Here is a 231916-nt window from a genome sequence, read left to right on the forward strand (position 1 = left end):
ACGCATCGCCAGGCTGCTTTGAAGGGCTCCAGGATATCTCCTCTCCCTGATCTCTTTCTCCTTCCTACCTTCTCTACACCTCTGCCTTGCCCTCCTGCAAAAGGATCCTGACTCTGTCCTGCCACCCCACCATGGGTAGGAGCCTAGGTTGACCCAGTCCTAACTGCATCCTAACTTTTGAAATTGCACATACCTGGATTCCAGTTATCCTTTGTCGCTTAGTAGCTCTAACAACTTAGGAAAATTCCTCCTGACTTTCAGTCTTATTTGTAAAATTAGGCCAACTCCAGATAGTTTTGAGGAATACAGTCAACTGATTCGGCTGGAAGGTTACAGAATTCTTTCCAGACAAGTGACATTTGTGTTTAGTCTTGAAAGATGGGTAAGGTTTGGTTTACAGTCAGCAGGGGCCCAGGGAGGGTGTCATAGAGGTGGGAAAGAGACCAGTGTGTGTGGAGAGCCATGGGCAGCATCCTGTTGCTGGATTTAAAAAAAAAATAAAAATAAAAATAAAAATAAATTAAAAAGATTTGGAGTCGGGAAGGGATTGAAGGTTACAGAGTGGTGGGAAATAAGAGAGGTAGGCAAGAGGCCGTGAAGGAATTTGAACACCAGCTTGAACTTTATTCCCCAGTGCCCGTGAAACGGCTGTGAGCAAGGGAAGGCAGAACTCTGGGTGGGAAGAAGAGGTTCGGGGCCTGTGGAGGAGATGAATGAATGAAGGGGATGAGAATGAAGGCCAGCAGGTGGGGAGGAGTCTGGGGCTGTGGTCCAGGTAGGAGAGAATGAGGCCTGAGGCAGGGCATGCGGGTGGAGAGGAGGGAAGAGCAAAGCCAGGGCAGGGCGGGAGGGACCAGGCTGGAGACTGACAAGCTGTAAAGGATAGCGAAAGGGGCAAGACAAGGACAACCCCTGGGACCTGGTCCAGTGACTAGGAGACAGTGGAGCCATTCCCAAGATAGGGAACCCATGATAAGGAGTGAGTTCAGGGAAAGACTCAGTTCGTTTAGGGGCTGGAGTCCTGAGCTCTGTGCTCCCAGGCTGGAGAAGGGGGTCTGGGTGTTGTCAGCTGTGGGTGGTGGCGGAAGCTGCGGGGACTGCTGAATTTGCTTGAGAGTAGAGTGGGGAGGGAGGAGGTTCCAGACACCATTTTGGTCAAAAACCTCAAATGGCCGGGCGCGGTGGCTCATGCCTGTAATCCCAGCACTTTGGGAGGCCGAGATGGGCGGATCACGAGGTCAGGAGATCGAGACCATCCTGGCTAACACAGTGAAACCCCGTCTCTACTAAAAATACAAAAACTTAGCCGGGCGAGGTGGCAGGCGCCTGTAGTCCCAGCTACTCGGGAGGCTGAGGCAGGAGAATGGCGTGAACCCGGGAGGCGGAGCTTGCAGTGAGCTGAGATCCGGCCACTGCACTCCAGCCTGGGTGACAGAGCGAGACTCCGTCTCAAAAAAAAAAAAAAAAAAAAAAAACCTCAAATGTTCAGAAACGGATCAGGGAAAAAATAGAGTGTGGGAAGAGACCAGGCCAGTACCCAGCTACCAGGCCCTCGGGGAAACAGGAGGAGGCTCTTCATAGGGTCGTTGTGAGGTTAAAAGAGCTAATACAAGCACAGCACTTAGAAGAGTGCCTGCTATATAGCAACTGCTCATTAACATTTTAATTCCATTTCTCCATGAGAGTAATGGAAAAGTCGAGACTTTTGAAATTGCACATACCTGGATTCCAGTTATCCTTTTGTCGCTTAGTAGCTCTAACAACTTAGGAAAATTCCTCCTGACTTTCAGTCTTATTTGTAAAATTAGGCCAACTCCAGATAGTTTTGAGGAATACAGTCTTTCCTTTGTTATTTGGAACAACAGAGAAACAGTCCCGCCCCCACAGTACAAGGGCCAATTAGGGCTCGGTCCGCCTCCCGAAAATGCAAACTTTGGGAGACCTTGCCAACCACATGCGGCGGCCCCGCTTCCCGCGCAGCAGACGCGGCCAGCTCCACCCTCTTCTTTAAACCAATGAGAGCGCGGTCCGCACGAACGGCGCCGCAAGCGCGCAGATCTGGCCCTCTGTGGACCATGGGGTTGCCATGGTTACCCTTGAGGGCGGAGCTGAAGGGCAGGCTGGACCTCCCGGGAGAGAGACAGATTTTGATTGGCTCTTTTCTCACTTCACCTGCAGCCCAGGTATCTCCCCGCCCTTTCCCTGTCCTTTTTGGAGCCTGACGCCTGCTCCTCTCTCCTCTTCTCCTGCCCCAGCCTGGTGCCCCGGTGGTCTCCCGAGAAGGAGACCTGAAGTCGGAAAACCCTGAAAAAAAAATCGCTGGAGGCTGCTGTGAGAGGAGGAAACCCTTTTCAAAAAAAAAAAAAAAAAGCATTTTGCTACGTGACAGGCGCTGTGCTGAAGTCTTATGAAGGATAGCTTATTGGATCCTCGTAGCAGATGAAGAAAAGGAGGCACGGAGACTGACGTCAAGAAGGCTTTCTCAATACTACGCAGCTAGATTTGGAGGACCCTGGGTTTGGATGCTAGGGCTGCCTCACACCAGGGCCCACGATCTTTCCACTGTGCCTGGGGAGAAGTCTGGAAGTGATGGGAGGGAGGAACAGCGAAATGCAAAGGTGAGAGCTGGTGGAGAGACAGATAGAAACCTAACGAAGGAAAAAAAGGAAGATATGAAGGAGTCAGGCAGAGGAAAAAGGAAAAAAGAAAGTGAGGGAGAAGGAAAGGAAGAGTTTCAGAGGCAGAAGGAGAATAGAGACAGGAGGCAAAGATTCTCAGAAGACCAGAAAGCCAAGAGGGTAAAAGGGGAGATACCCGCAAGGACTCAGGGAGACGGGGACACATACCCAGAGAGGAAAGAGACCCAGAGAGGAAAGAGACCCAGAGAAGGGGGCAGAGACAGAGGAGGACAGAGACCTTGGAGATTACAGAGAAACAGAGAAGGGGACAGAGACGGGGGTAGGGAGGGACAGGGACCCAGAATGAAAGGAAGGGACAGAGCGGAGGTGGGGGGCGGTAGGGAAGCAGAGATCCAGAAATAGGAAAGAAGCTAGCTTCCTGGACAAAGACAGAGGCAGAGAAACGGAATTGAGGAAAGAAAATAGAGTGGGAACTGAAGGGAGAGATGCCAGAGTGGCCGACGCAGAGTTCTGTCTCTTTTCTACCCCAACCTTTCCAGGCCTGCGCCCCCAACCCGACGCACACGCAGGTCGCACAGGAACGAGGCGCAGTCCGGAGCGCACGGCAGGGTCTTTATTAAGATGGGGACAGGCGGCGCGCTCAGCGCGAGTCCAACACCAACAGCTTGTGCATGTACGAGTTCAGCCAGTGGCGGCGCTCGAGGGCGGCCAGCAACCGCGCGCGCTCCCGGAAGGCCGCGTCGTCCGCCAGCGCCAGGCTCCTCCGCGGCCGGGGGGTGGCGGGATCCGCCCAGGCCGGTCCTGGGGGGCGGAGGCTGTGGAGAGACTCGGTGACCGCGCGTCCAGATCCGCGCTCGCCGCCGCCTGTCCTCCCCGCGGTCTAACTTGAAGCCCTATTACTGCCCCGTCGGTGGAGTGGGTCGGTCCGGCTCCCTCTGTCTCGTTCTGTGTGGGTCTCTGTCTCTCTGCTCACCAGGTTCGAAACTCCCCGGGTACTGAGACCGAGTCTGATGCACTTGTCCGCCCACAGCGCTCAGCACATGGCCAGGCGCACACCAAGAACCCACTAAACGTTGCTCAAAGAACGAATCCATTTCTGCATCGGCTCCTTTCCAGCCTTCTCCATGCCTTTCTCGGGATCTATCTTTCTGTGTCTCTTTCCCTTGCTGATTCTCTGTCCATTCCCGCACCACCACCACCCCCAAACCCTCCTCCCGCCTTCCACCACCCCTAGTCTCCGTCTTCTCGCTGGGTCTCGGTCGCCCTCTCTTTGGGCTTCTGTCCCTCTTTCTGGGTCTTCTGTCCCCTTTCTCTTTGGTTCTCTTCCCACTTCTCCAGGTCCCCACCCCTCCCTGGGAGTTCTGGCCCTGGCACCTACCTGAGGACCCCGACCGGGGGCAGGGCGACTCCCGAGGCAGTGCGGACGCCCCAGGGCACCACTAGCAACAGCAGCAGCAGCAGCCGAACCCGAGGGCTCCTGGACACCTGGCGGGTCTCCATCACCTGTGAACCAGAAAGGGGCTCAGTGGGGCTGCATCCCGGCCCAGAAACCCCGGCCCTACCATGCACCCACCCCCAGCTTCCCGCACGGTCCCCTACCGCGCAGTGGTCTCGGGCAGCGATGCTGGCAGCCCCCTTATATCGCCTCCGCAGCCCCCGCACCGGGCAGTGACGCAGGCCGGGGGGCCGGGGGCGCGGGGTCACCCCCTCCCCAGGCTCATTAGGAGCCGCCAGCGGTAATGAGGAGCCGGGGGTGGGGGACCTGCCGCTGCCTTGGCCGCCACCAACTAATTGGGACCAGAAGCTGGACCTGAGACGAGGGAGGGGGAGAGACAGACAGACAGAGAGGTGGACACAGGGGGTGTGTCAGAGGGCTAAAAATAGAGACTGGCGGAAGGACCGTCAGAGGAACAGAGACACAAAGAGAAGGACAAAGACAGAGTGGCCGAGGAAGAAATAGAAAGAAAGGGAACGACGGAAAAAGAAAGGAAAAGGAAGAAAACAAGAAAAGAGAGCAAAGGAGATGGAAACGAACAGTCAGACAGAGATGGAGGAGAGAAAGAAAAGGCTCGCAGAAAGACAGACGGCAATGGAAGGACATCCTGGCCTGGACGGAGCTGCCCAGAGATAAATCCAGCAGGGAGAGGCCCAGAAAGACCCAGGGTGAGATGGTGAGGGGGGGAAAAGGCAAGAAATGGCAAAGGGTACGTGTGGCAGGGGTGTGAGGACAGGAAAAGTAACAGACAACATCAGAAAAGCCTCAGAGAGAGAGTGAAGAGGGGAAAACAGATAGGGCTCCTGAGCTGCCCTGAGGATGTGTCTAAGTCCTTATCTGGGAGGAGTTTGGGGGTGCTGTTAAGATTAAAGCCCAGTCCTCCTCACACTGACTCTTTTTTTGTGTTTGTTTGTTTGAGACGGAGTCTTGCTCTTGTTGCCCAGGCTGGAGTGCAATGGCACCATGTCGGCTAACTGCAACCTCCACCTCCCAGGTTCAAGCCATTCTGCCTCAGCCTCCCTAGTAGCTGGGATTACAGGTGTCCACCATCACTTGTGACTAATTTTTGTATTTTTAGTAGAGACGGGGGTTTCGCCAAACTGTTGGCCAGGCTGGTCTTGAGCTCCTGACCTCGTGATCCGCCCACCTTGGCCTCCCAGAGTGTTGGGATTACAGGCATAAGCCAGCGCGCCCAGCCCACGCTGACTCTTAAGAGGGGCCTCAGCCGGGTGCAGTGGCTCACACCTGTAATCCCAGCACTTTGGAAGGCCGAGGTGGGTGGATCACTTGAGATCAGGAGTTCAAGACCAGCCTGGCCAACGTGGCGAAACTCCTTCTCTACAAAAATACATAAATTAGGTGTGGTGTAATCCCAGCTACTTGGGAGGCTGAGGCAGGAAAATCGCTTGAACCCGGGAGTTGGAGGTTGCAGTGAGCTGAGATTGCACCACTGCACTCCAACCTGGGCAACAGAGAGAGACTCTGTCTCAAAAAATAATAATTTTAAAAAGAGGAGGCCGGGCGCGGTGGCTCACGCCTATAATCCCAGCACTTTGGGAGGCTGAGACGGGTGGATCACGAGGTCAGGAGATCAAGACCATCCTGGCTAACACGGTGAAACCCCGTCTCTACTAAAAAATACAAAAAACTAGCCAGGCGTGGTGGCGGCGCCTGTAGTCCCAGCTACTCGGGAGGCTGAGGCAGGAGAATGGCGGGAACCCGGGAGGCGGAGCTTGCAGTGAGCTGAGATCCGGCCACTGCACTCCAGCCTGGGCGGCAGAGCAAGACTCCGTCTCAAAAAAAAAAAATAAATAAATAAATAAAAATAAAAAAGAGGAGCAAGTGAGGAGAAGATGGGCAAAACTTGGAAGTCCTACAGAGCAGTAGCAATTTGGGATGTGGGAACTTGGGCTCCTAGTTTCCTAGGAAGGTGGTAGCAGAAGCTTGGGCTCCTGAGTCTAAGAGTGGATGGGACAGGGACCCAGATTCCTATGTTCTGGGAGAGGATGAGGCTAGGGACTTGGATTCCTGGATCTGAGGAAGGAAGGAGGTAGAGGACTGGAGTTCTGAGTCTAGGGGGAGGGAGCTGTGGGGTACAACTTAGGGGACTTGAAATAGGAAGGTACCAGAGAACTAGACCCCTGGGTTTCCAGGTAGGAGAGGGTAGAGGACCAGGACCACTGGTTTCAAAAAGATAGTTTGACTGGGCCACATCTCCAGTAGATCATTCCAGTTTCTAACTCCCTTCCCCACCCCAGAGACAATGTCCTTTACTTCTGTCCCTTTAAGAGTCTAAGTCTGTCGCTAGGCTCCCAGGATCCCCTGGGAGGGGTTCAGTTGCATCACCTGTGTGCCCCTGAGACCCTACCTCTCACCGCCCTGCCCAGAGCCATTCTGTAACATTCACTGTTCTCTGCATCCAGCTCTGCTCATCTGCTGTTATCTTGGACACCAGAGCAGGTAAGAGACCCCAGGACCTCAAGTAAGCCTGTCCAATCGATGTGTAGGCTGCCTCCACCTCCACCTGACCACAGACCTATGCTTCTCTGCCCATACTAGCCCCAGCAATGCTGAAATCCTAGCTCCATCCTCAATAACAGACTTGAGAGTCCTGCTCCAAAGCTCTCATCTTCAAGTCCTAACCCCTCCACTCTGCAGAGCCCAGACCTCCAGACCCTGAGGACTCGGAGGTCCCAATTCCTTTCTAACTCAGGAACCAAGAGCTCAAGGCCTCTTATCTCCTTTCACCCCTGTTATCCAGCCCCTAGACCTTGCTCCCTCAAAATTCTAGGCATCTGAACTACCAGCCTTCTCCTCCCTACAGAACCAGGAGCCAGGAACCTCAGCCCCCTCACCCTGCAAGACCCAGGAATCTGAACCCCCAGCAACTTTCTTAACCCAGAACCCAAACGTCTCCCTCCTCCCTCAAATCCATGAGTCCAGCCCTCAGCCCTTAGTAGCCTCCTGTAGTGTAAACAACTGCTGAGTCGAGGTGTCCCGGGGGACCTCGGAGAGGAAAGAGATCCCACGTCCCCTCTAAGGCCTGACACCCTCCAAAGTCGAAGTCGAGGAGATCTGGGAGCCTGGAGAGGTATCGTTCTTTCCCAATTTTTCTAGGACCCCTCGATGAAACAGATAAGGAGATTAACTACGATTCCCAAGAAGCCCCGCGCCTCAGTCTCCCTTGGCTACCGCGGCCACCGCCCCACAACCTCCAAGGGACTTGCGATTGGGTTCTCCTCCCATCCCTGGCGCCAAACTGGGCCCCGGTCGGACGCGGTCCACCTGCGGGCCAGTGGGCGTGACCTCCAGGAGTGGGCGGGGCTCCTGGGAGCCTTCGGCCTTAACCCCTTCCTTCCCGCTCCCCCTCGCAGCTATAGGTATCTCCCAGAGCTATGAAATCGTTCAGCCGGATCCTCTTCCTCGTCTTCCTCCTCGCCGGCCTGAGGTCCAAGGCAGCTCCCTCAGCCCCTCCGCCTTTGCGCTCTGGCTTTCCGGACTTGGCCCACCCCTCTGAGACCTCCCCTCCGAAGAGTCCTTCTGAAAATTCCACACGAGATCACCTTAACCCAGAATTTCCTGGGACTCCTTACTCTGAACCTTTCAAGCCACCTCATACAGTTTCCCTGGAAACCTTCCCACTTGGCTTCACTGAGACCCCCAACCCTGACCGCCGGGAAACCCCGCACCCACAGTCTCCTGAAACGCCCAAAGCTGACTCACTCACAGCGTCAATATCAGAATCCCTGGATATCCCCAAAACCAACCTCTCCAAAATGACACACCTAGATTCTTCTGAGACCCCCACTCCTGGCCCAACGGAAATGCCACGCCCAGGGTCCCCTGAGACCCCCAAACCTAACTTCTCCAAACCTTCACGCCCAGAATTTCCTGAGACCCCAAACACTGACCTTATGCAAACTGTACCCCAAGAATCCCCAGAGATTCCCCAACTTAATGCAACTGAAATCTCACAGGCAGAAATCTCTGAGACCTCAAACACTGGCCCTACCAAGACCCCTGACCCCAAATCTCCGGAAACCCATGACCTCAACTCCACTGAGTCCCCAAACTCTGAATTTCTGCAAGCTCTCCATCCTGACCCTTCTAAAACCCCCCACCCAGAATCCCATGTAACCCACAATCCCAGCCCCACCGAAATTTCCCAAACAGAATTCCCCACAACCTACTACCAAAATGCAACAGATGTCCCCAGGACCTCCGACCCTCAAATCTCCACTAGTCTCTACCCAGAAACACCTGCGCCCTTCAAGGATGAAGCCACTGCTCTAAATGAGCTGTCGCTGAATCCCAAACCAGAAAGCCCTGCAGCCATCCAGCCCGACTCCCCAAAATTACCCACTTCAGATTCTCCAGGAACGGTTGAGCTGAAGGCCCCCCAGCACTCTGGCCCTAAGGAGTCCAACGCGCCTCCTCCCTCAGCCCGGATTGTAGGTCCCCCTGCTCTTCCAGGGCCCCCCAATCAGTTGGCCCCTGCCACTCTGCGGGCACCCCAGAGGCACAGCCCAGGTGAAGGAGTCAACACTATCATCGTGGTGGAGAGAGTGAAGGAGACCGGTGAGGGGCGGGAGCCGGACTCCTGGGTCTGAGGGAGGAGGGGCTGGGGGTCTGGACTCCTGGGTCTGAGGGAGCACAGATTGGGGCCCTGGACTCCTGGGTCCCAGGGAGAAGGGCTGGGGGCCTGGACTCCTGGGTCTGAGGGAGAAGGGCTGGGGGCCTGGACTCCTGGGTCTGAGGGAGGAGGGGCTGGAGATCTGGACTCCTGGGTCTGGGGGAGAAGAGTTTGGGAACAGGAATTCCTGGATCTGAGGGAGGAGGGGCTAGGAGCCTGGACCCCTGGGTCTGAGAGAGGAGGGGGTTAGGAGCTTAGATTGCTGGTCTCCCGCTTCAGGCGTGACTCTGGTGGGGCGACCACATGGAGCAGCAGGCGGGGCCCTCTGCCTGTTCCTCGCGGGAACCGCGCTGCTGATAGGCATCTTTGTGCTGCTGTGTCTCCACCGCCGGGCAGCTCGACACCGGCCCTTCGCACATCACCGGCTTCCGGACGACGGAGATGAACCAGGTGAGCGCCCTGCCCCTTGAATGCCTGCACTTTTCCATAACCTGGTCTCTCCTGGCACTTTAGGGCGCCCAGCCAAAAAAGCACAGGTCCCCCATCCAAGGTCAATGAAAGCCCTGGCTCTTCCATGGCCACGTCCAGCCCCCTAAATGTCTGCAATTTCACACAAGTGTCCAGTGCCGCTCCCAATGTGGTTGGAAACGGCTTCATGCCCAGAGCCGGTGGTCCCCGCCAGCCCCACCGCTGCCCCTCCAGGTGCGCCGCCCGGAGCCCTGCACTCCCCGCCCTCCACTGCAGGCCCCGCCGCTGCTGCTCGGACGCCACGCCTCCTGGTTTCCGCAGCGGCCTCGACCCTTTTTATTGAAAACTCAGTTCAAATGCAGATTCGGAATCCTCTCTCCGGCCTCCTGATTGGTCAGCCGCACAAAAGGGGCCCTGGAGATGATCTGCAAGGGGGCCTGGAGGGTCAGCCCAGATATGACCACGCCCCTTTGCTCCCACAGTTCTGCATTTGGACGCCCCGAAAGACCCCTACGACCTCTACTTTTATGCACCGGATACCTGGGTCCCTTCCCACATCGCCACCAAGCAGCCCCCGCCCACACCTCCGCTGCCACCAAAGCTGCCCCCGCCGCCCCGCGTGGGTCGCCCGCAGTGTCTGGAGGCCTTATCCCCAACCACGCTCCCCAACAACTTCGTGTAAGCCCCACCGAGTCCTGCCGGACCTGCACATCCCCGCAGTGAGGGAAAACCCTGCTCTCCTGGCATGCTTAGCTACCCAGTAGTCCTCTAGATAAAGGGTCTAATATACAGAGATGCTTGCGCTGTGATCAGAGAACAAGGTCTGAGACCCAATAAATATCATGTTCCCATGGCTAGACCCCTCCTCTGACCTGAGCCCTGGGGTGCGAGGGGGCTGGAATCTGAGACCGCTGGAACTTAGAGAGGAGGGGCTGGGGTATGGACCCCTGGATCTGAGGAAGGAGGGGCTGGGGGCCTGGACCCCTGGGTCTGAGGGAGGAGGGCTGGGGGCCTGGACTCCTGGGTCTGAGGGAGGAGGGACCGGGGGTCTGGACTCCTGGGTCTGAGGGAGGAGGGGCTGGGGGTCTGGACTCCTGGGTCTGAGGTAGGAGGGGCTGGGGGTCTGGACTTCTGGGTCTGAGGGAGGAGGGGCTGGGGGTCTGGACTCCTGGGTCTGAGGGAGGAGGGGCTGGGGGTCTGGACTCCTGGGTCTGAGGGAGGAGGGACTGGGGGTCTGGACTCCTGGGTCTGAGGGAGGAGGGGCTGGGGTCTGGACTCCTGGGTCTGAGGGAGGAGGGACGGGGGTCTGGACTCCTGGGTCTGAGGGAGGAGGGGCTGGGGTCTGGACTCCTGGGTCTGAGGGAGGAGGGGCTGGGGGTCTGGACTCCTGGGTCTGAGGGAGGAGGGGCTGGGGGCCTGAACTCCTCAATCTGAGGGAGTAGGGGACTGGGGACCAGGATGCCTGTGACCTCCACATCCAAGAACAACTGAGCCTGTACACCAAAGCTTTTATTGGGAGTGGGGCAGGGCAGGATTTACAGTCACAGAGACAGAGACACAAAGACACAACCCTGCACCGGGAAGAAACACCCCTGTCCCCTGCCCCATTCCCTTTCATGGGATTCTGTGACTTCTCTATAGGTTCCCCAAATTCTAAGCTGAAAGAGGGGTGTCTAAGAGGGGAAGGATCCCAGATTTTGAGTCATTAAGCCCCTGAGGGACATGACAAATGGCCACTGAGAAACTGAGGGTAGTTTGAAACCACCCAGGAGAATAAAGTGCGAGGAATCGGGGAGGGGGCATCATGAAACCACCACGCCGGAGTTCAGTGGGTGGTGGCTTCAAACCTTTGAGTTCATGGGCTTGAGCAGCCACTATTTAGACCTGAAAACCATGTCAGAAAAAGTGCATGGGGGTGGAGAGGCATATTGTTAAAATTGCGATTTTGGCTGTTTCCCCAGACATTATGCTAAGCTAGGGAGAAGAGGGTCTTGGGAAATTTGGTGCTTTCGCAGAATCTGCTGGTAGGGGAGATGTGAAGTGGGCGAGGAAGGGGGGACTTGAAACCGCCATTTTCCCTCAGAAACGCTGGTGAGAATCAATCCCTGGAATGGCGGGGAGGAGTGATTGGTTAAACCAATCTGGAAGATGCAGAACAGAGTTGGGAGAGATTTGAAACTTCTAGAGGAGGACCTTGAATTTTTCTGGAAGGAGAGGGGAGCTGAGTGATCTCAAGGGTTATCCTGAGAGTCCCTGGAGATAAAGGAAAGTGAGGGGGGGCGGGGGGGTGCCTCAAAACCACAAAAGAGAGTAAGAGGTTGAACTGTCCATTCAAATAAAGCCCTGAAAGGAGAGATTTGAAACCACTGAGGCAGAACGGGTGGAGAGGGAACCTTTAGGGGAATTTGGGTATCCTTGAAACTGTCAGTCTGCAGCTTCACTACCCCTGAGAGGCAATTGGGAAGGAAAGAGGATTTGACAGCACTGGGAACAAGGGAGAGTGCTTCTTAGGCCTGAGGCAGGACAGAGAGGAGCAGGGTTCCTTGACACTGTCACTCAGGCCAGAGATGAGTGGAGTGGAGGTCCTGGAAACTGCCATTCAGTGGGAGGCACATGGTCAGTAGTCCCGGACAGGGGGTGGGGGCCTGGGGGGCTGAAATGTGCTGTGTGTGGCCCCATAGGAGGGAGGTGGTGCAGGGGGTGCCCCTGGGGGCTCAGCCTCATCCTCCATTTCGCTGTCGTCACTGCCAGCCAGCTGGTCATGGCCAACAAATCCACACTTCTCCTCGCTCATCTCCTCAGGCTCTGCCCACGGCTGCTTCTCTCCAGAAGCAAAGACCCCGTAGAAGATGACACCTCCATAGTGCACCAGGGAGGCAATTAGGAACACGTACTGCCACTCCTCCCGAGTCTGCAGGGGACAACAGGGCTGAGGTCAAATGGGAGGACAGAGAAACAGAGGCGGAGAGAGGGGGAGGCCTAGAGGAAGGGAGGCAGAGACCCAGAGAGGCTGAAAGGGCAGGAATGGCACCCCAGAGACAGCGCCACCACGTGGTCGGCTAGGTACCAAGCACACACTTGGAGGGCGAGTGAGTCAGGACTGCGGCACCGACCTTGTGCTTAGTCATGGCCCCCACGATGATGGGGCACACCATCCCCGACAGTGTGCCCACGCCGTTGGAGATGCCCATGAGGATGCTGGCGTAGCGCGGGGCTATGTCCAGGTGGTTCACGTTGAACCCTGGCGGAGAGACAAGTCGGAAGACGTCTCACCGGAATCTGACTCGAGTGATTCCCACTGGGACGTTCTCAACCCTCTCGCCTCCACGCCACTCATGTTCCACCTTTTGTGAGGCTGAGAGGCCCCGTTCCTGAGCCAGAAAGTTCCCTACAGAGCTGAACAGAGTCCCCCCAAGCTGCGGATCCGCGGTTCTCACCAGAGATGGCGAAGCCGCTGAAGCCCACGGCTAGGACCAGGAAGGAGATGGCCACGCCCTTGGAGTGCGAGTAGCCGACCACCAACAGCAGCGTGGCTTCCATGCCGAAGCCTGCGGAGGAGGGGGGCCGCGTCTTCTGAGTGTCGGCCGGAGCGGGGCACAGGATGCCCCCCACACCACCCTTCCAGACCTGCTCCAGCCCCAAACCGCCTCTATCCACCCCAGTCTGGCCACCTCCACACCCAGGCCTCCTCGCGCCTTCCACGCCACCCGCGCCCACCCTAACCAGGCACCTACTTCTCCAAGACCCAGCCCTGGCCACGCCCACCAACTCCATCGCCCCTCCCGTAGCTCCACCCCTTGACTAGGCCACGCCCCGAACACGTAGGATCCCTGCTGTGCCCCTTCACACCTTTCCCTCAATCCCCACTCACGAGTTTTTTTGTTTTTGTTTTTGTTTTAATGTTTAATTTTTGTTTTAAGAGACAAAGTCTCACGATGTTGCCCAGGCTGGTCTCAAACTCCTGAGCTCAAGTGATCCACCTGCCTCCGCCTCCCAAAGTGCTGGGATTACAGGTGTGAGCCACCATGCCCTGACTGTTTTTAAATTTTTAATTGTAATTTTAACTTTTCTAGAAACAAAGTCTCGCTCTGTCGCCCAGGCTGGAGTGCTGTGGCGCGATCATAACTCACTGTAGCCTCGCATTTCTGGGCTCCAGCGATCCTCCCTTCTCAGCCTCCCAAGTAGGTGGGACCACAGGCGCGCGCCATCACGCCTAGCAAATCCCACTCGTTAGACAGCAGGCCCCCTAGACCCTGTCTCTCCTGGTGCCCTACTCATAGCGCCTCCTCATTACCTAGTTCATGTCCTACCACACCCAACTTCGCGCAGGCCTTGTCCTTCCAGGCCCAACTTGGTCTCGCCTCTGCTCTACCCGGGAAGTCTTGCCCCACCCTGCCCTTCCACGCGGTGGCCCTTGGACGGCCGCGTGACAGCCTCTTTCATCCAGGTCTGCCCTGCCCCGGCTCCGCCCTGTTGGCTACAGCCCTTTGCATAGAAAGGGACTCCTGGGGCAGGCTAGATGGTTTCCGCCTGTAACCACGCCCCATCACCTCTCAATCCCTCTCTGCTCCACCCCGGCTGTCCTAGAGCCGGCCCAGGCCTCGCCCCACTCACCCCCGCAGTTCATCAACTTGCGCACGTTGGTGGTGGACATGATGCGGCGGCTCCTCAGGAAGTCCGCGATCTGGCCGCCGATGGGCACGATGATGGTCATGACCAGATGGGGCAGAGCGGATACCAGGCCTACCTGCGGGAATAGGTGTATAGGGGAGACAAGGGTTCGGGGCCGCCGGCTCGGCGTCTCTGCCCGGTCGGTGCACCACCAGCTCCTCCCTGCCTCGGGATCCCGGCCAGTTCCCTCCCGCCGACCCCTCCGCGCCCCCCGCCCTCTCCTCCAGGGCTCTACCTTGCTGATCTCGAAGCCGAACACTTCTTCGAAGTAGGCAGGCTGGGAGATGAGCAGCAGGTAGAACGTCCAGCTGCGGCAGAAGTTGGCCACGATGATGGCGTAGACTGGCATAGACGTGAAGAAGCGCCGCCAGGGAGTGCTAAACTTCTGTGGGGGCGAGGGGAGGGCCGCTAAGACAGAGAGCGGGGCTGAGGGCTTCTCCGCGTCCCTTCAGGGACCCCAGTATAGTTCTGCGGAGACCAAAGGATCCCGACCGCACTGAAACTTCTATGGACCCAAAGGCATGAGCTACACCATGTTGCCGTGAGGACCCAGGGATCCTAGCCTGAAGGCAACCCTTGAGTGATGAAGGAGTCCTGACCCTATGGTAGCCTCTCAGATCCTCAGGTGTCCGGGCCCCTCAGGGACCTGTCTTTTTCCTTTTTTTATTTTTATTTTTACTTTTTGTATTTTGTATTTTGCTTGGAGACGGGTTCTCTCCATGTTGCACAGGCTGGTCCCGAACTCCCGGGCTCAAGCGATCCTGCAGCCTCTACCCCCCAAGTGTTGGGATTGCAGGCAGAAGCCACTGAGCCTGCCCTAGTAGTCTCTTTTTATGCAAAAATGCCCCCAAAATACAGCCTCAATCCAAGGTCTAAGCAGAACCCCCACATTCTTTTTTTTTTTTTTTTTTTTTTTGAGATGGAATCTCGCTCTGTCGCCCAGGCTGGAGTGCGGTGGCGCGATCTCGGCTCACTGCAAGTTCGGCCTCCCGGTTTCACGCCATTCTCCTGCCTCAGCCTCCCGAGTAGCTGGGAATACAGGCACCCGCCACCATGCCCGGCTAATTTTTTGTCTTTTTAGTAGAGAAGCGGTTTCACCATGTTAGCCAAGATGGTCTCGATCTCCTGACTTCGTGATCCGCCCGCCTCGGGCTCCCAAAGTGCTGGGATTACAGGCGTGAGCCACCGCGCCCGGCCGCAAAATCCCCACATTCTAATCCCTTCTCTGCTGGCTTTAACCATGCCCCGTCAGCGATTCTAATCCCGCTCAACTCCCAACCTAACTCTGCCCCCAGCACCTGCGAATCCCGTCCTCCGCGAGTTGCAACCCGCCTCCTAGGTTCTAGCCCCTCTCTTTGCGTTCCAGTCCCGTCTCCTCTAGAGTCTGCAGGAACCCTTCCTGATCTACACGCTGTGCAGGTTAGTGGCCTGCTATCTCTCCCCGCCCCTTCCCCGAAGACTTGGGCCCGGACCGTGAGGGGGTTCATGAGTTTCGCGCTCTCTCCGATGGCGTCCTCGATGTACTTGCGCTCCTCCTCCGAGATGCTGGGATGCAGCGCGGGGGACTCGTAGGACACGAGCAGCCAGAACAGGTACCAGAAGATCCCGAAGCTGCCTGGGGGGGTCAGGAGGGGGATGGGAGCGGGGTGAGGACCGGCCCCGCTCTGCCCCAGCGCCACCCGGAACCAGGCATCCGGGTCCCTCACCGTAGACGTAGAAAACAGAGCTCCATCCTGAGTACTGCACAAGGACCCCGGCGAGGGGCATCGCGACCACCGCCCCAGCATAGGAACCTAAAGGGGAGGATGAGGGGGAGAGAACAGGCCCATCTTCCCTCAGATCAAGGAGTGCGGACCCCCAACACTCCCACCTTTCCAGTCACAGAATTACAGGCCACAGCCCCTCCTCCCTCAGACCCAGGAATCCAGGCCTAGCCCCTCCTCCCTTGGACACAGGAGTTCACGCCCCCAGCTCCTCCTCCCCCAGACCCAGGAGTCCAGGCCACCAGCCCCTCCTCCCCCAGACCCAGGAGTCCAGGCCATCAGCTCCTCCTCCCTCAGACCCAGGAGTCTAGGCCCCCAGCCCATCCTCCCTCAGACCTGGGAGTCAAGGTCCAGTCTCCTCCTCCCTCAGACACAGGAGTTCAGCCCCGCCTACCCCCTCCTCCCTGAGGCCCAGGGGTCCAGGCCCAGTCCCTCCCCACTCAGATGCAACAGTCCAGGCCCCAACCCCTCCTCCCTCAGATGCAGGAGTGAGGATCCCCCGTCCTCTCACCGCAAAAGGCTGTCGTCGCCAGGCGACTCCGTTCTAAGGGTGGGGCCCATTTGCTCCAGATCCCATGGCAGGCGGGGTATGTGACGCCCTAAAGAGGAGAAAACCAAGGTCATTGAGAAGAGGTGGGGTCCGAGCGAGGGCAGGGTCGTATCAGGTGGGGATTTACCTCTACCAACCCCTGCAGGATCCTCACGAAGATGACACAGCCATAGTGGACGCGGGCAGCCGAGGGTATCAGCATGTTTAGAGTGGATGTTGCCACAATAGCAAAGCCGAAAACCCTGATGGGAAGGGTCAGAGAAAAGGATCCAAGCTATCCAGACATGCCCGGGATTCTGCCTTTACCGCTCACAGCAAGCTAGGCCCAGTGGTCCCCAGGATCCCAGGTCCCACCACCTCTCTGACTTCCACCTTCCTCAATCGCAAGCCCCACCTTTCTCTAAGACCCACCCCCAAATCCAGGCCCCGCCCACTTCCCAGAGGCAGCCCCAATTCAAGACCACGCCCTCTAACTCCACCCACACAACTATAGTTACCGCCCACTATGAGACCCCACCACCGTACCTGTTGGCTGCAAATTTTTGGCAGATAAATCCTCCCGGAATCTGAGTGACAATATAGCCCCAGAAAAAGGAGCCATGTATGAGGCCGACAGTCTCTGGATCCCAGCTGAACTGGGCTTTCTGGGGGCCAAAACGTACATTAAATCAGCCGCCCTGCCCCAAGCTCTGCCGCTCCACCAATCAGCACCCACAGACTTAGTGCCTCGACCTATCAGCAACAAGGAACCCCTCCCACCTCCAAACGCCTGCCAATCAAAGCTCACACTATCTTTCTGTCAGTTAAAGTCTATGAACTCCGCTCTTCCACGTTGCTAGGGCCTATGCTGCCTTAACAACGGGGTCCATCACCACCTAGAAGCCTTGCTTTGCCTGCTTCCTTGCCTCCGTGAAAGCCTAGGGGCCCATGTATGATGATGACTCTCTCCACTTCTATCCAACTTATGAGCGTTTGCAGAGTGACTTGCACAGGGTCCAGGCGGGGACACGAAGCAGCCAAGGCGGCGGACCAGATTGGAAGGAAGCAAGGGGAGGAGCTTCAGGTAGGACAAAGGCACAAGTCAGGACTCTTTTCTGATGCAGAGGCAAGGCCTATGCTGAAATTAAAATAGGAGAAAGGACAGGGCGCGGTGGCTCACGCCTGTACTCCCAGGGCTGGGAGGCCGAGGTAGGAGGATCGCTTGAGCCCAGGAGTTCGAGACCAGCCTGGGCAACATAGTGACACCTTGTCTCTACAAAGATAAAAATAAAAATGTTAGCTGGGTATGCTGGCGCGCTTACTGCTCAAAAGGCTGAGGCAGGAGAGTCTCTTGAGCCCAGGAGTTCGAGGCTGCAGTGATGGTGCCACTGCACTCCAGCTTGGGCGACAGAGCAATGGCTCCACTGCCCCGTAGCCTGGGAGACCCTGTGGGTCTTCAGACAAGGGACAGAACACATAGAGTGGGACGTAGGTAGTGGCTTCAAAAAAGGATCAAATTAAGGGAGGAACCTGGGATGGGACTGAGATTAAATAGATGTGACCCGGGAACATGAGTTTGGGGTACGGGTGTGAGCAAAATTGCTAGTAGGTCCAAAATGGGGCAGGGGCAACCCCTAGGGAACCTGATGTTGGGGTGGACTCTGTGTTTTTCAATCAAGCCCCTGGAAATAAGGGCGGGACTTCATTTAGATCAGGACGGGGCTTAGGAAACGGAGGCGGCCCCTAAGGCGAGGTCAGAACCAAGGGGCACACGGATTGGGCGGAGCTATTCCGGCAGCGTTTCGGAAGGGGCGTGGCCTGGACGTCTGGTGGGTGAGTGTGACGTCATGGGGGCGTAGGCGGAGCTCGGTGAGCAGGGCGGGGCTCTGCAAGGGCTCAGGCCTTGAGCTACCTGCACCACCACGTGGCCCCCGCGGTGGGTCGTGCTGTTATTGACCATGGAGACGATGGCCACGCCCAGGTTGCAGCGGATGCCAAAGCTGATACAGAAGCCCAGACCACTCATGATGGCGATAATGTAGCGGCGAGGGAGGCCGAAGCAGGTGCAGTCCACCACCGGCGGGTCCCGGGTCTGCGTGGTCACCGGGCGCCCATCCGCACTCAGCTCCAGCGTCTCCGCGCCTTCCTGCCGCTTCTCCAGAAGGCTGCGGGACAGCAAGAGCCAGAGACTCGGAAGTCCAGGCCCCCAGCCCCCTCAGCCCCAAGACAGAGGATCCAGGGCAAAACCTGCTTTTCAAGATCCAGAATTCTAAGCCTGCACCTCCTCCTTCACCAACAGTCCAGGTCCCTGGCTCCGTTGGGCCCCCGGGATCCAGAAATCCTCCATCTCCCTCAGACCGAGAATTCAGGCCCCCAACCCCCTCTTTCTTCACACTGAGGGTCTTCAGTCCCCTATCCCAGCTGTGCCAAATCCTTCAACTCGGGAGATTTAGACCCCAGACAACGCTTTGGGATTCAAGAGCCCGTGCCCCCACTCCAAGGCCCAAAGACTCTCCAGCCGCCTCTCCCGGATAAGAGTCTATTCGAGGAAGCAAAAGGTGCTAAGGAGATGCTTCAGCAAAGGTGTCAAAAGAACAGATGCTTCTCAACCACGTCTGCTAGGGGGTGGGGAGATGTCCAGGACCCTGGGAATCCAGCAGCCCATCCCGGGCATCCCTAGGGAACCTTGAGCCCAGGCTGTCAGCCTAGCGGGTAGGGAGGGGAGTGGCGGGTGGTGTCCTGGCAGGGGACAGATGGCCCTGGTAGGGGGATTGGCTCATTCCCCAGCGTGACTCTCGCCCCCGCCCGTTCTGGATCCAGAATCAAGTCTGTGATGACGAAGAGGGTATTTGGAGGCTGCCTCAAACCCAGGGAGAGGCTGAAGAAAGAGAGAGGTGCCTTCAGACAGGTGGAGAAAGACCCAAAAAGAGGGTGACAGAGATGAGGGGAGTTGTACAGAGGCCCAGAGAGAGGGGGTCACAGAGAGAAGAAGGGAGAGAGATCCAGAGAAAGGGTAATAGAGATCTAGAGATGAGGAGACAGAAACCCAGAGAGACGGAGAGAGTAACAAGGGAGCAGAGACCCACAGACATAGGGGGACAGAGACCCAGAGAGAGAGGGGGACAGAGACCCAGAGAGAGAGGGGGACAGAGACCGAGAGAGAGGGGGGGACAGAGACCCACAGAAAGGGGGACAGAGACCCAGAGAGAGGGGGGGACAGAGACCCAGAGACAGAGGAGGACAGAGACCCAGAGACAGAGAGGGACAGAGACCCAGAAAGAAAGGGAGATAGAGACCCAGAGAGAGAGAGGAACAGAGACCCAGATAGAGAGAGGAACAGAGACCCAGATAGAGAGAGGAACAGAGACCCAGATAGAGAGGGAGACAAAGACCCAGACAGAGGGGGAGAGAGACCCAGAAATAGGGAGACAGAGACCCAGAGAGGGAGGAGGTGGAAACCTAGAGAGGGAAGCAGACAGAGTCCCAAAGAGAGGCAGGGACAGAAACCCAGGAGATAGGACATAGATGCAGAGGGAAGAGAACAGAGATCCAGAATGCAAGAGAAAGATGGAGAGTCTGGGAGACAGAGGATAGGCAGGCTGGGGACGTGATTTGTGAGGTGCGGCCCTTCTCTGAGGTGGGTAGGCAGCCAGGGGATCGGGCTGGATCCCAGGAAGGGGCTGGAACAGATGGAGGCGAGGGAGACTGGGACGGGGGAGGAAGGAACAGCCAGACGGTCCAGGGGGAGGGAGGTGGAAGAGCTGCGAGAACACAGCAACCCCTCCCCATCCTAGAACTTAAGGAGGTGGGGAGGGGCAGTTAAGAAACAGGGGTGGGAGAAGCCGGGGAGTGGACAGAACCCAGAAGGAGTAGGAATGAGACCACAAGAGGAAGAAGACAGCCAGCCAGAAATAGGGGGGATAGAAGCCACTAGGATGAATAGTACAGGATGGCAGGAACTCCCCCCACCCATCAGAACATGTCACCCAATGAGATTAGACTTTGACCCAGGTTGACATCAGATGATATTTGACCCTGAAACTCAAGATGTGATTGCAGCCCCTGAAATGTGAGATTCCTTGTTAATATGAGGAGATGTAGGCCGGGCGCGGTGGCTCAAGCCTGTAATCCCAGCACTTTGGGAGGCCGAGACGGGCGGATCACGAGGTCAGGAGATCGAGACCATCCTGGCTAACACGGTGAAACCCCGTCTCTACTAAAAAATACAAAAAAACTAGCCGGGCGAGGTGGCGGGCGCCTGTAGTCCCAGCTGCTCGGGAGGCTGAGGCAGGAGAATGGTGTGAACCCGGGAGGCAGAGCTTGCAGTGAGCTGAGATCCAGCCACTGCACTCCAGCCTGGGCGGTAGAGCGAGACTCCGTCTCAAAAAAAAAAAAAAAAAAAAAAAAAAAAAAAAAAAATATGAGGAGATGTCAGATCTCTAATCAAGGCTGTCTAAACAGGGGGTCTCAGTATCCCACATCTATAAAATGAGGGCAAGGGCAAAAATGCAAGAGAATGCAAGAGGGAACTTCAAGGTGATATCAATCATTTTAGAGCAAGAGGACCAAGGATACAGAGATGAAGGTGTCCTTGATGCTTTGCAGGGGACAAGGACAGAGAGGGGAGACCCTAGATGGAAACCCCCTCCCTTCCCTGGATGCCCCAAACTAAGGCCTGGGGACTTGGCAATGAGGAAAAGCAACACTTAGGAGGCCATTACCCCAATTCGAGATATCTCAACTTCTCTCTCTCTGTCTCTGCTTCTCTCAGGATCTCTGTCCACTCCCCTACGTCTGTGTCTCCTTATGTCCCTCTGCTCTCTCTTCTCTTCCCATTGTACAACTAAGGAAACTGAGGCTCGGGGAGCTGAAGTAGCACTCCAAGATCACAGACAAGAACAGCAATGGGACCTGATCCCTTAATGGCCCTCGGCATCCCCCTGCCCAAGACCTGGCTCTCAGAAAGGAGGCACCTTGGGTTCTCTTCTCTCTAGCATCCCGTTCCCCCATGTCCTTGTCCCAAGTTGCTCTGGGTGCAAGGAAGCTCCCCACCAGCTGTGGCATCACTCATCTCAAGGAAGATCTCTGTTCTAGGCTTGGGAGGGAGACCGACCTGGGTTCAAATCATGGAGCTTGTACTCATTCACTGATCCCCCCAACCCCAGAAAGGAGCCTCAGTTTCCCCATCTTTGTCTAGAGGATTAAATGGGATCAACGCGTTGTCTCTAATATGGGGTATTCCGCTCTCCCTCCAACCATCAGAGCAAACCCCAGGCATTGGAAGCAAATGCTCTTCTCTGCACAAACTCCCTGCTGATGGTCCTGGCCAGAGCTCGGGGGTCCCTGGGGACCCAAGAGGTAACTCAGAGAGGTGAGAGTCAGGAGAGATTGACTGTGAGAAACCCAAGCACAGTTGAGAAACAGGCAGAGACTGAGGGAGGGGGCCTGAGGTACACATCCCTGCCGCTGCTACCCCCCAGCCCCCTCCACCAGCACGTCTCTTTCTCTCTCTCATTCTCCTGACTTCACACTGATGTATTTTGAGAAACTCGTGAAAGGAGGCGAGAAAAAGGGTGGGGAGGGGCTGGAAAATTGGAAAAAGAAGGGGTGAGGTTATCTCAGCTTCCCCTCCACCGCCAACCTCCGTCACTGCGCCATCCTCCTGTGCCCCCCCCCACTTCTGTCCAGCCTTATTCTTGTCTCTCATGTTACTAGAGGGTGGGGTAACTTTGGAGCTAAGAGGTGATCTGCAGCAAGCAAGACTGATGTTACACTTAGCAAAGTACCCCCATGGCCTAGTGAGGTGGACTGAAGCTCAGTGAAAGACAGGGTCAGGGCTGTGGGCCAAGGGGACAGGGCCTGAGGGCATGGCGGCAGGGGCATGGTGCTGATGAGGCCATCTCCTTCGTGCACTGTGGCCAGATATATTTTTAGGCTTTTCCGCAGCTGAGTAATTTATCTGACTTAGAGCCAAAGCTGGAGTTGGGGGTGAGAGCTTGTGGGGAGGTGTCCAGGTTATCCTGAGGGACACTCGGGTCACTGGGGTCATCAACCTGGTTGGGAGGGAGTCCCTCTCAACCCCAGCCTATATCCTTTGGGAAGGCTGTTCTTCCCCAGGAGCTGAAATTTTTGGCCTCTAACTCCTTTCTCTCCCAGGGACCCAGGGTGCTCTGACTTCTTCCATCCAGCTTAACCCCCTCAAGGACAACGGGCTATGAGCCCCAATCCGCTTTAGCTGCAGATTAAACTCCATGCCAGACAGAAACGGAAAGAGACACAGAGAGATGGAGAGACCCATGGTGGAAGAATTAAAACCCAGAGACAGGGACAGGGATCCAGAGAAGTGGGGACCAGAGATTCAGGGAACAGGAGAGACCCAGAGAGAGGGGGACAGAGACTCCGAGTCAGGGGTTGTTAGAGATCCAGTGAGAGTAATGGCCAGAGAACCAGAGAGAGGGGCACAGAGATGCAAAGAAGCGGAGGCAGAGATCTAGGGAGAAGGAGAGGCCCAGAGAGAAGGGAGTGGAGATCTAGAAAAAGTGGGAGACGGAGACCCAGAGAGAAAGGAGGCAGAGACATCCAGAAAGAGACGGGGACAGAGACCCAGAAGCGGTGGGGGAGGGAGCCAGAGACCCGGGAGAGAGGGATTTACAGCACCAGAGAAAGAGTGGAGCAGGGTGGGGTGGGGTGCAGAAAAATGAACAGGATAATGGACAAGGCTCAATCAGGGAGAACGGCGCCGTCGGAGCCCACGGGAGAAAACTGGACAGATGGGTGGACCCCCATGCCGGGGTATCGCCCGTTCATCTGTCAGTCTGCGCCCAGGTGGGAATTAGCATCCTCCTCGGATCCTCCCACTCTTCTCCTCCCGGGACCCCTGCCAGGCTCACCGGTGCAGCTTCCCGAGAGCACGACCCGCTAGCTTCCGAAACTCCTCCTGGCGGAACTCCATGGTGGCGGCTCCCGCCGCGGGTCACCCCGCCGGTTCCCCCCCGCCGATCCCCCCGCCCGCGGGCCCGGGCGGCCGCGTCCGGGTTCCCGGGGTCCGCCCCGGCCCGGCCGGCCCCGCAGCTCCGCTCGGGGGGAAGGAGGCTGCGAGTGCAGGCGGCCCGGGGGCTGTCACAGGACTCAGCGCCGGGGGCGGGGCGCGGGAGGCCCCGCCCCAGCCCCACCAGGCCCCTCCCCTCGTCTGCCAGACCCGCCCCCTCTCGCAGCCTTTTCATCCTCGTCCTGTTTCCTCCTGAGCCTTCTAAGACCACGCCTCTGGGTTCTGAACTCACACCTCCGAGTTCACGCCCCCCAGTTCTGTTCCTTCCCCAAGCTACCCCCCCATCCCCGTTCCATCCCCCTGGCTCCTACCCAGATTTTCTCTCCTCTCCTGAGTTCTCATCCCCATCATTTCTCTCCCCCACTTCTGTTCCCCCTAATTTCGTCCCTTACAATCCTGTCTTCTCTGACTTTCCCTCTGCGTTCATCCTCCAGTTCCTTCACCCCTGGACTCCCTCCCCGCCCCCATCCCCCAATTCCATCCCCATCCCACCTCGTCCCCAGTTCCAATAGTCTCATCCAGGGAGTTCTTTCTTATCTCATTCAAGGGAAATTTTTTCCCCTCAAGTCCAACGCCTACTTCGATCCACCCGTCGTCCCCTTCTAGTCCCTTTCGCCACCTGGGTTCTTCACCCTTGAGCTCCATCTCCTCCTGAGTTTCCATCTTTCCCCTTTGAATCCCACACTCCTCCAACTCTATTCTCCCTCTGGCGCCTCTCTCCTCCCTGTTGCTTCTCTCGATGAGCTTCATTCCCTAACCCCGATTTTCTTCCCTCTGGCTTCCGTCCCCCACAGTTATATTTCACACACCCCACCAGTGCCAGCTGCGACCCCATAGTCTCCCCATTGTGTTATTTCCCCGCTCCTCTGGGATCTATCCGCGCTCTGAGTTCTTCCCTAGCTCCGGGGGATCCATTCCGCTATTTGAGTTCTGTCTCCACCCACTGGAGATCTGTCCCCGCCCCCTAAATTGTGATCCGCGCCCCCTGGCATCCTCACCCGCCCTCTGAATTTGTCTACTCCCCTAGGATCTGTCGCTGACCTGAGTTCTGCCTCCACCCTCTGAGTTCTCTCCCCATTCTTGGAGTTGTGTCCCCTCCTCCTAGGATCTGTCCCTGGGATCTGTCCCCGCCCTCAGTCCTGTTCTTGCCCCCTGGAATCTGTTCGTGCTATCTGAGTTCTACCCCTTACCCACTGGATCTCTCTCTGCCCCCTGGAATCTGTCCCCACCCACCGAGTTCTGGACTCCGTCCCTGGGATCTGTCCCCGCCCTCCCAGTTCTCCCCGCCCCCTGGATCTGTCCCTACCCTCCCTGCCCTCGTCCCATGGGATCTGTCCCCGCCCTCCGACTGCTGACCCTCGCCACTGGGATCTGTCCTCGACCTCCCAGTCCTGTCCCCGCCCCCGGAATCTGACCCCGCCCACCAAGCTCTGGCCTCCGCCCCTGGGAACTGTCCCCGCCCTACCAGTCCTGCCCCCGCCCCATGGGATCTGTCCCCGCCCTCCGACTTCTGACCCTGTGATCCGTCCCTGCTCTCCCAGTCCTGCCCACACCCCCAGGAATCTGTCCCCGCCCACCAAACTCTGTCTCCACCCCTGAATTCCAGCCCCGCCCCGCTGGGTAGAGCCCCGCCCTTCCCTGTCCTGGGCCCGCAGACAGGGTCCCGCCCCGCTCCTGTCCTCAGACCAGCCCATCTCCCGGCGCTGAGTCCACCTCCAGATCCAGGCCCCAGGAGGGTGATCCTTTCCCTACTACCTCCCCGCGTCGGGCCGCAAATGCATTTGGAATTAAATTTTCATGATGCGGCCCGCGGTGGGGTGGGAGGAGCAGACGGCGCGGCGGGCGGGCGCCAAGTACTGGGTGGCCGGGAAGCCACTGACCGCCGCAGCCTCTCGCTTCCAGCCTTGACTGGCTGGGTCTCTGGGTCTCACAGTTTTGAGAAACCCCTGGGACCTCAGAACGAAGGACGCTGCGGGTCTGAGGCAGAACGGAGGTAGGAACCGGGACTCGTGGGGTGAAGTACCAGCGCGGGAGCCGCTCACACGCGCCACCCAGTGGCTGCAGAGTTCCCGGCCGGGGTGCGGAGGCGGTGGTTGCGGCTCGGGGCCAGGTGTGAGGGTGGAGCAGATGGTGAAGAGGAGGGAGTGGGAAGCGGGCCCCGCCGCTGCCAAAACCTGGGCCTTTGCCGAAACCATCGCCATGGAAACCAAGGAAGGAGGAAAGGACCCAGCCCCACACTTTTTCAAGACCTGGGAATGAGTTACTTGGCCTCCTCCAGCGGCTCACTGTCCCAACTACAAGTCCCAGCGGCCTCTGAGCCTCAGCGCTCGCTTGAGAAGGGCCGCGCACTCCGAGGGCCGCTGGGAGATGTAGTTCTCGGAGACAATGGGCAGGGATACGTTGCGCCCTCTGGTGGACAGGGCGCCCACGTTCGCTCCTCCGTTCCCGCGGCCGGCAAGACCCTACCTGAAGTCACTCCCACCCTGACCTCTTCCCCATCTTTTCTCCCCCTCCCTCCCAATTCACCCCATTGCAGACACATTGTGCTTGCCTGCCTACCGTTTCCTTCCTTCCTTCCTTCCTTTTTCTTCTTTTTCCTTTCATTCTTTCTTCCTTCTTTCCTTCCTCTCCTTCCTTCCTTTTTCTTTATCTTCCTTCCTTTCCCCTTCCTTCCTTCCTTTCTTTCTCTTTTTTCTTTCATTCTTTCTTCCTTCTTTCCTTCCTTCCTCCTTTCCTTCCTTCCTTCCTCCTTTCCTTCCTCCCTTCCTTCCTTTTTGAGACAGGGTCTCACTCTGTCGCCCAGCGGCAGCTCACTGCAGTCTCAACCTCCCTGGGCTCCCACCTCAGCCTCCTGAGTAGCTGGGGGACCACAGGTGTGCACTACCATGCCCCACTAACTCACGTTGTGCTTTGAGCATTTGCCACTGAAGTTCCTCCATCTACTTATGATCCTAGGATTCACTAAAGAAGAGGAGGGTCTAGACAATCACTTTTTTTTTTTTTTTTTTTTTTTTTGAGATGGAGTTTCATTCTTGTTGCCCAGGCTGGAGTGCAATGGCGCTATCTCGGCTCACAGCAACCTCTGCCTCCCAGGTTCAAGCAATTCTCCTGCCTCAGCCTCCCGAGTACATGGGATTATAGGTGCCTGCCACCATACCCGGCTAATTTTGCATTTTTAGTAGAGAGGGGGTTTCTCCATGTTGGTCAGGCTGGTCTCGAACTCCCGACCTCAGGTGATCCGCCCGCCTCGGCCTCCGAAAGTGCTGGGACTACAGGTGTGAACCACTGAGCCCAGCCTCAACAATCACTTATTAACTCAAGAAATATTTATCAAGGTGGGGCACTCCTGTAATCCCAGCACTTTGAGAGGCTGAGGAGGGCTGATCACTTGAGCTCAGGAGTCCGAGACCAGTCCAGGCAACAGAGGGAGATCCCATCTCTATAAAAAATATTTAAAGGCCGGGCGCGGTGGCTCAAGCCTGTAATCCCAGCACTTTGGGAGGCCGAGACGGGCGGATCACGAGGTCAGGAGATCCAGACTATCCTGGCTAACCCGGTGAAACCCCGTCTCTACTAAAAAATACAAAAAACTAGCCGGGCGATGCGGCGGGCGCCTGTAGTCCCAGCTATTCGGGAGGCTGAGGCAGGAGAATGGCGTAAACCCGGGAGGCGGAGCTTGCAGTGAGCTGAGATCCGGCCACTGCACTCCCGCCTGGGCGACAGAGTGAAACTCCGTCTCAAAGAGAAAAAAAAAAAAATTTAAAAATTAGCTGGGCATGGTGGCACCTGTAGTCCCAGGTACTTGGGAGGTTGAGGCACAACAATCACTTGAACTCGGGAGGTTGCCGATTGAGTCAAGATTGCACCACTGCACTCCAGCGTAGGCCTAAGAGCCAGAGTCTGTCAAAAAAAAAAAGAAAAAAGAAAAAAAAAGAGAAAGAAAGAAAGAGAGAGAGAAGGAAGGAAGGAAGGGAAGGAGGGAGGGAGGGAAGGAAGGAAGGAGGAAGAAAGAAAAAAAGAAAGAAGAAAGAAAGAAAGGAAGGAAGGAAGGAAGGAAGGAGACAGGAAGGAAGGAAGGAGACAGGAAGGAAGGAAGGATAAAGAAGAAAGAAGGCTGGGCGCAGTGGCTCATGCCTGCAATCCCAGCATTTTGGGAGGCCGAGGTGGGCGGATCATGAGGTCAGGAGATCCAGACCATCCTGGCTAACACGGTGAAACCCTCTCTACTAAAAAAATACAAAAAAAAACTAGCCGGGCAAGGTGGCGGGCGCCTGTATTCCCAGCTACTCCGGAGGCTGAGGCAGGAGAATGGCGTGAACCCGGGAGGCAGAGCTTGCAGTGAGCCGAGATCCGGCCACTGCACTCCAGCCTGGGCGGGCAGAGCGAGACTCCATCTCAAAAAAAAAAAAAAAAAAAAAAAAAAAAAAAAGAAGAAAGAAAAGAGAAAAAGGAAGGAAGGAAGGAAGGAAGGAAGGAAGGAAGAAAGAAAGAAAGTAAGTAACTTCCACAGATGTACTGGGAAAGCAGCAGGAACAGCAGAAAGTAAGAGATGGGGGAAAATGGGTATGGTCAGGACACTGTTCAGTATGACTGGACTCCAGTTAGATGAAGAGGTCAAAACTAGGCTGGGCTCAGTGGCTCACACCTGTAATCCCAGCATTTGGGGAGGCCAAGGCAGGAGGCTCACTTGATGCCAAGAACTCAAGACCAACCTGGGCAACATAGCAAGACCCCATCTCTAAAAGAAAAAAAATGCAAAAAATAAAATTAGCTGGGCACAGTGGTGCCTGCCTGTCATCGTAGCTACTCAGAGGCTCATGTGGGAGGATCACTTGAACCCAGGAGTTCCAGGCTGTAGTGAGCTATATGATTGCACCACTGCACTCCATGACAGAGTGAGACCCTATCTCTCTCTTTTTCTTTTTGAGACAGAGTTTTGCTCTTGTAGCCCAGGCTGGAGTGCAATGGTATGTTCTCAGCTCACTGCAACCTCCGCCTCTCGTGTTCAAGCAATTCTCCTGCCTCAGCCTCCCAAGTAGCTGGGATTACAGGCTTGCACCACCACACCTGGCTAATTTTTGTATTTTTAGTAGCGACGGGGTCTCACCATGTTGGCCAAGATAGTCTCAAACTCCTGACCTCAGGTGATCCACACGCCTCGGCCTCCCAAAAGTGCTAGGATTACAGGCATGAGCCACCATGCCCAGCGACCCCGCCTCTTAAACAAAAAAGTAAGCCATGACTCGAGGCTCAGATCACACACAGCCTTGAGTGCGTGGCTGAGGGGCTTGGACCTTCTCCCAGGGCAGCTGGGGAGCTACAGGAGGGCGGTGAACAGGGAAAGTGCAGGGCCAGCTCTGGGGCCGGGGGAGGACTAACAAGGGGAGACTGGAGGCCAGGAGGCTTCAGGGAGGATCCAGGGGGAAGGATGAGGCCTGAGCTGGGGCAGTGACCTCTATGGGACTGGAGGGGCACAGCCCAATGTCCCTCTTCCCTCCCAACACCCACATATCCCCAGTCAGAGGCAGAACAAAGGCAAAAATCTTTTATTTCAACTTTAAGGAAGCCAGCGGTTTCTTCTCATCTCGGAAGCACAGGGAAACACCCTGATCAAGAAGGCACCGGCAGAAGCGGCATGGCTACCATTAATTGCTGAGGAGACAGAGCAAAGAGAATGAGGATCCAGGACCCAGAAGTCCCGCCCCTGGTCCTCCTCCCTCGGAGCCAGAGTCCAGGCTCCCCAACGTCCCGGCTTCCCTGAACCGTCCCCCAGGCACCTTTCTCTTCCGGTGGAAGGCTGCCTTGCTCTCATCAGAGTTGATCTGCAGTGGGATATAAGCGTCCAGATGATACAGCTGCTGGGGGCCCCCCATCACCAGGCGGTTCTCCCCGATCTCCAGCGACAGCCCCAGGGCTCCATCCTGGAGAGGTGGTGGAATCAGGTCACCCTCCTCAGCAACAGGACGGTCACCTGGACCAGGCATGGTAGCCTCACATGCTGGGAAACTATATTTGAAGGGTCTAATCTCCCAGGGAAGAGGCAGAAGACAGCAATTACAAGTCTCAACAACCGAGCACTTACAATCCCTCGGGCGCCCTCAGGACGGCACCAAAAGGTGGCCTGTGGGCCTCCTGGGAGAGAGTACACAGCTGACAAGTCCAGCAACAGCCCCTTGTCACTCTCACTCAGAGACAGTCCCTGACCTTTCCAGACCTCATTCCCCTCCTCTGGCCCAGCGGGCAAAACTCACCAGTTTGGGGAGGTCAATTTCGGCCAAGAGGAGGTCGGGGGCTTCCAGCCACAGGTTCAGGTGAGGCTTTTCAGGGCTGAGGAGGAACAAGGTCCAGGGCCGAGCAGAGCTGCCGGGTCTTTGCCTGGCGTTCCCTTTCTCCCTCCAACCGGCCCTGGTGCCTCAGAACGCCTTCCCAGTCAGGAGTTCTCTCTCTTCCCTCTCTCAGTGCCCAGGGCCCCAGGGCATCACCCAGTGTCGGAGGATGGAGGGAGGGATTCCCAAGAGCGTTGAGGAAACATCAGACCGGGGATCTACCGAAAGCCCACCCTGACTCAGCTCTCCCAGGGGCCGGCGTGTACAGGTCCCCCAGCTCCTGGATCCGAGGACGCTGCTGCGAGCGGATGTTCTGCTGCGAGATGGAGCCCATGAATGGCCGGTTCTTCATCATGCGCCATTCTGAGGGTCAGGAGCGCCGTCAAACATTGTACAGGTCAGGGTTCCCTTTGCTCTCTCAGGAGGCCTTGCACAGCCAAGAGCCTCCCGGGATCGGCTCCACCGGCTCACCGGGACTCTTGGGATCTGACCACACTCCCAGGCTTGGCTCCAGGAAGCCCGCCCACCTTAGTCACGTCCCCTCCCATGATAAGCCCCAATAAAACCCAGCCCTGGAGATGTTCCTGGCCCCGCCCCTTCAGGGCGTCCAGACTCCACTCCCTCCCAGTAGCACAGACTCCAGGACACCCTGCCCAAGCCAGCCCCTCCTCTCCCAGGGGTGTCCCCCAAACCGCTCCTGGCTCCACTGTTTCCCGATGGCCCAGGCCCTGCCCCTCACCCGGATTCAGCTGCAAGTTGTATTTGTCCTCAAGGCCCTCTCTGGCGATGGTGATCACGAGCTCCCGCAAGAAATCGCTGTTCTGGGGTGACAGAGAGAGGGAAAAGACAGGCGGTGGCGGGGAGGGTAGGGGGAGAGACCCCTGCTCAGGCCTCACCCGCAGCCCCGCCCCCAACCTGCATCCTCCGGTAGAAGTCGCTGTTGACAGCTACGTCATAGGCGGTACAGCCCTGGCCTCCTGCGGGGAGAAAAAGGGGGTGAGGGCCCGCCAGCCCTCTGCAGGAAGCCCACAGTCCAGACCCAGACAGGGAAGAAACATTCAGGGACAGCGGCCACAAGAAGCAGAGACAGAGACATCAGGAAGTGACAGCTGAGCACTCACTGTCCGCTCCGGACTGTCCGTCCAGCCTCCTCCCCAGCCTATCTCCTGTCCATCAGTGTAATGTCACTTGAGCTGACCCTATCCCTCCCCTGCTCACAGCTCTACTCTGGCTCCCCAGTGCTCCCAAGTGAAGGTCTGAGCCCCGCAAGCTTGGCATTGGAGACCCTGTGTCGTCTGCCCCTCCCACCTCTGGAGAAAATCTCATTCTAGCAACCTTGGCCCTCTGAATTTATTTCAGTCACTCTCCATTACTGGCTGATCCAATCTAATCATTCTCTCCCATTTCCGGGCCGCTCTACGTAGAACCTTCTTCTGTCTTTGCCTGCTGAACTCTTCCTGTTCCTTCAAATCTTATCCCACACCTCCTCCTCCAGGAAGCCTTCCCTGACCGCTTCATGTGGGTGACGAGCCCTCTCAAGGCTGTGCTGGGTGCCCCCCTCCAAAGCACCCTTTTGATACTGCATCCACCTCCTTGAGCCCTGCCCATGACAGGGAGTTTCTGGAACGTGGAATGTGAATTTGATAGGTCCTTATTCCCCGGGGCACTGCCTAGAGCTTGGTCCCAGAAAGCTTCAAGAGACATATGGAAAAAAGGACATAGAAGCAGAAACAGGGACAGAGGTGAGGCAAGACAAAGATGGAGACAGGGGAGAAGGGCAGAGGAGAAAACGGAATGAAAGAGAGAGCCGCAGGCTAGGTGAAGTGGCTCACACCTGTAATCCCAGCACTTTGGGAGGCTGAGGCAGTGGATTACCTGAGGTCAGGCGTCTGAGACCAGCCTGGCCAACACGGCAAAACCCAACTCTGTTAAAAATACAAAAATTAGCTGGGCATGGTGGCGCACGCCTGTAATCCCAGCTAGTTGGGAGGCTGAGGCAGGAGAATCGTCTGAACCTGGGCAACAAGAGCAAAACTCCAACTCAAAAAAAAAAAAAAAAAGAAAAAAGAAAGAGAGAGCGGGCTCAGGACTAAAGCCAGGAGATCCGCTAATGCATGAAGAGCACTCTGCCCAGGCCTCCCGGCCCTGGAGTGGGGCATGGAAAAGTGCCAGCCTGGTCAGGTGGCAGAACCAGGACTGCCTGGGTTTGGGATGCCCAGGGCACTAGAGATCTACCATAGGGAAAATCATCAGACTGGGGAGCCAGATCTCCAGGAGCTGAGGGAAGAGGATCCTGGGCCCAGGATGCTTGGGTTCTAGGGAAGAAGGGGCCTCAGCAGGCCAGACTCCTGGGTCCTCTGAGGGCACTGACTTGCATCCAGTTCTGCATGAGGCTCTCCCAGACTCATGGGGATGCGAAACCCAGCTTGGTCCTCCTCTAGCATCTGAAGCAGCTCCTCCTCGGTCACGTCGGCGGGAGGAGGGATGGAGAGGGAGTGGCAGATGTTGATGAAAACCTTCCCTTCTGAGGAGTTGGTCTTTAGGCAGAAACCTGCTGGGAGTGCGTTAGTCATGACAATCCTTTTCTGCACAAGTCCCAGTACCCATCCATTCTTTCCAGGCTCTCTTTTTCTTTTGCCCTATCCCCCTTTTTCTGGGTTTGTTCCACTCCCCACCCCCCCCCCTTTTTTTTTTTTTTTTGAAACAGAGTCTCACTCTGTCACCCGGGCTGGAGTGCAGTAGCGTGATCTCAGCTCACTGCAACCTCCACCTCCCAGGTTCAAGCAATTCTCATGCCTCAGCCTCCCAAGTAGCTGGGATTATAGGCGCCCACCACCACGCCTGGCTAATTTTCGTATTTTTATTAGAGATGGAGTTTCACCATATTGGCCAGGCTGATCTCAAATTCCTGACCTCAGGTGATCCTCCAGCCTCGACCTCCCAAAGTGCTGGGATCACAGTTGTGAGTCGCTGTGCCCAGCCTCTCTTCCTATCTTTGTTTTTGTTGTTTATTTCGTTTTGTTTTTGAGACAGAGTCTCGCTCTGTCACCCAGGCTGGAGTACAGTGGTGCGATCTCCACTCACTGCAACCTCTGCCTCCTGGGTTCCAGCAATTCTCCTGTGTTAGCCTCCCGAGTAGCTGGGACTACAGGTGCGTGCCACCGTACCCAGCCTCTTCCTATCTCTGATTCTCTGGCCCCCTACCTACTCCTACTCTGTCCTCCAATTCCTTTCTGTCCTAGGGTGATCTCTGTGGGTGTCTGCTCACCCCACCCCCATCCCAGGCCTTTATTTTCGTGTCTCTTTCCTTCCTCCTCTCTGTCCCCTGCCCCGGCCCTCCCTGGGTCTGCTGTCCCTCTCTCTCCGGTGTCCTTTCTCACCCGGCTGAGGCTGGATTTGTGTCGATTCTGGTCTGGTTGTCTGGGCTTGCTGGAGCTCCTTCGAGGCCTGTATAAAGTAAAACTACCTCCAGGCTTGGAGTCTGTGCCATCAGACCCCTCATTTGTTCCTCAAATGGAGCAATTCTTATCTATGAGAGCTGTGGATAACGCAAGAAATTGAACGGTTTAGGTCCCCTTTCTCCTTTGGGAACTAGAGGAACAACCGCAACCCCACCTAGCAAACTTGAAGCCCATCAACCTGAATTCCCCCAGGCCCAGTTCCCACCCTAGTGCATTCTGGCAACTGCAGTCCCATCTTTGAGCACCCCGCCAAAATCCCGGAATACTCAAGGATCCAGGGGTCCGGTCACTGTGCACCTGCAGCAGCAGCTCCTCAAATCGTGCCGAATCAGCACCCATCGTCTCCGCCTCGCTTAGCTCCAGTCCCAGCAGCTTCGGGTTCGCCATGGCCCTGGAAAAGAGATCTAGGCGTCCTCAAGACCCTCAGCGTGGGGAACTTTGCCCAGGATCCGAACCCCAGTGCTTGCTCTGGCCCTCAATCGACTCCGGATACCTATTATCCTGTTCAGAAAGCTAAGACTGGCCTAAGACTACAATTCCATTCAAGACCGAACACCGTCATCAAATCCGTTGGGAATCTGTATCTCTGGACGCGCTCTCGGTCCTACTTGCCGAATTGTAAACGAAGCCACACTTCCGGTCTATCCGTAAACACAAGACTCGAGTACGCCACACTTCCGAGTACCCCATGCGCACTCACAAGCTGGTATCGCGTTATTGACAAGCCACGCCCTTCGCATCAATCAAAAATAAACACCAAGGCGAATCCCTAAATGCCACACTTCCTGTATCTATGAAAGCCACACTTCCGGCTGGGCGCTGTGGCTCATGCCGATAGTCCCAGCACTTTGGGAGGCCAGGGCGAGAATCACGTGAGGCCAGGAGTTCGAGACCAGCTTGGGCAATACAATGAGATAACGTCCCACAGCCCATCTGTTTAAAAAAAAAAAAAAGGGCCACACTTCCACTCTTTCCACAACCAAAACCGGCCCCGTTACTTTGCAGTGAAGGTTGCATTTTCAAAACCTTAATCTCAATGTCTATCCTAAAAGGTACCCTTTTTATCTTTGAATTATCACTTCCTGCCAGATCTAGCTCCGACCCCTAGTAAATATAATTAGAACTGAAAGCTGCACTTTCAGGCTGGGAATCTGAGGTAGGAAGATCGCTTGAGTCCAGGAGTTCGAGACCAGTCAGAGCAACATAGCAAAATCCTGTCTCTACGAAAAAAAAAAAAGGAAAAAAATAGCCAGACTTGATGGCATGCGCCTGTAGTCCCAGCTACTGTGCAGGCTGACGCAGGGGAAACGTTTAAACCGGAAAAGTAGAGGTGACAGTCAGCCGTGATCGGACCACTGCACTCCAGCCTGGGCGACAAAGGGAGACCCTATCTCAAGAAAATAAAAGGTAAAACAAATAAAACTTGCACTTCCTGCTACTATAAAACAAGGCACTGGGAAGACGCATCAATACGACGACCCTTTTTTTTTTTTAATTACTTTTTTTTTTTTTTTTTTTGAGACAGGGTCTGCCTTTGTCACCCAGGCTGTAGTGCAGTGGCGCGATCTCGGCTCACTGCAATGTACGCCTCCCGGGTTCAAGTGATTCTCCCGGCTCAGCCTCTTGAGTAGCTGAGATTACAGGCGCGTACCACCACAGCTCAGCTCATGTTTTTAGTAGAGACGGGGGTTGCACCATATTGGTAAGGCTGGTCTCGAACTCCCGACCTCAGGTGTTCCACCTGCCTCGGCCTCCCAAAGTGCTGAGATTACAACCGTGAGCCATCGTGCCCGGCCACGCCGATCCTTCTAAATCCGGAGCCCTCCCAACTAATCGCAAATTACCTACATCCCTGGCTCGCCTTCCTCCCCGTTTTAAGCAGTGCGCATGCTCCTAAATACGCTTCCCCGTAGGCTGGGCCAACGGGTCCTAAGGCAAAAAGTGTGGGCGAGGCTGCTCTCTGTATCTCGTAGCCCCACCCCATTCGCATTAGTCCCGCCCCTTTGGGCTGGAACGGGAGGTGTGGCCCTTCGGACCTCAAGGTTCCCCTTAACACAGAGCGCCCCACAGTCTTCGCGGAAAGCGTTCTGGGTAGGCGATGGCTGCGACGCGTGCAGGGCCCCGCGCCCGCGAGATCTTCACCTCGCTGGAGTACGGACCGGTGCCGGAGAGCCACGCATGCGCACTGGTGAGAGCCTGCCCGGCCGGCGCTGCCCGCTGCGTTACCCAGGCCTGGGCGCCCGGTTTTTCGCGGGGAGTCCCGTCATCCACTGCGGCAGCTCAGCAACTCCGCCTCTCTCAGTCCCTGTGATTCCCGCCGCCCAATAGGATCGCGCCCTGTAGGACGCTCCCTTGAGCCTTGGCGGTGGCGGCTTCGGCCTTTTAGTCTGTTCCCATCTTTCCCAGTGGTTCTCTTGCCCCTTGATCCTGAACTTCTCGTGGTGTTTCCGCGGTTTTCCCGAACTCCTCTAGACGCTTTCGTGATTCCTCAGGGTCCCCTCAGAACCTGACGCGCACCACCAGACCCCTTAAGGTTCCTGTGGGGCTCCGGCGACCCACAACCTCCATTGTCTTTCCACGACTCTTTAAAACATCCTATGGCCTTCATGGGCCTCCGGAGCACCCCAGACCTCCTGAGGGACTCCCTTGATCCCCTTGATTACCTGGAGACCTTCAGAACTTCCATGGAGCCCCCGTGATCCCATAGGGCCCCTCAATACTCGTGGGGTTCATGTGCCCTCATGGGAAATCTCAGGAGCCTAGAATACATCAGGACTTCCGGTTTGGGTTTTTTGTTTGTTTTTGTTTTGTTTTGTTTTTGAGCCAGGGTCTCACTCTGTCGCCCAAACTGAAGTGCAGTGGCATGATCGCACCTGTTGATCACTGCAGCCTCAACCTCCTGGGCTCAAGCCGTCCTCTCACCTCAGCCTCCCAAGTAACTGGGACTAGAGACGTGTGCCACCACTCCCAGCTAATATTTCTACTTTTTCTAGAGACAAGGTTTCAGCATGTTGGCCAGTCTGGTCTCGAACTCCTGGCCTCAAGTGATCCACCCACCTCGTCTTCCCAAAGTGCTGGGATTACAGGCGTGAGCCACTGCACCCAGCCACATCAGGACTTCCTGTAATTACTTATGGCCCCTCACAAAACTCTCACGGGACTCCTACGATCTCTCTAGCTCTCAGAATGTCCCACAGGGTTCCCATGATTGTTCAGGAACCCCTGAAGTCCTCATGAGGGTCCCATGATCCCCTGGGGGTCCTCAGAACCTCCCTAGGACTCCCATGATCCCTCGGAGGCCCCCAGAACCCTCGTGGGGTTCCTGCAAATAAGTAGGGCACCTCGAACTTTCTGTCATTTCCCCAGGCACTCTCAGAATTCCCTCACGGGGCTCTCATGATCCCCTAGGGCCCCCCAGTACCCAGGTGGGAGAAGCTTAGGCTTCTTTGAGGGGGAGGGCAGGAGGCCAGAGCAATGGCCCAGGTGGAAGAGACTGGATCAGAACCCTGGCACAGCCTAGCACTTGGGGAGGCCAAGACAGGCAGATTGCTTGAGCTCAGGAATTCGAGACCAGCCTGGGCAACATAGTGAAACCTGGTCTCTACTAAAATACAAAACACTGGGCCGGGCGTGGTGGCTCAGACTTGTCATCCCAACACTTTGGGAGTCTGAGGCGGGCGGATCACCTGAGGTCAGGAATTCGAGACCAGCCTGGCCAACATGGTAAAACCCCGTCTCTACTAAAATACAAAAATTACCTGAGCGTGGTGGTGTTTGTCTGTAATCCTAGCTACTCGGGAGGCTGAGGTGGGAGAACTGCTTGAACCTGGGAGGCGGAGGTTGCAGTGAGCAGAGATCACACCACTGCAGTCCATCCTGGGCAACAGAGCAAGATTCTGTCTCCAAAAAAAAAAAAAAAAAAAAAAACCAAAAAAAAAATGGCCGGGCGCGGTGGCTCACGCCTGTAATCCCAGCACTTTGGGAGGCTGAGACGGGCAGATCATGAGGTCAGGAGTTCGAGAACAGCCTGGCCAAGTCAGTGAAACCCTGTCTGTACTAAAAATACAAAAAAATTAGCTGGGCATGGGGGCAGACGCCTGTAGTCCCAGCTACTCGGGAGGCTGAGGCAGAATTGCCTGAAGCCAGGAGGCAGAGGTTGCAATGAGCTGAGATCGCACCACTGCACTCCAGCCCGGGCGACAGAGTAAGGACTGTGTCTCAAAAAAACAAAAACAAAAAAGAGAGAGAGAAATGTAAATTAAACCCACAATGAGCTATCACTATGCACCTAAATGGCTAAAATGTAAAAGACTAGCCATACCAAGTGTTAGGTTTTTTAAAGGGAAGGGGAGGGTGAAAGAAAGACAGGGACCGAGGAGGTCTACGGCAACACAGGTATATTGCAGAAACCTGCGGAGATGGGGTACCAGCTTAATGCTGGAGCCCACCGCTGCTTACAGGCTAGGGTACTTCTAGGTATGGGGTCTGGGCAGTATGGCTTGCTGCCCGGCAGGATATTGACAAGGCGTTCCTATGATCAGGCGGTTTGGCCCTTTTTCTGCTGGGATGTGATAGGTTGTTCCTGGGAACTTTGCTCAGCAGGATATGATAGAGATATTCCTTCAGTTGGAACTTTGCCTGGTGGGGTATGATAAGAAAGTCAGGCAGCCAGACGTGGTGGCTCACACCTGTAATCCCAACACTTTGGGAGGCCCAGGTGGGCGGATCACTTGAGGTCAGGAGTTCGAGGCCAGCCTGGCCAACATGGTGAAACCCCATCTCTACTAAAAATACAAAATTAGGGCCGGGCGCGGTGGCTCAAGCCTGTAATCCCAGCACTTTGGGAGGCCGAGACGGGCGGATCACGAGGTCGGGAGATCGAGACCATCCTGGTTAACACGGTGAAACCCCGTCTCTACTAAAAAATACAAAAAACTAGCCGGGCGAGGTGGCGGGCGCCTGTAGTCCCAGCTACTCGGGAGGCTGAGGCAGGAGAATGGCATAAACCCGGGAGGCGGAGCTTGCAGTGAGCTGAGATCCGGCCACTGCACTCCAGCCTGGGTGACAGAGCGAGACTCCGTCTCAAAAAAAAAAAAAAAAAAAAAAAAATACAAAATTAGCCGGGCATGGTAGCAGGCGCCTATAATCCTACCTACTCGGGAGGCTGAAGTGGGAGAATTGCTTGAACCTGGGAGGCGAAGGTTGCAGTGAGCGGAGATCGCACCACTGCACTCCATCCTGTGCAACAGAGCAAGACTCTGTCTCAAAAAAAAAAAAAAAAAACAGAAAACAAAAAATTAGCCAGCGGTGGCGGCGCACACCTGTAGTCCCAGCTACTCGGGAAGCTGAGGTGGGAGGATCACCTGAGCCTGGGAGGTGCAGTGATCATACCACTGCACTCCAGCCTGGGTGACAGAATGAGACCCTGTCTCCCCTGAAAAAAAAAGTTGAGGCCAGACAAGTGGCTTACACCTGTAATCCCAGCAGTTTGGGAGACTGAGGCAGGAGGATCTCTTGCGCCTAGGAGTTCAAGAGCAGCCTGGGCAACATGGTGAGGCAACATGGTGAGGCCCCATCTTTATTAATATAAAAATAAAACATAAAAAGTGAAGCTGAGACTTGGACTTGAACCCTTGCATTTCAGACCCATGTTCTCTGGGCCAGACTCAACCAACAAACATGTTTTCTTTGGCCTAAACTTTATTTTTGAAAATGTGAAATGCTGGACAATTGATTCCATGTAAACATCCGGGAGGTCCTCTTGAAAATAAAATTCCAAAATGTGTCAAACTTTGGCTCAACTTCCCTGACAAAAATCATCTGGAACCAATAGCTCCTGTCTTTTCAATGAATCGCAAGCTCCTCTTCTCATCCAGGCCCTCTTCTCAGGCCTCCTGGAACCCTCTGGACATTCTTTTGGAATTTTGTTTTTCTTTTGGGGGAAAATTTTCAAACTTCCACAGAGTAATTAGCATTTATTTTGAACTCCTATTTACCCATCACTCTGCTTTGACCATCATCAACATTTATCCCAGTGCTGTTTCCTTCTGTATTTTCTTTGGAGTAATTTAAACAAATCCCAGATGTCACAGTATTTTCTTTTTTTTTTTTTTTTTTTTTTTTTTTTTTGAGACAGAGTCTTGCTCTGTCGCCCAGGCTGGGGTGCAGTGGCCGGATCTCAGCTCACTGCAAGCTCCGCCTCCCGGGTTTAGACCAGTCTCCTGCCTCAGCCTCCCGAGTAGCTGGGACTACAGGCGCCCGCCACCTCGCCCGGCTAGTTTTTTGTATTTTTTAGTAGAGACGGGGTTTCACCGTGTTAGCCAGGATGGTCTCGATCTCCTGACCTCGTGATCCGCCCGTCTCGGCCTCCCAAAGTGCTGGGATTACAGGCTTGAGCCACCGCGCCCGGCCACAGTATTTTCCTATAAATATTTGAATCCTTTCTTCTAACAGATAAGAGTTCATTTTGTTACAAAACTACCATGGTCTGTTACCACACTTAACAACATTAACTCATTCTTTTTGTTTTTGTTTTTTGTTTGTTTGTTTGAGACAAGGTCTTACTCTGTTGCCCAGGCTAGCGTTCAGTAGCACAATCACAGCTCACTGCAGCCTGGAACATCTGGGCTCAAGCAATCCTCCCACCCCAGCCTCCTGAGTAGCTGAGACTACAGGTGTGTACCACCATGACTGGCAAATTTTTCATTTTTATTTGTAGAGATGGGGTCTTGCTGTGTCTGTCCAGACTAGTCTCAAACTCCTCGGCTCAAGCAATCCTCCTGTCTCAGTGTGGGAAAGTGCAGGGATTACAGATGTGAACTACCATGCCCAGCCAACAATCATTCTTTAATGTCATCTAATGGCCAGTTCATGATCAAATATCCCTGACTATCTCACAGATGTCTCTTTTCCCTGTGGACGTTTGAGTTTGGAACTTCTAAGTAACTTTTTTTGCTTTAAAGAGAAAACAGAAGTCAAGCATGATGGCTCATGATTGTAATCCCAGCACTTTGGGAGGCTGAGGCGAGTGGATCACCTGAGGCCAGGAGTCTGAGAGCAGCCTGGCCAACAGGGTGAAAATCCATCTCTACTAAAAATATAAAAATTAGCTGGGCATGGTAGCGGCCACCTGTAATCCCAGCTACTCAGGAGGCTGAGGCAGGAAAATCACTTGAACCCAGGAGGCAGAAGTTGCAGTAAGCCAAGATCGCACCATTGCACTCCAGCCTGGGCGACAAGAGCGAGACTCTGTCTCAAAAAAAAAAAAAAAAAAAGAAAAGGAGAAAGGCCAGTAGGAGAAAAATCAGGAATATGTGACATCAGAGATGCTAGGAGAATCTGTAGAAGGAGAAAGTGAGCAGTGTGTTTTGGATTTAGCAGCAGAGAAGATGTGACCAGGATGAGAAAGAAATATGGAGGAGAAAGCCGGGCGTGGTAGCTCATGCCTGTAATCCCAGCACTTTGGGAGGCCGAGGCAGGTGGATCACAAGGTCAGGAGATCGAGACCATCCTGGCTAACATGGTGAAACCCCGTCTCTACTAAAAATACAAAAAAAAAAAAAAAAAAAAAATTAGCCAGGCACGGTGGCGGGTGCCTGTAGTCCCAGCTACTTGGGAGACTGAGGCAGGTGAATGGCGTGAACCCGGGAGGCGGAGCTTGCAGTGAGTAGACATCGTGCCACTGCACTCCAGCCTGGGCGACAGAGCGAGACTCCATCTCAAAGGAAAAAAAAAAAAGAAAAGAAAGAAATATGGAGGAGATGTGGTGAGTGAGATATGGTTAAAAAAAAAAAAAAAAAATTTTTTTTTTTTTTTTTTGAGACAGAGCCTTGCTTTGTTACTCAGGCTGGAGTGCAGCGGTGTGATCTTAGCTTATTGCAGCCTCCACCTCCTGGGCTCAAGTGATCCTCCCACCTCAGCCTCCCAGGTAGCTGGGACTACAGGCACTCACCACCACACCCGGCTAACTTTTTGTATTTTTTGAAGAGATGAGCTTTCACCATGTTGCCCAGGCTGGTCTTGAACTCCTAGGCTCAGCCCACCTCAGCCTCCCAAAGTGGACTCCAAATAGAGCGCCACTATTGTGGCACCAGCCCAAGGACTCAGTTGAGACTCTAATTGAATGAATTAAAGATGTTAACACGTCTGTAATCCCAGCACTTTGGGAGGCCAAGGCAGGCAGATCACTTGGGGTCAGGAGTTCAAGACCAGCCTGGCCAACATAGTGAAACCCCATCTCTACTAAAAATACAAAAAGCGAAATTAGCCAGGCGTGGTGGCGGGCGCCTGTAGTCCCAGCTACTCGGGAGGCTGAGGCAGGAGAATGGCTTGAACCCGGGAGGCGGAGCTTGCAGTGAGCCGAGATCGCGCCACTGCACTCCAGCCTGGGTGACAGAGCAAGACTCCATCTCAAAAAAAAAAAAGGGGGCCGGGCGCGGTGGCTCACGCCTGTAATCCCAGCACTTTGGGAGGCCAAGGCGGGCAGATCATGAGGTCAAGAGATCAAGACCATCCTAGCTAACACGGTGAAACCCCGTCTCTACTAAAAAATACAAAAAACCTAGCTGGGCGTGGTGGCGGGCGCCTGTAGTCCCAGCTACTTGGGAGGCTGAGGCAGGAGAATGGCATGAACCCAGGAGGCAGAGCTTGCAGTGAGCCGAGATCATGCCACTGCACTCCAGCCTGCGCAACAGAGCAAGACTCTGTCTCAAAAAAAAAAAAAAAAAAAGGAAAAATGTTCTAGAACTAGAGAGTGGTGATGGTTGCACAACACTGTAAATGCGTAGAATGCCTCTAAACTGCTGAAGTGTATACTTTGAAATGCTGTATTTTACCACAAACTTTTTTTTTTTTTTTTTTTTTTTTTTTTTTTTGAGACGGAGTCTCGCTCTGTCACCCAGGCTGGAGTGCAGTGGCCGGATCTCAGCTCACTGCAAGCTCCGCCTCCCGGGTTCACGCCATTCTCCTGCCTCAGCCTCCCGAGTAGCTGGGACTACAGGCGCCAGCCACCTCGCCTGGCTAAGTTTTTTTTTGTATTTTTAGTAGAGACGGGGTTTCACTGTGTTAGCCAGGATGGTCTCGATCTCCTGACCTCGTGATCCGCCCGTCTCGGCCTCCCAAAGTGCTGGGATTACAGGCTTGAGCCACCGCGCCCAGCCAAACTTTTTTTTTCTAAAGCAATAAGAGGAAAAGAATTAGCTGATGGAGCAGAGGGAGACAGATGTCCCCTCCTAGAGGATTCTGGGTAGGGGTTGAACTGCCCCAGCTCCTCCCGAGCCCCTTTCCAAACTGTCTCTACCTCCCCCCAGGCCTGGCTGGACACCCAGGACCGGTGCTTGGGCCACTATGTGAATGGGAAGTGGTTAAAGCCTGAACACAGGACTTCAGTGCCTTGCCAGGATCCCATCACAGGTACGAGATGTCCCCCAGTCATTAGTGGAAGAGAAGTATCTGTGCCCTCTAGCCCTACCCACCAACACCCATTCCCCTTGCCTAGGGCCCTGAGGGCAGGAAGCAGCTGGTGGTGAGAGAGGGACTGCAATGTCTGGTTCCTTCTGAAACCAGTCACCCTAATTATGGTTCCGGGTCTCTGTGGAGGCTTTGTGAAACTGCTGTCTGTGAAAATCCCTTCCTTGCGCTGGAGGTGATCATAGCCGTGACCCAGCAGAGAATGGGGACCAGCTTTACACCCTTGGGCTGATCCAGGCTCCGAAAATCTCAGCCCCCTCCAGACCTGACATGGGCTCCCCGCCATCTCTCCTCCCATCTGAGTCCCTCCACTTTTCTCCCCAGGAGAGAACTTGGCCAGTTGCCTGCAGGCACAGGCCGAGGATGTGGCCGCAGCCGTGGAGGCAGCCAGGACGGCATTTAAGAGCTGGAGTGCCCACCCTGGCGTCGTCCGGGCCCAGCACCTGGTCAGGTGATGCAGCTGAGGTGTGGACCCTGGGAGGCGGGGACCCCCAGCATCCACTTGAGACCATGGGAACAAAGGCTATTTCCCAAGATCCCACTGAATTAATTTGCAGCTAAGGCTCAGATTCCCAGTATGTGCTGGGGGCAGTAGTGGTCGAAACATGCATCCGTTGTCCACTATTCACTGGGACTAGAAGCCGCGAAGCCTGTACTTCACAGGACTCTTGAAGCGCATTGGGGCTCCATTTCTCAGCAGTTCACTGGAGCTGGTGAAGCCCCTAAATCCATTTCCTAGCTGCTTTGGGGGCAGCTAGAGACAAAGATTCCATTTCCCAAAATGCAATTGGGGTTAGAAGCTAAGACTCAATTTCCCAGAAGCTTCAGGGATTTCCAGCGGCCAAGACCTTTACACAGCATCCTCAGGTTTGTGTTTCCACGGCTACAGTTCCCACAGATCTTCACTGCCCTTTGCCCCAGGTAAATGGTGGGGATGCCTCGGACTCATGGGGATTGTAGTCCAGGTATATAGGAGCAGCCTAGAACTCTGTGAGGCTGAGGCCTGTTGGAAAATGAGCACCCTCTTGCTTTCTCCACAGGCTGGCCAAGGTGATCCAGAAGCACCAGCGACTGCTGTGGACCCTGGAATCCCTGGTGACTGGGCGGGCTGTTCGAGAGGTTCGAGACGGGGACGTCCAGCTGGCCCAGCAGCTTCTCCACTACCATGCAATCCAGGCATCCACCCAGGAGGAGGCACTGGCAGGCTGGGAGCCCATGGGTGAGACCCTGGAGTCCCTAGCCCTCTCCTCTCACATGACCCAGCAGTGCCAGCTCCAATCCCCTCATTCTTTTTCTTTTAGACAGAGTTTCGCTCTTGTCACCCAGGCTGGAGTACAGTGGCGCAATCTCGGCTCACTGTAACCTCCGCCTCCCGGGTTCAAGTGATTCTCCTGCCTCAGCCTCCCGAGTAGCTGGGATTACAGGTGCCCACTACCACACCCAGCTAATTTTTGTGTTTTAATAGAGAAGGGGGTCTCACCATGTTGGTCAGGCTGCTCTCCAACTCCTGACCTCAGATGATTCACGCACCTCGGCGTCCCAAAGTGCCTGGGATTACAGGCATGAGCCACCACGTCCAGTCCCCTCATTCTTTTTCTTTTTCAGACAGGGTCTTTCTCTGTCACCCTGGCTGGAGTACAGTGGTGCAATTATAGCTCACTATAATTGTGAGCCTTGACCTCCTGGGCTCAAAATCCTCTCACCTCAGCCTCCTAAGTAACTGGGACTACAACCATGCACCACCACGCCTGACTGTTTTTTTTTTTTTTTTTTTTTTTTTTTTGTCTCTCGCCTCATTTTCTTCTTGCAGGAGTAATTGGCCTCATCCTGCCACCCACATTCTCCTTCCTTGAGATGATGTGGAGGATTTGCCCTGCCCTGGCTGTGGGTAAATGATGGCCTGGGGGGTCCTGACTCTTGGGTCTGAGAAAGGCGGGGATTGTCAGGCCCAAACTCGAGTCTGAGAGACAAGGGGGCTGGAGGCCTGGACTTCTGAGTCTGTGGGAGGAGGGGTTCAGGGTCTGGACTCCTGGGTCTGAGGGAGGAGGGGGCTGGGGGTCTGGACTCCTGGGTCTGAGGGAGGAGGGGCCGGGGGTCTGGACTCCTGGGTCTGAGGGAGGAGGGGTTTGGGGCCTGGACTTCTGGGTCTGAGGAAAGAGGGGCTGGGGGGTTGGACTCCTGGGTCTGAGGAAAGAGGGGCTGGGGGGTTGGACTCCTGGATCGGAGAGAGGAGGGGCTGAGCCTGGACTCCTGGGTCTGAGGGAGGAGAGACTGAGGTCTGGACTCCTGGGTCTGTCAGAGGAAGGGCTGGGACCTGGACTCCTGGGTCTGAGGGAGGAGGGGCTGGGACTTGGACTCCTGAATTTTTGAGCTGCTCTGCTTCCCCAGGCTGCACTGTGGTGGCCCTCGTGCCCCCGGCCTCCCCGACGCCCCTCCTCCTGGCCCAGCTGTCAGGGGAGCTGGGCCCGTTCCCAGGAATCCTGAATGTCATCAGTGGCCCTACCTCCCTGGTGCCCGTCCTGGCCTCCCAGCCTGGAATCCAGAAGGTGGCCTTCTGCGGAGCCCTGGAGGTACCTTCAGGACAGGGGTTGTGGTGGAACGTGTCTGGGGGCTGCAAAGCTCCTCCCGCGGCTGAATTGGCGGGGTGTCCCTAGGAAGGCCGTGCCCTTCGACGGACCCTGGCGGGTGAGTGTGCGGAGCTGGGCCTAGCGCTGGGGACGGAGTCGCTGCTGCTGGTGACAGACACAGCGGACATCGACTCGGCTGTGGAGGGTGTTGTGGACGCCGCCTGGTCCGACCGCGGCCCGGTGAGACCCGTGCACTCCTGTCCCCTCACACCCTAGAGGCTGTAGGTGTCTGTCTCCAGGCCTTGGGGTCCTGAGTCTCTGTTCATTTTATTTGTTGGGTTTTTTTGTTTTGTTTTGTTTTTCTATATGTGTTCATTTTTATTTATTTATTTATTTATTTATTTATTTATTTATTGAGAGACGAAGTTTTGCTCTTGTCGCCCAGGCTGGAGTGCGATGGCGCAATCTCAGCTCACTGCACCCTCCACCTCCCGGGTTCCAGTGATTCTCCTGCCTCAGCCTCCCGAGTAGCTGGAATTACAGGCGCCCACTACCACACCTGGCGAATTTTTGTATTTTTAGTAGAGACGGGGTTTCACCATGTTGGCCAGGCTGGTCTCAAACTCCTGACCTCTGTTGATCCACCCGCCTCGGCCTCCCAAAGTGCTGGGATTGCAGGCGTGAGCCACCGCACCCGGCCTCTCTGTTCTTCAGGACTGTTGATTTATCTGAGTGTCCATGTCCCTAGTTTTCCAGCCTCTGTCTTCACTCTTCAGATCACCAACTTGCTAGAGTGCAATGGCGTGATCTCCTGACGCCCTTTTTCCTCACAGGGTGGCCTCAGGCTCCTTATCCAGGAGTCTGTGTGGGACGAAGCCATGAGACGACTGCAGGAGCGGATGGGGCGGCTTCGGAGTGGCCGAGGGCTGGATGGGGCCGTGGACATGGGGGCCCGGGGGGCTGCTGCATGTGACCTGGTCCAGCGCTTTGTGCGTGAGGCACAGAGCCAGAGTGCACAGGTGAGGCAGGGGTCACAGACTGAGGGTGTCTGAGGAGGAGGGACCTGGAGACCCAGCTCCTGGGTCCGAGGGAAGAGGGAGCAGGGCGTGGACAACTGGATCTAAGGAAAGAGAGGCTGGGAGCCTGGACTCCTGGGTCTGAGGGAGGAGGGGCTGGGGTCTGGACTCCTGGGCCTGAGGGAGGAGGGGCTGGGCCTGGACTCCTGGGTCTGAGGGAGGAGGGGCTGGGTCTGGACTCCTGGGTCTGAGGGAGGAGGGGCTGGGAGCCTGCACTCCTGGGTCTCAGCAGGAAGGGACTGGAGGTCGACTTCTAGATCATTTCTCTCCCTAGGTGTTCCAGGCTGGCGATGTGCCTTCAGAACACCCATTCTATCCTCCAACCTTGGTCTCCAACCTGCCCCCAGCCTCCCCATGTGCCCGGGCAGAGGTGAGCCCCTGAGGTCTGTAGAGCACCTACCCACTGCCAGCCAAGGGCAGCAGCTCCGTGCCTGCGGAAGCCCCTGGGGTGACCGTGTGACCCGGGCAGGGGGCTGCTACCTGCTCTGGGCCCCTTCCTGGTGGGTGGGCCCCAGAGGCCTGAGCCTCCCCATCACCCCTTGCAGGTGCCGTGGCCTGTTGTTGTGGCCTCCCCCTTCCGCACAGCCAAGGAAGCACTGGCATTGGCCAACGGGACGCCCCGCGGGGGCAGCGCCAGCGTGTGGAGCGAGAGGCTGGGCCAGGCACTGGAGCTGGGCTACGGGTCAGTCTGCGTGGCCCAGGCGCTCACTCCTCTCCTCATTCTTCCTGTCTTCATCTCCCTTCTCCCTGGGTCGCTCCCTGCGCCTTTAACTCACCCCTCTCCCAGCCAGCCACCATCTGTTTTCCTGTGTCGGACATCTCTATCTTCCCCACAGGCTCCAGGTGGGCACCGTCTGGATCAATGCCCACGGCCTCAGAGACCCTTCGGTGCCCACAGGCGGCTGTAAGGAGAGTGGGTGTTCCTGGCATGGGGGCCCAGACGTGAGCACATCCCCTCCCCGTCACCAGCCCCGCTCCCCGCCGTGCCCTTGACACTTGCATCCAGCCTCACGTGCCCCTTGCATCCTCTTGACACTGTCCTTCTCACAGGGGCTGTATGAGTATCTGCGGCCCTCAGGGACCCCTGCCCGGCTGTCCTGCCTCTCCAAGAACCTGAACTATGACACCTTTGGCCTTGCTGTTCCCTCAACCCTGCCGGCTGGGCCTGAAATAGGGCCCAGGTGAGTCGTTGGGGGCCAGTGGTCTGGGGGTGTGAACGGGGAGAGGGAAATTGATGCCCGTTTCCCCATGGACAGGAGGGCTGGTGCAAGGTCCGTCCAAGCTGTCTCATGGTCCTGCTGAGTACCACATTGTGGCCTCATACTTTCCCCACCCCAGGCCTGCTGAGACTCAGCTCTGCCCCATGAATGTCTGTGCTCTCCCAGAAACTCATGGGTCTAGGAGGTTGGGGTCCCCAAGAGGTTCACTGGAGCAGAAGCTTGGGGTGCCCCAGAGGCTAACGGGAGCAGAAGGAGTAGGAGCTTAGGGTCGCCCAGAGGCTCATGGGAGCAGTTTAGGGTCCCCCAGAGGTTCATGGGAACAGGATTTTGGGGTCCCCCAGAGGCTCAAGGGAGTCAGATTTTAGGGTCCCCAGAGGCTCATGGGAGCAGAAGCCTGGAATCTCCCAGAGGCTCATGGGAGCAGAAGTTTGGGGTCCCCCAGAGGCTCATGGGAGCAGGAGTTTAAGGTACCCCCAAAGACTCAAGGGAGCAGGAGTTTAGGGTCTACCAGAGGCTCATGGGAGCACAGAGGTTCATGGGAGCAGGAGCTTAGGGTCCCCCAGAGGCTCATGGGAACAGAAGCTTTGGTCCTCCGGGGCTTATGGGAACAGGAATTTGAGGTGCCCCACAGGCTCAGGGGAGCAGTTTAGGGTCTGCCAGAGGTTCATGGGAGCAGGAGTTTAGGGTGCCCAGAGGCTCATGGGAACAGGGGTTTGGGGTCCTCGAGAGGCTCATAGGAGCAGAAACTTTGAGTCCTCCAGAGGCTCATGGAAGCAGGAATTTGGGGTTCCCCAGAGGCTCATGGGAGTAGTTTAGGGTCCACCAGAGGCTCATGGGAGCAGGAGTTTAAGGTCCCCCAGTGAATCATGGGAGCTGGAGTTTAGGGTCCCCCAGAGGCTCATGGGAACAGGGGTTTGGGGTGCCCCAGAGGCTCACGGGAGCCGAGGCGGTCTTCCCAGTGGGGTAGAGCATAAGGTCTGAGCAGATTGAGGGCTCAGGACTCCTCCTCATGCCCCACCCTACTCCAGCCCAGCACCCCCCTATGGGCTCTTCGTTGGGGGCCGTTTCCAGGCTCCTGGGGCCCGAAGCTCCAGGCCTATCCAGGATTCGTCCGGCAACCTCCATGGCTACGTGGCTGAGGGTGGAGCCAAGGACATCCGAGGTGCCGTGGAGGCCGCTCACCAGGCTTTCCCTGGGTAAGAGGGGTCACACGGGAAAGCCCAGGGGTCATGGCATGGTAGAGAGGGGAGCCTGGGCCCCCAGCAGTTGGTGGACTGGGAAGCTGGGCCCCCAGGGTAGGGGCTGTGGACAGAGGTGGGGTGTCAGGAAAGCCAAGACCAGGATGCCAACCCCTACTGTGCACTGTCTGCCCACAGCTGGGCGGGCCAGTCCCCAGGGGCCCGGGCGGCCCTGCTATGGGCCCTGGCGGCTGCACTGGAACGCCGGAAATCTACCCTGGCCTCAAGGCTGGAGAGGCAGGGAGTGGAGCTCAAGGCTGCGGAGGCGGAGGTGGAGCTGAGTGCAAGGCGACTTCGGGCATGGGGGGCCCGGGCGCAGGCCCAAGGCCACACCCTGCAGGTGAAGGATCTGTGGGCACGTGGGCGAGCTGGGCAGGTGGGGTGGGGCTCAGACTAGAGGCTGTGAGATGAGCCAGGCTTGGGATCCAGGCCCAGCCCCACTGCCTTCCACAGCAGGATCATCAGCAAGTGGCTTCACCTCTCCCTGCCTCAGTTTCCTCATCTGTACAGTGAGTGGACACACAACCTGCCTCGTAGAGCGGCGTTTGCCAGATGATGGATAGCGACCCATTCCTGGACCATAAAATCAATTTAGTGGGCTGTTAGGCGGTTTTTGCATTGCTATAAAGAAACACCTGGGGGCGCAGTGGCTCACGCCTATAATCCCGGCACTTTGGGAGGCCAAGGCGGGCGGATCAAGAGGTCAGGAGTTCAAGAATAGCCTGACCAACACAGTGAAACTCTGTCTCTACTAAAAACACAAAAATTAGCCGGGCGTGGTGGCGGGCGCCTATAGTCCCAGCTACTTGGGAGGCTGAGGCAGGAGAACAGTGTGAACCCGGGAGGCGGAGCTTGCAGGGAGCCAAGTCATGCCACTGCACTCCAGCCTGGGCAACAGAGCGAGACTCCGTCTCAAAAAAAAAAGAAAAGAAAAAAGGAACACCTGGGGGCGCGGTGGCTCACACCTGTAATCCCAGCACTTTGGGAGACCGAGCTGCGTGGATCACGAGGTCAGGAAATGGAGACCCTCCTGGCTAACATAGTGAAAGCCGGTCTCGACTAAAAATACAAAAAACTAGCTGGGTACTGTGGTGGGCGCCTGTAGTCCCAGCTACTCGGGTGGCTGAGTCAGGAGAATTGCTTGAACCCAGGAGGCGGTGGTTGCAGTGAGCCAAGATCCCGCCACTGCACTCCAGCCTGGGCGACAGAGTGAGACCCTGTGTCACAAAAAAAAAAAAAACACCTGACCAGGGATGGTGGCTCACGCCTGTAATCCCAGCAATTTGGGAGGCAAAAGCGGGTGGATCGCTTGAGGCCAGGAGTTTGAAACAAGCCTGGGCAACATAGTGAAACCATGTCTCCACAAAAAATAGAAAAATTAGCTAGGCCTGTTGGCACCAGTCTCCCTTTGTCACCCGGCTGGAATGCAGTGCCACAATCATGGCTCACTGCAGTTTCAACCTCCGAGGTCCAAGCGAGCCTCCCACCTCAGCCTCCTGAGCATCTGGGATCACAGGCACACACCAGCACACACGACTGGGTGGTTTTGTATTTTTGTAGAGACAAGAGACTCGCCATGTTGCCCAGGCTGATCTCGAACTCCTAGCTTCAAGTGATCTGCCTATCTTGACGTCCCAAAGTGCTGGGATTATAGGCGTGAGCCACTGCACCCAGCTAGTGCTACGCTTTTTTTTTTTTTTTTTTTAAGACAGAGTTTCGCTCTTGTTGCCCAGGCTGGAGTGCAATGGTGCGATCTCGGCTTACTGCAACCTCCGCCTCCCAGGTTCAAGCAATTCTCCTACCTCAGCCTCCCAAGTAGCTGGGATTACAGGCATGCGCCACCACGCCCGGCTAATTTTGTATTTTTAGTAGAGACGGGGTTTCTCCATGTTGAGGCTGATCTTGAACTCCAGACCTCAGGTGATTCGCCCACCTCAGCCTCCCAAAGTGCTGGGATTACAGGCATGAGCCACCACGCCCAGCCTCCAGTGCTACACTTTTAAATAACTGGATCTCAGGAGAACTCACTACTTCGCGGACAGTAGCAAGTGGGATGGTGCTAAACCATTCATGAGGAATCCACCTCCATGATGCCATCACTTGCCACCAGGCCCCGCCTTCAACATTGGGAATTACATTTCTTTTTTTTTCTTTTTTTTCCCGAGACGGAGTTTCACTCTTGTTGCCCAGGCTGGAGTGCAATGGTGCGATCTCAGTTCATGGGTCTGCCTCCCAGATTCAAGCAATTCTCCTGCCTCAGACTCCTGAGTAGCTGGGATTACAGGCATGCGCCACCGTGCCCAGCTAATTTTGTACTTTTAGTAGAGACAGGGTTTCTCCCTGTTGGTCAGACTGGTCTCAAACTCCTGACCTCAGGTGATCTGCCTGCCTCGGCCTCCCAAATTGCTGGGATTACAGGCGTGAGCCGCCACACCTGGCCGGGGATTACATTTCAACATGAGATTTGGGTGGGACATCCAAACTCTATCATGGGCCAAACCATATTTCTTTCTTTCTTTTCTTGAGATGGAGTCTCGCTCTGTCGCCCAGGCTGGAGTGCAGTGGCGCGATCTTGGCTCACTGCAAGCTCCGCCTCCCAGGTTCATGCCATTCTCCTGCCCCAGACTTCTGAGTAGCTGGGACTACAGGCGCCTGTCACCATGCCCAGTTAATTTTTTTTTTTTTTTTTTTTTTTTTTTTTGTATTTTTAGTAGAGATGGGATTTCACCGTGTTAGACAGGATGGTCTCGATCTCTTGACCTCATGATCCGCCCACCTCGGCCTCCCAAAGTGCTGGAATTACAGGTGTGAGCCACTGCGTCCAGCCTTCTTTTTTATTTTTATTTTACTTTAATTCTGGGATACGTGTACAGAACGTGCAGCCTTGTTACATAGGGATACGCGTGCCATGGTGGTTTGCTCCACCTACTGATCAGTCCTCTAAGTTCCCTCCCCTTGCCTCCCACCCCCTAACACCGTATTTCTTTTTAACAAAAGAAAATAATCCCAGTGCTTTGGGAGGCTGAGGTAGGTGGATCACTTGAGCCCATGAGTTCATGACCAGCCTGGACAACACAATGAAACCTCATGTCTACAAAAAACAACAAATTAGCTGGGCCTGGTGGTACACACCTGTATTCTCGCTACTCAGGGGGCTGAGGTGGGACAATTGCTTTAGCCTGGGAGGTCAAGGCAACAGTGAGCTGTGATCATGCCACTGCACTCCAGCCTGGGCTACCCAGTAAGACCCTGTCTCAAGGAAAAAAAAAAAAGGAAAAGAGAAAAAACATAAGAGTGGGCCAGGCGCCGTGGCTGACGCCTGTGATCCGAGTACTTTGGGAGGCCAAGGCAGGCTGGATCACTTGAGATCAGGTGTTCGAGACCAGTCTGGCCAATATGGTAAAGACCCATCTCTACTAAAAATACAATAATTGGCCAGGCGCGGTGGCTCACGCCTATAATCCCAACACTTTGGGAGGCCGAGGTGGGTGGATCACTTGAGGTCCAGAGTTTGAAACCAGCCTGGCCAACATGGTGAAACCCCATCTCTACTAAAAATACAAAATTAGCCGGGCATGGTGGCAGGCGCCTGTAATCCCAGCTACTCGGGAGGCTGAGGGAGAAGAATCACTTGAACCTGGGAGGCGGAGGTTGCAGTGAGCTGAGATCGTGCCACTGCACTCCAGCCTGGCGACAGAGCAAGACTCCATCTCAAAAAAAAACAGAGAAGGGAAGGAGGGAGGGAGGGAGGGAAGAAGGAAGGAAAGGAAGGAGGGAAAGAAGGAAAGGGAAGAAAGGAAAGGAAGGAAGGGAAGGAAGGAAGGGAAGGAAGGAAAGGAAGGAAGGGAAGGAAGGAAGGAAGGAAGGTTGGTTGTGCAGGATGTTTCTCACCGCCCGAACCCCCGTGGAATGATTCACTTTGACCAGAGTCTGCGAAATGGCGGGCGCTTCCACAAGGGTGCGGTTTGGGACAACACCAGGTGTTGGGAAGGACGTGGAGGAACTCGGTCTGTCATTCACTGTGGGCGGGGCTCCCCTGCCCCACGCGTGACCCGCCTGTCCCTGCAGGTAGCGGGGCTGAGAGGCCCTGTGCTGCGCCTGCGGGAGCCGCTGGGTGTGCTGGCTGTGGTGTGTCCGGACGAGTGGCCCCTGCTTGCCTTCGTGTCCCTGCTGGCTCCCGCCCTGGCCTACGGCAACACTGTGGTCATGGTGCCCAGCGCGGCCTGTCCCCTGCTGGCCCTGGAGGTCTGCCAGGTATATCCCCCTGCCTTCCTGCCTCTCCTCCCGGTAGCCTCAGGGCAGCAGAAAAACGCCCAAACTCGGCAGGAGCTTGGCTCTTACCGCACCCTCCGTGGTACGCATGCTGCCCCCAGCCCCAGCATCCAAACCTTCACTCCTTGGGGACCCAGTGCCCATTCTTCAGCCCAGACCTAGGGCTTTCTCGTCCAAGACCGCCCCCCCTACCCCCGTCCCATTCCTTCCCATGGCCGCCCCCTGGATGCCCACTCCTTGCCCTGCCCCCACGGCCCTCCCAACCCACCCACTCTCTGCATCCCCTAGGACATGGCCACCCTGTTCCCAGCAGGCCTGGCCAACGTGGTGACAGGAGACCGGGACCATCTGACCCGCTGCCTGGCCTTGCACCAGGACGTCCAGGCCATGTGGTATTTCGGATCCGCCCAGGTGCTCTTTGTTCTGTTTTGCCATTTTCAGCATCTCAAACTTCAAACAGGCTCCTCCTTTTCCGGAAACACAGCCCCGCCCTCTTAGAACTCCTGTTGCTAAGGGGAGAAACTCCTTGACAACAAGGTTCTGAGGCCCCGCCCTTAGTACTCCAGTTACTAAGGAAGAGGCTGTCCTTAGCAACAAGGGCCTGAGAGCTGTCCAGTCCGAAGACCTCATCTCAGTGGACGGCCCGTTGCTAAGAACCACACCCTAGATTTGGAGGCCCACAGTGTACAGTGTTTTTTTGTGTTTTTTTTTTTTTTTTTTAAGACAGAGCCTCACCCTGTCACCCAGATGCAATCATACCTCACTTCAGCTTCAACCTCCCAGGCTCAAGTCACCCTCCCACCTCAGCTTCCTGAGTAGCTGGGACCACAGGCATGCACCACCATGCCCAGCTAAGCCCGGCTAATTTTTTTCTTTTGCAGAGACAGGGGTTTCTCTGTGTTGGCCAGGCTGATCTTAAACTCCTGGGCTCAAGTGATCTGGAGCAGACTGGTTGAGTCTGCTCTTTTTTTTATTTTTTTTTTTAAATTTTTATTTATTTTTTTATTTATTTATTTATTTTTTTTTTTTGAGACGGAGTCTCGCTCTGTCGCCCAGCCCAGGCTGGAGTGCAGTGGCGCGATCTCGGCTCACTGCAAGCTCCGCCTCCCGGGTTCACGCCATTCTCCTGCCTCAGCCTCCCGAGTAGCTGGGACTACAGGCGCCCACAACCGCGCCCGGCTAATTTTTTGTAATTTTTAGTAGAGACGGGGTTTCACCGTGGTCTTGATCTCCTGACCTTGTGATCCGCCCGCCTCGGCTTCCCAAAGTGCTGGGATTACAGGCGTGAGCCACCGCGCCCGGCCGTTTTTATTTTATTTTGTTTTTTTGAGACAGAGTCTCACTCTGTCGCCCAGGCTGGAGTGCAGTGGGGTGATCTCAGCTCACTGCAAGCTCCACCTCCCAGGTTCACGCCATTCTCCTGCTTCAGCCTCCCAAGTAGCTGGGACTACAGGCGCCCGCCACCACGCCCTGCTCATTTATTTTTGTATTTTTAGTAGAGAAGGGGTTTCACTGTGTTAGCCAGGATGGTCTTGATCTCCTGACCTCGTGATCCGCCCGCCTCAGCCTCCCAGAGTGCTGGGATTACAGGCGTGAGCCACCGCTATTTATTTATTTTTTTGAGACAGAGTCTCACTCTGTCGCCCAGGCTGGAATACAGTGGCACGATCTCGGCTCATTGCAACCCTTGCCTCCCGAGTTCAAGTGATTCTCCTGCCTCCCAAGTAGCTGAGACTACAGGCACTCGCCACTATGCCTGGCTAATTGTTGGGTTTTTTTTTTTTTTTTAGTAGAGATGGGGTTTCCCCATATTGGCCAGGCTGGTCTCAAACTCCTGACCTCGTGTGATCTGCCTGCCTCAGCCACCCCAAGTGGTGGGATTACAGGAGTGAGTCACGGCGCCCCACTGTCCACTCTCTTAAATCACCTGTTGGTAACAGATGTGAACTTGTTGACAAGAGCCTTGGGCCTCATTCCTCTCAACATGGGCTGTTAAGGGAGAGGAAATTCCCTAACCCCTGGGTCAAATGCCTTTCCCTACCATCTGGAAGTTTTGCTTGGAAGGAACTGAGCACTGCAGCTACAGAGCATAGTTCCAGCCTGAAGCCCCTGATCAGTAACAGTCATCGCGGAGGAAGCAGGTGCTTAGCAACAAGCCCGCAGAAGTGCTGACCCCCCTCTCTCCCCACCTCAGGGTTCCCAGTTTGTGGAGTGGGCCTCAGCAGGAAACCTCAAACCGGTGTGGGTGAACAGGGGCTGCCTGCGGGCCTGGGACCAGGAGGCCGAGGGGGCAGGCCCGGAGCTGGGGCTGCGATCGGCGCGGACCAAGGCCCTGTGGCTGCCTATGGGGGACTGATGCCTGAGCGCCACCTGCTGCATTTTGGACACCTCAGACCAAGGGGAAATGCACCCCCGCAGACACCTGGGACTTTCCCCTTCTGTGGGGAATAAATAAAGTCTCTGACAAACCCTAGCTATGCTTCTGTGAGAAGAAAGGGTGTAGCAACTTCTGGCAGATATGAGGCTTTTTTTTTTTTTTTTTAAGACAAGTTCTGGCTCTGTCACCCAGGCTGGAGCGCAGTGGCACAATCTCAGTCCACTGCAGCCTCGACCTCTGGGGCTCAAGGGATCCTCATGCCTCAGTCTCACATGTAGCTGGGGCCACAGACATGCGCCACCACACCTGGCTCAAGGCCATTTTAGTTCTGAGGTTGAGCAGCTCAGGAGCTGCTGTGCTTGTGAAACACAATGCTGTGTTTGTGAAACAGAGAAGGGGGACCCCCGAGGACCCTGGACAGGGCCTTAGGACTCTCATATCTTCTTGTCTTCTCTATCTGGCAGCTCTTGCTCACTGGTTTTCTCTGCCTTTTCATGGCCCCGGAATCCATACGCAGTAAAGGAGCTCTCTGGAATAAAATTAAAGTCCTCCTATATGACTTTTGTCAATTTCCATGATATAAACGCTCCCACCGTGCCGGATTTCAAGGTACAGGTGATTAAACAACTGGCTGAGAGATCCGGAATTGGTTTTTGTTGTTGTTGTTGGGTTTTGTTTGTTTGTTTGTTTGTTTTTTTGAGATGGAGTCTCGCTCTGTTGCCCAGGCTGGAGTGCAGTGGCGCCATCTCAGCTCACTGCAAGCTCCACCTCCCGGGTTCACGCCATTCTCCTGCCTCAGCCTCCCGAGTAGCTGGGACTACAGGCCTCTGCCACCACACCCGGCTAATTTTTTGTACGTTTAGTAGAGACGGGGTTTCACCATGTTAGCCAGGATGGTCTGGATCTCCTGACCTTGTGATCCACCCACCTCGGCCTCCCAAAGTGCTGGGATTACAGGCGTGAGCCACCATGCCCAGCCGAGATCCTAAATTGTTAACAGGTCAGCTCCCTTGAGCCAATATGAGCCGCTTCAGCACACCACTGCCTTAGGATTCTGGTTGTGAGTGGGTTTTTTTGGTTTGTTTTTTGTTTTTGAGACAAGAATCTCTCTCTGTCGCCCAGGCTGGAGTGCAGTGGCACCATCTTGGCTCACTGCAGCCTCCACCTCCCGGGTTCAAGCGATTCTCCTGCCTCATCCTCCAGAGTAGCTAGAATTACAGGCTTGCCCACCACACCCAGCTAATTTTTTGTATTTTTAGTAGAGATGGGGTTTCACCATGTTGGCCAGGCTGGTTTCAAACTCCTGACCTCAAGCAGTCTGCCTGTCTCAGTCTCCCAAAGTGCTAGGATTACAGGCTTAAGCCACCGCACACAGCTGTTGATTTTTTAAATAAAGGATCTTGCTCTGTTTTTCAGGCTGTAGTACCGTGGGGCAGTCACAGCTCACTGCACCCTCGGCCTGGGCTCAATCCTCCCACCTCAGCCTCCTGAGTAGCTCAGACCACAGACATGCACCACCATGCCTGGCTAATTTTTTTTTTTAATAGGCAGGGTCTACCTATGTTGCCCAGGCTGGTCTTGAACTCCTGGCCTCAAGCGATCCTCTCACCTCAGCCTTTCAAAGTGTGGGACTACAGGCGTCAGCCACCACACCTGAAGTAGAATTCTTTTTGATGTAAGAAACCCACTCTTGGCCGGGCGCGGTGGCTCAAGCCTGTAATCCCAGCACTTTGGGAGGCCGAGATGGGCGGATCACGAGGTCAGGAGATCGAGACCATCCTGGCTAACACGGTGAAACCCCGTCTCTACTAAAAAATACAAAAAAACTAGCCGGGCGAGGTGGCGGGCGCCTGTAGTCCCAGCTGCTCGGGAGGCTGAGGCAGGAGAATGGCGTGAACCCGGGAGGCGGAGCTTGCAGTGAGCGGAGATCTGGCCACTGCACTCCAGCCTAGGCGACAGAGCGAGACTCCGTCTCAAAAAAAAAAAAAAAAAAAAAAAAAAAGAAACCCACTCTTACTAGTTTAAGATAAAAGGGGAGTTTTCAGAGGCCAGGCTTAGTGACAAGCCTGTAATCCCAACACTTTGGGAGGCCGAAGTGGGCGGATAACCTGAGGTCAGGAGTTTGAGAGCAGTCTGGCCAACATAGTGAAACCCTGTCTGTATTAAAAATACAAAAATTAGCTGGGTGTGGTGGCGGGCACCTGTAATCCCAGTTTACAGGTGCTCAGGATGCTGAGGCAGGAGAATAACTCGAACCCAAGAGGCAGAGGTTGCAGTGAGCTGAGATCACACCACTTCACTCTAGTCTGGGCAACAGAGCAAGACTCCATCTCAAAAAAAATATTTTTTTTTAAATGGGGTTTTCCGGCCGGGCGCGGTGGCTCAAGCCTGTAATCCCAGCACTTTGGGAGGCTGAGACGGGCAGATCACGAGGTCAGGAGATCGAGACCATCCTGGCTAACATGGTGAAACCCCGTCTCTACTAAAAAATACAAAAAACTAGCCGGGCGAGGTGGCAGGCGCCTGTAGTCCCAGCTACTCGGGAGGCTGAGGCAGGAGAATGGTCTAAACCCGGGAGGCGGAGCTTGCAGTGAGCTGAGATCCGGCCACTGCACCCCAGCCTGGGCGACAGAGCAAGACTCTGTCTCAAAAAAAAAAAAAAAAAAATGGGGTTTTCCGAACTGGGCGTGGCAGTTCACACCTGTAATCCCAGCACTTTGGGAGGCTGAGGCAGGTGGATCACTTGAGGTCAGAAATTCGAGACCAGCCTGGGCAACATGGTGAAATCCCGTCTCTACTAAAATTATAAAAATTAGCCAGGCATGGTGGCAGCACCTGAAATCCCAGCTATTTGGGAGGTGGAGGCAGGAGAATCTCTTGAACCCAGGAGGCAGAGGCAGAGCTTGCAGTGAGCCAAGATCGTGCCACTGCACTCCAGCCTGGGCAACACAGCGAGACTCGGTCTCAAAAAAAGAAAAAAAAAAAGGAAGAGAGAGAGAGGAGTCTTTGGGAAGGCCACAGAGATTCCCTAGAGGTGGTAGGGCAGTAGGGCAGGACACACATTGAGGGGCCCCAGGACTTGGTCAGGAAGGAGCTAGAGCAGGTCCTTTGTCCATGGGCCACATGAGCTATTGGGGCTTGTATCTCTGCCTCTCTTTCTAGCCAGATGGAAGGTCTGATCAGTCAGTGCCACAAGGCAGCTAACCCAGGCTGAACAGGAAGTGAGGCAGGCAGAGGGATCAGGGAAGGGAAATGGATGGTGAAGGCCACGACGGGCGAGGCTTTGCTGCAGTAACACACAACCCCCAAATCTGCGTGGGCCACAACCACAACTTTAGTTTGTTGCTTACACTCCCTGCGCTCACCCAGGGCTGGCAGGATCCCTGTACTCCTCTGAGTGGCACAGGAAACTTGGCTGATGGAGGCGCTCTCTCCATGCATCCTCCACCATCCATTCCCCAGACCCTTAGACTTCCATCTAGAAGTGACACCTGTCACCTCCACCCTCATGTGATTGGCCAAAGTGAGTGTGGCCATGTCCGAGTTCCCCAGGATAGGGCCTCGAATCCTTCTGCAGGGAAGAGGGGCCAGCAGATGTTTGAGGACAGTCTGCCACGGATCGGATGGGTAAGCAAAAGATTCAGGCCAGGTGTGGTGGGTCACACCTGTAATCCCAGCACATTGGGAGGCTGAGGCAGGCAGATCACCTGAGATCAGGAGTTCAAGATCAGCCTTGCCAATATGGTGAAACCTCGTCTCTACTAAAAATACAAAAATTAGCTGGGCGTGATGGCACGCACCTGTAATTCCAGCTACTCAGGAGGCTGAGGCACAAGAATCGCTTGAACCCGGGAGGTGGACGTAGCAGTGAGAGGAGATTGTGCCACTGCACTCCAGCCTGGGCAACAGAGACAGACCCCCTCTCAAAAAAAAGAAAAAAAACTTCAGAGATTCAGAGGTCCACAGATGTGGAAGAGAGCTTCTATTTTGTCTCATTTACCACCTCACTTCTCAGTTTGGAGTTGGAGAAACCGAGGCTTAGAGAGGTCAACGGGCTGGCCAAGCTCCCACAATGATAAAGCTAGGGCTAGGGCGACACCTGCCAGGCCCAATGTGTCAAGATACATCCTGGGTCCTGTGTGCCAAGCCTTGGCGGGGCAAAGTTGGGGCCCAGAGGACGGTAAGACACAGCAACTCCTAGTTCCCAGAGACAGATCCGGGTTCCAGCCCCAGCTCACCATGCACTGGGCATGCCACCCAGGGAGTCAACCCCACTGCAGCCCCCGCCGCGGGGCATCCAGGGAGCCCACCATCTGCGGCGTGAGCGGCCGCCTCTCACCACCAGGGAGCGCGCTCTGCCTGGGCCCAGATTCCACCCCTGGACTGTCTCCCCCCAAAATTTTCCTTTCACTTTCGGTCTCTGGCTGTCACCCGGCTTGGCCCCTTCCACACCCAGCTGGGGCAAGCCTGGTGCGTGAGGAGACTTGGACTCTAGGTCCCCAAGGGGCGGAGCCAGGGTCCCCACTCCTGGGACAGGGGGAGCAGAGGGTGGGGGGCTGGGTTCCTGGGTCCCTAACCTGGGGAGGGTTCTGGGGACCATCGGGGTTCTTGGAAGTGGAGATGAAGAGTTTTCACCATAACTGGGGCCGACGCAGGAAGCCTGGGGGAGGAAGGGGCGGAAACTCAGCCACATCAAAGGGATGCAGGAGGGGCGGGGAGGCAAAGGGGCGGGCGGGACAGGGGCTGGGGCATGGGGGTCCGAGACTTGTTCTTCTGTCCCTTCCAAGACCCGGCCACAGGAGGCATGAGGGGCCCCCGGCCGAGATGACAGTGCTGGCGCCAGCCTGGAGCCCAACAGTGCGTAAATCCCAGGGACAAGGTCAGGGGAGAGGGGAGGCACAATGTCAGGATGGGGCGGGGGGGGGAGATGGAGGGGAGGATAGATGGACAGAGGAGGGGGAAATACGAGGGGAGATGGACAGATGTGAGGGGAGATGGATAGGAGAGGAGATGGACAGAGGAGGGGGAGATGGACAGAGGAGGGGAAGATGGACAGGAGGGGGAGATGGACAGGAGGGGGAGATGGACAGAGGAGGGGGAGATAGGAGAGGGAGATGGACAGAGGAGAGGGAAATAGACAGGAGAGGGAGCTGGACAGGAGGGGGAGATGGACAGAATGAGGAGATGGACAGGAGAGGAGATGGACAGGACAGGGTATGGATAGAGGAGAGGGGAGATGGACAGGAGGGGGTATGGACAGAGGAGAGGGGAGGTGAACAGGAGGGGGAGATGGACAGAGGAGAGGGAGATGAAGAGGAGGGGGAGGTGGACAGGAGGAGGGAGATGGACAGATGGGGAGATGGACAGAGGAGGAGGAGATGGACAGGAGGGGGTATGGACAGAGGACAGGGGAGGTGGACAGAGCCAAGAACGAATGAAGAGGACGTGGACCAAGATCAAGAGAGAAGCAGGCAACAGGGGTGTATAAGGCAGAGGGAGGAACAGGACTGGAGGAACCCGGGCGAGGAAAGCAGACGTGAGGATGAGGTGGTTGGAGACAGACGGGCAGAGTGGGGGAGATGGGGAGAGAGAGGGGTGGGGCAGAGGAGGATGCAAACTGGACGGCGTTGGACCAGAGGCAGAGAGAAACCGGGAAAGACGAGCAGAGATGGGGCCACGTCCCCGGAAAGTGTGGAAGAGGCGGAAGGACACCTGGGGAAGGAGGGGCGGGGAAGACAGAACAGTGCAGGTGGGAAGCCCGGAGGAGGGGGCTGTGTGTGGAACAGCGGAGGGCTCCCCTAGCGCCCCCTCCCCTGCAGACCTATCTCCTCCTGCTGCTGCTGCTGAGTTCGGGACTCAGTGAGACCCAGGACTGCTCCTTCCAACACAGCCCCATCTCCTCCGACTTCGCTGTCAAAATCCGCGAGCTGGTGAGAGGCGCTACCCGCTACCCCGGACCCCTTCACGTGATCCCCCTCCCTTTTTTTTTTTTTTTTTAAGTAGAGACGGGGTCTCTGTCCCTGTGATGCCCAGGGTGGTCTTGAACTCCTGGGCTCAAGCGATCCTCCCACCTTGGCCTCCCAAAATGCTGGAATTACAGGCGTGAGCCACTGTGCTTAGGGGTATCCTCCCTCTGTGAAGTCAAAGTTCTGTGACTTCTTCTGGGCTCCCCTCTCTGGCTCTTTTCCCTCTCTCTCCGATTCTCTGCTGCCTCCTCTGGGTCTCCACAGTTCTGTTTCCCGCTGTCTTCAGCCAGGCCTGACTCTGTTTTCTCCCGCATGCAGTCTGACTACCTGCTTCAAGATTACCCGGTCACCGTGCCCTCCAACCTGCAGGACGTGAGTCATGTTGGGAGGGACCTGGGATGGAGGTGGGGACCACAGACTCAAGATGCCCCACCCAGGCGAGTGGATAACCTGGCCCTCCCCTCCCCAAACCCAGGAATCAGAGTCCCCGGCCCCTCCTCCCTCAGACCCAGGAACCCCGGCCCAGCCCCTCCTCCCTCCGGCCCAGCCCCTCCTCCCTCCGGCCCAGCAGCCCCGGCCCAGCCCCTCCTCCCTCAGACCCGGGGGTTCTCCCCACTAGGAGGAGCTCTGCGGGGCCCTCTGGCGGCTGGTCCTGGCACAGCGCTGGATGGAGCGGCTCAAGACTGTGGCTGGGTCCAAGATGCAAGGCTTGCTGGAGCGCGTGAACACGGAGATACACTTTGTCACCAAATGTGCCTTTCAGGTCAGCCCTCAACTTAGGGGACAAGTGAGGGGAGGGAGATGCCTTCGTACGCATTAGAAGTAAAGCTCCGCTAGGCCTTATTGGAGATTTATTTGGATCACAGCCACCCAAGGAAGGTAGAGCGAGAAGCTCTACCCGGCGGAGCTCTGTTCCTGCAGAACAAACACGTCCCCAGGCACTGGTGATGGGGAGCAGTCTGGTCCCATTCTGGGGCCCCGGTTTCCTAGGCCATGATGAAGGGTGCCACTGAGGGGTTCTTCCCCCGAAAAAAACTGGGGAGAAGAGGTCTCTAAAGTGAGAAGACCGCGCGCGGTGGCTCACTCCTGTAATCCCAGAGCTTTAGGAGGCTGAGGTGGGCGGATCACTTTAGGTCAGGAGTTCGAGACTAGCCTGGCCAACATGATGAAACCCCAGCTGTACTAAAAATACAAAAATTAGCCAGGCATGGTGGCTAGGGAATCGCTTGAACCCGGGAGCCAGAGGCTGCAGTGAGCCGAGATCATGCCACGGCACTCCAGCCTGGGAGACAGAGTGAAACTGTCTCAAAAACAAAACAAGGCCGGGCGCGGTGGCTCAAGCCTGTAATCCCAGCACTTTGGGAGGCCGAGACGGGCGGATCACGAGGTCAGGAGATCGAGACCATCCTGGCTAACACGGTGAAACCCCATCTCTACTAAAAAATACAAAAAAAAAAAAAAAACTAGCCGGGTGAGGTGGCGGGCGCCTGTAGTCCCAGCTACTCGGGAGGCTGAGGCAGGAGAATGGCGGGAACCCGGGAGGCGGAGCTTGCAGTGAGCTGAGATCCGGCCACTGCACCCCAGTCTGGGTGACAGAGCGAGACTCCCTCTCAAAACAAACAAACAAACAAACAAACAAAAACCTCTATCTGAGGGCTGGGTGCAGTGGCTCACACCTGTAATCCCAGCACTTTCGGAGGCCAAGGTAGGAGGACTGCTTGAGCCCAGGTGTTCAAGACCAACCCGGGTAACACAGTGAAACCTCATCTCTGCACAAAAATAAAAATAAATTAGCCAGGCATGGTGGTGCCCACCTGTGGTCCCAGCTACTCAGAAGGCTGAGGTGGGAGGATCACTTGAGCCCTGGATTTCAAAGCTGCGGTGAACTGTGACTGGGCCACTGCACTCCAGCTTGGGTGACAAAGCAAGACCCTGTCTCAAAACATAAAATAGGCTGGGTGCAGTGGTTCACAGCTGTAATCCCAGCACTTTGGGAGGCTGAGACAGGCAGATTGCCTGAGCTCAGGAGTTCAAGACCAGCCTGGGCAACACAATGAACGCCGTCTCTACTAAAATACAAAAAAAAAAAAAATTAGCCGGGCATGGTGGCAGGCACCTGTAGTCCCAGCTACTCGGGAGATTGAGGCAGGAGAATTGCTTGAACCCAGGAGGCGGAGGTTGCAGTGAGCCAAGACCACACCACTGCACTCCAGCCTGAGCGACAGAGCAAGACTCCGTCTCCAAAAAAATTAAAAATAAAAGGCCGGGCGCAGTGGCTCACACCTGTAATCCCAGCACTTTGGGAGCCCAAGGCGGGCAGATCACAAGGTCAGGAGTTTGAGACCAGCCTGGTCAATGTGGTGAAACCCCATCTCTACTAAAAATACAAAAGTTAGCCAGGCGTGGTGGTGTGCACCTGTAATCCCAGCTACTCGGGAGGCTGAGGCAGAAGAATTCCTTGAACCTGGGAAGTGGAGGTTGCAGTGAGCCAAGATCACACCACTGCACTCCAGCCTGGGCGACAGAGCAAGACTCTGTCTCCAAAAATTTTTTTTTTTTTTTTTTTTTTTTGAGACGGAATCTCGCTGTGTCACCCAGGCTGGAGTGCAGTGGCCCGATCTCGGCTCACTGCAAGCTCCGCCTCCCGGGTTTACGCCATTCTCCTGCCTCAGCCTCCGAGTAGCTGGGACTACAGGCGCCCGCCACCACGCCCGGCTAGTTTTTTGTATTTTTAGTAGAGACGGGGTTTCACCATGTTAGCCAGGATGGTCTCGATCTCCTGACTTCATGATCCACCCGCCTCGGCCTCCCAAAGTACTGGGATTACAGGCTTGAGCCACCGCGCCCGGCCTCAAAAAAATTAAAAATAAAATAAAAGGCCGGGCGTGATAGCTCACACCTGTAATCCTAGCACTTTGGGAGCCCGAGACAGGCAGATCATGAGGTCAGGAGTTTGAGCCCAGCCTGGCCAACGCGGTGAAACCCTGTCTCTACTAAAAATACAAAAATTAGCCTGGCATGGTGGTGCACGCCTATAGTCCCAGCTACTTGGGAGGCTGAGGCAGAAGAATTCCTTGAACCCGGGAGCCGGAGGTTGCATGAGCCAAGATCGTGCCACTGCACTGCACACCAGCCTGGGTAACAGAGCGAGACTCCATCTCAAAACAAAAAATAAAATAATAAACTAAAATAACTTTGGGAGGTCAAGGTGGGCGGATCACCTGAGGTCAGGAGTTTGAGACTAGCCTGACGAACATAGAGAAACCCCATTTCTACTAAAAAATATAAATAAATAAATAAATAAATAAATAAATATGGCCGGGTGCGGTGGCTCACGCCTATAATGCCAGCACTTTGGGAGGCCAAGGTGGGCAGATCACCTGAGGTCAGGAGTTCGAGACCAGCCTGTCCAACATGGAGAAACCCCATCTCTACTAAAAATACAAAAAGTAGCCGGACATGGTGGTGGGCACCTATAGTCCCAAGCACTGGGGATGTTGGGGCAGGATAATCACTTGAACCCAGGAGGCAGAGGTTGCATTTCACCACTCCAGCCTGGGCAACACAGCGAGACTCTATCTCAAAAAAATAAAAAATAAATAAAATAAAATAAATAAACTCTCTCTGAGAGCCACAGCTCACTGGGCCCTGCCCTGTTGCTGGGCATAGCCAGCAGGGAAGGGCCTTTGGCCTGCGGAGGGGTGGTGAGGGGAATGACGTGGTGGTGACGTCTCCCTCCCCTGCTCCCAGCACCCCCCCAGCTGTCTTCGCTTCGTCCAGACCAACATCTCCCGCCTCCTGCAGGAGACCTCCGAGCAGCTGGTGGCTCTGAAGCCCTGGATCACTCGCCAGAATTTCTCCCGGTGCCTGGAGCTGCAGTGTCAGCCTGGTAAAGGCTTCCAGCCACTCCCACTCCTTCCCCTCCTGTCCTCACGGCCGCTCCTCCTCTCTGCACAGTGCGTCCCAGACCCCACCCTGCTCATATTGGTTGTGACAAGGGCAAGTTTATTCCTCAGTTTACTTTTTTTTTTTTTCTGAGTCGTCTTGCTCTGTAGCCCAGGCTGGAGTGCAGTGGCGCAATCTCGGCTCACTGCAACCTCCATCTCCAGGGTTCAAGCGAATCTTCTGCCTCAGCCTTCCGAGTACCTGGGATTAGAGGTGCGCATACCATGCCTGGCTAATTTTTGTGTTTTTGGTAGAGATGGGTTTTCACCATGTTGGCCAGGCTGGTTTCGAACTCCTGACCTCAAGAGATCCGTCCACCTTGGCCTCCCAAAGTGCTGCGATTACAGGCATGAGCCACTGTGCCTAGGCTATTCGCTCATCTAATTTGTGACAATCTGATGAGGTAGGTACAATGATTATCGTAGTTTTACAGATGAGCAAACTGAGGCACAGAGAGGCCAAGCAGCCCATCCAAGGTCACACAGTCAGTGGCAGCCAGGCCTCTCTTTCCTTCCTTACCCCAGCCCTTCTCCTTGGTCACCCAGCCTCCTCTTTCTCCCCAGACTCCTCAACCCTGCCACCCCCACGGAGTCCAGGGGCCCTGGAGGCCACAGCCCTGACAGCCCCGCAGCGCCCTCTGCTCCTCCTCCTGCTGTTGCTGCCTGTGGGCCTCCTGCTGCTGGCCACTGCCTGGTGCCTGCACTGGCAGAGGACGCGGCGGAGGACACCCCGCCCTAGGGAGCAGGTGAGCAGGGTGGGCAGAGGGGGTGAGGGGGCCGAGAGGGTGACCCACTTGTGGCTGACACTTTGGGGCCCACAGGTGCCCCCTGTCCCCAGTCCCCAGGACCTGCTGCTTGTGGAGCACTGACCTGGCTGGGGCCTCATCCTGGTGAGTCCTTCATGAACCATGGGGCCTGGATTTTGTGTCTGCAGGTGGGGAGGGGCACTAGGAGGCCATGGAAGGGTGGTGAGTAGCGGAGGGGCAGGGGCAGCTCTGGGTACAGAAAGACCCCTCTGGGATCAGGCATGGTGGCTGACACCTGTAATTCCAGCACTTTGGGAGGCTGAGGCAGGTGGATCACTTGAAGTCAGGAGTTCAACACCGGCCTGGCCAACATGGCAAAACCAGTCTCTACTAAAAATACAAAAATTAGCTGAGCGTAGTGGTGTGTGCCTGTAATCCCAGCTACTAGGGAGGCTGAGGCAGGAGAATTGCTTGAACGCAGGAGGCGGAGGTTTCAGTGAGCCGAGATTGCTCCACTGGACTCCAGCCTGGGTGACAGAGCTAGACTCCATTTCGAGAAGAGAAGAGAAGAGAAGGGGAGGGGAGGGCAGGAGAGGGCAGGGCAGGGCAGGGCAGGGGATGCAAAGCCCTATGGGGCCACGGACACAGACCTGGAGACCAAGCTGGAGGCTGTGGGAGGACCCAGGACAAGGACCATGGGATGGAGTGGCGTGGATGGGCAGCGAGTCAGGGGTCAGTGATCAGGAGGGACAGGCTTGGGGCCTGATAGGCTTGAGTTGGCACAGATCGCCCTGGTCCAGCGATGGGGTGGACAGGGGAGAACCTGGGGGAGGAGTTAGATTAGGGAAAGACATGGAGCTCATTGGGGACCTGAAGGAGCAAGGGGCCCTGGGGAGATCTGTGGATGCAGGAGTTTGCAAGCCTCCTGGGGCAGGAAGGAAATGGCATTCCAGAAAGAGGGAACTGCCTTTGTAAAGCCGATTGGTATGAGAAAGCTCAGGGTGTTCCAGTAACTTGGGCCAATGTGGTGCAGCAAGGAGCCATGGGAGGTGTGAGAGGGAGGAAACGAGCTGGGAACAAGTGTGGAGGGTGCGGGCAGGTGGGCCAGGAGGGAAGAAAGAGGGGAGGCCTCAGCAGGTCCCCTAACATTTCTTTTTTTTTTTTTTTTTTGAGACAGAGTCTCGCTCTGCTGCCCAGGCTGGAGTGCAGTGGCGTGATCTTGGCTCACTGCAAGCTCCGCCTCCCGGGTTCACGCCATTCTCCTGCCTCAGCCTCCCGAGTAGCTGGGACTACAGGCGCCTGCCACCTCGCCCGGCTAGTTTTTTTGTATTTTTTTAGTAGAGACGGGGTTTCACTGTGTCAGCCAGGATGGTCTCGATCTCCTGACCTCGTGATCCGCCCGTCTCGGCCTCCCAAAGTGCTGGGATTACAGGCTTGAGCCACCGCGCCCGGCCCCCCTAACATTTCAAATCTAACATTTTGTAGTAATTGCTCACACATATACTGCCTTAGTAATGCAGGCCTCATGTGGGGCTTTCTTCCTTTTTTTATTTTTTATTTTTTTGAGATGGACTCTCACTCTGTCGCCCAGGCTAGAGTGCAGTGGCGCGATCTCAGCTCACTGCAGCCTCCGCCTCCCGGGTTCAAGCGATTCTCCTGCCTCAGCCTCTGGAGTAGCTGGGATTACAGGTACCCACAAGCACGCTTGGCTAATTTTTGTGTTTGTAACAGAGACGGGGTTTCACCATGTTGGCCAGGCTGGTCTCAAACGCCTGATCTCAGCTGATCCACCCGCCTCAGCCTCCCAAAGTGCTGGGATTACAGGCATGAGCCATCCCACCCGGCCTCCAGGTTGTCTTGATCCAGCATCTGTGCCCTTCACTCTGCTGCCTCAGTTTCCTGATCTGTACAAAAGGCTCTAATAATTGTCCTTCTACCATAGGGTTGTCATGAGGTTAAGTGAAGTGACACAGGCAAGGCTTTTAGAGCAATGCAGTGGAAACAACACGTGGGCTACCTGTGCGATTTTCACTTTCCTAGTAGCCACATTTTTTTTTTTTTTTTTTTTTTTTTTCCTTTCTGAGACGGTGTCTCACTCTGTCGCCAGGCTGGAGTCCAGTGGTGCAATCTCAACTCACTGCAACCTCCACCTCCCGGGGTCAAGTGATTCTCCTGCTTCAGCCTCCCGAGTAGCTGGGATTACAGGCACCCGCCATCACACCCGGCTAATTTTTTGTATTTTTAATAGAGACGGGGCTTCACCATGTTGGCCAGACTGGTCTCGAACCCCTAACCTCGTGATCCACCCACCTCGGCCTCCCAAAGTGCTGGGATTACAGGCGTGAGCCACCACGTCCAGCCTCAGTTTTTTAAAAAAGGAAAAAGAAGCAAGTAACTTTATGTTATGCAGTATATCCAAAATATTGTCATTTCAACATATAATCAATATTTTTCAATGATTAATTAGACATTAATAATTTTGAATCATTCATCATTTTGAATATTTTACATTCTGTTGTCATACTAAGCCTTCAGCATCCAATGTACACTTTTTTTTTTTTCTTTTGAGATGGATTCTCGCTCTGTCACCCAGGCTGGAGTGCAGTGGCGCAATCTCAGCTCACTGCAACCTCCGACTCCCGGGTTCAGGCGATTCTCCTGCCTCAGCCTCCCAATTACCTGGGATTACAGGCATGCGCCACCACACCCGGCTAATTTTTGTACTTTTAGTAGAGACAGGGTTTCACCATCTTGTCCAGGACGGTCTCCATCTCCTGACCTCGCGTTCCACCCGCCTCAAAGTGCTGGGATTACAAGTGTGAGCCACCGTGCCAGGCTCAGACAATAAATTTTTATCAGAAACACTTCATCTATATTTAAATTTCATGAAATTTACAGTTGCCAAAAGTAGATTCACATAGTCAAGTTGTTCAAAACATACATTAAACCAGCCTGGGCAACATGGCGAAACCCCATCTCTACAAAAAAATTTTAAAAAGTAGCTGGCTGTGGTGGCACATGCCTGTAGTCCCAGCTACTCAAGAGGCAAGGTAGGAGGATCGCTTGAGCCCAGGAGGTCGACGCTGCAGTAAGCTATGATTGTGCCACTGCACTCCAGCCTGAGTGAGAGAGCAAGACCCTGTCTCCAAAACAAAAAACAAAAACCACACAGAAGAGCTTAGAATCTCAGTTGCTATCTCTGGGAATCACCATGATTGCTAAGACCCGTATCTATCCACCAAAAAAAAAAAAAATGAGTGCACTCCAGCCTGGGCAATAGAGGGAGAGACCCTGTCACAAAAAAAGACAGAGAGAAAGAAAGAAAAAAGAAAAACATACATACGTTTTCCAATAACTGTTAACAGATCAAGGACCAGTATCTGAATCGCTCTGTCACCTAGGCTGGAGTGCAGTGGCATGATCTCAGCTCACTACAACCTCCGCCTCCCGGGTTCAAGTGATTCTCCTGCCTCAGCCTCCCGAGTAGCTGGGACTACAGGCTCGTGCCACCACGCCCAGCTAATTTTTGTATTTTTAGTAAAGGTGGGGTTTCACCATGTTTGCCATGATGGTCTCAATCTCTTGACCTCGTGATCTGCCTGCCTCAGCCTCCCAAAGTGCTGGGATTACAGGAGTGAGCCGCCCTGCCCGACTAATACCTGATATTAATTTTATTGTGTCTCACCCAGCATGGTGGCTCTCCTTGGCAGATCACTTGAGCCTAAAGAGTTCAAGACCAGCTTGGGCAACATGGTGAAACCCCATCTCTACTAAAAATATAAAAATTAGCTGGGTGTGGTAGCACCACCAGTAATCCCAGCTAACTCAGGAGGCTGAGGCAGGAAGAATCGCTTGAACCCGGGAGGCAGAGGCTGCAGTGAGCCGAGATCGTGCCACTGCACTCCAGCCTAGGTGACAGAGCGAGACTGTCTCAAAAGAAGTTTAAGTCCAGCCTCGAACTCCTGGACTCAAGTGATCCTCCTGCCTCAACCTCCTGAGTAGTGTACCGGCCCCATCTCAAGTGTTCAGTATTCACATGTGGCTGGTTATTCCCGTATTAAAGAGCAAAAATAGAGAACATTTCTTTTTTTTTCTTTTTTTTTTTTTTTTGAGACGGAGTCTCGCTCAGTCGCCCAGGCTGGAGTGCAGTGGCGCCATCTCGGCTCACTGCAAGCTCCGCCTCCCGGGTTTACGCCATTCTCCTGCCTCAGCCTCCCAAGTAGCTGGGACTACAGGCGCCCGCCACCTCGCCCAGCTAATTTTTTTGTATTTTTAGTAGAGACGGGGTTTCATTGTGTTAGCCAGGATGGTCTCGATCTCCTGACCTCGTGATCCGCCCGTCTCGGCCTCCCAAAGTGCTGGGATTACAGGCTTGAGCCACCGCGCCCGGCCAATAGAGAACATTTCTTTTTCTTTCTTTCTTTTTTTTTTTTTTTTTTGAGACAGGAGTTTCACTTTTGTTGCCCAGGCTGGAGTGCAATGGCGCGATCTCGACTCACTGCAACCTTCACCTCCCGGGTTCAAGCGATTCTCCTGCCTCAGCTAATTTTGTAGTTTTAGTAGAAATGGGGTTTCTCCATGTTGGTCAGGCTGGTCTCGAACTCCCGACCTCGGGTGATCCACCCGCCTCAACCTCCCCAAGTGCTGGGATTACAGGTGTGAGCCACCGTGCCTGGCCCTAATTTTGTATTTTTAGTAGAGATGAGGTTTCTCCATGTTGGTCAGGCTAGTCTCAAACTCCCAACCTCAGGTGATCCACCCACCTCGGCCTCTCAAAGTGCTGGGATTATACGTGTGAGCCACTGTGCCCAGGCAAAAGTAGAGAACGTTTCTTCTTTGAGACGGAGTCTCTGTCACCCAGGCTGGAGTACAGTGGCGCGATCTCGGTTCACTGCAACCTCCGCCTCCCAGGTTCAAGCGATTCTCCTGCCTCAGCTTCCCGAGTAGCTGGGACAACAGGCACCTGCCACCACGCCCAGCTAATTTTTTTTAGTAGAGACGGGGTTTGGGGTTTCACCGCGTTAGCCAGGATGATCTCGATCTCCTGACCTCTTGATCTGCCTGCCTTGGCCTCCCAAAGTGCTGGGATTACAGGCGTGAGCCACCGCGCCCATCCGAGAACATTTCTGTCATGGCCACGTTCTCTTGGACAGCAATGCCCTAGCACACAGTAAGCGCTTGCTGGGAATGGTGGTGTTTTGGGAATAATCTGTGCCCCGCCCTGAGCTGTTTCTTTCTGTCTCCTCTGTCAGCGGATCCTAAACAACCCAGTGAGACAGACACATCTATCATCCCATTTTACAGGGGAGGACACTGAGGCACACAGAGGGGAGTCACCAGCCAGAGGATGCATAGCCGGCACACAGAGGAAGTGGGCTAGAGGCTGGTCCCTTCCTTGGGCCCAATACCCCTCTCATTCCCTCCCCAGGATGGAGGCAACGCCAGAACGCAGCACCGGCCCCACTTACCCAACTCTGTACAAAGCCCTTGTCCCCATGAAATTGTATATAAATCATCCTTTTCTACCAGCTCTGGCCAAGTCTGTCTGTGGATGGGTGTGTATGGGGTCGTTCTGATTTCAGAATCTTGGTTTTTCAGTTGCAATGCAATGTTTCATTCAATACGTGTTTTCTGAGGTCCCCTGAAGCCCCGGGCCAGCACTGGGCAATGCCAGAGCCCGGATTTGAGTCAGAACCAGCCCAGTCGCCCCAGGTCTCCTAGGCTATGGACGAGAAGACAAGGGACTCAGCGAGCCTGGGTGCAGGATGCCATAGGCTCCTATGGAGATAGCACAGAGGCAGTGTGAGAGCCCGCGGAGGGCAGCTCACCCAGGTTGGAACATCAAAGAGGCTTTCCAGAGCCAAAGGGCATTGCGATGGTGACAAGCCAGATTTGGAGGGGTTGGGGAGGGCATCCTGGGCAAGGGACCCAACTGAAGCAAAGGCCGACAGTCCAGAAAGTGAGAAGTTCCTCTGAGGAACGCTCCGCGGATTGGTGCAGCCAGGCATCTAGAAGCCATTCCTTCATAAACTCTTAGAGCCCCTGGAGAAGACCACCTCCACCTGTTTTACAGAAGGAGAAACTGAGGCCCGGATAAGGCCAGGGGTTTGTCCAGGTCAGAGTGAAGTCGACCAGACACAAGAATCCAAATCTCCAAGCCTAGAATGGGCAGGACGCCGGGGCTCACGCCGCTAAACCCAGCACTTTGGGAGGCTGAAACGGGAGGATCGCTTGAGCCCAGGAATTCGAGACCAGCCTGGCCAAACATGTCAAGACTCCCCAAAAGCCCGGGCCACAACAACAACAACAAAAAATAAATAAATATATATATATATCCCTTGAGCCCGGGAAGTCGAGGCTGCGGTGAACCAGGATCGCCCCACTGCACTCCGGCCTGGACGACAGAGCGACATCCTGTCTCAGAAAATAAAGTAAGCCTGAACTGTGCGCGGAAGGGCGGGCCTGGCGGGTCTGGTCTCCCCCTGCGGGCCACCAGAAGCCCTGCAGCCTTCAGTCGCTAGAAAGGGTAATGCCGCTTCCCCTCACAAACATGGCGGACAGGGCGTCTGAACGAGATGAACAGCCTCTCAAAAACATGGCCGCCGAGGCTGGACGGCAGCGCCCCAGCAGCACCGCCTCCACGCCCCACGTGATCTCTCGCAGGGCACAGCACGGACTGCGAAGGGTCCAACCGGAAGAATGTCCGGATTGGACATTCGGAAGAGGACCCGCCTTCCCTGGGGAATCTCTGCGCACGCGCAGAACGCTTTGACCAATGAAAACACAGAAAGCTGTTCGCGCAGTCCGCGTTGCGTCACTTCTGCCGCCCCTGTTTCAAGGGATAAGAAACCCTGCGACAAGACCTCCTCCTTTCCCAGGCGGCTGCCGAAGATGGCGGAGGTGCAGGTGCGGGCTCCGCGCGGGCCGGGGCGGCACGGGGCCGCACGGGGCCGGGTGGGATCCAGGCCGGAATGGGGTTGCACCCTCTCTGTCCTCCTACATGTTTTGTGGAGCTTAACGTCCACAATTAAGCAAAATGGAAGTCTTTTGGGATAAGGGGCATCTGTAGGAAATGCCGCGGCTCCCTTTAGGCCTAAGGGTTGGCTACAATGCGGCATTTCCTTCTCGAGGTGAGGGTGACGGAGCTTCCAGCACAGGACAGGTATTTTACAACTAGACTTCGCTTACCTTGAACTCGGGTAGTGGCTGGGGTCCCTGGGGTCGAGTCTTGACCGAATTGGACCTTTGTGTGCCCTCAGCGATGAGGAACGCGCGGAAGTGTGACCGGGCGGTGTCGGGGCAATGAGTTTTGGCCAAAATGGAAGGTATTTTCATCCCGCCCAGTGCGCGGGCTACTTTGATCTCACGTGGAGGTGTTAATCGGGGTCCCCTGGCGCTCCGGTTGTTTTAATTCTCAATGCCTTTCTGCGGGGGGTCGAGAGAGCTGTTGGCTGCCGGATACTCAGGAATGAACTCGTTTTGCCTGGTTTTGGGGATTGGCGATTGTCCTGAGGCGTGTTACTGGAACTCGAGAGCTGTGATGAATGGTTCCACAAGGTTGGAACATCTTTTGGGCTTGCAGACAACTACGGGTCCTTTCCCTGGCTCCTGGTGTAGCTACTTAAGTATAAAGAAGGGGTTGGCCCTGGAAAGGTTTTTTTGTCTGTGGTTGGGGCGGGGGCGGACATTTCAGAGCCAGGCCAATCTAGGCAGGTTGTGTTCACCAAGCCTGTGTCTTTGTGCCCAGCACAGTTTGCAATGATTTGCGTAGTTCGCTTAACGATATTCTCGAGGTAGATAGGGTATCCTCCTTTTACAGAGGAGGAAATTAAAGCTTGGTGATTGGTGATTTTTGGCCAAGGTCACGACTTCAGGAAGTCTGTTTGGATTTAGATTCTTTGTACCAACGCTTACAAAGCCTGTGTAATAACAAGTGTGTGCTTCATGCTTTTGCATTAAAACAATGAGGATTTCTACTCTTTTAGTTATTTTCTGAGACGGAGTCACTGTGACGCCCAGGCTGGAGTGGAATGGTGCGATCTTGGATTATTGCAACCTCTGCTTCCCGAGTTCAAGTGATTCTCCTGCCTCAGCCTCCCGAGTAGCTGGGACTGCAGGGGCCCGCCACGACGCTCAGCTTATTTTTGTGTTTTTAGTAGAGACAGGGTTTCACCCTATTGGCCAGGATGGTCTCGAACTCCTGACCTCAAGTGATCTGCCCGCCTAGGCCTCTCAAAATGCTGGGATTACAGGCGTGAGCCCCCGCGCCCGGCCAGGATTTCTGCTTTGGAGGAAGCTGAGGTTTGGTGTCTGAGCAGTTTACCCGGGAAAGCAGAGTGACTCTATAGCAGAGCTAGCATGGATTTTTGACTACCTAATGTCATCCCACCTGAAATTCGGTTTTCTTCCAAATTAAATTCGTGGTAGGAAGACCTTGTACCTTAGAAGATAATTAGATTGTGTTATCCTACAATTGATTGGCCACGGTGGCTCAAGCCTGTAACCCCAGCATTTTGGAAGGCTGAGGCAGGCGGATCACTTGAGCCAGGAGTACAAGAGCAGCCTAGGCAACATAACAAAACCCTGACTCAACAAAAGTACAAAAATTTGCTGCGTGTGGTGGTGTGTGCCTGTAGTCCCAGCTACTCATGAGGCCCAGGTAGGAGGATGGCTTGATCCTGGGAGGTCGACAGCCTGTGCAACAGTAAGACCCTGTCTCAAAAACAAATCCTACAGTTTATTAGCTTCAAGGTCTTCTAACTGGATAGTCAGGGGGCAGAGCCTTGCTGGTCTTCATTCAAATCCTGTTGCTTTGCAAAATGCAATCTGAGTGTAAAATCATACTCATAGAAGAAGTGAGATAGGGGGTTCAGGCCCCTTACACTGTTCGCTCACTGATCCTGAGGCAGCCTTGCTTTCTCAGCCCGTTCCCTCATCTGTAGAGTGGGGCTCTAGTGCATAGTTCCCAGCTCAGATGGCTGGGTGCGAGGCACCTTGTTGGCTGGGCAAAAGAAGGGAATGCTTGCTTGTGAGGACAATCACAGAAAGATTGTCCTTGTCTCTGAGCCCTCTTGCCCTTGTCTCCCACAGGTCCTGGTGCTTGATGGTCGAGGCCATCTCCTGGGCCGCCTGGCGGCCATCGTGGCTAAACAGGTACTGCTGGGTAAGTCGCTGCTCGCGGCCCCCCCTTGTCATGGGCCCCCGCTGGCGGTCAGTGATGAGCAACATTCACCATCTTTCGTTTGAGTCTCACGGCCATGAGATCAACCCCATGCACCGCTCTGAGACCTGCCAGCCACTATTCCCCAGGGTTGGGGACTCCAGGCTCAAGAAGTGGTTTTCTATTAGGCTAGCTTCTCATTTAAACACGAACTTAGCTCTGGCGAGTACTGCGCTGTGTCTGGAGGGTAACTGCACAGGCGGTGGGAGAACCCTCCCCTCAGGTGGCTCGGCCCTTCCTAACCCTTTCCCTCCTTGTAGGCCGGAAGGTGGTGGTCGTACGCTGCGAAGGCATCAACATTTCTGGCAATTTCTACAGAAACAAGTGTAAGTTAGGGCCTGGGAGGAGCACTGGAGAGGGTCTCCCAATGGGGTGTTGAGACTCTGAAAGCAATTCCAGTCGTGTTGGGAGAGACTGCTTGGGGTTCCTGAGAAGGCCCTTGGAAGTGGGGTTTTGGGGGTGCTGGTAGACCGGGCGGGCCTCACACTCTCCCCTCTCCCTAGTGAAGTACCTGGCTTTCCTCCGCAAGCGGATGAACACCAACCCTTCCAGAGGCCCCTACCACTTCCGGGCCCCCAGCCGCATCTTCTGGCGGACCGTGCGAGGTGAGCGGGGCGTGGGGACTGCAGGTAGTGACGGGCAGGCGGCCAGTGATGAGAACTTCTCCCACTCTCATTCGAGTTTCTCGACCATGAGATGACTCCACATGCACTACCATCTGAGGCCACCCGTGGGCCCACCTCAGCGGGGAGGGTGGCTGGCCTTATGAGCCCCTCTGACAGGGCCTGCTGTCCGTCACCCAACAGGCATGCTGCCTCACAAGACCAAGCGAGGCCAGGCTGCCCTGGACCGCCTCAAGGTGTTTGATGGCATCCCACCGCCCTACGACAAGGTGAGCTGTGCCAGCTTCCCCACAAGGCAGCAGCCTTGCCTGTGGCGTCTGTGATGTTCCGCAATTACCTACATTGTTTGATCCTCATGAAAGCAGCACTGGCTGAGACGCCTGCCCAGCCAACCCCCTTCCCTCTCTGTCCCTCCAGGGCTCTGAGCCCCTCTCTTTCTTTAACAGAAAAAGCGGATGGTGGTTCCTGCTGCCCTCAAGGTCGTGCGTCTGAAGCCTACAAGAAAGGTGAGTCCCAGCTCACGCTGCACCGTCTAGTTTGGGGATTTCAGGCCTGCTGAGGGACCCTGGGGCCCGGAGCCTGGCAGATGATGTCCTTATCTCACGATGGTCTGCGGATGTCCCTGCGGGAATGGCGACAATGCCGACGGCTTAGCTGATGCCAGGAGGGTCGGGTGGGTGCTTTTCTAACAGGCCTGCAGGGAGTAGCTGCGTTGTATCCCCAGCTGTCACTCACCTCCCAGCTCTCACCAGCTCCGGCTCCTCAGGGTGTGGGGGCTTAGATGTCCTTACAACTTCGTATCTTCAACCCCCAGTTTGCCTATCTGGGGCGCCTGGCTCACGAGGTTGGCTGGAAGTACCAGGCAGTGACAGCCACCTTGGAGGAGAAGAGGAAGGAGAAAGCCAAGATCCACTACAGGAAGAAGAAGCAGCTCATGGTGAGGACAGGCTGGTGCTGAGGGGGCATCTCACTCTTGGATGGGCCTGACAGGTGCTGTCTTGCCCACAGAGGACTCTTAACTGGCAAAGGACCAGCCGGGGTTGGGGTGGGATGGAGCCCGTGTGATGCGGGCAGTCGAACCCCTCCTGACCACCACCACCTGCACTTACTCTTGGCAGAGGTTACGGAAACAGGCCGAGAAGAACGTGGAGAAGAAAATTGACAAATACACACAGGTCCTCAAGACCCACGGACTCCTGGTCTGAGCCCAATAAAGACTGTTAATTCCTCATGCGTGGCCTGCCCTTCCTCCATCGTCGCCCTGGAATGTGCGGGACCCAGGGGCAGCAGTAGTCCAGGTGCCACAGGCGGCCGGGGACATAGGAAGCTGGGAGCAAGGAAAGGGTCTTAGTCACTGCCTCCCGAGGTTGCTTGAAAGCACTCAGAGAATTGTGCAGCTGTCATTTATCTATGACCAATAGGAAGAGCAACCAGTTACTGTTAGCAAAAGGGAACCAGAAGATGGGCTGGAGGGCCCTACCTTGTGAGTGGGGCATCTGTTGGACTTTCCACCTGGTCATATACTCTGCAGCTGTTAGAATGTGCAAGCACTTGGGAACAGCATGAGATTGCTGTTGTACACAGGGTATTTCTAGAAGCAGAAATAGACTGGGAAGATGCGCAACCAAGGGGTTACAGGCATCGCCGTGCTCCTCACCTGTATTTTGTAATGAGAAATAAATTGCTTTTAACGAAATCTGGCGTCTTTGCACTGTGTCTGCTGTGGAGGCAGGCCCCTGGCAAACGGGGGGGTGAGGAGCTTGAAGAGGGTAGAACAGGCTGTGCTAATACACAGAAAAGTAATTGTAACTTGCCCTAAATTGAATTATCCTTTATATATACCATTTACAAACCAAATAATTGTGGTTGGCAGTACCTGGCGCTTTCCAGTTAATGTAAAACATTCTAATTCAGCTGCAAAGTATGGACCCATCCCCCCACTGCCAGGCTGATGTAGTCCCAGCAATCTGTAGAAACAAGTATTTTGCAAATGATAAGCACTGGAATAACAATGCTAGGCTTTATGCATGAAACCTATTAGGTCTGCCAGTCTGAATCCTGGAAAGGGCATTGATATAGAGCATTTAGTACTTGGTAGCAATTTAATAAAATGTCCCAGGTCAAAGCTTGCTGGGGTGGGCCCCATTCCCATTTTACTGATGTCCAGCAGTCAGGTCATACCCAGGGCTTTACCACACTCAGCCTAAATACTAATACGTCATACCCAGGGTTTTAACACACTCAGCCTAAATACTAATACGTCATACCCAGGGCTTTAACACACTCAGCCTAAATACTACAGGTAAACATGCTGTGAAGTAAAGGAAGCTGGATTCATGCTGTCCTTGGCAATTGGATGCCAAGACTCAGGGAAAACCCTTTGGTAGTTGTGTACTACATGTACAACATAACCCCAGAGAAAGATGAGTGGACAGTGCTGTGCTTTGTGTTGACAGATTATAACTTGCCACACCATTCCATCATGGGCTTATTAACCTTTCCAGAAAAGTCAAACCACAGTGGCTTGTGTTTTCCCTGAGAATCAGTGAACATGGGTGGTGCCTAGCCCTGCAAGAGTCCCCACATGGGTTCCCGTTCACCAGCGAAGCCTACTCCGGGAATAATCAGACTTAAAACATAATCTTTTTCTTTTTTTTTGGTTTTTGAAACGGAGTCTCGCTCTGTCGCCCAGGCTGGAGTGCAGTGGCGTGATCTCCACTCACTGCAAGCTCTGCCACCTCCCGGGTTAACGCCATTCTCCTGCCTCAGCCTCCCTAGAAGCTGGGACTACAGGCGCCCGCCACCACACCTAGCTAATTTTTTTGTATTTTCAGTAGAGACAGTTTCACCATGTTCACCAGGATGGTCTCGATCAGCTGACCTTGTGATCCGCCTGCCTTGGCCTCCCAAAGTGCTGGGATTACAGGCATGAGCCACCGCCTCCGGCTTTATTATTATTATTATTTATTTTATTTATTTATTTCTTTCTTTGAGACGGAGTCTCGCTCTGTTGCCCAGGCTGGAGCACAGTGGCCGGATCTCAGCTCACTGCAAGCTCCGCCTCCCGGGTTTATGCCATTCTCCTGCCTCAGCCTCCCGAGTAGCTGGGACTACAGGCGCCCGCCACCTCGCCTGGCTAGTTTTTGTATTTTATTTTAATTTTTTTATTTTTTTATTTATTTATTTATTTTTTTTTTTTTTTTTTTGAGACGGAGTCTCACACTGTTGCCCAGGCTGGAGTGCAGTGGCGCGATCTCGGCTCACTGCAAGCTCCGCCTCCCGGGTTCCCGCCATTCTCCTGCCTCAGCCTCCTGAGTAGCTGGGACTACAGGCGCCCGCCACCGCGCCCGGCTAATTTTTTTTGTATTTTTAGTAGAGACGGGGTTTCACTGCGGTCTCGATCTCCTGACCTTGTGATCCGCCCGCCTCGGCCTCCCAAAGTGCTGGGATTACAGGCTTGAGCCACCGCGCCCGGCCGTTTTTTGTATTTTATAGTGGAGACGGGGTTTCACCGGGTTAGCCAGGATGGTCTCTATCTCCTGACCTTGTGATCCGCCCGTCTCGGCCTCCCAAAGTGCTGGGATTACAGGCTTGAGCCACCGCGCCCGGCCAGCTCCGGCTTTAAAGCATAATCTTAAACTTCACAAACTCCATGTGAAATAGTACAATTACCCTCCAAAAGCATGATCCATTAGCAAATGGGAAAGTGGGCTTTAAAAAACTTAAGATTTTTTTTTTTTTTTTTTTTTTTGAGACGGAGTCTCACATGATCTTGGCTCGCTGCAACCTCTGCCTTCTGAGTACAAGTGATCCTCCTGCCTCAGCCTCTCTAGTAGCTGGGACCGCAGGCACATACCAACACACCCAGCTAAGTTTTGTATTTTTAGTAGAGATGGGGTTTCACCATTTGGGCCAGGATGGTCTCGATCTCTTGACCTTGTGATCCGCCCGCCTCAGCGTCCCAAAGTGCTAGGATTATAGGCGTGAGCCACCGCACCCAGCTAAAAATTTTTAAGATTTTGAGAAGACACCATCAGGAAAGACAAGTCACAGACTAGGAGAAAATATAAGTCATCTCTATTTGAAGTTCTTGTATCCTGCTATAAAGAACTCTTGGCCAGGAGCTGTGGCTCATGCCTGTAATCCCAGCATTTTGGGAGGCCAAGGCAGGAGGATCACTTGAGGCCAGGAGTTTGAGATCAGCCTGGCCAACATGGTGAAACTTCATCTCGACTAAAAATACAAAAATTAGCTGGACGTGCCAGTGGGCACCTGTAATCCCAGCTAGTCAGGAGGCTGAGGCCGGAGAATCACTTGAATCCGGGAGGCCGAGGTTGCAGGGAGCCGAGATCTCGCCATTGCACTCCAGCCTGTGAACAAGACCGAAACTGCGTCTCAAAAAAAAAAAAAAAAACTCTTACATGATGTGGTGGCTCACACCTGTAACCCCAACCATTTGAAATGGGAGGACTGGCTTGAGTCCAGGAGTTTGAATCCAGAGGGGGCAGCATAGGGAGACTCTGAGTTAACAAGAACTTTTTGTTTTTGAGACAGCGTCTCACTCTGTTACTCATCCTGGAGTGCTGAGATCCCAAAGTGCTGGGATTACAGGTGTGAGCCACCGTGCCTGGCCAAGAAATTTTTTAAAAATTAGCCAGGCATGGGGCGGGCATGTTGGCTTACGCCTGTAATCCTAGCACTTGGGAGGCCGAGGCAGGCGGATCACGAGGTCAGGAGATCTAGACCATCTGGCCGACACGGTGAAACCCCGTCTCTACTAAAAATACAAAAAAATTAGCCGGGCGTGGTGGCGGGCTCCTGTAGTCCCAGCTACACAGGAGGCTGAGGCAGGAGAATGGCATGAACCTGGGGGGGTGGAGTTTGCAGTGAGCCGAGATCGTGTCGCTGCACCCCAGCCTGGGCGACAGAGTGAGACCTCGGCTCAAAAAAAAAAAAAAAAAAAAAAAATTAGCCAGGCATGGTTGGCATATGCCTGTGGTCCCAGCTACTCAGGAGGCTAAGGCGGGAAGATCCCTTGAGCCCAAGAATTCAAGACCAGTCTGGGCAATACAGACAGACCCCATATCTACCAAAAATATTAAGCTGAGCATGTTGGTGGGTGCCTGTGGTCCCAGCTACTTGGGATTCTGAGATGGGAGGATTGCTTGAGCCAGGGAGGTTGAGGCTGTAGTGAGATGTGATCACACCACTGCACTAGAGCTTGGTCAACAGAGTGAGATGAGATCCTGTTTAAAATTAAATAAATACGGCCAGGCACAGTGGCTCACACTTATAATCCCAGCACTTTGGGAGGCCAAGGCAGGTGGATCACTTGAGGTCAGGAGTTGCAGACAAGCCTGGCCAACATGGTGAAACCCCATCTCTATTAAAAATACAAAATATTAGGCATGGTGGCGCATGCCTATAATCCCAACTACTCTGGAGGCTGAAGCAGGAGAATCACTTGAATCCAGGAGGCGGAAGTTGCAGTGAGTCGAGATTGTGCCACCGCACTCCAGCCTGGGCAACAGAGCGAGACTCCATCCCAAAAATAAAATAAAAATAAAAAAGCACCAAAACTTTTGAGATCACACACACACACACACACACACACACACACACACACACACACAGAGAAAACCTGTCTATAACAGCACTGTCCAGCAAAACTTGGTATTTTTTTTGGGGGGGGGAGATTGAGTCTCACTCTGTCACCCAGGCTGGAGTGCAGTGGCACGATCTCAGCTCACTGCAACCTCCGCCTCCCGGATTCAAATGATTCTCCTACCTCAGCCTCCCAAGTAGCTGGGACTACAGGTTCGTGCCACCATGCCCAGCTAATTTTTATGTTTTTAGTAGAGACGGGGTTTCACCATGTTGGCCAGACTGGTCTCGAACTCCTGACCTCGTGATCCGCCTGCCTCGGCCTCCCAAAGTGCTGGGACTACAGGGATGAGCCAGCACGCCCGGCCTTTTTTTTTTTTTTTAATGTTCTATAGCTGCACTAATTGATAGACAATACACAAGCCACCAACCCCACCTGTGGCTACTGAGCACTTAAATATGAATAGAGTGAGGCTGGGTGCCGTCTCACACGTGTTCCCAGAACTTTGGGAGGCCTCCGGAGAATCACTCGAGCCCAGGAGTTGGAGACCAGTCTGGGTAATATGGTGAGATCTTGTCTCTACTAAAAATAAAATAAATTAGCTGGGCATGGTGACACACACACATAGTCCCAGCTACTTGGGAGGCTGAGGTGGGAGGACTACCTGAGGCTGGGGAGGTCGAGGTTGCAGTTAGCTATGATTGAGCCACTGCACTCTAACCTGGGCGACAGAGACCCTAGGAAGTCTCTAAAAATACACAAAATACTGTCATTATTCAGCTATTTAGACTTGCGCTGTTCAACACAGTAGCCTTTAGCCACATGTGGCTATTTAGATATAACAGTCAAATTTAAAATTTTAGGTCCTCGGCTGGGTGCGGTGGCTCATGCCTGTAATCCCAGCACTTTCCGAGGCCGAGGCGGGTGGATCACCTGAAGCCATGAGTTCGAGACCAGCCTGGCCAACATAGCAAAACCCCATCTCTACTAAAAATACAAAAATTAGCCTGGCGTGGTGGCGCGTGCCTGTAATCCCAGCTACTCAGGAAGCTGAGGCAGGAGAATCGCTTGAATCCTGGAGGCGGAGGTTGCAGTGAGCTCATATCGCGCCACTGCACCCCATCCTGGGTAACAGGGCAAGACTCCATTTCAAGAAAAAAAAAATTAGGTCCTCAGTCGTAAAAGTCACGTTTCGAGTGCCAGTCACTACCGTATCCACCAGCGCAGATACAGAAAATTTCCATCACATAAAGTTCTACTAGACGATCCTGTTATCGACAGAAAACCAGCAGAGGATCGCTCCACCGCAACCCCTGGCACCAATTAAATCACCATCTGTGGATGAAATGAGAAAAGTAGCTTGCTTTCTCTCTTTTTTTTTTTTCCTTTTTTTTGAGTCGGGCTCGCTCCGTCGCCCAGGCTGGAATGCAGTGGCGCAATCATAGCTCACTGCAGCCATGACCTCCCCGGCTCAAGCGATCCTCCTGCCTCGACCTCCCAAAGTGTTGTGATTACAGGCGCGGCCACTGCACTCGGCGAGAGTAACTTTCACTGCACTTCTGAAAGCTCGTGGGCAGCTCCTGCCCCTAACAAAGATGGCGACACCGCCACACATGCTCCTAGCACTCTCCGGCGGCCTGCCCTTCAAAAAGACGGCCGCCGCCTCATCCAGTTTGAAGGCAGAACGAACACAGCCACGCGGTATCCAAATCCCACGGGAGCCTACGCCGCGCAGAAACAGGACGGACTCCGTACGACTCTCGCGATAATACGGGCGGGCTGAAGGCTGCTCACATCTTACCAGCCTGAATAATCGCGCCCGGCGCCGTGGGGCCTAAGACTCTCGCGAGACAGTATCCACCACTTCCCGCCCGTCAGTCCTTCACGGTCCCCGAACCGCCGGCTGGTTGAAGTGCAGCCTGTCAATCAGAGTCGCGCTCGAGGCCCCGCCCAAGGCCGTGTACGCCGCTCCTTACGTAAGTTCCTCTCCAGCCCCTGCGTAGTCGATAAGGAAACCCGGACGCCACTGCCGCTTTCTTTTTTCAGGCCGGCCGGGAAGATGGCGGACATTCAGGTGTGGGCTCGAGGCTTGGTGTCAGGCTGCAGGGTCCGCCCTGGCCTTCAGGGGCGTATCCGGGAGGGCAGAGCCGGGCGCCCAAGTTCGGGGGTTAATTCCGGGCGTCCGTGATTATTTTCCAGAGATTAGCTGGGGCGGAGGGCGCATGCTTTTGCCTGTTTCTAGACGAGTGCTTCCTAATTCCTGGGGGCTCCGGGCGTTAATGGAGGCTCAAGCGTTTTAGGACTTACCTTCTTAAAAACCAAGTTTAAGAAGGTTTTCTTGGAGTTTTCCGGTCTTAAGGGTTAATTCTATGGAAAAGGACTGCTAAGGGCGAATCCAAGGAGCCTGCCGTTTGGTATTTAATTCTGAGTTTTTATGTACCACATAAGGAGTGAATCCTGGGTGGGCGACCTTGGGTCTTGGAGAGTGATCCTCGCTGAAAGATGTCCAGGGTGTGAGAGGGGTGGTCCTGGTTTAGAGGATGAATTTTGCAAGCCCTGGGAGGCCTTCTGGAGTATATAAATTGAAATAACCTCGGGCTTAGATCTGAGTATGAATTGCAGGCAAGGTCGGGGTGGTCGTGTCTTAGAGGGTGATTCTGGGGCACCAGGCCTTGGAGGCCAGCGCTTTGCAAGTAAATGTAGAGAATGGGGTATGGGAGGTTCTGGGAAGGTCTCTAGGGCTGGTTGCTGCCGGCTGCAAACTTAGCAGCTCATCAGTTTTCTCATACCTGTAGACTGAGCGTGCCTACCAAAAGCAGCCTACCATCTTTCAAAACAAGAAGAGGGTCCTGCTGGGAGAAACTGGCAAGGAGAAGCTCCCGCGGTACTACAAGAACATCGGTCTGGGCTTCAAGACACCCAAAGAGGTGCGGGGAACCTCAGAAGAAAGAAGGGGACCGTGGCGTCCCTGCACGTGTGCCCACATCGAGTTGCGTCTGAGTGGCCGGTCCCGGGGCTGATGGGAATTGTAGTTCGCTTCCCTGGGGCCACGCCCCCGGCTCTTTTCAGGAACCGCCTGCCCAAGGCTCACTCTTTTCTCTTTCCTATCCGTTCAGGCTATTGAGGGCACTTACATTGACAAGAAATGCCCCTTCACTGGTAATGTTTCCATTCGAGGGCGGATCCTCTCTGGTAAGTGCGGGAGTTCTTGGTGTCTGGGGCCTGAAATACTGAAAGAAGGGGCTTGGGGCCCAGACTCCTGGGTCCTGGGTGAGAGAGGTGGTTGGGAATGCAAACTTGTGGGTACAGGCAGGGGCACTGGCAGATGATGTCGGTTTTCACGATGGTCTTCAGATGCCCACGTGGGCACTGCTGAGAAAGCCACTTGGTTAAAACTGATGCCGGAAACAGGGCTTCTTGGGATTCCTGCTCAGCTGCTGCTGACTCCCAGCATGCCCCAGGTTACCCATGGCCCTCTTTCCCATGGGACTTGACGTAGGATCTGCCCCTGCTCCTAGGTGTGGTGACGAAGATGAAGATGCAGAGGACCATTGTCATCCGCCGAGACTACCTCCACTACATCCGCAAGTACAACCGCTTCGAGAAGCGCCACAAGAACATGTCTGTGCACCTGTCCCCCTGCTTCAGGTGAGCACGGTGGCCCATCAGGTTGCTCAGGCCAATTTAAAGCCAACTGAGGGAGTGGGTGACTGAGGTGGCATCTCTGGGAAGCCCCAGAGTCTCAGGATTTCTATATTATATGTTCTTCAGAATCAAAGTGTTCCACAGGTTGAATATCTCTGTCTGAAACGCTTGGGACCAGATTTTGGAATGTTCTCATATGCATAATGAGATGTTTTGGGAATGTGACATATGACATAGGTCTAAACACGAAGCTCATTTGTTTCATGTCCATCTTACTCACACAGCCTGAAAGTAATCTTACGCAGTACATTTTATAATTCTGTGTGTGAAACAAAGTTTGCATACATTGAACCATGGGAAAGCAAAGGTGTCATGCTGGTACGCAAAAAATGTCTGATTTTAGCTGGGCACCGGGCTCAAGCCAGTCATCCTAGCACTGTAGGAGGCTGAGGCAAGAGGATCCCTTGAGCCCAGGAGTTTGAGACCAGCCTGGGCACATGGCAAAACCCACTACAGAAAATACAAAAGTTTGCCAGGTGTGGTAGCATGTGCTGTAGTCCTAGGTCTTCAGGAGGCTGGGGTGGGAGGATTGCTTGAGCCTAGAAAGTGGAGGCTGCAGTGAGCCGAGATGGCACCACTACTCTCCAGCCTGGGCAACAGAGTAAGACCCTGTCTCGCCCAGACACACACACAAAATTCAGATTTTGCAGCATTTCAGAATTTTTGGATTAGGGGTGCTGAACCTGTAATAGACAGGTGCCTTGGAACCAAAAGGTTACACCAGATGGGAACCTCAGAAATGTTGGAATTAAACGTTTGTTCATTCCCTCAGCGTGTTTTATTTAGAGCTTATCACATGCCAAGTTTGATGTGAGATGCTGGGGGTTCAGTGGTGAGCCAGGGACAAAGTCCTGCTTCCTCAGAGGGCACCTTCAGGCAGGGTGGGTGCCAGATGTCAGCCAGGTACAATGAGGGTGGGGATGTGGGCAGCTGATAATGGTGGCCCTCTGGGCGGGAGGATCTTGGGAGCAAGGTGAGAAGTCCTGTGGGCAGGGATGAGGGTGGCCCGAACTGATGCTGAGCGGTGAGGGGCCTGTGGTCGTGGGTGCTACACGGGTGCTACAGCAGGATCCCCCTGCTGCTCTGCTGGAGTGGGGTGGTGAGGAGGCCACTGACAACCTGGGGGCCTCCAGTTTGTTTGTGAAATGGAGCTCGTCCACCCCAGCAGTCCTTAGAAGGGTGGTCGCCTGCTCTGTGTACAGCGTTGAGCTTGGTACTTGGCACAAAGTTTGTACCAGAGAATGAGAGGGAGGTTGAATTGGCAAATAGATCTCGGTTAGGGTTTGGTGGAGCCAAAGCAGAGAGCCTTCAGCCTGGCGAAGGGGAGGGAGGGCCTCCTGGGGTCCGCCGGGGTGGCCCCTCCTGAGGACATGGCCTTACCTGCCTCCACAGGGACGTCCAGATCGGTGACATCGTCACAGTGGGTGAGTGTCGGCCCCTGAGCAAGACAGTGCGCTTCAACGTGCTCAAGGTCACCAAGGCTGCCGGCACCAAGAAGCAGTTCCAGAAGTTCTGAGGCTGGACATCGGCCCGCTCCCCACAATGAAATAAAGTTATTTTCTCATTCCCAGGCCAGACTTGGGATCTCTGTGCCTTTACCAGAGCACCAGGGGGATGGGGGTGTCCCTCGGGGAATTGAGCAAGGCTGCTGTCAGGCCTCCTGCCCGTGTCTGTGGGTGAGGACAGTGGAGCCTGAGATGCCTGTCTTCCCCTGGGTCTCCTTTTTTGGTCCTTGTCACCTTTTCGGTGTCTGAATAAGGCTGATTACCTGGTGTGCTGTCCTCCCGCGTCACCTTTTTGGTGTCTGAATAAGGCTGATTACCTGGTGTGCTGTCCTCCCGCCCCCTCCGGTCTCTGGGGAGGAAGTGAGTGAGGGCGGAGGCCCCTGGGTCCTCCAGGCCCTGGTCTGTCTCTTTCCTGACCACCTCGGGTGGGGAGGAGGGGAAGCTGCAGCCCGCCTGCTGTGGGCATGGGCTCACCCAAGTAGAGTGCGATGTGCTGAGTCCCTGTTGTCTGGCTGTGAACTGTAAAGCTCTTGACTTAAGCCTGGGCTTCCTATCCTTGCTTATAGCCAAGGAGGGGGCCCCATGCACCCACCACCCACTCCTAGTTGGGCACCATGCCTATTTGCATATGAGGAAAGTTACCTGGGAGAGGCCAAGTCCTCCACCTGGAGTCCCAGTGAGTAGCTGAGTTCCAGATCTCAGATTCTAGAAACTTCCTTTGCACCGGCTGTCTCAAAATCGAAGTAAGGAGATTGGTGGTATGGGCAAGTGGCATCATGACGCTGCCCTGGAGCCCGCTCAGTGGCACCGGGGCCCAGGCTGCTGGGAAGGAAGTGAGTAGGAAGCGCCCGGAGATGGCCCAACACCCAGGGGCCACAGAGATGGGGGCCTTGGGAGGAACAGGGCGGGACAGACACGGTGGCCCAGGGTTGTGGCACATGGGGAGGAAGGGTTTTGCAGAGCTGGGGAGAGCACAGAGACCACCGGGAGAGGCAGGTACGATAGAAACAGGTGCACTTTGCGCATCACAGAGGTGGGATGACAGGCGTGGGGTGGGGGGGCAGCAAGGCAGGAGCACACCAGAGGGTCTGTGGGACCCAAAGGGGAGAGACCTGCATCAAAGCAGCAGCAGAGATGGGGGTACAGGGAAGGGAGGTCTGAATGCTTGCTGACCTCTTTCGGGCCTGCCGGTGCCGGGGTCCCCAGGTCCCTGTCCCCCAGGCCTGTACCAGGGTCTGAGCCCAGCACTGGTACAAGGGTTGGGAGACAGGGCCATGGGGAGAGGAGCCGCCGCTGCCGCTGCTGTCTCGGGGACGCCGCCTCCCCGTGGGCCCAGTCCCTGCCTTATACCCAGGTCCAGGGAGGGCGGGGGTTCCTGCCAGAGGAAGTGGGGCCGCATCAAAGAGGGCAGGAAGGGGCAGGGACAGGTTGGGGGGACACCGCCCTGAGTCGCAGAAACTGCACACCCACCCCACCCTATGCTGGGGGCAGTAGAGATCCAGAGAGGGGCAAAGGGGGAGTGTGGACTCCAGAGGGAGGGGACGGAGACCCAGAGGAGGATGGGAGGTCACGGCCCCCTCCCCTCAGCCGCAGGTGTTTCCGTTCGGGTGGGGCGGCTGTGTTTACAACAACAGCCCGGCTCCCTGGTTTCCTCCTCGATTGTTGGGGCGTCTCCTTGGCACCCCATTGCGTCAGGTTGTGTGCTGGGGTCAGAGTGTGTGCTGGGGAGGGACCTCTGCTGGGCCTGGTGGATGCAAAGACCAAGTTTAAAAGACCCCCTGGAACCCCTCGACAGGCCTTGCACCTGAAGAGTGGGGATAAGGACTATAGGTTCTTTTCATTTTTAAATTTTATTTTGTTTTTGAGGCAGAATCTTGCTCTGTCGCCCAGGCTGGAGTGCAATGGCACAATCTTGGCTCATCGCAACCTCCGCCTCCCGGGTTAAAGCCATTCTCCTGCCTCCATCTCCTGAGTAGCTGGGTTTACAGACGTGCGCCACCACACCAAGCTAATTTTTAAATTTTTAGTAGAGAAAAATTTTAGTAAATTTTTCACCATGTTGGCCAGGCTAGTCTCAAACTCCTGACCCCATGATCCACCTGTGTTGGCCTCCCAAAGTGCTGGGATTACAGGCATGAGCCACCATGCCCGGCCAAGAGAAACTATTTCTTAGCCCAAATATTCGTGTGTCATCGTTCAGGAACAAGTCAGTGACAAACTTCTAAGTAATTCAACCTGAAGAAATTCTTTATATTCCAAGATAATTGCACTCTGAAAGATACCAGCCTTCCGGCCAGGTGCAGTGTCTCATGCTTGTAATCCCAGCACTTTGGGAGGCCAAGGTGGGTGGATCACGAGGTCAGGAGTTCAAGACCAGCCTGACCAAGATGGTGAAACCCCATCTCTACAAAAATTAGCTGGGCATGGTGGCAGGCACCTTTAATCCCAGCTACTCTGTAGGTTGAGGCAGGAAAATCACTTGAACCCGGGCAGTAGAGGTTGCAGTGAGCTGAGATCGCACCACTGCACTCCAGTCTGTGCAGCAGAGTGAGACTCCATCTCAAAAAAAAAAAAAAAAAAAAAAAAAAAAAAAAAAAATATATATATATATATATATATATATATATATACACATACACCAGCCTTCCTCATCTCAAAATCTTTCATGGAATCATCATTTCTGTAGAAATCTGCATATGCCTTCTTTTTTGGTTCAGCTACAGCAAACATATAGAAAGCTGCAGCCCCCAGGGATACCATAATGCTTCAACAATATGAAGTCACAGATGCTTGGCCAGAAGGCCACGCATCTGAGGTTTTGGCAAAACTTCAGAAGCCATGGTGGTTACTGTCCTTGATAACGTACGTCCGCCTCAACACCAGCGTCCTTCCTGATTGATGGAAAAATGGATGGTCGTGAAGGGAATTAATGATGTGAAGTTGCCACATTTTCACTGGGCGGACCTTGACCCCTAGGCTTCAGGGGCTCAATAACTGGAAGCAGTAAAGCTGAGCCAGAGGCCCCAGATGCAACAGAGACCCACCGAGGCTCTGTTCCAACTTCTGGCCCTGCAGCTCCCTGGCCGTGTGTGGGCTTGGAAAAGAGACCCACTCCTCCACCACAGAGCCTCAGTTTCCTAATCTGTTAAATGGCTTCTTGCCTCCCTGCCCTATTGGGAGGATCAATATGCTCATGTGTGCCGGGTCCCGTGGCTCATGGCTGTAATCCCAGCACTTCGTAAGGTCGAGGCAGGCGGATTACTTGAGGTCAGGAGTTTAAGACCACCCTGGCCAATGTGGCGAAACCATGTCTCTGCTAAAAATACAAAAGTTAGCCGGTGTGATAGCGTGCACCTGTAGTCCCAGCTACTCAGGAGGCTGAGGCAGGAGAATCACTTGAACCCGGGAGGTGGAGGTTGCAGTGAGCCGAGATTGCACTCCACCTGGGCAACAGAGGGCGACTCAGTCTCAAAACAAAAAAAAAAAACAAAAAAAAAAACAATGCTCATGTGTGATAATGGGATAGAACCGTCCTGATTAAGTGTACACTGGAAAGTAACAATGCGGGGGGCCCTCGGCCTGCTGTTGGAGAAAGGCCCCATAGTGTCATGTTACAGCATCCCCTGAGGCCCCTTGGTCAGGCTTAAGGACCAGGGTCTCTGGCAGGCAGCCCTTGCTGTAATGGACCTGTGGTTTTTGTTTTAATATTTATTGTATGATTGCAGAATCCTGGCTCCATTACAGCAAGCCCTGGTAGTTTGTCACGGGATGTTGAGTCTGTTTTAGCATGTTTCTAGAATATTCTGTCGAATATCTATAGGGGGCCCCAATGGCATTGCCTTTTCACAGGAAAGTTAGCTTTTATAGTAGGGTTCTGGGTTTATAATGATAGCGGTCAGGCCAGGTGCTGTGGCTCACACCTGTAATCCCAATACTTAGGGAAGCCAGGGCAGGAGGATCGCTTGAGCCAGAAGTTAGAGACCAGCCTGAGCAACATAGGGAGACTCCTGTCTCTACTAAAACAATAATAATAATAATAATTAGGCCAGGCGCGGTGGCTCATACCTGTAATCCCAGCACTTTGGGAGGCCAAGGCAGATCACGAGGTCAGGAGTTCGAAACCAGCCTGGTCAATATGGTGAAACACCATCTCTACTATAAATATTAACATTAGCCAGACGTGGTAGTCCCAGCTATTCGGGAGGCTGAGGCAGGAGAATCGCTTGAACCCAGGAGGCGGAGGTTGCAGTGAGACGAGATCATGCCACTGCACTGCAGCCTGGGTGACAGAGTGAGACCCCATCTCCAAAAAAAAAAAAAAAAAAAAAAATTCAGTTGGGTCTGTAGTCCCAGCTATTCAGGAGGCTGAGGCAGGAGGATCACTTAAGCCCAGAGGTCCGAATCTATAGCAGGCTAGGATGACACCACTGCACTCCAGCCTGGGTGACAGAGTCAGACCCTATCTCAAAGCAAAAAAATAAAAAGACAGGCATCAGACCTACCATGTGAAAACAGGGCAGGTCTCGGTTATCTTGTATTGCAGCCCTGCACCTACGATATTAGAGCCAGATGGGTGTCATTGCTGCAGCCTCCTGTGGGCTATTAGAATACTAAGTAAGACCTTGGGCTCCTGTAACAGGCCCTGCTGATATTATATGGTTGCAATACTCAGGTATATTATAGCCGGCCCATGGCTGTATTTGTAATTATATAAAATATGTTATCGGCCAGACGCAGTGGCTCACGCCTGTAATCCCAGCACTTTGGGAGGCCGAGGCGGGCGAATCACAAGGTCAGGAGATCAAGACCATCCTGGCCAACGTGGTGAAACCCGGTTTTAATAAAAATACAAAATTTAGCTGGGCATGGTGGCATGTGCCTGTAGTCCCAGCTACTCGGGAGGCTGCGGCAGGAGAATCGCTTGAACCCGGGAGGCGAAGGTTGCAGTGCGACAAGATTGCACAACTGCGCTCCAGCCTGGTGACACAGCGATACTCCGTTTCAAAAAAAAAAAAAAAATGTTATTTATGTAGCAGGCACCTGAGCTCATTGAACTAGTCCCAAGGTGTGTGAGTGGAGTCTGGAAATTGAATTGGAGTGTGTTCCAGGAATAGTTAAGCAGGCCCACTGCCAAGTGTCAGCACTGCCCTGAGCCCAGCAGGAAATTCCTCGGTCTAACACTGTAGTAAGTCCTGGCTCTATTACATATTATAGCAAGACAGGCCAGGCGCAGTGGCTCACCCTGCAATCCCAGAACTTTGGGATGCCAAGATGGGAGGCTCTGTTGAGCCCAGCAGTTTGAGACCAGCCTAGACAACATAGGAAGACCCCCATCTCTACAAAAAAAAATTAAAAATCAGCCAAGTGTGGTGGTACATACCTGTAGTACCAGCTACCTCCAACTTTGGGATGCCAAGATGGGAGGCTCTGTTGAGCCCAGCAGTTTGAGACCAGCCTAGACAACATAGGAAGACCCCCATCTCTACAAAAAAAAATTAAAAATCAGCCAAGTGTGGTGGTACATACCTGTAGTACCAGCTACTTGGGAGGCTGAGGTGGGAGGATCGCTTCAACCTGGGAGGTCGAGGCTGCAGTGAGCTATTATCATACCACTGCATTCCAGCCTGGGTGACAGAGTGAGACCCTGTCTCAAGCAAAAAAGTAAAAATAAAAGACTTATAGATGTTTCAGAGGCCAGTATAAATTTAGCTAGAACATTCTAGCAGAACACCAAGGATGTTCTACATGAGTTTTAGGAGCACATCAAGCCTTCCCGGGGCATTCATTCTACAAATATTTATTGTGCTGTTCCCCAGGGATGGGTGCAAGAGTGAGCAAGACAGCTCCAGCCAGGGCCTGGTGTCAGAGCCTGCAATCCAGTGGGATCCCTGGGGGCCCAGCCTGGCTGGGGAGTGGGGGCGTTAACAGGAACCAGGGCTACTACGGATGCCCTGTGTGCCCCATGTGGAGCCTTTGGCCTGCTGAAGCTTCTAATGAAATAGTAGGTTGGTGCAAAAGCAATTGTGGTTTTTTGTTTGTTTGTTTTTGAGTCTCACTCTGTTGCCCAGGCTGGAGTGTAGTGGCACGATCTCAGCTCACTGCAACCTCCACCTCCCAGGTTCAAGTGATTATCCTGCCTCAGCCTCCCTAGTAGCTGAGATTACAGGCATGTGCCACCACGTCTGGCTAATTTTTGTATTTGTAGTACAGATGGGGTTGTGCCATGTTGGCCAGGCTGGTCTCAAACTCCTGACCTCGGGTGATCCACCCGCCTCAGCCTCCCAAAGTGCTGGGATTATAGGCGTGAGCCACTGCGCGCAGCCTGCAATTGAGGTTTTAATGGCAGAAACCACAATTACTTTTGCACCACCCTAATATAAAGACACAATTATCCTCCCCATTTTCCAGATAAAGAACCTTTGCCTGGGACAGGTGTACCTGGAACAGTCAGGTTTTGGTTTTGAACTCAGTGCGTGATTTCCCCCCAGGTCAGTAGGGGGCACTATTGTGTAGGGGTGGAGAGGAGGGGCAGAGGTTAGGATGGCTCAGAGTGCACAATTCAAAGTTGCCTGGGGCCACTGTAGGCACAGAGGCAGGGGCCAGGGCTGACTTTAAGGCCAGCTCCTTCTGCAGTCTAAGGAGTGGATCAGAAGGGACCAGCACCTGGTGAGTGCTCTGCTTGAACCATCTTTTTTTTTTTTTTTTTTTTTTTGAGATGGAGTTCTGCTCTTGTTGCCCGGGCTGGAGTACAATGGCACGATCTCAGCTCACTGCAACCTCCACCTCCCAGGTTCAAGTGATTCTCCTGCCTCAGCCTCCCTAGTAGCTGGGATTACAGGCATGTGCCACCACGCCCGGTGAACTTTTGCATCATAGAGATGGTGTTTCGCCATGTTGGCCAGGCTGGTCTCGAACTCCTGACCTAAAGTGATCCACCCGCCTCGGCCTCCCAAAGTGCTGGGATTACAGGCGTGAGCCACCACCCCCAGCCTGGGAGCTTTCTATTGCATTATAGTGGAGCCCTCAGGACGTTATAGCTGTTCTGGGGGAGCCCGGGTGACAGTCTAAGAGGGTTCTAATAGGTCCCTGGGGACATGAGAGCAGGATCCCCGGGAAGGAAACGGTGTAGTCAGGGCTCACTAGAGCAGAACCCTGAGGATCTGATGCAAGTCAGCCAGCTGATGCTATAAATGGGCTCCGGAGACATCGCAGGACCCCAGGGCATCTGGAAGGGTTTCCCAGGTGGCACTAAGGGGCCTTGAGGCCTTTTTCTTTTTATTTTTCTTTAGGGTCTCGCTCAGTCATCCAGGCTGGAGTGCAGTAATGCAATCATGGCTCACTGCAACCTTGACTGAGGCCTTTTTCTTCCATGGCAGGAAGGAAGGCTATGATGAGGAATGTCTAGGCAGACCCCTGGCAGGCCTCCTGGCTAAAGTCCCAGGCCATTATAACAGCAAGGAGAGGAGATCAGAATGGGGCAAGGAAAGACACTCCAGATGACCATGGCCGGCTGAATCATGGCCTCAAAGATGTCCATGCCCTCATCCCCCAAAACCTCTGACTATGGCCTTATATGGGAAAAAAGGACTCTGTGATGTGATTAGGTTAAGTTTAGATGGGGAGATGATCTTGGATTATCCAAGTGGCCCTAAACACAATCACAGGACTCCTTTGGAGAGGGAGGCAGGCGGGTTGGTGTCAGAGAGAGAAGACGTGAGGACCAACATAAGGGTCAGAAAGGGGAGAAGATGCCGTACTGCTGGCCTTGAAGATGGAGGAGTGGGCCACGAGCCAAGGAATGCTGGTAGCCCCTAGAACCTGGGAAAGGCAAAAACACTGATTCTTCCCTGGAGCCTCCAGAAAGAACACAAAACGGCTGGGCACGGTGGCTCATGCCTGTAATCCCAGCACTTTGGGAGGCCGAGGCAGATGGATCACGAGGTCAGGAGTTTGAGACCAGCCTGGCCAATATGGTTGAAACACCGTCTCTACTAAAAATACAAAAATTAGCTGGGCGTGGTGGTGGGCACCTGTAATCCCAGCTACTTGGGAGGCTGAGGCAGGAGAATCACTTGAACCCAGGAGGCGGAGGTTGCAGTGAGCTGAGATCACACCACTGCCCTCCAGCCTGGGCGACAGAGCCAGACTCCATCTAAAAAAAAAAAAAAAGAACACAAGACCTGTGAGTATCATAGGTGGTCCAAGGAGCTTTACAATTGTCATGGTAATGTTACAGCAGGGCCCTGGGGACATGAGAGCTAAGGCTGGGTTATAGAGGACCCCACAGTGATGGTAGTCAGACTTCCAGGAAAAGCATAGCAGGCTCCTGAGGGACACCGTAACAGGGCATTGAGGACTCTGTCAGGGTCCAAGGAACCTTAGAATGGGGCCCAGTGAAGGCGGAGCTTGAAATGAGCCGAGATCACGCCACTGCACTCCAGCCTGGGTGACAAAGCGAGACTCCGTCTTAAAAAAAAAAAAAAAAAAAAAGGGGGCCCAGGGGCTGCTGGAACAGTATCCTGAAGACATTACAGGATCCCAAGGAAACTAGAAGGGACAGCTAAGGGCAGGGCAGGTGCCTCAGGGCATTTTGGGGAAGAGCTGAGGATGCTGTAATTAGGATTCTTAAGAAGTTAAAGCAGGTTCCCTCTGTCTCTTAGGAGTGGACCTCGGCATGGGTGTCACTGGATCTTCTAGTAGGACACAGGGAGAATCAGAAAAATGAACACATTCCAGACAAGGAGAACGGAGACTTTTTTTGTTGTTTTGTTTTTTCTGAGACGGAGTCTCGCTCTGTCGCCCAGGCTGGAGTGCAGTGGCATGATCTCGGCTCACTGCAAGCTCCACCTCCCAGGTTCATGCCATTCTCCTGCCTCAGCCTCCCGAGTAGCTGGGACTACAGGCGCCCGCCACCACGCCCGCCTAATTTTTTTTTTTTTTTTTTTTTTTTTGAGATGGAGTCTCGCTGTGTCACCCAGGCTGGAGTGCAGTGGCCGGATCTCCGCTCACTGCAAGCTCCGCCTCCCAGGTTTACGCCATTCTCCTGCCTCAGCCTCCCGAGTAGCTGGGACTACAGGCGCCCGCCACCTCACCCGGCTAGTTTTTTGTATTTTTTTAGTAGAGATGGGGTTTCACCGTGTTAGCCAGGATGGTCTTGATCTCCTGACCTCGTGATCCGCCCGTCTCGGCCTCCCAAAGTGCTGGGATTACAGGCTTGAGCCACCGCGCCCGGCCTTTTTTTTGTATTTTTAATAAAGATGGGGTTTCACTGTGTTACCCAGGATGTGCTCGATCTCCTGACCTCGTGATCCGCCCACCTTGGCCTCCCAAAGTGCTGGAATTACAGGCTTGAGCCACCGCACCCCACCTTAAAAAATTTTTTTTTTGGCCGGGCGCGGTGGCTCAAGCCTGTAATCCCAGCACTTTGGGAGGCCGAGACGGGCGGATCACGAGGTCAGGAGATCGAGACCATCCTGGCTAACACGGTGAAACCCCGTCTCTACTAAAAATACAAAAAATTAGCCGGGCGAGGTGGCGGGCGCCTGTAGTCCCAACTACTCGGGAGGCTGAGGCAGGAGAATGGCGTGAACCCGGGAGGCGGAGCTTGCAGTGAGCTGAGATCCGGCCATTGCACTCCAGCCTGGGTGGCAGAGCGAGACTCCGTCTCAAAAAAAAAAAAAAAAAAATTTTTTTTTAAATAGAGACAGGGTCTCCCTATGTTGGCCAGGTTGATCCCAAACTTCTGGACTCAAGCGATCCTCCCAACTTGGCCTCCCAAAGTGCTGGAATGACAGGCATGTGCCACCACACCTGGCCCCCCCATCAGACTCTGAACCAGCTAAACGTCCACTAATCCTGGGAGCCAGTTCCTAAAATGAATCTCTTGCTGTGTATGCATATACACATTCTGTGGCTTCTGTTTCTCTAGAGAACCTGAACTAATACACTCCCTGACCCAGCCGCTCCACTCACAGGTGTATGCCCAATAAAGCTGAAAACAGGCCAGGCATGGTGGCTCACACCTGTCATCCCAGCACTTTGGGAGGCCAAGGTGGGAGGCTGTTTTGAGCCCAGCAGTTCGAGACCAACCTGGGCAACGCAGCAAGACGCTATCCCCGCAAAAATACAAAAATTAGTTGGGCCTGGTGGCAGGTGCCTGTAATTCCAGCTACTTGAGAGGCTGAGGCAGGTGGAGTGCTTGAGCCTGGGAGGTTGAGGCTGCAGTGAGCCATGATCGTCGCTCCATGGCATTCCAGCCTGGGTGACACACCCAGACCCTGTCAGAAAAGGAAAGGAAAAGGAAAGGAAAGGAAAGGGGGAAGGAAGGAAGGAAGGAAGGAAGGAAGGAAGGAAGGAAGGAAGGAAGGAAGGAAGGAAGGAAGGAAGGAAGGGAGGGAGGGAGGGAGGGAGGGAGGGAGGGAGGGAGGGAGGGAGGGGAAGGGAAGGGAAAGGAAAGGACTTCATATGATATGATTCAATTTCTACAAAATGTGCAGAATAGGCAAATCTATTGAGACAGAAAGCAGATGAATGGTTGCTGGGGGCCGGCAGCAGGGGCTGCTTAACGGAGACAGACCTTCTGTTTCAGCTGATAAAAAACCTCTGGAACTCGATAGAGGTGACAGTTGCACAGCATTGTAAACGTGTTAAATGACAGTAAGGGTAAATATTTTGAATATTTTACCACAATGAAACAAGTGTATGGGAAGCTTTGTAGCAGGAGTGTGGGCGGGGGCTGGTGCCTGGAGGGACATCAAATGAGGCAGCAGTGTATGGGGACCATGTGGTCACTGAAGTCCTAGCAGAAGGAATTTTTTTTTTTTTTTTTTTTTTTTTGAGACGGAGTCTCGCTCTGTCACCAGGCTGGAGTGCAGCGGTGCAATCTCAGCTCACTCCAACTAAGGAAGGAGACCACTACTACTCCTGCTGCCCTCCTCCCCCGACCTTGCCTAGTTCACAAGACAGGAGGAAAGAGAGAGAGAAACAAAAGTAAGATAAATAGCCAGACAACCTTGGCACGCCACCCGGCCCTAGGAGTTAAAAAAAGTAATAATAATAACATCAACCCCTGGCCTAAACTACGTGTGTTATCTGTAAATCCCAGACACTGTATGAAAAAAAAAGCATTGTAAAACTTTTTGTTCTGTTAGCTGATGCATGTAGGCCCCAGTCACGTTTCCCACGCTTGTTCAATTTATTACGACCCTTTCACGTGGACCCCCTAAAGTTGTAAGCCTTTAAAAAGACCAAGTATTTCTTTTTCGGGGAGCTTGGCTCTTAAGACGCAAGTCTGCCATGTGCGGTGGCTCACGCCTGTAATCCCAGCACTTTGGGAGTCCGAGGCAGGTGGATCACAAGGTCAGGAGATCGAGACCATCCTGGCTAACACGGTGAAACCCCGTCTCTACTAAAAATACAAAAAAAAATTAGGCAGGCATGGTGGTGGGCGCCTGTAGTCCCAGCTACACGGGAGGCTGAGGCAGGAGAATGGTGTGAACCCGGGAAGCGGAGCTTGCAGTGAGCCGAGATCGCGCCACTGCACTCCAGTCTGGGCGACAGAGCGAGACTCCATCTCAAAGAAAAAAAAAAAAAAAAAAAAAAGATGCGAGTCGGCTGACGTTCCGGGCCAAATAAAAAACCTCTTCCTTCTTTAATCTGGTGTTTTTTTTTTTTTTTTTTTTTTTTTGAGACGGAGTCTCACGCTGTTGCCCAGGCTGGAGTGCAGTGGCGCGATCTCGGCTCACTGCAAGCTCCGCCTCCCGGGTTTACGCCATTCTCCTGCCTCAGCCTCCTGAGTAGCTGGGACTACAGGCGCCCGCCACCGCGCCCGGCTAATTTTTTTTTGTATTTTTAGTAGAGACGGGGTTTCACTGTGGTCTTGATCTCCTGACCTTGTGATCCGCCCGCCTCGGCCTCCCAAAGTGCTGGGATTACAGGCTTGAGCTAATTTGGTGTCTTGAGGAGTTTTGTCTGCGGCTTGTCCTGCTACATTTCTTGGTTCCCTGACCGGGAAGCGAGGTGATTAAAGGACGGTCGAGGCAGCCCCTTAGGCAGCTTATGCCTGCCCTGTAGAGCATCCCTGCGGGGGACTCTGGCCAGCTTGAGCGATGCGGATCCTGAGAGCACTCCCGGGTAGGCATTTGCCCCGGTGGAGGCATTTACCTCTTCAGAGCAGTGCACAGCAGGCCCCTGCGGAGGATCAACACAGTGGCTGAACACCGGGAAGGAACTGGCCCTTTAAGTCCGGACATCTGAAACTTGGTAAGACTGGTCTTTGGAACTCGCCCACTCCATTTGAGTGGAAGCGTGGCCTGATCACCCACGGCATGCCTGTACCGGCACTTTGGTTTTTGTTTTTGACTTGACTTAATTGCTTGATACTTTGTTTTTTGTTTTTGACTTGACTTGAATTAATTGCCTGATACTTTGGTTTTAGTTTTGATTTTGACTTGACTTGAATTGCTTGATAAACAGGCGTGCCTTTATTGGCACTTCGGTTTTGGTTCTGATTTTGACTTGGCTTAAATTGCTTGACGAACAGGTGTGCCTTTAACAACACTTGGTTTTAGCTTTGATTTTGATTTAGTGTGAATTAGATGAGTAAATGACCTTTTACCCTTTCCTTCTTGTAGTGTGAATGTTGTTTTGTCTCAAGAGAAAAATAGGTCGGACACAAAGTGCGCCCACTCGGCTAGGAACTGTGTTAAAACATTTCAAAAAGAAAAAAGGAAAGTCATCAAATCATCAAAACTTACTCTATTAAAATGCATGTTACAGAACCTTAAGAAAGGTTTTGGCCGGGCGCGGTGGCTCAAGCCTGTAATCCCAGCACTCTGGGAGGCCGAGGCGGGTGGATCACGAGGTCAGGAGATCGAGACCATCCTGGCTAACACGGTGAAACCCCGTCTCTACTAAAAAAAATACAAAAAAAAAAACTAGCCGGGCGAGGTGGCGGGCGCCTGTAGTCCCAGCTATTCGGGAGGCTGAGGCAGGAGAATGGCGTAAACCCGGGAGGCGGAGCTTGCAGTGAGCTGAGATCCGGCCACTGCACTCCAGCCCGGGCGACAGAGCGAGACTCCGTCTCAAAAAAAAAAAAAAGAAAAGAAAGGTTTTGCAGGAGATTATAGAGTTAAGTTAACCCCTTAGAGGTTAAGATCTGTGTGAATTAGAACTTCCCTCTTTTGGTGTTGGATGGCCCTTCGAAGGAACTATAGACAAGGAACAATTGGCCATGTATTTAAGGTGGTGACAGGGTCGGAGGACAGCCAGTGTACCTAGATCAAGTTCCTTTATATTGACTCATGGTTAAATATAACACAGACAAAACCAGCATAAATTTAGCCCTGTTTAACAGCTTATTGCAAAAAAGCCAAAAGTAAAAGTAAGAGCAGCTTCACCAGCAGACACAGAGTTAAAAACGGAGTCCCAGAAACAGCAAGAGAAGCCAGTTTTGCAGGAGCCGCCAGAGATCATAGAAATTCTTTCTCCATATGTCCCAGCCTACTGCCCCGCTTTACCAAGGCAAACAGCCCCCTCAGAAACGAGATTCAGGAGCTAACACGCCCCAGGTCTCACCTCGAAGGGGAGGATCGGAGCCTCGAGAGGCCAAGGAAGGAAGTCAAGATAGCCAGTGGGCCGTCTCAGATCTGGTCTTGCTCAAGCTATGCAAATGCCTCTCAGGGAGATGTGAGGACCTGTCTATTATAATGACCAGGCCCACATCCGTGGGAGCAACAGACTTTCATCTATCAGCCCCTTTCAACCATTGATCTACTAAACTGGAAACACCCTGAACCCACCACCTTGCTCCCGACAGCTAGAGCCCTGTCGAGCATGACTGTGTAGAGGTGTTGGACTCAAGTTTACTCCAGCAGACCTGGCCTCCGGGACCAGCCTTGGGCATCAGTAGACTAGGAGCTATTCGTGGACGGGAACAGCTTCATCAACCCACAAGGAGAGAGATGTGCAGAGTATGCGGTGGTAACCCTGGACACTGTCGTTAAGCTGAGGTCATTGCTTTAATTCAGGCCTTAGAACTCAGTAAAGGTAAGACTGTAAACACTGACACTGACTCTCAGTATGCCTGTTTCACCCTCCAAGTGCATGGAGAATTATATAAAGAAAAGAGCCTGTTAAACTGTAGGAAAAAGGGGGAAAAAACACCCAGAGAATGCAACTCAGCTTCAGCGTTCGCAGAGGTACTGAGAAGCACTTCTGCAGAGGCTAAGAGTTGGTAGAAAAAAGCAAGTAATAAAAAAAAAAATTCCAGGAATGCTTCGAGGAGCTGACAAGAGCCTAACTCAGTTTTATAAGAGACTCTATAAAGCATTCTGGCTTTACACCCCATTTAACCCTAAGGCTGCTGAAAATCAGTATATAGTGAATACTTCATTTGTAAAGCAAGCCCAGGGTAACATCAAGCAGAAGCTGTAGGCATGAATATCATCCAGTCTATAAAAGTGGCCACCAAGGTGTATGTTGACTGTGACCAAGGAACAAAACTGGGAAAGAGCAAAAGAAAAAGAAAGACTAAGAGTAAGTGTAATAAAAGAGAAAGTAGCAATGTGAGAGGACGTGGACGTGGATGTAGATATGAAAGAAGTCAAGTTAGGCAAGGATTCAAGAGCCGGACAGGCTGGAGAGAGATTAATGTGCGAGATGCAAAAAGAAAAGACACTAGAAGGGTAAATGTTCAAAAAGGCAATAAAGGAAATGGCCAAGGCGGCACGACAAAGAGGCCATCTGCCAAGGGCTGCCGCACCTTGGAGAAACCAAATACTGATCTGATCAGACTGACAGGAGCTGAAGAATGTAAAGACTAGGGCAGACTACGCCCTTCTCATGAGGCTCCCAGGAGCCCATGGTCACATTAGAAGTTAAAAGCAGCAAGATTCTGCCGTATCTGGATTCCAATTTCTCACTGAAGGCTGAGCCACTAAATACAGTTACAAAGGGGGGGCGGGGGGAGAAGAACCCCTCCTCTAAGAAACTTAGACAGTAAAAAGAGCCATACCTTGTGAAAACTTGCTTATGGACTTTACAGAACTGCCCCGTGCTGGAGGCTATCAGTACATACTAGTGCTTGTTTGCTCATTTAAAATAAAATCAGGTTTTTGCCTATGGTCCTTCTCCGAGTCAGCTGCACCCCCACCAAACAAACTAGGTATTTGCCCTATAAGATTTTGTTCGGTCGGTCACCCTCAAATCATAGGTCAAATTAAAGGTGACCTCCAGAAACTAAAGAAATTAACCTTAAGAAAGCAAATGCAGGTTTTTCGGTTTGTTTTTGTTTTCTGAGACAGAGTCTCACTGTGTCGCCCAGGCTGGAGTGCAGTGGGGCAATCTTGGCTCACTGCAACCTCTGCCACCAAGGTTCAAAGCAATTTTCCTGCCTCAGCCTCCTGAGTAGCTGGGATTACAGGCGCCTGCCACCACACCCAGCTAATTTTTGTAGTTTTAGTAGAGACGGAGTTTCACCATGTTGGCCAGGCTAGTCTTGAACTCCTGACCTAGAGATCCACCCGCCTTGGCCTCCCGAAGTGCTGGGATTACAGGCGTGAGCCACCACGCCCAGCCGCAAATGCAGGTTTTAAAAATAGCCATACAGTGGGCCGGGCGCGGTGGCTCAAGCCTGTAATCCCAGCACTTTGGGAGGCCGAGACGGGCGGATCACGAAGTCGGGAGATGGAGACCATCCTGGCTAACACGGTGAAACCCCGTCTCTACTAAAAAAATACAAAAAACTAGCCGGGCGAGGTGGTGGGCGCCTGTAGTCCCAGCTACTCGGGAGGCTGAGGCAGGAGAATGGCGTGAACCCGGGAGGCGGAGCTTGCAGTGAGCTGAGATCCAGCCACTGCACTCCAGCCTGGGCGACAGAGCGAGACTCCGTCTCAAAAAAAAAAAAAAAAAAAAATAGCCATACAAAGTGTTCATAATTAAATACATGAAAATGCCTATAAGCCTGACACCCTTTTAAATCTAGTGACTCTGTTTACAGTAAAATCTAATTTTTCTTTTTTTTTTTTTTTTTTTTTTTTGAGACGGAGTCTTGCTCTGTCACCGAGACTGGAGTGCAGTGGCCGGATCTCGGCTCACTGCAAGCTCCGCCTCCCGGGTTTACGCCATTCTCCTGCCTCAGCCTCCCGAGTAGCTGGGACTACAGGCGCCCGCCACCTCGCCCGGCTATTTTTTTTTTGTATTTTTTACTAGAGACGGGGTTTCACCGGGTTAGCCAGGATGGTCTCGATCTCCTGACCTCGTGATCCGCCCGTCTCGGCCTCCCAAAGTGCTGGGATTACAGGCTTGAGCCACCGCGCCCGGCCAAAATCTAATTTTTCTAGGACCCATATAGGATGGGCCCTATACTGTAACCTTGTCCACTCCCACTGCTGTTAACCTTGCAGGTGTTGTGTCTTGGATCCACCACAGTCAGTTAACACCGGCAGCTCAGGACAAGTGCACCAGCCAGCAGGATGCAGATCATCCAACCCGGTTGATCCTGAGACGAGACCAAGCTGCTGCTGAGGATGATAGCCCTGTTCTGGTCACTCCGGAGGCTGACCAGTCTACATACGGCTGCAGCTTGAGGAGACAACAAGCCCTGCTCTAGTCACACACCGGCAGCTGACTAGTCTATACACGACCGAAGCTTGAGGACTCATCAAACAAGTAAATGTAGTTAAAAATCTTAATAGTTTTCCTGCAATACTGCTTTCCTATTGTTCTGTCACTGTATTCAACCTTTTTCCCAGGTAAGGACCTCTTTTGTCCTTGCTGGATATGAATATGCTGCACATGGTTTTGTTGTTGTTACCCCCCATAACCATGCTAGAAGAAACACCTAGATGAGGTGTCCCCACTGTACACATACCACTTAGGAAACCCAGACCTGTTCAGCCCAGCACAATTCTGAGTCTTGCAGTCATTCTTTAAACATACAAACCAGAAGTTACCAGAACCTCCTCCTTTAGCAAAACCAGAAAAAACCTATTTGCTCAGTTGGCTGAAAACATTGCTGGCAGCCTAGATGTTTCTTCATGTTATGTTTATAAAAAGGCTAACATAAGAGACCGGCCGGGTGCGGTGGCTCACGCCTGTAATCCCAGTGCTTTGGGAGGCCGAGGTGGGCAGATCACAAGGTCAGGAGTTTGAAACCAGCCTGGCTAACATGGCGAAACCCCATCTCTACTAGAAGTAGAAAATATTAGCTGGGCATGGTGGCAGGTGCCTGTAATCCCAGCTACTCAGGAGGCTGAGGCAGGAGAATCACCTGAACCTGGGAGGTGGACTTTGCAGTGAGCCGAGACCATACCACTGCACTCCAGCCTGGGCAACAGAGTGAGACTCCATCTCAAAAAAAAAAAAAAATTAAAAAAGTAAGAGACCAATGGCCTTGAGAAGCAAAAGAGTGAATGCCTCAAGATAACTTTACTTTAACTCTTTCCCCAAACAGATGCTCCAAGTTCAAGCATCTGGCTCTGAAAAACTTCTGTTATTAAAAAATACTGTGTTACTCGCTAAGAAAAAGCTTTTAAGACCCAGTGACAAAACTAACCTGCTTAGAACATGACAAAGTTGATACATGTCCCTGTACAGGTTTAACACAGGTTTGATCCTAGGTCTTCGCTTACAAAATAGTTTCCAGCTATAAAAATTTAAAACCCTCGGCCGGGCGCGGTGGCTCAAGCCTGTAATCCCAGCACTTTGGGAGGCCGAGGCGGGCGGATCACAAGGTCAGGAGATCGAGACCACAGTGAAACCCCGTCTCTACTAAAAATACAAAAAACTAGCCAGGCGAGGTGGCGGGCGCCTGTAGTCCCAGCTACTCAGGAGGCTGAGGCAGGAGAATGGCGGGAACCCGGGAGGCGGAGCTTGCAGTGAGCCGAGATCGCGCCACTGCACTCCAGCCTGGGCAACAGCGTGAGACTCCGTCTCAAAAAAAAAAAAAAAAAAAAAAAAAAATTTAAAACCCTCATTGTAAGTATATTACTGGTAATAGAAAGTTGCTTGCTGCTCCCCTGTGTATTACACTTGTTCCTTCAAATAAAAGGTTTTGTAGCTACCATGGTTCATCAGAAAACTTCAGCACAAGTGTATTACATAAAACACTATTGGCCGGGCGCGGTGGCTCAAGCCTGTAATCCCAGCACTTTGGGAGGCCAAGACGGGCGGATCACGAGGTCAGCAGATCGAGACCATCCTGGCTAACCCGGTGAAACCCCGTCTCTACTAAAAAATACAAAAAACTAGCCGGGTGAGGTGGCGGGCGCCTGTAGTCCCAGCTACTCGGGAGGCTGAGGCAGGAGAATGGCGTAAACCCGGGAGGCGGAGCTTGCAGTGAACTGAGATCCGGCCACTGCACTCCAGCCTGGGCGACATAGCAAGACTCTGTCTCAAAAAAAAAAAAAAAAAAAAAAACAACAAACCATCGCTCTGTCTCGCAAAGAGACTCAGAAAGTAAAAATAAAAGTGAGAACTCCCACTAATTAGTGAAAATGCTCAAAGCAGGGGATAAGGAAGGAGACCACTACTACTCCTGCTGCCCTCCTCCCCCCACCTTGCCTAGTTCACAAGACAGGAGGAAGGAGAGAAAGAAACAAAAGTAAGATAAATAGCCAGACAACTTTGGCACCACCACCCGGCCCTAGGAGTTAAAAAAAAAAAGTAATAATAATAACATCAACCCCTGGCCTAAACTACTTGTGTTATCTGTAAATCCTAGACACTGTATAAAAAAAAAAAAAGCATTGTAAAACTTTTTGTTCTGTTAGCTGATGCACGTAGCCCCCAGTCACGTTTCCCACACTTGCTCGATTTATCACGACCCTTTCACGTGGACCCCTTAAAGTCGTAAGCCTTTAAAAAGGCCAAGTATTTCTTTTTCGGGGAGCTTGGCTTTTAAGACGCGAGTCTGCTGACGCTCCCAGCTGTATAAAAAACCTCTTCCGCCGGGCGCGGTGGCTCACGCCTGTAATCCCAGCACTTTGGGAGGCCGAGGCGGGCGGATCACAAGGTCAGGAGATCGAGACCACGGTGAAACCCCGTCTCTACTAAAAATACAAAAAATTAGCCGGGCGCGGTGGCGGGCGCCTGTAGTCCCAGCTACTCAGGAGGCTGAGGCAGGAGAATGGCCTAAACCCAGGAGGCGGAGCTTGCAGTGAGCCGAGATCGCGCCACTGCACTCCAGCCTGGGCGACAGAGCGAGACTCCGTCTCAAAAAAAAAAAAAAAAAAAAAAAAAAAAAAAAAAAAAAAAAAAAAACCTCTTCCTTCTTTAATCCGGTGTCTGAGGAGTTTTGTCTGTGGCTCGTCCCGCTACACAACCTCCACCTCCTGGGTTCAAGCAATTCTTCTGACTCAGCCTCCAGAGCAGCTGGGACTACAGGTGCTCCACCACACCCAGTTAATTTTTTTTTTTTTTTTGAGAGGGAGTCTCGCTCCCAGGCTGGAGTGCGGTGGTGGCACGATCTCTGCTCACTGCAAGCTCCACCGCCTGAGTTCACCCCATTCTTCTGCTTCAGCCTCCTGAGTAGCTGGGACTACAGGCGCCCGCCACCACGACGGGCTAATTTTTTGTATTTTTAGTAGAGATGGGGTTTCACCGTGTTAGCCAGGATGGTGTCGATCATCCTGACCTCGTGATCCGCCCGCCTTGGCCTCCCAAAGTGCTGGGATTACAGGCGTTAGCCACCGCGCCCGGTCTAATATTTGTATTATTAGTAGAGACGGGGGTGTCACCGTGTTAGCCAGGCTGGTCTCGAACTCCTGACCTCGTGATCCGCCCGCCTCTGCCCCCCAGCGTCCTGGGATTACAGGCGTGACTCACTGCGCCCGGCCAGCAGAAGGATATTAAAGAGCACCTGCAGGACCTTTCTAACGGGATGTCGGGGGAAGGGCTTGAAGGAGGAACTAGGGAGGCTTCCATAAGATTTTGATTAACAGCCAGCGCTAGGGAAGGTCACAGGGATACAAAAGGGTAGGAGGAGGATCCAGAGACCTCCAAGTTGTGGACTTCGAAGGCATCCGGTTCCTTTCCCAGCTTTGTCAAGAATTCCCTGGGCGGCGGACACCCTCAAAATAAAAAAAAACGGGAACCACAGAGAAGGGGAAAAAGAAGAACCACAAGCGTTTTGAGAAACAAACAGAGGCTGGGCCTAGGGCCTGGGGTGTGCCCTGCAACTGGGGGGGGTGGGGCTGGATGTTCTTGGAGTCAGGGAGCAGCAGCCTCCCACAGGATGTGAGAGAGGAACTGGGGTCTCCAGTCACGGGAGCCAGGAGCCGGCCAGGGCCGCAGGCAGGAAGGGAGCGAGGCTGAAGGGAACGTGAGCCGACCAGGCCCCGATTGAGGGAGGAGGGGCGAGGGGCCTGGACCCCTGGGCCTGAGGGAGGAGGGGCTGGGGGTCTGGACAGTGCGTCTGAAGGAGGAGGGGCTGGGGGTCTCGACACTGGTTCTGAGGGAGGAGGGGCTGGGGGCCTGGACGCCTGGGACGGAGGGAGGAGGCACTGGGGGTCTGGACACTGGGTCCGAGGGAGGAGGGGTTGGGGGCCCGGACTCCTCGGTCGGAGGGTGGAGGGGCTGGTGGCCCGGACTCCTGGGTCCGAGGGTGGAGGAGTTGGGGGCCCGGACTTCTCGGTCGGAGGGTGGAGGAGTTGGGGGCCCGGACTCCTGGGTCCGAGGGAGGAGGAGTTGGGGGCCCGGACTCCTGGGTCCGAGGGAGGAGGAGTTGGGGGCCCGGACTCCTCGGTCGGAGGGTGGAGGAGTTGGGGGCCCGGACTCCTCGGTCGGAGGGTGGAGGGGCTGGGGGCCCGGACTCCTCGGTCGGAGGGTGGAGGAGTTGGGGGCCCGGACTCCTCGGTCGGAGGGTGGAGGGGCTGGGGGCCCGGACTCCTCGGTCGGAGGGTGGAGGGGCTGGGGGCCCGGACTCCTCGGTCGGAGGGTGGAGGAGCTGGGGGCCCGGACTTCTCGGTCGGAGGGTGGAGGAGTTGGGGGCCCGGACTCCTGGGTCCGAGGGAGGAGGAGTTGGGGGCCCGGACTCCTCGGTCGGAGGGTGGAGGAGTTGGGGGCCCGGACTCCTCGGTCGGAGGGTGGAGGGGCTGGGGGCCCGGACTCCTCGGTCGGAGGGTGGAGGAGTTGGGGGCCCGGACTCCTCGGTCGGAGGGTGGAGGGGTTGGGGGCCCGGACTCCTCGGTCGGAGGGTGGAGGGGTTGGGGGCCCGGACTCCTCGGTCGGAGGGTGGAGGGGTTGGGGGCCCGGACTCCTCGGTCGGAGGGTGGAGGGGTTGGGGGCCCGGACTCCTGGGTCCGAGGGAGGAGGGGTTGGGGGCCCGGACTCCTGGGTCCGAGGGAGGAGGGGTTGGGGGCCCGGACTCCTCGGTCGGAGGGTGGAGGGGTTGGGGGCCCGGACTCCTCGGTCGGAGGGTGGAGGGGTTGGGGGCCCGGACTCCTGGGTCCGAGGGAGGAGGGGCTGGGACCTGAGGGGGACGGAAGGGGCGTGACCGAGCTCGGGGCCGGGACTCTCAGCCTATCAAGTTTCTGTAATTAATTAACTAACTGAGATCCAGTTCAGGGGTGAAAGTTCTTCAGGTAGGAGGAGGGCATTGTTGTCAGTCTGGACCGAGCCCGCAGAGCCCCTCCTCGGCGTCCTGGTCCCGGCCCTGCCCTTGGTACCCCGGGAGGAAGGGGCGGGCCGGGGGTCGGGAGGAGTCACGTGCCCCCTCCCGCCCCAGGTCGTCCTCTCAGCATGAGGGTCCCGCGGCCTCAGCCCTGGGCGCTGGGGCTCCTGCTCTTTCTCCTGCCCGGGAGCCTGGGCGCAGGTGAGGGCCGCTGCGGGCCGGGGCCCTGCTGCAGGCGGGCGGTGGGAGGCGGCCCCAGGCAGGCAGGGGCGAAGCCAGCGGGACCCGAGTTCCCCGCGAGTCCCGGGCGCTGCCTTCTCCGCTCAGTTCACTTTCTCAGCGTCTCCTGCTGGGCCTGAGGCTGAGAACCACCTGTCGCTTCTGTGTCTCTGTTTCCCTCTCTCTCTCTGGGCCTCTGTCTGGGTCTCTGTCCCTTTCTCTCTCTCTCTCTCTGGGTCTCTGTTTCTCTCCCTGGGTCTCTGTCCCTGTCTTTCTGTCTCTCTGGGTCTCTGTCCCTCTCTCTTTGTCTGGGCCTCTGTCTCTGGGTCTCTGTCTCTGGGTCTCTGTCCCTCTCTCTTTGGGCCTCTGTCTCTGGGTCTCTGTCTCTCTCTGTGTCTCTGTCCTTCTCTCTCTGGGTCTTTGTCCTTCTCTGTCTGTCTCTCTCTGGGTCTCTGTCCCCCCCCCCCCGGGTCTCTGTCCTCTCTCTCTCTCTCTCTGGGTCTCTGTCCTTCTCTCTCTCTCTCTCTGGGTCTCTGTCCATCTCTCTCTCTCTCTCTGGGTCTCTGTCTCTCTCTCTGGGTCTCTGTCTCTCTCTCTCTGGGTCTCTGTCCTCTCTCTCTCTCTCTGGGTCTCTGTCTCTGTCTCCCTCTCTCTCTGGGTCTCTGTCCCTTTTTCTCTCTGGGTCTCTGTCCCCTCCCTCTGAATCTTCCCTCTCCATAATAGATTCTTCTCCCTCCCTGGATATCTGTCCCACTGCAATCTAGTTCCCCGCCCATGTTCTCCCTTCAGCTCTGTCTCTGTCTGCAGAAAGCCACCTCTCCCTCCTGTACCACCTCACCGCGGTGTCCTCGCCTGCCCCGGGGACGCCTGCCTTCTGGGTGTCCGGCTGGCTGGGCCCGCAGCAGTACCTGAGCTACGACAGCCTGAGGGGCCAGGCGGAGCCCTGTGGAGCTTGGGTCTGGGAAAACCAAGTGTCCTGGTATTGGGAGAAAGAGACCACAGATCTGAGGATCAAGGAGAAGCTCTTTCTGGAAGCTTTCAAAGCTTTGGGGGGAAAAGGTGAGATTCGAATCCGGAGGGGCAAGGGGCTGGGTCCATGCTCCTGGGCCCCACTTACATGTGTGTGGGCGCCCCAGGCCCCTACACTCTGCAGGGCCTGCTGGGCTGTGAACTGAGCCCTGACAACACCTCGGTGCCCACCGCCAAGTTCGCCCTGAACGGCGAGGAGTTCATGAATTTCGACCTCAAGCAGGGCACCTGGGGTGGGGACTGGCCCGAGGCCCTGGCTATCAGTCAGCGGTGGCAGCAGCAGGACAAGGCGGCCAACAAGGAGCTCACCTTCCTGCTATTCTCCTGCCCACACCGGCTGCGGGAGCACCTGGAGAGGGGCCGTGGAAACCTGGAGTGGAAGGGTGAGCCGGATCTGCAGCCACAGGCTGTTCTGTCCTCTCTGCCATCACGCCCACCTGCCTCAGTTCCCCTGTCAGGACCCTCAGTCAGCCTCCCACTGCAGCCCACGCTCTGCCCCCATTCCTCAGGGGTTCTTCTACATTCAGCCCTCCCATGGCTCCCCAGCGCCCCCCAAGACAAACTCTTGGCTTCCTTGCCTTTTTTTGTTGAGACGAAGTTTCACTCTTGTTGCCCAGGCTGGAGTGCAATGGTGTGATCTCGGCTCACTGTAACCTCCGCCTCCCGGGTTCAAGTGATTCTCCTGCCTCAGCCTCCCTAGTAACTGGATTACAGGCATGCATCACCATGCCTGGCTAATTTTGTATTTTTAGTAGAGACAGGGTTTCTTCATGCTGGTCAGGCTGGTCTCAAATTCCCAACCGCAGGTGATCCGCCCGTCTCAGCCTCCCAAAGTGCTGGGATTACAAGCGTGAGCCATCGCACCTGGCTGTCTTTTTTTTTTTTTTTTTTTTTTTGAGACAGATTCTCTGTCACCCAGGCTGGAGTGTGGTGGCACAATCTCGGCTCACTGCAGCCTGAACCTCCCAGGCTCAAGCAATCCTCCCACGTCAGCCTCCCAAGTAGCTGCGACCACAGCATCGTCACACCTGGCTGACTTTAATTTTTGTAGACACAGTGTCTCACTACGTTGCCCAGGCTGGTCTTGAACTCCTAGGCTCAAGCAGTCTTACTGCTTTGGCCTCCTGAATAGCTGAGATTACAGGTGCATACCACCATAACCGGCTAATTTTTTTTTTAGTTTTCCGCACAGTCTGCCTCCCAGGCTAGTCTGCAGCAGCGTGATCTCAGCTCGCTGCACACTCTGCTTCCTGGGTTTAAGCGATTCTCCTGCTGCAGCCTCATGAGTAGCTGGCACTACAGGCACATCCACCATCTCTGGCTAATTTTTGTAGTTTTAGTAGAGACAGGGTTTCGTCATGTTAGGTAGGCTGGTCTCAAACTCTTGACCTCAAGTGATCCACTCACCTCAGCCTCCCAAAGTGGTGGGATTACAGGCGTGAGCCACCGCATTTGACCATAACTGGCTAATTTTTAAAATTTGTTGTAGAGATGGCATCTCGCTGTGCTGCCCAGGCCAGACTCAAACTCCTGGCCTCAAGTGATTCTCCCACTTTGGCCTCTCAGGGTGCTGGGATGACAGGTGTGAACCACTGTGCTTGGCCTTCCTTGCCTTAATGCCCTCGTCAGACCCACGCAGCAGCACTTGTCTCTACACAGCTGTCAGAGTCTAGGCTCCAGCCACCCAACATGAGCAATCTTCTCCCTCTGAGCATTTGTTCATCCAGTTCCCCCGGCCCCTCTCTGTTCCACCCTTCCCCCTCTCTGCATATACTCCAGCCCTCCTTATTCTTCAAGGTCGGGGCTGGATATCACTTCCTCTGAGAAGCCTTCTCTCAGCTCTGTAGGGCAGAGTTCACTGTTTCCTCCCCAGCGGCCCCAGATCCCCATTCATTCAACTGTTGGCCAAGAGCATTTGCACTGCCAGACGCCGCTCTGGGACGCCACTCTGGGCCTTGAGCAAAGAGGGAAGTGACACACGTTCACCCTCTGTGGCTTCCAGGCTGCTGGACAAAGATAGATATCGGCTGGGGATTTGCACAGATGTTCATTCCAAGTGCCACAAAGGAGAAGTTGAGACTTAACCAGGTAGTTTTTCTTTGATCGTCTTCTTTCTTTTTTAAGGAGGGAAAATTTCCTTTTTTTTGAGATGGAGTCTCGCTCTTGTCGCCCAGGCTGGAGTGCAATGGCGCAATCTCGGCTCACTGCAACCTCCGCCTCCCAGCTTCAAGTGATTTCTGCCTCAGCCTCCCGAGTTGCTGGGACTACAGGCACGTACCACCATACCTGGCTAATTTTTGTATTTTTTTTAGTAGAGACAGGGTTTCACCATGTTGGCCGGGATGGTCTTGATCTCTTGACCTTGTCATCCGCCTGCCTCGGCTTCCCAAAGTGCAGGGATTACAGACATGAGCCACTGTGCCCGGCCTTTTTTTTTTTTTTTTTTTTTGAGACAGACTTTTGCATTGTTGCCCAGGCTGCAGTGCAGTGGCACAGTCTTGGCTCACTGCAACCTCCACCTCCCAGGGTCAAGCAATTCTCCTACCTCAGCCTCCCGAGTAGCTGGGAATACTGGCACGCACCACCCTGCCTGGCTAACTTTTGTATTTTTAGTAGAGACGGGTTTCACCATGCTGGCCAGGCTGGTCTCGAACACCTGATCTCGTGATCCGCCCACCTTGGCCTCCCAAAGTGCTGGGATTATAGGCGTGAGCCACCACACCTGGCCTAAGTAGGGAAAGTTTCAAACCACACTTAAGTAGACACAATAGTATAAAAAGGACCAGGCATGGTGGCTCATGCCTGTAATCACAGCATTTTGGGAGGCCAAGGCAGGTGGATTGCTTCATCCCAGGAGTTCAAGACCAGCCTGGGCAACATAGCAAGACCTCATCTCTACTAAAAACTCAAAAAATTAGCCTGGCATGGTGGTATGTGCCTCTAGTCCCAGCCACTGGGGAGGCTATGGTGGGAGGATCACTTGAGCTCAGGAGTTTGAGGCAGTAGTGAACTGTGATTGCAATCCTGCACTCCAGCCCAGACTACAGAGCCAGACCCTGTCTCAAAAAGAAAAACAATATGGTGGCCAGACGCGGTGGCTCATGCCTGAATTCCAACACTTTGGGAGGCTGAGGTGGGCAGATCACTTAACAGGAGTTTGAGATAAGCCTGGCCGACATAGTGAAACCCCATCTCTACTAAAAATACAAAAATTAGCCAGGTGCGGTGGTGGGCGCTTGTAATCCCAGCTACCCTCCACTTCAAGTGATCCACCCTCCTTGGCCTCCCAAAGTGCAAGAGTCACGGTGCCCGGCCAGAGTGTTTTGTTGATAAGTACTTTAGTATGTAACTCTACTAGGTAAGGGCATGTAAAAAAAATTAATACCAAAACCATTATCACACCTACGATCAATTAACTGTAACTCCTTAATGGCATCAGATGTCTAGTTTTTGTTCACATTTTCCTGACTGTAAATTTTTTTTTTTGAGACAGTCTCTTTCTCTGTCACCCAGGCTGGAGTGCAGTGGCCGGATCTCAGCTCACTGCAAGCTCTGCCTCCCAGGTTTACGCCATTCTCCTGCCTCAGCCTCCTGAGTAGCTGAGACTACAGGCGCCTGCCACCTTGCCCGGCTAGTTTTTTGTATTTTTTAGTAGAGACGGGGTTTCACCGTGTTAGCCAGGATGGTCTCGATCTCCTGACCTCGTGATCTCCCCGTCTCGGCCTCCCAAAGTGCTGGGATTACAGGCGTGAGCCACGGCGCCCGGCCTGTAAATGTTTTTTAAAGTTTGAATCAGCATCCAGCAAGGTCCACACATTTTGTTGTCTTTTCAGTGTCTTTTTCTGATTGTTGAATTTTTCTTTCTTTCTTTTTTTTTTTTTTTTTTTGAGACGGAGTCTCGCTCTGTCGCCCAGGCTGGAGTGCAGTGGCGCAATCTCGGCTCACTACAAGCTCCGCCTCCCGGGTTCACGCCATTCTCCGGCCTCAGCCTCCCGAGTAGCTGGGACTACAGGCGCCCGCCACTGCGCCCGGCTAATTTTTTCTATTTTTAGTAGAGACGGGGTTTCACCATGGTCTCGATCTCCTGACCTTGTGATCCGCCCGCCTCAGCCTTCCAAAGTGCTGGGATTACAGGCGTGAGCCACCGCGCCCGGCCTTCTTTTTTTTTTAAATTGAGACAGGGTCTTGCTCTGTTGCCAGACTGGAGTCCAGTGGTGCAATCATAGCTCACTGCAGCCGGAACCTCCTGAGCTCAAGTAATTCTCCCACTTGAGCCTCACCGGTAGCTGGGACCACAGGTGTACGCCATCAGCTATTTTTTTGTTTGTTTGTTTTTTGAGACGAAGTCTTACTCTGTCGCCCAGACTGGAGTGCAGAGGCACGATCTCGGCTCATTGCAACTTCTGCCTCCCGGGTCCAAGCAATTCTCCTGCCTCAGCCTCCCAAGTAGCTGGGATTACAGGCACACACCACCATGCCTGGCTATTTTTTGTATCTTTAATAGAGACAGAGTTTCACCATGTTGGCCAGGCAGGTTTTGAACTCCCGACCCCAGGTGATCCACCTCCCTCGGCCTCCCAAAGTGTTGGGATTACAGGCATGAGCCACCGCGCTCAGCCGTATTTTTGTTTTCTTTTTTTTTTTGGAGACGGAGTCTTGCTCTCTCGCCCAGGCTGGAGTGCAGTGGTGCCATCTCAGCTCACTGCAACCTCCACCTCCCGGGTTCAAGCGATTCTCCTGCCTCAGCCTCCTGAGTAGCTGGGATTACAGGCGCCTGCCACCACGCCTGGCTAATTTTTGTATTTTTAGTAGAGATGGGGTTTCACGTGTTAGCCAGGATGGTCTCGATCTCTTGACTCGTGATCCGCCCTCCTCGGCCTCCCAAAGTGCTGGAATTACAGGCATAAGCCACTGTGCCTGGCCATAATTTTTGTATTTTTAGTAGAGACAAGGTTTCACCATGTTGGTCAGGCTGGTCTTGAACTCCTGACCTCATGATCCGCCTACCTCGGCCTCCCAAAGTGCTGGGATTACAGGCGTGAGCTACTGTGCCCGGCTGGATTCCAATTTTTTATCAGATGGGTGTTTTGCAAATATTCCTTACACTCTCTAAGTTGTCTTTTCATTGTTTTAACTGTGCCTTTCAGAAAGAAAAAGTTTTTAACTTCGATAAAATAGTTTATTCTTTTTTTTTTTTTAATCATGGATTATGCTTTTGGTGTCTTATCTCAGAAGTAAGCACTAAACCCAAAATCAGCTAGATCTTCTCCTGTGTATTTTAAGAGTTTTAAAGTTTTGCATTTTACAGTTAGGTCTGTGATTCATTTTGAGGTAATTTGAGTTACTTGTGATCTTGAGTGTCTTTTGATTTACAGGTTTCCCATTTTCTTTTTTTTTTTTTCCCCCTCGTAATTGTGGTTTGCAGAAAGTCCGTTTATGTCCTATTGAGTTTCCCTCAGACTGGATTTTACCCTTTGCATCCTCTGATGTTGCTGGGCATAGTCCTCCTTCTCTTCTTTAAAGGAGCAGCTCGATCTGCAAGCTTGATCAGATTCTGGTTCAGTTTTTATGGCAAGAAAACTTTCGGCCGGGCGCCTGTAATCCCAGCACTTTGGGAGGCCGAGACGGGCGGATCACAAGGTCAGGAGATCGAGACCATCCTGGCTAACACGGTGAAACCCCGTCTCTACTAAAAAAATACAAAAATTAGCTGGGCGAGGTGGCGGGCGCCTGTAGTCCCAGCTGTACTGGAGGCTGAGGCAGGAGAATGGCTTGAACCCAGGAGGCGGAGCTTGCAGTGAGTGGAGATCGCGCCACTGCACTCCAGCCTGGGCGACAGGGCGAGACTCCGTCTCAAAAAAAAAAAACAAAACAAAAAAACTTTCTGGGTAGTTGGTGGTTATGTCTGTGTGCATAGGCTGCAAATATCTGCTCGCTTCTGTGCTGTTCTGCGGACCACTGGATTCGGGTGTTACAAAGTTCTCTGTCAGGTTTTCTCCTGATGCTTTTAGCGGACAGCCATGGCCACTGCCTTAATCTTTTTTATTTATTTATTTATTTATTTTTGAGATGGAGTCTTGCTCTGTCGCCCAGGTTGGAGTGCAGTGGTGTGATCTCGGCTCACTGCAACCTCTGCCTTCCAGGTTCAGGCGATTCTCCTGCCTCAGCCTCCTGAGTAGCTGGGATTACAGGCGCATGCCACTATGCCCGGCTAATTTTTGTATTTTTTTGGTAGAGATGGGGTTTCACCATGTTGGTCAGGCTGGTCTTGAACTCCTGACCTTGTGATCCACCTGCCTCGGCCTCCCAAAATGCTGGGATTACAGGCATGAGCCAGCGCGCCTGGCCTTTTTTTTTTTTTTTTTTTTTTTGAGAGGGAGTCTCCCTCTGTCACCAGGCTGGAGTGCAGTGGGCATGATCTCGGTTGACTGCAACCTCCACCCCTCAGGTTCAAGTGATCCTCCTGCCTCAGCCTCCTTAGTCGCTGGAATTACAGGTGCACACTACCACACCCAGCTACTTTTTGTATTTTTAGTAGAGACGGGGTTTCACCATGTTGGCCAGGATGGATTTCTTTTTTTTTAGAGAGATGGAGTTTCACTCTTATTGCCCAGGCTGTAATACCATGGCATGAACTCGGCTCACTGCAACCTCTGCCTCCTAGATTCAAGTAATCCTCCTGCCTCAGCTTCCAGGGTAGCTGGGACTACAGGCATGCGCCACCATGCACAGCTAATTTTTATATTTTTAGTAGAGACGGGGTTTCACCATGTTGGCGAAGCTGTTCTCGAACTCCTGATATCAGGTGATCCGCCTGCCTCAGCCTCGCTGAGTGCTGGGATTACAGATGTGAGCCACCATGCCTGGCCTGGTTTGGTATTTTGTTAAACAGAACCAGGCCGGGCGCGGTGGCTCAAGCCTGTAATCCCAGCACTTTGGGAGGCCGAGGCGGGTGGATCACGAGGTCAGGAGATCGAGACTATCCTGGCTAACATGGTGAAACCCCGTCTCTACTAAAAATACAAAAAACTAGCCGGGCGTGGTGGCGGGCGCCTGTAGTCCCAGCTACTTGGGAGGCTGAGGCGGGAGAATGGCGTGAACCCGGGAGGCGGAGCTTGCAGTGAGCCGAGATCACGCCACTGCACTCCAGCCTGGGAGACACAGCGAGACTCCGTCTCAAAAAAAAAAAAAAAAAAAAAAAAGAACCAAAGGCCAGACAGATTTTCTGTGCTTGGATTTAGTTTATATTGGAGCTACCTTGGAGGCTAAAGGCACGCGGCTTTGAGCGCGAAACAGGAAGATACAGATTTGCTGAAAAGAATAGTAAACATAAAGCAGGCCGGGCGCGGTGGCTCAAGCCTGTAATCCCAGCACTTTGGGAGGCCAAGGCGGGCGGATCACAAGGTCAGGAGATCGAGACCACAGTGAAACCCCATCTCTACTAAAAATACAAAAAATTAGCCGGGCGCGGTGGCAGGCACCTGTAGTCCCAGCTACTCAGGAGGCTGAGGCAGGAGAATGGCGGGAACCCGGGAGGCGGAGCTTGCAGTGAGCCGAGATCGCGCCACTGCACTCCAGCCTGGGCAACAGCGTGAGACTCCGTCTCAAAAAAAAAAAAAAAAAAAACAAAAAAAAAACATAAAGCAGAAGCCAGAACTGCTGATGGCGGTCAGCCTGGCCCTCCCTTCCACTTGACTGTGCAGCAAATTCTGCCAACCTGCCAGAGAGGCAGCTCCAGGAGAGAGAAGCTGCTAGGCTTTCCTCAAGCAGCAAATGTTTTCTGCTGAGCAACCAAAACCACGATCCCAGCCAAGACCCACGATTGTCCAGATCTACCCTCCCCGAAGGGAACTTGGGCAGTAATGCCCAGACCTAGGCAGTTGCTGAAATCTTTGCCTTTTTTTTTTTTTTCTTTTTTAGCTGGGATCTTGCTCTGTCACCCAGACTGAAGTGGAGTGCAGTGACATTGTCATAGCTCCATGTAGCCTTGGACTCCCAAGCTTAAGCAGTCCTCCCGCCTCAGCCTTCCAAGTAGCAGGGACTACAGGCACACGCCACCATGCCTGGCTAACATTTTCTATTTTTTTATAGAGATGGGGTATTACTTTGTTGCCCAGGCTGGCCTAGCAGTCTTGGGTTTGGCCGGGCCTGGTGGCTCATGCCTATAATCCCAGCACTTTGGGAGGCTGAGGCAGGCGGATCACAAGGTCAGGAGTTCAAGACCAGCCTGGCCAATATGGTGAAACCCTGTCTCTACTAAAAATACAAAAATTAGCCGGGTGTGGTGGTGGGCGCCTGTAATCCCAGCTACTTGATAGGCTGAGGCAGGAGAATTGCTTAAACCCGGGAGGCAGAGGTTGCAGTGAGCCAAGATCGTGCCACTGCACTCCAGCCTGGGCAACAGAAAGAGACTTCATCTCAAAAAAAAACCAAAAAATAGAAATCCTGGGCATAAGGGATCTTTCTGCCTTGACTTCCCAAGGTGCTGGGATTGCAGGTATGAGCCACCGCACCCGCTTTTTTTTTTTTTTTTTTTTCTTTGAGACAGGCACTTGCACTGTTGCCTAGACTGGAGTGCAGTAGCGGGATTAGAGTTCACTGCAGCCTCAACCTCCCAAGCTCAGGCGATCTTCCTACCTCAGCCTCCCTGAAGGGATGGGGCCACAGGTGTGTACCCCCACACGTAGTTAATTTTTAAAATTTTTCAGAGACGGGTTTCTCCATGTCGCCCAGGCTGGTCTTGAACTCCTGGCTTCCAGTGATCCTCCTGCCTCAGCTTCCCGAAGTGCTGGGATTACAGGCGTGAGACCACTGCACCCAACGTTTTTTCACTCCCTTAACGAAACCTTTGGATGAACAAAAATTCTTAATTTTGGTGAAGTTCAGTTTATCTATTTCCATTTATACATTTTATAAAGTTTATGAATTTTTTTTGTTTGTTTTGTTTTTTTTTTGTTTTTTTGAGACGGAGTCTCGCTCTCGCCCAGGCTGGAGTGCAAGTGGCGCGATCTCCTCTGCTCACTGCAAGCTCCGCCTCCCGGGTTCCCGCCATTCTCCTGCCTCAGCCTCCCGAGTAGCTGGGACTACAGGCGCCAGCCACCACGCTCGGTTAGTTTTTTGTATTTTTAGTAGAGACGGGGTTTCACCGAGTTAGCCAGGATGGTCTCGATCTCCTGACCTTGTGATCCGCCCGCCTCGGCCTCCCAAAGTGCTGGGATTACAGGCGTGAGCCACCGCGCCCGGCCTTTTTTTTTTTTTTTTTTAGACGGAGTCTTGCTCTGTCGCCCGGGCTGGAATGCAATGGTGCAACCTCTGCCCACTGCAACCTTCGCATTCCGAGTTCAAGTGGTTCTCCTGTCTCAGCCTCCTGAGTAACTGGGACTATAGGCGCCTGCCATCATGCCCAGCTAATTTTATGTATTTTTAGTAGAGATGGGGTTTCACCATATTGGCTAAGCTGCTCTTGAACTCCTCACCTTGTGACCCACCCGCCTCAGCCTCCCAAAGTGCTGGGATTACAGGTGTGAGCCACTGTGCCTGGCCCCAAGTTTATAAATTTTAATTTATAAAGCTCAATTTTATCTTTGATTCTGTAGCTTTGTTGTGTATTCTCTTTAAGGAATCTTTCCTCCGAGAAAGGTATTCACCTATGTCTTCTAGAAGCTTAGTTGATGAATAGCTTCCACATTTAGTGATACCATTGATTTTGAGTTAATTGCCTGTTATGATGAGGGTAGGAGTTGAGGTTCATATGTCCAGCCAGCATCATTTGTTGCTAGACCATCATCCCCTCTCCCTCACTGGACTGCAGGGGAGTGTGTTTTGTGTGTAAGGTGTGGATCTGCTTCTGACCCTCTCCTATTCTGCTGATTATTGGACTTAGTGTCAGTACCTCACTCTTGATTTGATGTAGCTTTTTTTTTTTTTTTTTCTTTTTTGAGATGGAGTCGCACTCTGTCGCCCAGGCTGGAGAGTAGTGGTGTGATCTCGGCTTACTGCAAGCTCCGACTCCCGCGTTCACGCCATTCTCCTGCCTCAGCCTCCCGAGTAGCTGGTACTACAGGCGCCCGCCACCACACCCGGCTCATTTTTTTGTATTTTTAGTAGAGATGGAGTTTCACTGTGTTAGCCAGGATGGTCTTGATCTCCTGACCTCCTGATCTGCCCACCTTGGCCTCCCAAAATGCTGGGATTCCAGGTGTGAGCTACTGCACCCATCCTGAATCTATTTTTATGAGAGACATTGGCCTTAAGTTCTCTTTCTTATAATGTCCTTTGTTGTCAAGATGATGCTGACCTCATAAAATATGCTGGGAGAGTGTTTCCTCTGTTTTATTGCCTGAAGAGTTTGCGTAGGAGTAGAATCATTTCTACATTGGAAGAATTCACTAATTGATGTCTTCCGGACCTGGAATTTTAGTTTTCGGAAAGTTTTTTTTGTTTTGTTTTGTTTTGTTTTTTTTTGAGACGGAGTCTCGCTCTGTCGCCCAGGCTGGAGTGCAGTGGCCGGATCTCAGCTCACTGCAAGCTCCGCCTCCTGGGTTTTTACGCCATTCTCCTGCCTCAGCCTCCCGAGTGGCCGGGACTACAGGCCCCCACCACCTCGCCTGGCTAGTTTTTTGTATTTTTTAGTAGAGACGGGGTTTCACCGTGTTAGCCAGGATGGTCTCGAACTCCTGACCTCGTGATCCGCCCGTCTCGGCCTCCCAAAGTGCTGGGATTACAGGCTTGAGCCACCGCGCCTGGCCAGTTTTCGGAAAGTTTTAAACTATGGATTAAACATTTTATTTATTTATTTTTTTTGAGACGGAGTCTCGCTCTGTCGCCCAGGCTGGAGTGCAGTGGCGCGATCTCGGCTCACTGCAAGCTCCGCCTCTCGGGTTCACGCCATTCTCCTGCCTCAGCCTCCCGAGTAGCCGGGACTACAGGCGCCCACAACCGTGCCCGGCTAATTTTTTGTATTTTTAGTAGAGACGGGGTTTCACCGTGGTCTCGATCTCCTGACCTTGTGATCCGCCCGTCTCGGCCTCCCAAAGTGCTGGGATTACAGGCGTGAGCCACCGCGCCCGGCAGATTAAACATTTTAAATAGGCCGGGCACGGTGCATCACGCCTGTAATCCCAACACTTTGAGAGGCTGAAGTGGGTAGATCACAATGTCAGGAATTTGAGACCAGCTTGGCCAATATGGTGAGACCCTGTCTCTACTAAAAACAAAATTACCTGGTGTGGTGGTGTGTGCACCTGTAGTCCCAGCTACTCGGGAGACTGAGAGAGAAGAAACACTTGAACCCAGGAGGCGGGGGTTGCAGTGAGCTGAGATCATGTGTGGGTGACGGAGCAAGACTCTATCTCAGAAAAAAAAAAAAAAAAAAAAGGCCGGGCGTGGTGGCTCATGCCTGTAATCCCAGCACTTTGGGAGGCTGAGGCGGGCAGATCACGAGTTCAGGAGATTGAGACCAACATCCTGGCTAAGATGGTGAAACCCCATCTCTACTAAAAATACAAAAATCTATCGGCATGGTGACGGGCGCCTGTAGTTGCAGCTACTCGGGAGGCTGAAGCAGGAGAATGGCCTAAACCTGGGAGGCGGAGCTTGCAGTGAGCAGAGATCCTGCCACTGCACACCAGCCTGGACGACAGAGCGAGACTCCGTCTCAAAAAAAAAAAAAAAAAAAAGGGCCAGGCGCGGTGGCTCAAGCCTGTAATCCCAGCACTTTGGGAGGCCGAGACGGGCGGATCACGAGGTCAGGAGATCCAGACCATCCTGGCTAACACGGTGAAACCCCGTCTCTATTAAGAAATACAAAAAAAAAAAACTAGCCAGGCGAGGTGGCGGGCGCCTGTAGTCCCAGCTACTCGGGAGGCTGAGGCCGGAGAATGGCGTGAACCCGGGAGGCGGAGCTTGCAGTGAGCTGAGATCCGGCCACTGCACTCCAGCCTGGGTGACAGAGCGAGACTCCGTCTCAAAAAAAAAAAAAAAAAAAAAAAAAAAAAAAAAAAAAAAAAAGGAAATACTTACAGGACTGCTGACATTTTAAATTTCCTCTTGTGTCAGTTTAGAAGGTTGTATTTATCAAGAATGTGTTCAGTTCATCTAAATTTTCAAATGTGTTAGTATGGAATTTTTCATAATTATCCTCTATCTTTTTTTTTTCCTTTCCCCAAGACGGGGTCTCGCTCTGTCACTCAGGCTGGAGTGCAGTGGCGCGATCCCAGCTCACTGCAACCTCTGCCTTCCAAGTTCAAGCGATTCTCCTGCCTCAGCCTCCTGAGTAGCTGGGACTACAGGTGCCCAGCTAATTTTTGTATTTTTAGTAGAGATGGGGTTTCACCACGTTGGCCAGTCTGGTCTCAAACTCCTGACCCCAGGTGATCCACCCACTTTGTCCTCCCAAAGTGTTGGGATTACAGTCCTGAGCCACCATTCCCAGCCCAGGGAGGTGACATCTTGAGGGGACACCTTCAGGGTGGATAGGTTCAGTCTCTGTCACCTGGGAAGCGCCTCCTCTTTTACCACCACATTATCCGGGGTTAGCACATTGCAAACATGGAGGCCTCTTTCTGTCATTACCCAGCCCTGGCCCTGGGAGTGGTGGGCTCGGGGCTTAGACCTGTCTGCCTGGTTTCCTGCAGAGCCCCCCTCCATGCGCCTGAAGGCCCGACCCGGCAACCCTGGCTTTTCCGTGCTTACCTGCAGCGCCTTCTCCTTCTACCCTCCGGAACTGCAACTGCGGTTCCTGCGGAATGGGATGGCCGCTGGCACCGGACAGGGCGACTTCGGCCCCAACAGTGACGGCTCCTTCCACGCCTCGTCGTCACTAACAGTCAAAAGTGGCGATGAGCACCACTACTGCTGCATCGTGCAGCACGCGGGGCTGGCGCAGCCCCTCAGGGTGGAGCTGGGTGAGGCCCCGCCCGGTGCTGATGCTCCTGGTTTCCCGTTGCCTTGTCTCACTGCTGCGCCGGTCCTTCCTGAGTCTGACCTTCCTCCCCGCTGCTGCCATCTCCTTGAATCTGACTGCCTTGTGCCTCGCGCCTTTCAGTGCCCCCAAAGCCTGATGCCTTGTCCTTCCCAAGGCCGACTGCCTTCCGTCCTGCTGCTTCTGGCCTCACTGAGTCTGAAGAGCTGTTAACCACCATGGCCAGTCCTCCCTGAGTCTGACCGTCTTCCATCCTGCTGCTGCTGCAGCTGCCGGTCTTCCTGGAATCTGACCATTCGTTGTCTGCTATGCCCGTCCTCACCAAGACTGACCACTTGCTGCCTTGCTACTGCCGGGGCCCATGAGGCTGACTTCCCACTGCTCTGCCTGCCTCTCCCCGCTGCGCCGGGACAGCCCCACCCTGCCGCTGCTGGTCCATTGCCGGTGTGACCGCGGCGGCCGCTCGTGCTGTGGCTGGTTCTTACATCCAGCCTGGGGGCACCCTGCCGAGATCGCCCGCCTGGCCTTGCCTCTGTCCATCAGACACTTGGTGCTGGGATCTCCGAGGCTGGGAGGGACTGGGACCCCCCAGTGCTGTGTCCTGACTGGGTGGGGGTGGACGGGCTGCTCCACATCTCACAGCGTTCTCTGGCTGCAGAAACTCCAGCCAAGTCCTCGGTGCTCGTGGTGGGAATCGTCATCGGTGTCTTGCTACTCACGGCAGCGGCTGTAGGAGGAGCTCTGTTGTGGAGAAGGATGAGGAGTGGGCTGCCAGGTGTGGGCAGCGGGAGGAAGAGCCTTGGAGAGAGGGACAGAGACCCCAAGAGAGGGGCACACAGACCTGGGAGGAGAGACCTGGTGTGGGGACAGACCCAAAGAGAGGAGGACAGAGACCAGAGAGAAGTGGAGACAGAAACCCAGAGACGGGGGAACAGAGGCACAGAGAGAGGGGACAGAGGAAGGGGGAGACAGAGACCCCGAGGAGGGAGGCAAAGATGTAGAAAGAGGGGGGATGGAAAATTGGGAGAAGGGGAGACAGGCCCAGAAGGAAGGGGTTAGAGACTGAGGGAGTGTGTGTGAGACACACACAGAAATGGGGGATGCCAGTCAGACCCAGAGCACCTCAGAGATTCTGATGACCTCCCCCTCTCTCTCCACAGCCCCTTGGATCTCCCTCCATGGAGATGACACCGGGTCCCTCCTGCCCACCCCGGGGGAGGCCCAGGATGCTGATTCGAAGGATATAAATGTGATCCCAGCCACTGCCTGACTATCTGCCATTCCGACTGCTAAAAGCGAATGTAGTCAGGCCCCTTTCATGCTGTGAGACCTCCTGGAACACTGGCATCTCTGAGCCTCCAGAAGGGGTCCTGGGCCCTGTTGTCCTCCCTCTGGAGCCCCATCCTGTGGTCTGCCTCAGTTTCCCCTCCTAATACATATGGCTCTTTTCCACCTCGATAATATAACACAAGTTTGGGCCCGAATCAGTGTGTTCTCATCATTTTTCAGGCAGGGGAGGTAAGGGAATAAATCAGGGGACTGAATGGCCGCTGAGACTCAGATCTCTCCTACAGGTAACATGCTGCCACAGGGGAACCTGCCAGTTTTATACATCAGGTCATGTATTTTCTTTTTCTTTCTTTCTTTCTTTTTTTTTTTTGACGGAGTCTTGCTCTGTTTGCCCAGGCTGAAGTGCAGTGGCGTGATCTTGGCTCACTGCAAGCTCCACCTCTTGGGTTCACACCATTCTGCCTCAGCCTCCCAAGTAGCTGGGACTACAGGTGCCTGCCACCACACCTGGAAAATTTTTTGTATTTTTAGTAGAGATGGGGTTTCACCATGTTAGCCAGGATAGTCTCGATCTTCTGACCTGGTGATCCACCTGCCTCTGCCTCCCAAAGTGCTGGGATTACAGGTGTTAGCCACTGCGCCCAGCCTGTTCTTTTTTTTTTTTTTTTTTTTTTTTGAGGTGGAATCTTGCTCTATAGCCCACGCTGCCAGGCTGGAGTACAGTGGCTTGATCTCGGTTCACCACAACCTCCACTTCCCAGGTTCAAGCGATTCTCCTGCCTCAGCCTCCCTAGTAGCTGGGATTACAGCCATGCGCCACCACACCTGGCTAATTTTGTATGTTTAGTAGAGACGGGAGTTTCACCATGTTGGTCAGGCTGGTCTGGAACTCTTGACCTTAGGTGATCCACCTGCCTCAGCCTCCCAAAGTTCTGGGATTACAGGCGTTGAGCTACTGTACTCTGGGATTACAGGCGTTGAGCTACTGTGCTCATGTATTTTTAATTCATAACTTTTACAAATGTTTACTGGATAACTGCCGTGCCAGGCATTTTGAGGAATTCTTGGCCACTGTCTGACCATCTGAATCACTGGAGCAGAAGAGGAGCGAGGAGCACTGTTCACTCTTGGAGGAAATGGGGTATTTCCTCCAGCCCCTCGATTCGGCTCGTCCTTTTTTTTTTTTTTTCTTTTTTTTTTCTTTTTTTTTTTTCTTTTTTTTTTTTTGAGATGGAGTTTTGCTCTTGTTGCCCAGGCTGGAATGCAATGGCGCGATCTCGGCTGACCGCAACCTCCGCCTCCCGGGTTCAAGCGATTCTCCTGCCTCAGCCTCCCAAAGTAGTTGGGATTACAGGCATGCACCACCACACCCAGCTACTTTTGTATGTTTAGTAGAGACGGGGTTTCTCCATTTTGGTCAGGCTGGTCTCGAACTCCCGACCTCAGGTGATCCGCCCGCCTCGGTCTCCCAAAGTGCTGCGATTACAGGCGTGAGCATGAGCCACTGCGCCCGGCCTTCTTTTCTTTTCTTTTCTTTTCTTTTCTTTTCTTTTCTTTTTTCTTTTTTTTTTTCTTTTTTTTTTTTTTTGGTATAGGACTGTTGGGACGTACACCTCTTTCTTAAACCCTCCTGACAAAGGGAAAGAGGGAAAAATACATTTCCCGTGAGGCGTTGGGGCTAGAACAGCTGGAGGTGGACGGCAGAGTGCCGCGACGACTGACAGGAGTTGTAGTTCTCCCCGGCCGCGTCACTGCGGCGTCGCCCACCCGCCTTCCCCGGGCAGGCCGCGGTTTCCTTTGTGGACGTGGCGAGGGGCGCCTGCGGCCTTCCCGGCACTCGTTGGCCCCGCCCCGTGAGTCGCTCGTGCGAGCTCATTGGGTGGGGGGCGGGGCTCTGCGCCGCCAGAGGCGGGGCCTGACTGGAGAGCGGCCGAATTGGGCACTTTTGCGGGAACGCAGAGCCCAGCGTGGAGAGCGGAACGAAGCTGGATGACTGGGTAAAGGGAGTGGGTGGGGGTGCCTCAGTCCAGGCAGGGCGGCTCGGGGCGGCTCGGGTCGAGGATCAGGGTCCGGACTGGGAGCAATGACGGGGAGCCTCCCTGACCTCTGGCTGGCCACAACTATGCCCTGTACTTTGCGTGGGATGTGCGCCACGTCCCTCCCTGAAATTCCCCCTCGCAGGTCTGGGACCCCCTGAGACTCCGTCAGAAGAGTCGGTCCCCCCATAGGTGGCTTTACCTCTAAGCATCACGCCCTCTTTTCCCCCATCGCCCGCCCTTTTTGAGCCCCAAAGTTTGTAGCCAACTTCCATCTCCCTGTCCTGTCCTAGGTAACCCCTCCACCCCGCCATTCTCCTGTCCCATGTCTGTCCTCATACCTGTAACCCCTGACCCCTGGCCTTTGCCACTCCCCAGGGACCGATGATGTGGCGAGCATCGCTTCTGCTGCTTCTGTTGCTACTGAGGCACGGGGCCCAGGGGAAACCGTCCCCAGACGCAGGCCCTCATGGCCAGGGGAGGGTGCACCAGGCGGCCCCCCTGAGCGACGCCCCCCATGATGACTCTCACGGGAACTTCCAGTACGACCATGAGGCTTTCCTGGGACGGGAAGTGGCCAAGGAATTCGACCAACTCACCCCAGAGGAAAGCCAGGCCCGTCTGGGGTAGGAGAGACACGCGGTTGAGGCGTGTTCGGAGGTGGGGTTTGGGAGAGAGTTGCGGGGGTATTGACAGGGGTCAGAGAAATGGCGTGGACTGAACTTCAGTTCTTTGTGAGAAATGAAATTCTACCTTCTCTCCTTGGGAAAAGCAAATTAAGTTAAAATTGAGGCATGAAGAGGACCTTTGGCCCTTTTATTTATTTATTTATTTTGAGACAAGGTCTTACTTTGTTGCCCAGGACGGAGTGCAGTGGCACGATCTCAGCCCACTGCAACCTACACCTCCTGGGTTCAAGCGATTCTCCTGCCTCAGCCTCCCAAGTAGTGGAGATTACAGGCACCTACCACTGCGCACAGTTAATTTTTGTATTTTTAGTAGATACGAGGTTTCACCATGTTGGCTAGGCTGGTCTTGAACTCCTGACCTCAGGTGATCTGCCCACCTCGGCCTCCCAAAGTGCTGAAATTACAGGCGTGAGCCACCGTGCCCGGCCTATTATATTATTATTATCATCATTATTTGAGACGGAGTCTCACTCTGTTGCCCAGGCTGGAGTGCAGTGATACTATCTGGGCTCACTGCAACCTCCACCTCCTGTATTCAAGCAGTTCTCCCGTGTCAGCCTTGGAGTAGCTGGGATTTCAGGTTCGGGCCACCACGCCCGGCTAATTTTTGTGTTTTTAATAGAGATGAGGTTTCACTGTGTGGGCCAGGCTGGTCTGGAAGGCCTGATCTCAAGCGATCCGCCCGTCTTGGCTTGCCAAGCCTGGGATTACAGGTGTGAGTCACCACGCCTGTCCTGTCCTAAGTGCTTTCCATGGCCAAACTCATTTATTCCCCAGAGCTGCCCTTTTGGGGTAGGTACCATTTTTTCTCTCTATTTTACAGAGGGATAACCGAGGCACAAGAGAGGTTAAGTCACTTGCCCACAGTCACCCAGCCAGTAAGAGGAAGTGGCTGGATTTGGACCTAAAATGTCTGGCTGTGGAGCCCAAGCTCTTAACAACAGCAGTAACTTCAGAGAAGGGTGTGAATCTGGGGACAGAGTCGGCCCTTGACAGACCGGAGCAGAGACCACCTGGTGCGGGAGGTGGGGCGGTGACTCAGGCAGGCCTGGAGAGGGCTCTGCTGTCTCAGATTTTCTTTCTTTCTTTTTTTTTTTTTTTTTCTGTCTCAGATTTTCGACCTTAGGGAGGGGGCCGCGGGGGCCTAGGGACGGTGACTGGGAGGAGGGCTCCTCTGTTAATTAGAGATTGGGCGAGGACCGGCCTGACATGGAGAGGAGAAGGGCCGGGGAGCTGACAAGCGTGGCCCGAGAGAAGGGGCGAGATGGAACCTAAGTGGCTTGACATGTGACGGGGAGGGGCACAGGAGCCCCGAGGAGCATGGGGAGGGGTATAGAGAGACCGAGCCCCTGGGGTTGCGGGTGATGGTCCTCGGGCAGTGCCTGATTCAGCCGGGAGCAGGCAGGAGAAAGCCACCAGGCGCAGCACAGGGCAGGGCTGGAGGGATAGGAGCCTGAAATTGACACGCGCAGCCTGGTAAGGGGGCGGGGTATGGGGCGGGTTGGGGCCTGAGACAGCCGGGGCTCGGGGGTGTGGCCGTGGCTGTCTGGGTTCAAAGTCAGTCTTGGAACAGGGCCCCCCTGGCAAGGGGCGCAGTGCGACGCCGCGCTCCCCATCACCACCACAGCTCAGCCCAGCTAGAGGTGCAGCACGTGCGGGCCGAGGGCGGGGCCGGCGCGGAGAGGGTGGCCCTGCATCGTCGTAGGTCTCTCCCACGCAGGGCTCCCAGCAGGCCCGCTCGTTTTCAGGAAGGGCGTGACTTGTCCCGGGGGTGGACCCTAGGCTGAGGGTCCTCCGCTGGGTTTGGTCCCGAAATTGACACGCGTCCCTCCCCAGTTCACCCGCGGATCCGATGTGTCCCAGGGGGCGTGGCCCCGTGCGAGGGGCGGGGCCTGGGGCGGGACCAGAGACTGACTTGTGCCCGCCCCGGCTCGTAGGCGGATCGTGGACCGCATGGACCGCGCGGGGGACGGCGACGGCTGGGTATCGCTGGCCGAGCTTCGCGCGTGGATCGCGCACACCCAGCAGCGGCACATACGGGACTCGGTGAGCGCGGCCTGGGACACGTACGACACGGACCGCGACGGGCGTGTGGGTTGGGAGGAGCTGCGCAACGCCACCTATGGCCACTACGCGCCCGGTACGCGGCGAGCCCCCGACCCTGCTCCCCATACAACGTTACCCTGACCTTCTGGACCGCCTCATTCTGAGAACCTGAACCCGTTTACCCGGAGTCCCTGGCCCCTAACCAGGCTCTACCCACTTTTAGGAACCCATCACTGAGATCTTCACTTTCTCACCTCTGGCTTTTTTGTTTTTCGTTTGCCTCTTTTTTGTTTTTCGTTTGCTTATTTTTCTGGTATTTAGCTGCATACTAAAAACGATCTTTTTTTCAAACATGAAGTCAGAATTAGGTGTTAAAAGCCACTGAACACGCCCAAAGAGGGACTTGAACCCTGGGCCCTCAGATTAAAAGTCCAATGCTCTACCAACTGAGCTACCCAGGCTCCCTTCAGGGAGTTTATTCTGGGACCCGCCACCTCTATGACAATGTGACAGTATGACTAGGGAACTTCAGATCCACGGCCAAGGACACCTACTTTCCATGCTTTGTCATCCTGAACCCTAACCTCCGTGACATCATCCTGAGAACCCCAAAGCCAGTTACTCTGCCCCCGACTCTCAGATCCCTCCTTTCTGTCCCAAGCCCCAGCCCCAGTGGCCCACCCCTCCACACACACACACACAGCCCTCATTCCCTCCCCCCTCTCCTCTCTGTCCCTGGCCCCAGCCTCCCCCTCCAGCCTGTCTTCCACAGGGCTCCTGGGGAGTCTTCACACCCAGCACTGACTCTGCCCTTCCCTCCCCTTCCTGGGCCCCCAGGAGACAGTCCCACTCCTCAGCTCGGACATCTCCACCTGTAGGTTTGTTTTTCTGCATTTTCTGCCCCAAATGGATCTTCTGTGGTTTTTCTGAACTCACCACACTCCTCAAACCTCTACCCTCTGCCCATATTGTTCCCTCCAATTACAATGCCCTTCCCTTCCTCTCAGTCAAGCCATCTCAGTCCCTGTAAGCTACCCCATCACAGCCTCAGTCTGGGGCCAAAAGGGCTACTATCAACTTAAAGTCCATCATTCCTGTCTCCACACCCTTGGATCAGTTATTTCTTCTCTCCGGGAATCAGTTTTTGCATTCAGAAAGTAGAACACATGGAAAAACCCACTGTACCTGCTTTTTGTGATGATTACATGCAGTATTTTACATAAAGAGCTTAGCATATAATCTCTCACGAGTTAGCTAATTTATTGTGTGGATATAATATGTTATATAGCCTGGGTGCAATGGCTCATGCCTGTAATCCCAACACTTTGGGAGGCTGAGGCGGGTGGATCACTTGAGATCGGAGTTAGAGACCAGCCTGGCCAACATGGCAAAACCCCATCTCTACTAAAAAAAAAAAAAAACTTAGCTGGGTGTGATGGCATGCACCTGTAACCACAGCTACTCTGGAGGGTGAGACACGAGAATCGCTTGAACCCAGGAGGCGGAAGTTGCAGTGAGCCGAGATTACAACACTGCACTCCAGCCTGGGTGACACAGGGAGACTGTGTCTCAAAAAAGTAAAAAAATAAAAAATAAAAAAAATAGGCTGGGTGCGGTGGCTAACGCCTGTAATCCCAGCACTTTGGGAGGCCAAGGTGGGTGGATCACGAGGTCAGGAGATCAAGACCATCCTGGCTAACACGGTGAAACCCTGTCTCTACTAAAAACACAAAAAATTAGCCAGGAGCGGTGGCGGGTGCCTATAGTCCCAGCTACTCAGGGGGTTGAGGCAGGAGAATGGCATGAACCCGGGAGGCAGAGCTTGCAGTGAGCCGAGATTGGGCCACTGGACTGCAGCCTGGGTGACAGAGCGAGACTCCATCTCAAAAAAAAAAAATTAAAAATTAATAAATATATACACACTAATAATATATTATATACTTATATAATAAATATACATAAAAATTATAAAGTATCGATATATACTTTTTTTTTGAGGGAGTTTCGCTCTTGTTGCCCAGGCTGGAGTGCAGCGGCGCAGTCTCGGCTCACTGCAACCTCCGCCTCCCAGGTTCAAGCTATTCTGTTGCCTCAGCCTCTCAAGTAGCTGGGATTTCAGGCTAATTTTGTGTTTTTAGTAGAGATGGGGTTTCATCATGTTGGCCAGGCTGGTCTCGAACTCCTGACCTCAAGTGATCCGCCAGCCTCAGCCTCCCAAAGTGTTGGGATTACAGGCGTGAGACACCGCGTCCAGCCTATTGATATATACTTATTATTAACTCCACAGAAATATTTGTAGTCCAGTAGGATTTACTTTGTTTTAACCTGCTTGGCGTTTCCTCCATTAAGGCTCATCTCACTGAGACCTTTCCTTCCCCAGGTGAAGAATTCCATGACGTGGAGGACGCAGAGACCTACAAAAAGATGCTGGCTCGGGACGAGCGGCGTTTCCGGGTGGCCGACCAGGATGGGGACTCGATGGCCACTCGGGAGGAGCTGACGGCCTTCCTGCACCCCGAGGAGTTCCCTCACATGAGGGACATCGTGATTGCTGTGAGTGGCGGCTGGGGAACCCTGCCTCCCACACCCTTCCGGGAACCCAGTCTTCTGGTTCCCGTCCTGCTTCCCAGCACGGATCTTGGGGCAGGCAGTCACCTGGCTCTCCAGCATCTTGCCAGGGAACCCAGGCCACAAGCACAGGTCAGGGGAGGGTGACCTTTCCCACCTCCACTCTCAGACCCCTGGGGTCTGATCTCTCCTCGTCTGGCCTCCCCCTCCCTGTGCTCGCATTTGGGGTCCAGGCCCCCAGCCTTCCCTCAGACAGTCACTGTGCCCCACCCTATACAATTTCTTTTTCTTTTTTTTTTTTTGAGATATAGTCTCCCTCAGTCGCCTAGGCTGGAGAGCAGTGGTGTGATCTTGGCTCACTGCACTCTCCACCTCCCAGGTTCAAGCAATTCTCCTGCCTCAGCGTCCCAAGTAGCTGGGATTATAGGCTTGCACCACCACACCTGGCTAATTTTCAGCAGAGATGGGGTTTCTCCATGTTGGTTAGGCTGGTCTCAAACTCGACCTCAGGTGATCCGCCCACCTCAGCCTCCCAAAGTGCTGGGATTACAGGCATGAGCCACCATGCCCGGCCAATTTTGTATTTTTTTTCTAGTAGAGATGGGATTTCACCATGTTGGCCAGGCTGGTCTTGAACTCCTGACTTCAGGTGATCTGCCCACCTCGGCCTCCCAAAGTGCTAGGATTACAGGCGTGAGCCACCATGCCTGACACCAAAATGTGCTTTGTTCTGTAGAAGAAGGGTTTTTTAAATTTCCTTCCTTTTTTTTTTTTTTTTTTTTTTTTTTGAGACAGGGCCTCACTCTGTTGCCCAGACTGGAGGGCAGTGGCTCGATCTCAGCTCATTGCAACCTCAAACTCTTGGGCTCAAGTGATCCTCCCACCTCCGCCTTCTGAGAAGCTGAGACCATCAGGCGCACACCACCATGCCTGGCTAATTTTTTTTTTTTTTTTTTTTTTTGAGACGGAGTCTCGCTCTGTCACCCAGGCTGGAGTGCAGTGGTGCGATCTTGGCTCACTACAAGCTCCGCCTCCCGGGTTCATGCCATTCTCCTGCCTCAGCTTCCGGAGTGGCTGGGACTACAGGCGTGTGTGGCTAAGTTTTGTGCGTGTGTGTGTGTATTTTTAGTAGAGACGGGGTTTCACCGTGTTAGCCAGGATGGTCTCGATCTCCTGACCTCGTGATCTGCCCACCTCGGCCTCCCAAAATGCTGGGATTACAGGCATGAGCCACTGTGCCCAGCCATGCCTGGCTAATTTTTAAATTTTGTGTAAAGACAGGGTCTCGCCATGTTGCCCAGGCTAGTCTCGAAATCCTGGGCTCAATCTCTCCTCCCGCCTCAGCCTCCCAAAGTGCTGGGATTACAGGCGTGAGCCACCGCGCCCAGCCCAGCCCACCCCACAGTCTTATAGTGAATGAGTTTGGATATAAATTGGGGAACAAAAGTCATTTTGCTCAAGAAGGGCACAAAAACAAGGAGCAGAGGTGTCAAGTGTGTTAGAAGAACCCCCAAAGTACAGCATGTTCACACATAAAGCAGAGGTAGTTTCTAGGCTCTGCTAAAACGTAAAGGAGCTTCTCCCCTTCAAGGGTGTTTGCTGGGGCTTGAGCAAGTTATTAGGGACCCAGGACAGCTCTCCTTGTGTGCAACAAACCTGTGCATTGCTGGACACTGGGGCCTCCGAGCTCTCGCCCCATAAATGCAGGTAGTGCCTGTATCATAACATCCCAGAAAGCCCGCACATTTCCCCCATGCCGCCTGTTGAGACTGCTCTACTGCCTGCCCCCCACAGCTGCCCAGAGCTAAATTTCCAAGAGAACCTCTCACTCTTGCCCCAGGGGTCCAGCCTCCCCCAGGAGCCAGGGGCATTGGCCCCCAGCCTCAATGCCTCTCTCTCCCCAGGAAACCCTGGAGGACCTGGACAGAAACAAAGATGGCTATGTCCAGGTGGAGGAGTACATTGGTGAGTGGGCCCCAATTTCTCCCCGGGATGCCTGTCCTCTCTCAGGCATGGGCAGCGTTGGTGGGGGCAGCCGGAGGTACATCACCCATTGTCAGAGCATTGGCCCTCAGTCATGGGGGCAGGGGCACTCACTGCTTGAGTTCATGCAGCCACCCAACATTTATTGAGCACCTACTGTATACCAGACAGCAAAAGCATCTATTGAGCACCTGCTGTGTGCCAGGCCCAGGAAACACTTACTGAGCACCTACTGCTCAGGTGGTTGAGGCTGCAGCACACAATAACACAGACAAAGTCCCTTCTTGGAGGTCTGGAGTTTCTACAAAATCAAGGCTCAGGGGCTATGTTTAGTTGAGGAGGGGGGTCAGGAAGCTGGTCTTGAACCTGTGTCTGCACAGCACTGTGTTTCCTGTTACATGGGATGTTGGGCAGACCCTCACAATACCCCCTGAGTTCTCCTTGGGCCCCTGCCACTGTCCTTGCCCATAGTGGGCAAAAAACTTAGTCAAGGAGAAAGCTAACAAGGAATTTTTTTTTTTTTTTTGAGACAGAGTTTTGCTCTGTTGCCCAGGTTGGAGTGCAGTGGCATGATCTTGGCTCCCTGCAACTTCCTCCTCCCAGGCTCAAGAGATTCTTCTGCCTCAGCCTCCCAAGTAGCTGGGATTACTGGTGCCTGCCACCACGCCTGGCTAATTTTTGTATTTTTAGTGGAGATAGGATTTCACCATGTTGGCCAGGCTGGTCTGGAACTCCCGACCTCAGGTGATCTGCCCATCTTGGCCTCCCAAAGTGGTGGGATTACAGGCATGAGCAACCACACCCGGCCGGGAATATTTTTTTAAGTTCGAAAACATTGTTTATTCTTTTATTTTTTCTGACCATATCCTGCATGAGAAATCATTTTTCTTTTTTCTTTTCTTTTTTTTTTTTTGAGAGGGAGTCTTGCTCTGTCGCCCAGGCTGGAGTGCAGTGGCCGGATCTCAGCTCACTGCAAGCTCCGCCTCCCGGGTTTACGCCATTCTCCTACCTCAGCCTCCCGAGTAGCTGGGACTACAGGCGCCCGCCACCTCGCCCGGCTAGTTTTTTTTTGTATTTTTTAGTAGAGACGGGGTTTCACCGTGTTAGCCAGATGGTCTCGATCTCCTGACCTCGTGATCCGCCCGTCTCGGCTTCCCAAAGTGCTGGGATTACAGGCTTGAGCCACCGCGCCCGGCCGAGAAATCATTTTTCTTTCTTTCCTTCTCTTTCTCTCTTTTCCTTCCTTCCTTTCTTTTCTTTTCTCTTTTTTCTTTTCTTTTCTTCTCTTCTCTTCTTCTCTTTTCCTTTCTTTCTTTCTTTTCTTTCTTTCTTTCTTTCTTTCTTTCTTTCTTTCTTTCTTTCTTTCTTTCTTTCTTTCTGTCACTGTCTTTCTTTATGTCTGTGTGTGTGTGTGTCTGTCTCTATTAAATAGAGATGGGGTCTCACTATATTGTCCAGGTTGGGCTAGAACTCCTGGGCTCAAGCAATCTTCCCACCTTGGCCTCCCAAAGAGCTGGGATTACAGGTGTGAATCACCACACCTGGCTGAGAGAACATTTTTATTTTTTTTCTTAAGAGATGGGGTCGGGCCGGGAGCAGTGGCTCACGCCTGTAATCCCAGCACTTTGGGAGGCTGAGATGGGTGGATCATGAGATCAAGAGTTTGAGACCAAGATGGTGAAACCCCGTCTCTACTAAAAATACAAAAATTAGCCAGACATGGTGGCAGGTGCCCGTAATCCCAGCTACAAAAATTGAAAGTAATTAGCCAGGGTCAGGTGTGGTGGCTCACGCCTGTAATCCCAGCACTTTGGGAGGCCGAAGCAGGTGGATCACCTGAGGTCAGGAGTTTGAGACCAGCCTGGCCAGCGTAGTGAAACCCCGTCTCTACTAAAAAAGTACATAAATTAGCCAGGCTTTGTGGCAGGTGCCTGTAATCCCAGCTACTCGGGGGATTGAGGCATGAGAATCGCTTGAACCTGGGAGGCAGAGATTGCAGTGAGCTGAGATCGCGCCACTGCACTCCAGCCTGGGTGACAGAGTGAGACTGTGTCTCAACAAAATAATAATAAAAACGGGGTGCGGTAGCTCACGCCTGTAATCCCAGCACTTTAGGAGGCTGAGGTGGGTGGATCACTTGAGGTCAGGAGTTTGAGACCAGCCTGACCATGGTGACACTCAGTCTCTACTACAAATACAAAATTAGCCAGGCGTGCTGGTGCATACCTGTAATCCCAGCTACTCAGGAGGCTGAGGCAGGAGAATTGCTAGAACCTGGGAGGCAGAGGTTACAGTGAGTCGAGATCGTGCCACTGCACTCCAACCTGGGCAAAAAGAGCAAAACTCCATCTCTAAAAAAAAAAAAGAAAAAAAAAAGAGAGAGATGGGGTCTTGCCCTGTTGCCCAGGCTGGAGTGCAGTGGGGCGATCTTGGCTCACTGCAGCTTTGACCTCCTGGGCTCAAGGGATCCTCCCACCTCAGCCTCCCAAGTAGCTAAGACTCCAGGCCCAGTGTGGCCTCTGGAGATATTTCTGGTTGTCACTTCTAGTGGGGAAAGGATGCTACTGACATCTCCTGGATGGAGCCCAGGGATGCCCCTGAGCTTTCTCCCATACACAGGACAGGCCCTGACACAAGGAGGTCACAGGCCCCAGATGCCGGCAGCTGTCCCCATCTCTCTCTTTTTTTTTTGAGACAGTCTTGGTCTTGTTGCCCAGGCTGGAGTGCAGTGGCAGATCTCAGCTCATTGCAACCTCCGCCTCCCAGGTTCAAGCAATTCCCTTGTTTCAGCCTCCTGAGTAGGTGGGACTACAGGTGTGCACCACCACGCCCGGCTAATTTTGTATTATTTTCTACATTTTGATATGTTACTGTAGGGAGGAGTTAAGAAATAGGCGCCAGAGCCCAAACGTTCAAGTCCCAGCCCTGCTTCTTCCCATTGTCTTTAGCAGATTCCTTCAACCCACTGGGCCTCAGGTGTCATCTGTATAATGGAGGCTAGTGATGGTTTCTGTCTGATAGAGCTGAGGAATGGAAGATGAAGTCTTAATGGGATGAAGTAATTGACAAGACAGGCCGGGTGCGGTGGCTCACGCCTGTAATCCTGGCAGTTTTGGGAGGCTGAGGCAGGTGGATCATGAGGTCAGGAGTTCAAGACCAGCCTGGCCAAGATGGTGAAACCCCCGTCTCTACTAAATATACAAAAATTAGCTGGGCATGGTGGCACGTGCCTGTAATCCCAGCTACTTGGGAGGCTGAGGCACGAGAATCACTTGAACCCGGGAGGCAGAGGTTGCAGTGAGCCAAAATGTGCCATTGTGCTCCAGCCTGGGCAACAAGAGCGAAATTTCGTCTTAAAAACTTTTTTTTTTTTTTTTTAAAGAGATGGGATCTTGCCCTGTTGCCCAGGCTGGAGTGGTGTGGGGTGATCAGAGCAAGACTCCATCTCAAAAAAAAAAAAAAAAAAAAATTTGTTGTAGAAACAGGGTCTTGCTATGTTGCCCAGATTGGTCTTGAATCTTGGCCTCAAATGACCCTCTTGCCTGGGTCTCCCAAAGTATTGGATTACAGTCATCACTGCACCTGGCATATCTATCACCTGCTAACTGGCCCCAAACACCCTCGCACGTTCCTCCTGCATAGACATTGCTTACTCTCTGCCAGGCACTGCCTTGCCCAATGCACACACTACTTCACATGTGTATCAATGAAATCAATCAATCATGCAATCAACCCATCAAATGAATTTCACCTGTAACATAAATGATTGCTTGTAAGTCGGGTTTTGTTACTAATTCCATTAAAACAGAAGAGGAAGCTGAGGAGGGAGAGAGGGTAGTGAGTTGCTCAAGGGCCTGGTTCAGGAAGTATCAGAGCCAGGATCAGCCCCCAGCTCCACTAGACCCCCAGAAATGCCCCTGACCTTGTCCCCTCTATCCCGTCCCCCAGCGGATCTGTACTCCGCCGAGCCTGGGGAGGAGGAGCCGGCGTGGGTGCAGACGGAGAGGCAGCAGTTCCGGGACTTCCGGGATCTAAACAAGGACGGGCACCTGGACGGGAGTGAAGTGGGCCACTGGGTGCTGCCCCCGGCCCAGGACCAGCCCCTGGTGGAAGCCAACCACCTCCTGCACGAGAGCGACACGGACAAGGTGCAGTGATGCGGCCGCGGCAGGGGGCGGGTGCGGTGATGCGGCCGCGGCAGGGGCAGGTGGGCATCGCGTGCCAGCCCCCAGAAATGAGTAAGACCTGGGCCTGGAGCTTAGCGTCCCTTTTAGGTGTGATAAAAAAAGAAGGACAGAGAGAGAGGAAAAGAGAGGGGGACAGAGACCCAGAGAGAGGGGGACAGAGACCCAGAGAGATGGGGACAGAGACCCAGAGAGAGGGAGCCAGAGACCCAGAGAGAGGGGACAGAGACCCAGAGAGAGAGGACAGAGACCCAGAGAGAGGGGGACAGAGACCCAGAGAGAGGGGGACAGAGACTCAGAGAGGGGGGACAGAGACCCAGAGAGGGGGAACAGAGACCCAGAGAGAGAGGACAGAGACCCAGAGAGAGGGGGACACAGACCCAGAGATCCAAAGAGAGAAGGACAGGGACCAAGACAGGGGGACAGACTCAGAGAGAAAGGGACAGAGGCCCAGAGAGAAGGGTTCCAGAGACTTGGGGACACACTTGGATGCGGGGAGGGCTTTCGAAAGCAGGGCCGTGTTGTCCCCTCTGAACCCTGACCCTCCCTCCAGGATGGGCGGCTGAGCAAAGCGGAGATCCTGAGTAATTGGAACATGTTTGTGGGCAGTCAGGCCACCAACTATGGCGAGGACCTGACCCGGCACCACGATGAGCTGTGAGCTCCGTGCACCTGCCACAGCCTCAGGGGCCCCGCACAGTAACCCGAGCCCCGTGCACCTGCCACAGCCTCAGGCCCCCACACAGTGACCCAAGGAGGGGCTGCCGTGGTCTAGGCCCCTCCCTGTCCAGGCCCTGCAGGAGGCAGATGCATCCTCCTGCTCATGGGCTCTCAGGAACCCCTTGGGTCAGCTTCTGTCCCTGTCATACCCCCAACCCCGGGGAGGGGCCGTCACAGTCCCAGAGGATAAGCAACACCTCTTTCTGACTGAATCTCCCAGCCCAGACCCAGGGACCTTGGCCCCAAGCTCAGCCTCTAAAAACCGCCACCAACCCCTCCAGCTCCGAATCTGAGCCTCCACCACACAGACTGAAGCTCCCCTGGCCCCAGCCCTCTCCTGCCTGGCCCGGCCTGGGACACCTCCTCCCTGCCAGGAGCCAATAAAAGCCAGCGCCGGGACCTTGTGTGTCTGTGTCTGTCTGTTGTCTGCCTGTCTCTATGAAGGGGAAAGGGGCCCTGGAGACGGTTTGGGGGCTGTGACTGGGAGTTGGGGGCTGAGGCATGCAATAGGGGACCAGGCATTTGAAGCTGGGTGTTGGAGGGATTGGAGGGCGTTCTGGGTATAAAAACAAACAAACGAACAAAATTGGGCCTGGCCCAGTGGCTCAGGCCTGTAATTCCAGCAATTTGGGAGGCCGAGGCAGGCGTTCCAAACTCCTGAGGTCAGGAGTTCGAGACCAGCCTGGCCAACATGGTGAAATCCTATCTCTACTAGAAATACAAAAATTAGCCGGGCATGGTGGCGGGCGTCTGTAGTCCCAGCTACTCCGGAGGCTGAAGCAGGAGAATCGCTTGAACCCGGGAGCTGGAGGTTGTAGTGAGCTGAGATGGTGCCACTGCACTCCAGCCTGGGTGACAGAGCGAGACTCTGTCTCAAAAAAAAAAAAAAAAAAAGGAAAAAAAAGTCTGGCCTCTGCAGCACACAAACCAGACAGGAAGCCCTGCCGCCCTCACAGAGCCCCAGTTCTGTGGGGAAGAAGAGACACAGCGACCTAAAACATGGCACGGCGTGACAGACGCTGTGAAGCAGGGGAAGCATGTAGCAGTGTGGCAATGCTCTGATGACTGAGTGGCCGGGAAAGGTCTCAATGATAAATGGCGTGAAGGAGGGAGCCACGGAGAGATGTGGAGGGAGAGCACTCCAGGGAGAGAGAAGAGCAAGTAAAATGGCACTGAGGCAGGAGTGGGCCTGGTGTGGCAGCAAGGAGGCTAGAGTGGCTGGAAGGGCATGAGCCAGGGGAAGAAGGTCAACTGAAAGCAGATGGGGCATGCGGCCAGACTCTGCAGGTCCCTGCAGGCAGGTCATGGTGGTCCCTGTTTGGTGGGACAAGACAGAGATGGACAGAGACCCAGAGAGAAGGGGATGGGGACTCAGAGAGAGAGGGACAGAGACCCAGAGAGAGGGGGCAGAAAGAGAGAGGGAAACAGAGACCCAGAGAGAGGGGGACAGCGACCCAGAGAGAGAGGGGGACAGAATTTATTCTGAGTGAAATGAGAGCCGCTGGAGTGTAATGAGCAGAGGAAGGATTATAAACAGCTTTGAGTTATTTAAGAGTCGGGTTGGGCGCAGTGGTTCACGCCAGTAATCCCAAGGATTAATCAAGGATTGTTTGAGCCCAGGAGTTCAAGATCAGCCTGGGATGATCTTTCATGAAGACAGCATCTCTCTTTTTCTTTCTTTGCTTTTTTTTTGAGACGGAGTCTCACTCTGTCGCCCAGGCTGGAGTGCAGTGGTGGGATCTTGGCTCACTGCAACCTCCACCTCCCGGGTTCAAGCGATTCTCCTGCCTCAGCCTCCTGAGTAGCTGGGATTACAGACCCGTGCTACCATGCCCAGATAGTTTTTGTATTTTTAGTAGAGACGGGGTTTCACCATATTGGTCAGGATGGTCTTGACCTCTTGATCTCGTGATCCACCCACCTCAGCCTCCCAAAGTGCTGAGATTACAGGCATGAGCCACCGCGCCTGGCCACCAGCCCTGTCTTTAAAAAAAAAAAAAAAAAAAAATTAGGCCAGGCGCAGTGAGCCAAGATCGTGCCATTGCACTCCAGCTTGGCGAGACAGTGAGACTCCGTCTAAAAAAAAACAAAACAAAACAAACAAAGAAAATTACATTATAAAAAATCCCCCTGGCCGGGCGCGGTGGCTCACGCCTGTAATCCCAGCACTTTTTTTTTTTTTTTTTTTTTTTTTTGAGACGGAGTCTCGCTCTGTCACCCAGGCTGGAGTGCAGTGGCCAGATCTCAGCTCACTGCAAGCTCCGCCTCCCGGGTTCCCGCCATTCTCCTGCCTCAGCCTCCCGAGTAGCTGGGACCACAGGCGCCGCCACCTCGCCCGGCTAATTTTTTGTGTTTTTAGTAGAGACGGGGTTTCGCCGTGTTAGCCAGGATGGTCTCGATCTCCTGACCTTGTGATCCGCCCGTCTTGGCCTCCCAAAGTGCTGGGATTACAGGCTTGAGCCACCGCGCCCGGCCAATCCCAGCACTTTGGGAGGCCGAGGCGGGCGGATCACAAGGTCAGGAGATCGAGACCACGGTGAAACCCCGTCTCTACTAAAAATACAAAAAATTAGCCGGGCGCGGTGGCGGGCGCCTGTAGTCCCAGCTACTCGGGAGGCTGAGGCAGGAGAATGGCGTGAACCCGGGAGGCGGAGCTTGCAGTGAGCCGAGATCGCGCCACTGCACTCCAGCCTGGGCCACAGAGCGAGACTCCGTCTCAAAAAAAAAAAAAAAATCCCCCTTATTTTTTAGGGTAGTGAAACCATTCTGTGTGATACTGTAATGATAGATGGATGTCATTATATATGACACAAAACTCACAGAATGTACAACACAAAGAATGAATTCTAATATAAACCATGGGCTTGAGTTAATATATCAATATTGGCTTATTGATTGGAACAAATGTACCACACTAATGCAAGATGTTAGTAAGGAAAACTGAGGGTGGGGTGGAGGGGCATATGGAAACTCTCTGTACTTTGCACTCACTTCTTCATTAACCTAAAACTGGTCTAAAACTAAGGCTCTTTAATTTAAAAAATCATAAGGAACTAAGAAAAAATATCTCCTTTATAAGACTAAAGTCCCATAGGTCCATCCCCTCATACTTAATATATTTTTTTTCCCTCTTGGGAAAGGAGATAGACATAACCCAGGGTTAGATTGTAAACCTGTAGACGGTTTGGAGAGAACTGACATCTTAATACTATTAAGTTTACCAATCTATAAACACAGTATATCTCCACATTGCTTTAAGTCTTTTAATTATCCCATCAATGTTTTGTAGTTTTCAGTTTGTTATTGTTGTTGTTAAATGAATCCCTAAGTATCGTGGTTTCTTCCTCTGCTATAGCAAATTAAAATGCTTTTTAACTTCATATTTCAAGTTTTTGCTTCCAATATATAAAACAGAATTATTGGCCGGGCGTGGTGGCTCAAGCCTGTAATCCCAGCACTTTGGGAGGCCGAGGCGGGCGGATCACAAGGTCAGGAGATCGAGACCACAGTGAAACCCCGTCTCTACTAAAAATACAAAAAATTAGCCGGGCGCGGTGGCGGGCGCCTGTAGTCCCAGCTATTCAGGAGGCTGAGGCAGGAGAATGGCGGGAACCCGGGAGGCGGAGCTTGCAGTGAGCCGAGATCGCGCCACTGCACTCCAGCCTGGGCAACAGCATGAGACTCCGTCTCAAAAAAAAAAAAAAAAAAACAGAATTATTTTGATATTAACTTCATATGCTGTGAACTTGCCAAATGTGCTTACTAGTTCTAGAATTTCCATGTTATTCCTTTTTTTTTTTTTTTTTTTTTTTTTGAGACGGAGTCTCGCTCTGTCGCCCAGGCTGGAGTGCAGTGGCCGGATCTCAGCTCACTGCAAGCTCCGCCTCCCGGGTTCACGCCATTCTTCTGCCTCAGCCTCCCGAGTAGCTGGGACTACAGGCGCCCGCCACCGCGCCCGGCTAGTTTTTTGTATTTTTTAGTAGAGACGGGGTTTCACCGTTTTAGCCAGGATGGTCTCGATCTCCTGACCTCATGATCCGCCCGTCTCGGCCTCCCAAAGTGCTAGAATTACAGGCTTGAGCCACCGCGCCTGGCCTGTTATTCCTTTTTATTATTTATTCACTGACACTTCCTGTCGTTGTATGCATTATAAACATTTAGACTCTTTAGTATAGTTATAATAGCTATTACAATAGCTTTGTGTGTGTGTGTGAGGCCCCAGTGTGTGTATGAGGCCTCATGCAGTGGTGAGAACACAGCTCATTGTAGCTTTGATCTCCCGAGCTCTAGCTATCCTCCCACCTCAGCCTCCAGAGTAGCTGGGACTATAGGTGCGTATCACCAAGGTGGGTTTTTTTTTTTTTTTTTTTTTGAGACAGAGTCTTGCTCTGTCATCCAGGCTGGAGTACAGTGGCATGATCTCAGATCACTGCAACTTCTACCTCCCGGGTTAAGGAAATTCTTGTGTCTCAGCCTCCCAAGAAGCTGGGACCGTGGGAGCCCACCACCACACTTAGCCAATTTTTTGTATTTTTTTGGCAGAAACAGAGTTTTGCCATGTTGGCCAGGCTGTCTTGAACTCCTGGCCTCAAGTGATCTACCTGCCTTGGCCTCCCAAAGTGCTGGGATTACAGGGGTGAGCCACTGTGCCCGGCCATGCTGGGTTCATGTTAAATTTTTTGTGGAGAAGACATTTTACTATGTTGGCCAGGATGCTCTTGGAACTCCTGGACTCAGGTGATCTTCCAGCCTCAGCCTCCCCAAGTACTGAAATTACAGATGTGAGCCTCTGCAGCTACCCTATCAATGGCTATTTTTATTTTTAAATTAAACAAAACAATTCATTTTTTGAGACAGGGTATCACTCTGTCACCCAGGTTGGAGTGCAGTGGCAAAATTATGGTTCACTGCAGCCTCAACCTCCTGGGCTCAGGTGATACTCCCACCTCAGCCTCCTGAGTAGCTGGGACTACAGGCATGGACCATTAGAGGCAGCTAATTTTTTGCATTTTTTTTTTTATAGAGACAAAGTTTATCATGTTGCCAAGCTAGTCTTGAACTCCTGGGCTCAAATGATCCTCCTGCCTCAACCTCCCAAAAGTGCTGGGATTACTGGCTTGAACCATTATGCCTGGCCAATAGCTACTTTTTGTTTGTTTGTTTTAGGTGGAGTCTTGCTCTTGTAGCCCAGGCTGGAGTGCAATGGCGCAATCTTGAATCACTGCAACCTCCACCTCCCGGGCTCAAGCGATTCTCCAGTCTCAGCCTCCCAAGTAGCTGGGATTACAGGCATGGACCACCACGCCCAGCAAATTTTTGTATTTTTAATAGAGACAGGGTTTCACCATGTTGGCCAGGCTGGTCTCGAACTCCCGACCTCAGGTGATCCGCCTGTCCCGATCTCCCAAATTGCTGCTATTACAGGCGTGAGCCACCGCGCCCAGCCAGTTCACTTTTTTTTTTTTTTTTTTTTTTTTTTTTTTTTTTTTTTAGGTTTAGCTGGGCTTTTTGGAGTGTGCCCATGCAGCCACGTGTGGTTCAGGGTCAGCTAGATATTTGAGTAGAGTTGGGCTGGGTGCGGTGGCTCACGCCTGTAATCCCAGCACTTTGGGAGGCTGAAGCAGGCAGATCACAAGGTCAGGAGATCGAGACCATCCTGGCTAACACGGTGAAACCCCATCTCCACTGAAAATATAAAAAATTAGCCGGGCGTGGTGGTAGGGGCCTGTAGTCCCAGCTACTCGGGAGGCTGAGGCAGGAGAATGGCGTGAACGCGGGAGGCGGAGCTTGCACCACTGCACTCCAAACTGGGCGAAAGAGGGAGACTCCATCTGAAAAAAAAAAAAAAAAAAAAAAAAAAAGATATTTGAGTAGAGTTTATAGAAATCATTCCGGGTATTGGCCGGGCGCGGTGGCTCAAGCCTGTAATCCCAGCACTTTGGGAGGCCGAGATGGGCGGATCACAGGGTCAGGAGATCGAGACCATCCTGGCTAACACGGTGAAACCCCGTCTCTACTAAAAAAATACAAAACACTAGCCGGGCGAGGTGGCGGGCGCCTGTAGTCCCAGCTACTTGGGAGGCTGAGGCAGGAGAATGGCGTGAACCCGGGAGGCGGAGCTTGCAGTGAGCTGAGATCCGGCCACTGCACTCCAGCCTGGGCGACGGAGCGAGACTCCGTCTCAAAAAAAAAAAAAAAAAAAAAAAGAAATCATTCCGGGTACCCTCTCTCCAGCTTCTCTCTCCAAGATTTATCTCCTCACCTTCCTTTTGCTGTAGTTCTTCAAGCTAGGAAGACTGGATCTCTCCTGGTGTTTTAGCCGCCAGTCATGGTATGGGCTAGAACTCACCCCCAAGTAAAAGTTGTACAAATAAGAAACTTGCCCAGTTTCTTTGTTTTTTCTGAGTGTCAAGTCCCCTCCAGTTGCTCTATCTGCTTTTGTTTACCGTCCAGTGCCTTGCCTTTGGGTAATTGTTTCCTATGTTTTTTCCAGAGTTTGTAACTGTTATCTGTGTGGGAGGGCTGGAATTTCAATCCAAGCGCGTCTGACTCCAAGCATTTTAGTATGATTACATACTGCCCTCTGGTGGCTGGACGTGGAGAACTGGTTTATGTGGGAGGAAGGGCGTATTGGTAAATCTCTGAGGGCCGCATGTTTGGAAACATTGTGTATCTAAAACAATACCCACACATAGCAACAAATTACTTGCAAAGAACAGTTTATGGTGAAAAACTGCCCAGCATCTTGTCACACTTAGTGCTTCTCTCCAGAATTTTTTTGGTTTTAAAATACTCTTGCATATTTTATTTTAAAATAATGGCCATACTCTCACAGGATACAAAACCCTAAATATACAGGATGCTACAAGCTAAAAACACCACCTTCCACTAAGTTCAACTCTTCACAGACAGCCAGTGTTTCCTTCCAAGGAGAATCTACACATATTTAGGCAAATAAGTACAAATAGTTTTTTTGGGTTTTTTTTGTTTGTTTTTTTTTAGACGAGTCTCCGAGTCTCCGTCTATCTCCCAGGCTGGAATGCAGTGGTGCAATCTTGTCTCACTGCAACCTCCACCTTCCGGGTTCAAGCGATTCTCCTGCCTCAGCCTCCCAAGTAGCTGGGATTACAGGCGCCCGCCACCACGTGCAGCTAATATTTTGTATTATTAATGGAGATGGAGTTTTGCCATGTTGGCCAGGCTGGTCTCAAACTCCTGATCTCAGGTGATCCGCCTGCCTTGGCCTCCCAAAGTGCTAGGATTACAGGCATGAACCACTATGCCTGGCTAATTTTTGTGTTTTTAGCAGAGACGGCGTTTCACCTTGTTGGTCAGTCTGGTCTCGAACTCCTGACCTGGAGATCTGCCCTGCTCAGCCCCCCAAAGTGCTGGGACTACAGGTGTGAGCCACCCCGCCTGGCCTGCATTTTTTTGTTTTGTTTTGTTTTGTTTTGAGATGGAGCCTTGCTCTGTCGCCCAGGCTGGAGTACAGTGGTGCAATCTGGGCTCACTGCAACTTCCGCCTCCTGGGTTCAAGTGATTCTCCTGCCTCAGCCTCCCTAGTAGTTGAGATTACTGGTGCCAGTCACCGTGCTTGGCTACTTTTTGCATTTTTAGTAGAGACGGGGTTTTGCCATGTTGGCCAGGCTGGTCTCAAACTCCTGACCTCAGGTGATCCACCTGCCTCGGCCTCCCTAAGTGCTGGGATTATAAGCCTGAGCCACTGCGCCTGGCCCCAGCCCATGTTTTTAAAGACACAGTCTTGCTCTACCACCCAGGCCAGAGTACTGTGGCACTCCGGTTGCAGAGAGCCAACATTGTGCCATTGCACTCCACTGATCTCAGCTAGCTGCAAGTGATTCTTGTGCTTCAGCCTCCCTAGTAGCTGGGATTACAGGCATGCGACACCACGCCCAGCTAATTTTTTTTTTTTTTCCTTTTGAGACAGAGTCTTGCTCTGTCGCCCAGGCTGGACTGCAGTGGCGCAATCTCGGCTCACTGCAAGCTCTGCCTCTTGGGTTCACGCCATTCTCCTGCTTCAGCCTCCCGAGTAGCTGGGACCACAGGCACCCGCCACCACGGCCCGGCTAATTTTTTGTATTTTTGTTTTTTTTGTTTGTTTGTTTGAGACGGAGTTTCGCTCCGTCGCCCAGACTGGAGTGCAGTGGCCGGATCTCGGCTCACTGCAAGCTCCACCTCCCGGGTTTACGCCATTCTCCTGCCTCAGCCTCCTGTGTAGCTGGGACTACAGGCGCCCGCCACCTCGCCCGGCTAGTTTTTTGTATTTTTTTAGTAGAGACGGGGTTTCACCGTGTTAGCCAGGATGGTCTCAATCTCCTGACCTCGTGATCTGCCCGTCTCGGCCTCCCAAAGTGCTGGGATTACAGGCTTGAGCCACCGCGCCCGGCCAATTTTTTGTATTTTTAATAAAGACAGAGTTTCACTGTGTTAGGATGGTCTCGATCTCCTGACCTCATGATCCACCCGCCTCGGCCTCCCAAAGTGCTGGGATTACAGGCGTGAGCCACCGCGCCCAGCCCAATTTTTGTATTTTTAATAGAGATGGGGTTTCACCATGTTGTCCAGGCTGGTCTCAAACTCCTAAGCTCAAGCAATCTTCCTACCTCAGCCCCACGAAGTGCTGAAATGATGGGTAGGAGCCACTGCGCCCAGCCACTCTAGCTCGTGTTTTGCTGAGCGTCTTTGCATGTCTTTGGGGTACGTACACAGGAGTGAGGTACTGGAGTACCAGCTAGGCACATTTTTAGCGTTAATCGATCTTACCAATTCATTTCCCCAGTTTATGTGCCCACCAGCGTGGTAGACAAGTTCCAGTTTCTCCACATCCTGACCAACGGTTATTAGAAGAAACTTTTGAACTGTTTTTGCTTTTAGTTCCTCCGTTGTGACCTCCCCACTTTCACATCAGCAGATCAAATCCCCATGCTGTTGACAACACGCTGGGAGCAAAGAGCCAGGTGGAGCTTCTAATGAAGTCAGATCTTCTGATATTTTAAAAGCTAAGATACAATTCACAGGCCATAAAATTAACCCTTGGTTGGGCATGGTGGTTCACACCTGTAATCCTAGCACTTTAGGACACTAAGGCGGGCAGATTGCTTGAGGCCAGGAGTTCAAGACCGGCCTGGCCAACATGACTAAACCCTGTCTCTACTAAAAACACAAAAATGAGCTGGGGGTGGCACATACCTGTAATCCCAGCTACTCAGGAGGCTGGGGCAGGAGAATCACTTGAACCCGGGAGGCAGAGGTTGCAGTGAGCCAAGATCATGCCACTGCACTCCAGCCTGGACGACAGAACCAGACTTTGTCTCAAAACAAACAAACAAACAAACAAACAAACAAACAAAAAACGAAACCCACACCCCATCAGCAGTCACTGTCCCCTCACTCTCTGTACTCCCAGCCCCGGACATCCACTAACTACTTTCTGTTGCTATGGATTTGCCTATTCTGGGCATCTCATTATAAATGCAGTTGTACATGTGACCTTTTGTACTGGCTTTCTTTAAGCGTGTTTTCCAGATCCATTCACACTGTAGCCCGTGTCGGGACGTCATTCCTTTTTAGGACTGAGTAACATTCCATGGCACGGGCTAGACCACATTTTGTCTCCACTCATCAGCTGACGGGCTTCTGGGTTGTTTCTGGGCTTTGGTGAATCGTGCTGTTAGGGTCACTCATGTACATTTGTTTTGCCTCAACCTCCCGAGTAGCTGGGATTACAGGCATCCACCACCACACCTGGCTAATTTTTGTATTTTTGGTAGAGATGGGGGTTTCACCATGCTGGCCAGGCTGGTCTCGAATTCATGACCTCGTGATCGGCCCACCTCGGCCTCGCAAATCAGGTACATATTTTTATGTGGACCCATTTTCAGTATTCTTTTTTTTTTTTTTTTTTTTTTGAGACGGAGTCTCGCTCTGTTGCCCAGGCTGGAGTGCAGTGGCCGGATCTCGGCTCACTGCAAGCTCCACCTCCCGGGTTTACGCCATTCTCCTGCCTCAGCCTCCTGAGTAGCTGGGACTACAGGCCCCCGCCACCTCGCCCTGCTAGTTTTTTTGTATTTTTAGTAGAGACGGGGTTTCACTGTGTTAGCCAGGATGGTCTCGATCTCCTGACCTCGTGATCCGCCCGTCTCGGCCTCCCAAAGTGCTGGGATTACAGGCTTGAGCCACCGCGCCCGGCCTGTTTTCAGTTTTCTTGAGTAGATAACTAGGAGGGGAATTGTGGAGCTGAATTTTTCTTTTATACATGTCTGACTTTGTCACCCAGGCTGGAATAAAGAGGTGGGATCATAGCTGGACCTCCTGGGCTCACAGCATCTTCTGGCTTCAGTCTCCCATGCAGCTGGGACTACAGGTGGGCACCACCATGCCCAGCTAATTTATTCTTTTTTGTAGAGATGGGGTCTTGCTACAGTGGCCAGGCTGGTCGCCAACTCCTGGGTTCAAGCAATCCTCCTGACTCGGCCTCCCAAAGTATTGGGATTACAGGCGTGAACCACCTTGTTTGGGTTGATTTTATTTTTTAGACAGAGTCTTGCTCTGTCGCCAGGCTGGAGTGCAGTGGTGTGATCTTGGCTCACTGCAACTTCCACCTCCCAGGTTCAAGCAATTCTCCTGCCTCAGCCTCCCGAGTAGCTGGGACTACAGGAGGCGATACCACGCCCAGTTAATTTTTGTAATTTTAGTAGATACGGGGTTTCACCACGTTGGCCAGGATGGTCTCCATCTCTTGACCTCGTGATCTGCCCCTGCCTCAGCCCTCCAAAGTGCTAGAATTACAGGCGTGAGCCACCGCCCCTGGCCATGCGCTGATTTTTTTTTTTTTTTTTTTTTTTTTTTGAGACGGGCTGGAGTGCAGTGGCCGGATCTCAGCTCACTGTAAGCTCCGCCTCCCGGGTTCACGCCATTCTCCTGCCTCAGCCTCCCGAGTAGCTGGGACTACAGGCGCTCGCCACCTCGCCCGGCTAGTTTTTTGTATTTTTTAGTAGAGACGGGGTTTCACCATGTTAGTCAGGATGGTCTCGATCTCCTGACCTCGTGATCCGCCCATCTCGGCCTCCCAAAGTGCTGGGATTACAGGCTTGAGCCACCGCGCCCAGCCCATGCGCTGATTTTTAAAAAGAGAAGTGGAGCCTGTAATCCCTGCGCTTTGGGAGGCTGAGGCAAGTGGATCACTTGAGGTCAGGAGTTTGAGACCAGCCTGGCCAATGTGGTGAAACCCCTTTTCTACTTAAAAAATACAAAAATTGGCCAGGCGCGGTGGCTCACGCCTGTAACTCCAGCACTTTGGTAGGCCGAGGCGGGTGGATCATGAGGTTAGAAGATGGAGATTGGCCGGGCGCGGTGGCTCAAGCCTGTAATCCCAGCACTTTGGGAGGCCGAGACGGGAGGATCACGAGGTCAGGAGATCGAGACCATCCTGGCGAACACGGTGAAACCCCGTCTCTACTAAAAAAATACAAAAAACTAGCCAGGCGAGGTGGCGGGCGCCTGTAGTCCCAGCTACACAGGAGGCTGAGGCAGGAGAATGGCGTAAACCCGGGAGGCGGAGCTTGCAGTGAGCTGAGATCCGGCCACTGCGCTCCAGCCCCGGCGACAGAGTGAGACTCCGTCTCAAAAAAAAAAAAAAAAAAATATATATATATATATATATAAAAATTAGCCGGGCGTGGTGGCACATACCTGTAATCCCAGCTACTTGGCAAGAGGCTGAGGCAGGAGAATGGCTTGAACCCAGGAGGCGGAGGTTGCAGTGAGCCAAGATCTCGCCACTGCACTCCAGCCTGGGCGACAGGGCAAGACTCCGTCTCAAAAACAAAAAAACAGAAATGGAAATGTAGTTTTTCACATGAAATCTCCCAGCTCCTTTTTTGCGTTTGAAAACTTCATACAGTAAAATCCACTCCTTTTGGTGAACAGTTCTGAATTCTCATAAACCGGAGTCATGTAACCACCACAATCAAAATCCAGAACTGTTCCTTCACACCCCACCTAGAATCTCTTACTACTCCCCACTTTGGAGTCAATTCCTTTTCCTACCCTGGCAACCAAAGCTTTGTTCCTGGTTCATATAGTTTCGCCTTTGCAGTGTCAGAATAAATCTTCCTGTTTTTATTTTTAATTGTTTTGAGATAGGGTCTTGCTCTGTAGCCCAGGCTGGAATGCAGTGGTGCCATCTCAGCTCACTGCAGCCTCTGCCTCCTGGGTTCAAGCAATTCTCCCACCTCAGCCTCCCAAGTAGCTGGGATTACAGGGGTGCTCCACCACACCCAGCTAATTTTTGTATTTTCAGTGGAGACGGGGATTCACCATGTTGGCCAGGCTGGTCTTGAACTCCTGACCTGGGGCGATCCACCCGCTTTGGCCTCCCAAAGTGCTGGGATTACAGGCATGAGCCACCATGCCCAGCCATCTTCCTGTTTTAAATTATTTTTTCTTTTTTTGAGATGGAGTTTCGCTCGTTGCCCAGGCTGGAGTGCAGTGGTGCGATCTCAGCTCACTGCAACCTCCGCCTCCAGGTTCAAGCAATTCTCCTGCCTCAGCCTCCCGAGTAGCTGGGATAATAGGCCTGTGCCACCACACCCAGTTAAGTTTGTATTTTTTTAGTAGAGACAAGGTTCCACCATGTTGGCCGGGGTGGTCTCAAATACCTGACCTGAAGTGATCCACCCACCTTGGCCTCCCAAAATGCTGGGATTACAGATGTGCACCACTGTGCCCAGCCTATTTTTATTTATTAATTTTTATTTTGGAACAGAGTCTTGCTCTGTCGCCCAGGCTGGAGTGCAGTGGCGCGATCTCAGCTCACTGCAACCTCCACCTCCAGGTTCAAGCAATTCTCCTGCCTCAGCCTCCTGAGTAGCTGGAACTACAGGCATATGCCACGACGCCCGGCTAACTTTTTATATTTTCAGTAGAGATGGGGTTTCACCCTGTTAGCCAGGATGGTCTCAATCTCCTGATCTCGTGATCCGCCCACCTCAGCCTCCCAAAGTGTTGAGATTACAGGTGTGAGCCACTGCGCCTGGTTCATTTTTATTTTTTTATTTTTTTATTTTTTTTTTGAGACGGAGTCTCGCTCTGTCACCCAGGCTGGAGTGAAGTGGCCGGATCTCAGCTCACTGCAAGCTCCGCCTCCCGGGTTCACGCCATTCTCCTGCCTTTACAAGTAACTACAATTTTCTGGAAGAGCTGTCTGTGAGCTTCTTGAAGCTGGAGCCCTCGGCAGGCACGCCTGCCATCAGTGCCACGAAACCCAGGTCTTGCTCTAAACTTTAGACCACTGTCTAAGGAAACTCTGCTCAAAAAAGACAAGATTTGTCTCACTTCCCATCTCTTCTGCTACAGCTGAAGCTGTGGTTCTGCTCTTGCTTCCTCTCCAAGTACTTCAGAACCTTAAATGACAGAACAGGGCGAGGTGACTCAAGCCTGTAATCCCAGCACTTTGGGAGTCTGAGGCGGGTGGATCACTTGAGGTCAGGAGTTCAAGACCTGCCTGGCCAACATGGCGAAACTCCATCTCTACTAAAAATACAAAACAAACAAGCTGGGTGTGCTGGCAGCACCTGTAGCCCCAGCTACTCAGGAAGCTGCGGCAGGAGCCGAGATCATGCCAGTGCACTCCAGCCTGGGCAACAGAGCAAGGCTCCATCTTAAAAAAAAAAAAAAAAAAAAAAGAACAGATTGGAGCCAGGACTTTGACCTCCCCCCCCTGCACTGCACAAAATGTCTGTGAACACAGTGGTGTTTAGGTTCCTTTGGGAAAACACTGGTGCAAGATTAGAACCCTTCAGATTATTATTGGGGGCGAGGGTGATCTGTTCAACATGTGAACAAGATGGGGGGTCTTAGAGGGCTGCGAAAGCTGGAAGGACTCGGTTGGTTGAGAGGTCTTGGGAAAGAGGACAAGGATTAGATTAAGGATGTTGAAGGAAAGGGCATGACATGGAACTCTGGGTATGGGGGCATGGGGTGGGAGCTTGTGGAGGTGGAGAGGCCAGTGGTCTCTAGGGGAGGGAGGGCATGAAGGATGGGGGAAGGCCAGGACAAAGTCTGGGGATCTCAGAGGCAACTGGCTCCGGGGGGAACCTGGTTTCTGTCACTCCCTCAAGCACGTGTGACTTTGCTCAAGTTGTGCCTTCTTGATCGTGCCATTGCACTCCAGCCTGGGGAGTGGAAAAGTATTACTCACTGAACAGCATGGTGCGTGCACTGCGATCTTACTTTGGTTGAAACCTTATGTGTACTCTTACATAAAGACAAGGAAGGACAGAACCTAGGTGGCATCACTCTGTGAGGCAGGAATGCTGTCCTTCTTGGTTTTGCTGTTGTTATTGTTGTTGTTTTTTGAGATGGAGTCTGTCGCCCAGGCTGGAGTGCAGTGGCGTGATCTCAGCTCACTGCAACCTCTGCCTTCCAGGTTCAAGCAATTCTCCTACCTCAGCCTCCCGAGTAGCTGGGAATACAGGCACCTGCCACCACGCCCAGCTAATTTTTGTATTTTTAGTGGAGACAGGGGTTTCACCATGTTGGCCAGGCTGGTCTCAAAACTCCTGACCTCGTGATCCACCCGCCTCAGCCTCCCAAAAAGTGCTGAGACTACAGGCCTGAGTCACTACAACTGGCCTGTCTTTATTATTTTAATCTTTGCTTGTCTCCATGCTGTTTTTCACACTGCCCCGCAGCTGCTTTTGTGACTCGATGGTTATTAAACACAAGGCCTTAAGGGCAGCCCCTACATTCCCAGTCAAGTCTGACGTCACCGGGCTGCTTCCTGGTCCCCGCTCTGCCCTGGCTCCCTCACTTTCCCCTGCACGCCCTCTGCTCCTTAAATCTGCAGAGTGCATTGCTGCTCCTGGGCCTTCGCACTCACGGTTTCCTCTTCCTTTCCCCCTCAGGCAGCCACAGGTGGGGGCGTGGTGCTCCTGACCGCCTTTCCTAGTCCGGGTGCTGCGCAGCACTTTTCTCACAGAACTGCACTTCCTTTGTGGGTCTGATCACACTGCAGCCCGGAAGACACGCTCCTGGGCATTTCCTGTTCTTCAAACCTGCCAAAACTCCGGGAACCCTAACAAAGAACTCGAGGAATTTCTATGTAGCTCATTAAAGTGGCGCACTCACAGGGTCTTGGCTTAGACTTGGACTTCCGGCCACTCAACCAATTTTAATGTTGTGCATTTGCTTTCTATTCAGGTTTTTTACTTTTTCTCTTTTTTCTTCTTTTGAGATGGAGTCTCGCTCTGTTGCCCAGGCTGAAGTGCAATGGTGCGATCTTGGCTCACTGCAACCTCCGCCTCCTGGGTTCAAGTGATTCTCCTGCCTCAGCCTCTCCAGTAGCTGGGATTACAGGTGCGCACCACCACGCCTGGCTAAATTTTTTTTTTTTTTTTTTGAGACAGAGTCTCACTCTGTCGCCCGGGCTGGAGTGCAGTGGCCGGATCTCAGCTCACTGCAAGCTCCGCCTCCCAGGTTTACGCCATTCTCCTGCCTCAGCCTCCCGAGTAGCTGGGACTACAGGCGCCCGCCACCTCGCCCGGCTAGTTTTTTTTTTTTATTTTTTAGTAGAGACGGGGTTTCACCGTGTTAGCCAGGATGGTCTCGATCTCCTGACCTCGTGATCCGCCCGTCTCGGCCTCCCAAAGTGCTGGGATTACAGGCTTGAGCCACCGCGCCCGGCCTAATTTTTGTATTTTTAATAGAGACAGAGTTTCACCATGTTGGCCAGGCTCGTCTCAACTCCTGACCTCAAGTGATACGCTGGCCTCGGCCTCCCAAAGTGCTGGGATTACAGGCGTGAGCCACCGTGCCTGGCCAGATTTTGTTCTTTTTTTTTTTTTTTTTTTTTTTTTTGAGACGGAGTCTCGCTCTGTCGCCCAAGCTGGAGTGCAGTGGCCGGATCTCAGCTCACTGCAGCTCCGCCTTCCGGGTTCCCGCCATTCTCCTGCCTCAGCCTCCCGAGTAGCTGGGACTACAGGCGCCCGCCACCTCGCCCGGCTAGTTTTTTGTATTTTTTAGTAGAGATGGGGTTTCACCGTGTTAGCCAGGATGGTCTCGATCTCCTGACCTCGTGATCCACCCATCTCGGCCTCTCAAAGTGCTGGGATTACAGGCTTGAGCCACCGCGCCCGGCCCAGATTTTGTTCTTAATGTGAGACCACATTCAATATGCTTAGCTCGTTCTTTCAAACTCCAGCGTGCGCTGTAGGAGCGCTGTTTGCACGGCCCCGCATCCTAGCCTGCCCTGTCCCCAGGGCGCCCACGCCGCGAATGAAGGCGCCACGTCCTTGAGCACCCAAGCCAGTTTATTTGGTCTCCCGCATACACTCAGGCCTGCATCACCGGCCGCGATTTCTCCGCTTGCAGCTTTACTCCAGAGCCCGCGAAGCCGGTACCGCCCTGGGGGAGGTAGAGAGAAGGGCGAGGTGGAGGCCGGCCCGGGGGTGACCGGTGGGGCTCCAGGTGGTAGTGGGGATTCCTAAGCGGGTCAAGGTGAAGCGGGTTGCTGGCTAAGGAGTAGGAGTTGGGGAGGGGGCGAGGAGTAGGAGTAGGAGTTGGGGGGGGGCGAGGCGACCGCAGTGGGCATGGATGGACAGGGCGCAGGGCACAGAGAAGAGGGTAGAGAGTGGCGGGGAGGGGCCTTGGGAGGGGACGTGTGAAGGAGAGGGGTGGAGCCTTGGAGGGATGGAGGCAGGGGAGGGGCGGGGCCTTAAAAAATAGGGCGGGGACGGGGCCTGGGAGAGCAGGAGGAAATTGGGGGCCTTACAGAGCAGAGAAGAAGGCGGGGCCTTGGAGAGTTGGAGGAAGGGGAGGGGACGAGGCCTTGGAGGGGATGAGGGGGAGGGGATGAGGGGGAGGGGCGGGGCCTTGGAGGGGGTGAGGGGGAGGGGCGGGGCCTTGGAGGGGGTGAGGGGGAGGGGCGGGGCCTTGGAGTGCTGCGGGAAGGGCAGGGGTGGGACTCTCACCCGCTGCAGCACGATGATGTCGCGGTCTGTGAGTTTGTCTCCAGTCACAGGGTCCACCATGTCCTTCCGAATCAGCTTCTCCACGCATTCGAGGGTGACCACAGCCCCACTGCGGTGAGGGCGAAGGTGGGAGACTGATCAGAGGCCGTCCTGGAGACCTACTGGCCCCAAAGCCGGCCCGCCCCGCAGGTTCCCAGGTGGTCCCTTCCCTCCCCTCCTAGGTGACTCACGAGGGCCGCAGCACAGCGCAGGGGGTGGCGTTGCTCAGGCTGTCGCGGGTCACGGCGCACACGTAGCGCTCGCTGCGCGTGATGAGCCCCACGCGGTCCACGGAGCTGTCGAGTGGTGTGAAGTGCACGGGCGTCAGGTCTGACATGCGCAGGGGCTTCCCCGACATGGGGCAGGTCACCGTGCGGGACTGCAAGGGGCGGAGAGAGGCAGGCTCAGTAGGCAGGGCTGGCGCAGGTGGAGAACGGGTGGTCCCTGTGCGTGAGAAGGACGCTGGGGGACCCTGGCGCCCTGGCAGCGAGGGGCGCTGTGGGGGCTCACCGGCTTCTCCAGCTTGGTGGCCTTGGCTTCGGGCGTCAGTGACGGGATCCAGAAGCTGGGCAGCACTTTGTCCTTGTCCTTACTTGGAGGACCCACACTGGGCCCAGGTTGGGCATTATCTGTGGAGGAAGAAAGGGACTCAGATGCCGCCCCCTGGGCCCGCCCAGCCCGCGGCGCCCCGCCCCCCAACCCACCACAAGCGCACTCTGAGTCACCTGGGCTGGTGCCCGAGAGGGCCTTGGCTGTGAAAGGGTTGAGAGGCCGGCTTACGATGGCGGACTCCTTCTCCAGGAAGCCCCGCACATGGTCCTGCGAGGCCGCCCGCTGCAGCTCCTTCTGCTCCTCCCGCCGGCTGCCCCGCTGCTTCTCGTAGGCCTGCGGGGGGCGGAAAGTAGGCTGAGCATCTGCCCGTGAGGGTGGGTTTGGACCACCCTCGGGGTTTGGAGGTATCTTCCTCTCATTTCACAGGTAGGTAAACTGAGGCCTACACAGTGGAGGCAGTATCTGGCAGAGGGTGGTAACTGCCTGGGCGGGTGTGAACCTTACCGCGTTGTATAGCCAGAGCGCCAGACTCAAAGCCCATCTCTGTCACTCTGTGGCCTGAGTGAGCACTATGACCGCTCCTGGCCTCAGTTTCTTCATCTGTAAAACAGGCTAACAGCGGTGACCCACCTCGGCGGCTCACTAAAGGTTACATAAGGTGAGTGTTTAAAGCATGGAGAGCCTCACCTGGCACTCAGCTAAGCGTTTAATTAATGTCACCTGCTGGCCAATTAGGTTTACTATACAGTGCATGCCCCAGACGGTGTTTGGGACGGAGGATGTAGACTCCAGGTCTAAGGGAATGCTGAGGAGCCCAGTCTACAGATGGGCAGGGAGTGAGGACGGGAGGAGTGAAGCCACGTCCTGAGCTCAGGCCCGCCTGGCGCACAGCAGGTGCCTAGGCAGTGCTGCAGTTCGAGACCACCCTGGGCCACCCAGCTGAGTGAGGAGGTAACAGTGACAGTGATGGATGCTCAGGAGGGCCTCCGACATGACAACCAGGCTGTGTGGAGGACATGGGCACGGGGGAGCCACTTGCTCAGGACAAAAAGCCCAATAAGCACATGACCTGTAGTGTTTCCTCAGTGCCAACAAACAGGCAGGGGAAGAGGGGGACAGACCCACTGTGCCTCAAATGGGGATAAACAGGGCCCCTCCTACCCATCAAATGGCTTTGTCCATGGAAGGCCAGGCCAGGTTCCCAGTAAAACGCCTTGAGAATGCTCATCTGCCTGCACCTCCCAGGTTCCCTGCTGTGTCCTCTGATTTGGCCCTGTCAGCCCATTTTACAGATGATGAAACTGAGGCCCAGAAAAATGAAGTGATGTCGATTCATTTAGCACATCTTTTTTTTTTTTTTTTCTTTTTTTTTTTAAACAGAATCTCGCTTTGTCACCCAGGCTGAAGTGCAGTGATGCCATCTCAGCTCATTGCAACCTCTACCTCACGGGTTCAAGCGATTCTCCTGCCTCAGCTTCCTGAATAGCTGGGATTACAGGCACCTGCTATGCCCAGCTAATTTTTTTTTTTTTTTTTTTGTATTTTTAGTAGAGACAGGGTTTCACCATGTTGGCCAGGCTGACCTCTAACTCCTGACCTCAAGTGATCCGCCTGCCTCGGCCTCCCAAAGTGCTGGGATTACAGGTGTGAGCCACCGCTGCCGGCCCATTTAGCACATCTTTACTAAGGACCTAAGCCACAGGGGGGAAAACTCGAAGTCCAGAAGGGAAAGTGGGCGTGTGTCAGACAGCCACAGGTAGAGTTACAACTATGCCAAGTGCTAACAGAAGAGGTGACTGGGGCAGATCCAGGGGACTGGCAGGAGCTCAGAGGAGGCAGCACCTGGGCTGAAATCGGTGAGGAGGATTTGGCCGGAAGCAGGAGGGGAACGGTGTACCAGGCAGAGGGAACTGAGACTGGAGGGCTCCAAGTGGCTCTGCCTGTGAGCTCAGACTCAAAAGCTCCTGCCTGCCTGTGCCTCCTTCTCCCCATCCCCATCACCTTCATCTGCCGGGCGATCTCCTTCTTCTGGTGCAGAATGTACTCCAGGATGGCCTCACGCTCATACAGGTAGCCATCTGGGCTGCAAAGACAGGGTGCAATGAGGAAGAAAGAAAGTGATCCTCCCGCCTCGGCCTCCTGAAGTGCTGGGATTACAGGCAGGAGCCATCATGATCAGCCCCAAGTTCAATTATTCGCTAGAATTCACAGAACTCAGCAAAGCTGTTACACTCATGGTGATAGTTCACTGCAGTGAAAGGATGCAGACTAAAATCAGCAAAGGAAAAAGGCACGTGGGGCAGAATCTAATAGAGACCAGATTTCAGCTTGCAGCTGTCCTCTCCCAATAGAGTTGCAGGGAAAGTGCTTCATTCTCGCAGCAACAATGTGTGCCACATGTTGTTGCAGCCAGGAGTTCGAGACCAGCCTGGGCAACAAAGTGAGATCCCCTGTCTACAAAAAACAAACAAAAAAGCCAGGTGTGGTAGTGCACCCCCATGGTTCCAGCTACTCAGGGGGCTGAGGCAGGAGGATCATCTGAGCCTGGGAGATCAGTGAGCCAAGATCTCCTCATTGCACTCCAGCCTGGACAACAAAGTGAACACTCTGTCTCAAAAAAAAAAAAAAAAAAAGAAAGAAAAAAAGAAACTGAAGGTGGCCTTGGGGGCCCTGATCATTACTGTCTTCTACAAAATATACCACTAATTGAGCACGTATTTAGTGCCTGGACTCAGCACCCGTTAAGCCTTTGTCCTACCATCACAGGCAGGTCATGGGAAGTGTCCGAAGGTGAGCTGCTGTGATGGCCTCGGCAGTGCTCCAAGAGCCCTACACCCCATTAGGAATATGTTCCTTTCCATCTGTTCCACACTATGAAACAGACACTAGGATCATGCCCATGTCCCAGGTCAGAAAACAGAGGCTCTGAGGATAAACTGCTCGTCCAGGGTTCCCTGGCTGTGCAGGTGGCCAGGCCCACACACACAGCCTCCTCCTGGTGGTTCCCTTGCCCTCCCCACCCAGACCTACCCATCCCTGTTCCCAGCTCACGTGACAACAGGATCGTGGCAAGGCTGCAGGGACAGACAACAGCAGTCGAAGTCTTTCACGGCATCCCGGCTCAGTCGAATGTTCTGGGTCCCATAGCCTGAGGCCGCTGGGGACAGAGAGGGGCAGAGTGATGGAGGGGCAGAGCGACAGGAGACAGGCCCGTCTCCAAAGCCCCAGAGAGAGAGGCAGAGAGACAACGGGGTGGTGGGGGTGGGGGACTCAGAGAGAAACAGGCAGTTGGGAGCCGCTGTCTGTGTGCTGGGGCCATGGGCTGAACCCACAGGGAGGTGTCAACCCTGGAGGGTGAGAGGCAAACAGGCCTGGTCACTGAGTGGCAGCTCAGTGGAGGGGCTGACGGCTGACTCCCCTCCACCCTTCTGGCTGTGACCAAGCTCCAGTGCCTGTCCCTCTTTGGGCCTCAGTTTCTTCTTCTGGAGCATGGGGTAACAACAGCGCCATCCCTGACACTCTTGTTGGGAGGAGTGAGTTCATGCACAGAAGGCAGGGAACACAGTGCCAGGCCACATGGGGGCGTGGGATCACCCGGCTGTTGTTTACATGGTCATGGCCATCAGTGTGTGTCGGGGGCGGGAGAGAGACATCCGGCACGAGGGGAGATGGTGACTCCAAGACACATCCATGCCCCGCCCTGCCCTAGCCCTGCACCTGTGTCCTTCTTCTTCTCGTGGTAGGTGTAGACGGCCCCCGCGGTGCAGTTCTTGCCGTGCCGTGTCATCCTGGGGAGGAAGGGACAGTGGCAGGGCTGTGGTGACCGGAGGCAGGCAGCACAGGGAAGATCTCTACAGCCCTCAGAGCTGATCTGCCCCCTCGATGACTCTACAGCCTTCAGAGCTGATCTGCCCCCTCGATGGGAAAGCGGAGGTGGAGAAGCGGGGTGAGGTGGAGGAGAGGGAGGGCATGTGGTCACCAGGCCTCCTCCTGGAAGTCCCCCTTCCAGACTCACCTAGACTCATTTATATATGAAAATAGCACCTTTACCAACAGAATTCTTTGTTTGGAGGGAAGAGGGTGGGGATCCAGGGTTCAAATTCTACCCACTACTTCAGATTAGCTGGGGTGGTGGCTGTGCCATTTAATGGAGGCAGAAAAAAAAAGACACTAAGGGGGCCACTACTGTTGATGAATCCACTCCACCTTCCCTTCCCCTCTCCTATCTGTAGGCTCTGACTGAGGCCAAGGCGTGGACCAGCCCCGTGATTGGCTCAAGGCTTGGCACTTAGCCAAGGCTTGACCCAATCGCTGCCTACCAGTCCACTAGCGATTGGATCTAGCGTCTGTGATTATATCTCAGATCGACCAATCAGAGGGCAGGTCAGAGTAGGGCTCTGTGGCTAGGGGAAGAGCTACCTCCACTCCCACTGCGGGTAAAGGAGGAAGAGAAGACCCCAGAATCCTGGAGCTCAATTCAAAAAGCAAAACTTTATTCTGTAAGTTTTCAAACACATACAAAACCAGAATAGTGTAAGGAACCCCATGTACCCATGTCCTGAGGTCCAGCAGCTGTCAACATCTTGCCACCCTACTTTGATACCTTTGATCATTCCCCATACTTGAGTGCAAGCCCCACCCTTTTAAAAGACTTTATTGAGACATAATTCACATACCATAAAATTGACCCTTTTTTTTTTTTTTTTTTTTTTTTGAGACGGAGTTTCGCTCATGTTGCCCAGACTGGAGTGCAATGGCATGATCTTGGCTCACTGAAACCTCCGCCTCCCAAGTTCAAGCGATTCTCCTGCCTCAGCCTCCCAAATAGCAGGGATTACAGGTGCCTGCCACCACACCTGGCTAATTTTTTTGTATTTTTAGTAGAGATGGGGTTTCACCCTGTTGGCCAGGCTGGTCTTGAACTCCTGACCTCAGATGATCCACCCACCTCAGTCTCCCAAAGTGCTGGGATTACAGGCGTGAGCCACCGCGCCTGGCCCCTGCATGCTTTTTATCCCTTAAAAGGATTCAGAGCCAGGCTCAGGGCTCACGCCTGTAATCCCAAAACTTTGGGAGGCCGAAGCAAGAGGACTGCTTGAGTCCACAAGATAGAGATGAGCCTAGGCAACACAGCAAGATCCATCTCTATTAAATTTAAAAAGAAATAAGTTGATGGCCAGGTGCAGTGGCTGACACCTGTAATTCCAACACTTTGGGAAGCCGAGGTGGGGGCAGATCATGAAGCCAAGAGATCAAGATCATTCTGGCCAACATGGTGAAACCCCATCTCTACTAAAAATACAAAAATTAGCTGGGCGTGGTGCAGGCCTGCAATCCCAGCTATTCGGGAGGCTGAGGCAGAAGAATCGCTTGAACCCAGGAGGTGCAGGTTGCAGCGAGCTGAGATTGCACCACTGGACTCCAGCCTGGTGACACAGTGAGACAAAGAAAGAAGAAAAGAAAAGAAAAAAAAAAAGAAAGGGGGCCGGGCGCGGTGGCTCAAGCCTGTAATCCCAGCACTTTGGGAGGCCGAGAAGGGCGGATCACAAGGTCAGGAGATCGAGACCATCCTGGCTAACACAGTGAAACCCCGTCTCTACTAAAAATACAAAAAAAACTTAGCCGGGCGAGGTGGCAGGCGCCTGTAGTCCCAGCTACTCGGGAGGCTGAGGCAGGAGAATGGCGTGAACCCGGGAGGCGGAGCTTGCAGTGAGCTGAGATCCGGCCACTGCACTCCAGCCTGGGTGACAGAGCGAGACTCCGTCTCAAAAAAAAAAAAAAAAAAAAAAAAAAAAAAAAAGAAAGGAAAGAAAGAAGGAAGGAAGGAAGGAAGGAAACAAAGAAAGGATCTAGTAACATTATATACTAGTCTCACTCATCTCTAAGTTGCCACCTAAAAATTCTCCCAAGCTTAAACAGTTGCAAAGGATACAATTTCCAGCAACGTAAATGTGTAGCTAATGGAATCTAAATACTGTAATGATTTGAGACCATTTGAAAAATGCAAGAAAAAGCTCTGCTTTAACAGCAGAAAATTGTACATGTCCTGTTTTTCTCTTTGAACTTGTATTTCTGTTCCACTTCCCTCTCTGCCACCCATTTTTAATCTAGCATCTTTTTTTTTTTTTTTTTTTTTTGAGACAGGGACTCGCTCTGTTGTCCAGGCTGGAGTGCAGTGGTACAATCACAGCTCACTGCAGCGTTGACCTCCTGGGCTCAAGTGATTCTCCTGCTTCAGCCACCCGAGTAGCTGGGACTACAGGCATGTGCCACCACGCCCAACTAATTTTTGTATTTTTAGTAGAGATGGGGTTTTGCCATGTTGCCCAGGTTGGCCTCAAACTCCTGGACTCAAGTGAACTCCTGGCCTCCCAAAATGTTGGGATTATAGGTGTGAGCCACTGCGCCTGGCACATCCTATTTTTTGTGCTTGAAAATTCTTTTGTTTTGAGACGGACTTTTGCTCTTGTTGCCCAAGCTGGAGTGCAATGGCGTGATCTCAACTCACTGCAACCTCCGCCTCTTGGGTTCAAGCAATTCTCCTGCCTCAGCCTCCTAAGTTGCTGGGATTACAGGTGCACGCCACCACACCTGGCTAATTTTTTGTATTTTTAGCAAAAATGGGGTTTCACCATGTTGGCCAGGCTGGTCTTGAACTCCTGACCTCAGGTGATCCACCTGCCTCGGCCTCCCAAAGTGCTGGGATTACAGGTGTGAGCCACTGCACCTGGCCTGAAAATACTTGCTTTAGTGATCACCCTGTTATATATCTCTGCAAGAAAAAAAAAATATGGATAGGAAATCCTTTTAAACATTTCCCATCGTTCCTAGGCTATAAGAGTCCAATATTCTTCTAGCAGCGGTTCTCAAAGTGTGGGTCCTAGGACCCACACTTTGGGTCCTCGGTGTGGTCCCCCAACACATTTCTAGGGAGTCTGCAAGGTCAAAACTGTTATCTTAATAATACTAAGACATTATTTGCCTTTCTCATTCTCATTCTTTCACAAGTACACCAGAGGCTCCATGAGGTGTGATACTGCAACACTAAATTAGTAGTAATTTGTTACAACAATGATAGGAAACTAATATAGTCACCAGGGAAACGCACATTAAAACTTCACTGAGGGCTGAGTGCAGTGGCTCACACCTGTAATCTCAGCACTTTGGAGGCTGAGGCAGGCAGATCACTTGAGGTCAGGAGTTTGAGACCAGCCTGGCCAACATGGCGAAACTCCATCTCTACTAAAAATACAAAAAGTTAGCCAGGCGTGGTGGTGCGCGCCTGTAATCCCAGCTACTGGGGAGGCTGAGGCATGAGAATCACCTGAACTCGGGAGGCAGAGGTTGCAGTGAGCCAAGATCGCACCACTGCACTCTAGCCTGGGGGACAGAGCGAGACTCCATCTCAAACAAAACAAAACAAAATAAAACTTCACTGAGATACCTCCCCCCACGTACCACAAGGGCTGCAATTAGAGGGGTGCAGGCAAGGACACGGAGCTACTAGAACCCTCATGCACTGCTGGGGGAGTGCAGACAAGCACAACCACTTTGGAAAGCAACTGTCAGTATCTACTGAAGCCAGGCATATGCCAATCCTATGAGCCAGCAATTCCTCTCCCACATATACACCTAACAGAAGGGTACTCCTGTTTACAAGACACATACTGCCCTATTCTCAACGGCTCACAAACTAGAAACTACCCCACCCCTGTCAGCACAGAGTAGATAAAGAAACTGGGCCATAGCACATAATGGAAACGCCCAGCAATCAGACACAACAGCCTACTGTCATACCCATAGTATAGCTGAATCTCACAGACGCCGTGCAGGCCAGACACCAGACATGCAAAAGAAAACTTACTGGATGGTCCCATTCATGTGAAGTTCAAAAACTCACAAAGTAATTATGACATTAGAAGTTATGTGTAGGTGGGTGTGGTGGTTCGCACCTGAAGTACAAGCACTTGGGGAGGCCAAGGCAGGAGATCGTTTGAGCCCAGGAGTTTGAGACCCGCCTCAGCAACACAGCAAAACCTTGTCACTACGAAACATAGAAAAATTAGCTGGGCATGGTGGTGCACGCCTGTAGTCGCAGCTACTTGGGAGTCTGAGATGGATCACCTGAGCCCAGGGAGGTCAACGCTGCAGTGAGCCATGATTGGGCCACTGCACTCCAGCCTGGGAGTCAGAGTGAGACCCTGTCTCAAAAAAACAAAAAAAAAGTCAGGTGCCTTTGGGAGGCGGAAGGTGGGGTGACTGGGAGGGGCACAGGTAGCCTCTGGGAGGCTGGGAATGTTGTTTCTTGTTCTGGGTGCTGGTTACATGGGTGTGTTTGCCCTGAAACTCGCTGGGTTAGACAGTTATGCTTTCTGTACTTCTTGGTACATGTTATAAAAAGAAATTGGCTGGGCGCCATGGTGCATGCCCAGCCAATGTCTTTGGCTATAATCTCAGCACTTCAGGAGGCTGAAGCTGGAGGATCACTTGAGCTCAGGAGTTCGAGACTAGCCTGGGCAACATATTGAGACGCCATCTCTACAAAAAAAAAAAAGTATATAAGGTGGGCGCAGTGGCTCGCGCTTGTAATCCCAGCACTTTGGGAGGCCGAGGCAGGTGGATCATGAGGTCAGGAGATCGAGACCATCCTGGGCAATTCAGTGAAAGCCTGTCTCCACTAAAAAATACAAAAAACGGCCGGGCGCGGTGGCTCAAGCCTGTAATCCCAGCACTTTGGGAGGCCGAGACGGGTGGATCACGAGGTCAGGAGATCGAGACCATCCTGGCTAACACGGTGAAACCCCGTCTCTACTAAAAAATACAAAAAACTAGCCGGGCGAGGTGGCGGGCGCCTGTAGTCCCAGCTATTCCGGAGGCTGAGGCAGGAGAATGGCGTGAACCCGGGAGGCGGAGCTTGCAGTGAGCTGAGATCCGGCCACTGTACTCCAGCCTGGGCGACAGAGCGAGACTCCGTCTCAAAAAAAAAAAAAAAAAAAAAAATACAAAAAACTAGCCGGGCATGGTGGTGGATGCCTGTAGTTCCAGCTACTCAGGAGGCTGAGGCAGGAGAATGGTGTGAACCCGGGAGGCGGAGCTTGTAGTGAGCCGAGATCGCGCCACTGCACTCCAGCCTGGGCGACAGAGAGAGACTCCGTCTCAAAAAAAAAAAAAAAAGAGGCCGGGCGCGGTGGCTCAAGCCTGTAATTCCAGCACTTTGGGAGGCCGAGATGGGCGGATCACGAGGTCAGGAGATCGAGACCATCCTGGCTAACACGGTGAAACCCCGTCTCTACTAAGAAATACAAAAAATAGCCGGGCGAGGTGGCAGCGCCTGTAGTCCCAGCTACTCGGGAGGCTGAGGCCGGAGAATGGCGTGAACCCGGGAGGCGGAGCTTGCAGTGAGCTGAGATCCGGCCACTGCACTCCAGCCTGGGCGACAGAGCGAGACTCCGTCTCAAAAAAAAAAAAAAAAAAAAAAAAGAAAGAAAGAAATCAATGGCTCCATCTTGGCCATCATTCCCCCTCAGCCCACCAGGCACGTCCTTGGTCTCTATGTGGCTACAGATTCGTCCCTGCATGAACGCGACTCTTGGATTTGACACCTGTGGACAGACATCCTTGTCCATTATGACAAAGCAGTTTGGTACCCAATGTGTAGTATGTGTCCAAGGATGTTTTTCAGATAAATTCTTTTTTCCTTTCTTTCTTCCTTTTTTTTTTTGAGACGGAGTGTCGTTCTGTCATCCAGGCTGGAGTGCAGTGGCGTGATCTTTGCTCACTGCAACCTCTGCCGCCCGGGTTCATGCCGTTCTCCTGCCTCAGCCTCTCGAATAGCTGGGACTACAGGCGCCCGCCACGTCGCCCGGCTAGTTTTTTGTATTTTGTAGTGGAGACGGGGTTTCACTGAGTTAGCCAGGATGGTCTCGATCTCCAGATCTCGTGATCTGCCCGCCTTGGCTTCCCAAAGTGCTGCAATTACAGGTATGAGCCACTGCGCCCAGCCTTTTCTTTCTTTTAAGACAGGGTCTCACTCTGTCATCTAGGCTGAATGCAGTGGTGCAATCATAGCTCACTGCAGCCCCAAACTCCTGGGCTCAAGTGATCCTCTCACCATAGCCTCCCAAGTAGCTGGGAATACAGGCGTGTACCACCACGCCCAGCTAACTTTTTATCCAGACGGAGTCTTGCTATGTTGTCCAGGTTGGTCTTGAACTCCTGGGCTCAAGCGGTCCTCCTGCTTTGGCCTCCCAAAGTGCTAGGATGACAGGGTATGAGCCACTGCACCCAACCCTGCTTTTAAGATAATTTTTAAAGTGGAATCACTAGTTCAAAGGGTGTGTGCATTTAAAATGTGGTTAGAGGCTGGGCTGAGTGCAGTGGTGTTTACAACTAATTGATCACAACCAGTTACAGATTTCTTTGTTCCTTCTCTACTTCCACTGCTTCACTTGACCAGCCAAAAACATATATACACACATATACATATATACACACATATACATATATACACATATACATATATACACACATATACATATATACATATATACACACACATATATATATATATATATATATTTTTTTTTTGAGACAGAGTCTCACTGTCGCCCAGGCTGGAATTCAATGGCATGATCTTGGCTCACTGCAACCTCTGCCTCCCAGGTTCAAGCAAATTCTCCTGCCTCAGCCTCCTGAGTAGTTGGGATTATAGGCAGGCGCCACCGCGCCCAGCTAATTTTTGTATTTTTAGTAGAGACAGGGTTTCGCCATGTTGGCCAGGCTAGTCTTGAACTCCTGACCTCAGGTGGTCCTCCTGCCTCAGCCTCCCAAAGTGCTGGGATTACAGGCATGAGCCACCATGCCCAGCCAAAAAATGTTTTTGCTAGAATTTACTAGTTGCTCTCCATACAGACTGCACAGGTCTCTATACCTCCAACAACATGAGAGAGCCATTCCTCACAACTTTGCCACAGGGCTTCGTGGGGCCGGCTCTGAGCTGTGCCTGGGTCAGCAAGGAGCCTCCTGTACTGTGCTGTGGAAAATGTGGCATCAGTGAGAGGCTGGGAGAAGATATTTGTAATGCCTACAATCGACAAGGGACTAATATCATTTTTATTTTTATTTTATTTATTTTGAGACAGAGTCTTGCTCTGTCACCCACGTTGGAGTGCAGTAGCACATTCCTGGCTCACTGAAACCTCTCTGCCTCCTGTGTTCAAGCGATTCTCCTGCCTCAGCCTCCCAAGCAGCTAGGATTACAGGTGCCTGCCACCAGGCCCGGCTAATTTTTTTGTATTTTTTTTCTTTTTTTTTTAGTAGAGATGGGGTTTCACCATGTTGGCCAGGCTGGTCTTGAACTCCTGACCTCAGGTGATCCGGTCGCCTTGGCTTCCCAAAGTGCTGGGATTACAGGCATGAGCCACTGCACCCTGCCAACAAGGGACTAATATCTAGAATGGTCAGTTCTACTATAATGCATGCATTTATAAAAATCACAGCAATATGCAAAATCCTGCAGTCAAAACCACAGGGCTTACAGAGAAAACAGGATTGTGTCACGATCCTCGTAAACTTTGTCAGTGATGCTTAAAGAAAAAGACAAGAACGGAATACAAAAGGAGAGAACAGTTTCACACAGGCGAGGTGGTTAAGACATACCAACATACTCCAAAATATATGGCACTTGACCTTGACAAAGACTTGAAGTTTGTTATGGCAATGGTTGTGGGGTGGAGGGAGCAGCTTGTGAATTACTGTGATGTGGTGGAAGGAGGGTTATCTGAGATCTGATGGAAAGTCCTAGTACCAGATGTGGATGGGTGTGGCTCCTAACACCCGGGGAACTGCGGCGGTGGTATTTGTTTGAAGTGCCGTGTATGTGTGCTTTGTGTATTCCTACACACACACTTATAGCAGAGTGCAGTTTCCTGGATTCACCTTGGATGAGCATAAGCAAATGTGAAATTGGGGTTATGCTCAAATTGTTCCCTGATATATCAACTGCATTGGAATAAATTCACATTTTCAAAATAAGTATTATAGTAGAACTGATGGTACATGAAACTTCAGCAAATCAAAAAGAAAATAAAAGCCACTCCAATAGAAAGATGAGTAAAAGAGGCTGGGTGCCATAGTTCATGCCTGTAATCCCAACACTTTGGGAAGCCAAGGCGGGAAGACTGCTTAAGGCCAGGAGTTCAAGACCAGCCTGGGCAATATAGTTAGACTCCATCTCTAAAAAAAAAAAAAGGCCGGGCGCGGTGGCTCACGCCTGTAATCCCAGCACTTTGGGAGGCCGAGGCGGGCAGATCACAAGGTCAGGAGATCGAGACCACGGTGAAACCCCGTCTCTACTAAAAATACAAAAAAATTAGCCGGGCGCGGTGGCGGGCGCCTGTAGTCCCAGCTACTCAGGAGGCTGAGGCAGGAGAATGGCGTAAACCCAGGAGGCGGAGCTTGCAGTGAGCCGAGATCGCGCCACTGCACTCCAGCCTGGGCGACAGAGCGAGACTCCGTCTCAAAAAAAAAAAAAAAAAATTGTTTATTATTTTTTCTTGAGAAGGAGTCTTGCTCTGTCACCAGGCTGGAGGGCAGTGGCATGATCTTGGCTCACTGCAACCTCTTGGCTCACTGCAACCTCCGCATCCCAGGTTCAAGCAATTCGCCTGCCTCAGCCTCCTGAGTAGCTGGGACCACAGGCGTGCACCACCACACCCGGCTAATTTTTGTATTTTTAGCACAGATGGGCTTTCGCCATGTTGGTCACACTGGTCTTGAACTCCTGACCTCATGATCTGCCCGCCTTGGACTCCCGAAGTGCTGGGATTACTGGTATGAGCCCACTGCGCCCAGCCTGGGAGGATCTTTAAATCATAGTGCTTGATGAGAAAAGAGTAAAACGAGCTCAATACCATGTAGGCACAGGAAATCTACAGGTGCAGACAATTATACTTTTTTTTTTTTTTTTTTTTTTTTTGAGACGGAGTCTCGCCCTGTCGCCCGGGCTGGAGTGCAGTGGCCAGATCTCAGCTCACTGCAAGCTCCGCCTCCCAGGTTTACGCCATTCTCCTGCCTTAGCCTCCCGAGTAGCTGGGACTACAGGCGCCCGCGACCTCGCCCGGCTAGTTTTTTTTTTGTATTTTTTAGTAGAGACGGGGTTTCACGGTGTTCGCCAGGATGGTCTCGATCTCCTGACCTCGTGATCCGCCCGTCTCGGCCTCCCAAAGTGCTGGGATTACAGGCTTGAGCCACCGCGCCCGGCCTGACAATTATACTTTTTTTTTTTTTTTTGAGACGGAATATTGCTCTGTCGCCCAGTTTGGATTGCAGTGGCACAATCTAGGCTCACTGCAGGCTCCGCCTCCTGGGTTCATGCCATTCTCCCGCCTCAGCCTCTGGAGTAGCTGGGACTACAGGCGCCCGCCACCAGGCCCAGCTAATTTTTTTTTATTTTTTTTTAGTAGAGACGGGGTTTCACCATGTTAGCCAGGATGGTCTCGATCTCCTGACCTCGTGATCCGCCCACCTCAGCCTCCCAAAGTGCTGCAATTACAGGCATGAGCCACAGTGCCCAACCTACAATGATACATTTTAAAGAACACTTGGCCAGGCACGGTGGCTCACGCCTGTAATCCCAGCACTTTAGGAGGCCGAGGCAGGCGGATCACCTGAGGCAGGAGTTTGAGACCCGCCTGGCCAACATGGTGAAACCCCGTCTCTACTAAAAATACAAAAATTAGCCGGGCGTGGTGGCAGGCACCTGTAATCTCAGCTACTCAGGAGTCTGAAGCAAGAGAATCACTTGAACCCAGGAGGTGGAGGTTGCAGTGAGCTGAGATCGCGCCATCACACTCCAGCCCGGGGGACAAAAATGACACTTCGCCTCAAACAACAACAACAACAACAACAACAAAAACACTTGCGGGACGGGCGAGGTGGCTCACGCCTGAGGCCAGCAGATCACCTGAGGTCAGGAGTTCAAGACCAGCCTGGCCAACAAGGTAAAACCCTGTCTCTACCAAAAATACAAAAATTAGCCGGGTGCAGTGGGTGCCCGTAATCCCAGCTACTTGGGAGGCTGAGGCACGAGAATCGCTTGAACCCAGGAGGCGGAGGTTGCAGTGAGCCGAGATTGTGCCAATGTACTCCAGCCTGGGTGACAGAGACTAGTCTCAAAAAATAAAGAATAAAAAATAAAGAACACTTGCAGACAAAAGGCTCCACATTACACATATTAGTTGTATTCAGGAAAGATTGTCTCCTGCTCTCAACTAGGCTGCAAGTAAGATCCAGAAGTTGGGGTGGGGAGCACAACCAAGGGTCCCACCGATGTAAAAAGCAACTTCATCTCTATCGCCCCCTTCTGGTTGCTTTGAGAAACTTGCCTTTCCCATTCAAAACTTGAAACACAAACCTCTAGGAGCTACGGAGCTCTCTCTCCCCCTACTGGCGTCTTCTCAGAAGCCACTCTGGGTTTTATGTATATTTACACAGAATCAACGCAAAGACCTTTACAGTTGGATGCGTTTTGACAAATGTATACACCCTTCTGACCTATGGAGATACAGAACCTTCCTATCACCCTAAATACCCCCTCACGCCCATTCCCGATCAATGTGCCCCTTGAGGCAGACAGGGCTGCTTGCAGAAGGGGACCTTGATCAAATACTCCAACTTGACCCAGGGTCCCCTCCACGTGCCAGGCTCCTCCTCCGACTTCCTCCTGACCACCAAGCTTCTCAGTGAACGTCCAGCACCTGTTGCCTCCCCTCACTCACCTGCCACCCGCTCCCCAGCCCCCACAACTGCCACTCATGAAGGTCACGGTGACCTTCTCATGGACACATTCCCCATTCTATTCTTAGTTGTCAACTCCCTTGACCCTCTGCGGTATTTGGCTCTAGGCACCTTGGCTTTCCCAGAGATGAGCTTGCTTGCTGTTTTGTGGCCAAGAACTGAGGTTTCAACACAGATGGGAACATTTTCCCTCCAAAAATGGGAGGAACAGCTGTAGAGGAAGCATTTAAACTTTTTTCAATTTTTTTTTTTTGAGATGGAGTCTTACTCTCTTGCCCAGGCTGAAGTGCAGTGGCACGATCTGCAACCTCCACCTCCCGGGTTCAAGCAATTCTCCTGCCTCAGGCTCCCAAGTAGCTGGGATAACAGGCGCCCACGCCCAGTTGTTTTTTTTTTTTTTTTTTTAAGTAGAGACAGGGTTTCACCATGTTGCCCAGGCTAGTTCTGAACTCCTGACCTCGTGATCCGCCCACCTCGGCCTCCCAAAGTGCTAGGATAACGGGTGGGAGCCACCGCGCCCGGCAAACTCTTTGATTTTTAAAACTCAGTGATTTTTAAGATCCTGAGACCAGGCTGGGCACGGTGGCTCACGCCTGTTAATCCCAGCACTTTGGGAGGCCGAGGCGGGCGGATCACGAGGTCAGGAGATCAAGACCATCCTGGCTAACACGGTAAAACCCTGTCTCTACCGAAAATACAAAAAATTAGCCGGGCGTGGTGGCGGGTGCCTGTAGTCCCAGCTACTCGGGAGGCTGAGGCAGGAGAATGGCATGAACCTGGGAGGCGGAGCTTGCAGTGAGCCAAGATTGCGCCACTGCACTCCAGCCTGGGTGACAGAGGGAGACTCCGTCTCAAAAACAAAAAAAAGATCCTGAGACCAGAAAGTGTGAGCGCCTCCAACCAAGGGTTGAAGAATAGCCAGGTTCGGGATTTATAAACTCCGAAAGCTGAGCTCTCCTGCCCCACACTGTATTGTCTCCTTGGTAGGTCCAATTTCAAAATAGAAAGCAGACTGCTGCCATCTGCTATCACCAGTATTTCAGAGAGGAAACAGACAAAGAGCAGGAGCAACCGATGTCAGCATCATCCCTGCCTCACAGGACAGGAAACAGGCTCACAGCATCTCCCAGCTGGGAAGTGGCAGAGCTGGGACTCAGACCCAGGCAGCCAGGCTCTGGAACCATTCCTGACAACTGTCAGTTTTCCCAGGAAAGTCACAATCTCAGAAAAAAGGCCAATCAGGCTGGGCGTGGTGGCTTACACCTGTAATCCCAGCACTTTGGGAGGCCGAGACAGGTGGATCACGAGGTCAAGACAGTGAGACCATCCAGGCCAACATGGTGAAACCCCACCTCTATTAGCTGGGTGTGGTGGCGGGCGCCTGTAGTCCCAGCTGCTCGGGAGGCTGAGGCAGGAGTATCGCTTGAACCCGGGAGGTGGAGTTTGCAGTGAGCCCAGATCACACCACTGCACTTCAGCCTGGCAACAGTGCGAGACTCCATCTCAAAAAAAAAAAAAAAAAAAGAAAAGAAAAAAAGCTGCTCTGAACTAGACCCTGGCTCTAAGCATTTCACTGAGTATCACAACACCTCAAATGGTTGAATATCACAGCACTCCACTGAATATCACAACACCTCAAATGGTTGAATATCACAGCACTCCAATGAATATCACAACACCTCAAATGGTTGAATATCACAACACTCCACTGAATATCACAACACCTCAAATGGTTGAATATCACAACACTCCACTGAATATCACAACACCTCAAATGGTTGAATATCACAACACTCCACTGAATATCACAACACCTCAAATGGCTGAATATCACAACACTCCACTGAATATCACAACACCTCAAATGGTTGACTATCACAACACTCCACTGAATATCACAACACCTCAAATGGTTGAATATCACAACACTCCACTGAATATCACAACACCTCAAATGGTTGACTATCACAACACTCCACTGAATATCACAACACCTCAAATGGTTGACTATCACAACACTCCACTGAATATCACAACACCTCAAATGGTTGAATATCACAACACTCCACTGAATATCACAACACCTCAAATGGTTGAATATCACAACACTCCACTGAATATCACAACACCTCAAATGGTTGACTATCACAACACTCCACTGAATATCACAACACCTCAAATGGTTGAATATCACAACACTCCACTGAATATCACAACACCTCAAATGGTTGACTATCACAACACTCCACTGAATATCACAACACCTCAAATGGTTGAATATCACAATACTCCACTGACTATCACAACACCTCAAATGGTTGAATATCACAACACTCCACTGAATATCACAACACCTCAAATGGTTGAATATCACAATACTCCACTGAATATCACAACACCTCAAATGGTTGAATATCACAACACTCCAATGAATATCACAACACCTCAAATGGTTGCCATAAATGAAGAGAGGCACAGAGGCGGTGCCCTAGGTTATGCAGCGAGTGAGTCCTACAGCTGAGTTTGATCCAAGCACCTGGGGCTTTGACCACCCACTGTGCCAGCTGGCTGCAGGCGGCCTCAGGCACTGTGCTGAACTCTGAGAGAGGATGGGACAGCTAGTGTGTGTCTTGTCCTCCCCGAGATCCTGTCTCCTTTCTCCTCCAGAGCACTGCCAAGGTATGCCTCCTCTAAGAAGCCTGCCTCTCCGGGATCAGTTAGGTTCTCCTCACACTTGACCATGCCCTGAGCTACCTCCATTATAGCCCATCCCTTGGTATTTCGGCTCCAGAGTAGGGGCCCCTGGTTGGTGGGGCCTGGGTTGAACTTCAATCTGGGTCCCAGCATTGCCTGGCACCTGGGAGGTCTCAGAGATGTCATGATAGAATCGATGAACCACCTTCAATCCTAGGGCCAGGGGAGGTGGGTTAGCAATGAGCTAACCGTGCAGCTATGACATCATGCCGTTGATACACTCATAATTCATTAGGAACACGTGAATCACAGCAGCACTAGAAGAACAGAAGTAATCATCATATCCTTTAATCCCTTAAGAATCAGACCTTGTGGGAAGCACTTTCCATATGTGAACACATTCGGTCCTCAGGACGACCTCCCCACGTTCTGCCCCTTTTATTTCATTTTATTAATTAATTAATGTATTAATTTTTGGGGACGGAGTCTCACTCTGTCACCCGGACTGGAGTGCAGTGGCGCAATCTTGACTCACTGCAACCTCCGCCTCCCGGGTTCAAGTGATCCTCCTGCCTCAGCATCCCAAGTAGCTGGGATTATAGGCACACACCACCATGCCCAGCTACTTTTTTTTGTATTTTTAGTAGAGACGGTGTTTCACCATGTTGGCCAGGCTGGTCTGGAACTCCTGACCTCAGGTGATCTACCCACCTCGGCCTCCCAAAGTTCTGAGATTACAGGCATGAGCTACCGCGCCCGGCATCGCCCATTTAATAGGTAGGAAAATTAAGGCTTGAAGAAATTGGCCTCTGACAAACCAGTCTCGGGGGACTTTTCAGAATGGAAGTTGATTAAGTCACTCTCTTCAACTGCTTCTTGGACATGACTCAAGACAAAAACCAAACTGTTCAGACTCTAAGTGTAAGAGAAATGGGAGAATAGGAAAACTGCCATTTTGCAACCTCTGGTGAAATAGTTGACTCAGGCAATGATTGTTGATGGATGGCATTAATGAAGAGGCTGATGGGGCCTGGAGAGTCACAGGATGCTAATTCTCGCTGCTGGAAAAGACACAGTTGTAACTTTACAGTGCGCTTTTCGATGGCTGCCACACGTCTCAGTCTACTCCCGCTGCCATAACAAAACACCACTCTGGGAGGCTTAAACGATAGACATATTTTCTCCAGTTCCTAAGGCTGGAAGTCTAAGTTCAGGCTGCCAGCATGGTGGAGTTCTGGTGACACCCTCTTCCTGGTTTGCAGATGGCTACCTTCAGTGGCAGAGAGAGCGCTCTCTGGTGTCTCCTGTTTTTTGTGGGGAGTCTCACTCTGTCACCTAGGCTGGAGTGCAGCAGCAGATCTCAGCCTACTGGAACCCCCCCCCCCTAGGCTCAAGTGATTCTCCTGCCTCAGCCTCCTAAGTAGCTGGGATTACAGGCGTCCACCACCATGCCTTGCTAATTTTTTTTTTTTTTTTTTTGAGACGGAGTCTTGCTCTGTCGCCCAGGCTGGAGTGCAGGGGCATGATCTTGGCTCATTGCAAGCTCTGCCTCCCAGGTTCACGCCATTCTCCTGCCTCAGCCTCCTGAGTAGCTGGGACTACAGGCGCCCGCCATCACACCCAGCTAATTTTTTGTATTTTTAGTAGAGACGGGGTTTCACCGTGTTAGCCAGGATGGTCTCGATCTCCTGATTTTGTGATCTGCCCACCTCGGCCTCCCAAAGTGCTGGGATTACAGGCGTGAGCCGCCGCGCCCGGCCTAATTTTTGTATTTTTAGTAGAGATGGGGTTTCACCATGTTGGCCAGACTGGTCTTGAACTCCTGAACTCAGGTGATCCACCCGCCTCAGCCTCCCAAAGTGCTGGGATTATAGGCATGAGCCACTGTGCGCGGGCGGCCTCCTCCTTTTAAAGGACACCAATCCATCAGATTAGGGCTCTGCCCTTTCACCTTAATTATCTCCATAAATTATGGCCCTACCTCCAAACATAACCACCTTGGGGAGTGAGGGCTTCAACATACGAATCTGGGGGGACATTCAGTCTATAATGCTGCCTGAAGCCTGAATGAATTACGCCACCCCTGAAAGTGGGGCATCCAGGCCGTATGCAACATGAAGGGGCCACCTCTGAAGTAATCACTTGACGGCTGAACGGAAATTTAATCAAGTCTTTACATTCAATTTCCTGATTCTAGGAAGTCAGGGGATACAGTAGGGAATAACAAAAAACGGCCAGAGAGTAACTGTTTTGAACTTTGCAGGCCAAACAGCCCCTGTAAGTATCCCACTCGGCCCCTGTAGCATAAAAGCAGCCACAGACACACAAACGGGCAAGGCTGTGTTCCAATAAAACTTTATTTTTGGATTCTGACACGGAATCACGTACAATTGTCATAGGTCACCAAATTCATTCTTTTGATTTTTTCCAGTTATGTAAAAATGTTAAAAACCAGGCAGGGCGCGGTGGCTCACGCCTGTAATCCCAGCACTTTGGGAGGCTGAGGTGGGCGGATCACGAGGTCGGGAGATGGAGTCCATCCTGACTAACACGATGAAACCCTGTCTCTAGGGCGCCTGTAGTCCCAGCTACTCGGGAGGCTGAGGCAGGAGAATGGCATGAACCCGGGAGATGGAGCTTGCAGTGAGCCAAGCTCACGCCACTGCACTCCAGCCTGAGCGACAGAGTGAGACTCCATCTTAAAAAAAAAAAAAAAAAAATTAAAAACCATTTTTAGTTTGCAGGCTGAACAAAAACAGGTAGCAGTTACAAAAGTCAGATATCTGCTGGCTGTTGTGGCTTGCAACTGGATAGAGCGCTTTGGGAGGCCAAGGCAGGAGGATCACTTGAACTCACGAGTTCAAGACCAGCCTGAGCAACATGGCAAAACCCTGTCTCTACCAAAAAAAAGCAGTAGCAACAGGAGTTTTGAGACTAGACTTGAACTTGCTATGGGGAACACAGCAAGACTCCATCTCTACAAAACAAAATGTAAAAAATTAGCTGGGCATAGTGGCATGCACCTGTGGTCCCAGCTACTTGGGAGGCCGAGGCAGGAGGATCCCTTGATCCCAGGAAGTTGAGGCTGCAGTGAGTTATGATCGTGCCACTGCACCACTGCACTCCAGCCTGAGTGACAGACTGAGACTTTGTCTCTGGGGGGGGAAAAAAAAAAAAAAAGGCCGGGCAGGTTGGCTCACACCTGTAATCCCAGCACTTTGCGAGGCCCAGGCGGGGCAGATCATCTGAGGTTGGGAGTTCGAGACCAGCCTGACCAACATGAAGAAATCCCATCTCTACTAAAAATACAAAATTAGCCGGGCGTGGTGGCACATGCCTGTAATCCCAGCTACTCAAGAGGCTGAAACAGGAGAATCACTTGAACTCGGGAGGCGGAGGTTGTAATGAGCTGAGATCACACCATCTCACTCCAGCCTGGGCAACAAGAGCAAAACTCCATCTCAAAAAAAAAAAAAAAAAAAAAAATAAGGATATCTGATAAGGGAATTGCAGTGAGAATATATTAAAAACTAAAAACTTACAACTCAATAGTGAAAGGACACCTAACACAATTTAAAAATGGGTGAAGGATTAGAATAGACAGTTCTCCAAAGATCTAGAAATGGCCAACAAGCATGTTAAAAGACACCAGTCCACACCCAGTAGAATGACTATAATCAAAAAGACAGATAATAATAAGTGCTGATGTGGATATGGAGAAACTGGAACCCTTATATATTGGTGGTAGACGTGTAAAATGGTATAGCCATTTTGGAAAAGTCACAGTTTCTCAAAAGGCTAAATAGTCACCTTTTGACCCAGCAATTCCACTGGTAATAGAAATAAAAACATACATCCACACAGGCCGGGCGTGGTGGCTCACGCCTGTAATCCCAGCACTTTGGGAGGTCAAAGCGGGTGGATCATGAGGTCAAGAGATCAAGACCATACTGGATGGTGAAATCCCACCTCTACTAAAAATACAAAAATTAGCCGGGCGTGGTGGTGCACACCTGTAGTCCCAGCTAGTTGGGAGGCTGAGGCAGGACAGTCGCTTAAACCTGGGAGGCGGAGATTGCAGTGAGCCAAGATCCCGCCACTGGCCGGGCGCGGTGGCTCACGCCTGTAATCCCAGCACTTTGGGAGGCCGAGACGGGCGGATCACGAGGTCAGGAGATCGAGACCATCCTGGCTAACATGGTGAAACCCCGTCTCTACTAAAAATACAAAAAACTAGCCGGGCGAGGTGGCGGGCGCCTGTAGTCCCAGCACTTTGGGAGGCCGAGACGGGCGGATCACGAGGTCAGGAGATCGAGACCATCCTGGCTAACATGGTGAAACCCCGTCTCTACTAAAAATACAAAAAACTAGCTGGGCGTGTGGTGGGCGCCTGTAATCCCAGCTGCTCGGGAGGCTGAGGCGGGAGAATGGCGTGAACCCGGGAGGCGGAGCTTGCAGTGAGCCTAGATTGTGCCACTGCACTCCAGCCTGGGCGACAGAGTGAGATTCCATCTCAAAAAAAAAAAAAAAAAGATCCCGCCACTGCACTCCAGCCTGAGTGACAGAGCAACACTCAGTCTCAAAAAAGCAAACAAACAAACAAACAAACATACATCCACACAAAAACTTATATACAAATGTTGCTAGCAGTATTATTTATAAAAGCTAAAAAGTGGAGGGCCGGGCATAGTGGCTCACGCCTGTAATCCCAGCACTTTGTTTTTTTTTTTTTGTTTGTTTGTTTGTTTGTTTATTTTGAGACGGAGTCTTGCTCTGTAGCCCGGGCTGGAGTGCAGTGACCGGATCTTAGCTCACTGCAAGCTCCGCCTCCCGGGTTTGCGCCATTCTCCTGCCTTAGCCTCTGGAGTAGCTGGGACTACAGGCGCCTGCCACCTCGCCCGGCTAGTTTTTTTTTTTGTATTTTTAGTAGAGACGGGGTTTCACCGTGTTAGCCAGGATGGTCTCGATCTCCTGACCTCGTGATCCGCCCGTCTCGGCCTCCCAAAGTGCTGGGATTACAGGCTTGAGCCACCGCGCCCGGCCATCCCAGCACTTTGGAAGGCCGAGGCAGGTGGATCACCTGAGGTCAGACGTTCAAGACCAGGCTGGTCAACATGATAAACCCCGTCTCTACTAAATATACAAAAATTAACCAGGCGTGCTGGTGGGCGCCTGTAATCCCAGCTACTTGGGAAGCTGAGGCAGGACAGTCACTTGAACTGGGGAGACGGAGGTTGCAGTGAGCCGAGATCGCACCATTGCGCTCCAGCCTGGGCTACAAGAGCAAAATTTCGTTTAAAAAAAAGTGGAAACAACACAAATGCTCATCAACCGAACAACAGATAAGAAAATAAGTATATCGGCTGGGCGCGGTGGCTCATGCCTGTAATCCCAGCACTTTGGGAGGGCCAGGCAGGTAGATCGCAACTTCAGGAGATCGAGACCATCTTGGCTAACGCAGTGAAACCCCCGTCTCTACTAAAAATACAAAACATTAGCCGGGCATGCCGGCGGGCGCCTGTAGTCCCAGCTACTCAGGAGGCTGAGGCAGGAGAATGGTGTGAACTCGGGAGGCGGAGCTTGCAGTGAGCTGAGATCTTGCCACTGCACTCCAGCCTGGGGGACAGAGCGCAAGATTCCGTCTCAAAAAAAAAAAAAAAAACACACATGCTAAGTGAAAGAAGGCAGGCAGTCACAATAATATTTTATGGTTTCATTTGTGTGAAATACCCCGATTAGGCAAATCCATAGATATAGCAGATTAGTGGCTGCCAAAGGCTGGGGGTGGGAAGGACTGGGAGAAAACAGGGAATGACTGCTAATGAGTACCATGGTTTCTTTTTGGGAGATGAAATGTTCTTATAGTGTTGATAGTTGCACAACTCTGTCAACATACTAAACACCACTGAATTGTATACTGTCAATGGGTGAATTATATGTTAGGTAAATTATATCCCACTAATGCTTTTTTTTTTTTTTTTTTGAGAGGGAGTTATGCTCTTTTGCCCAGGCTGGAGTGAAGTGGCATGATCTCGGCTCACTGCAACCTCTGTCCCCTGGGTTCAAGTGATTCTCCTGCCTCAGCCTCCTGAATAGCTGGGATTATATGCACCAGTCACCACGACCGGCCAATGTTTGTATTTTTAGTAGAGATGGGGTTTCACCATGTTGGCCAGGCTGGTCTCGAACTCCTGACCTCAGGTGATCCACCTGCCTCCACCTCCCAAAGTGCCAGGATTACAGGCATGAGCCACTGCGCCTGGCCAATGCTGATTTTTAAAACAGGTAGCTGGCAGGATTTGGGTTTGGTCTGTAGAATGTAATTAGCTGATCCCTGGCATGAAGAAACAAGTAAAATGAGGCCAGGCTCAATGGCTCCCACTTGCAATCTTAGCATAGCACTTTGGGAGGCCAAGGCAGGAGGATTGCTTAAGCCCAGGAGTTTGAGACCAGCCTGGGCAACACAGCAAGATCTTGTATTTTTTTTTTTTTGATACGGAGTCTCGCCCTGTCGCCCAGGCTGGAGTGTAGTGGCACGATCTCCGCTCACTGCAACCTCCGCCTCCCGGGTTCACGCCATTCTCCTGCTTCAGCCTCCCGAGTAGCTGGGACTACAGGAGCCCGCCATCACGCCCGGCTAATTTTTTTTTTTTTTTTTTTTTGAGACGGAGTCTCGCTCTGTCACCCAGGCTGGAGTGCAGTGGCTGGATCTCAGCTCACTGCAAGCTCCGCCTCCCGGGTTCACGCCATTCTCCTGCCTCAGCCTCCCGAGTAGCTGGGACTACAGGCGCCTGCCACCTCGCCCGGCTAAGTTTTTGTATTTTTAGTAGAGACGGGGTTTCACTGTGTTACCCAGGATGGTCTCGATCTCCTGACCTCGTGATCCGCCCGTCTCGGCCTCCCAAAGTGCTGGGATTACAGGCTTGAGCCACCGCACCCGGCCACGCCCGGCTAATTTTTTGTATTTTTAGTAGAGACAGGGTTTCACCATGTTAGCAAGGATGATCTCGATCTCCTGACCTCGTGATCCACCTGCCTGGGCCTCCCAAAGTACTCGGATTACAGACGTGAGCCACCACGCCCAGCCGGAACAGTTCTAAATTAAGAGAGATGTAAAACACAATAGCAAAAAACACTATATCCTGATTGCAACAAACCCACAGTTACGCTGGACTTGACTCTGCACCACGTAATGGATAGTAGTCTAGAATTACAGTTGTTCTTGTAAAGTGTGATAATGGTATTGTGGTCATATTAGCAATGTTTCTGGTTTTCACACGCGCACCCTGTTAAATAAAATTTATAGGCCGGGCGCGGTGGCTCAAGCCTGTAATCCCAGCACTTTGGGAGGCCGAGACGGGCGGATCACGAGGTCAGGAGATCGAGACCATCCTGGCTAACACCGTGAAACCCCGTCTCTACTAAAAAATACAAAAAACTAGCCGGGTGCGGTGGCGGGCGCCTGTAGTCCCAGCTACTCGGGAGGCTGAGGCAGGAGAATGGCGTGAACCCGGGAGGCGGAGCTTGCAGTGAGCTGAGATCCGGCCACTGCACTCCAGCCTGGGCGACAGAGCGAGACTCCGTCTCAAAAAAAAAAAAAAAAAAAAATTTATAGAAGGTCATTGGTTAGGACTGAGCTCCTGCACTAGGTTCAACGAACCAAACCAAAATGGAGTCACTCATGCTAAAGTTCCATGCTTCCAAGCCAAAACTAAGTTGATACCCGATCTTCTGAGACATCGGGAGAGAGATAATAGCCAAATCCCCAAACAGCCCAGTTTTAGCCCACCTGATAAAGGAAGTCCCCTCTACTTTAACCTTTAACTTAGAAATTTAATCAAGTTAATCAATTTAACCAACTAGCTTTTTGTTTTCAGTTTCTGACTTTCTCAGCCCTTTGTCTCTGAAAACAACCTCCTCCTCTGCTCAGCTCATCGGAACACTCATGCTATTTTCCATAATTAGATGTTGTTCGATTGTAGATCCACAAATAAATGCCAATTAAGATCTTCTCACTACATGTGTTGTAATTTTGTCTTTTGACAATCCTTAAGTGTCGTGATGCCGAGGATTTGTTTTAATCTCTTTATGGTTAAAAAAAAAACACAGCAAGTATGGCAAAAATAATAATTGGTAGATTTGGGTGACAGAAATTCCTGTATTCTTTTCTCAGTTTTATGTAAGTTTGAACATTTTCATAAGAAAACATTAACATCAAACTGTCTCAAGGACCCTTCAAGCCCCAAGTTCACAGAATTAGCAGCACAATCAGAATGCGAATCCACGGCTGCCTGACCCCGAAGCTCCACACAGGAAAAGGTGAATCCCTGCACCAACCCCGAGAGGGAAGGGGCTATCAAAAACGTGAAGAGAAGGTGGCGATGGACGACTGCACAATCTGGTATCGCCCGCCGTCCCACCACAGTCTGAGAAACTGAGGCCAGGAAAGGAGTTATCTTTCCTCAACTCCCACTGCTTAGACCGCCAGCAATCCCAGTCCACTCCTTCCCTTGGGACCACCAGCAAATCGCCATCATCTACAGCGGAACTGTAACTCTCAGGAGAACTGGCCGATGCTGGCTACCACTTCGCTGAGTTTATTGTGAGAGAGAGTGAGAGTGAGTGAGTGAGAGTGAGAGACACAGAAGGAGAGAGAACTGCCCGATGGACGGTTGGCCACCTCCAGGAGAGTGTAGTTCAGCTTCAAACTTGGGGCGCCCGGACAGCTCTATTAATAATGATTGACAGGGAATCGGGAATCCAAAATCTTGCCCCAGTCTCCCTCAGGACCCCAGATCTCTAGCCCGCAGGAAAGCGATCACAGCAACACCCTTCCTGCACCGCCTCGAACTTACCTCCCGAACGACTCCCGGTCCCTCGGTCGCTTCTTCAACTGTGCCCCGACACCGGAAAGGAGCACTATTTTCCCCCTCCGCTCCGCCCACTTCCGCCCAGTAGAAGGCATCGGAAGTAGAGCTGCCCCTAGTTGCGGAAGTGCCTCGCCTGGCTTGCTCAAGTCCTCTCTTCTCTTTCTCCCTTCGGAAACGTGAGTGGCAAATAGAAGGTTCCGGATATTGAACGGTGGGAATATGGGGAACGCTTACTATGTACTAGGCATTTCCCAGGGAGATCGTTTTTTCCTGCTTGATTCCCAGGCTTTGAGTCCCTCCAAGCCCAAATTTAAGGACTAATCACTTCCCCTAGAGATCGGGAAGCCCACTTCCCCAAATATATCATCCACTCTTCTTGCTGCATCTTAAAACTCAATTGAGAAGGGACAACTGCGCTCCCATTTTACAGACAGAGCCATTGGGAAATTGAAAGTCAAAGCCGTTCAAGTCGCCCTCAGGAAACAGGGATTTACTGCGGCACTGCCCAGCTGTCCCAGGGACTAAGGCATATCGTCCCCGCTAGTTTCTAGGTATCTAGGGACCCAGACATTAATTTTTCTAGCTCGGCCAGGCGAACTTCCAGGGGACAGCCAGAGCGGGTAGGGGGCGAGAGGGAGGAGGAGGGTCGAATCCAATCCCCCAAGTGCCCCATGGTATTCGACACCTTGGCTTCCCCATGGATCTCCGGACTTTAAGTCCTTTATCCCAAGGTCCCTTTAAATACTTTGTCCCTTACCTGAGTCCCGCCCAGGGCAGGTAATGGCAAGTTCCGCCCCCCTGCCAGAAACCGGGATCAGGCTTGGTTACCGGGAGTGGGGCACCCTCCTCCTTATCCCCTCCCCTCTTCCCTGTCCCTCTTCACAGCTGGCTAAGGAGGTCTCCATTAAAGAGGAAGGGGCAGTGCTCACATTTCTGGGCAGGTAAGTGAATGTCCCTGGAGGAAGAGCCTGGCTTGGGGACCCAGGCATCCTGGCTCCCCGCCCCTCCGAGACCCAGAAGTTTGGGGCTCCTAGGCCCAGGAGTCCAAGGCCCCTGCCCCCTAGGTCCCTAGACCCGATAATACAACTAATCCTCTGCCTCTGCCTCTCTCGTAATCTTTGTTGTCTGTGGGTGGATGTGACAATGAACACAGAGAGAGGCACAAGTGGAAATTACCAGGAAGGGAAGACTCCAGATCACCAGTGGACATGTTTATGAGCATCTGTGTCAGGTGCTGTAGACACAATGGGCAAAAAAGATAAGCTGCCTGCTCTCTGCTCTCTTCTCTGGCGGACACTGCCTTCACTGAAATCCTGGCTCTCACACTTGCACACTGTGTGACCTTTGGCAAGCTATTTTACCTCTCTGTGCCTCAGTTTCCTTTTCTCTATATTGGGGACAATAATAGGACTCCTGGTCGGGCGCAGTGGCTCACACCTGTAATCCCAGCACTTTGGGAGGCTGAAGCAGGTGGATCACTTGAGGACAGGAGTTTGAGACCAGACTGGCCAACATGGTGAAACCCTGTCTGTACTAAAAATGTAAAAATTAGCCGGGCATGGGCCGGGCGCGGTGGCTCACGCCTATAATCCCAGCACTTTGGGAGGCTGAGGCGGGCAGATCACGAGGTCAGGAGATCGAGACCATCCTGGCTAACACGGTGAAACCCCATCTCTGCTAAAAATACAAAAAATCTGCCGGGCATGGTGGCGGGTGCCTGTAGTCCCAGCTACTCGGGAGGCTGAGGCAGGAGAATGGTGTGAACCTGGGAGGTGGAGTTTGCAGTGAGCTGAGATCCTGCCACTGCACTCCAGCCTGGGCGACAGAGTAAGACTCTGTCTCAAAAAAAAAAAAAAAAAATTAGCTGGGCGTGGTGATGCGCGCCTGTAATCTCAACTACCCAGGAGGCTAAGGCAGGAGAATCGCTTGAACCCAGGAGGCAGAGGTCACAGTGAGCTGAGATAGCGCCACTGCACTCCAGCCTGGGGTGACAGAGCCAGACTGTCTTAAAAAAAAAAAAAAAAAAAAAAAAGCCGGGCGCGGTGGCTCACGCTTGTAATCCCAGCACTTTGGGAGGCCGAGGCGGGCGGATCACAAGGTCAGGAGATCCAGACCACGGTGAAACCCCATCTCTACTAAAAATACAAAAAATAAGCCGGGCGCGGTGGCGGGCGCCTGTAGTCCTAGCTACTCGCGAGGCTGGGGTAGGAGAATGGCGTGAACCCAGGAGGCGGAGCTTGCAGTGAGCCAGGATCGCGCCACTGCACTCCAGCTTGGGCGACAGAGCGAGACTCTGTCTCAAAAAAAAAAAAAAAAAAAAGGACTCCTGTGCAAAGTTTTGTTTTGTTTTGTTTTTGACATGGAATCTCACTCAGTCATCCAGGCTGGAGTGCAGTGGCACGATCTCGGCTCACTGCAACCTCCGCCTCCCAGGCTCAATCGATTCTTCTGCCTCAGCCTCCCAAGTAGTTGGGATTACAGGCGCCCAGCACTGCGCCCGGCTAATTTTTGTATGACTCCTGTGAAAAGTCAAATGAGTTGAGTCAGAGCATAGTGGCTCATGCCTGTAATCCCAGCACTTTGGGAGGCTGAGGTGGGCGGATCACTTGAGGTCAGGAGTTCAAGACTGGCCTGGCTAACATGGTGAAACCTCATCTCTACGAAAAATATGAAAATTCACTTTGGGAGGCTGAGGCGGGAGGATCACGAGGTCAGGAGATTGAGACCATCCTGGCGAACACGGTGAAACCCCGTCTCTACTAAAAATACAAAAAAATTAGCCGGGTGTGGTGGCAGGTGCTTATAGTCCCAGGTACTCGGGAGGCTGAGGCAGGAGAATGGCATGAACCCGGGAGGCGGAGCTTGCAGTGAGCCGAGATCGTGCCACTGCACTCCAGCCTGGGCGACAGCGCGAGACTCCATCTCAAAAAAAAAAAAAAAACAATATCTGGCAGAGAATACAGGCTGTGCAAGTGTCTGCTATTATTATCATTCGTGGACCACAGAGGTCAGTCGATAGAGCACTGCCTTATTACCCAGGGACTGAGGCCCTTGTCAGCTGTAACACACCTGGTTCTAGGTGTCTGGAAAATATGAGGGGCCACCCCTCTCTGCTGCTGCTATACATGGCATTAACCACCTGCCTGGACACTTCACCCAGTGGGGAGACAGACCAAGGTGAGTGTTTGGGGGAAATGGTGTCCAGATACTTGGCATTGGCCTCCCCCTGACTCAGGAATGTCTCTAGTCCCTCCTCTTCCAGGACCCAGCCCCTTCCTCCTTCAGACCCAAGAGTCTGAATTCCCAGCTCCTGCTCCTTCCTCCGGGACCCCACTGCTTTCCATCCCCCTATGACTTCAGCCCTAGGGACCCTCCATTTTTCTGTCCCTCATGTCTTTGGGTCCAGAAGTGTTCCTGGCTCCGCCAGAGGCCCAGAGCTTCCTGAGTAGCCATACCCGGATTCCAAGAGCCAACCACTGGGACCTGGAGCTGTTCACACCAGGGAACCTGGAACGGGAGTGTCATGAAGAGAAGTGTTCCTGGGAAGAGGCCAGGGAATATTTTGAGGACAACACTCTCACGGTGAGGTCCTCAAGACCCTGGAGTTTCGGGCCCTCTCTCTTCTCTATACCTGTGGGGAGGTTGCAGGGGGAGGGCCTCTCTCTTCTCTATACCCGTGGGGAGGTTGCAGGGGGAGGCCCTCTCTCTTCTCTATACCTGTGGGGAGGTTGCAGGGGGAGGCCCTCTCTCTTCTCTATACCCGTGGGGAGGTTGCAGGGGGAGGGCCTCTCTCTTCTCTATACCTGTGGGGAGGCTGCAGGGGGAGGTTCTGGCCTTCAGCTCCCTCCTCCCTGGTGTCTCAGAAGTCAGGATGGGCTAGTTTGGGGGTGTGAACCTACCAGCTGAATTGCTGCTTTTCCCCCTTCTTTTCTACTCCTCCCCCCTCAAGGAGCGCTTTTGGGAGAACTACATCTACAATGGCAAAGGAGGTGAGTGAGGGGCTGAAGCCGTCTTGTTCTGTGCAGCTAAGGGAGTCCCTTCCCAGGGAGGCCAAACCAACATCCTCCACCCCAAATTAGGTACAAGAATCGTCTGCCCCCCAATTCTGTGCTCTCTGAAGCTGGCTGCTAAAGGAGTTCCCCTGCTTAAGACCCCGGCTTGCCTGAGGAGCCCCCCACACCTTATGATTATTTTATTTTTAATTATTTGTTTTTGAGACAGGGTCTCGCCGTGTCACCCAGGCTGGAGGGCTGTGGTACAATCTTGGCCCACTGCAACCTCAACCTCCCAGGCTCAAGTGATCTTCCCACCTCAGCCTCCTGAGTAATTGGGACTCCAGGCCCATACTACCATGATAATTTTTGTAGTTTTTGTACAGACCGGATCTCACCATGTTGCCCAGGCTGGTCTTGAATGCCTGGCCTCAAGCAATCCTCCTGCTTCAGTGTCCCAGACTGTTGAGACTATAGGTGCCAGGCCCCACCACATCTTATTGGATGCAGGTCCTGGGTCCCTAGGAAGGGAAGTGTCAGTGGAGGGAAAGGCTAGAGCTGTAGGGCCTGTCAGGCCTTAAGCTGAGAGGGGAAGGCCCACCTGAACCCTTCGCTGGTGTCCAGAGTAAATGGAAACACCAACCCCTCCAGCAGCCTGATTGCGGGAGACACTGCCCTCTAGCAACGTGACCAAGGGAGGAAGCCTGCCCATCCTCACCTGCCCATTTTGCCCCCAACAACCCCTCCTCTGAGTTCTGAGGCCCCATCTTGTTGCCAGCCTTGTTGCTAAGGGGGGCTGCTCCTTAGCAACAGGGCCTGGCCAGGCCAGACCAGATGAAGAAGCCTGAAGCAGTACCTGGCTGATTTCCCCCCCCCCACAGCCCCATCCCAGCAGCTGCCTGGTTGCTAAGGAGGCCTTCTCCCTAGCAACCACACCTAGCCAGGCTCCAGGACCCAAGGCCTTCTGCCCACTGGAGGACCACCCTCCGGGCCCCCGATGCCCCACCCACTTGTGGCCCGGTTGCTAGGGGTAGATGCACCTTAGCAACAGGCCCTAGGTCTGGGCTGGAGTCTCACACTGGAGCCTGGTTGCTAGGGGAGGTAATTTCCCTACAGGCCTAGCGAGGCATAGTGGCTCCTTGAATCCACCTGAAGGTGCCCACATCAGGAGGACCTGCCTTCTGAAGCTGCACTTGCGCTTTTTGCTAAAGGGGCTCAAAAGTCTGGGGGTTTACTGCGGTCAGATGTGGTGGCTCATGCCTGTAATCTCAGCACTTTGGGAGGCCAAGGCGAGCAGATCACCTGAAGTCAGCAGTTCAAGATCAGCCTGGCCAGCGTGGTGAAACCCCATCTCTACTAAAAATACACAAATTAGCCGGGCATGGTGATGTGTGCCTGTAATCCCAGCTACTCAAGAGGCTGAGGCACAAGAATCACTGCGGCTGGGAGGCAGAGGTTGCAGTGAGCAGAGATTGCACCATTGCACTCCAGCCTGGGAGATGTCTCAAAAACAAACATACAGCAGGGTGTGGTGGCTCACGCCTGTAATCCAAGCACTTTGGGAGGCCGAGGCGAGCGGATCACCTGAGGTCAGGAGTTCGAGACCAGCCTGGTCAACATGGTGAACCCTGGTCTCTACTAAAGATACAAAAATTAGCTGGGCGTGGTGGCGCACACCTGTAATCCCAGCTAGTTGGGAGGCTGAGGCCGGAGAATCGTTCAAACCCAGGAGGTGGAGGTTGCAGTGAGCCAAGATCACACCATTGCACTCCAACCTGGGCAACAAGAGGGAAACTCCATCTCAAAAACAAACAAAAAAGTTTGGGGTTTACCTTTGGAGGAAAGCCCACCTATCTAGTGCCCATGGAAGTTTCCCCAGCAGCAAGAGCTAGCAAGGCCTCCCCAAGCCCAACGACTCCCTATACTCCCTTGTCCTTAGACTCGAGGCCTTGGATTGCAAACAGGGCTGCACCTTAGTAACATGTCAAACATGTATTCTAGATTCTTAGTTACATTGGCGGGGAGAAGGGGGTCCCTAAATTCCTCCATTTGTTTTTTGTTTTTTTGAAACAGGGTCGGGCAGGGCATGATGGCTCACGCCTGTAATCCCAGCATTTTGGGAGGCTGAGGCTGGTGGATCATGAGGTCAGGAGTTTAAAACCAGCCTGACCAATATGGTGAAACCCCATCTCTACTAAAAATACAAAAATTAGCCAGGCATGGTGGCGCACGCCTGTAATCCCAGCTATTTGGGAGCCTAAGGCACCAGAATCGCTTGAACCTGGGAAGCGGAGGTTGCAGTGAGCCGAGATCACTCCAGCCTGGGCAACAGAGTAAGACTCCATCTCCAAAAAAAAAAAAAAGAAATGGGGTTGCTCTGTCGCCCAGGCTGGAGAGCAGTGGCACAATCGCGACTCACTGCAGCCTCGACCTCCTATGCTCAAGTGATCCTCCCACCTAAGCCTCCTGAGTAGCTGGGATTACAGGCATGCACTACCAATGCTCAGATAATTAAAAAAATTTTTTATGTAAAGACGGGGTCTCACTGTGTTGTCTACGCTGCTCTCTACCTCCTAGGCTCCAGTCATCTTCCTGCCTTGGCCTCCAAAGTTCTGGGATTACAGGTGTGAGCCACCGAGCCTGGCCATTTTCTTTTTTCTTTTAGAGACAGGGTCCAGTCACCCAGGCTGGAGTATACTGGAGTGATCCTGGCTCGCTGTAGCCTCGACCTCCTGGGGTCAAGTGACCCTTCTTCCTCAGCCTCCCAGGTAGCTGGGACTACAGGTACCTGTAGCACCACACCCAGCTATTAAAAACATTTTTTCCGGCCGGGCAAGGTGACTCATGCCTGTAATCCCAGCACTTTGGGAGGCCGAGGCGGGCGGATCACAAGGTCAAGAGATCAAGACCATCCTGGCCAACATGGTGAAACCCTGTCTCTACTAAAAATACAAACATTAGCTGGATGTGGTGGCGGGCTCCTGTAGTCCCAGCTACTTGGGAGGCTGAGGCAGGAGAATCGCTTGAACCTGGGAGGCGGAGGTTGCAGTGAGCTGGGATCATGCCACTGTACTCCAGCCTGGTGACAGCACAACTCCGTCTCAAAACAAAACAAAAAACCAACATTTTTTCCCCAGGCTCAGTGGTGGCTCATGCCTGTAATCTCAGAACTTTGGGAGGTAGAGATTGGTGGATTGCTTGAGAAATTTGAGACCAACCTGGGCAAAAAATACAAAAAATTACAAAACACAAAATTAGCCAGGCATGGTGACGCACACCTGTGGTCCCAGCTACTCAGGAGGCAGAGGTAGGAGGATCACCTGAGCCCTGGACGTCAAGTGGCAGTGAGCTGCGATTGCTCCACTGCACTCCATGCAGAGTCAGACCCTGTCTCAAAAAAAAAAAAATTTTTTTTTTTTTTGTAGAGCCTTCCTATGTTGCCCAGGCTGGGCTCAAGTGATCTTCCTGCCTTAGCCTCCCAAAGTTCTGAGATTACAGGTATGAGCCACTGTGCCTGGCTACCATGAATAATTTTTTTTTTTTTTTTTTTTTTTTTTTGAGACGGAGTCTCGCTCTGTCGCCCAGGCTGGAGTGCAGTGGCGCGATCTCGGCTCACTGTAAGCTCCGCCTCCCGGGTTCACGCCATTCTCCTGCCTCAGCCTCCCGAGTAGCTGGGACTACAGGCGCCCACAACCGCGCCCGGCTAATTTTTTGTATTTTTAGTAGAGACGGGGTTTCACCGTGGTCTCGATCTCCTGACCTTGTGATCCGCCCGCCTCGGCCTCCCAAAGTGCTGGGATTACAGGCGTGAGCCACCGCGCCCGGCCCTACCATGAATAATTTTAAAAGCATATCCCAAGTAGTGCATGTGACTTTTTTTTTTTTTTTTTTTGAGGGGGACAGAGTCTCTCTCTGTCATCCTGGCTAGAGGGCAGTGGCACAATCTCCCCGGCTCAAGCAATCCTCCTGCCTCATCCTTCTGAGTAGCTGGGACTACAGGCAAGCACCACCAAGCCTGGTTAATTTTTTTTTTTTTTTTTTTTTTTTGGGACGGAGTTTTGTTCTTGTTGCCCAGGCTGGAGTGCCATGGCGCAATCTGGGCTCACCGCAACCTCCACCTCATGGGTTCAAGCGATTCTCCTGCCTTAGCCTCCCAAGTAGCTGGAATTATAGGCATGCGCCACCATGCCTGGCTAATTTTGTGTTTTTAGTAGAGACAGGGTTTCTCCATGTTGGTCAGGCTGGTCTCGAACTCCTGACCTCAGGTGATCCAGCCACCTTGGCCTCCCAAAGTGCTGGGATTACAGGTGTGAGCCACTGCGCCTGGCTAATTTTGTATTTTTTGTAGAGATGGGATTTCACCATGTTGGCCAGGCTGGTCTCAAACTCCTGACCTTGTGTGATCTCCATGCCTCAGCCTCCCAAAGTTCTGGGATTATAGGCATGAGCCACCACACCTGGCCAGGACATAGTTTTGGTTTTTTGGTGGTGGTGGTGGTTTTTTTATTTTTTGAGAGGAAGTCTTGCTCTTGTTGCCTCGGCTGGAGAGCAATGGCTCGATCTCAGCTCACTAAAACCTCCGCCTCCTGGGTTCAAGCGATTCTCCTGTGTCAGCCTCCCAAGTAGCTGGGATTACAGGCACATACCACCACGCCTGGCTAATTTGTTGTATTTTTAGTAGAGACAGCGTTTCACCATATTGGCCAGGCTGGTCTTGAGCTCCTGGCCTCAAGTGATCTACCTGCCTTGGCCTCCCTAGTGCTGGGATTACAGGCGTGAGCCACTGTATCCAGCCTGTAATCAGTCACGTATCCAGCCTGATCTCATTAAGTTTTCACAGTGGGGTAGGGGTTATGGTTCCCATTTTACAGAACCCGCAGTGGAGGGTCAGAGAAAGGAATGAGGTGAATTGCCTGAGGTCACAGGGCTAGGAAGGGACCCCAGCTCTGCCTGCTTCAGGGTCTGTTCTCTTCCCTCAGTGGGAAGGAATTTTGATTAGGGTGGGTGGCAGTCCCCGAAACAGTGGCTCCCCTTCCCTGCTTCCCTGCAGGGCGTGGACGAGTGGATGTGGCAGGCCTGGCTGTGGGACTGACGTGTGGTGTCCTTCTCATTGTCCTGGCTGGCCTGGGAGCCTTTTGGTATCTGCACTGGCGACGCCGCCGAGGCCAGCAGCCCTGTCCCCAAGAGTAAGGGGGATTCAGTGAGGAGGCGGTGGTGGTGGAGAGCAAGGGGAGGGAGGAAATGTTGACCTAAAGGGATGTGCTAAGGATTGGGGGCAGATGGGCACTGATGAAAGACCTGAGGACACTGTCATTTGGAGAGTGAATCTGTGAGCTGGCTTGTGTCTGGTTTTGGTGTCTGTTGCTCTGTCTGTCTAGATCCTCAGTACCTGGCCCACAGTAGGAGCTCTGACCACTTTTGCTGCCGGCCTGTCTTTGTGGTACTGGGATTACCAGTATCCATGGGATTACCACTCTGGATATTGTATCTGGTGAGGCTGCGACGGTGCAGCCTGTGGTGTTTGGGTGTCTGTGGTATGTCAGTTTCAGTGGTGACAGGTGCAACACCTGAGTGGGTGTGGGAAATTGGTGAGGAGTGCATCTATGTTGTGTTCCTGTCTATATGGATGGGCTGAGTTCTGTCTGTTTGGTGTGTGTTGGCCTGCCTCTCTGCAGGGCTTTTTTTTTTTTTTTTGAGACGGAGTTTCACTCTCGTTGCCCAGGCTAGAGTGCATAGTGTGATCTTGGCTCACTGCAACCTCTGCCTCCTGGGTTCAAGTGATTCTCCTCCCTCAGCTTCCCGAGTAGCTGGGATTATAGGTGCACGCCACCATGTCCTGCTAATTTTGTATTTTTAGTAGAGACGGGGTTTCTCCATGTTGGTCAGGCTGGTCTTGAACTCCTGACCTCAGGTGATCTGCCTGCCTCTGCCTCCCAAAGTGCTGGGATTACAGGTGTGAGCCACCACGCCTGGCCCTTTTTTTTTTTTTTTTAAGAGACAAAGTCTTACTGTGTTGCCCAGGCTGGAGTGCAGTGGCCCGTTCACAGCTCACTGCAGCCTCAGTTTCCTGGGCTCAAGAAATCCTCCGACCTCAGCCTCCTGAGGATCTAGAACTATAGGTGTGTGCCGTGCATCCAGCAGGGCTGTCTTTTTCTCTATTGCTCTGCCTGTATCTGGTGCACATGGGTGTGTCTGAATAAGAGTGTGTCTCTGTGGTTGCTGATTTCTGTGTCTGCCTGTGTGTAGCTGACTGTCATTTGAGGCACTTTTCTGTGTGTAAGGCTAGGCTGAAGGTGACCCTCCTTTTCTGAGGTCCACCTCCCTTCCAGCTCTGTCCCAGTGTCACCCTGAATCTCCATCTCCTAGATCCCCTCTCTTCCGCCTTAGTCTAGGTATCCTGTAAGTTGCCTCTGCTAACTGTACCTTTGCTGTCCCCAGGGCCGGGCTTATCAGCCCTCTGAGTCCTTTGAGCCCTCTGGGCCCACCGACGCCCCTGCCTCCACCCCCACCCCAACCCCCAGGCCTCCCCACTTATGAGCAGGCGCTGGCAGCCTCTGGGGTACACGACGCACCTCCACCCCCCTACACCAGGTATGGGGCGTGGCTTCTGCCCGGGGGCGGGGCGCAGAGGGGTGGGCACGTTGGAGGAGGAACCTGGGCTCAGGGGCGGGACTTGGAATTTGGGCCTTATTATCTAGGGCGGGGCTTGGAGTGCGGGGGCGGGGCCCCATGCAATGGTCTAGGGGCGTGGCCCAGCGTTGTATGTGCGGAGGCGTATAAGAGGGTGGGGCCTGTGCCCAGAGGGTCCGGGATTGGCTGAGACTCCAAGGGCGGTCGGAGTGGTCTTGGCTGAGGGGAAAAAAACACAGGAGCTTTGACTCCCTAGTGTGCCTCTTCTCTTGCAGCCTCAGGAGGCCTCACTGAAGAGCTGCTTTCGAGACCCGGCTCTCCGAACCGTGCCCCTGATTCACACCGGATTCCGGAAGCCCCTAGGCCTCGTAGACGCCGAAGCTGGACTTGGGGGGGCGGGGATGGTGGGAGTAGGGGTCGCCCGGCCCGAGGCCTGCCCTGGCACACGCGTTTCCGCCGCGTATGGATATACACATGTTCTCGGCAACGTGTTCCCGTGTCCTGGCCCCTCACGGGCCCCCACACTCTCCTGACCGTGAGGGCACTGGTCAGTTCCGCCCCCGTGGTAGGCAGACGCGCGGGGAAATTCGGACCCAGGAGCCCAGCCCCGGCTGTGCCGTCTTGTGTATGGGCAGATATGACCTGACAGTCCCCTCCAGTGCCACAGGGCACGCACACGCACAGCCCCGCCTGTGCACACGCGTGTCTTCGTGCACTCCCCGTGCGGTACAGAGGCACTTCGTAACCCAGGGAAAGGGCGGGGGGCATATTTGCAAGCGTGCTCGGTGCGGGCAGGCTCGCATTGCACCCAGGGAGCTGGAGTTGAGCTCTTCCCCTAAATAAAAACCCTTCGGAAAGGAGACCAAAAAAAGCAGAAATAATGCAAATAATAATAATAATAATAATGAACCGCGATCCCGGGCGCATCGGAACTGGTTTTCTGTGCAAACGCGCCCTACACCCCCAGGCCCTGCTTGCGCTCAGTCTCTCTCACTCTCCCTTTTTTTTTTTTTTTTTTTTGCATTTGCACGGGATTGTGGGAGGAAGCGGAGCGCAGCCAGACACCCCGCCGCCCGCCCCCCCTTCCCCTCCCCCCTCCCCCAGCCGCCTTGTGCAAAGATGGCTGCACCGTGAGCGCAGAGGAGGAGGAGGCGGCGGCGGCGGCGGCGAGAGAGCGAGCACCCAGCGCCTGCACCCACCCCGGGGCCGCCCGGGACGCCCCCTCCCGAGCGCGCGCCCCCCTTTTTCTCTCGCAAGCGCTGGGGCAAAGGCGGAGACAGCGGGGTCCCTCCACCCCCCCTTCCCTCCTCTAGGGGGAACCCCCCTTCCCCCTTCCTTGGCTCAGCGACTGCACCCCCTCCCTTGCCCGCCCCTCCGCCCCTGCCCCCTCCCTCCCCCGCCCGGGGCCTTCCCGGGCCTTCGGCGGCTGCAAAGAAAAAAAGAGAGAGAGAAAAGGGGGGGAAAAAAAGCAGCAGCGGAGGGAGCGGCGGCGGAGGAGAGCGCGCGCGCCCCCTCCCTCCCTCCCTCCCTCCCCCTCCCCCCAATTTCCACCGCGGCCAATTCATGGACAGGAACTACCCCAGCGCCGGCTTCGGGGACCCGCTCGGCGCCGGGGCGGGATGGAGTTACGAGAGGTCAGCGAAAGCTAGGTAAGGAGCTGAGGGTGGCCTGGAGAAAGGGGCCAAGGGGTGGGAGCCCAGGCGGGCCGGGCCGGGCCCGCCCGGCGACGCGTGCATCGCAAACTCCCCTCCGGCTTGCAAGGGAGCGGCCTTCCTCGGTTTGTAACAACGCCGCCGCCCCAGTTTGCAAATTGCAAACTCCGCCAAAGCCAGCTCCGGCATGCAAAGGGAGAATTGCAGCGGGAAAATGGGGGTGCAAAACAATTTCGGACGGGAAGGCCTTGGGAAGGTGGGAGGGACTGGCGAAGCAAGGCCTGGACTTCCCCCCATCCTTGGATTCCCGGCTTGGTGACCCCTCCCCCCCGCGCCCCAGGCGCTGCTCTTGCAAAGGTGGGAAGAAGAGAAGAATTAGAACGCAGATCTGGGGGGCGCGAACCCCCCTCAGGTCCTATTGTTCCGGGACTGTGCGAGGCCGCGCCACTAGGCGCCCCCCCAAGAATTCCGCGCGCAGAGTGGGCATGGGGCCCCGCCCCCTTCCTAAGCTGCGGTTCTGTGTGTGTAAGGGGGGGGTCTAGCATCTGGGACACGCCCCCTTTAATGCCCCCACCCCCAAAGGCAGAGAATCCTAGTTAATGGCAAGGAGTGGAGCGTTTGCCCTCCTGAGTCTGGCCACGGACTGGGGCCGTTGCATGGGAAGAGTCGGATGTTTCCCGGGTGTGTGTTTGTGTGTCTGAGCGTGGGCCCTCTGCGTGCGTGGCTGGCAGCGTGTTCACCTGTGAATCTGCCCCTTTCCTGCTGCTTCCTCACACTTCACCTACCCCCGAGCACCTCCCCCCCAACACACCTGAGTTTCCCAGCAGGGCATAACCCCAATTGTGTCAGGATTTTCGGTGTGGGATTCCTCCGTCTATATCTTTTCTTCCCCACGGGTGAGTTGGATACCCATTTGCACACACACCTGGCATTGCACGGGCCCATGCATTTGAACCTCAACCCCCGGGGATGGACGGTGTTCTTGTCCACACTTGTACCTGGTACTTTCCCCGGGTCTTACTCCCTCTTCTCTCCACCCCCCCCCAACCGTTGCCGCTTGGGAACCGATCTGCCTCCTGCTCCCAACTTGTTTTGCACCACCCCATGAAGTTCAGGGCCTCTGTGTTCCCGTGTGTCTACGGAAGAGGAGTCGTCCATGTGGACCTTTGGCGTTGGCCCCATGGCCAGTGTTGCCGGAACGGGGCCTGGGGTGGGGGGTTGGTGGGGTCGACGGGGGAAGGCTCTCATTTGCAACTCAACACGCTTCCTGTGCCTTGGACCCTCTTCTGTGTGTTAGTTTCGTCTCTGAGCATGCCTGTTTGTAAACGTGAGACTATCCGGGCTCTATTCGGGCTCTGGAGTGGGGGCCATTTCTGTGGCTCTTTAGTTGGGTACCCCGATTCCCTTGTCTTCTCCCCTTTAAAGGCCTACGGTTCCTTAGCTTAACACCCCCTACCCCAATCAGCTGGAAGGGTCCCCCCAACTCCCTGGGGGGTTTCCTGAGCTCCTTTCTCAGAAGGCAGCTTGGGAGAACCCCCTGACGTCTCTCCTTTTCCCCCAGCTTGGTTTATGGCAGCTCCAGGACCTCGCACCCCGAGACGGACATCTTACACCGCCAGGCCTACGCGGCCCCCCACCCACTGCAAAGCTATGCCACCAACCACCACCCGGCAGGTACGGCCCCCATCCCGCCCCGCTTTGGGCTGGCCCTCCCCCGAGGCAGCTGATTGGCTGCTGAAAGTTCCGCCCCTCCTAATTGGCCGTGGCCCGTGCCGTGGCCCGCCCCTTGCCGTGTCTCCTCTGATTGGTTGCCTTTGAGGCTGCTGGTCTTTGCTTCATTTCTCGCCGGATTCGTCCGCCCCTGCCTCGCCCCGCCCCTTTCGCTCCAATTGGACCTGTCCCATCAGCCCCCAAATCCCACCTTCTCTTCCAGGCTTTTCCGCCTCTCTCCAGCCCACCCCAATTCTTTCCCTCTGGGTTTGCCCTATTCTTTTGGCTCCTTGGAACTCTGAATTCTGTCTTCCTGATTCTCTTTCTTCCTGACTGGCCCCAATTATCTGGCCCGCCCTCTTTTATCTTATTTTGCCCCATTGCCTTATTCCACCCCCTGCCTTTGCCTCCAAGGTTTCTGATTGGTTCCCCCTTCCTAGGGGTACTGGCAATGACATGATGCTGTCTAGTTTGACCTTTGACCTTCCTGATTGGCTCCTTCCCTTTTTCCCTCCCCATCTTTTTTTCTGAACCCGCCCATGGAGCTCAGTCCCTTTTGACTCGTTCTCTGGTCTTTCTGAGACTTCATTGTACCATCCTTTCCACTTCCTTGCTGGAAATACCCACATTTGGTCTCCCTCCTGGCCTTCCTGAGGACTCTGTTCTTTTGCCACTGGCTCTTTCGCTTCTAGATTTTTCCACACTTTTGTCTACCGTTTCCTATCTGGGCCCCTGTCCTTATGACTGGATTGCCCCTTCTCTTGCTTTACTGTCTCACCTTTCCCCCTTCCCTCCCCTCATTCCTGTCTCATGAGCTTGCTTCTGTCCATCTTGTCTTCGAATTTGCCCTTTTCTCTCCCATCCCCTCCTTTTCCTGATCCAACTTGCTTTTGACCTCTTCCCTTTCTCTCTTGACCCTATCCTACCCATCCCTACCTGGCTGACTATACCCCCTGTCCCCGGGCAGGTCTTTCTGGACTCTTCGACACTGGCCTCCACCACGCGGGCTCAGCAGGGCCCGACGCCTCCGTCATGAACCTCATCTCAGCCCTGGAATCCCGGGGCCCCCAGCCTGGCCCCTCCGCCTCCTCTCTCCTCTCCCAGTTCCGCAGTCCTTCCTGGCAAACCGGTAAGCCCAGCGCCGGCCCTGCAGGGCCAGGGTGGGGCTGGCTTGCTGTCCGCTCTGACCCGCGGTCTTCCTCATCTCCAGCCATGCACACGCCAGGCCCCACGGAGCTCTTCATCTCGGGCGCCCTGCCGGGTTCCAGCACCTTTCCGTCCTCCTCTGCCCTGTCGGCTTACCAACACCCGGCTTCCTTCGGCAGCCGCCCCTTCCCAGTGCCCTCGTCCCTCAGCCTCCAGGACCCCCCATTCAGCCCTCCAGCTAATGGGCTCCTGTCTCCTCATGACGTGCTGCACCTGAAGCCCTCGCAGGCACCCACGGTGCCCTCTTCACTGGGCTTTGAGCGCTTGGCAGGAGGCGGTGTCTTGGGGCCAGCTGGTCTCGGTCCAGCCCAGACCCCCCCTTACCGCCCTGGCCCCCCAGACCCACCACCGCCACCTCGCCACCTCCCAACTCAGTTCAACCTGCTGGCTTCCTCTTCTGCTGCCGCCGCCGCTGCTGAGCAGTCCTCCCCACAGCTCTATAACTTCTCGGGTGCTGCCCCGGGCCCACCGCCGCCTGAGCGGGCCCTGCCCCGCCAGGACACAGTCATCAAGCACTACCAGCGGCCAGCCAGTGCCCAGCCCCCACCACCCCCGCCACCAGCCCATGCCCTCCAGCACTATCTGAGCTGTGGAGGCAGCTACCCCTCCATGGGCCACCGGGCCAACCTGGCCTGCAGCCCCCTGGGTGGTGGGGAGCCCTCCCCGGGTGCTGGGGAGCCTAGCAAGGCTGGTCCCAGCGGAGCCACGGCGGGGGCATCTGGCCGGGCCACAGGCCCTGAGGCAGCAGGGGGCGGTGGGGCCGGAGGTGGTGGCGGAGGTTACCGCCCCATCATTCAGTCGCCTGGGTATAAGACGGGCAAAGGTGGTTATGGAGCAGCTGCCGGGGGTGCTACCAGGCCCCCCCCACCCCGTTCGACCGCTACCCCCAAATGCCAGAGCCTGGGTGGACCGGCAGCCGCCTATGCCACTGGGAAGGCCTCTGGGGCTGGAGGGGCAGGGGGCCAGGCTTATTCCCCTGGTCAGCCGCAAGGGCTTCTGGGACCCCAGGCCTATGGGCAAGGGTTTGGAGCGGGGCAGGCACAGGACTTGAGCAAAGGCCCCAGCTACTCAGGGGGCCCTCCACAGCCCCCCAGCGGCCCTCCTCCTCCTGGCCTGGCCACATGTCAGAGCTACTCCCCGGACCAGCTGCAGGGGCAGCTGTATGGGGTGCAGGGCGAGCCATACCCAGGGCCAGCCGCCCACTCCCAGGGGCTGCCCACAGCCAGCCCCTCGCTCAGCTACAGTACTGGCCATTCCCCAGCGCTCTCAGGCCATGGGGGTGGCTGGGGACCCAGCTCCTTGGGAGGTGGTGGTGAGGCCAGCCCATCTCACATCATTCGTCCGCTCCAGTCACCGCCTGCCACAGGCCGCCCGCCTGGAGTCGGTTCTCCAGGAGCCCCTGGCAAATACCTGAGCTCAGTCTTGGCCTCAGCCCCTTTCCTGGCACCTCCGGGCGCTGGCAGCTATGCAGCCGGAGCCGGTGGCTACAAGGGCAAGGCGGATGGCTCGGAGCTGCTGGCGGGCCCAGGTGGGCCTCCTGCGGAGCGCACAGAGGATGAGGAGTTCCTCATCCAGCATCTCTTGCAGGCGCCCAGCCCTCCTCGGACCTCAGGGGCAGACGGCTTGGTGGGCGAGGACGGGGCAGCAGATGCCTCTAAGGGACTTGGGGGGAGTGGCGGGGCCGGGGGACCGCCGGGTACACCCTACGAGTTGGCCAAGGAAGACCCCCAGAGGTACCACCTGCAGAGTGTCATCCGCACCAGTGCCAGCCTGGATGAGGGTGCCACTGCGGCACTGGAGCTGGGCCTGGGGAGGCTGAAGGAGAAGAAGAAAGGGCCAGAGCGGGGTGGCGAGACCCCTGAGGGGCTGGCCACCTCCGTTGTCCACTACGGGGCAGGTGCCAAGGAGCTGGGGGCCTTCTTGCAAAAGAGCCCACCACCCCCACCTCCCACGGCCCAGTCCACCCAGCCCACTCCCCATGGCCTCCTTCTGGAGGCCGGGGGCCCTGACCTCCCACTGGTGCTGCCTCCGCCTCCTCCCCAGCTGCTCCCCTCGGTCCTCAGCCATGCCCCCAGTCCCTCTCCCAGCGCCTCCAAAGTCGGCGTTCACCTCCTGGAGCCAGCCACCCGCGATGGGGCACCCCAGCCACCTCCACCGCCACCCCCGCCTCCACCACCCATGCCCCTGCAGCTCGAGGCCCACCTCCGCAGCCACGGCCTGGAGCCCGCGGCCCCCAGCCCCCGCCTGCGACCCGAGGAGAGCCTGGAGCCGCCAGGCGCCATGCAGGAATTGCTCGGGGCTCTGGAGCCGCTGCCCCCGGCGCCTGGGGACACCGGCGTAGGCCCGCCAAACTCGGAGGGCAAGGATCCCGCAGGTGCCTACCGCAGCCCCAGCCCGCAAGGCACCAAGGCGCCGCGCTTCGTGCCGCTCACCTCCATCTGTTTCCCTGACTCCTTGCTCCAAGACGAGGAGCGCAGCTTCTTCCCTACCATGGAGGAGATGTTCGGTGGAGGGGCCGCAGATGACTACGGCAAGGCCGGGCCACCCGAGGACGAGGGGGACCCCAAGGCGGGCGCTGGGCCACCCCAGGGCCCCCCTGCCTATGATCCCTATGGGCCCTACTGTCCTGGCCGGGCGTCGGGAGCCGGGCCCGAGACACCAGGCCTGGGCCTGGACCCCAACAAGCCCCCTGAACTGCCCTCCACGGTCAACGCCGAGCCACTGGGCCTGATCCAGAGCGGCCCCCACCAGGCGGCGCCACCACCCCCGCCTCCGCCACCACCGCCTCCCGCGCCGGCCTCCGAGCCCAAGGGTGGCCTCACCTCGCCCATCTTCTGCTCTACCAAGCCAAAGAAGCTGCTCAAGACATCCTCCTTCCACCTGCTGCGGCGCCGCGACCCACCCTTCCAGACCCCTAAGAAGCTGTACGCCCAGGAGTACGAATTCGAGGCGGACGAGGACAAAGCTGATGTGCCCGCCGACATCCGCCTCAACCCCCGGCGCCTGCCCGACCTGGTCTCCAGCTGCCGCTCCCGCCCGGCCCTCTCGCCACTGGGGGACATCGACTTCTGCCCGCCCAACCCGGGACCAGATGGCCCCCGGCGCCGTGGCCGCAAACCCACGAAGGCGAAGCGTGATGGGCCGCCCCGGCCCCGGGGGAGGCCCCGGATCCGCCCTCTGGAGGTCCCCACCACTGCGGGGCCCGCCTCGGCTTCCACGCCCACCGATGGCGCCAAGAAACCCCGGGGCCGGGGCCGAGGCCGGGGTCGAAAGGCTGAGGAGGCAGGGGGCACCCGGTTGGAGCCCCTGAAGCCACTTAAGGTGAGGGGGATGGGGTCTTGTAGGGGATAGGGGAGGAGGGGCTGTGCCCGATGTTTGAGTCTAAAAAGGAAGGAAGGGTTTACAGCCGCACCTTGGCATTTCTGGGGCAGGGACATAATAAGGTTTATATTCCTAAAATCTGTGAGGAAGTTAGGTGAGGAATCAGGGTCCCACTGACAGACCTAAGAATTGAAATTCTGAATCTAGGCTGGCCACGGTGGTTCATGCCTGTAATGCCAGCACTTCAGGAGACTGAGGCGGAAGGATCTCTTCCGGAAGGAAGCCAGATGTTCGAGACCAGCCTGGTCAACGTAGTGAGACCCTGGTTTCTATTAAAAACAAAAATTTAGCCAGATGTGGCTGTGTGTACCTATAGTCCTAGCTACTTAGAGGCTGAGGTGGGAGTATCTCTTGAGCCTTGGAGTTCAAGGCTGCAGTGAGCTATGATTGCATCACTGCACTATTGCCTGGAGTGAGACCCTGTCTCAAGAAATAAAGGAAATTATGGGTTTAGGGAGAGGCAGGAGGTTGGGGCTTAAGCTTTTAGCCTTTTTTTTTTTTTTTTTTTTTTTGAAAGAGTTTCTGTCACCCAGGCTGCAGTGCAGTGGCATCATCTTGGCTCACTGTAACTTCCACCTCCTGGGTTCAAGAGATTCTCCTGCCTCAACCTCTTGAGTAGCTGGGATTACAGGCACCCGCCATCACACTCGGCTAATTTTTTTTTTTTTTTGGTATTTTTAGTAGAGATGGGGTTTTACTACGTTGGCCAGGCTGGTTTGAAACTCCTGACCTCAAGTGATCCGCCCGCCTCAGCCTCCCGAGGTGCTGGGATTATAGGCGTGAGCCACCTCACCCGGATTGCCTGCTTTTAGCTTCTATATCCCAAATGATGGGCATTCAGGGATCCTACGTTCCTGGGTTTCATGGGAAGCAGGTCTAGGGACCTGAACTGGGCTGTAAGTGAAGAGCTCAGTGAGTCTAAGTTCCTGGTCTTCTGAGCGAGGAACTCCAGTCTTGTCCTCCTAGAATCTAAGACAAGGGGTTTGCAGGTTTGAATTCTAGAAATTCACGGGCTGAACACCTGTAAATTTGGATTTTGGGGGGCTGAGGGGGGATGGGACTGGGGGCCCAGACTCCTGGGCCCTCACGGCCCGCCACTCCCATGTCTAGATCAAGCTGTCTGTGCCCAAGGCTGGCGAGGGTCTGGGAGCCTCATCGGGTGATGCCATATCAGGCACTGACCACAACAGCCTGGACTCGAGCCTGACTCGGGAGAAGATCGAGGCCAAGATCAAGGAGGTGGAGGAGAAGCAGCCGGAGATGAAGTCGGGTTTCATGGCCTCCTTCTTGGACTTCCTCAAGTCAGGCAAGCGCCACCCACCACTTTACCAGGCGGGCCTGACACCTCCGCTCAGCCCTCCCAAGAGCGTGCCACCCTCTGTGCCAGCCCGAGGCCTGCAGCCCCAGCCCCCTGCCACCCCCGCTGTGCCACATCCCCCACCTTCTGGAGCCTTCGGGCTTGGGGGCGCCCTGGAGGCTGCAGAGAGTGAAGGGCTGGGGCTGGGCTGCCCTTCACCCTGCAAGCGACTGGATGAGGAGCTGAAGCGGAACCTCGAGACACTGCCCTCCTTCTCCTCGGACGAGGAAGACTCTGTCGCCAAGAACCGAGACCTGCAGGAGAGCATCTCCTCGGCCATCTCTGCCCTCGATGACCCACCCCTTGCTGGGCCAAAGGACACCTCCACCCCAGATGGGCCGCCCTTGGCCCCCGCAGCTGCAGTTCCAGGGCCACCCCCTCTTCCGGGGCTCCCCAGTGCCAACGGCAGTGGCACTCCTGGTGAGCTCTGGGAACGTGGTCTGGGAGTAGAGTGGAGCTTAAAGGTTATCACGGTCACTAGATACAGTTGTGCAGGTTACGCACTGTTTAAGAGACACCATTCACGTAGATGGTACAAGCTGGCATATTTATGAAGGGACTTTCCTGATTACACAGGCATTTTGAGGAAGGTGTGTATCTTGTTCTAATTCACCCAGAGGTGCTAAGTGGACTAGGAGGGGCCCCAAGGCAGATACTGGAGAATGCAAGGAGACAGGGCGGGTGATGAGTTACAGGAGAGGGGCTACTCAGGTTCTGAATGGTGGGAGGTGTGGGGACTGAGGAGGGCTCTGAGTCAGCCACATGTGAAGGTACAGAAAGATGTCTGGGGGCAGAGAAAGACTTGGGGAGGGTGATGGGTCTTGGGAGTGGGCAGCGGAAGGCAAGACTAGGGGCACAATTGGGAGATGAGAGGTGGGAGCTTACAGGAGGGCATAGAGGGGACTTGGGAAATGGAGAGAGCTTTTGGGGGGTGTAGAAAGTTGGGGAATGGGAAGTGGGGAGGTGAGAAGAAGGGGTGAGGCCAAAGCTGACAGGGTCATTGTAGGAGAGAACAGCCAGGCTGAGAGAGCCTTTGAAGGGCTTGGAAGGGCCATGGCCAAGGATACAAGGACGGAGAAGCAGCAGTTTTACGGGTTGGGTGAGATTTCAGGGAGTTAGAGGGGAGTGTTAAAAAAAAAAAAAAAAAACCATGACAGGCTGGGCACAGTCGGCAACACCTGTAATCCTAGCACACTTTGGGAGGCTGAGACAGGAGGATCACTTGAGCCCAGGAGGTTGAGGCTGTGGTGAACCATGATTGAGCCACTGTACTCCAGCCTGGCTGACAGAGCAAGACCCTAAGACAGGATCTTTTTAAACAAAAAACCCCCCAAACAAAACAAAAAGACCCTGTGAGGTTTTTGTTTTGTTTTGTTTTTTTTGTGAGACAGAGTCTTGCTCTGTCACCCAGGCTGGAGTTTAGTGGCGCAATCTTGGCTCACCGCAACCTCTGCCTTCCAGGTTCAAGTGATTCTCCTGCCTCAGCCTCCCAAGTAGCTGGGACTACAGGTGCGTGCCACCATGCCCAGCTAATTTTTTGTATTTTTAGTAGAGATGGGGTTTCACTATGTTGGCCAAGCTGGTCTTGAACTCCTTACTTCGTGATCTGCCCACCTCAGCATCCCAAAGTGTTGGGATTACAGGCGTGAGCCACTGTGCCCAGCCGTTTTTTTTTGTTTTGTTTTGTTTTTCAAGACAGAGTCTCACTCTGTCCACCAGGCTGGAGTACAGTGGCACGATCTTGGCTCACTGCAACCTCTGCCTCCCGGGTTCAAGCTGTTCTCCTGCCTCAGCCTCCCAAGTAGCTGGGATTACAGGCACCTGCCACCACACCTGGCTCATTTTTTATATTTTTGGTAGAGACAGGGTTTTACCATGTTGGCCAGGCTGGTCTCGAACTCCTGACCTCAAGTGATCCGCCTGCCTTGGCTTCTGAAAGTAGTGGGATTACAGGCGTGAACCACCATGCCCGCCTCCTATGAGGTTCTTAAAAAGCCTGAAGAAGGGAGCTGGCAGACAGAGGAGGGGTTAGCAGTCTGCACACTAGTGAGCAGGCCAAGGAAAGAACAAAGATGGGCCTGGAGGGAGGAGGATGAGGCCTTGGAGGAAGACAAGGTGAGGAAGTAGAGCTAGGGAGGTGATGACTTAGGAGTTGGGAGGGTCATTCAGGAGGAGGAGTTAAGAGCCAGACAAGGGCTTTGAGACCACAAAGAGACATTTCAGGACTGAGAAGGGGATTAGGGATGGGAGACAGGTCTCCTTTACAGCCACAGGAGCCAGAGTAGGTCTCTGTAGAGACTCCGCTAGGGTAGAAGGGCCACTGGGAGCTGAGTGGTAGTTACAGACAGAGGGGCTCTTGGTACAGAAAGTGATGTTTAAAGGACAAGAGGAAAGGTGCCAGGAATGATGAATAACATCCAGGCCTGATGTCCCTGTCTCCCCCAGAGCCCCCACTGCTGGAGGAGAAACCCCCACCCACTCCACCTCCTGCCCCGACTCCTCAGCCTCAGCCTCCACCACCCCCTCCGCCGCCACAGCCAGCCCTGCCCTCGCCGCCCCCGCTGGTGGCCCCCACGCCCAACTCACCACCGCCACCACCGCTGCCGCCACCACCTCCACCAGCTATGCCCTCGCCTCCACCGCCACCCCCACCAGCCGCTGCCCCACCCGCTGCCCCTCCTGAGGAGCCCGCCGCCCCGTCCCCCGAAGACCCTGAGCTGCCGGACACCCGGCCCCTGCATCTGGCCAAGAAGCAGGAGACGGCGGCTGTGTGTGGGGAGACGGACGAGGAGGCTGGTGAGAGTGGCGGAGAGGGCATCTTCCGGGAGCGGGACGAGTTTGTCATCCGCGCCGAGGACATCCCTTCCCTCAAGGTGAGTCCCAGCGTTCTCCAAAAACTGGGCCTGATGGGTTTGGTCACCTGTTTTGTTGAGCGCCTGCTGGATGACAGGCTTGTATTGGGACCTGCAGATGCAGTGATGGCCTGGCCGCCCTGGAATTCACAGTCCGATGGGGCTGATAGAGGTGTCGAGGACCTGCGGGCCTCAGAGGTTTTATTTGCGTTTGTGTGTGTACATGCATTACTTACATGTAAGGTAAAGCGATTGTTAACGTGTATGTGTCTATACATGCATTACTTGCATATAAGGTAAAGCGATTGTGAATGTTTATGCAGATACCCTACTGTGGGTGGTAGAGGACCAGTACTGTACAAGCAGATGCGGCTCTGGCCTCAGGGAGCTTCTAGTCTAATGGAACGAGCCAGAGAGACAGGCTACTTTGCCATTTATGGCACAATGGTGGATATGTGAGTCACTGACATAGACTACCTGCAGGTAACCCGTAAATGTAATTGGGCCGGATGCGGCGGCTTACACCTGTAATCTCAGCACTTTGGAAGTTTGAGACCAGCCTAGCCACATATTGAAACCTTTTCTCTCAAACGAAAAGAGTGAATCATTTGGGAATGCTCACTGTGTGTCAGGCTATATCTTTTTTTTTTTTTTTTTGAGACGGAGTTTCACTCTTATTGCTCGGCTCACTGCAACCTCCGCCTCCCAGGTTGAAGAGATTCTTTTGACTTGGCCTCCCAAGTAGCTGGGACTACAGGCGCACGCCACCACGTCCGGCTGATTTTTGTGTTTTTAGTAGAAATGGGGGTTTCACTGTTTTGGCCAGGCTGGTCTCAAACTCCTGACCTCAGGTGATCTACCTGCTCGGCCTCCCAAAGTGCTGGGATTATAGGTGTTAGCCACTGCACCCGGCTGGCCATATCTTCAATACTTACTTTAAATAGTTAAATACATAAATGCAGACCAACAGCCTGTTCACTGCTTCCAGTCTACCGCAGGGGTTGGAAAACTGTGGCCCCTAGGCCAAATCCAGCCCACTGCTTGTTTTTGCAAATAAAGTTTTATTGGCACACAACCATGCCCATTCATTTACATGTTGTCTATGGCTGTTTTTCGCATATGGCAGCGAGCTGGGTAGTTAGCTGGCCCTCAATGGCAAAAAATATCTCTGGCTCATCATGAATAAGGTTTGCTGGCCTCTACTGTACTGGGTTCATTGGACAAATAGAGTTGGATCAGAGGATTAACTTGCAAGGCACTTGATGGGGTAGGTGTTATCAGGTGCCCATGGAGTGCTCTGCACAGGGCATGCGGCTGAGCAGGTGTTCAGGAGGTCAGCCCTGATGGTGGCATGGAAGCCAAGGCCATTCTCCATGTCAGTCATTGTCATTGATTGTACTGATTATGAGACAGGATTATTGTTTGGCCCTTCATGTATACTATGACACTTAATTTAATCTTGGCCGGGCGTGGTGGCTCACGCCTCTAATCCCAGCACTTTGGGAGGCCAAGGCAGGTGGATCACTTGAGGTCAGGAGTTTGAGACCAGCCTGGCCAGTGTGGTGAAACCCCGTCTTTACTAAAAGTACAAAAAATTAGCTGGGTGTGGTGGGGCGTACCTGTAATCCCTTCTACTCGGGAGGCTGAGGAAGGAGGATCACTTGAACTCTGCCGGGGGAGTGTGGGGCGGAGGTTGCAGGGAGTGAGATTGTGCCACTGCATTCCAACCTGGGCGCCAAGCAAGACTCCATCTCGAAAATAATAATAATTTAGTCCTGGATGTTGTTTTAATTTAATGTTGCATGTAACATGGAGAAATTATGGGAAAAATTAATTATAAGGATAATAACTATTATTACACTTTCTTCTTTTCTGTTTGTTTGTTTATTTGTTTGTTTTTTGAGATGGAGTCTTGCTCTGTCACCCAGGCCAGAGTGCAGGGGCACAATCTCGGCTCACTGCAACCTCTGCTGCCCGGGTTCAAGCAGTTCTCCTGCCTCAGCCTCCTGAGTAGCTGGGATTACTGGCACGTGCCACCACACCTGGCTAATGTTTGCATTTTTAGTAGAGAAGGGGTTTCAACATCTTGGCCAAACTGCTCTTCCACTTCTTACCTTGTGATCCACTCATCTCGGCCTCCCAAAGTGCTGGGATTACAGGCATGAGCCACCGCGCCCGGCCTTACACTTTCTTCTTAAGTGTGTTTTTTGAGGCAAACTCAAATGTATTTTTTCCTATGTTATTTCAATGTATTTCATTGTGGGAAAAGTAAATAATAGAGCAGGCTGGGAGTGGTGGCTCACGCCTGTAATCCCAGAACTTTGAGAGGCTGAGGTGAGAGGATCACTTGAGAGCAGCTAGCCAAATAGCAAGACCTCACATCTACCAAAAACAATAAATAAATTAGCCAGGCATGGTAGCGCATGCCTGTAGTCTCAGCTACGTGAAAGGCTAAGATGGCAGGATTGCTTGAGCCCAGGAGTTTGCGGTTGCCGTGAGCTATCTATGATTACACCACAGCACTCCAGCCTCGGTGACAGAGCGAGACCCTGTCTCTAAAAAAGAAAAAAGAAATGTCTACTACCTCCTGAGGAACAGGATTTTGGGAACATCACAGTCAGAATTTCGTTTTATCTTTCTTTGTTTTTAAAATCATGGTCACGTACGTACCATGAAATTTGTCATTTTAACCAGTTTTCAGTGTATGGTTCAGTGGCATTAAGGATATTGACATCATGCCGGGCGTGGTGTCTCACGCCTGTAATCCCAGCACTTTGGAAGGCCGAGGCGGGCAGAACACGAGGTCAAGAGATTGAGACTATCCTGGCTAACATGGTGAAACCCTGTCTCTACTAAAAATACAAAAATTAGCTGGGAGTCTCATGTCTGTAATCCCAGCACTTTGGAAGGCTGAGGTGGGTGGATCATGAGGTCAGGAGATCGAGACTATCCTGGCTAACATGGTGAAACCCCATCTCTACTAAAAATACAAGAAATTAGCTGGGCCTGGTGGTGGGTGCCTGTAGTCCCAGCTACTCTGGAGGCTGAGGCAGGAGAATGGCGTGAACCCAGGAGGTGGAGCTTGCAGTGAGCCGAGATTGCACCACTGCACTCCAGCCTGGGCGACAGAGCGAGACTCCGTCTCAAAAATAACATAAAATAAAATAAAATTAGCCAGTCATAGTGGCGGGTGCCTGTAATCCCAACTACTCGGGAGGCTGAGGCAGGAGAATCGCTTGAACCTGGGAGTCGGAGGTTACAGTGAGCTGAGATCCGGAGGTTACAGTGAGCTGAGATCGTGCCACTGCACTCCAGTCTGGTAAGGGAGCAAGACTGTCTCAAAAAAAAAAAAAAATTGACATCATAGGCCAGGTGCGGTAGCTCATGCCTGTAATTGCAGCACTTTGGGAGGCCAAGGCGGGCAGATCACCTGAGGTCAGGAGTTCGAGACCAGCCACTGCACTCCAGCCTGGGCTACAAGAGCAAAACTCTGTCTCAAAAAAATAAAGAAAAAAAAATATTGAGATTGTTGAATGACCGTCACCACCATCCATCTCCAAGTTTTATCTTTTTATATAAAAAAGATAAACTTCATTATAGAGACTACAGTAGCATTTTGCAGGGATGGAAACTGAGGCTCACACAGGTAAAAAGTTCTTCCGACTGCGAATTACTATGCCCATTTTTTTGAGACAGGGTCTCTCTCTGTTGTCCAGGCTGGAGTGCAGTGACATGATCTTGGCTCACTGCAACTTCTGCCTCCCTAGTTCAAGCGATTCTCATAACTCAGCCTCTCGAGTAGCTGCGACTACAGAGGACCCTACCATGCTTGGCTAATTTTTGTATTTTTAGTGGAGATGGGGTTTCACCATGTTGGCCAGGCTGGTCTCAAACTCATGACCTCGGGTGATCCGCCCACCTCGGCCTCCCAAAGTGCTGGGATTACAGGAATGAGCCACTGTGCCTGGCCTATTATCCTCATTTTTGAGGGAAGGAAACCGAGGCACAGAGAGATAAAGTAGCTTTCCCAGGCTTTTGTAGCTCGGGATCCACACCCAGCCCTGCTGGCCTTAGGAACCCATATTCTTATTTATTTATTTATTTTTGAGATAGTGTTTCACTCTTGTTGCCCAGGCTGGAGTGCAATGGTGCAGTCTTGGCTCACTGCAACCTCCGCTTCCCGAGTTCAAGCGATTCTCCTGCCTCAGCCTCCCGAGTAGCTGGGATTACAGGCATGCGTCACCATGCCTGGTTAATTTTGTGTTTTTAGTAGAGACGGGGTTTCTCCATGTTGGTCAGGCTACTCTCGAACTCCTGACCTCAGGTGATCTGCCCGCCTCAGCCTCCCAAAGCGCTGGGATTATAGGCGTGAGCCACTGCGCCCAGCCAAGAACCCATATTCTTATCCCCGACTCAGCCAGGCACCATGTACATTCTAGTCAAACACAGCTGAGCCAGCACTGGGTCAAATGAACAGGGTCCTAGGGCAGGGACCTTGAGCATCCCCATTTTACAGATGGTGAAGTTCACATTCAGAGAAAGGGAGTCAGTCGGCTGGCCAGTGCCAACCTGGGATTGGAGCCAGGGCCATCTGACACCACCTCCCAGCTGGCATAGGGCAGGGGAAGGGGCCAGGTGAGGACTCAGATGCTTAAAATACAACTTGAGTGTGCATTATAATGGGGGACAAAACCCCATGCCTTTGCCAAACATGCAGACCTTGGGGACTCATTTGTGGGCCTGGAGACAGGGCAGGCTGCTGGCTTAGTTAAGACCCCAGCTTTGGGCCGGGCGCGGTGGCTCAAGCCTGTAATCCCAGCACTTTGGGAGGCCGAGACGGGCGGATCACGAGGTCAGGAGATCGAGACCATCCTGGCTAACACGGTGAAACCCCGTCTCTACTAAAAAATACAAAAAACTAGCCGGGCGCAGTGGCGGGCGCCTGTAGTCCCAGCTACTCAGGAGGCTGAGGCAGGAGAATGGCGTAAACCCGGGAGGCGGAGCTTGCAGTGAGCTGAGATCCGGCCACTGCACTCCAGCCTGGGCGACAGAGCGAGACTCCGTCTCAAAAAAAAAAAAAAAAGACCCCAGCTTTGGTTTAACCCAACTGACTCAAATTTCTGACACTTATTATTATTATTTTTTTGTTTTTTTGAGACAGGGCCTCACTCTGTCACCCAGGCTGGTGTACAGTGGCATGATCATGGCTCACTGAAGCCTCAAACTCCTGGGCTCAAGTGATCCTCCCACCTCAGCCTCCCGAGTAACTAGGACTACAGGCATACAACACCATGCCTGGCAAATTTTTTTATTCCTTAAGTAGAGACTGGCGTCTCATTCTGTTAACCTGGCTAGTCTTGAACTCTTGGGCTCAAGCAGTCCTCCCGTCTCAGCCTCCCAAAGTACTGAGATTGCCGGTGTGAGCCACTGTGTCTGGACTTTTTTTTCTTTTTTTTTTTTTTGAGACGGAGTCTCAATCTGTCTCTGAGGATGGAGTGCAGTGGCACAGTCTTGGCTCACTGCAACCCTCACCTCCCAGATTCAAGCAATTCTCCTGCCTCAGCTTCCTGAGTAGCTGGGATTACAGGCGCGTGCCACCACGTCCATCTAATTTTTGTATTTTTAGTAGAGATGGGGTTTCACTATGTTAGTCGGGCTGGTCTTGAACTCCTAACCCTGTGATTTGCTCCCCTTGGCCTCCCAAAGTGCTGGTATTACAGGCGTGAGCCAGTGTGCCCAGCCCATTTTTTTTCTTTTATACCATCTCTTTTTTTTTTTTTTTTTTTTTTGAGACGGAGTCTGGCTCTGTCGCCCAGGCTGGAGTGCAGTGGCGCGATCTCGGCTCACTGCAAGCTCCGCCTCCCAGATTCACGCCATTCTCCTGCCTCAGCCTCCCGAGTAGCTGGGATTACAGGCGCCCACAACCGCGCCCGGCTAATTTTTTGTATTTTTAGTAGAGACGGGGTTTCACCGTGGTCTCGATCTCCTGACCTTGTGATCCGCCCGCCTCGGCCTCCCAAAGTGCTGGGATTACAGGCGTGAGCCACTGCGCCCGGCCCCATCTCTTTTTTTTTTGAGATGGAGTCTCGCTCTGTCTCCCAGGCTGGAGTGCTGTGGCACAGTCTCGGCTCACTGCAACCACAACCTCCCGGGTTCAAGTGATTCTCCTGCCTCAGCCTCCTGAGTAGCTGGGATTACAGGCACCTGCCACCACGCCTGGCTAAGTTTTGTATTTTTAGTAGAGATGGGGTTTCACCATGTTGGCCAGGCTGGTACAAACCACTCTTAAAGCCCCTTCAAAAACAAGCTATAGACCATCGTTTATTCCAGAAAAACAGCAATCCAATATAAATATCACCTGAGTCATGTATGTGATTTTAAATGTTTTCATTCCTGCATTTATAAAAATAAAAAAGATAGATGAAATTAGCAATAGGTGGCCAAAGTGCTGTACTCTCAGCACTTTGGGAGGACGAGGCAGGAGGATTGCTTGAATCCAGGAGTTGCAGACCAGCCTGGGCAACATCGTGAGCCCCTGCCTTAAAAAAAAAAAAAAAAAGAAATTAGCCATAGGGATGCATTTTATTTAACCTAACATATCTAAAATATTATTTTGGCTACATGCGGTGGCTCACACCTGTAATCCCGGCAGTTTGAGATGTTGAGGTGAGAGGATCACTTGAGCCCAGAGGTCCAGGCTGCAGTGAGCTATGATTGTGCCACTGCACTCCAGCCTAGGCAACAGAGTGAGCCTCTGTCACGCACGCATGCACACACACACAGTGTTTCAACTTGTAATTAATAAAGAACAACTCTTAATGATGTTTTTGTCAGGTGTAATCCCAGCACTTTGGGAGGCCAAGGTGGGTGGATCGCTTGAGGTCAGGAGTTCAAGACCAGCTTGGGCAACATGGCAAAACCCCCCTCTCTACAAAAAAAAAAAAAAAAGAAAAAAAGAAAAGAAAAAATTAGCTAGATATAGTGGCATGCACTTGTTGTCCTAGCTACTCGAGAGGCTGAGGTGGGAGAATTGCTTCATCCTGGGAGACGGAGGTTGCAGTGAGCCGAAATCGTACCGCTGCACTCCAGTCTGGGTGACAGAGTGAGAGCCTGTCTCAAAAAAAAAAAAAAAAAAAAAGCTGTTGGCTGGGTGTAGTGGCTCAGGCCTGTAATTGCAGCACTTCGGGAGGCCAAAGCAGGTGAGTCACCTGAGGTCCAGAGTTAAGACCAGCCTGGTCAACATAGTGAAACGCCATCTCTACCGAAAATATAAAAATTAGCCGGGCGTGGTGGTGGGCACTTGTAATCCCACCTACTCGGGAGGCCGAGGCAGAAGAATTGCTTGAACCTGGGAGGTGGAGGTTGCAGTGAGCTGAGATCGTACCATTGCACTCTAGCCTGGGCGACAAGAGTAAAACTCAGTCTCAAAAAAAGAAAAAGAAAAACTGTTAATGATGTTTTATTTTATTTTATTTTATTTTTGAGATGGAGTCTCGCTCTGTTGCCCAGGCTGGAGTGCAGTGGCGCGATCTCAGCTCACTGCAAGCTCCGCCCCCCAGGTTCACGCCATTCTCCTGCCTCAACCTCCCGTGTAGCTGGGACTACAGGTGCCTGCCACTACGCCCGGCTAATTTTTTTTTTTGTATTTTTAGTAGATACTGGATTTCACCGTGTCAGCCAGGATGGTCTCGATCTCCTGACCTCATGATCTGCCCATCTCGGCCTCCCAGAGTGCTGGGATTACAGGCGTGAGCCACCGCACCCGGCCGATGTTTTAATATTATTAAATGGGGGTATTACTAAAATGAAAAGTTGAGGTTTTAACTTCTTTTTTGCGTACCAAGACTTCAAAATCCTGTGAATACTTTGTACTGATTGAATGCATCCATTGGACCAGCCACATTTCAAGTGCTGCAGCCTGTCACCTTGGGCGCGGTGGCTCAAGCCTGCAATCCCAGCGCTTCGGGAGGCTGAGGTGCTTGGCAGATCACTTGAGCCCAGGAGTTTGAGACCAGCCTGGGCAACATAGTGAGACCCTGTCTCTGCACAAAATTCAAAAAAATTTAACCAGACAGGGTGGTGCCCGCCTGTAGTCCCGGCTACTGGAGAGGCTGACGTGTGACAATCACCGGAGCCCAGGAAGTTGAGGTTGTAGTGAGCCACGATTACACCACTGCACTCCAGCCTGGGTGACGGAGAATGTGACCCTGTCTCAAAAAAAAAAAAAAAAAAATCAATCTCAAAAGCTCAAGATCCGCTTGTGGGAACGAGCTGCCAAATTGACAGGGCCAGGCTAGCCCATTCTCCTTCCCTGTCTGTAAACTGAAACTGCCGTTGGGGTTGTTGTAAGGGTTGGGCATCGTGTATACTCCAAGCATGTAAGAATTCACTGGGTGGAGACTGGGCGCAGTGGCTCCTGCCAGGAATCCCAGGACTTTGGGAGGCTGAGGTGGGTGGATTGCTTACGCTCAGGAGTTCAACACCAGCCTGGTCAACATGGCGAAATCCTGCCTGTACTAAGAATACAAAAAATTAGCCAGGTATGTGGTTTCACATGCCTATATTCCCAGCTACCCTCGAGGCTGATCACCCCGAGTTTGAGAGATCAAGGCTGCAGTGAGCCAGGATTGCGCCATTGCATTCCCACCTGGGCAACTGGAATGAGACCCTGTCTCAAAAAAGAAAAAGTTGGCCGGGCGCGGTGGCTCAAGCCTGTAATCCCAGCACTTTGGGAGGCCGAGACGGGCGGATCACGAGGCCAGGAGATCGAGAGACGATCCCGGCTAACACGGTGAAACCCCGTCTCTACTAAAAAATACAAAAAAACTAGCCGGGCGAGGTGGCGGGCGCCTGTAGTCCCAGCTACTCGGGAGGCTGAGGCAGGAGAACGGCGTAAACCCGGGAGGCGGAGCTTGCAGTGAGCTGAGATCCGGCCACTGCACTCCAGCCTGGGCGACAGACCGAGACTCCGTCTCAAAAAAAAAAAAAAAAAAGAAAAAGTTGGCTGGGTGTGGTGGTTCGCATCTGTAATCCCAGCACTTTCGGAGGTCGAGGTGGGTGGATCACTTGAAGTGAGGAGGTCAGGATCAGCGTGGACAACATGGTGCAGTCCCGTCTCTACTGAAAATACAAAACTTAGCCAGACATGGTGGCGGGTCCCTGTAATCCCAGCTACTCAGGAGGCTGAAGCAGGAGAATCACTTGAATTCAGGAGGCGGAGGTTTCAGTGAGCTGAGATAGTGCCGCTGCACTCCAGCCTGGGCCACAGAGTGAGACTCTGTCTCAAAAAAAAAAGTTCATTGGGTGGAGAAGAGTATGGTGTTGGGGTTGTCCAGGCAGAGGAAACAGCTGTGCAAAGGCCCTGTGGTGAGGGAAAGCACACTGTGTTTGAGGTGTGCAGGGTCACAAGGTGTTAAGTGACTGGACAGTGAATGCTGAGGCTGGGCAGGTGGGCTGGCCCCAGCCATGTTGGACATGGCTGCAGGGATGAGTTCCGTGGGTGCTGGTGAAGACATTAGGCTCTATGCCATTTAGAGCCCCTGGCTAGTAGGGAGGTGACTGGGGAGTTGTTCAAGCCTGGACAGTACTCTGTCCACAGCATCTGTCCTGGGACTGACTCCCCTGTTAATGGAACCCTGCAGTTTTCTTTTTCTTTTTTTTTTTTTGAGACAAGTCTCGCTCTTGTCCCCCAGGCTGGAGTGCAATGGTGCAATCTCAGTTCACTGCAATCTCCGCCTCCCGGGTTCAAGCAATTCTCCTGCCTCAACCTCCAGAGTAGCTGGGATTACAGGCACCTGCCACCACACTTGGCTAATTTTTGTATTTTTAGTAGAGACGGTGTTTCACCATATTGACTGGGCTGGTCTTGAACTCCTGACCTCAGGTGATCCACCCACCTCGGCCTCCCAAAATGCTGGGATTACAGGTGTGAGCCACCCTGCGCCCAGCCTGGGGCCCTGCAGTTTTCTCATTAATATCGAGTCTGAGTGTCTCTAGCTCAGTGGCTTACATCCCCACTGCTTACAACACACGTCTTAGCTTGTCACACTTCAGATTCTCAGGAGAAAATCTGATTCTACTCAGCCTATAGGGCCAAGATGAGGTCAGTGGCTGGGAGCAGTGGTCCACGCCTGTAATCCCAACACATTGAGGCCGAGGTGGGAGGATCTTTTGAACCTGGGAGTTGGGCATGCCATGGTAAAACCCTGTTTCTTTTTTTTTTTTTTTTTTTTTTTGAGATGGAGTCTCGCTTTGTCGCCCAGGCTGGAGTGCTGTGGTGCAATCTCAGCTCACTGCAAGCTTCGCCTCCAGGTTCACGCCATTCTCCTGCCTCAGCCTCCTGAGTAGCTGAGACTACAGGTGCCCGCCACCACCCCCGGCTAATTTTTTTGTGTGTTTTTAGCCAGAATGGTCTCGATCTCCTGACCTGGTGATCCGCCTGTCTTGGCCTCCCAAAGTGCTGGGATTACAGGCGTGAGCCACTGCGCCTGGCCTTTTTTTCTTTTTCTTTTTCTTTTTTTTTTTTTTTGAGACAGAGTTTTGCTCTGTCGGCCAGGCTGGAGTCCAGTGGCGCAATCTTGGCTCACTGCAACCTCTACCTCCCAGGTTCAAGCGATTGTCCTACCTCAGCCTCCCGAGTAGCTGGGATTACAGGCATGTGCCATCATGCCCAGCTAATTTTTGTATTTTTGTAGAGACGGGATTTCACCATGTTGGCCAGGCTGATCTCGAACTACTGACCTCAGGTGATCTACCTGCCTCGGCCTTCCAAAGTGATTACAGGCATGAGCCACGGCACCTGGCCATGAAACCCCATTTCTACAAAAAATACAAAAATTATCCAGGAGTGGTGGTGCATAGCTGTAGTCCCAGCTACTTGGTTGTGTAGGTGACTGAGGGAGGAGGATCACTTGAGCCTAGGAGGCAATATGTGAGCTGTGGTCATGGTTGTGCTACTGCACTCCAGCCTAGGTAACAGAGTGAGAGGGTCTCACAAAAACAAAAAACAAAACAAAAAAGGCTGGGTGAAAACTCTGTTTAAAAAAAAAAAACTCTATCTAAAAAAAAAAAAAGAGGCCGGGCGCAGTGGCTCACCCCTGTAATCCCAGCACTTTGGGAGGCCCAGGCGGGCGGATCATGAGGTCAAGAGATCGAGACCATCCTGGCCAACGTGGTGAAACCCCGTTTCCACTAAAAATACAAAAATTAGCTGGGCATGGTGGCGTGCGCCTCTAGTCCCAGCTATTCGGGAGGCTGAGCCAGGAGAATCACTTGAACTCAGGAGATGGAGGTTGCAGTGAGCTGAGATCGCGCCACTGCACTCCAGCCTGGCGACAGAGCAAGACTCTGTCAAAAAAAAAAAAAAAAAAAAAGCCTGCTGGTGACCTCCCTAGGTTGACTCTCCAATCTCCAATCAGCTGTGGGTTCCACTGAGTAGGAGGCTGTGGGCCGGGCCACTTTTCTAGTAATCGGCGGTTGGCATGGTCAGTGATATGAGTGACATGAGGAGAGGCAGGATGGGTGGGGCTTGGGGATTGACTGGCCCTGTTTGGGGAATGGACAAGGCTGAAGTCAGGGTGAGGCCTGATGACTGGGTGTGGAGTGGGGATGCTGGGAGGAAAAGTGGTTTGAGGGAAGGTACCAAACCCAGTGCGAATGTGCTAGCCAGGGGGTCTGACTCCAGCTACAGTGTCAGCAGCTTCCTGAGAGGAGGCTGACACAGGGAGTGGGAGGGGGCAGAGGCAGGGGCAGTCTTCCTGGGCTGACAAGATGCTCCAATGGCTTCCTCAAGCTGGTGCTTTTTTTTTTTTTTTTTTTTTTTTTTTTGAGACAGAGTCTTGCTCTGTCGCCCAGGCCGGAGTGCAGTGCTGTGACCTCGGCTCGCTGCAACCTCCACCTCCTGGGTTCAAGCAATTCTCCTTTCTCAGCCTCCCGAGTAGCTGGGCGTACAGGCGTGCGCCACCACGCCTGGCTAATGTTTGTATTTTAGTAGAGGTGGGGTTTCACCATGTAGGCTGGGCTGGTCTCAAACTCCCGACCTCAAGTGATCCACCTACCTTGGCCTCCCAAAATGTTGGGATTACAGGTGTGAGCCACTGCACTCAGCCTGGCCCCCCTTTTAAAGACACATTCCTTCCAGGGACTCATTTTGGCATCTGTCACCCATTCCAGGAAGCATTCTTGGATTCAGTTTAAATTTGAGGCTGAGCGCAGTGACTCACGCCTGTAATCCCAGCACTTTGGGAGGCCGGGGCAAGTGGATCACCTGAGGTCAGGAGTTCGAGACCAGCCCAGCCAACCTGGCAAAACCCCGTCTCTACTAAAAATACAAAAATTAGCCTGGTGTGGTGGGTGCCTATAGTCCCAACTACTAGGGAGGCTGAGGCAGGAGAGTCGTTTGAACCCGGGAGGCACAGGTTGCAGTGAGCTGAGATCGCACCACTGCACTTCCAGCCTGGGTGACTGAGCGAGGCTCCATCTCAAAAAAAAAAAAAATCTGAGGCCCCTCCTCTAGGCTTCTATAGTGTCCTGGGAATTGGCAACAGGACATTTATGACTTGTACTATTATTTCTTGTGTCCATATTTGGCGCCTCTGCTGCCTCTTCAGTCCTCAAGGTCACATTCTCTCACGTCCATCAGTTGCCGTCGCCCAGCTGGGGCACACGCAAACTGCAGGGTGGTGGTGGTTGGTGTTCAGGTGTTTGTGGGGTAGGGGGAGCAGAGATAGGGAGCCTTCCTGTTGCTCTGTCTTCCCCGCTGTGGACATGCTGATGAAATGGTCTCAGGTAACCTCACCTGCCTGTTCTTGGCACAGGCCACAAACTCACCCTGCTTTGTTTATTTGCTTGGCCGTCTTATTACCTCTGTTATTACCTCTGTGTGAAGGCGTTTTTGGTGTCTTAGACCCCTCAGGCTGCTATACCAGAATACCATAGACTGGGTGGCTTATAAGCAACAGAGATTTGGCTGGACTTGGTGGCCCACGCCTGTAATCCTAGCACTTTGGGAGGCCGAGGCGGGTGGATCGCCTGAGGTGGGGAGTTCAAGACCAGCCTGACCAAGATGGAGAAACCCTGTCTCTACTAAAAATACAAAATTAGTCGGGCGTGGTGGCGCATACCTGTAATTCCAGCTTCTCAGGAGGCTGAGGCAGGAGAATCAGCTTCAACCCAGGAGGCAGAGGTTGCGGTGAGCTGAGATCGCGCCACTGCACTCCAGCCTGGGTCACAAGAGCAAAAACTCCGTCTCAAAAAAAGAAAAAGTAAAAAGAGAATTGTGAGGGGACACAGACCACAACAGGACGTCTTGCTCACAACCGTACCCTCCTGTCCAGCACAGTAAATAGCAGGCGGTGCCCAAAGATTGTCATTACTCTGAGTCACACAGGAAGTTCTGGGCTTTCACCCCGTAAGGCAACAGTGACTCAAACTCTACAGCCTAAGAACGAGCAGCCTGATGCAGGGTACCGGGTGGGCAGGAGGGGACAGGGCCAAGTTCAAGCCGCACACAGAACTGAACACATCACGGGGGTAGAAGATATTTGTTGTTGACGTCTCTGCCTTTTCTCTAAGGGGATGGTGAGGGAGGCCAGTGGGCCAGGGCATAGGGGCAGTAGGTACAGGAATGAGGGCTGACCCAGCTGGCCTCGCCACACCCCTCCTCCTCAGCTGGCGTTGCAGACGGGGCGCGAACCCCCACCCATTTGGCGAGTCCAGAAGGCCCTTCTGCAGAAATTCACTCCAGAGATCAAGGACGGCCAGAGGCAGTTTTGTGCCACCAGTAATGTAAGCCTGCAAAGGGGACCAAGGACGTGGGGGCCCCGGGGTGTGGTGTCTAGGAGCTGGGGTTCCCCTTAGCGGGGCTGTGACTCACTCCACAGTGTACCTGGAAGGGGGCCCCCTGCTGCCGGGAGACTCCAGGCAGCTACCATGGTAGCCCAGGGCACAGGGGTGTCGGCCGTCTGGCTGGCCGTGTGAAGAATTTCCTCATGTGCCTCTTTCTCCCCATAGTATTTGGGGTATTTTGGGGACGCAAAAAATCGGTACCAGCGCCTCTATGTAAAGTTCCTGGAAAATGTCAATAAGAAGGACTACGTGAGGGTGTGTGCTCGGAAACCCTGGCATCGGCCCCCAGTGCCAGTCAGGTACCAACCGCGGGGGACACAGGGGCAGGTAGTATGCAGCGCCGACAGGCATGGGGGTGGAGCATGCACGAGAGAAGGCTAGAGAGTGGGAGGTGGGGACAGAGCCCAGAGAGAGGGGGGACAGAGACCCAGAGAGGGGGGGGACAGAGACCCAGAGAGCGGGGGGGACAGAGACCCAGAGACAGGAGGACAGAGACCCAGAGACATGAGGGAGATGGAGACTCAGAAGGAGACAGAGACCCAGAGAAAAAGAGGGGCAGAGATGGGGGAGGATAGAGATCCAGAGAAAGGGAAACAGAGACCCAGACATGGGAGGGGAGAGAGTCTCACAGAAGAGTACAGAGACCTGGGGTGGACAGAGACCCAGAAAGAGGGCAACAGAGACTCACAGAAGGAGGGGAACAGAGACCCAGAGAGGGAGGGTAACAGAGACCCAGAGAGGGAGGGGGTCAGAGTCCCAGAGAGGGAGGGGATCAGAGTCCCAGAGAGGGAGGGTAACAGAGACCCAGAGAGGGAGGGGGTCAGAGTCCCAGAGAGGGAGGGGATCAGAGTCCCAGAGAGGGAGGGTAACAGACACCCAGAGAGAGGAGGGGACAGTATGAGAGAAGCTGTTTCTGTGCCTAGGGCACTGAGCAGGGGCAATGAGGAGAACTTGGGTTCTCGGGGGCTACTGACTACCTTCCCTTCTCTGTTCCCTTCTAGACGCTCTGGGCAGGCCAAGAACCCCACATCTGCTGGGGGTAGCTCTGCACCTCCCCCTAAGGCCCCAGCACCACCTCCCAAGCCTGAGACCCCTGAAAAGACGACATCTGAAAAGCCCCCAGAGCAGACGCCTGAGACGGCTATGCCTGAGCCCCCTGCCCCCGAGAAGCCCTCCCTCCTGCGGCCTGTCGAGAAGGAAAAGGAGAAGGAGAAGGTGACGCGTGGGGAGCGGCCACTGCGGGGCGAGCGGGCCGCCAGCGGACGGCAGACGCGGCCAGAGCGGAGTCTCGCCACAGGACAGCCTGCCACATCCCGGCTGCCTAAAGCCCGGCCTACCAAGGTGAAGGCTGAACCGCCCCCTAAGAAGAGGAAGAAATGGCTGAAGGAGGCAGGGGGCAACGCTGCGGCAGGCGGGGGCCCACCAGGCAGCTCCTCGGACTCGGAGTCCTCCCCTGGAGCCCCCAGCGAGGACGGTGAGGCCCCAGGCAGCCTCAGGGCTGCAGGGGTGGGTGGGAAAGGGACGACACAGGTGAGGGCTGTCCAGAGGGCTCTAGGTAGCCTCAGCAGGATGGTAACAACTAGTATGTTACAGATAATGGCAGCAGCTGACAGTCACGGGGCATCTAACTGTACAACAGGCTGCCTGCTAAGAAGCTGATGGATGTTAACTTGTGTAATTTTCACCCATCCTAGTAGATAGATACTGTTACCCTCATCTACAGGTGAGGAAGCCGAGGCACCAAGAGACGGCAGCATAGTCTGTGTTGGGTGCCCACCAGAGTTGCAACTGAGCCCAGGGTGCCTCGGACTCTACTCTTCAGTGCTGCGTTCTGCCTCGTAACAGGCAGGATTTGAGGGCTGAGGAAGATGTGGGACTAGGTGGCTGTCCTGGAGACTCTGTGATGGTGGGGTTTCCTATGAGGCCCTGGGTGACACTGAGAAAGAGGCATAACCTCTTGTGCCTTAATGATCTCACCTGTAAAATGGGTTCATAACAGACGAAGGTCATAGGAGAGTGCCGATCTTTAGTAGACACCACTTGTGTACTCCATGTCTGCCCAGCACACTGCCACATCCTCAGTGCTTTTGATGATGTCCGGTTAGGCCGGGCACAGTGGCTTGCACTTGTAATCCCAACACTTTGGGAGGCCAGGGCAGGCAGATCAGGTGAGGTCAGGAGTTCAAGACCAGCTTGGCCAACATGGTGAAACCCCGTCTTTACTAAAAACTACAAAAATTAGCTGGGCACGGTGGCACATGCCCGTAATCCCAGCTACTCGGGAGGCTGAGGCAGGAGAATCACTTGAACCTGGGAGGCAGAGGTTACAGTGAGCTGAGATCAGGCCACTGCACTCCAGCCTGGGAGACAGAACAAGACTCCATCTCAAAAAAAAAAAAAATATGTCTGGTTAGTGACGACAATAACAACAACAAAAATATATATATATATTCACATATGTACAGTAAGGGTAACAGCTGACTTTTGTTAAGTGCTTACTATGTGCCAGGAATCATTTTAAACATTTGCATACAGGCTTACTTGACCTTTACCTAATAAACCCTGTGAGATAGCTTATTAGAATTATCCTCATTTTAAAGATGGGGGCCGGGTGTGGTGGCTCACACCTGTAATCCCTCCACTTTGGGAGGCCGAGGTGATAGGATCACTTGAGCTCAAGAGTTAGAGATGAGCCTGGGCAACATAGTGAGACCCCCATCTCTACAAAAAATTTTTTAAAAATTAGCTGGGCTTAGTGGCGAATGCCTGTTGTCCCAGCTACTCAGGAGGCTGAGGCAGAAGGATCACTTGAGCCCATGAGTTCAAGGCTATGGTGAGCTATGATTATACCACTGCTTTCCAGCCAGGGTGACAGAATTAGATCCTGTCTCTAAGGATAGCTTCTTAAATAAATAAAAGATGAGGAAACTGAGGTACCGAGCGGTGATGGGACTTGGTCAGGGCCACACAGTTTTTAATCTCTGTTTTTAACAGAGATTAGAAATACAGCCACTCAAGGCCGGGTGCGGTGGCTCATGCCTGTAATCCCAGCACTTTGGGAGGCCAAGGTGGGCAGATCACAAGGTCAGGAGATCGAGACCATCCTGGCTAACACAGTGAAACCCCGTCTCTACTAAAAGACACACACAAAAAATTAGCCGGGCGTGGTGGCAGGCGCCTGTAGTCCCAGCTACTCGGGAGGCTGAGGCAGGAGAATGGTGTGAACCCAGGAGGCGGAGGTTGCAGTGAGCCGAGATCACACCATTGCATTCCACTCTGGGCGACAGATGGAAACTCTGTCTCAACAAATGAATGAATGGCTCTTTCTCGGGGTTGTCCAGGGTCCCAGTTTCCTTCCCTCTTGTTGAGGAGCTGTCTGCCTTGTTGCTGGGGTCATGACCCCTTTCCAGTGAGCCCAAGCCCAGTTTTTGCCTTTGGCTACCCCACAGACCTTCCCCAGTACCCCCAAATCCCATCAAGCTCTTTGTCCTGGCTTCCCTATCTTAGGGACCGCACCTCTGGCTACACAGTCACCTGACCAGACTTCCCAGGAGCCATTCTCACCTCTTTTTTTTTTTTTTTTTTTTTTTTTGAGACGGAGTCTCACTGTCACCCAGGTTGAAGTACAGTGGCGTGATCTTGGCTCACTGCACGCTCTGCCTTCCGGGTTCATTCTCCTGCCTCAGCCTCCTGAGTAGCTGGGACTACAGGTGCCCACCACCACACCCGGCTAATTTTTGTGTTTTTAGTAGAGATGAGGTTTTACCATGTTGGCCCAGGGTGGTCTCGAACTCCTGACCTCAGGCAATCCGCTCGCCTCAGTCTCACAAAGTGCTGGGATCACAGGCTGAGCCACCGTACCCAGCCTTTCTCTTTTCCTTTTCTACCTATCGCCCCCACAGCCGGGCAGCTCCCAGCCCTGCCTGGCCCCATCACCTGCACTCTTTCCCAGACCTGCCCAGCTCAGCCTCGTCCTCTGCTTCCAGCCCTGCCCCACCTCCATTTGTTCCTAGCTGGTCCATCAGCCTGGACTTCAGCCTCACTCCTCCAGTCTGTCCGCTAGTTGGCTTTAGGAGGCATCTTTCTACACTTATACTCACCCCTTCCCTGCTCTCAGCTCTCCCATGTTTCCCTAGTACCCACCAGAAAAAGCCCTTGCCCTTTCTGCCTCGTGTTGGAGGCCCAGTATGGTTTGGCCTGCACTGACCTGTCCACTCCCAGCTCCCATCTCCTCCATCAGCCTTGCCTCTTTATGATCTGACCTCTCTGGGTGCACTCTTTTGGAAACCAACAATGCTGCTGCTTTAGACTTAAGTGAAGCCACAATTAACTGCTCTGAGCTCTCTCTCAAGGCTCAGCCTTTGTTTGACCTTGAACAAGGGTGACTCTGATGCCTCCTGTGAGCTTCTTTTTTTTTTTTTTTTTTTTTTTTTGAGACAAAGTCTCACTCTTTATTTCCGGTGCAATGGTGCAATCTCGGTTCACCGCAACCTCTGCCTCCCGGGTTCAAGCGATTCTCCTGCCTCAGCCTCCCAAGTAGCTGGGATTACAGGCGCCTGACACCACATTCAGCTAATTTTGTATTTTTAGGAGAGACGGAGTTTCTCCATGTTGGTCAGGCTGTTCTCGAACTCCCGACCTCAGGTGATCCACCTGCCTTGGCCTCCCAAAGGGCTGAGATTACAGGCATGAGCCACCATGCCCAGCCCCTTTGTTTTTTTTTTTTTTTGAGATAGAGTTTTACTCTTGTTACCCAGGCTGGAGTGCGATGGTGGGATCTCTGCTCACCGCAACCTCCGCCTCCCAGGTTCAAGGGATTCTCCTGCCTCAGCTTCCCGAGTAGCTGGGACTACAGGCATGCTCCACCATGCCCGGCCAATTTTGTATTTCTTAGTAGAGATGGGATTTCTCCATGTTGGTCAGGCTGGTCTCGAATTCCTGACCTCAGGTGATCCACCAGCCTTGGCCTCCCAAAGTGCTGGGATTACAGGAGGCTACAGCACAGTGCCCGGCTTTTTTTTTTTTTTTTTTTTTTGAGACTAGGTTTATTCTGCCACCCAGGCTGTGCAATGGCACAGTCTTGACTCACTGCAACCTCCACTTCCTGGGTTCAAGCCATCCTCCTGCCTCAGCCTCCTGAGTAGCTGGGATTATAGGCGTGTGCCACCATGCCTGGCTAATTTTTATATTTTTAGTAGAGACAGGGTTTTACCGTGTTGGCCAGGCTGGTATCAAACTCCTGACTTCAGGTGGTCTGCCTCAGCCTCCCAAAGTGCTGGGATGACAGGTGTGAGCCACTGTGCCCGGCCTTCTCTGAGCTTCTTGCAGTTCCTGTGGTTCTGCCACAAGAGCACGTGGCACTGGTGCTTGCCTGTCAGTCTTCCCTAGTGGACTTGGACCTCCTGAAAGCAGGGATTTCTCTTTTGGTCCCCAGTGTTGAGAACAGCATCTGCTACACAGGTGGTCTCAGAGGAAGTTGGGATAACGAGCCTGCGTCCTGTCTTTTCTGCAGAGCGGGCAGTACCTGGGCGTCTGCTGAAAACCCGGGCGATGCGGGAGATGTACCGGAGCTATGTGGAGATGTTGGTGAGCACAGCACTTGACCCAGACATGATCCAGGCCCTGGAGGACACGCATGGTGAGCTGAGGCCTGCGGAGGAGGGGTGGGGGCTGACTCGGTCTGAGGGAGCAGGTGCTGAGGGCTTGGACCTGGTCTGAGAGAGGAGGGGCTGGGACCTGGAGTCCTGGGTCTGAGGGAGGAAGTCCCTGGGTCTGAGGGAGGAGGGGCTGGGGGCCTGGACTCCCGGGTTTGAGGGAGGAGCAGCTGGGGGTCTGGACTCCCGAGTCTGAGGAAGGAGGGGCTGGGGGTCTGGACTCCTAGGTCTGAGGGAGGAGGGGCTGGGGGTCTGGACTCCTGGGTCTGAGGGAGGAGGGGTGGGGGTCTGGACTCCTGGGTCTGAGGGAGGAGGGGTGGGGGTCTGGACTCCTGGGTCTGAGGGAGGAGGGGTGGGGGTCTGGACTCCTGGGTCTGAGGGAGAAGGGGCTGGGGGTCTGGACTCCTGGGTCTGAGGGAGGAGGGGCTGAGGACCCGGACTCCTGGGTCTGAGGGAGGAGGGGCTGGGGGCCTGGACTCCTGGGTCTGAGGGAGGAGGGGCTGGGGGCCTGGACTCCCGGGTCTGAGGGAGGAGGGGACTGGGATTGGACTCCCGTGTCTGAGGGAGGAGGGGACTGGGATTGGACTCCCGGGTCTGAGGGAGGAGCAGCTGGGGGCCTGGACTCCCGGGTCTGAGGGAGGAGCAGCTGGGGGCCTGGACTCCCGGGTCTGAGGGAGGAGCAGCTGGGGGCCTGGACTCCCGGGTCTGAGGGAGGAGCAGCTGGGGGCCTGGACTCCCGGGTCTGAGGGAGGAGCAGCTGGGGGCCTGGACTCCTGGATCTGAGGGAGGAGCAGCTGGGGGTCTGGACTCCTGGGTCTGAGGGAGGAGCAGCTGGGGGCCTGGACTCCTGGGTCTGAGGGAGGAGCAGCTGGGGGTCTGGACTCCTGGGTCTGAGGGGCGAGGGAGCTGGGGCCAAGACTCCTGGGTCTGAAGGAGGAGGGGACTGGGGCCTTTACTTTTGTCTCTGAGTGGGAAGGGAATTTGGGGACCCAGACTCCATGACCCCACCTTGGCCCCCGTGCTTTGTGGGGCTGTGGCCTTCCTGACACCATGTCCTCATCCATCAGACGAGCTGTACCTGCCCCCCATGCGGAAGATCGATGGCCTGCTGAATGAGCACAAGAAGAAAGTCCTGAAGCGGCTGTCGCTAAGCCCAGCCCTGCAGGTGCCTGGGGGTCTGGGCGGGGGGTGTCTGGGGCCCAGGGTCCACATAGAGAAGACATGTACGTGTTGGCTGCTATTGGGGAGGGTGATTCTTGGAAGGAGATCGTCCTTCTGGGCTCAGATGGAAGAAAAGTTGAGGGCAGGACTGTCAGGAGATCTCTGGGTTCTCAACAGCTGTGAAGCCCACGTGGGGAGGAGCTGTGGGCCTTGGGGCGGTGGAGGGGAGGTTTTGAAAGGCTAGGCTGTTGTTGCGGAGAGTAAGTGTGGAGCCAAACATAGACTAGGCCTGCACCCAAGGCTGGCGCTGGACTGGTAGCTTCTTCGTGAGTCCAATGCAGGCTATTAGGATCCCAGGCTTCCGTGTTAAGTCATCTGTATGATTTCCCTTCTGGGATATTCTGGGATGGAATATCAGGGCTCTGAAATCCAATGGTAAACTAAACTGGCTCTGAGGATTCTGGTTGGGATGTTAGTGTGGCACTTAGAATTCCGGGATAGAGTGTTAGGGTAACTGAGGCTTCTGGAATCGAATGTTATTCTGGCTTTGAGAATTCTGGAAGACTTGTAGTGAGTCTGAGAATTCTAGGCTGATACTAAGAATTCTGGGATAGGCTGTGAGGCTGGCGCTGAGATGGCTGGTGGGAAGTTAGTCTTAGAAGATATACAGGGAGGCCGGGCGCGGTGACTCACGCCTGTGATCCTAGCACTTTGGGAAGCCAAGGCTGGCCTGAGGTCAAGAGTTCGAGACCACCCTGGCCAACAGGGTGAAATCCTGTCTCTACTCAAAATAAAAAATTAGCTGGGTGTGGTGGGGGGCGCCTGTAGTCTTAGCTTCCCGGGAGGCTGAGGCAGGAGAATTGGTTGAACCCAGGAGGTGGAGCTTGCAGTGAGCCGAGATGGCACCACTGCACTCCAGCCTGGGCGACAGAGCAAAGGCTGTCTCCAAAAAGGAAAATATATGGGGAAATATTAGTCTGACTCTGAGAATTTTGAGTGAGATAGTAGTTTTCTCAGAATGATGGGTGGGATGTTAGAATGACTGATAATTCTGGAATGGATTCTTAGACTGGTGCGGAGAAATCTAAGCTGGAATGTTATGCTGGCTCTGAAAATTTGGGGGTAAAGTGCTGGGTGAGTTGGAAAATTCTGGGTAGCATTAGGTTATAAAAACTCTGGAGGGGCCGGGCGCGGTGGCTCAAGCCTGTAATCCCAGCACTTTGGGAGGCCGAGACGGGCGGATCACGAGGTCGGGAGATCGAGACCATCCTGGCTAACACGGTGAAACCCCGTCTCTACTAAAAAAAATACAAAAAACTAGCCGGGCGAGGTGGTGGGCGCCTGTAGTCCCAGCTACTCGGGAGGCTGAGGCAGGAGAATGGCATGAACCCGGGAGGCGGAGCTTGCAGTGAGCTGAGATCCGGCCACTGCACTCCAGCCTGGGCGACAGAGCGAGACTCCGTCTCAAAAAAAATAAAAAATAAAAACTCTGGAGGATATGAATCTAGTCTATAAATTCTGAGACGGATTGTTAGGCTGGCACTGAGGATTCTGGTGAGATGTTACACTAGGGTGGATAATCCCGGTGTAGGATATTAGGGTAGGTCTGAGAAGTATGTGTTACTAGTCGGGAGTTAGAATTCTAGGGTAGATGACCGGGTGCGATGGCTCACACCAGTAATCCCAGTACTTTGGGAGGCTAAGGCAGGCGGATCACGAGGTCAGGAGATCAAGACCATCCTGGCTAACATGGTGAAACCCTGTCTCTACTAAAAATATAGAAAAAATTAGCCAGGCATGGTGGTGGGTGCCTGTAGTCCCAGCTACTTGGGAGGCTGAGGCAGGAGAATGGTATGAGCCCAGGAGGTGGAGTTTGCAGTGAGCCGAGGTCGCGCCACTGCGCTCCAGCCTGGGCGACAGAGTGAGACTTTGTCTCAAAAAAAAAAAAAAAAAAAAAAAAAATTCTGGGGTAGATGGTTAGGATGGGACTGAGAATTCTGGGGTAGATGGTTAGGATGGGAGTGGGAATTCTGGGGTAGATGGTTAGGATGGGAGTGGGAATTCTGGGGTAGATGGTTAGGATGGGACTGGGAATTCTGGGATAGATGGTTAGGATGTGAGGGGGAATTCTGGGATAGGTGGTTAGGATGGGAGTGGGAATTCTGGGGTAGATGGTTAGGATGGGGCTGGGAATTCTGGGATAGATGGTTAGGATGTGAGGGGGAATTCTGGGATAGATGGTTAGGATGAGGCTGGGAATTCTGGGATAGATGGTTAGGATGTGAGGGGGAATTCTGGGATAGGTGGTTAGGATGTGAGTGGGAATTCTGGGGTAGATGATTAGGATGGGAGTGGGAATTCTGGGGTAGATGGTTAGGATCAGGCTGGGAATTCTGGGATAGATGGTTAGGATGTGAGGGGGAATTCTGGGATAGATGGTTAGGATATGAGGGGGAATTCTGGGATAGATGGTTAGGATGGGGCTGGGAATTCTGGGGTAGATGGTTAGGATGGGACTGGGAATTCTGGGATAGATGGTTAGGATGGGACTGGGAATTCTGGGATAGGTGGTTAGGATGTGAGTGGGAATTCTGGGATAGATGGTTAGGATATGAGGGGGAATTCTGGCATAGATGGTTAGGATGGGGCTGGGAATTCTGGGGTAGATGGTTAGGATGGGGCTGGGAATTCTGGGGTAGATGGTTGGATGGGAGTGGGAATTCTGGGGTAGATGGTTAGGATGGGGCTGGGAATTCTGGGATAGATGGTTAGGATGGTGCTGGGAATTCTGGGGTAGAATTTTGGGTGACACTGAGAATTTGAGCCAGGCCAGAAAGCACAGTGTAAGCTTCACTGGTCAGGCCCAGCCTCCTCTGTCCTTTGAGGAGACCAAGACTCCAGTTGTCTCTGCTGATCTGCAAACTGGGGGAAACTGAGGCACGGATCTGAGGCCTGGCTGTTGAGTTTGGGGTGTGTGGGTCCAGGGCGGCGTCCAGCTGACCCATCGGCTTCCCGCAGGATGCCCTGCACACGTTCCCACAGCTGCAAGTGGAGCAGAGTGGGGAGGGCTCCCCGGAAGAGGGGGCTGTGCGGCTGCGGCCCGCCGGGGAACCGTACAACCGCAAGACACTCAGCAAGCTCAAGAGGAGCGTGGTCAGAGCCCAGGTGGGCCCTGGGGCCAGGGCTGGGAGTGGGGAGTGTGGCAGTGTGTGCGGAGGGAGGAGAGGGGCTGCCCAGCGCCGGGCCAGAGGGGCTGAGGCATCTCCACTCCTACCCAGGAGTTCAAGGTCGAGCTGGAAAAGTCGGGATACTATACGCTCTACCATTCACTCCACCACTATAAATACCACACCTTCCTGCGCTGCCGGGACCAGGTGAGCCCCACCCACAGCACCCATCACCCTGGGATTCCAACCCTTGTGACCTCCTCTCGGGATCCGAGGGTCCAAGCCCAGCCCCATCCTGCCGCAGACCCAAGAGTTCAGGTCTTTCTAACTTGGACTTAAGGATGCAGCCCCCAGCCCTGGTCTCCCTGGGACACTGACATCTGACTCCCCAGGTCCCAGCCCCTTCCCTCCCCAGAGGCCGCTGTGCCACCCTTCCCAGTGCCGTGTTTGACCCCTGCAGACCCTGGCCATCGAGGGCGGCGCCGAGGACCTGGGCCAGGAGGAGGTGGTCCAGCAGTGCATGCGGAACCAGCCGTGGCTGGAACAGCTCTTTGATTCCTTCAGTGACCTGCTGGCCCAAGCACAGGCCCACAGCCGCTGTGGGTGACCCTGCCCCAGCCTGTGACGGGGGCGCCTCCTCCATGAACCAAGAACTGGGACAGAACCGTGTCCTCAGGAGCTAACCCCTGGGCTCCGTCGCCGGGAAAGGGGGTCATGGGTCAGGGTGTGTCTGTGCTGCCCCCTCCAGGGCAGGGTTCAGAGTCCGACTCCCCCCTCTCCCGAGCCCCCTCCACTCCCTCCCCATTCCTCCCACTGTTCGGTGTACAGAGAAATTATTTATATATATGTATAAATGTCTATTTAGTAACGGTTTCCCTCTCCCCTTGCCCCGACCCCCCCTCCACAGCCACAGCCCCCGCCCCCTCCACCTTGTACATAATGTATAGGAAAAGTCTATGTATGGCTGGGGGGGGTGGGGTGGCTTCAGAGAGCTGGGGGACCCCTTCCCCCCAAGTCCCCCCTGCAGGCCAAGATCTTTGCTAAAGGCCATTCCCTCCCCAGGGCATTTGGCATCGGGTGGGAGGGGAAAACGCATCTTGTTAATTATTTTTAATCTTATTTATTGTACATACCTGGGGCAGGGGGCTGGGGAGGTGGAGAGGGGAGAAGGGTCCCCTCTCTCTGCCCCTCCCACTCCTTTTCTACGGCGATTTGTCTGTGTCTGGCCCCCACCCGCTGCCCCCCACTTGTTGTCTGGATGTGGTTCTATTTTTTATCGGTCTCCTTTCCCCTCCTCCCTGTTCTCGCCCCCTCCACCCCACCCCCTGCTCCCACCACCCTTTGTCTCTTGCTCTTTCTTGGGCTTCTGTACAACTCAACTTGTATACACTGTGTACACACAACCAGCCAAACGAAAACCCAACGGCAAACACTTTACCGGCAGGCTGGAGTGCCTCTGTCCTGCGGCGCTGGGGTGGGTGGCAGTGGTGGCAGGGGCAGAGGGTCTGGAACAGGACTTTCCTAGAGCCCTGGGCAGTGGGGGGCCTGAGGCTGGCATATGTTCTGTGTCCCCACGCAGCAAAGTATCCCACCCTGAAATTTAATGACTTCAGACAACACATACTTATCATTGGAGGGTTTCTTTTGTTTTTTAGCTAAAGACAGGATTTTGCTCTGTCACCTAGGCTGGAGTGCAGTGGTGTGATCATAGCTCACTGCAGCCTCCAACTCCCTGGCTCAAGCGATCCTCCTGCCTCAGCCTCCCAAAGTGACGGGATTATAGGCAAGAGCCACTGTGCCTGGCTCTGTGTTCCTTATGTTACCCAGGCTGGCCTTGAACTTCTGGGCTTAAAGGATCCTCCTGCCCCAGTCTCAAGTAGCTGGCATTACAGGTGCATGCCACCACACCCAGCTCAAACCCTGTGGGTTTTTTTTTTTTTTTTTTTTTTTTTTTTTTTGGAGACAAAGTCTCACTCTGTTGCCCAGGCTGGAGTGCAGTGGTTCAGTCTTGGCTCATGCAACCTCAACCTCCCCAGTTCAAGCGATTCTCCTGCCTCAGCCTCCCAAGTAGCTGGGATTACAGGGGCCTACCACTACATCCGGCTAACTTTTGTATTTTTAGTAGAAACGGGGGTTTCACCATGTTGACCAGGCTCGTCTCGAACTCCTGACCTCAAGTGATGCGCCAACCTCAGCCTCTCAAAGAGATTACAGGTGTGAGCCACCGCACCTGGCCTCAAGTCCTGTATTGAATCCAAGTGAGCGGTCCATGGTACAGCACTCTCGGAGTTCCCCAAGAGCTTGTAGAAATGTAGAATCCGCACGGGCAGCAGACAAGGAGAGGGCAGGTCGAATAGGACTGTTTCCCCTCCTCCCACCCTTAAAGGAAAAGATGGAGAATCTCAGGCTGTTGCTCCGATCTACTTGATCAGAACCCACTTTTTAGTAAAATGCCAAGAGGATTCTCAAGCACATTCAAGTTTGAAGAACCGTGTTCTAGAATAAGAAGGTTAAAAATGTACAGGTTGGCTGGGCACGGTGGCTCACGGCTGTAATCCTAGCACTTGCGGGGGGCCGGGGTGGGTGGATGACTTGAGGTCAGGAGTTCGAGACCAGTCTGGCCAACGTCGTGAAACCCCGTCTGTACTAAAAATACAAAAATCAGCTGGACGTGGTGGCGTGTGCCTATAATCTCAGCTATTTGGGAGGCTGAGGCAGGAGAATTGCTTAAAACCAGGAGGCGGAGGTTACAGTGAGTTGAGATCTTGCCATTGGGCCACTCCAGCCCTGGTGACAGAGCTAGACTCCATCTCAAAAAATGAAAAATGTGGAGGTCACCTGGCAATATTTTAGAACCCAGCCTATGAAGCAGTGAACAGGCTGTTGTTATTCTAGAGCCTAGGTGGAGGGACCACAAGTGTTCCAGAACCCTGGCTTAGTCCGTGGGTAGGGACCCAGTGTGAGATTTGAGGGTGGAACATCAGCATTCCAGATGCCCTTTTAGGTGAGATTGAGGATGAACCCTCATCGTTCTAGAATCTTGAGTATCGTTCCAGGGGTGTCCAAGGAGAGAATATAGTCGTGGGTTCTTTGTGTCTGATTGGACCAGTAAAGCCCCTTCCTCATCCCTCTTTTTTGTTTATTATTAGAAACAAATTAAAAACCATGGCTTGAGGCTACTAAAAGCCTGAAACAGAACAACAAAATAAGGTGGGTTGGACAAATTTGGACTCTAGACCATCACGTTACAGTTTTTTTTTTTTTTTTTTTTTTTTGGACAGAGTCTCTGTCACCCAGGCTGGAGTGCAGTGGTGTGATCTTGGCTCACTGCAAGCTCCGCCTCCCGGGTTCATGCCATTCTCCTGCCTCAGCCTCCCAAGTAGCTGGGACTACAGGACCCGCCACCACTCCGGCTAATTTTTTTTTTTTTTTTTTTGTATTTTTAGTAGAGACGGGGTTTCACCATGTTAGCCAGGATGGTCTTGATCTGACCTCATGATCCGCCT

General features: G+C 53.6%; 14 protein-coding genes, 1 long non-coding RNA gene and 6 other non-coding genes across 56 annotated transcripts; 16 read left to right on the forward strand and 5 right to left on the reverse strand.

Moving 5' to 3' along the window:
• Positions 1-3191: 3191 nt before the first annotated feature.
• Positions 3192-10088, forward strand: LOC105497207 (golgi associated olfactory signaling regulator). Of its 3 annotated transcripts, none has more exons than XM_024797704.2 (6): positions 3192-3312; positions 3616-4802; positions 6558-6594; positions 7252-8712; positions 9047-9217; positions 9718-10084. In XM_024797704.2, exons 4-6 carry the CDS (start codon positions 7530-7532, stop codon positions 9915-9917), a joined length of 1554 nt encoding a protein of 517 aa, XP_024653472.2. In that variant the 5' UTR covers positions 3192-3312; positions 3616-4802; positions 6558-6594; positions 7252-7529; the 3' UTR covers positions 9918-10084. The 3 variants fall into 3 exon arrangements, with proteins under 3 accessions (XP_024653472.2, XP_024653475.2, XP_024653474.2); XM_024797707.2 differs by adding an exon at positions 6959-7225 and having other exon boundaries at positions 3269-4802; positions 7509-8712; XM_024797706.2 differs by having other exon boundaries at positions 3269-4802; positions 7509-8712; positions 9718-10088.
• Positions 3269-4238, reverse strand: LOC112429392 (parathyroid hormone 2). The gene is made up of 2 exons (XM_024797708.2): positions 4018-4238; positions 3269-3454 (listed from the first exon to the last, which is right to left on the reverse strand). Exons 1-2 carry the CDS (start codon positions 4137-4139, stop codon positions 3280-3282), a joined length of 297 nt encoding a protein of 98 aa, XP_024653476.2. The 5' UTR covers positions 4140-4238; the 3' UTR covers positions 3269-3279.
• Positions 10089-10723: 635 nt separating the features above from the next.
• LOC105497206 (solute carrier family 17 member 7) lies at positions 10724-23299 on the reverse strand. Its single transcript, XM_011768126.2, has 12 exons — positions 23089-23299; positions 18111-18363; positions 16745-16863; positions 16347-16461; positions 16181-16268; positions 15613-15699; positions 15379-15521; positions 14142-14291; positions 13850-13982; positions 12673-12783; positions 12349-12476; positions 10724-12146 (listed from the first exon to the last, which is right to left on the reverse strand). The coding sequence occupies exons 1-12, from the start codon at positions 23148-23150 to the stop codon at positions 11853-11855; spliced, it is 1683 nt and encodes a 560-aa protein (XP_011766428.1). The 5' UTR covers positions 23151-23299; the 3' UTR covers positions 10724-11852.
• A 5478-nt stretch (positions 23300-28777) lies between these two features.
• Positions 28778-35199, reverse strand: LOC105497204 (PIH1 domain containing 1). 6 transcript variants are annotated; one of them, XM_011768123.2, is made up of 10 exons: positions 35070-35199; positions 33331-33424; positions 32953-33019; positions 31944-32126; positions 30488-30549; positions 30312-30393; positions 29806-29935; positions 29498-29573; positions 29024-29167; positions 28778-28898 (listed from the first exon to the last, which is right to left on the reverse strand). In XM_011768123.2, exons 2-10 carry the CDS (start codon positions 33418-33420, stop codon positions 28857-28859), a joined length of 876 nt encoding a protein of 291 aa, XP_011766425.1. In that variant the 5' UTR covers positions 33421-33424; positions 35070-35199; the 3' UTR covers positions 28778-28856. The 6 variants fall into 6 exon arrangements, with proteins under 6 accessions (XP_011766425.1, XP_011766420.2, XP_011766419.1 ...); XM_011768118.3 differs by lacking the exon at positions 35070-35199 and adding an exon at positions 34878-35029 and having other exon boundaries at positions 31944-32123; XM_011768117.3 differs by lacking the exon at positions 35070-35199 and adding an exon at positions 34878-35023.
• Positions 35089-55342, forward strand: LOC105497205 (aldehyde dehydrogenase 16 family member A1). 5 transcript variants are annotated; one of them, XR_011617779.1, is made up of 18 exons: positions 35089-35221; positions 42342-42444; positions 42826-42952; positions 43542-43720; positions 44312-44389; positions 44890-45071; positions 45156-45308; positions 45902-46087; positions 46419-46514; positions 46690-46826; positions 46981-47086; positions 47195-47325; positions 48393-48560; positions 48741-48942; positions 52671-52856; positions 53163-53558; positions 54665-54762; positions 55069-55197. XR_011617779.1 is itself a non-coding variant. In XM_011768124.3 (17 exons), exons 1-17 carry the CDS (start codon positions 35132-35134, stop codon positions 55228-55230), a joined length of 2409 nt encoding a protein of 802 aa, XP_011766426.1. In that variant the 5' UTR covers positions 35089-35131; the 3' UTR covers positions 55231-55342. The 5 variants fall into 5 exon arrangements, 2 of the variants coding, with proteins under 2 accessions (XP_011766426.1, XP_011766427.1); XR_011617778.1 differs by having other exon boundaries at positions 54665-55211; XR_011617780.1 differs by lacking the exon at positions 54665-54762 and having other exon boundaries at positions 55069-55208.
• Positions 55343-57922: 2580 nt separating this feature from the next.
• Positions 57923-71435, forward strand: LOC105497202 (fms related receptor tyrosine kinase 3 ligand). Of its 9 annotated transcripts, none has more exons than XM_071087466.1 (9): positions 57923-59721; positions 60039-60108; positions 61071-61181; positions 61536-61589; positions 61837-61980; positions 64968-65106; positions 65726-65907; positions 65983-66051; positions 70988-71435. In XM_071087466.1, the coding sequence occupies exons 2-8, from the start codon at positions 60076-60078 to the stop codon at positions 66028-66030; spliced, it is 711 nt and encodes a 236-aa protein (XP_070943567.1). In that variant the 5' UTR covers positions 57923-59721; positions 60039-60075; the 3' UTR covers positions 66031-66051; positions 70988-71435. The 9 variants fall into 9 exon arrangements, 7 of the variants coding, with proteins under 7 accessions (XP_070943567.1, XP_011766413.1, XP_011766418.1 ...); XM_011768111.2 differs by having other exon boundaries at positions 71160-71435; XM_011768116.2 differs by having other exon boundaries at positions 57924-59721; positions 61054-61181; positions 71212-71435.
• Positions 71436-72775: 1340 nt separating this feature from the next.
• On the forward strand, positions 72776-76981 carry LOC105497201 (ribosomal protein L13a). 5 transcript variants are annotated; one of them, XM_011768104.3, is made up of 8 exons: positions 72776-72813; positions 74998-75070; positions 75388-75453; positions 75631-75732; positions 75934-76019; positions 76197-76256; positions 76565-76687; positions 76869-76981. In XM_011768104.3, the coding sequence occupies exons 1-8, from the start codon at positions 72799-72801 to the stop codon at positions 76953-76955; spliced, it is 612 nt and encodes a 203-aa protein (XP_011766406.1). In that variant the 5' UTR covers positions 72776-72798; the 3' UTR covers positions 76956-76981. The 5 variants fall into 5 exon arrangements, with proteins under 5 accessions (XP_011766406.1, XP_011766407.1, XP_070943569.1 ...); XM_011768105.3 differs by having other exon boundaries at positions 72777-72813; positions 74998-75060; XM_071087468.1 differs by lacking the exon at positions 72776-72813 and adding an exon at positions 72965-73069.
• On the forward strand, positions 75115-75198 carry LOC112429418 (small nucleolar RNA Z195/SNORD33/SNORD32 family). Its single transcript, XR_003021623.2, has one exon. It is a non-coding gene; the product is annotated as a small nucleolar RNA Z195/SNORD33/SNORD32 family (small nucleolar RNA).
• On the forward strand, positions 75771-75855 carry LOC112429417 (small nucleolar RNA Z195/SNORD33/SNORD32 family). Its single transcript, XR_003021622.2, has one exon. It is a non-coding gene; the product is annotated as a small nucleolar RNA Z195/SNORD33/SNORD32 family (small nucleolar RNA).
• On the forward strand, positions 76062-76132 carry LOC112429419 (small nucleolar RNA SNORD34). Its single transcript, XR_003021624.1, has one exon. It is a non-coding gene; the product is annotated as a small nucleolar RNA SNORD34 (small nucleolar RNA).
• Positions 76332-76417, forward strand: LOC112429421 (small nucleolar RNA SNORD35). Its single transcript, XR_003021626.1, has one exon. It is a non-coding gene; the product is annotated as a small nucleolar RNA SNORD35 (small nucleolar RNA).
• Positions 76982-83283: 6302 nt separating the features above from the next.
• On the forward strand, positions 83284-86630 carry LOC105497199 (ribosomal protein S11). Its single transcript, XM_011768103.3, has 5 exons — positions 83284-83429; positions 84151-84282; positions 84472-84547; positions 84874-85003; positions 86453-86630. The coding sequence occupies exons 1-5, from the start codon at positions 83415-83417 to the stop codon at positions 86574-86576; spliced, it is 477 nt and encodes a 158-aa protein (XP_011766405.1). The 5' UTR covers positions 83284-83414; the 3' UTR covers positions 86577-86630.
• On the forward strand, positions 84676-84763 carry LOC112429420 (small nucleolar RNA SNORD35). The gene has a single exon (XR_003021625.1). It is a non-coding gene; the product is annotated as a small nucleolar RNA SNORD35 (small nucleolar RNA).
• Positions 86631-87341: 711 nt separating the features above from the next.
• LOC139360202 (uncharacterized) lies at positions 87342-89078 on the forward strand. Its single transcript, XM_071086206.1, has 2 exons — positions 87342-87398; positions 87608-89078. Exons 1-2 carry the CDS (start codon positions 87342-87344, stop codon positions 88508-88510), a joined length of 960 nt encoding a protein of 319 aa, XP_070942307.1. The 3' UTR covers positions 88511-89078.
• A 9765-nt stretch (positions 89079-98843) lies between these two features.
• LOC105497198 (uncharacterized) lies at positions 98844-103256 on the forward strand. The gene is made up of 2 exons (XR_011617783.1): positions 98844-100611; positions 102969-103256. It is a non-coding gene; the product is annotated as an uncharacterized lncRNA (long non-coding RNA).
• Positions 103257-105930: 2674 nt separating this feature from the next.
• On the forward strand, positions 105931-123829 carry LOC105497197 (Fc gamma receptor and transporter). 8 transcript variants are annotated; one of them, XR_011617784.1, is made up of 9 exons: positions 106460-106885; positions 108290-108376; positions 109184-109453; positions 109531-109806; positions 111426-111511; positions 117972-118090; positions 122059-122328; positions 123004-123120; positions 123506-123829. XR_011617784.1 is itself a non-coding variant. In XM_071087474.1 (7 exons), the coding sequence occupies exons 2-7, from the start codon at positions 108304-108306 to the stop codon at positions 123613-123615; spliced, it is 1098 nt and encodes a 365-aa protein (XP_070943575.1). In that variant the 5' UTR covers positions 105931-105948; positions 108290-108303; the 3' UTR covers positions 123616-123829. The 8 variants fall into 8 exon arrangements, 7 of the variants coding, with proteins under 7 accessions (XP_070943575.1, XP_070943576.1, XP_070943577.1 ...); XM_071087474.1 differs by lacking the exons at positions 106460-106885; positions 111426-111511; positions 117972-118090 and adding an exon at positions 105931-105948 and having other exon boundaries at positions 109202-109453; XM_071087475.1 differs by lacking the exons at positions 122059-122328; positions 123004-123120; positions 123506-123829 and adding an exon at positions 119365-119856 and having other exon boundaries at positions 106438-106885.
• A 1650-nt stretch (positions 123830-125479) lies between these two features.
• Positions 125480-138260, forward strand: LOC105497196 (reticulocalbin 3). The gene is made up of 7 exons (XM_011768100.2): positions 125480-125632; positions 126050-126297; positions 128298-128500; positions 130787-130959; positions 132879-132939; positions 136906-137105; positions 137695-138260. Exons 2-7 carry the CDS (start codon positions 126056-126058, stop codon positions 137800-137802), a joined length of 987 nt encoding a protein of 328 aa, XP_011766402.1. The 5' UTR covers positions 125480-125632; positions 126050-126055; the 3' UTR covers positions 137803-138260.
• TRNAK-UUU (transfer RNA lysine (anticodon UUU)) lies at positions 128795-128867 on the reverse strand. Its single transcript has one exon. It is a non-coding gene; the product is annotated as a tRNA-Lys (tRNA).
• A 15914-nt stretch (positions 138261-154174) lies between the features above and the next one.
• Positions 154175-181934, reverse strand: NOSI (nitric oxide synthase interacting protein). Of its 2 annotated transcripts, none has more exons than XM_071087477.1 (9): positions 181789-181934; positions 159161-159231; positions 158495-158600; positions 157445-157526; positions 155617-155776; positions 155402-155520; positions 155083-155270; positions 154853-154961; positions 154175-154286 (listed from the first exon to the last, which is right to left on the reverse strand). In XM_071087477.1, the coding sequence occupies exons 1-9, from the start codon at positions 181896-181898 to the stop codon at positions 154215-154217; spliced, it is 1017 nt and encodes a 338-aa protein (XP_070943578.1). In that variant the 5' UTR covers positions 181899-181934; the 3' UTR covers positions 154175-154214. The 2 variants fall into 2 exon arrangements, with proteins under 2 accessions (XP_070943578.1, XP_070943579.1); XM_071087478.1 differs by lacking the exon at positions 181789-181934 and adding an exon at positions 163396-163420.
• LOC105497194 (proline rich and Gla domain 2) lies at positions 181924-193408 on the forward strand. 5 transcript variants are annotated; one of them, XM_011768098.2, is made up of 8 exons: positions 181935-181979; positions 182689-182744; positions 184843-184980; positions 185210-185385; positions 185753-185792; positions 190846-190981; positions 192234-192386; positions 192701-193408. In XM_011768098.2, exons 3-8 carry the CDS (start codon positions 184896-184898, stop codon positions 192717-192719), a joined length of 609 nt encoding a protein of 202 aa, XP_011766400.1. In that variant the 5' UTR covers positions 181935-181979; positions 182689-182744; positions 184843-184895; the 3' UTR covers positions 192720-193408. The 5 variants fall into 5 exon arrangements, with proteins under 5 accessions (XP_070943581.1, XP_011766400.1, XP_070943580.1 ...); XM_071087479.1 differs by lacking the exon at positions 181935-181979 and adding an exon at positions 181996-182014 and having other exon boundaries at positions 184883-184980; positions 192701-193407; XM_011768096.3 differs by lacking the exon at positions 181935-181979 and adding an exon at positions 182957-183034 and having other exon boundaries at positions 182561-182744; positions 184883-184980.
• A 107-nt stretch (positions 193409-193515) lies between these two features.
• LOC105497192 (proline rich 12) lies at positions 193516-229847 on the forward strand. Its single transcript, XM_011768095.3, has 14 exons — positions 193516-194074; positions 195639-195751; positions 196755-196916; positions 196998-200314; positions 201485-202151; positions 204177-204604; positions 218252-218368; positions 218594-218727; positions 219430-219902; positions 223941-224066; positions 225150-225247; positions 228262-228408; positions 228522-228617; positions 228871-229847. The coding sequence occupies exons 1-14, from the start codon at positions 193989-193991 to the stop codon at positions 229015-229017; spliced, it is 6111 nt and encodes a 2036-aa protein (XP_011766397.2). The 5' UTR covers positions 193516-193988; the 3' UTR covers positions 229018-229847.
• Positions 229848-231916: the final 2069 nt, after the last annotated feature.

The sequence above is a fragment of the Macaca nemestrina genome, chromosome 20, assembly GCF_043159975.1.
Source record: "Macaca nemestrina isolate mMacNem1 chromosome 20, mMacNem.hap1, whole genome shotgun sequence".
Taxonomy (NCBI): domain Eukaryota; kingdom Metazoa; phylum Chordata; class Mammalia; order Primates; family Cercopithecidae; genus Macaca; species Macaca nemestrina.

Excerpts from the sequence above, each read along its gene's own strand:
- LOC112429392 (XM_024797708.2), bottom strand. The coding sequence starts at position 4,139 with ATGGAGACCCGCCAGGTGTCCAGGAGCCCTCGGGTTCGGCTGCTGCTG. Across the intron at positions 3,455-4,017 it reads CCCCCGGTCGGGGTCCTCAG|CCTCCGCCCCCCAGGACCGG; the intron begins GTAGGTGCCAGG and ends GTCTCTCCACAG.
- LOC105497207 (XM_024797704.2), top strand. The coding sequence starts at position 7,530 with ATGAAATCGTTCAGCCGGATCCTCTTCCTCGTCTTCCTCCTCGCCGGC. Across the intron at positions 8,713-9,046 it reads GGAGAGAGTGAAGGAGACCG|GCGTGACTCTGGTGGGGCGA; the intron begins GTGAGGGGCGGG and ends CTCCCGCTTCAG. Across the intron at positions 9,218-9,717 it reads GGACGACGGAGATGAACCAG|TTCTGCATTTGGACGCCCCG; the intron begins GTGAGCGCCCTG and ends TTGCTCCCACAG.
- LOC105497206 (XM_011768126.2), bottom strand. The coding sequence starts at position 23,150 with ATGGAGTTCCGCCAGGAGGAGTTTCGGAAGCTAGCGGGTCGTGCTCTC. Across the intron at positions 13,983-14,141 it reads TCGGCTTCGAGATCAGCAAG|GTAGGCCTGGTATCCGCTCT; the intron begins GTAGAGCCCTGG and ends CTATTCCCGCAG. Across the intron at positions 12,477-12,672 it reads CAGCGGCTTCGCCATCTCTG|GGTTCAACGTGAACCACCTG; the intron begins GTGAGAACCGCG and ends TCTCTCCGCCAG.
- LOC105497204 (XM_011768117.3), bottom strand. The coding sequence starts at position 35,023 with ATGCGAATGGGGTGGGGCTACGAGATACAGAGAGCAGCCTCGCCCACA. Across the intron at positions 29,936-30,311 it reads CAACTTGCAGCTGAATCCGG|AATGGCGCATGATGAAGAAC; the intron begins GTGAGGGGCAGG and ends CCTGACCCTCAG. Across the intron at positions 28,899-29,023 it reads CCTTCCACCGGAAGAGAAAG|CAATTAATGGTAGCCATGCC; the intron begins GTGCCTGGGGGA and ends CTGTCTCCTCAG.
- LOC105497205 (XM_011768124.3), top strand. The coding sequence starts at position 35,132 with ATGGCTGCGACGCGTGCAGGGCCCCGCGCCCGCGAGATCTTCACCTCG. Across the intron at positions 45,072-45,155 it reads CCTTCTGCGGAGCCCTGGAG|GAAGGCCGTGCCCTTCGACG; the intron begins GTACCTTCAGGA and ends GGGTGTCCCTAG. Across the intron at positions 47,087-47,194 it reads CCTGGCATGGGGGCCCAGAC|GGGCTGTATGAGTATCTGCG; the intron begins GTGAGCACATCC and ends TCCTTCTCACAG.
- LOC105497202 (XM_071087466.1), top strand. The coding sequence starts at position 60,076 with ATGACAGTGCTGGCGCCAGCCTGGAGCCCAACA. Across the intron at positions 65,107-65,725 it reads GGAGCTGCAGTGTCAGCCTG|ACTCCTCAACCCTGCCACCC; the intron begins GTAAAGGCTTCC and ends CTTTCTCCCCAG. Across the intron at positions 65,908-65,982 it reads CACCCCGCCCTAGGGAGCAG|GTGCCCCCTGTCCCCAGTCC; the intron begins GTGAGCAGGGTG and ends TGGGGCCCACAG.
- LOC105497201 (XM_071087468.1), top strand. The coding sequence starts at position 72,980 with ATGCCGCGGCTCCCTTTAGGCCTAAGGGTTGGCTACAATGCGGCATTT. Across the intron at positions 76,020-76,196 it reads TCCCACCGCCCTACGACAAG|AAAAAGCGGATGGTGGTTCC; the intron begins GTGAGCTGTGCC and ends TTTCTTTAACAG. Across the intron at positions 76,257-76,564 it reads GTCTGAAGCCTACAAGAAAG|TTTGCCTATCTGGGGCGCCT; the intron begins GTGAGTCCCAGC and ends TTCAACCCCCAG.
- LOC105497199 (XM_011768103.3), top strand. Across the intron at positions 84,548-84,873 it reads TCGAGGGCGGATCCTCTCTG|GTGTGGTGACGAAGATGAAG; the intron begins GTAAGTGCGGGA and ends CCCTGCTCCTAG. Across the intron at positions 85,004-86,452 it reads CACCTGTCCCCCTGCTTCAG|GGACGTCCAGATCGGTGACA; the intron begins GTGAGCACGGTG and ends CTGCCTCCACAG.
- LOC139360202 (XM_071086206.1), top strand. The coding sequence starts at position 87,342 with ATGACGCTGCCCTGGAGCCCGCTCAGTGGCACCGGGGCCCAGGCTGCT. Across the intron at positions 87,399-87,607 it reads CCCAGGCTGCTGGGAAGGAA|CAGGCGTGGGGTGGGGGGGC; the intron begins GTGAGTAGGAAG and ends GAGGTGGGATGA.
- LOC105497197 (XM_071087471.1), top strand. The coding sequence starts at position 108,304 with ATGAGGGTCCCGCGGCCTCAGCCCTGGGCGCTGGGGCTCCTGCTCTTT. Across the intron at positions 109,454-109,530 it reads CAAAGCTTTGGGGGGAAAAG|GCCCCTACACTCTGCAGGGC; the intron begins GTGAGATTCGAA and ends TGGGCGCCCCAG. Across the intron at positions 122,329-123,003 it reads GCCCCTCAGGGTGGAGCTGG|AAACTCCAGCCAAGTCCTCG; the intron begins GTGAGGCCCCGC and ends CTCTGGCTGCAG.
- LOC105497196 (XM_011768100.2), top strand. The coding sequence starts at position 126,056 with ATGATGTGGCGAGCATCGCTTCTGCTGCTTCTGTTGCTACTGAGGCAC. Across the intron at positions 128,501-130,786 it reads CTATGGCCACTACGCGCCCG|GTGAAGAATTCCATGACGTG; the intron begins GTACGCGGCGAG and ends TTCCTTCCCCAG. Across the intron at positions 130,960-132,878 it reads TGAGGGACATCGTGATTGCT|GAAACCCTGGAGGACCTGGA; the intron begins GTGAGTGGCGGC and ends CTCTCTCCCCAG.
- NOSI (XM_071087477.1), bottom strand. The coding sequence starts at position 181,898 with ATGCCTTCTACTGGGCGGAAGTGGGCGGAGCGGAGGGGGAAAATAGTG. Across the intron at positions 159,232-181,788 it reads GACCGGGAGTCGTTCGGGAG|GATGACACGGCACGGCAAGA; the intron begins GTAAGTTCGAGG and ends CTTCCTCCCCAG. Across the intron at positions 154,287-154,852 it reads ACATCATCGTGCTGCAGCGG|GGCGGTACCGGCTTCGCGGG; the intron begins GTGAGAGTCCCA and ends TACCTCCCCCAG.
- LOC105497194 (XM_011768096.3), top strand. The coding sequence starts at position 182,584 with ATGGCAAGTTCCGCCCCCCTGCCAGAAACCGGGATCAGGCTTGGTTAC. Across the intron at positions 185,386-185,752 it reads TTGAGGACAACACTCTCACG|GAGCGCTTTTGGGAGAACTA; the intron begins GTGAGGTCCTCA and ends TCCCCCCTCAAG. Across the intron at positions 190,982-192,233 it reads CAGCAGCCCTGTCCCCAAGA|GGCCGGGCTTATCAGCCCTC; the intron begins GTAAGGGGGATT and ends TGCTGTCCCCAG.
- LOC105497192 (XM_011768095.3), top strand. The coding sequence starts at position 193,989 with ATGGACAGGAACTACCCCAGCGCCGGCTTCGGGGACCCGCTCGGCGCC. Across the intron at positions 219,903-223,940 it reads TGGAGCCCCCAGCGAGGACG|AGCGGGCAGTACCTGGGCGT; the intron begins GTGAGGCCCCAG and ends TCTTTTCTGCAG. Across the intron at positions 224,067-225,149 it reads GGCCCTGGAGGACACGCATG|ACGAGCTGTACCTGCCCCCC; the intron begins GTGAGCTGAGGC and ends CTCATCCATCAG.